General features: G+C 42.8%; 2 protein-coding genes across 2 annotated transcripts; both read left to right on the top strand.

Moving 5' to 3' along the window:
* The first annotated feature begins 12,087 nt into the window (after positions 1 to 12,087).
* On the top strand, positions 12,088 to 13,035 carry FOXB2 (forkhead box B2). The gene has a single exon (XM_069964252.1). The coding sequence runs from the start codon at positions 12,088 to 12,090 to the stop codon at positions 13,033 to 13,035; it is 948 nt and encodes a 315-aa protein (XP_069820353.1).
* Positions 13,036 to 102,138: 89,103 nt separating this feature from the next.
* Positions 102,139 to 255,968, top strand: VPS13A (vacuolar protein sorting 13 homolog A). Its single transcript, XM_069961812.1, has 72 exons — positions 102,139 to 102,437; positions 117,121 to 117,164; positions 118,782 to 118,824; positions 120,206 to 120,301; positions 120,863 to 120,964; positions 121,133 to 121,242; positions 121,807 to 121,866; positions 123,950 to 124,009; positions 124,931 to 125,011; positions 127,841 to 127,898; positions 128,729 to 128,856; positions 129,169 to 129,275; positions 134,200 to 134,371; positions 135,168 to 135,230; positions 135,361 to 135,493; positions 136,389 to 136,483; positions 141,370 to 141,512; positions 141,869 to 142,070; positions 150,514 to 150,628; positions 152,175 to 152,311; positions 153,211 to 153,343; positions 153,446 to 153,563; positions 154,512 to 154,653; positions 156,206 to 156,290; positions 156,813 to 156,994; positions 158,118 to 158,274; positions 158,361 to 158,440; positions 158,538 to 158,597; positions 159,396 to 159,570; positions 169,618 to 169,734; positions 170,448 to 170,551; positions 171,577 to 171,744; positions 171,835 to 172,142; positions 172,758 to 172,905; positions 174,623 to 174,767; positions 175,830 to 175,960; positions 176,055 to 176,221; positions 177,030 to 177,253; positions 177,350 to 177,582; positions 182,889 to 182,981; positions 183,439 to 183,801; positions 184,063 to 184,164; positions 186,689 to 186,847; positions 188,593 to 188,854; positions 192,335 to 192,495; positions 194,107 to 194,210; positions 195,742 to 196,021; positions 197,916 to 198,311; positions 198,592 to 198,696; positions 198,780 to 198,926; positions 201,469 to 201,597; positions 202,513 to 202,646; positions 209,166 to 209,295; positions 211,126 to 211,358; positions 220,085 to 220,232; positions 220,465 to 220,611; positions 222,325 to 222,406; positions 224,071 to 224,140; positions 224,417 to 224,525; positions 231,258 to 231,371; positions 231,595 to 231,740; positions 231,824 to 231,905; positions 232,314 to 232,427; positions 233,333 to 233,408; positions 234,495 to 234,658; positions 237,440 to 237,485; positions 237,572 to 237,695; positions 239,464 to 239,578; positions 249,441 to 249,526; positions 250,592 to 250,715; positions 253,016 to 253,090; positions 255,785 to 255,968. The coding sequence occupies exons 1-72, from the start codon at positions 102,338 to 102,340 to the stop codon at positions 255,836 to 255,838; spliced, it is 9,600 nt and encodes a 3,199-aa protein (XP_069817913.1). The 5' UTR covers positions 102,139 to 102,337; the 3' UTR covers positions 255,839 to 255,968.
* The last annotated feature ends 10,415 nt before the right edge of the window (positions 255,969 to 266,383 follow it).

The raw sequence follows: 266,383 nt of genomic DNA, 5'->3' as shown, positions 1-266,383 counted from the left end.
GCGTATACGGTGTGTGTCTGTTTGTACCCTAAGACCAATTCCATTACCACCACACCACAGTGGGAATGACATTGCAACCTGCACCACAAGTCGTGTATTACTATAGTATAGTACAGGAGCAGGGAATCCAGTTTACTGCCTGACTCCCTACTCCTGTATATTACTAAGTAGTAATGCATACATTATTTACATTGCCACTCACATTACAATCTGAGGAACTCAAAATTTGCAAATCTTCTGAACCTCAGAATTTACACCCCTAAATATGGTATGCTTGCAGAACCCCCACCCCCAACACTACACCATTGCTTATAGGCCTAAAGTGCCTGAAGCCAACACAACTGAATTCCTGCATCACTTGACGCAATCTTGTATTGTCTTTGTTTCTGCCTGATGAATGTAGCTCATACTCAGTTGAGCCTGAAAGTGATAGTAGCATTGTGAGGATAAGGTAGGTAATACTTCTGTTTTTTATTTGGCTTCAATATAGGCAGGGCAAAGATTCAGTTTGGTGCCCCCCACTCCCACTCCAGCCAACATTTGTTTTTACCTGATGATATCAATAATTCACAGGTGATGTCTTGTCCCCATCTGATCTACACCACTTTAACTTCTTCCATTGATGTCTCTCCAGAGTTTGAAGGTGATGTCCCCATCTGATCTAGACCACTTTTTCATCTTCAATCAATTTTTCTCCAAATATCTTCAGCTCCTCACTTTTGCAGCAGATCCTTAGCCTCTAAACTAAGAAAAGCACATGCAAAACACAAGGAAATGAACTATAATACACACTGTACCCCTCAATTTATTTTATTATACACTGTGTCTCCTTAATTAGTTAAAATGCACTCCCTCCAATGAATTATACTATTATATATGCACTATACCCTCCTTGATGAGACATAATGTACTGAATCCCCCCCCCCCCACAATGAGGTATGATGCACTTTGCCCCAATGATGATGATCCATAAAATATGCTTCGAAACCGGAAAAAAATTATTTGCACAGTGAAATTGAAAATAAGAATTACGATATGCAACTTTTATATTATTTGATGGCTTTTAAAAATATTAAAACCTTTTTAAAAAACTAAATGTTTCTTAAAATTGCTCTATTACCATCCCTATAAAGCTTTTATTTGTTGGTCTATGGGGCTGTGTGAGGTAATATTTTTTGCATCATGATCTGTACTTTTCATTGGTATCTTGATCACTTTTTATTACAAGTTTTTCTGGATTTGATGTGACAAAAACTCAGCAATTTTGCGCTTTTTACAGATCTTTGCGCTTACACCAGTTACTGTGTGAGATCAGGAATGTGATAATTTAATAGTTTGGGTGATTACGCACGTGGCGATACCAAATATGTTTATTTATTTATTTTTGTTTATAAAAGGGGAAAAGGGGGTGATTTAATTATTAAATTATTTAAATTATTAGGGAAGGGGATTTTTTATTAATGAAAGAACTTTTTTTTAGACAGGGGACTTCTATATACACAACACTGATCATATAGATCTTATGTTGTGTATAAAATACAGCACTGGTCGATTAGATCAGTGCTGTATTACTCTGGTCTGCTGCAGACCAAATCTGCCGGGATCGCTGCGGTTCAGAGCAGGTCAGCGCGTGGCCCCTCTCTGAACTCCTCTACCCAACCCAGGATGTACAGTTACATTCTGGGTCGTGAAGGGGTTAATGAAATATAATGCACTGTGTCCTCTTAATGAACTATAATGCACAGCACCTCTGTCACAATAAACCTGTTGACAGAGGCGCTGTGTTCAGCCTTTGTTCAGAACTCTTTGAAAGACTGACTGAGTAGTGTATATACAGTAATTTTTATGACCCTGCACTTCATTCATTCTGCTCTGTTTGACAGGACTTAATAAAATAGTGTAGTGTCCCAGTACGAGTGGTCCACTAAGTTTTTATACCTCTGTCAGGTATCACACAAAAGGGGATGAAGGAGATACGATATGTGTTTTCTCCACTAGGTGTCACTGTCTTATTTGTCTTAAGCACAGCTGAAGGAAAGCCATGGGTTAACTGTGTTATGTCAGTTGCCCTTCTGTTTCCTCTGCTCCACAACCATACAAATCACTGTGAAGCTTAGTTGTCCCTATAAAAGGGAGTTCAGTTTCTTGTGGGGGGTCTTTAGTGAGTTGTCTTTTGTCAGTTGGTGTGGAGGGACTCTGAGTAGTCATCCTCTGAGGAAACCTTATCCACGCCTGGGTTCCCTCTCCTATATTCTCAGGACAGCAACCACAGCTAGGTACTAACCCTTAGTAGGACAAAAAGCTCAAACTACAGGAACAGAATCCTCCACTCTACAACTGGGTCCAATGTTGGACCCAGTTGTAGAGTGGAGGATTCTGTTGCTGTTACTATCCCATTGTGGTTGCCTGGGAGTGGCTGCGGTTCATATACCTGCTGTGGTCGAGTGTTGTGCCTTGTATTTGCACAACACCATCACCTTCTGCCTGATTTCTACACTATGGAGCGCTGTTCATTTTTATATTATTAAATAGCTCAAGCTGACACATCCTACTAATGCATGGCTCTTCTGGGAAGCCTTGGAAAGTCTGCTAAACCCATTATTGAAGGCCTGGGGCTCGTACTACCCAGCTTGGCACTCGCTGAACTAGTTGGGCAGAAGGTGGTCAGATATCATACAATCTAAATGTGAGTACGGGTATTCTTCTCTTCTATACACTTCTACTACAAGCTAATCCCGGCAGAGTACAGTACTACTGAATAAGGGCCCCAAAACTGTCCCAATACTCACTTCTCAAGCTACATCAAACTCTACTTTCTCCTTCCTCTGTCACCTGCTCCTAAAGTTGTTGTCAATATTATCTTGTATTGCACAGAAGATCTACAGTAAACTGTTATTCTAGTTGAGCCTTGGACTGTGCTCCAACACCACTCCTGGCCACAGTAACAAATGCCCACGTGACCCTACATCGACCTAGCAGCCACAACACCACACAGCTACCCCAGCGCCCCTTCCCGCCATTTTTCATGTTTTGCTGCCTCACAACCTGATATTAAAATGGATTTCTTGAGGGTTTGCATCATTTCATGTACAGAACATGGGTTATACAATAGCCACCAAATGATGCAAGTACAGCCCAGTTTACAAAATGTTTTTGATTTTTTTTTTCTAATTAACCCCTTAGTGACCAAGCCAATATGGACCTTCTTGCCCAAACATTTCTAAGAACTATAACATTTTTACTTTGTCTTCAACATGTGAGGGCTTTTTTCCTGGACTTTTTGATGGTGTCATTTGGGAATTCATATAACTTACACACATATATTTTTATGGAAATTTAGCCTGCAGGTGAAATTTATGAGAAATGTTAAAGGTTCACTCCGGCCGCCATCTACATCCACTCACAACATGTTTGAGGCACCCTGTTCTTTTGGGCACATCTCCTATCTTTCATACCATATGTAGTATACCTGGTTGACAAAGGTCCTCTGACCGAAACGTCCCGATTGGGTGTACTAATTTATGTGTGATGAGAATTCTTTCTAAAATAATACATGAAAAATAAAAATAAAAAGATGGCATTATAAATACTGGTCCGAGAGTCGAGTGCGGTTGTTATACAAACATTGACTTTTTCTGATCAACCTGCACCAACATAGACGGAGTGCACGGACATAATACATTGCATTAAATATAACATGACAATATGTTTTACAGTAATATCTGAGCTACATAGATGCTCTACAGACATCTCACCACCCCTATTGGGCGTATGAAAAAAAGTTCTCTATATTGGCCGAATGGATCATCATTAGTATCTGGATTGCAGGCAATAATTATTTAATCTTTGGTTGGGCTCGCTGGGCTTTACAAGAGACAACTGTATTACACTGCAGCTGTTAACATCCTAAACGTACCCAGTATATTAACAGTTTCTGTACAATCATGGGATCTTTCCACAAATCCATCATACTAAAAGTTTGAAAAACGATCATTATTTCTGGTGTTCAATTATTTTCTTTTATCCACAGATGTGATCACCAAGTGTTCCCTCTAGGGCTGATACAACACTTGGCAAGACTCCACAGCAAACATTTTAATATTTTCCCTAGTTCTGGTTGCAGCCAGATTCCATAAAAATGAGATGCAACTGTTCCTTCAATTGCAACATTTTAACTGGCATAGGCCTTTATGCCTCAATTATTTAATAACAGGTATGGGTACCCACCTCTTACTAAATGCAGGTGTTTAGTCCCACAGGGGTATAAAATCTAGCATCTACCAATGCGATCTGCCCTTATAAAGATTTGTGTATTAGGAGTCACCATTACAACAAATCAGTTCCTGAAATGTCTTCCCTCCTAGATCTTCCATGATGAAGATGTGGTTGATATTATTGAAAGATGGGAGCATTTAGAAACCATAGCAATACAGCCATTAAGTGGCGACCACATAGAGTTGCCAATGGTCTCTTAAAGGGGTACTTTGTCCAAGCTTACTTTGTACGGAGCTTTGTCACAGGAAATGTGACATCACAGCATGGCTGCATTCCAGCTCTGGCATTCTGTGCCGTGACGTCAGCTGCAGAGAGCGTCTTTTGCTTTAGGCCAGGCATGTCCAAAGTCAGGCCCGCGGGCCATTTGCGGCCCGCGTTCCGAACTTTTACGGCCCCCCAGGTATCCGGCAGCAACAGATACCTTGCGCCACGCCACTCTAGTGCACAGAAAAGGAAAGCCGAAATCTCGCAATGTCCGAGATTTCGGCTTTCCTTTCCCGTGCACAAGAGAAGTGTTTTTCAACCAGTGTGCCACGGGCGCCGTCCCCCTCACCTACTGGCCCGGACGTGCTCCTCCAATCAGGGGAGACCAGGAGCGTGGTGCGCCACGCACCACGCTCCCGGTCTCCCCTGATTGGAGGAGCACGTCCGGGCCAGTAGGTGAGGGGGACGGCGCCCGCGGCAAGCATCTCAAGGAAGGTGAGCAGGGATGGGGGAGAAACAGGAGAGAAGCAGGGGGGGGAGAAACATGGGGATGGGGGAGAAGCAGGGGGGAGAGAAACATGGGGATGGGGGATAAGCAGGGGGGGGAGAGAAACATGAGGATGGGGGAGAAGCAGGGGGGAGAGAAACATGGGGATGGGGGATAAGCAGGGGGGAGAGAAACATGGGGATGGGGGAGAAGCAGGGGGGAGAGAAACATGGGGATGGGGGAGAAACAGGGGAGAGAAGCAGGGGGGAGAGAAACATGGGGATGGGGGAGAGAAACAGGGATATCCCTTTTGTGTTTATCGAAACAGGCCCAGGTTTCACACTGAGTGAGTATAAATACATTTAGAATCTATATTATTAACTATATGTATGATATGTACTGTTTTAGTGTCATTTTGTGCCATCTTGGTTGGTGGTGTGCCCCGGGATTTTTTAAGTATATAAAGTATGCCGTTTTCAATAAACTTTGTAAAAAAAAGTTTATTTGCATTCATTTTAATGGTCCAAAGAATGTCAAGCAAAATGGTCGGCCCTCGCACATGTTCACTTCATCAAATTTGGCACTCTTCGAAAAAAGTTTGGACATGCCTGCTTTAGGCTGTGCTGCCATTCACTTCAGATTTGTGAGTATTTGCACAAAAAAGAAAAAAATGAAGAGCAGATACTAGTAACATAAATAACAATTAATGACCTTAGCTTCTCAGATATAGGAGGTTACTCACTGTTCGGAGGGGAGTAGTTGCCAGACTTTCCGGGCCAGGAATATCTTTTTCTTATATCTCCTTATGATATTGGGAACTCCATGGCTGCTCGAACTCCAACTTGTCCAGCTCAGCAGTTGCACACACCTTATTGCACAGGGTATGCTTCAGACACTTCAAACCTCCCAGATCTTTACCATTCACTATCTATATATTACTTGCACTTCAGCTATGTAGAAAACATTTATTGAAACACAATTGTGTCGCAATCATATCTAATTTACTTTGAATGGCTTTGCCATTCTATGGAATATATACAGCATGGTGGCTCAGTGGTTAGCACTGTAGCCTTGCAGCACTGGGGTCTTGGGTCCAAGGACAACATCTGCAAAGAGTTTGAATGTTCTCTCCGTGTTTGCGTGGGTTTCCTCCGGGTACTCCGGTTTCCTCCCACACCCAAAACATACGGAGAGGTGGATTTAGATTGTGAGCCCTAATGGGGACAGGGAGCAATAATTGGCAATACTATGTAAAGTGCTGCGGAATCTGTGTGCGCTATACAAATAAAAGCATTAAAAAGCATTATTATATACAAAAACTTTGGAATATTTGTATTATTCCCTATAAGACCAAATGTACACCAACACTGCATCTAAATACTGAGTTGCCTCTGTACAAAGCAATAGACCACTCAAGGAATATGGTGTACAATTATGGGCATCTGATTATAAGGACATGGCTGAACTTGAGTGGGTGCCGAGGGCGACCAAGATAATAGAGGAAATTGATGATTTACAGTACCAAGACAGGTTATCAAGCTTGGAGTTATTTATTTTCGAAAAAAAAAGATATCTAAAGGCCCTATTACACAAAGTGATTATTGGCTGTATTTGTTCCTGTTAAAAGGCACCGATCAACCTACATGCACAATGTTGGCCAATCATTGTGTTTCAACGTGTTGAAAAAAAAACTAGAATAAGGCAGGGTCCACAGTAAGTTTTTGCAATCCGTTTTTCTCATCCGTTCTTGCAAAAAACACGGATGGAAAAAACGAATGCAGTTGTGTATTCCGTTTTACCATTGACTTCCATTATAAAAAAAAATGGATCAAATTGCATCCTTTCTTTTTAACGTATACAAAAACGTGGCTGACCTTACTTTTGTGGAGGTTAAAAAAAGATGTGTTTTGATTTGTCTGTTTTTTTTTTATGACGGAAGTCAATGGAAAAACGGATCAAAACGGATGCACACAACTGCATCCGCTTTTTTTTCAAAAACGGATAAAAAAAAAATGGATTGCAAAAAACATAGTGTGGACCTAGCCTAATAGCGATCATCTGCTGCCCGTTGCTCCATGTAATAGGAGCGGTGGCAGTAAACCACCACTATCTTCTATGGGCTCCCCAGATGATCTAAAAGATTGTCTGGAGACCCCTTCCCGCAGCTCCCCGTGCCCCCCCCCCCAAACTTACCCATGTAATAGCACCGGCAGCAAGTCGGGTATGAGAAGCAAGCAAGTAGGGATCTGACAGGTTAGTGATCACTTGCTCCCGCAGATCAGGCCTCAATGGGCAATCTGATCACAATGTACAATATATTAACGGATAGTAAAGAGATCTTTCTGACAATCTTTTTATACCGAAGCCTGTACCCTCAACCCATTTAAAAACCTTTGAAAAGAAGTGGAACATCAACTGCAAATCAGACCTTTTCATCAGTGACTGACCTAACAGTTATTTTACATAGGCACAAATAGATGAAATCATGTGGGATACCTTTAAAGAAGAGTGGAGGTTATTGTAGCCCTTGGTTTTGGGATGAGATGTCCAACAAGTTCAAGTAGGTATGAAATAATTTTCTCTTTTCACCTTATTTACAGCTCGCTGAGCTTTTCTAAACTTACCTGGCTATAACAAAAAGCAAGAATTAGGAAAATAAACTACATCCATGATAAGAGTTTTTTTTAATTACATATAAAATGTGGATCATTAAAGGGACATTCACATGCTTTGTAGAATACAGATGCTACAGAGCGTGAAGCTGCGGGACGGCATCAGGAACTCCTTGCATCATGTATCATTATGATGCCAGGAGCTCTAAGCCTTTTCACATTGGAGCTCCCAGCATCATAATGATACATGATGCCAAGAGTTCCTGATGCCGGCCTACAGCTTCGCGCTCCATGATCTATGGTGCTGTCCCTTAGGTATAATTTGTTTTGAAAATTGTTCAAATGAGTTTCATACTTTACCTTTCAGAGAGACTTATTAGCATGTACTAAATTGGGGCATCAAGTAGACAGCATTTAATAAAATCCATAATAAACAAGAAACATGTAACATGATTCAGCAGAATTGCTTTAGTAACTTAGCAAACTAAAGTGAAATTCTTGTTACAAAGAAGCAGAATAACACTTGTTATTAGAGATGAGTGAACCGGGTTCGGGTTTCGAGTCGATCCGAACCCAAACGTCCGGTATTTGATTAGCTGGGGCTGCTGAACTTGGATAAGGCTCTAAGGTTGTCTGGAAAACATGGATACAGCCAATGACTATATCCATGATTTCCACATAGCCTTAGGGCTTTATCCAACTTCAGCAGCCACCGAAAGTTCAGGTTCGGATCGACTCGAGCATGCTCGAGGTTCGCTCATCTCTACTTGTTATTGGTTATCTATGTCTGTAATAGTGGAGCACTATAATGTAATTGGACTGGCACCATGTAAACAATATTCAGGTGAGTGCAAGTCCTGACAATCCAAAGAGTACATACATCCCAAAAAAAAGGACTGAAAAAATGGACTGCACCTCACAGATAACTCAAATCAATAGCAAATTTTATTATACATAAATGCCAGGGACAAAGGACTGTTAATACCAATAAAAATACAGACAGACCACTGGCCCAAATATGGCCATGTGGAACCAAACCCACTGATACAATATCTTCATGTAATGACCATGATCACAGAGAATAAACCGCACATGGCTACGTGTAATAGCAATGCGTGGCCGGCGGCTGACGATTGCCTAAACACCTGGGGGGACATTTATGAAGCGTCCGCCCGAGGTGTACGCCAGGGAGAAGGTGCAGATTCGCCCCTTCTCCCTGGCGTACGCCTGCCGTATGCCTCGCTCCCCCAATGGACGAGCTGGGAAAGCTTGGGGGCGTGACAAGGCGGGGAGGAGGTGTGCCCTCCTCCTGTGCCTCATTTACCATGATTTATGCCTGCTCGCAGGTGTAAATCAGGATCCAAATCTACACCTGCTGTAAGCAGGTTGTATATTTAGTATGCCAGGCGCAGGTTGGGCGCCCGGCCAGCCGGATTTACTAAGAGGCTTGTAAGCTTGTAGCTTTGTTGGGGGCCACGTTTAGGAAAAGTCCTGGTTGTTCCAAACATCTTATATTTAAGAATTATGGAGGTCACTGTAATATTGGGAACTTTCAGTGCAGTAGAAATGTTTTTGTAGTTTTTCCACATCTAAGCCTCCACACAATCCTGTCTCTAAGCTCTACAGGTAGTTATTTTCACCTCTTAGCTTGGGTTTTGCTCTGATATAAATTGTCAGCTGTGTGACCTTATACAGAGGTCTTTCTTTTCAAATCACGTCTAATCAACCGTATTTACCACAGGTGACTCCAATCAGGGTGTAAAAACTTCTCAAAAAGTCTTAAGTACTGTATTCATATTCACATTATTGGACAATGATTGCAAAACCATGGGGGAAAACTTGAATTATTTTTATTTTAAGCACCATACTGTAACAAAACGTGAAAAAGTGAAAGGGTTTGAAGACCTGCCAAATGCATTGTACATAGATAGAGGCAATGGCCTAGGCTTACTAGAGAATGGTGTTTTACATGCCGGTCCTTAGATATTCAGTGGGGCAGAACTCTGCTTCCAATGTATCAAATGGTGAAGCCCTCTTAATAAATTAGGAGTAGAGATGAGCAAATTTACAGTACAAACAAAGCGAATCACTTTGTTAGCGCAACAATGGTTTATCAGCCAGCTATCTTTTAAGTCCGTGCTGCTCCGTGCTACTCCACCGTGAGTGCCTGGAAAAGCTGGATCCAGTCCTGAGAAATTTCTCCCAGGACTGGATTCAGCTTTTCCAAGCACCCGGGGCAAAGCAGCGCTGACGTCAAAGGCAGCCGGCTGATAAGCAGATTGCCGAGCTAACAAGCGATTCGCTTAGTTTGTACTGTAAATTCGCTCTTCTCTGATTAGGAGCATTCATGGTCACCCTAGTGAAACCTATGGCAGTTAGATGGTGCAGATTTCAACTTCAATGCTTCAAAGCCCCATCCACATTATTAAAAACTACCACACCTGGCATAAAATGGCAAAAAGTAAAACATTTTTGTGTGACTTTTTGACACTGAAAATCAGGCATACGTGTTTGATAGACTGTATATGCTAAATACTTTTGGAACAAAACAATGCCTTTCGTAACACTACGCCCTGACGCACTATAGCATGATCAAATATTATTCACAAATGTGATGATAGTACACACATTTTATACAGTATTCAGACCAACAGGAGTGTTCCAATAATATAATATGACAATTTATAGAATCCCATTGGTAGCCTGCAATCTAATAGCTGATTTGTTTTAGTTAGCACAATTTCTACTTTACAATCAGTTTATATACTGTTGTAACTATACTAACTGCGTGTAAAATGATCTAACAACGTGCAGTTAAAGAGTTGTTCACCTGTGTGACCATCCAATCTCAGATATTTGTCCTGCGGAAGGATAAATACACAATGTATATTGTTCTGTATAACTGTTATACACTGAATAACCTTTATTTGCTGAAACTATATATTATAAGTATAAATTAAAAGGATACACAGAGTAATACCAAGACCTAATGTATAATAAAAAGTATATAAAATTTACATATGAGAGTAAAGAGCCTGGAGGATGTCAGTCCAAGCTAAAATGTGAACCTGAAAATATTTCCATCACTTTATTTTTTTGTATGTGATATTCTGAATTTACTGTCTGCTCAACCTTCTGCTGGACATACACTATACAGTACTAGTGCCAGAATATCATAATGACTGGGTTATAAGATCTTTCAAGAGTTTCACTGTATATACATGTATGAAACTATACAACCCACCATTCAAATAAATCATTTTGGTCCATAATTAATTAATTTTGGTTTTAATTCTTCTATACACTTTGACTGACCAGCACTTAGACTTATCAGCAATGACCATGATCAGGAATCTGCACTTTTTAAGATTTCAGCAAAAAGAGACAATTACATTTTATAAAAAGTCCAGTACTTGTTCTTGTACAGAAATAACATATGGAACCTAAAACATAGTAGTATTCCTCCACAATTCAATGTGTATATACATATCAGAGGTGCACCAGCTTATGCAGTTTGAATAGAGGAGAATAATAGGGTAAAGTTACTGATTTCCAAACCCATAGACAGAAGTGCATGCAAATCGAGAGCAGATCATGTCCCCTGCATAATGAAGAAATGCTTTCCCCCAATGACATCTCAAAGACTGTGGCATCAGAATGAATCCAAGCATCACAAGAACCTTTTCTAATTACTGAGTTAAGAATAAGGTGAAAAGATCCTATTTGTCAAGCACACTTGTCCTCCTTTATTGACTGACAGAGTCCATTGCTGTAACTGGTTTCCTAGTTTGGTGGCTGCTTAAGGAGTTCAGGAACTGCCCAGAAATCACAGAATGCCAGTCCACAATATATGGGGATTCTATAGAACTAAGGAGTAAGAGAGAGTGTGAGAATTCCCTTAGCAGGCTGTGGATCATCTCCACTTAACTCTTACAGCAAAGAAATCCTTGAGGTCTTAATGCACAGAAAGCTGTCAATGAAAAGGATCAAAGTGCTGCATACCTTCCCAGCCAAGCCCTCTCCAGGACGACCTCACACCGTGTTCTTACACTACATTGGCTCTCCTTAGGTCTCAGGAAACCAGATGAGACTTTGTCTTGTGTGGAGCCCCTCAGAGACTGTCATGTGATAATGAAGAGGCAGCAGTGGGGGTCTCAGCATCTCTGCCATCAGTACAAAACCAGAGCTCCTTCCTCTCCTGCTCATCTGCTTCCCCAGGCAGAGCCTCAGCACCTTTCCTCTCCATCCAGTAGGAGCACATTAAAGAGGAGGAGGAGGAGGAGGATGACACCCTGTGTGACTGGATGCTGCTCCTGCTTCTTAGCATCTTGGTGAACTCTGTTCCTGAGCCTGCTGATCCTCAGCTTCCTAACTAGTGGCAACTTTGGCATGATGCTTTCTTAAGACAAGAGAACTTGACCTGGAGCTGATACCTATCCCATGCCTGCAATGTGAGACATTGTGCCAACTTGACCAACAACCACAATTTAACCTGCTGAAGACACAAGCATGCCTCGACCAGGGAAGAACTCATACAGTGACCAGAAGCCACCCTATTCCTATATTTCATTGACTGCCATGGCCATTCAGAGCTCCACTGAGAAGATGCTACCTCTTAGTGACATTTATAAATTCATCATGGACAGGTTCCCCTACTACAGAGAGAACACCCAGAGGTGGCAGAACTCTCTCAGACACAACCTGTCCTTCAACGATTGCTTCATCAAGATCCCAAGAAGACCTGACCAGCCAGGGAAAGGAAGCTTCTGGGCTCTGCACCCTGACTGTGGAGACATGTTCGAGAATGGAAGCTTCTTAAGGAGAAGGAAGAGGTTTAAGGTGCACAGGGCAGAGCACTTAGCTTCCAAAAATCACCAGATGATTCATTATTTCCATCACCAACACAACCAAACCAAGCTGAGTCTCCCAACTTCTGATGGACCAGCAGCAGTGGCTGGAATTGGAAGACTCCCCCACTTCCAGCCATACAACCAGTCCACTGGATTTAAGCACCCATTTGCCATAGAGAACATTATTGGCAGAGATTATAAAGGGGTGATGGCTGGGGGGCTTCCTTTAGCGTCTATGATGCATCACTTGGGATATCCTGTACCCAGTCAACTTAGCAACATGGTCAGCTCCATGTGGCCTCATGTTGGCATGATGGACTCTATGACAGGCATGGCAGTGTCTCAGGAGTATGGACATTTCGGAGTACCCATGAAGACAATATGCCATGCTCCTACTCAGACTATTCCAGCTGTGCCTGTGCCAATAAAGCCAACTGCATCCCTGCCACCGGTATCTGCCATGCCAAGCCTGACTGTAAATCCTGGTAGTATGTGCCCCCCAACAGCCCCCCAGGCAGCAGTGGCAGCCACCCTCCTGGAGCAGTCACCGGGCACCCACTCAGACAGCAAGACTGGTATGCTGCACTCAGTACTGGTCCACTCCTAAACTTACCCCCTGATCCCAGAATGCACTGCAATATATATATGTATATATGTATAATACTGTCAGCCACAAACTCTATAACCCCTTACAGTGCAGCAAATAATTTATTCTAGAATGATGGTATTTATGTGTTCTTTGTATGTAGAGCTTTTACTATACAGCAATGATTCCAGCACTTCTCTATGACATCATATAACTTTATGTGTTCTTTCCACCACACTTGCAGATTGCTTCAGTTCAGACAATGATAGTTGTGCACGAATTAGAACAAGATTCCTGTAGAAATAAGTTCAGGACTGTAGATGCCTCCTGGAAGAGTGAGCCATTCCTTGTACAATGTATTGGTGCAGTGATGTAGAGACTTCAATATGTCATGTCACTTATGGGATGGATGGATGCATTGTATACTTGTCTGAAGGAAACATCTAATGGGTTAATAAATGCAACTTCCAAGCCAGATTGTAGAGCGTCTTATTTCTGTCTTTAACAAGATCGTTTGTCCTGTTCTCCTCACAGATGATAGGAATTGTAAGGAGTGGGCATATTGCTGCAACCTGTGGATTGTGAGGGATTGCACAACACTATAAATTGTACAATCTACTGTGCTGAACCTAGGCTACAGGTAACACTATAATGGATGGACCCGAAATTATTGGGAAAGATAGAAAGGGTGGAAGGAAGGCAAATATGGGGTGGTGGGTAGATAGTAGATAGATAGATAGATAGATAGGAGATAGATAGATAATAGATAGATAGATATTATGGTGCGTTTACACAGACAGATTTATCTAACAGATCTCTGAAGCCAAAAGCAGGAACAGACTATAAACAGGGATCAGGTCACAAAGGTAAGACTGGGATCTATCCTCTTTTCAAATCCATTCCTGGCTTTGGCTTCCAAAATCTGTCAGATAAATCTTTCTGTGTAAACGCACCCTTAGATAGATAGATAGATATTAGATAGATAGATAGATAGATAGATAGATAGATAGATAGATAGATAGAGCATTAGATAATTTAATACTAGCTATAATTATGTTAAGTGATATATTCGTTGTTTGGGTAATTCCATATGTTATTATTATTGCCCAGTAGTTTAGTTCACAATATCTCCCCCAGTACAGCAGATAGTGTGTTTAGCCTGTAATGCACCGATCTCCTCAGTACAGTGAGCCCCGATGTATTGTAGAATGTCAGCAGCCCAAACCGAGTACGGAGGGAAGGGGCTTATACAGCGCTGGTAATAATATGTATGCTTATAAATCGACTATAAAAAGAGTAAATAAACAAACAACTAAAACAAATTCATGCTTCCAGAATGATATATATATATATATATATATATATATATATATATATATATATATATATATATATTTATTTATACTGTATATACATTTTGTAGTGTAGGTGTAGTTATAGGCTTGATGAAACACGTTCCCCTGACATTTATATATCTTCATACTGGTGGGAGATTCTAGCTGTCACATAAGGACCTTAGAGGGGAAGATGAAAAGATGATAAATCATAGATCACATAGAACTAACCAGATGGATCTGTAGAAAGACGGATCCCTGGGAATAAAATGATATTAATATGATGAGAGAAGCCTTATCTGCTGTAATATACTGGTCCTAATGTCACATCACATTGCCCCCCAAAGCTCATATATATATATATATATATATATATATATATATATATATATATATATATATATATATTATAATATATAATATGTATATGGTGTCCACCAGTCTCTTGTGTCCATAGAAAAGGTTTAGTCAGCATCAGGTGGAATATAGTATCTGTTGTCATATATACAGAGCTAGCATCAATTATATTATTATTATTATTATTATTATTATTATTATTATTATTATTATTAACAACAATTATTATTATTACTATATTATTATTATTATTATTATTATTATTAAACACTAAACAAGTATATTAATAGGGACAAATAAATGTAATGTAGACAGATATTTAGGTTCTTGAATTTAGTCTTATAGGTTAATTGGAGGTCAAGAAAAAGATACTAAAGCATATTGTAATATTGTCTATATATATATATATATATATATATATATATATATATATATATATATATATATATATATATATTATACACATACATCACCACTGTAAATCTATTCAGCACTGAATCTTAAGTTCTCTTGCATCTATAAACCTATTTCCCCCACATTAGACCCCAGTGTGTTATTATTGGAAGGTAAGTTTTACAATAAAAAGAGACAAATCTGCATTGTGTTATGTGTTACAATACATTGGGATCATCTTATAGAAAATAGTCCGTATTCTCGCCTCTTTCTCCGTGTGTTTCGTTTACTTGTCTGAGATTCTCTCTGCTTCTAGTATAGATTCCTCCCGCAGTAATGGAAGGTTTTTATATTTGTTTGTTCCTTTTTGGTGTTTTTTGCTGTTTGTAGCATACATCTCCACGGGCTGCCAGCAAACACTTCTCTTTATTTCTTCTGTGTTTCCTATGACTTTTCATAGTGACCTGATGCGGATACTTTTTAGTAATCCTGAATAATCGGCATTTTCTGCAGAACACAAAAAAAACTAATACTGTATATCAAACACTTCTTTTTATACTTATGGGGTAAAATTATTCTAATGTTAAAAAAATAAAAATCCCACACAGACGATGGTTTTTACTGCCTGAAAATGTTATTTAGTCGTTTTTGTGGAATTGTAATAATTTAAGGAAACGATTTTCTGGATTTAGCAGGAAACCCATTATTTATAAAACAAAAATATCATAAATAGAAGATCTACTATACATTATGGTAACATGAACCTTGAAAGGCATAACTATATTTAAACAATTTGACACTTAGGATGTGTTCCATAAACTGGTTACAGAATTTTCTGCACCTGAACAATTAAATTCTGCCATTGAATAGGGATGTTTCTGCAGCATGTCCATGGATATTTGCAATTGCCATTTAGATGAGTAGGAGAGGAACATGAATTGTTGCCTGAACATATCAAATGGCAATTAGTGGAAAGGGTAACAATGCATTTTAATTGCAAATATTTACAGTCTGCAAAGGATACAAATATTGTCCTCACTGGCTAATGGGACAATATAGGAGCTTGACTAACAAAACTTATGAAAAAGTTAGGACTTTGCATTAAAGGAAAGTAACTAGAATTCTCTCTCTCCCCTATGTCTTTACACATGATACAATGTAAATTTAAAATAGCAAAATGTCAAATGTCATGTGATAATAACCTATGTAATAATGAAAAATGACAGATAAGGTTACTGTATTGGGAGAAAACTAGTGAAAAAATTAAGGTAGGTCCTGGATTCTTCATAGTTGCCATAGACATTAAAGTCATATGAATATTCTGGTCTTGAATAATATATATTTTGGAAAGAGGTGAATAACATTTACATAGGAAATTTGTATAAAAAAAAAAGCCTAATGCAACAATGGTATTGTCCTACATAGGAAGTTTTTAGCTGACTCTTTTTAAATGATAAAAATAGCAATAGCAGCAAAGAACAACATATAAACTTGTCTACACTATTCATTAAGGCGATGGTAGCTGTCAGATCATCTCAATTGTTGATGCACCCATGTTTATTTTCCCTGTTGACATTAATAAACCAGTGACTGGCCATCCCAATGATAAGAAGCCAATTAACGTCTTAGTATAAGTAGTACAGTATGTAACTATTCCGATAAGTTAATTGGCTTCCTATAAATCTGCAATCCTAGTTTTGCATGTGTGTAAGATAGGGAAATGAGATTGGTAGATCCACTGGGGGAAAGGAACCGATGTGAGTAATGACAATCAGTATACACCACTGGAGAATACAGTGTGATTTATTATCAAAATAGTCATTCAGGAATTCATCTTGCTTGTTCACGGGATCCACACATGTCCTAATATGTGTAGAAACCAATGCAAGAAGAAATCAAGGCGTAGGAAAGAATTGGAACAAAGCTGCGAGATATTGGGGATTATCATCACATGTATGTATCATGTAGCCGCATGGATATCCCATGAGGATACGAACATGAGAGCACATACAGAATATATTTCATGCATGTCACATGCTGCACATATTAGAGCATACTCATAGAAACTAGCCTGCAGATATTGCAGTGCCTTATTCATATGTACTAGTGCACAATGTCATGCTTATACTTTTACGCCTTTAAAAGTTGCATATGATGATAAAAAGGATATGAATGATTTCCAGAAACAGTGCAGCTTGTACCTTAGCCCTATCCATCTGAGCTGGGGGGAGCTGTTTCTAGAACAAAGCTGCCATGTTTCTCTAATCTTGAACAGGCCCTTTTATTGTCCCCAGAATGCATTACTGTTATAAAGCACATAGGATGTTTAAAAAAACAACAACTCTGTTGCAATTACCCCATGCCAACCCATGTAGCTTGTGCCCTTATAGCTGTCTATGAAACACTAGAGACCTGTTAATTGAAGGGTTTGTTTTATATGCAGATTGCACTCCTCACTGACTATTTATATTGCCTGCAATCTTCAGGCTGAGTTACAAAGCGTAATCCAGGTTCAAAGTAAGTAAATGTTCCATCTGTTTTCTTCATCACATGTATACATCTCTTAGCTTAGCGTCCACTTTTGAGGATTATCACATTCTAATTGTATCAGTTTAGCTAACTGTATGTTGTTTCCTGCTTGATACTTGCAGTGTTTCTCAACTAGAGTCCTCAGGACCCACCAACAGGTCATGTTTTGAGGATTTCACAGGTGATGCAATTGTAGTCAGTGTACCAGTAACGGCCACAGCTGTTCCTTGTATGGGATATCCGCAAAACATGACCTGTTGGTGGGTCTTGAGGACTGGAGTTGAGAAACATTGCAAGGTAGCTTTACTACCTTGTCTTTTTGAACAGGCCTTGTACACACAACCTCCAAATTATACAGAATTGTATAAAATGTATAAAACTTCTGTAGCATCATATGTATCGGATTTCATAAGGAAACATTTATTTATTTTTATTTTTAATTATAATATCTGACTTCATATTGAGCTCTAAAAGCTTTTTTCCTAGGGGAAAACACCATTGCAATCATGCTGTACAGAGGCACCATATGAAAGTATATAGCGTGCCTATGGCTCCACAGTATGGAGGCATAGGAACTCCAGGTAAATCCCCCATCACACAGGTGACCTGTCAGGTCAGCGCTCGCTTGCTCCTCATTCTTTGCTCCCTGCTCGCTGATGGCGCTATTACACAAAGACACAACAAGCGGGTAAGTGCGAGGGGCCCCCCGGAGAGCTGCAGGGGGGCTCACTGGACAATCTTTAAATCGTCCCGGGAGCCCATAGGAGATAGCAATGATCTGCTGCCTCCGCTCCTATTACACAGACCATTGCCATGCTCCATGTTGTCTTACAACATGTTGAAAGACATTAAAAGACAACGATCAGCCGACATTGTGCATGTCAGCTGATCGTTGCCTTCTATTACAAAATACGCTCGATAATGGCTTTGTGTAATAGGGTCTTAATGCCATACAAGCTTTAGACACAGCTAACTTGTTCAGGCGTCATTGTAAAGTTTCCATTTCAAAAACGGACCATATTTGTGGCCCTCATGTCAGTGGGTGTATGAAAAATCCAGATTACCATCTATAATGCTGCGTTTACACTGAACAATTATCGTTCGAATTTTTGCCATAACGACCGCATTTGAGGGATAATTGTTCCATCTTAGCACAGCAAACGATCAAGCGACGAGCGAGAAATCCTTCATTTTGATCTTTCAACATGTTCTCAAATGGTCGTTGGTCGTTCGCTAAAAATTCGCAGATCGCTTTGTGTAAACAGTCTTTCAAAGATTCACCCTATGTGAAAGATGAGCTTAAGCGATCTTATAAACGATCACAATAACGATTTTTCTTACGAATTTCCTAACGATTTATTCTAAGGATTTATTTGTCTGAACACTGTTGTAAAAACCAAATTGTTGCTTCAAAATCGTTAAACGATCGATTGGGCGAATTATCGCTCTGTGTAAACGCAGCATAAGCTGTCTGTATTGGAGGATGAGAACTAAAGGACAGTGGATCCTGTGAATTTGCAGAATGCAAAAAAGAAAAGAAAAGAGGATGTGGACATGAGGCCCTACTATGTACAATAAGCAAAGACATCCCCAATGTCCTCTGAGTGGTATTTTGCTGAGCACTAGTCATCTGTTGTCTTTAAAGGTCAGCTAAAGGAGTATTTTCTGGACTGATGGCTGCCCTTCACTTCTCCACAAATACTGTATTTCTGCCATCAGTTGTCACAAAAGAAGAATTCTGTATTCTGAAGAATATGTAAACTCAGCCTAACAAGACACAATGGAATGAGCAGAGTTCAGTAAGATCAAGGAACCTCTTACCCAATGAAACCTGTGCAGTTTGAGTTTACCTGAAGCAGACAGTGATTAGTTAGAAATATGAGTATCAGCCCACATCATGACAGTGTATAATATTGGAGCAGAATGAATAGTTCGGGCTGGCATACCACACACAGCCTACCTGTGAGGCACAGCGCAGGAGTTATTATAGCTGTCTATGTAATTACATGAATTATACTGAGGAAACAGCTGTCAACACAGTCAGCCAAATACATCCAAGACTTATCTTTGCTCTATATCAATCCACCTTTTCACATGAGCTTTTAATATACCTGTAACCACAGAAATATGTATAGTACAAGTATGTAGACATATCAGCACCTGTTTGTGCCGGGAGATCCCTTGATTCCTTTTCTTTTAGTTTGTAGAAAAATGTAAACATGTATTTTTATTTGCATTGTACAGCTGTTATTTCTGTGCAGACATCATAGAAATTGTGGCACATATGGACATCCTTACCCAAAAGGCATAGCAGAAGGATGCGAGCAGGGAAGTGGAACATTCTATAGTGTTTATATGTATATAGTGTAGTGTTTATGGACAGGTAAGGGGTTACATAAAGGAATCGTCTGCTGCTGAAATGGGATCTTTTGGTCAGATTTGGGACAAGGACAAAATATTTTGATGCCCTAGGCAGATAAGTGGTGCCAAACGGGGACCAATATTATCACCATGCATATTACCATTATACTCTTACTAAAGGGAGTCTGTCAGCTGAAATTCATGTGCTGACACTGTTAGATATCTGTTAGGTCAAGGAAGCACCTGGTATCATTCATAATTCTGTCTGTGATTCCATATATGAAAGGTACCAATTGTCTCCTTGATCTAACAGTGTCAGCAGTTTTGAACGTGAATTATTGCTGTCAGATTCCCTTTAGGGTACAAACACACACAGCATATACGCTGCGTATTTACTGCTGCGATACGCAGCAGATACGCGGCAGATATGCAGCAGATTAGATCTAAATAACTGAACACAGCATCAAATCTGCACCATCAAATATGCTGCGTATCTGCTGCGTATACGCTGTGTGTGTTTGTACCCTTAAAGTAAAACTAGCATTCTTTGCCGTTGGCAGGATACACTGTCAAAATCCTTCCACTGCCGCACTCCCGGCGCACACTGTAGATAGAATTCTGCCAGCAGCGTCATTGTCTGCATTGTATACAATGGTGCTGCCGGAAGAATTCCATCTCTGGAGCACTCCTTAATGGGGAGGTGTAGCAGGATAAAATCCAGTATGCCAAGACCAAAACTACCCATAATGCCTGTAGACAAGGAGCACATAATCCAGCCATACCATAACCACTACACAGTGACTGAATAATACCACCATACTGTAACTGAACAAAACTCTATACACAGACCAATATTACCCCGATACAGTGACCATAGAGTAGTAGATACACAGACTCTGCAGATTGCATAACTAAATACAGTTACAGCCTAAACTGAACACTCTATACACAGACCAATATTACCCCGATACAGCAACCATATAGTAGTAGATGCACAGACTCTGCAGACTGTATAACTAAATACAGTTACAGCCATAGACTCACAGGGGGCATTTCCTCTGACTGTGGACTTTCTCTTTCCTTTTCTTCTCCATCCAACCTTGACCACCATGACGACTTACATGGTGTCCACAGAATCTGTCAAAGAAATATCATCCTCTACATCTTATCTCCACCAACAGTGTCCCGAATGGTAATAATGCCTCTTTTAGTAGGTAGGTGCCTCTTTTAGGTATCTGTCGCACAGTAGTAGCCGTGTTCTCCCAGTAGGTAAATAGGTTGATAGGCTCCCCCAGTAGGTATTTGACTCCATTGATAGATAGGTGTCTCTCGTAGAAGGTAGTTGTCCCCTGTAGGAAGACTGGTACCTCCCAGAATAGTTGCTTCCCTGTAGGTAGTAGGTGCCCACCAGTAGGTATCTGCCCCCAATAAGTAGATAGATGCCTTTCCCCAATAGTTAGTTGCCTCCTTGTAGGTAGCCAGATGCCTCCCTCTGGTAGATATGCGCCAACCAGTAGGTACCTAGTGCCCCCAATAGGTATATGCCAACCAGACAGAGCCTCCTTCAGCAAAAAAGTAAATAAACTTTACATATAAAACAACTCACTGCTCCCTTACCGCTGCCACTGATGATGAAATAGCACTCCTTAGTCAGTGCCCAGGTCTCATCGTGCCAGTGATTGCTAGCAACTGCGCCCTCTGAGACAGGTGGGTAATGGCATGCTAAGCGGGTGCCTACCCTGCCTGCCCCTTGTTCTGGCCCTGGTCAGATTAAGCTTTTTTCATTGCCCATAGGTGGTATGAACCTTTGCCCTTCTATTCTATCCTCAGACCCCGAATAATTGGCAAACTCTAACATATATTTGTATTTTGCTCCGGGCCTGTATTCTTTGTGTACCTGGTTGAAATGCTGTTACAGTTGTGTAAGACTAGATGGGAATACCTGACCATGCGAGGACTTTCCATTTATAATAACATGTTTGTTTACTGTAGTGAGATGTCGCTGGTAAGTTTAAGCTTGTGGTCTTCCAGTAATGGTTGCATAGTATTTGTTTTCTCAAATGTTTTTTGTCTAACACACTAACGTCAAGCAGAGAAGACAATACAGTTAGCAAAAAACCAAATTCAACTCGCAGTGACTATCCATCTGCTTTGGAGCCTGCAGTAGGGTTTGCTAAACTGTTGTTTACTGGTCTGGTAATCTCCTGGTCCATTCTGGTGGTGAGCTGCTTCACTGTACCATGTCAGTCCACACTTACACTTCCTTGTAGCCAACGTTCACCTCTCACATCAGTGGCATGTGTTGCTCTGATGTTTCTGTGTCCCTTACTCACAATACACTGCTCAGTTTTAGAAACACTGCCACGCTTGACCTAAAAGCCAATAATCATCAACACAGAGTTCTAAACTTCTGTTGTTTATTACGCCTTTAACTTTGTGTTCAGCACCAGGAACAGCACATTGAACACATTAAATAGCTGCGCATATTGTATTGCCCCTTGTTGTTGTTACAACTTTCTGTATGGATAACTTTTGAATCACAAGAGATATTGCAAATCTGTTTTTCTTTGATTCACAGTTGAAAAACTTGGCATTGATCAAATACAGGGGCGTAGCTAGGGGTTTAGCCTAGGGGGGGCGAGTGAGTCTGAGTGGGCCCCCAACCAACCTTACCCATAGGGAACCTCAGCAGGTGACAAGGCTTTCTGAATAATAAAGGGAATATTCTTCTCCATTACTCATAGTGGATAAGGATAAAGAGCAGTGTAAGAGGCTTCTGTACATTTCACATATAAAACCACAAAAAAATTTAAAGTGCTTAAGATTAGAAAAATATAGCTGCCTTCTTCCACAGACAGCACCACTCTTGTCCTCAGTTTGTGTGTGGTATTCGACTGAAGTGAATAGTGCCAAGTTGTAATACCACACACAACCTAAGAGCAGGGGTGGCGCTGTTTTGGAAGAAAGCAACTATGTTTTTTTTTTCTTAATTCTGGAGAACCCTTTTAACCAGATTATCTTTGCCTAAAAATAATAGTGGTATAGGTAACATGTTTTTAGACATTAAGGCTATGTTCACACTGCGTATGAGTCCGGCCGCATTTCAAACGCCGGCGTACATGTGCGGCTGAAACTACTGGCGTGGGAAAAATCGACATGCGCCGGATGCGTACGAACCACGAACATACGCCCGTAGTACAGTTATGCTTCCCTAGCTTGATTCGAAGCAATCTGAAACAGGTCATTTACTTGGAAATCTTCGCCCAGCCCAATAAAACTCACAGAACCTTTTGGATCGAAAAATCAAGTTCAATTTGGCTGAAATAAGTACTCCGTACGGGATCGCATGGAAATCCACGGCCGTGAGTTGGAACATTTCCGTCCTCAAACAATGGTCTTGTTAATTTTTCACGGCGCCGTATACGATCCGGCCGTAAGCTCATACGTAGTGTGCATTGTGCGGCCGTATATCGTATGCTTTCAAGCGAACGCATTAACCTCAAAACTACGTGCAGAAACATACGCAGTGTGAACATAGCCTCAAAGGGGTGAGCTGGTTGTGATCATACATGTACAATCCAAGATATGTGATGAGCTGCTAGATATCCATTTCCTATCTATCTATCTATCTATCTATCTATCTCCTATCTATCTATCTATCTATCTATTTTCTATTTATCTATCATCTATCTCCTATCTATCTATCTCCTATCTATCTATCTATCTATCTATCTTCTATCTATCACATTACAGGAGGAGATATAAGAGGACAATGATCACATGTCCTTCATGCACCAGCATCTTCTCAGCCCCGCCCCCTCATGACATCACCACAGGTCCTTCATCCACAAGAATCATTTCCAGTTCTCAGCCCCGCTCCGTTATGACGTCACCACAGGTCCTTCCTCATCGCTCTGCAGGCTGTCTGCAAAAGAAATAGCTTTTGCAGACAGCATTAAGCCTCTGAGACCTCAGTGGGCCCCTGCCAGTGTGGGCCCTGGAGCCACTGCCCCCCCTGCACCCCCCAAATTTCGCTTATGATCAAATGTATTGGCTTTCAAAAAGGCGTCCATGTATAGGAAAAAGCTAGGTTTAATCGAACTCGAACCTAGCCAGACCTTCCGCATTTGATTGCTGAAGCCTTCCCGGTCTGTGCGGGAGGAGGAGACAGCCTGGGTACCACTTGGAATTATGGGATTCAGCCTAGGTAATAGGTAATAGGCTGAATCCCGGAATTCCAGGCGGTACTCAGGCAGTCTCCTCCTTCGGAACAGACCGTGAAGGCTTCAGCAATCAAATGTGGAAGGTCCGGCTAGGTTAGAGTTCGATCGAACCTACCTTTTTCTGCTGTTCGATCAAGCCTATCCATTACTTGCTGGGGTATTCAGAGATGTCATTTTCCCTTTTTATTTCTGAAATAAAAGGGGGTCCTGAGATTATTGACTCACCTTGTACACCTTCACTGTCTGGTAATGCAACAGATACTCTGGTAATCCTGTATAATAAGATTTCTTAGGCTGGGTTCAGTATCATGTTTGGTCATATAGCTGGTGTGAACCTGGCCTTATCTACTCAAAACCGGTGTTAATGTAGAAATATATTTATTCAATGTTTTAGATGAAACTGTTGGAAAGGCAATTGCTCATTCGAGTCAGTTAACATGTAGCCAGTCTTATTATATGAAAGTGATTTCACTGGATGCTTACTGATTTCCTAATGCAGCGATTACTCCATTTTTATAAGATTGCCGTGCTAATTATTTGTTATAACCCTTTCTACAAACAGATTAGCCATGGCTTGATAGATTGACCTAAGAAAACCCATTTTAAATGACAGCAGTTCACAAGTGTCGACCATGTATATACATGCTAATACTTCGCATCTACCCTTAACATTTACATCTTCATTTAGGGTGGAGATTACTCTATAGCCTAAAACAAACCCAATACAACAGGGCTTATGTTTATTTCATTGTAATATTATTTTACCAACCTAAGAGCTGAATGCACCTGCACCCTAGCTTATTGTTCTAGAGTTGGTACTTACATGACTTCAAACATCACTGCTGGATCAAGGTTTTTTTTTTTGTTGTTTTTTCATCTCCCATAATCCAGTCTTTGATGTCAGTAGCCTCTTAAAAAAAAGCCGTGAAAACAGGTCCTGCTAATTTATACACATAAGTACTGCTGTTCCAATTTGCCCGTGCCATGTTTCCATTGTTAACTACTTTGCATGCTAAAGGAAAGCTTACAATGACTTAAGAGTAGCGTCTCTGAACAAATAATGGGCATTTACTAACAAATTCAAGGGTCGGATAATACATATTCACACTTGTTAATGTCTTATTTTTTTGGTTTGATGTTGTAATAACTCAATTAGGGCTGATTAAATAACATTTGGGTCACAAATACGCTGTATACCTTATCAACCAGTCAGCTATTGATTATTTAGTAGTGTTGAGCAAGCATGCTCGGTTGGGCATAGTACTCGATCGAGCTTCGGGGTGCCTGACTGAGCTCAATCGAAGGTAATACAACTTCAATAGCTGACGGGCAAGCGATCATTTGTGTGTCAGTTATACAGTATCTCCCGCTTGTCGCTCTAACATATTGCATATTTTTTTTGTTCTAATTTTTGTATATTTCGCCCCTGAAGGGATGTGTAAATGTAATATACAAAAATTAGATTAGCACTCTGGTGGCAGGCAAGAATTGCATTGCAAAATGAAAGGTGGCCTAGACCTTCCAGATTTGAAACTATATTTTTTGGCCTTACAGTTGTTTTGGTTGGTCAAGGGGCAAAAAAGTGTTTTCTTTCATCTATTGTTGAAGGAGGATAAAGCTGGGCTATATAATTTATTATCGTGCTGTGTAAGACCCATGTGATCCAAATTAGCAGGAAGCACCTGTGTACATAAGGGGAGAATCTCCTAGTATTCTCCCATTCTACCTGCAGAGGAATGAAGAGAGGTAAGAGCTTGTTCACACTTGTGTTGCTTGGCGTCCACTTTTTCCGCCGGTGGCGCCTGCGGGGTTCGGGGTGCCCTTTTGGGTCTGGTCCTGTGACAATGGGGTTGCAGGGCCATTCCGTGGCCCCTCTTCTCTGCTTGCGGACGTTTTGCGGGGATTGTGGTCGCTGACCGGCACAGTGATGATGTTTGGTTAGGGACTCATGTGTATCAGAAGACCTGCACGTGGTACATGAGGCAATATGGTTTGGCCAAATTATATACTAACTTCTGATGTTGGTTTTAAATGTAGCTGAACAAGCTTTCGTGTCAGCCATGGGTGCGATGTGCAGCCATTTCTGTCTTTTTGGCTTGTGCATATTTTATGTATTCTGTCCCTTTTTTCATTGTGGCTAGCACTCGTGCTGTGTAAGACCCATGTGATCCAAATTAGCAGGAAGCACCTGTGTACATAAGGGGAGGATCTCCTAGTATTCTCCCATTCTACCTGCAGAGGAATGGAGAGAGGTAAGAGCTTGTTCACACTTGTGTTGCTTGGCGTCCACTTTTTCCACCGGTGGCGCCTGCGGGGTTCGGGGTGCTCTTTTGGGTCTGGTCCTGTGACAATGGGGTTGCAGGGCCATTCAGTGGCCCCTCTTCTCTGCTTGCGGACGTTTTGCAGGGATTGTGGTCGCTGACCGGCACAGTGATGATGTTTGGTTAGGGACTCATGTGTATCAGAAGACCTGCACGTGGTACATGAGGCAATATGGTTTGGCCAAATTATATACTAACTTCTGATGTTGGTTTTAAATGTAGCTGAACAAGCTTTCGTGTCAGCCATGGGTGCGATGTGCAGCCATTTCTGTCTTTTTGGCTTGTGCATATACTATATAATTTATTATATTCCACCTAGAGACCCAGATAAGCCTTTACTTTTTGCATCACTAATTGTACTTTGCAATGGCAGATGTAACTTTTGCCTAAAATATGCAGTGAAACCAGAGAAAAATTATATATGTGTTAAAATTAAAAAAAAACACAGCAATTATTTTATTTTTTGGGGGGGGGGGGGGGGGGGGGGGAGGTTGTTTTTATGCCGTTCGCCCTGGGGTAAAACGGACTTGTTATACATGTTCCTCAAGTTGTTACGATTACAATGATATATAACTTGTATATCTTTTATTTTATTTGATGGCTTTTAAAAAATTGAAACCTTTTGAAAAAAATATATAGTCCTTAAAATTGCTCTATTACCATGCTTATAGCGCTTTTACCCTTTGGTCTATGGGGCTGTGTGAGGTGTCATTTTTTGCACCATGATATGTTCATTCTATCGGTACCTTGATTGCGCATATGCAACTTTTTGATCACTTTTTATTACAATTTTTAGAGATTTTAAGCGCAAAAATGCACAATTTTGCACTTTTGGAATTTTTTACGCTAACGCCGTTTACCGTGCGAGATCAGGAATGTGATCACTTATTAAACCTGTTTATTTATTTATTTTTATTTATAAAATGGGGGAAGGGGGGTGATTCTGACTTTTATTAGGGGAGGGGATTTTGTATTAGTAAAAAGACTTTTTTTTTTCTTTTACACACATACTAGAAGTCTCCCTGGGGTACTTCTAGTATTACTACACTGATCTCTCATTGAGATCTATGCAGTATAGATATATATATATATATATATATATATATATATATATATAGATCCATGAGATCTGTGCTCTATTGCTTTCAGCTGCTGCAGCTGAAAGCAATAGAGTGCCGAGCCGGGATCAGCGCCATTACAGAGCAGACCCTGGCCTTTATCCCCCATCAGGGCTGTACGGTGAGATTGCACAGTCCCGATGGTGCTTTGACGTCAGGGAACTTCCCTGAAGCCTCCTGGTGTCACAGCTACGGAAGCTGATCAGGCTCAGCCTAAGGCTGAGTCTAATCAGCTTTGCCAATTACAGGCATATTGCATTGCAGTGCTGATCAGTGCACTGCAATGCAATATGGCTGTAATCAGGCAATTGTACAGTGAAGTCCCCATGGTGGGACAATAAAATACAGTGTAAAAAAACAAACACACAAAAATAATAAATTAAAAATCACCCCCAATAGCCCCCAAAACAATAATAAATGGAAAAAAATAAAAAAGGCAAAAGGCTAACTTAGCATACTCCCTACACCTGCACCACAATGGATACAGAAAGACATTTCTGTCAGCTATCAGTCTGCCAGCGCATGTGTACCGTGATTGTTAAGCCTAATGCTGCGTTTACACGGAGCGATAATTCGCCCAATCGAACGAATAACGATTTCGAAGTAACGTATTTTTTATAACGATCAGTGTTTAGACGGAACAATATATCATTTGGAAAATTCATTATTGCGATCGTTTTAAGATTGCTTAAGCCCATCTTACACATAGGTAAATCGGTGAAAGACTGTGTACACAAAACGACCTGCAAATTTTTATACAACGACCAACGATGGTTTGAGAACATGTTGAAAGATCAAAATGAATGATTTCTCGCTCGTCGCTTGATCGTTCGCTGTGTTTACACAAACCGATTATCTCTCAAATGTGATCGTTATCGCAATAATTCAAACAATAATCGTTCCGTGTCAACGCAGCATTAGGGTCCATTTACACAGAAAGATTATCTGCCAAAGATTTGAAGCCAAAGCCAGAAACAGACTATAAACAGGGAACAGGTCATAAAGGAAAGCCTGAGATTTCTCCTCTTTTTAAATCCATTCCTGGCTTTGGCTTCAAATCTTTGGCAGATAATCTTTCTGTGTAAATGGACCCTAATATGTTCATCACACGTGCACTGGAACATTGTATTGTTTCTGATGCAGCACATTAGAATAAACAGCATCGTAAGCTGAGCCATGCATTTTGATTAAAGCACATGAAGGTGGGAATTTGGGGCAAAGAGGCAGTGCAGCCCAAAAGTATAGGAGAGCCTAGGCCATGACATTTGTTTGCTTTAGGCTATGTTCACACTACGTAAAACTACGGCCATAGTCTGAACCGCAAAACTACGGCCGTAGTTTTGAGGTTTATGCCTTGGCTGCAATATATACGAACTACGGTCGTACAATGCACACTACGTATCAGACAACGGCCGTTGTTTTCACGGCTCTGTGAAAAATGAACATGTCATTTATTTCCGGCCGGTAATGTTCCAACTACAGCGGTGGATTTCAATGCGGCCGCACATGGAATATTTATTTCTGCAAAATTAAACTTGATTTTGAAATAAAAAAAATTCTGTGTGGTTTATTGGGCGCAGTATTCCAAATAAATGACTTGTTTCATCCCGCTCAGAAACAAGCTAGGAAGCAAAATTATACAACGGCCGTAGTTTCATGACTAAACCGTATGGCCATATTTCTACGGCCGTAGTTTCAGGCGCACACGTCCGGCTGGGTGAAAACAACAGCCGTTAATTTACGTAGTGTGAACATAGCCTTAAAGTGCATTTTCATAATAATTAAGCTATACAAATGCTATTGAAAGGTATGACCTTTATATGTGAGTTACATTATGTTCATCACTGTGCCTGGTTTATTTTCTATATATCTGGGACATACAGATTCACTTTAAGACCCTTTTACATGGGACAATTATCAGGCTTGTTTCTGATGACTGGTCCATGTAAAGGGGTCAGCGATCAGTCATCGGATGAGAAAATGCTTGTTCATCAACTGGTTGGATCTTTTGTGCAGTCAATAAAATCATGGCTATTGGCCACACATCTCCTTGTATAAACAGGGAAAGTGTGGGTGGTGACAATGATAAAGTCTAATGCTGCATTTACACAGAGCGATAATTCGCCCAATCGAACGATTAATGAACGAATAATGATTAAGATCGCTTAAGACCATCTCACACATAAGGGTGAATCTGTGAAAGACTGTTTACACAAAGCGATCTGTGAATTTTTAGCGAACAACCAACGATGATTTGAGAACATGGTGAAAGATCAAAATTGACAATTTCTTGCTCGTTGCTTGATCGTTCGATGTGTTTACACAAGCCGATTATCACTCAAATACGATCGCTATCTCGAAAATTTGAACGATAATTGTTCTGTGTAAACGCGGCATAGGGGCCACATAAACTAATCAGCAGTTGTTTGTGTGATTGCCCTGGGGCCAAGGCCCTCACCATTCGCAGCCTTTGCGTTATGCACTAGCCTCCGTAGACCAACCTGTGCAGACATTTCTACTGTGTGCTGAAGATCACCAAGCTGTACATGTCTCTATGGATATTAAAAATTTAATTATTTAGCTATTTATTATGTGAATTGTGATCTAGCAGCAAAGAGGGTTGGAGAAGTTACTGTAAATGTTACTTGTGGATTCTCATGGCAAAGTTAATTGACTGCAGAATTATGCTAAAATGCTACCTAAAGGTCGTCTGTGCACTGAAGGGGCCAATTACTTTCCTGTGTCTGAGGCTAAGAGATCAGCTGTCAAACAAGGTAAGTATCCTCCTTCTTACTCTATATCTAATAGCTTCACAGTTATCTTATTTGCCATAATATTTCCTCATAGCTGCACATGCCGTACAATTGGTCAATACTTAAAGAATTATTCAACTTAAATGGAACCAATCAGAAGCAAACTGGCTAAAAAGCTAATAAACATTGTTAATAAAGCTCCTAACACAGTGCCCAAGCATATTTGTGCTTCTTGAGTCCCAGCCAGCAAAATCCGAAAAATGTACTTGTCATCTGGGCGGTCCTGGACTCCCAACTAGTCACAGTCATGGTGCTGTATTCTGCTGTAATCCCGCCTCTCTGGGTGTGATTTACAGCTCAGAGGGGCGGCCTTAGTGCTGGTACTAACGGCGACATCTATATTTATGTAGACATGTGTAGTACAGAGGTGTACTTTCCTTGCTGTACTGCGATTGTCATTGCCAAAATAACCTTGAACTCATCCCCGTCTGTTAGCGTCACTGAAGTATCTCCCAGACCCTGCTGCAGCCAAGATCATTGGGAAACAGTGTTATTGCTGAAAAGACTGCGTCTCATGGATCTTGGCTGCAGCAGGGTCTGGGAGATGCTTCCAACAATGCTGACAGACAGGGATGCATTCAAGGCTTGTTTGGCTATGACATGTACAGTACAGCAAGAAAATTACACTGCTGTACTACGCATGCGCACATGAATATAGATGTCAGCGTTATGGTCCCTTTACACAGAAGATTTAATGCTTAATCTTTCGTTCCAAAATCGTTCAGCAGATTTTTTAAATCGTTCAATGATCAGCGTTTACACGTAACGATTAATCGTTCCCAACCATCGCCATTGCGATCCTTTCAAGATCGTTCGTGAGATCGTATATGCCTTAAAACCACACCCACACTTCAGACTGTTTAGACAAAGCGATCAGAGAATCCAAAGCAAACGACAAATGACGATTTTATGAAATCATGAAAGATCCCGATCAGCGGTGAACTGACGTGTAAATCATGCACAGAGAGGTGTGATTACAGCAGAATACAGCAACATGACTGTGACTAGTTGGGACCCCAGGACCGCCCAGATGACTAGTTAGAATTGATTACCATACAGCGCAGGAAAGAATAAAAATGTGTTTTCATGGTTTTGCTGGCTGAGGCTGGGTTCACACTATGATTTTGCAATCCGTTTTTTTTTTCATCCGTTTTTTTGCAAAAAATGGATGGAAAAAAACGAATGCATGTGCGTGCATCCGTTTTGATCACTTTTTCCATTGAATTCCATTATTAAAAAAAGGGCATCAAAACGGATACAAAAATTAGGTTGACTTTGTTTTTGTGTCCTTTAAAAAAAACTGATCCTTTTTTTTATAATGGAATTCAATGGAAAAACCGGTCGAAATGGATGCACACACATGCATCCGTTTTTGTTTTTTAAACGGATGAAAAAAAAACGGATTGCAAAAACTTAGTGTGAACCCAGCCTTAGACTCAAGAAACACAAATATGCCTAGTTACTGTGTTAGGAGCTTTATTAACAATGTTTATTAGCTTTATAGCCAGTTTGCTGCTGATTGGTTCCTTTTAATGTAACTGGTCATGCAAACTATTAAAAGTAACATGGCACTACACTGTGACTGTTTGTCATTTGAAGTTTTGTCATTCAGCAGAAGATCTTGGCTTACTGATGACAAAGGAGATTTCAAATTTAGAAAGGAAAGTTTAGAAATAAAAAAAAAGATGTGGTAACTGCAGGATTTACCAGGGATGAGATTGGCTGCCTACTCCCTAGACAGGCCACTTGGCTGTCAGCCATGATAGATGACATTGTGTGAATGTGGCTGACTCAAGGAGAACCATAGTATGCAATTAAAACTCACAGCATTTCTTAGATTAACATATTTATAATTACCCCAGTCATCATTGTTATACAGTACATGTGTGCTGGGCAGAGGTCTGTAAAGGTATTTAGCAGCCTGCAGCCAGACATGTAGTTCTAGAGAGTCAGGTGTAAGCCCAAGTGGAACAAATACTTAGGATGTAGTTGGAGGTGAAAATATAACAAAGCTTTTTGCACTTGTTCTATATGTCTTTTTCTTATACAAATCCCTTGTATATACAGTACATAGATTCACAACGTAACCTTCTGGCTCCCTGGAGCCACCACTGAAAACTTTAAAGTGTCCCTGTCATTTGAAGAAAGGTTTGACATGTCGCAGAGACATGTGAAAAGTTTTGATCAGTCAGGATTGACAGGAAAAAGAAAAAAGTACACAGCTAAGGGTGTGTTTTACATATATCTGGTGGTCCGGCATCCTTCTTTTGATGATAACTGATGGAAAAAATACATCAGTTACCCTATCCTTTTTTCCATTACCTATCAAGGCTGTATGACAGAGTTCCGCAAAATGCATTCCGCTGTCTGGTCTGTCCAGCGATCTAATGTCCCTATTAAAGTGACAGATGCTTTTAACTGTCCCATTTAGAGATGAGCGAAACGCATATCTAGACGAAGCAAAGCACTTTGTTTGATCTGCGATCCGCTGATGAAGCCCCTGGCCTTTCAGCGCTGCTTCACTCCCTGCCACTTCTCCCAGAATGCTGGGAAAAGCTGGATCCAATCTTGGCAAACTTCCTACAGTTTCCCAGGATCGGATCCAGCTTTTCCCCTTGCATCCGGGGTGGAGCAGCTTCATGAGTGGAGCACAGATTAAACTAAGTGCTTTGCTTTGTTTAGATGAGCGATTTGCTCATCTCTAGTCCAATTCCAATGACTGGGATCAATTCAAATAGCCGTTTTCCTCCCGGCGCAGTAGCAAAGCTGCCGGATTGTTGGATAAATCTAAACCCACCCTAATGATCTGTTCACACAGAGTAAAATTGGCGGAATCCTGCCTGCCGTCTGTTTCAATGGGGCGGCTCACGCTCCTCCGCTTCTGCCCCTCTTCACTCAAAGAATTGACATGTCAAATCTATGAACAGAGAGCCGCAGAAGCGGAGCCGCGCAGGATTCTGCGGCGGAGCTCTTTGCTGATTTTACTCTGTGTGAACTGCCCCTTAGGATATGTTCACAAATTCTGCAGAATCCCACCTGCTTCAGTGTCGAGCTGTGTGTCAAGCTCGTGCTCAATTCGTGACATATCAATTCTTTGAGTGGAGAGCAGAGGAGAGCAGAGGAGAGCAGAGGTGCGCAAGCCCTCCCATAGAGACACCCTTTTACACTGAGGCTGGCAGGATTTAGCAGCGGAGAGTTCCGCCTCGGAGTTCTGCTGAATTTGTTCAGTGTGAACATACCCTTAGTGCTTCTCTCCTCAACTGACTGTGACAGGCTCCACACACTTCCTATGTCTCACTTATCCTGCAAAAAAAATAGATTGATAATAATAGAAAAATTGAATATCTGTCATTTTACCATAACGTGTGTGGATCATATAAATGCTATATTACATTTCTCACACATAAATAACCCCCTTATATGTTATCCCATTGGAAAATATACTGTAGCATTTCCAAAAGAACCAGGGCTAAAATCCAGGTTTTAATGAACATGTCTTGGCCTGAAGGATGGTGCAGAGAAAACAAGACTGAATTGACAGAAAGAAAACTGAGTGTTAGCAGTATCTGGTAGCTACAGACCTAAACATAATATCTGGTTACTTCCTTCCACTTTACATTTTGATATTATATTTAAAAAGAGCTGGAACATGCAATTACAATTGATCTATGCAAGCGTCAAGAGCCCACTTCTAGGGAAATCTTTTCAATGAGGCAGCTGATCTGTTTCTATTACTTGACGTTGGCTCTCTAGTCTGACTAGAGTACTAGAGTTCAAGGTTTCCACTGCCATCAGAAACAATTTATCAATCTTGAATTTGAATGTGAAAGGGTCATCTCAACACTGTGTAATGTATGCCTCATGGATCTTAATAAACAGGCCTATAGTCTATCCTTTTATCGACCCATACTGTACATCATTGTAAGCAGTGACTTAAGGCCTTATGCTGTACAGGTACATCATGGCGATCCTGAGGGCTAAGAAGTAAAGACAGCGGAATAGGTAACAGGAATCTGCTGTCAATCATAGCCGCGTTCCCGCAACAGCTACCAAGACTGGTGCTGGCACAGGTTTCAGTTTAACCCCATAGATGCTGCGGTCAGTAATGGCTGATGCATCTATAGGGTTGATAGGGGAAAAGAGCACCCCATGATCCATCTGCAACCTCGCAATCACATTCTAATGGTTGCCTTGTGAGCCAGGCCTGTCGACTACAAAAGCCTGTGAGGCTTAGCCACAGGCTAGGTCTCATGGGCTGACTGTCAGTATATGGCATCCAGCAGTTTATAGTACATAGCAGTACAGACGTAGTGCTGTGTACTATACTGGTGATCAGATGATTGCAGTTTCAAGTCCCCTAACAGGACAAACAAAATTAGACAACAAGTAAAAATAACATGCTTTAGAAAAGTAAAAAAAAAAAGAAAGTATAAAAAAAATGGCCTTTTCCCAATTCTATTGTATGTTAACAAAAAAGGTTTCACTGCGTTAGTTATGACATGTACAATGAAACTATAATAATATTTATCCGGCCTGGTAAACAGTAAAAAGTGATTATATTATACAAAGGAATTAAAACATTTAAAAAAATACATAGATTGGGCTCTGCCATAATTGTACTAACCCACAAGTTGATATATTATTTATTCCACACGTTGAAAGCTAAAAAAAAGAAAGTGGGCTAAGCTTAGTAATAGTTGGTGTAAATTTGAACGACCACCATATCATTCGTGCAGCCGTTTAAATATTTTCGGAGTTTACAGAGAAAGATGTGTGGCTGATAGAGATAAAAGCAGCTCAAAAGATGCGTTCGGCTGAGGATCAAACGTTTTCCCTCTCCTCTTATCGATGACAGCAACGCGTATGACTGATAATCAGCACGGGTAAAAGGGGCTTAAAGGAGTATTTCATGAAAACAATATTCCTTTCAAATCAAATGGTGTCAGATAGGTAGATAGATTTGTAATTTACTTCTATTTAAAAATCTCAAGTCTTCCAGTACTTATCAGCTATACAGGAAGTGATGTATTCTTTCTGACACAGTGCTCTCTGCTGCCACCTCTGTCTGACAAAAAGAACTGTCCACAGTAGTAGAAATCCCTATTGAAAACCTCTACTGCTGTGGACAGTACCTGTCACGAACAGAGGTGGCAGCACTTTGTCAGACTGGAAAGAATACACATTTGCAAATAGCCAATTTTATTACATCTGGTACATCCATTGTCTCTATAAGCAAGTGTTGGAGGCTTTGGATACTGCAGTAGGGGAATAGTGTAATACTAGACCCTGGATTTGGCTTCTTTGCAGTTTATATACATTTTTTATTAACCCCTTAAGAACCGAGCCAATTTTTCTTTTTGCACTTGTATTTTTTCACCTACAGACCCATATGACCTCTTACTTCTTGCAACACCAATTTTACTTTGCAATGCAATAACAAACTTCAATTTGTGAACCAAAAAAAATATTTGTGCAGTGAAATTGAAAAAAGAACCCGGGACAGTAATTATGACAGATATCCCCCTGCAATTGCATTGCGAGGGGCGATCCTGCCACTGGACCACCACTGCACTGACATGTTTTTAATGGCATCTAAATGCAGCTGTCAGTTTTGACAGCGTACTTTAAGTTGTTAAATAGCCTGCAAAATTGATGGTCCTGGTACAGAGAGGGCTCACAACAAGCTCTCTGTGTACCCTTTTAATGGCAGCGTGATGAGTATACCCGTCATCAGTAATTAAAGGGCATAATAAAAATGTTTTATTCGAAATCATGTAAACATAGTGTGAGTAATATTGCCATTCTAGTATTGTATTGTATTACATTTCAAATAGTTTTTAAGGACTTTTAGGGTGCCTTCACACCTACCGGATCCACAGCAGATCTCACTTCTGCAGATTCGAAGCGAGAACCGCTGCGGATCCGCTACCATTCACACCTAAGATAGCACATATTCGCAGCGGGATTAACATCCCGCTGTGAATATGTGCTTTAACCCCTCGCTGTCCGCAGCCCCGCCGCCGCATTAGCCCATCTCAGGCCCCATCTCCCGCCGCATCCAGCAGCCCGCATCCCTGTCCGCATCCTGCAGCCCGCCACCGAGAGCATAAAGTACCTGCTCAGTGGTACCTGCTAATGAGCGGGACCGGAGCCGGGAGCCTCACTGCAGCCGCACCGCCGAGCAGGTACTTTATGCTCTCGGAGGCGGGCTGCAGGAATGCGGCCGGGGATATGGGATGCGGGCTGCTGGATGCGGCGTGGGATGGGGGGATGCGGCCGGAGATGGGGGATGCGGCCGGAGATGGGGGATGCGGCCGAGGATGGGCTAATGCGGCGGCGGGGCTGCGGACAGCGAGAGGTTAAGGCACATATTCACAGCGGGATGTTAATCCCGCTGCGAATATGTGCTATCATAGTGGCGAATGGTACTGGATCCACAGCGGTTCTCGCTTCGAATCCACAGAAGTGAGATCCGCTGTGGATCCGGTAGGTGTGAAGGCACCCTTAGGCTAGGTTCACACACAGTAAAATACTACTAAAATATTACTGTAATTTTGAGTGAATAAAAAAAATAAACAAACATGTGTGAACAGATAAAAAAAAAACCATATTTGCAAAATCAGGTGGTAAATAATAAGCATGTTTATTATTTGGATTGCCGTAATCAATTACAGCTGTTATTCTTTATAATTTCTCATTTACTTCCATAGTGCGCATTATTATATTGAAAATACCACATATTTTACCTTCATTTTACAATGTGTGAACCATACGATGGTTTATGTAAGGCGAGCTCCAGGGAGGAACATAAATGCTCCTTGTGAATAGTGTCAGGGGTTTTGTGGTTTTGTAGCTAATAAGATTGTACTCTACCCTCCACAATCTATGGGGGAAATTTATTAAGACCAGTGTACAAGAATAAATTAGGCCCTGCACCCACTCATCCCACTGGATTTAAGCACACGGGGGGCTCAGAAATCTACACCTGCCCCTGAGCAGGTGTAGATTTCTGCCATCATTTACACTTGCTAGCAGGCCCCTGTGTGTTTTCACTTTGCTCCATCTGTGTATTAAACTCTAGAAAACACCTGTGAGTGTGGGCTCAAAATTTTCAGCACACCCCTAAATAAACTTCTTGACGGGTGGTTTCTAAAATGGGGTCACTTGTCAGGAATTACCAGTATACCTGAACTTCAGGGGGTTGTGCATATGTGACATGGCACCCTAAGGCTATGTTTACCCATTTTTCCCACTCTGTTTAAATGATGTCCGTTATTTCGCTCTTTGGCTGCCCGTGCAATGACGGCTATTGGTACATTATTCTAGTTTAGCTGGAGTGATTGGCCTTTGGATGTGTCTTTAATTGAAAGTCTATTGAATTTAATTGTAAAAATGGTGAAAGGACGGTGGAAAAAAGAAAAACTAAAAAATAATGTCCGCTGTTTGCAATAGACGTATGAAAATTATTTACATTACCGTTATTTCTTAGATTGTATGTATTGGATGTTCTTCATCCTATTGACTTCAATGCATTGCATTGTAATGTATTAAATCACGATAACGGACGTCTTTTTAAATAGAAAAAGCGGACACCTGTTCTCTTTTTTTGACGTTGTGTGAATATAGCCTAAACCTATCCAGCAATATCTGCATTTCTGAGCCCTGCTAAACAACAGTTTTTGGTTGCATATGGGGTATTGCCGTACTGCACAACACATTTTGAATATTTATATCCCTTGTGAAAATGAGCCACTTTGTGCTAAAATTAACATTTTCATTTTCATGGCCCAATGCTATACACCTATGGGATTCATAAACTCACTTCACCTCTAGATAATTACTTTGAGGTGTATAGTTTTCAAAATGAGGTCGCTTCTGTTGGGTTTATGTGTCTTAGGCCAGGTTCTCGTATGTCCAGGCATCTGGCATAGTTTTCACGTTGAGTGGTTGTACCAGAATGTGAAACAGCGCATACACTGCAGCCATTCTAAAATGCTATATGGAATACACATGAAAAGAAGAGTGGTCATAGTGTCCCCGCAACCCCCAGACACCTCTACCTATTTTGGCAGCTAAGGGGTACCTAATATTCTGCTCACAGCAGGATACCTTCTCAAATCTCCAGCAGGTAAGCAGATTGCTTCCAAACCAATGTAATATACTAATTCTGCTTGTAGACCAATGTAATACACTTAGGGGGAGATTTATCAAAGGGTGTAAAATTTAGACTGGTACAAACTGCCCACAGCAACCAATCACAGCTCAGCTTTCCTTTCAGCACTGCCTAACTTAGGCTACGTTCACACTACGTATATTTGAGGCTGTATGTTTGAGGCTGTATAGCAACCAAAACCAGGAGTGGATTGAAAACACAGAAAGGCTCTGTTCACATAATGTTGTAATTGAGTGGATGGCCGTCATTAAATGTCAAACGACTGTTGTATTGAAATAATGGAAGTTATTTACCGTTATATGGCGGCCATCCACTCAATTTCAACATTATGTGAACAGAGCCTTTCTGTGTTTTCAATCCACTCCTGGTTTTGGTTGCTATGAGGACCTGACATGAGGACCAAATACTGCCTCAAATATACATACTGTGAACCCAGCCCAAAAGCTGAGCTGTGATTGGATGCTGTGGGTAGTTTGCACCAGTCTAAATTTTACACCCTTTGATAAATCTCCCCCTTAGAGTCCATTTACGAAGGAAGATTATCTGACAGATAATTATCTGCCAAAGATTTGAAGCCAAAGCCAGAAATAGATTTGAAAAGAGGAAAAATCTCAGGCTTTCCTTTATGACCTGTTCCCTGTTTATAGTCTGTTTCTAGCTTTGCCTTCAAATCTTTGGCAGATAATCTGTCAGATAATCTTTCTGTGTAAATGGACCCTAATGCTAAGTTTACACGAGGTGATTATCGCCCCCCCCGCTCCGATCGCCCCCGCCCCGCTCCCCTTCAGCCAATCAGTGCTGCCTCGCATTGATTGGCTGAAGAGATGAGCCGGGAATTTCAAACGGATCCCCTTCAGCCAATCAGTGCTAAAGAGGAGCACTGATTGGCTGAAGAGGAGCCGTTTGAAATTCCCGGCTCATCTCTTCAGCCAATCAGTGCGCTGAAGAGGGGAGCCGGGGATGTCCGAAGACCTGCTGCGCGGAGCAGGTAACGTATGTTCTTGGCCGCGGCGGTGGGGGCGATCGGAGCGGCGGCGGGGGTGGCGATCGGAGCGGCGGCGGGGGTGGCGATCGGGGCGGCGGGGGTGGCGATCGGAACGGCGGGGGTGGCGATCGGAGCAGCGGCGGGGGAGGCGATCGGGGCGTCGGGGGTGGCGATCAGAGCGGCGGGGGTGGCGATCGAGCCGGGGCAGGGGGCTGCGGATGAGCGGGGGCCGGGCTGCTAGCGGGGGGCCAGGCGGCGGGCGGGGCTGCAGGTGGCCGGACTTTCGCGTGACGACTGTTTACACGGAACGATCGGTGATTTTTTTGCGATCCGCGAACAACGATTTATGAACATGTTAAAAGATCAAAATGAACGATTTTTCGATTGTTCGCCGCGTTTACACGTACGATTATCGTTCGAATTCGATCGTTATCGTGAAAATTCGCCTGATAAACGTTTTGTGTAAACATAGCATAACAATGCACTCTGGCAGTTCCGTCGACCGTACTTGCTTAAATTTTGAGAATGGAAGAGTAAGCGGCAAAGAATTCCGAAAACCCAAGCAATTTTGTAAAGCCAAGCATGTTTCTGCTTCTTTGGGAGACCTGGATTATTTTTCAATGCTCCCCAGACTTTCACAGGACTATTGAGCTGGAGATTGTTCCCCCCTTTTTCCCTTCACTCTTCTTCTCTCATCCTTTTTGTTGTTGTTTCTTTCTTCTCTTTTCCTTGTCTTTGTTTCTGCCACTTCTCATTGTCCCTTTACACTGTTGGTTCTACAGGTCAGATATCCATAACTCTCACAGTCCAAAGTAGCCATCTACGTAGTACAGTAGGTGGCCAATGCTAAATAATATACATTTCCACCAAACTGCTGTTACCTTTCCCCACCTCATAATGCCAATACGGTAACAGATGGCTGCCACAGTCTGAAATATGAATTGCACCAGAAAAAACACCACAATGTGATACCTAATGTACAAATACTATAAAATGCAATAATCAGTACAACCACCAGTTGCCTGACGGTCAATAGGTCCAGCACCAAGACCAATTTAACCCTATGATGTACCAGATCAAACACAAGATATTCCCATCCAGAGCTGCTTCAGTTTGACGGCCATATACGTACCAGGCCTTTGAAATCCCTTTAACATTAAACAGTCCATCAAATCCACTAACCTAGTATCATATGCATCTCTGACATGCTTAACTGTGATATATAGTATATATATTATAACTAAATCCTCACATGAACAATGCTTTATACAGACGTTCATGGTGCTGAAAGTATAGTGATTAAGGCTGGGTTCACACTACGTATCTTTCAGTCAGTATTGTGGTCCTCATAGTGCAACCAAAACCAGGAGTGGATTAAAAACACAGAAAGGCTCTCTTCACACAATGTTGAAATTGAGTGGATGGCCGCCATTTAATGGCAAATATTTGCTGTTATTTTAAAACAACGGCTGTTATATTGAAATAATGGCAGTTATTTACCGTTATATGGCGGCCATCCACTCAATTTCACCATTGTGTGAACAGATTCTTTCTGTGTTTTTAATCCACTCCTGGTTTTGGTTGCACTATTGTCATCACTCATTGTCTGATGCAATTAGTCTGTTTTTCTCACAATATCAAATCATTCTAAATTTGTTCTGATTTCCCAGGCTCCACATCACTTAGAAGTTTCTTTATGTAGTGAAACACTTCAAACAGATACAATTATTAAAAAAACAAGTTTTAAAATATTTTGCAGGGATTGTACTTTTGCATCGGCAAATGTCATCTTTTATAAGCGATGGAAACCAATACAATCCATTGCAAATTGCAACCACGGCCGTGATTTATTTAAAAAATATGTTGTATGAACTTAGCCTCATAGTAATGAGCGAACATCGCAAAGTTCGGTTTGGATCCCAAACACAAACATAAAAAAAAAATGACTGTGATCGGTTCGTGTTCGCTTAACATTCACCAACAAATAACAAACAGTAAAAGTGTAATTTTTGACCTACGCATATGCGTACAGATTATCAGGTGCAAAACTTAAATTACGCAGTTGCGACCACATTTCAGTTGTATTCATTTGCATACACAGTTGCGTACAGATTGCTTACGTTTTGTTCTAGAGTTACGCACAAGCATACAGATTATTAGGCGCAAAACATAAGTTGCGCAGTTGCGTACGTTGGCAAGTTAAAAAATGATTGTTATAACCATTTCGATCATCAAACAAATTGTTTGTAATCAGTGAACACGAACAAGTAGCGTCATGTTTTTACGAACACACAAACTATGGGCGTGGGAAAAATAGACATGCGGCCGGATGCGTACAAACCGCGAACATACGCCCGTAGTATAGCTATGCTTCCCTAGCTTGTTTCGAAGCGATCTGAGGCAGGTCATTTACTTGGAAATCTTCGCCCAGCCCAATAAAACACACAGAACCTTTTGGATCGAAAAATCAAGTTCAATTTGGCTGAAATAAGTACTCCGTACGGGACCACATGGAAATCCACGGCCGGGAGTTGGAACATTTCTGTCCTCAAACAATGGTCTTGTTAATTTTTTACGGCGCCGTATATGATCCGGCCATAAGCTCATACGATGTGTGCATTGTGCGGGCATATATCGTATACTTTCAAGCGGACGAATCAACCTCAAAATTACTTGCGTATATTCGCGGTTCACACTACGGCCGGAATCATACGCAGTGTGAACATAGCCTTATAGTGATTAATCCTACCATAAGCTGTACTGTGTGATATTATCCACCAAAATAGTCTGTAACCTTGTGCATCTGTCCAGTTGCGTTTCCCAACGATGCTTTCTAGTTACATGCTACCATTCTCGTGACTAGGGCAATATTCCAACTAACCTAGTTGTTAGTACACATGACATGTTTGTATACTCCCATATAAAGTAGTGATATTATGCAAAGTCATGAATATGATTTTATGTACTGTGAGGATGTTTACATCTTCTGCTTAATGAATTATGGTACAGGTAATGTTGGTATGGCAGGGGGTGTACATTGTCATTACTCCCCTTCATGATATGCTGACATTTTATACTACATGCTGGATTGTATTGGTTTCCATCGCTTATAAAAGTTATAAAAAAAAAAAAAAAGATGACATTTGCCGATGCAAAAGTACAATCCCTGCAAAATATTTTAAAACTTGGATTTTCAATAATTGTATCTGTTTGAAGTGTTTCACTACATAAAGCAACTTCTAAGTGATGTGGAGCCTGGGAAATCAGAACAAATTTAGAATGATTTGATATTGTGAGAAAAACAGACTAATTGCATCAGACAATGAGTGATTTGTTGGAACTCCAGAGATTATTTCTTCTCATTAGCATATACTTGGCATGTGCTGGGCTGCCTACTATCAGTTCTCAATGCTCTTGCTGTTGAAGTGTTCATCATCAAAACCATGAATTCATAAAGAGTCTGTAACTCCTGGGACTTTCAGATTCTCCCCAACCAAGAGTATTGCCCCCTGGGACATTACATTCTAAGTAAGATAGGCTACAGTATGATAAATGAACTGTTTAATGCCTGTCTCATTGTTGTCTTTTAAAATTATTAATTGGCTTTATTTTTGTAACAGCCTCAGAAAAATTAGAGGGAACGACAAGTAAAAGAAAAGTCAGAAATCTCTTAATTTTTTTACCGGTGCACCAAAATCTTTCAAAATACACAATTTATACATACTGTATCACTTATATGTGTACTTTTTTTTTTTTAAAGAAATTTTAAGCTATATGGAAGACGTCATTAATAAAAATGTGATGATTGTGAATGCAAAAGTGTTAAAAATTACCGGGAAAAAACACCTTGTTTCACTTTGTTTAAATGTCATTTACGTTCAGATCTCAAAGGAAATTTCAAAACGTGTATGTATGTATGTATACTTATACACATGAAAAATTAACATTTCAGTCACATCTGGAAACAGAGCTGAAAACCATGTTCACACATTGTATGAACATAGGCTGTTATTAGACCCAGCCGGGTTAAACAGCGTCCGATGTCTGTGATGTTCACCCGTCCGAAACTGCAGTATCAGCTGGATGAACATCACTTTATTTGAATTGGAATGTCGGCACATTCGGTTGTGTCTGCACGGCAATTAGCCATAGAGCACAGTGTAACGAACGGCTGGGAGCTGTTCATTACACTGTGAGCACAGGCTATTTTGTACGGCTGCTGTTCACTGAATATAATTGTTTATTATAAAGATATAGTGTGGGAACGTGGCCTTAATTTGTATTCCACTACAATTCATTCCATACTTGTTGTTATCTATTCAGTCTCCTTTCCTCAGTTCTCAGCTGCTGCTTTCCGCTGAAAGCACAAAAATATGTGTGGGGGCTTTTCTCTCTGTCTCCCTCTCCTCCCCCTCCCTTCTGAGACGGCTAAAGTAAACAAGTCCCTGACTGGCTTTATCTGCAACATTGTATCAACTCTGTAATGCTCGGAGGATTATTATCAGTGAGTTCATCAGCAACTTGACCTTATCCTGGTGAGTGACTCTGGCTTAGTAATAGATCCAGACTGATCTATCCAGACTGATCTTGCACTGCGCCCCTGTCAGCAAAGTTACCCCCTTCCTTGATAGGACAGGCGCAATGCAGGAATGGGGGGAGGTGTTCATACTCACCATGTCATGCCTTCTTTCTTCACCAGTCCCAGCACACTGTGTCTGCTGAGCCACCCACTGTGGGACACTGCCTCAGCTGCTGATTGCCTCAATGGACACTGCAGAAGAGGGAAGAAATGCAAACAAAATGCACCCCCAAAAAAGCACCAGGCACATAAGCACTGGTGTTTTTGAGACGAACAGAAGAAATTGCTTTGTACTCTCCGAGAGAAATGGCAGTTTGCCGGAAAAAAAATGCCACACCCTCAGCATGCTACATTTTGGAAAAACTGTCACCAAAAAAAAGCCTATTCTAAAAAATTTTTTGCCGGGAGTGCTTCTTGTGTTTGGGGATGGGGCATGTATTTTCTGCACAGCCAATCAGCAGCTGAGGTAGAACCCAAGCATTGCTATGCAATGGGACCAGCTATGGGATAACAGTGAAACAGAGAACAAAGTGGTTGTAATTTTCCAACTATTTAATGTACCTCACAATTTTTAAGTGAAGTTTCTCATTGTGTATAGTCATTAGGACATTGTCTCACTTGGTAATGAGTAAATACAGGTACTGTAGTTGTCTTACTGGTAGCAACTAAATGAGTTTAGGCACTAATCTTGCAATAGGTTCCTTCATCATAGGTGACTATGGTAGATCTTCAAGTACATGTCGGGACAAAACAACTAATATTGGCCTTTTTAGGGGAAGCTGGTTGCCACTCTTTTATTAATGCGTGTATTATGTAAATATTGAATTTCACATTTATGATATGATATGATAGTGTCAAAATAGCACACTCTACAATACTATTGTTTGAGCCATAGAATACTAAAACCTTGACCTTATAAGCCAATAAGGCTCAATGGTAATCATTGCTTTTAAATAAAAAAGATGATATTCACCTGCCTGATTCCCTAGCCCTTAGGTGTTCTGACAGGTCAGCACAGGTCCCTGTTGCTCATGCCTTAATTTTTAGGGTCCATTTACACATACAGATAAATTGCTTAAGCGCTTGTTTAGCAAACGACAAGCAGTTATTTTTTCTTTAAAATGATGGAAGTGAAGACAAAAAGATAAATCACTACAAAAAGTTGTTAATACTCCTCCTGCGAGGGGAGTTCAAATTCTCGCATCTGTTTGTTTGTTAATCTCCATGTTTAAAAATCAATAAAAAACACATAATTGATAAAAAAAAGTTGTTAATACTATTGTTTTAATATCGTATTAAACTACTGATCCCTGTGTAGACGTGTAGCTGACGTGTGTTTACACTGAAAGATTAGAAACGATCAGCTGCAGATAAACAATTTCTCTTTCGTCATTTGATTGTTGCTGCGTTAACACAGATTATTGCTTAAATTCGAACGATATAAGAATTTAGCCAATGATCATTCTTTTTGTAAAAGGACCTTTAACCCCTTCCCTCCCGAGTCAATTTTCATTTTTACTCTTTTATTTTTGCCTTCTTGTTTTTAAAAGGCCATAGCGCTTGCATTTTTTCACCTACAGACCCACATGAACCAATTATACTTTGCAATGACAGACTTAATTTTTCCATAAAATATGCTGCAAAACCATTTATGGTTTTGTGGTTACGCCATTCGGCCTATGGTTAAACTGACATATGATCTGCGTTTCTTAAGTCAGTACAATTACAACAATATGTAACTTGTATAACTTTTTTTTTTACCTTAAAACCTTTTTTTTTTTTAAACTAGAAGTTGCTCTATTACCATACTTAAAACACTTTAATTTTGTCTGTTCTTTCTATCGATACCTTGCTTGCTTCTATGCGACTTTTTATCACATTTTATTACAATTTTTATGCATTTAATAAGACAAAAAAATCAACAATTTAGCATTTTATTGGGTTTTTGCGCTTACGCCTTTTACCGTGCAAGATCCGCTATTTGATAATTTAATAGGTCAACATGCAGTGAAAAATAAATATTATATATTTATAAAATACTAATATTATACTATTATACTATATTTATAAAATACTAATATTTAGAAAATTGGAAAAGGGGGGCGATTTAAACTTTTATTAGGGGAGGGGATTTTTTATTAACAAAAGACTTTTTTTTAATGCTTTAACTTTTAGTCCCCCTGGGGGAATTTTATTATTACTGCACCGATCTCTCATAGAGAAAAGTGCAGTATACTTAATACAGCATTGATCGCATCTATTAGATCAGTGCTGTATTACTCTGGGCTGCTGCAGCCCAGATCTATGGATTGCTGAGCCAGGATCAGCGTCAGAAGAAAGGATCACCCCTCCGCGATCCGCCACACCAGCTAATCCCTGCAGTCCCCGGCTGCTAATACTAGTTGGGAGTCACGGGCTGTGGAGCAGGATCACAAAGTGACCACTCTCTGAACTCCCCTACCTACTGCATGTGTCGGCACGTACATATGTGGGAAAGGGTTAAGTCACCCCTAACCTTTTGAGAAATCAACACTCTGCAATGTTCGGAGGTCCCAAAGAGAATATGTGGAGCGCTATTTCGATCAGTCTGCTGTACTCCATTTATTCAGGGGATAATTTTCCACCATTCTCATGATCAGTGAGGATAGCTTTTGGAGCTGGGAATATCTCTTTAACTATGACATACAACCATTTCACACAGAAATTTAAAAAGGGTAGTTTGATCTAAGACCCATCCATTTTCCTATGTCTTCTGAGATTCTGCTCTGTTCTTCACATAATATGCACAGGGGAGAAAGCTATAAAAATATTTCCTTAATTAAACATGATGAATTTCTATAGCATTATATTAATGCTCTTTGGCAATTAGGCTTACTAACATTGATATGTCATGGGAGAGAAGCAGCAATTAGTTAATGATAGAATCCTCTAAATATACATACTTGAGCTAAATCACTGTTCACCTTAGTTCACTAATAGGCAATCAATTTGTCAATTAGTTTCTAGTTTATGTGTAAATTCTATATGGAAGTCCAATTTAAAAAAAAACTGAGAAAATCAAACAGAAAAACAAACCAAACATAGATTTTTATAACAGATATCTAATATATTTTAAAGTAACATAACCTTATTGTATATATAATAGGCAAAATTCTCAAACTTCAATCTATGTAATACATAAATGTACCAGTCCTCCAGTTCAAGAGTGCTGCTCTCTCATGGCTAGCAGACAGTATTCAGGGGGAGCCCCATGTATTATCTTGGAATTACCTAACAGGGTATTTAAAAATCAGACAATTTAGAAATGCAGATTTTTCATTCAATAATGGGAGAACAAGGCTAGGTTAAAATGTTAAATTTTTTGTAAAAACACCAGGCAGAAACCAAACAGTTCCCACTGAAGTCAATGGGATCTTTCAGGACCCACCTGGATCTGTTAGTGTCTGCTATTGAATGGACCATTTTGCCATTTTGTTACACTGAATGGACACTGCGACAGAGGCACCACATCAAATCCACAACATAATAGGTTCAATCCACTGTATGACCCTTAAAGGGAATCTGACAGATGTAATTTATTTTGCTGACATTGCTGGCACTGTAAGATAGCTGTGAGGACAAGCAGACACATGGTACCTTTTATATATATTTGTCTGTTCTTCCAGGGTGTAAAATGCTTTTATTCTCTAGTACAAATAGTCAAAGAGGCTTTTCCAGGCTCCCGAATAGCTACAAGTTGGAATGTCTCCTCTCTCCCCTGAATGACAACTGGAAGCAGAGTCCCAAGTAGACTAAGACATGGGTGCTGTAAAATAAAGGCATTTTACTACTTTCTGGAAGCGTACACAGATACATGAAAGGTACCAGGTGTCTCCTTAAAGGACAACTCCGGCGGGACCCCCCAAAAAAAAAAAACACAGACACACACAGACACCATACTCACCATCCCTCCGGTGACGATCGCCACTCCATTCGCCCGCCGTCCGCCTCACCGTCACCGCCGTCCGCCGTCCAGCGATGTCTCCTTCTTCCGGGTCCATGAGAGAGAAAAGGCTGCCAGCGCGCTTGCGCACCGGCAGCCTTTTCATTGGCTGGAGCGCATCACATGGCTTCCAGCAAGCTCAGCCAATCAGGGCTGAGCAAGCTGGAAGCCATGTGATGCGCTCCAGCCAATGAAAAGGCTGCTGGTGCGCATGTGCACCAGCAGCCTTTTCTCTCCCATTCACTCTCAATGAAGACGCCGAGGAGGAAGAAGACCCGGACCGCCCCCAGCTCTGACATCACCCGACACCAGAGAAGAGGACCGTGACGACCGTAATAGGTAATGTATATATTCTTTAACTTCCGGGGTGGGGGGTCGGGGGTCGGAAAGTGGGGGAAGGGGGCCAGACCGGGTATTTAACCACATTACAAAGTTATATAACTTTGTAATGTGTGTTAAATAAGCCAAAAAAAAATTTCGCCGGAGTTGTCCTTTAACCTCTTAAGGACATAGGACGTACCGGTACGTCCTATGTCCTCACTTGCACTTCAAAGCGGGGCCGCGCGGCGGCCCCGCTTTGAAGTGCCGCGATCCCGGGTGCCGCGTGTAGCCCGGGACCGCCGCTATTAGCGGGCACGGTCTGATCGCCGTGCCCGCTAATTAGCTAATCGGAGGCAGCTGTCAAAGTTGACAGCTGCCTCCGATTACCGGAGGCAACGTTTCCCTGGTGTCTAGTGGGGGAGATCGCTCCTCCGGGACCTTGTCCCGGAGGAGCGATCTCCGTTACTGATGCCGGCCGGGGACGCGTCCAAGATGGCGCCGTCCTCGGCTTGGCACTCGTTTACTTCCGGCTGCAGCAGCCGAAAGCAAACGAGTGCCGATCTCATGGATCTCTGCAGCATATCTATGCTGCAGAGATCTCAATGAGAGATCACAGTGTATATACTAGAAGTCCCCCATGGGGGCTTCTAGTATATGTGTAAAAAAAAAAAAAAAAGTGTTGTTAATAGTAAAAAGCCCCCTCCCCTAATAAAAGTCTGAATCACCCCCCTTTTCCCAGGTTTTAAATAAAAGTAAACAAATAAATAAATAAATAAACATGTTTGCTATCGCCGCGTGCGTAATCGCCCGAACTATTAATTAATCACATTCCTGATCTCGTACGGTAAATGGCGTCAGCGCCAAAAAATCCCAAAGTGCAAAATTGCGCATTTTTGGTCGCATCAAATCCAGAAAAAATGTAATAAAAAGCGATCAAAAAGACGTATATGGGCAATCAAGGTACCGATAGAAAGATCAAATCATGGCGCAAAAAATGACACCTCGCACAGCCCCATAGACCAAAGGATAAAAGCGCTATAAGCCTGGGAATGGAGCGATTTTAAGGAACGTATATTGGTTAACAACGGTTTGAATTTTTTACAGGCCATCAGATACAATATAAGTTATACATGTTATATATCGTTTTAATCGTAACGACTTGAGGAACATGCATAACAAGTCAGTTTTACCCCAGGGTGAATGGCGTAAAAACACATTTCCCCCAAATAAAAGAAATGCGTTTTTTTTTTTTCAATTTCACCACACTTCGAATTTTTTTCTGGTTTCGCAGTGTACTTTATGCAAAAATTCAGCCTGTAATTGCAAAGTACAATTAGTGACGCAAAAAATAAGGGGTCATGGGGGTTTCTAGGTGGAAAAATGCAAGTGCTATGACCTTTTAAACACAAGGAGGAAAAACCGAAAACGTAAAAACGAAAATGGGCCATGTCCTTAAAGGGTTAACCTAACAGATATCTAATAATGTCATCAGTTTGGAACATGAATTGCAACTGATAGAATTCCTTTAAATTCACAGCAGAAAAATCTGTTGTACACCGTTTATTTTCACAAGGTTTGAACATAATATGAAGTAGAAACTACTTTGTGCTTTCCTAAACTCCTGTTCAAGGTAACACTACAAATCGTACCTTGTATGTATTGGTGAACATCCAACCCGATACCAAAAATAAAAAAGATAAAAGTTTACACTCCACCACTAATTTCTTAATTGTCTTATCTTTTGGAAGACTGGAAGGCTTGTTATTGAAAAAAAATATGTATATATATATATATATATATATATATATATATATATATATATGTTCTAACCAGACATAATTAGCCTGGTAGTTACAGTATAATAAATACTGAAAATATACATACAAAAATACATAAATAAATATAGAAGTATATACTAATTATGCCTGACAGTCAGTGAAACAAATAAAATTCTAAATATGTCTAATAAAGTACACTAGCTGTCATGTATTAGCAGACATCCGTGGTTAAAATGCAAACAGAGTCAGGAACCGAGAAAACCATTAGCAAAATATTTTTCCTAGTGACACCATTTGGAAGATCAGAAAATGCAAGTATGAACACACAATGTCATACAAGCAATACATTCTCAATATTAAAGCCAAACATAAGATTACCTTTGCTTCCTGACAAATATGAGCGTGATAATGAATAAAATATAAGGTCAAGAGCGGATCAGTCTCTGTTTTTGAACTTTGAGCACATAATAGTCATTGCATTTGTACTTGACAAGTGAATGGAGATGGAATTGAATATAAGATATTAATCATAATTAGAACGACTGTGACAGGTCTATAGTGAAGATCCTAATGACCAGGAAGAATATGTGTTGGTAATTAACTGTTTAATTAATTAATTCTTTTATTAAAAGGGTCTCCACCCGATAAGCATAGAATAAAGATAGTGTAAAATTATATTTGTATTCCCTGTATTTTATCAATTTTCTCCTGATTCGGATGTAATTTAGGAAATCATCAAAACATATAATTACTTGGATATATTCATATAGTAATTCCCTAACCAGTTCCGTGGCTGTTGTAAGGTGTCTGTATGCATATAAATTTATCATACCCACTAACCTAACTAATTTTTACTCATTTGTCATCGCTTACAGAAAAAAAAAAGAACTGATTAAATATCACATGCTGTAAAGTTTTATTAAAGTCAAACTAGGGCAAATAGTGGATGGTGACTGAAAGCATGCTGTTTATCAGAATTTATCAATTACTAATTGATGTTCTAAGAGAACTAATCTTACACCGCATGATCATTCCATATTTTGTCAGGAAAATACATTTACATTTTAAATGTCTGAATATGATTAGAATGAAATGTAATGATTTATTTAGCTGTAATTAAAATAGGAAAATAAAACTAAAAAAACTAAAATAATAAAAATAAAATTGTCATCATTAAATTGCTAGAGATACACCAGACATGAGGAAACATGATCATTTTGTCCTTTTTCTAAGTGTGTGGGTGACCAAGTGATCAAATAAGTGATCTTGCCCAATGCAGGAGCAGCAGGAGTGATCTTCCTGATCCACAAGAATATGCAAAACAAGAGTCCGTGGAGCCTCGGTTGCGAGTCTCAAAACACGGGATAGCCAGATATCTCTAGCCTGTTGCCACAGGGTGACTCCATGATCCACAAGAAGAAAGAAAGTTAATGTAACTGGACTGGTACCCAGTAAAAGCAACTATTTCTCTCCAGTTTGAATGGTATTACTAAAGCTATGATATGGCACATAATTAGTGGTATGTTAGATGCCACTGTCATTGCTGTGATATTGATGACACTGTTGAAGGGGTACTTCCGATAGGAGTGAGAATCTAAAACTGAGGCTATGTAAAGCTAATGAAAAAAGGCAAACAATGGACGCCAATGACCTGCGTGCTGCCTGCAGGACTATGTTTCCTATCAAAAATGATAATCAGTGACAAGCTGAGGATAGCACTGTTATAATGTCACTGAGGCTAGCACTGTTATAAGGTCACTAAGGCCAGCACTGTTATAAGGTCACTGAGGCAAGCACTGTTATAAGGTCACTGAGGCAAGCACTGTTATAATGTCACTGAGGCTAGCACTGTTATAAGGTCACTGAGGCTAGCACTGTTATAATGTCACTGAGGCTAGCACTGTTATAAGGTCACTAAGGCCAGCACTGTTATAAGGTCACTGAGGCAAGCACTGTTATAAGGTCACTGAGGCAAGCACTGTTATAATGTCACTGACCTAGCACTGTTATAAGGTCACTGAGGCTAGCACTGTTATAAAGTCACTGAGGCTAGCATTGTTATAAGGACACTGAGACAAACACTGTTATAAGGACACTGAGACAAACACTGTTATAAGGTCACTGAGGCTAGCACTGTTATAATGTCACTGACCTAGCACTGTTATAAGGTCACTGAGGCTAGCACTGTTATAAAGTCACTGAGGCTAGCATTGTTATAAGGACACTGAGGCAAACACTGTTATAAGGTCACTGAGGCTAGCACTGTTATAATGTCACTGATCTAGCACTGTTATAAGGTCACTGAGACTAGCACCGTTATAAAGTCACTGAGGCTAGCATCGTTATAAAGACACCGAGGCTAGCACTGTTATAAGGTCACTGAGGCAAGCACTGTTATAATGTCACTGACCTAGCACTGTTATAAGGTCACTGAGGCTAGCACTGTTATAAGGACACTGAGGCTAGCACTGTTATAAAGTCACTGAGGCAAGCACTATTATAATGTCACTGACCTAGCACTGTTATAAGGACATTGAGGCTAGCACTGTTATAAGGACACTGAGGCTAGCACTGTTATAAGGACACTAAGGCTAGCACTGTTATAAGGTCACTGAGGCTAGCACTGTTATAAGGTCACTGAGGCTAGCACTTTTATAAGGACACTGAGGCTAGCACTGTTATACGGTCACTGAGGCTAGCACTGTTATAAGGTCACTGAGGCTAGCACTGTTATAAAGTCACTGAGGCAAGCACTATTATAATGTCACTGACCTAGCACTGTTATAAGGACATTGAGGCTAGCACTGTTATAAGGACACTGAGGCTAGCACTGTTTAAGGTCACTGAGGCCAGCACTGTTATACGGTCACTGAGGCCAGCACTGTTATACGGTCACTGAGGCTAGCACTGTTATAAGGTCACTGAGGCTAGCACTGTTATAAGGTCACTGTAGCTGGAACTATAGATACATAGCAGAAAAAGATCACCAGGTCCATCTACTCTGCCCTTATATTATTCCCTTTCTTAGATATATGTTTACATTTAGTTACTGTAGATTTACCAACCACATCTGCTGGAAGTTTGTTCCAAGCATGTACTACTCTTTCAGTAAAATAGTATTTTCTCATAAAGCTTCTGATCTTCCCTCCTGAACCCTATTAAGCCTTTAAAGGGGAACTCCAGGCAGCTTTGTTAAAAAAAAATCAAACAATGCAAGGTTCCCCCCTTGCAGTTACAAACATTTAAACAAACAGGACCTAGAACAGACCCAATGCTCCCTAACTTCTGTATCAGCTCTTTATGGGGAACTGTATCAAAGGCTTTGCTGAAGTTCAGATATGTGATATCCACCGCACCATCTTCATTCAGCACTTTTGTGAGATAGAAATTGATGTGATTAGTCTGACATGATCTGCCCTCAGTAATGCCAGCTGGTTTGGGTCCATCACCTTGTTGAATTTTAGGTGATGAACTGTCTTCCTTCCTTTTTTTTTTTAGAGGGGTTTTCATAATTTGTATTACTACAGATGTCAAACTAACTGGGCTGTAGTTACTGGACCCTTCTCTACCACCCATTTGTAGATAGGTATAACATTAGCCATTCTCCATTTAGGAAGGATTAGTTATGCAGGTCCTCCAACAGTCACAGATCCAAATCATTTAAGAACACTGGGATGGAAATCATTTGAATCCTTTGCCTTTTTTAACCCTCTGAAGACACTGGATCTGAACCCTTATAACTGGAGAGATCATATTATTTGAACCCTATTATCTCTTATTGGCAATCCAGGACTATTAAAATAGAATCCCATGTATGAGCTTTGCTCAAGTTTCCAGTAATGTAGTCAGAAGAACACATAGTTTGAGTCCAGATCCGCAGGTACCAACAAACCTTTACTAAAACATCACAAAATCAAAGTACATAAAGAAGATTAGATTTAAAGTGGATTGACCATTTGCTTTTTGTGTCATTTTAATAAAGAATATTTGTTGGTAATTGCAAATCTGAAATCAAACTGTTCTTCTGACTTTATCTGATTAACAATCAGATACTGTCTTTTTTAACCCTTTCCCTCCCCGACCAATTTTCATTTTTGCGCTTTCATTTTTTGTCTCCTTTTTTTTAAAAAGGCCATAGCGCTTGCATTTGTTCCCCTACAGACCCACATGGTCCCTTATTTTTTGTGACACCAATTATACTTTGCAATGACAGACTTTTCTATAGACATATTTTTCTATAAAAAATGCTGCAAAACCGGAAAGAACTTGTGCAGTGAAAACTGACTTGTTATCTATGTTCCTGAAGTCAGTAAGATTACAACGATATTTAACTTGTATGACTTTTATTTTATTTGATCTCCCACATTCTTATAATGCTTAAATTTTTTGGTCCATGAGGCTGTGTAAGATGTCATTTTTTTGTGCCATGATCTGTTCTTTCTATTGGTCTATTGGCGTATATTCGACTTTTTGATCACATTTTATTACAATTTTTCTGGATTTGCTGTGACCAAAAATCAGCAGTTTGCACATATGCTGCCCTTTTTTGCCCTTACGCTGTCTACCGTGCATGATCTGGAATGTGATAATTTAATAGTTCGGGCGATTACACACGTGACGATACTAAATATGTTTATCTATATTTATAAAATGGGAAAGGGGGGATTTAAACTTTTATTGAGAGGGGATTATTTATTAATAAGAAACTTTTTTTTTAATACCTTACCTTTAAGTCCCCCTGGGGGACTTCTCTATACACAGCACTGATATCTCATAGAGGTCAGTGCAGTATACTTAATGCAGCACTGATCAATTAGATCAGTGCTGTATTACTCTGGGCTCCTGCAGCCCAGATCTTTGGATTACCAAGCCGGAATTGTCATTGTCAACTTTGATAGCTGCATTTGAATGGCTTAATTAGCTGGGCGTACCGATTGACCGTGCCGGCTAATGCGTGTGGCCCTCAGCTGCTGATAGCAGCTGGGAGTCACAGGCTGCGGAGCATGGTTACACAGTGACCCCTCTCTGAACTATTCTTCCCTCCGCAGGACATGCCGACACATTCAGATGCAGGAAAGGGTTAATCTGCCTTGGAAAAAGCTAATCTGGAATCTGACAGTTAACATAGCTCTTATTGGCAACTTTTTTTTTGCTCATTTAAGTGGCCGTATATATGCAAACAACTATAGTCTACTACCGACCTACAACAGGTAGTGCAAATGGACTTGATCTTTGTAGTGTTTGGTACTGAAGTGATATTGGCTTCCAGAAAATAAAGCTAATGGCTTGCAAAGGTCACTGTGACACTGGATTGAAGCATATTACAAAGTTATATAACTTTGTAATGTGTTTCAATTACTGGGAAAAAGCTTTTCGCTGGAGTACCCCTTTTACCAGCTAGCGTGTTAAAATTCAAATAAATATACAGTTTAAAAAAATATATAATGATTGTGTGCATGCTGGCTGAATGGAGACTCAAACAATCTCTGCGCCACATTTTCTCCATATTTTTTGTACAGTTCTAGTAGGGCCCCGCAGAATTCCTTGTGCATTAGGCCTAAGGTTGTAAAGGGATATTCTAATAAAACATAACTTTTCATATGTTGCTGCCCATGGTGAGACTAACAATTTCCTTCCATACTTATTATCTATTCAGTGTCCTTCAACCAGTTCTGAGCTGCTGCTTGCTGCCGAAGACACAAAAACAGTGTGTGAGCTTTTCTCTCCATCTCCCCCTCCTCCTCTCTGTTTTCCGAGGCGTCTCATGTAAATAAGTCCCCATCTGTAATTTTGTTGCAACTTTGTAATGCCAAGAGGATTAATTACAGTGAGGATTAATCATCAGCAACTTAACCTCAGATTAACTCTCCCAGCATTACAAAGAAGCTACAAAGTTGCAGATACAGCCTGCCTTGTTTACATCAGCCATGTTGGAAGATAAGGAAAAGAAGGGAAGATGGAGAGAAAAGCTTACACACAGATTTTTATGTCTTCAGCAGAAAGCAGCAGCTCTGAACTGGGGGAAGGAGACTGAATAGATAATAACAAGTATGGAATTAAACAACAACATATGAAACGTTATATTAGAGCAGAATATACCTTAAGGCTATGTGCCCACAATGTACTAACAACGGCCGTTCTTTAGTTTTAAAACTACGGCAAGGATTAATGATCATGAACATTAATTCCGTCCGTGGTTTTACAACAGCAGCCTGTGTTTGTGCTCATCTGTATGTAGTGGGAACACAGCCTTAAGGGTTATATATTTTTATTTTATAAATATAGCAACTACAATGTTTTATCTGCATTAGACTTGTTTATTGAATAGTTTTAAAAACAGGAGAAAATTGGTAGAAATATAAATGTGTTCTTATGTAATTCCCTGTACAGTGAAATAATATTTCCAAGGTGACTTCAATAACTAGAACAGGTCCCATCGCAGTAAAAAAAATGTAGGTTTCAATATTATTACAATTTTTCTTCATACCTGTTTTAAGCTCTGTTTTATATAAATGAACAGCAATTTCCTAATATACAATAATAAAACACCCTGTCACTGAGGAAGCAACTTAAATCCATTTTGTATCCTGCTTATGTAACTCCAAATTTTTTTTTTCATCCTTTCGTTTTCAGTGTATTATCTTCATACACAATAATAACCTTATAATGCACAGATAGTCAGTGCATGATGTTAGTTGGTAAAAGAAACACTGGTGTAAGCATGTAACTATATTGTCCAGATACAAGTGTAATTGGTTTTATCGCTTTCATGTTGTTGCTCTGCACTCCCACAGCACACATAAGAGCTCTACCGTGTTTAACAAAGCTTTAGCTATGCCTGCTGTTCAGAAGGTAAACACAACCACTGTATACCTGACTTATGTCCACCAATTTAATGCAATAGCGTCTGTTCAATGAGACTTATATTTTAAGTCATTTCTTTGGCTTAAAACCTTTAAACTCTAATGTAGCTAAGAATATCTCATTTATTGAAGTCTCAGGTATTTATTCTAAATTGGAGGTCACAAAAAGCGATGTTAAGATAATAAATCTAGCTCATAAGCATATTCTTCTTGTAACCCAGCAGGAGCCCTCTTGGGATCATTTGTCTCTAGTTCATTATCTTGTCTGCATTATTCAGCAGCCCAGTTCATGCTCAATGGGCTTCAAATAGCTGGTAACAGCTGCTGTAAATTCCCATTTTAGAGAAGCAGCATTTTATTCTTTGTTCGGGGAAAAAAATAACTTTTAAAATGGTCCAATGACTGTTAGATGCTTAGTATCTAGGCTCAGGCAATGCAATCTGGGGCTATGTAACATGAACTGATCGTGGAAAAATGTTGGTTAAATGTTTTAACTCTCACTATGTAAGGTGGAGTGTTAAGGTCAAAGCCCCACTCATTTGCCCACATTCTGTAATGGTATGGCCACATATGGTGGAAATTCTGCTGATTTTAGAGTGGAAAAAAAAAACTATTTAAATCTGAACTTAGAGTTTGTTCTTCCATATCCTCCTTTTAACAACATTGCTGAGCTGAGTGGGCCTATTTCAGGTAGGAGCTTGGACTATCACTCATTTATCTAGTTATACATCTATCTTAGGGTACATTCACACTGAGTAAAATTGGTGGAATTCTGCATTGGAGCTCTCTGTCGCAAAGTATCTCTATGGGAGGGCTCGCGCACCTTCGCTCTCCCCACAAACAGTTGACATGTCGCGCAAGCCCTCCCAAAGAGATGCTGTGGGATACTGAGATGGGCGGGATTCCGTAAACGGAGCTCTCCGTCAATTTTACTCTTATAGCTATCGTACAGCTATCTATCTGTACTCACTCAGGTTGCTACAAGTTGTGCTGCTGTCTCTGTATGCTTTCTATATATCTGTCTGTCATCTCTCACACATCTTTCTATCTAATCTATCTCTAAATGTATATATCTATCATCTATTCCTCTATTCCTCATGTCTATCTATCTATTTTCATAAAAATAAAGGGGTTGTGCAGCCATTGAATAAAATACATAAAAAAAACAGTAAATGTATTTACAAAAACAAAACACTACCCACTTCTCCACTCCTTGATCTAGCTCAAATGCTCAGGAGGACCCCTCAGTCTTTTTACAAGGGACTGAAAAGTCTGCTGCCAATTAAAAGCCTTAGTGCTTATGTGCCTTAGTACTGGCATCACCACTTAAGACCCTGTTAAACGGGCTGATGATCTACCAAATTAGGCAGATTATCCCTCCCATGTAACAGGGCCAGGGATCAGCTAAAAAATTTGCAAATGCTCGCTCATTGGCTGATCATTAATTTCTAATGTGTAGAAAATTTAGGGTACCTAATGGGACGACCATCTTACCCCTCTTCAAGCCACTTACCTACCCACTTTATTGTGCGGAAAGGGGGCATTATTACTGTTTGGAACATTAAAGATGGGGGAAAGGTAAGGAAGGTACTGGAAAAGTGAGAAGCCTAAGGTGTTTTTTTTTAGTCAGTTTCTGTTGTGGCTTGAAAAAATTGTCTTGGCAGTCTGGGCCAGATAAAGAAGAAAAGAAAAAGAGAATGAACCTATATAGAGACGTAACTTGAGAGTTACTGGATGTAACTGCACTGTAATCGCTTGAATAGTTTATAGTGGTAATGATTTTTAGGATTTTTTCTTTTTCTTAACAATTTATCCAAAATCACAGACAGCCATCATTCCTTACTGACACATTAAAATACCATAATGAATCATAAACATTAAAAGTGTTAAGTATAGGAAAACTGGCAACACAGATATGCATATATCCGTGCTGCCAGTTTCCAGTTACCTTCTAAGCAAGCATCATTATGTTGGCTCTGTGATCTAGCATCTTTGTAAAAATCACTCTTTATTTTGCGGCAACAGAGGTTGGACACTGTGCTTCACCCACCCCATTCTCCGGCAAACTCTCTGTCTTCAGACTGCCCCTGTCTCCGCTGAGAATGATTGAAAGCCTCGACCTGAAGAAAGAGCGGTGACCGGACAGTGGGGCATATCTATGCTGTCAGTTTTCCTTTAAGGGAGTTGTGTCCTTAAGAAAACTAGGTCTAAATTAATGCACTATGTACAATGAATCTTTACTGTTTGAGATATATACACTTACGAATTGCCCGTGTACTTGTATTGTTTTCATATTCTGCTGCCCTTAGTTACGACCCACTAATATGGGCCAGGCATGCTCAGTTCAGCTGCAAGTACTGGCAGTTGGTCTTAATTAGCTGGCAAGCAAGGGGACCGTGGGAAAGTGTGTGCAATGCAACAGCTGGATCACAGTTTAGAGAGTAAACCAGGTGATTAGATCCATGGGGGACAAAAGCAGTACAGTTATGTAAGTTACTAAAAACAGCACATTTATACTCCTTTACTTATATGTATGTGGTGCATATCTGATTTTACCAGCTTTAAGGCCCTATTCCACGGAATGATTATCGTTCGTATTCGGCCGATATCGGCCGCTACGGACGATAATCGTCCCGTGGAATAGAGTGCAACGATCAGCCGACATCGTTCATGTCGGCTGATCGTTGCAGTCGCTTGTTTTTCAACATGTTGAAAAACAAGCGACTGATATAGCAGCGATCTGCTGCCGTCGCTCCATTGAATAGGAGCGTCGGCAGCAGACGCTGCTATATGCTATGGGCTGCCCAGACGATCAGCGATCACCCGGGCAGCCCCCTTGCAGCTCCCCGCCGCCCCCTCCCGCACTCACCCGCTCGCTGCTGCCGCGCTGAATAGCGGCGGCAGCGAGCGGGGAACGAGGAGCAAAAGAGCGCTGAGAGCGCTTGTTTGCTCCTCTAACGACCCGTGTAATAGGCCCATTACTTCATGGCACAACCCTTTTAGTATTGGATTGTTTTTCTTTACGTGTAAATTTTCTATAATTTACTGCTATGGGAAAATCACAGCATTTAAATATGAGATAAAAAAGCAGTATGCACATTTAATATACATGTCCAAACATATAACAAAACCTGTTATGAATGTGGCCTTAAAGGGAACATTTCACCTGATTTTTTTTATTTCCAGTTAAAGGGGTATTTCGGGCCAGGGGGTATTTTGGAGGAACGCCGGGGAGGGGGTGGAAATTGAAGGCGGAGATCACTTACCTCCCTCGTTCCAGCGCCGCTGCCCGGATCGTGCGGCCCGGTACTCGCGTCCCGCGAGCGCTTCCTGGTCAGGGCTGCCGCATGAGACGTGATGTCTCAAGGCAGTTCTGCCAATCAGCGGCCATAGCGGAGTCCCGCCTCGGCCGCTGAATGGCAGAGCTGCCTTGAGACATCACGTCTCATGCGGCAGCTCTGACCTAAAAGCGGCCACGAGACGGGAGTACCGGGCGGAGCGATCTGGGCACCGGCGCTTGAACGGGGGAGGTAAGTGATCTCCGCCTTCAATTTCCACCCCCTCCCCGGCGTTCCTCCAAAATACCCCCAGAGTACCCCTTTAAATTCAGATACTGAACCTTGTTCTTGTTTTCAAATCTGTTTCTATTTACTGATTGTAAATTTTTTTATTTAATTTTTGAAAATATTTATGGAAGCAGACATATTACCAGAGCTTCTGCTCTGTTAACAGCATTTAGAGATATGCTTTACAGCAGCCCAATTGGCTACAAGAAACAATAGTCTGGAATTGGCTCATTGGTATCTACGGCAGAGATTTCTAGGCAAGCTCTGTTCAGGTTCAGGTTTCTCTGCACAGGGAGGAGGAAGAGGGAAACTGTCTTAATCCTATTGTGAATGGTCAATATACAGGTGTCACCTTCCACTGTAATTTGATAGTGATGATAAGTAAGAGATTGCTGAAATGTTACTCTACAGAACTAGATTAATTAATCATATAAGGGAAATACACAATAGTAACCCCAACGTTTTAAAATCTGCCGTTCTAGAAATAGTTAATGCTTTTAAAGATGGAGGTGATCGCCATAGAAAATTGTTACAGCGAGAATCTGCCTAAATTTCCTATTTTGCTGCCACAGGTCCACTTGGTTTTAACGACAGAAATGAATTTCATGCTTTTCTCTAACATTTTATTTTAACATTTTTTAACATTTTTTAATCGACACCTGTGTTTTGTATTACATGTTCAGTGCTGAGCCACCGGACCAACAGGCCTATTTGTATGGAGGGTCAGTGTAGTGCAGTCATGTCAAACTCTGGCCTGCGGGCTAAATCTGGCCCGCAGTGCCATTATTTTTGGCCCGCTGAGCTTTTCCATTGCTGTATTAAATCTGGCCCGCCTGACGTTGCAGCAGATTATAATATGGGTGGTCCAGACAGCCACTCGGGCTGGCTACTATATAAGTGACTATTTGGAGGGCTGGCTACCAGTAGAAGATTATAATAGGTCCGTTTTGGGCGGTAGCCCGGGCCCGTGAGCATCTGGGGGCCCATGGCAACCCAAGCAGACATATACTTTCAGTGGTGTGTTGTCTCCTGGCTGCAGTTCTGCCATGATTTGCAAACAATCGCTGCTTTTTTTCCCTTGATTTTGCACAAACCAGGGAATCATGACATTATCTATCCTGTACTATGAACACCACACTAGTGCTACAGTGGGGTGGGGGGCCCAGGCTTGGTGAACAGCCCGGGGCCTATAGTAAAGTTAATCCGCCCCTGCTGGCTACTATATTAGACACTATTGGGGAGGGTTGGATACTATATAAGAGACTATTTGGATGGGTAGCTACTATATAAAACACTATTGGGAGGGCTGGCTACTGTATTGTGCACTATTAAAAGGGCTAGCTACTATGTGGGGCTCTAATAGTAGGCCTGGCTAGTATGCGGGGCACTATGGGGGGGGGGGGTGGAGGCTACTATATGGGGCACGATTATGGGATTACCTACTTCTTGAGGGATATAATGAATAACTACCATGTGGGGACATTTACTTTAGGATAGGCAGTACCAGGAACACTGCACACTGCTCTGACAGTGCCAGAAACGATGCAGGCACTCTTCATTAAATATTAAGGTTGGCCCGCGACTTTCTCCAATTTTTTAATTTTGGCCCACTGTGTATTTGAGTTTGACTCACCTGGTGTAGTGCTTGCTGTATTAGCCAGATGAAGTATGGCTAGTCCACATGAAACGATCGTTGCTACCTACTGTATGTTTCGTGTGTGCGTCCTCCCATTCACCCCTCTGATGCTTTTTTGTACAAGACTGTTTCATCAATAAAGAAGAATTTGCTTCAGGACGATGATTTGCTGCAGTTTCTCCTTTACTTCACAGGATTTTGTTTAGAACAAGAAATATTTACACAGTGCACATTATTACATTACCGAGTGCAGAGACAGCCTGCCAGGAAACTGTTTACACGAGCCGTATCGGAAGAGGGAAAGAGAAGCTCATGCAGAGTTTTCTGTGTCTTTAGCACAAAGCAGCATGCTCAGAACTGGGGGAAGGAAACAGAAAAGGTTATGGCATGTATGGAATGAATTGTTAGCCTCCAAGAGGAGGGATGATTTAACATGTATTTTATCTGAGTAGAATATCCCTTTAAGACTATGTTCACAATGCGTATCAGACCGGCCGTTCCGTGTCCCCGGCCGGGTCACGGAGCGGCCGGTCTGTGCCCGGATCATCGCGGCCGGTACTTAAGTACGCGCGCCCGCATTAAGTACGCGCGCCCGCATCAGAGCTTCCCATAGCCCACCGTGAAGCAAGCGGCCGGAGCCGCTCGCTTCACTGTGTGAACTGACAGGGCTTTCTGCGGCCGGAATTCACTGAATTCCAGCCGCAGAAAACTGACATGTCAGTTTTTCCCGATGTGTGTACGCTCCGGCCGGGATCCCATTACAAATTAGGCTATGTTACACACCGCAAAACTACGGCCGTAGTTCTGCGGCGAGAACTACGGACGTAGTTTTACGTAGTGTGAACATAGCCTAAGGCTGTATTACTGGGGCTTCAGAGAATAAGGATCTGGGACTGGGTGGCAGCAGGCTGGTATTATTAGGCTGGCAATGTCCAAAATAGAGGGCCCTTGCCACCCTGATAGTGTCGGTCTGTTGCTGCTTGCCTTTGAAAATAGAGGGAAACCCCATGTATTAGTTTAATAAATAAATACATTTAAAAAATTATGTGGTGTCCCTACTATTTTTTGTAAGCAGCCAGATGCAAAACAAACCAGCAGCAGCCTGACACTATCAGGGTGGCAAGGGCCATTTATTTTAAGATCTTTATTGAAATAAAAAATCCCAGAGAACCCTCATTGGCCCTTTTATTTATTTTTTTTTAAAGTAAAAATCTTCTTTCAGTAGTAGTCCGGTCTTCTTCAATTTATCCTGTAAATTACAAATAAATAAATAAACAAACTCCGTAACTCAGAGAAACAACCAGTAGTCTACTGTCACTATTAGGGGGTCTCAGCAGAAGAGACCCTTAGCCTCCCGCCTCTGCTAAGACAGCTTATTGACAGTAGACTAAATTCTACAACCCATGACCACTAACCCCTCCCCAGCCCCAAGCACTCTCCTGTTAAAATACTCACTAAAATGTAGGTCGGTCTGACTCTTGCTGAGGCAGAGGCAGGACAAGAACATGGCGCTGTACTATTGTTTCTGTATGTACATTTATACATTTAGTGACCAACATCTGTATGTTTACAAAACAGAACAAAAATCTCCGCGGAAGGTGACAAGATGTGTAAGGGCCCTATTCCACGGGACGATTATTGTTTGGATAATCGTTAACAATAAACTATCTCAAACAACCGATTTTAGGGGGCTTCTTAAGATCATTCACACAATCCAACAGTACAATGGTCTTTAATTCTAGTCGTTCTTGCGGTCGTCATGACCTCGTTGATCATTCGCTTCAGAGTGATTCCACGGAACGATGATCAACAGATTATCGTTCAAGTAGGTGGGTCGAGTCATTTTTTTTTCTCATTCTCTCTGTCTCTGGTGGGCATATTTTTCTTTTTATATATTCGTACGCAATCTATGAATATTATAAATGTTCACACGCAGTATATCCTATTATGTTAAAGTTTTCCAAGCTTTCTTTATAATTTTTTTAAAATTTCTTTTTAACAATTTGGATTTACAAAAAGAACACGGGGGGCAGGACTTATTTCATATGAAGTGCATCCCATTGCTCAACATATACATAAAAAAAAAATCCTGATTCCCCTTTTTCATACGCAATGTATCCCATTGCTCAACATACATTTTTAAAAAGAATACTTTGAGAGAGCTTTCAGTGCGTTGGCCACTAAATTCGGGGAAAATCGCTGTTGCGTAGCCAAACTGCCGAGACTTACAGTTGTCGCCCAAATTTTAAAAAATAAAACGTACACGCCAGGATGTGCATTTTCTTCCCCTTTTTTATACGCAATGTATCCCATTGCTCAACATACATTTTTAAAAAGAATAATTTGAGCGAACTTTCAGTGCACTGGCCTCTTTAAATTCAGAGGGGGGGAGGAATCGCTGTTGCGTAGCTAAACCGCCAACGCTTCCAGTTGGCGCCAAATTTAAAAAAATAAAACGCCGGCTTTTTCTTCAAAATTTCAAAAAAACCACGCTGCCAGGTGCTATATATAAAAATTACAATTGCGAAAGCGTTCATTTTTATTTCAATATGTATGTGCATTATTCCATGTGGGCTACTTCGTACCAGCGTGTCATGGGAGGTGCTTACCTCTACCCACCAATTGGCGACAAACAACATTATCCCTGCCCATTAAAGAATGCCATTGGTCGATTGGGGCTATTGAACCACATAGATAGAGAGGTGAATAGCCAGTATGTATGCATTCATTCAGAAGAAAGAAGGCAACTGCAAATAACTTCACCTTCTTGCGAGAAAATTTTAGCGTGGTTGCATGGTCTTGAAAATCATCCCTATTCCAAACATAACTTCACAGTAGGTACTTAAAATGTACACATTTTCCTTTTTTATTTCTTTTAAATGACAATAATGTTTATTGGTTACCTTACAACTGTATAGTCATTCCCTTTTCATAATAAATTTTTTCATAATTAAGTTTGAAAATACTGTTCATTTTCTGTTCTGTGACCCTTGGTTTGGTCCCACATTCAGGGGCGTAACTTTTATTCAATGACAATAGTATATGTGCTTTCCCCATGTTCCCCATAGTTTCCATTATTTTTTGTCCAAATATTTGATTTTAATTTAGTGTGTATTGAGATTGATTTTCATGCTTGTCTTTGCAGCCCAACTCACATCACTTTAGGAGAGAAAAGATCCCGCCATATAACAAGCAAAGAGCACCTAAATTCTGATTGGTAAGTAGGGATGAAGATCAGTTCTTTTCTGTATTCCCCCACCCAAACCCTAGGGTCAGTGGATGCTATACAGTGGGAGAGATTTTTATTTTATTGTGTGTAGCATTAATTAAAAGCTAAGGCCCGTTTAAGGCCTGGTTCTGTAAAAAAATATTTAAAAATCTTTGAATAAAAATTAAAATGTTAAAAAAAGCTAAGATTCGCAGTATTACTATAAGTGCTCGTTCACACTGAGCAAAACAGGTGAAAATTCCGAGCGGAATCCCGCCTGCCTCACTGTCTCAATGTGATATCTTGGGCGCCTCCACCGCTCTCCGTTCAAAGAATTGTCACGCGAGACATCACATTGAGACAGTGAGGCAGGCAGAATTTCTGCCTGTTTTGCTCAGTGTTAATGGACCCTAATACAAGGCTCCAAGGTCCAGCCCCTATATTCTAAAAATAAGCATTTAACCCCTTAAGGACCGGTCCTGAAATGACCTTAAGAACCGGGCCAATTGTCACTTTTGCTTTTTCGTTTTCTTATAGCGCTTTATTTTTTTAGACATATAATGTAATTTTAAAAAAAGAATCCCTGGATTTTTTACCGCTTTTGGTTCACGACATTCACTGTACCGTAATTAACTTTATTATTTTTATGTTTTATGTATAAAATGGGAAGGGGGGTGATTTTCACTTTTATTGGGGGAGGGGCTATGGGACTTTTTTTAAACTTTTATTAATTTTTATTTTTACACTTTTTAAGTCCCTTTAGGGGACTTTTACATTAATACATTGGATTACATTCACTGATTACTGCTATGCCATAACATAGCAGGGATCAGTGTAATCTGCGATCTTCTGATAGAGCCTGCCTGTGACCTGTGGCAGACTCTATCAGAAGATTGGACTGCACAGAGTTAAGAAGTATACCCCGGCAGTCAAACAGATGCTCCGGTTACGTACACTTAAATGCTCCATAGCCCGGGACCACAGCAGGGTGTACATTTAAGTCCTTCTGCCTTAAGGCCCAGGCAGCGGGGGCGTAAATGTAAGCCAGTGGTCCTTAAGGGGTTAAAGAGGACCTGTAGACACCGCAAAAATATTGAGGTTTTTAACATAGGTTAATGCCTTAATTCTATTAGTGTTTAATTATTGATAAGCCCCCTTTGTTCCTAATATATTTTTTACAGTCTTTATGACTATTCAAATAATCTTCAGATGGACGGGAACATCACTATAATATTGTGCGTGGTGAGGTGGCATGATTTACATACAGTGACTTGCAAAAATATCAAATTTCATGTTTTGCTGCATTCACAACCTGGAATTAAAAGAGATTTTTCGAGGGTTTGCATCGTGTCATGTAGAGAACATGCCAACAACTTTGAACATTTTGTTTTCTTTTTATTGTGAAGCAAACAACAAATAGGAGAAAATAACAGAAAACTTCAATGTGCATAACTATTCACCCCCCTAAAGTCAGTATTTTGTAGAGCCACCTTTTGCGGCAATTACAACTGCAAGTCCCTTTGTACTGTATAAGTCTCCATGAGCATGCCACATCTTGCTACTTGAATTTTTGCCCATTACTCAAGGCAAAACTGCTCCAGCTCCTTCAAGTTAGATGGTTTCCGCTGGTGAACAGCAATCTTTAAGTCTGACCACAGATTCTTAATTGAATTAAGGTCTGGCTTTGACTAGACCATTCCAATACATGTGCATGTTTCCTCTTAAACCACTCGAGTTTTGCTTTAGCAGTCTGCTTTGGTTCATTGTCCTGTTGGAAGGGGAACCTTTGTTTCAGTCTCAAGTCATTGACAGACCCAAACAAGCTTTGTTCTGGAATATTCCTTTACTTAGCAACATCCATCTTTTCATTGCCTTGGACCAGTTTTTCAGTCCCTGCTGCTTAAAAACAGATGGTTTTGAGCCATGCATAGCGTTTCCCTTGGTGTCCGAAAAGAAGCACCTTCCTTCATACATTTGGGGGAGTCTCTCATTTTTTGCTGTAAGTAAAGGCTTTTTTTCTAGCCACTCTTCCTTAAAGCCCAACTCTACTTTAGTTTTGTTAGGGTTTAGTGTGTAATAAATACATTACTACTGCGATTGCTACTGCCATCTTTTATAATGGATGACGTTTGGTGACTATTGTATGCAAAGACTCTAATGGATGCTACTTGCCATGTGCTAGAGGACCTCTATCTACAAAAAGAGTCTTCTTATTTAAAGTACACTATACAGATTTACTGTGGCAGAAGTCTTATGTTATCTCGTCACCACTACAGCAGTCACCAGACTCTTTTGTGTACAGGTGTTTATAGAAAAACTATGTCAAGTTACTATTAAAAGTTAAAGGGGTACTTTAACCACTTAGAGAGTGTTTCCCATTGGGCAGAAGCCCATCTATTTTATAATTTATGTTTCTATTTAATGTTATATTTATGCCTATTGCACTATACTTGGAAATAACCACCTATGATGCTTTTTTATTGAATATGAGGTATATGTGTTGTATTTGAGAGATAATTTATATATTTTATCAGAATGGGATGGGCCTACCATGAAGCCTGTGTTATATATTTAGGTGTATGTTGATGTATGTTTAATTCATTGTATACAAGACAGATCGGTCATCTTAAGTGCCCCATCTCTGGCCTGGTGCCGTTTAGGGTGCCTTCACACCTACCGACTCGCAGCGTTAATAACGCTGCAAGTCGGCTAGGTCCTGGCAGATCACTGTCAGTACGTACACGCAGCGGTCTGAATGACCGCTGCGTGTATGTGAATCTGCCGGCTGCTTAACCCCTTCTGATGCCGGCCGGCCACCTCCCGCTCAGCTCTGTATACATTACCTCCTCGCTCCACGGGGTCCCGGCGTCCTGCTCTCGCGCCCGGCCAATCAGTGTTTTGCCCTGCCGCAGCCACTGATTGGCCGGGCGGGAGAGCAGGACGCCGGGACCCCGTGGAGCAAGGAGGTAATGTATACAGAGCTGAGCGGGAGGCGGCCGGCCGGCCGGCATCAGAAGGGGTTAAGCAGCCAGCAGATTTACATACACGCAGCGGTCGTTCAGACCGCTGCGTGTATGTACTGACAGTGATCTGCCAGGACCTAGCCGACTTGCAGTGTTATTAACGCTGCGAGTCGGTAGGTGTGAAGGCACCCTAAGAAGGCATTTCACAGATAAGAGACTTTAAACCGTTGTACCTGATGTTCGAGTAAAGTCACTGTCAATTGATAATACCTTTGCTTCCTGTTGCCTGATTTCTACTGCACCTCACTAACACCAGGGGTATTTCTGTAATAACTTCAGACTACAGTATTAGGGAATTGGCCCCAGGGGAAATTACATGATAAATCAATATCACCAACACCTAAGTGCAGTCCTCCTTCAACCTCTGTGGCAGATCTCCTCAGGAGAGAGTGTTATAGGAAGTAGCCTGTGAAAAGACTTTAATATTGCTTCAACATACTTTATCCTAATTAACAGGGTTAACCTCACGTAGGAGAGCTGTGGATAATGGTGGACCAGTGGCGTTAAATGACTCACTTTGTGTCAGTGATCCACCACTGTCCCCAGCTTACCTGGGTGAAGTTATTCCTGTGAAGCACCTGCCAGGTTACAGTGAATCATATGTGATCAACATGCTGTCCACAGCTCTCCTAGGTAAAGATTTTCCTGTGAAGCACCTGCCAGATTACAGTGAATGATTAGTGATAAGCATCTTGTCCACATATCTCCTGGGTGAAGTTAACCCAGTGAATCACCTGTCAGGTTTACATCAGGTGGCCTGTTCTAAAACTTTGACAGCAGAATAACTCTCATTGGCAATAAAACTTATTCTGCTGCCAGACATGATTTTAGAACAGGCAACTTAATGTAACCTGACAGGTCACTCACAGGATTAACTTTACCCAGGAGAGCTGTGGAGTGCGTGCACTGGCACAGGACAGGAGAGGGAGCTCCTTTGTCATTCTCTCTTTACATGGAGAGGTCTTTATTGACCATGGTATGTGAAGAGTAAAACTGCTAAGAACAAACTGTTCTCAATTCCCGACAGTTGCACCCTTCTGACTGATGAGGGAAAAGAGAGCCCTGCACAGGCAAAACTGTGTGTGTGTGGGGGGGGGGGGGGGGGGTTAAAAAGGGGTGACACATGTTTATCTCCACTAGGCTTTTGCAGGAACCCCTTTAAATACTATTATATAAAAAAAATAACTGATATATTAAAATAAAATAATAAATATAGACAAATGTATTGCAACTAAATCGGTTCTTACAAACTTACAAAACCTATACATACCAATGCATATCTTCCTTAAAGCTACTGAATAAAATGGAGGGCTGAAAAACATTGTAGCCTTGAGAAAGCCTAATTTACACTGGTAATAGCACTTCTAATCCACTGTCATTATCACAAATATAAGCAAAGTGATCTGTTTTTTCATAATAATTTCTTTTTGCAAAAAGTATTAAGTATAGAACCACTCTCATTTATAACATCACCCTTTAATACACATTATTACATTTCTGAAGACTCTGAAGTGGAATTCATTAAAATGTAACATAACCCAGCACAAATCTAAACATCTTGAGGATTAAGATGACAATTGGTTATATGTGTCCTATAAAAATCTAATCACTGACAGATGTAACAATGTTTGGTAGTCATCCTCAGATACCGATTATCTTCTCATAAAAAGTTTTATTACAACTCCATACACAAACATCATTTCATAGTAGTTCTCAGTAGACCTTGACTCGGGCTCTCTATACAACAATCATTATAATATAGTTTGAAGTAAGATTTTAATATGGATTTCATATTTAATCCTCCTCTTCATCATCATCATCATCATCATCATCAAGATACTTATCTGTGAAGACAATAACGACTTTTCAAGTATTTTTTTTATAATTTATACATCAAGGATAGAGGAAAAACAAATTGGCCTGAACTTTTATGACATAACAAATAAGGGAGACACTAATTACTTTTTTATGCATATTCAACCAACCTAGTTAGATACGCCAAGAAGCATGTTACATACAGGTCAAGTAATAAATCAAAAATTTAGATTATATGGTTTTATTCATGTGAGACATGTGTATTTAGCTGTGGGGAATGTGGTTAAAAAATATCACTTAACCCAAATCGCTTACCTTGTTGACAGAATGAGGATGATCTCTGTAAATATTATGTACTGGGGTAATGAACATTATCCTGTTCACAGGAAATTACTTAAAACAGCACAATATGTATGCTAATCATTCATTAACAAGAGTTTGTATTAGAATATCCATAGTACAACACACATAGAATACACCGAGGTGACACATCACTTGGTACGCTGTATTAAAAAGGACCCAAGATGCCACTAAAAAACCATTATTGGTAGACAAACTATTATGATAATACTCTCTCCATGTCGGATTATAAAGAACACCACTGTTCCTTTTAAGCAAATATCGTTTGCAGTTACTATATTTACTAATAACTATTGCCATTTGTATACAACTTCTGTATATAGAAAAGAAGCTGGAGCGACCAATCATTGTCACATTAATATAAATAGAATGTCACCATTGTGGCCATTCATTGGCCGCTGCTGTCACCTGATTTGTTGTCATATTAGAAAAGAGGCAGATGAAGTGTGCTACAGACAAAAAAAGGTGTTGATTAGAGATGAGCGAACCTGGAGCATGCTCAAGTCGATCCGAACCCGAACTTTCGGCATTTGATTAGCGGTGGCTGCTGAAGTTGGATAAAGCCCTAAGGCTATGTGGAAAACATGGATATAGTCATTGGCTGTATCCATGTTTTCCAGACAACCTTAGAGCTTTATCCAAGTTCAGCAGCCCCAGCTAATCAAATACCGAATGTTCGGGTTTGGACGGAACCCAGTTCGCTCATCTCTAGTGTTGATCTTACTTTTCAATGTTCTATCAATTTATTTAAAATAAATAACATTTAAAACATGTACAATATTTTTAAAATAGGCCACACACTGGCAGATAAAGACAGCAAAGACATGTACTAAGTCATTCTGCCTGGAAGTACAATGAGGTAAAACAAAGTTGAACTTTATCAATGGAGTACAGAGGAAAACATAAAAACTATCCACATGCACAAAGAGTCATCAATATTTTACACTTCTATTAAAATGTTATTTTTGAACAAGGGGGGACTTAAAATGAGAAAGTACAAACAGTAGTCAACAGTAGAGGGGGGGGGGGAGAGTTGGAGATGGTGGCCAGCCACAACAGTTCTTTTAATGAAGTTCTTGTTATAGTATTGTACTGTATACATGATAATAGATAGTCTTAAGGGGAATTCATGTGTCAGCCACCAGAGATACTGTGCATGTAGTACGGAATGTGAGCCAAGCGGACCAGGGACCAGAATATTTTTTAAAGTGTACCTGATTTTATAACTTTCAAAATCTAAATCAACAGGAGATGTGAAAAAAAACAAGTATACAGTTAACAAACAAAGCTATAGTTACTTGAATTCCAGGTCCAGTCTCCTGAAGGCAGCTTTTTAGTATTGGCCTGGTTGGAAAAAAAAGAGACCGCAGAGAGTCTAGGTCATCTGAGTGCTCACAGAGAAGGCAGTCAATTCACTAACGGACGTATTGAGCCATAACACTCTGTACTGGCTGGGACTTTGGCGTTTGGCCTCTTTTTTTTTTTCAACCAGCACAAGATTAAAAATCTGCCTTCAGGAGACTGGACCTGGATACATGTAAGTTCAGCTTTGTTTTACAGCATGATAACTAAAAATAAATAATGAATGTAAATTGCAAATTTGCTTTATATCACATCTACTGTTGATTTAGATTTTGAAATTATAACGACAGTGTCCATTTAAGAGGATCTTCTTATGTCCCAACAAAGTTATTATTCCTGAGAATTTTTTTTAGATCTCCAAATTGACCTGTTCCTCTTATAATAATTTGAGAAATGTATAACTGGATATTACCATTATTTCATTGGCAATACAATTATTTACTACAATAGACTGGTCAGAAGATGTGACAAATCCTCTGTAACTATGACTGTCTAGTCTAAATGCATAAAGCCATTCATTCTAAATAATAAAAAAGCTGTTAACCCTTTGTTCAAAACTGGGTCATACACAGAAATTATGTCAAATATATGTACTGCATATGCAAATTCTCGTCGTCTAAACTAAAGTACTTAGAATAGATCCCAATATGTAAAAGAGTAAAAACTAAACATGCATCTTATGTAAGTTATGTTTTTGGGAGGGAAAAAATAATTATTTATGTTTGGGAAACAATTTTAATGAAAACAGACACACATTTACCAAAAATAACTTAATAATCTAAAATGTTAATCAATAATTTACATTTACCCTCAAAATGGTTCTATGGAAAATATGACTTATCCCACAAAGGATAGGTAACAAAGGTAACATGTTGTTTATGCTGTACATTAAATAGCACAATGTTTGATAGTGAAATAGAGTGAAAGGATAAAATAATTAACCCCATGCTTACAAAATACCCATGAAAACATATAAGGACAGTTGCATGTGTCCATGGTATTAACCCCTTCCCTCCTGGGCATACTTTCGTTTTTGCGTTTTCGTTTTTTCCTCCTCGGGTTTAAAAGGCCATAGCACTTGCCTGTTTTCACCTACAGACCCCCATGAGCCCTTTTTTTTTTGTGCAACTAATTGTACTTTGCTATGGCAGACTTAATTTTTGCCTAAAATATATTGCAAAACCAGAAAAAAATTATATGCACAGTGAAATTTAAAATAAAATGCAATATTTGTGTTTTGTGTTTACGCCATGCGCCATATGATTTGTTATATATGTTCCTCAGGTTGTTAAGATTACAACGATATGTAACATGTATAACTTTTATATTATTTGATGGCTTGTAAAAAAATCAAAACCTTAAAAAAAAACTAAATGTTCTTTAAAATCTCTTTATTCCCATGCTTATAGCACTTTTATCCTTTGGTCTATGGGGCTGTGTGAAGTGTAATTTTTTGCGCCATGATGTGTACTTTCTATCGGTACCTTGATTGCGTATATGCAACTTTTTGATTGCTTTTTATAAAAAAATTTCTGAATTTGATGCGACCAAAAATGCGCAATTTTGCACTTTGATATTTTTGGCGCTTACGCCGTTTACCATGCAAAATCAGAAATGTGATAATTTAATATTTCGGGCGATTACGAACTCGGCAATGTCAAATATGTTTGTTTATACCTCCTGTTTGTCCCATTCTATCTGCAGTAGCTATGGTGAGCGCAATACCTTATCCAGACTCGTGCTGTTTGGGGGCGACCTTCTCCGCCGGCGGTGCTGGCCGGGTTCTGGTGTGGCATTTTTGGGTCTGGTCCTGTGATATGGGGGTCGCAGGGCCGTTCCATGGCCTCCCTTCCCTGACTGTGCATGCCTGCAGGGGTGGTGGTCACTGACCGGCACAGTGTGGACTTAGTGTAGGGACCCATGTGTATCAGATACCTGCACGCGGTACATGGGGCAGTGTGGCTTGATTAATTCATACACAAAATTCTGATGTTTTTTATGCAGCCGAGAGGCACTAGTGTCAGCCATAGGTGTGAGGTGCAGCGCTCTTTTCTCTCTTGTATTGTATATTTGTTTATTTATTTTTATTTATAAAATGGGAAAAGGGGGGTGATTTAAACTTTTATTAGGGGAGGGAATTTTTATTATTAAAAACACTTTTTTTTTTTTTCACTAACAGTAATTAGAAGCCCTCAGGGGGACTTCTATATACACAGCTCTGATCTCCCATTGAGATCAATGCTGTGTATATAACAGAGCACCGATCCATCAGATCGGTGCTCTATTATAATGGTCTGCAGCAGACCATCTAAATTGATTGCCAAGCCGGGATCAGCGGCATTCTGACGCTGAGCCCTGGCCGGCTAAGTACACCAGATCTCTCCCACGCGATCGCGGGGGGGAGATCCAGCTACTAGACACCAGGGAGAGGGGGACACAAGACAGTTAGAGGCAGCTGTCATGTTTAACAGCCGCATCTAATCGTCGGCACCCGCCAATAGCCGTGGTACAGTAAGCAGCCGGGATCGCAGCGGTTCAGAGCGGGACCAGGGCGCGGCCCCTCTCTGAACCCCCCCCCCCCCCGCGCGCAGGACGTGCCGGTACGTCCTGCGGAGGGAAAAGGTTAAAAGGGTTATCCAGTGCTATAAAAACATGCCCACTTTTCCCCCTCTCGTCTCCAGTTTAGGTGTGGTTTACAATTAAGCTCCATTTACTTCAATGAAACTGAGTTTCAAACCCACCCTGATCTGGAGACAAGAGTGGTGCAAAAGTGGCCATGTTTTTGTAGCACTGGATAACCCCTTTAACATTGAATCTGATTGAATAAAACATCTACCTAACTTACACTCATTTCTACATAAACCCTGTGGAAAGAATTTGGAATATAAATATCACAGCTTAAAGGGGAACTGTCAGCAGGTTAGACAAATCTAACCTGCTGATAGCTCCCTATAGGACCCAGGAGGCTGAGGAGGACTGTCTGTGCTCCCGCGTTGTTAGTCGGCGTAATCTTCGACAGGGAGCACTTTTAGCAGTGCCCCACCCCCACAGCGTCATCCGTCCTGCCCGCTCTGCGAGATAGGTGAGACTAGAAGATAAATTGCTAAGAAAAGTTGTTATTGAGATCTTAATTACAATCGTAAATATGATTGAATTAATGTAATAGCATTCATATCTATAAACTGTAAGCAATGAGTGTTTACACTCAAAGACTGGAGAACGATTAACAATGACTTTGAGGTCAGCTCAACGATGACGAATCAACGACTTTTCATTTCTTGTTTGATCGTTGTCGCGTTTACACCAGATGATTATCACTTAAATTAGAACGATTTAACGATTTTTTCACGATAATCGGCTTGTGTCAAAGGCCCTTAAGTTTTGACCACATGTTGGTACTATACCATGATGTTTATATGATTCATTATCTGTAAAATAAAGGAAACACAATAAGTAAGTGACAACTGGCAAAGTAAATGGCAACTGGAATCAAATACAAATTATGGCAGATTTACAGCTTTTTCCTCATAAAAGTGTCCCACTTAGATAGCAGAGAGACACTAACTTATTGAATAATGCATTTAACACTACAATGTGCTATTATCCGTACTATGAATTATTGATAATTATGTTGTGGTTTCAGTTTTCTATAACTATGTGGTGGTACTTGGGGCTCTGTGAATACTAGTCATGCCCCTGTATGCAATCAAATACATAATACAGTCATGGTTGCATCCTTAAAGGTCTCCATACACTTTATACTTTTGTTGGCCATAACCACCACTCGCACTCATCAGTATAAGGTATAGTATATGGGGCTTTGCTGTCAAGGGTGATAAAAAAAAAAAAATCACTCCCCTATCCCTTTGTTCTCAGAGAGAAAAGCCAAAGCCAGGGCAGCCATGGGGGAACTGGGAAGAGAACATCCATAATATGACCATTTCATAAAAAAAATGTTATTCATTGATGTAGCTCACAAAATCCGATGTGGTCCTCGTGATACTGGTCTTAAAAACTAAACAGAAAAAAACTTTAGTTAATAGAGGGTCTTTCCCACTGTGCTAGCAGCTGTGGCTAGCCCATGTGGTTGTGAATTGCAGGTGAGCTCTGGAATGTTACCCACCTGTGCTATTGCAGTAGGGAAGAGGACTCACAATGTGCTGAAAGGCTGTGTTCCTACAATGTGGATGTCTGGTCTCAGGTGTAGAGTTAAGTGTAGGTGCACAGTAGGCATACACTATGCACCTTATACAGTGACCATAAAGGAGGTAAATACCGGCTCTACACAGGCTCTGCAGCCCATATAAGTGATTACAGTTCAGTCACATCCAGTGACTCACCAGGGGCATCTTCTCTGATTGAAGTTGCAAACTTTTTTTTTCTTCTTCACCAAACCAGGCCATCATGAGGACTTGTTCCAGCCCAGACTTATCTCTGCAAAATCTGACAAACATTTTAGGCTCCTTGCTCACCCACCATCCTAATATCTGTCCAAGCTCCAAATCTGAATTGCCTCCTCTAGGCCCTCATACAGTGGTTGAGCTCAAAACTGTGTCTGCATATAGTATTAGACACCCTCTATGCCCCTATATAGTATTAGACCCCTTCGTTCAGCTCCCATACAGTGTTAGGCTCTTCTGTGTCTGTACAGCCCCCATATAGTATAAGACTTCTTTGTGCAGCACCCATATAGTATTAAACCCCTCAGTGTTGCTCCCATATAGTATGATGCCCCTCTGAGCAAACCCCATATAGTACATAGCCCTTCTGTGTAGTTCCAATATAGTATTAGGCTGCTCTCTGCAGACTCCATATAGTAGATGATCCCCTCTGTCCATCCCCTATATCATAATAGGCCCATCTGTGCAACCCCATATAGTAGATGACCCCCTCTGTGCATCCCCTATATAGTAAAAAGGCCCTTCTGTGCATCCCCTTATAGCACTAGGATTCTCAGTGCAGCCCCCATATAGTAGATGACCCCTACTGTGCAAACCCCATATAGTAGATGGCCCTCTCTGTACAGCCAGGAAAAACAATTCACCCCAAACACACTTCACTGTTGCTGCTCTCCTGTCATGCAATATTCTCTCTTCGGGCACAGCCATTGGAGCTGTCCAGTGGGCCAGTTCAGTGCTGTTAGTGTAGTGTCCTGGTACAGGTGATTCACTAAGCTTTATACCACCTGGGTAAAGTACCTCTGTCAGGTATATTTATATGTATCTTGATGTTTTGAACCAAAATTGCACTACCACTTTTATACCAATAGGTGTCACTGGAGCCTATGTAATGTTCTGTATCCTCTTTGCACAGCTGAAGGAAAATTGTTAGCCTGTGTGTATTCTGTGTTATGCTTTGTCTAATCACAGGTGCAGGTGCCTCATACACCATTCAACCACACTCGTTCTTAAACTTCATTCCCCTCCTTTCCCCACCAATCAGGGATAGCCTTAGTCTCCCCTCTAAAAGGGTGGTTAGTTCCTGGTGCACACAAGAGAGAGTTGCTGCTGCAGTTTCCAGCCAGGACAGGCCTTAGGCCAGGGACCAGGAGGTCTTTAGTCAGTAGAGGTGTGAAGGGACTAAGACACAGCCAGAAGAGATTCTGGTACTGAGAGATCTGCTCGAGTATGCAGTGCTAAACCCTCAGGAGGTGTAGCTGTCCTCTGAGGAAACCTTATCCACGCCTGTGACCCATCTCCTGTATTTTCAGGGCAGCTATCGCAGCCAGGAACTAACCCCCAGTAGGACAAATAGTGAAAAATTGGCGTATCCTACTGACAGCGCACAGCTCTTCTGGGAAGTCTTACAAAATCTGCTTCACAAAGTGGTAAAGGCCTGGGGCTCGTACTACCCAGCCTGCCACTCGTTGAACTGGTTAGGGCAGAAGGCGGTCAGATATATATATCTAAATATGAGTATGAGTATTCTTCAACTTATCCTTCTACTACACACCATCCTGGCAGAGTACAATAGCTACCGGGACAAGCCCCCCCCCCCCCCTCGAGACAGTTCCTGTAACCGTGTAATTACAGAGAAGTGAAAGGAGGGTGGCACTCACCATCTGATAAATTCCAAAACTTTATTTCAGGACATAATAGATGCAGACATCAACGTTAGCAGACGCCAGCAGGTAGGTGGTAACAGTCTGTTTCGCGGGTTTCCGCTTCTACAGACCACCTACCCGTTGTGCGTCATCACTGAATTAAATAGTCATATGATTTGTGACTACACAAACAGATCATGTGTCACAGTTCCTGTAACTCTCACAAGTTGCTTCTTGTTTTTTTACCTGTTCTCTACTTTCTGTCACCAGCGTTATTGTTCCTAACATTTTGGAATTCACCATTTGACTGTACATACAGCCATGGCGCAGGACTCCCAAAAGAACTCCAAGGCTTAAAAATTTGCAATACATTTCGTTGTAGGACTGACACCTTTATCATGCTCCTCCTCACTGCCAAACGCCAAGTCCCATTCTTAGAGCAGCCCTCAGAATGAGACTTGGCGTTTTGGCAGTGAGGAGGAGCATGATAAAGGTGTCAGTCCTACAACGAAATCTATTGCAAATTTTTAAGCCTAGTGTGAATAAATGTCTAAAAAAGATACTTGTGAGGTCCGTGGAGTTCTTTTGGGAGTCCTGCACCGTGGCTGCATATATGGTCCAATGGTCATTTCCAAACTGCATTTTTGTGCTTTGGCATCAAGACAGGTGCCGGGAACAGAGAACCAGAGGCCAGGCAGCGGACTGATTTAACAAAAAAGCCTAGTGTTGTGCCTAAGGTTTGCACAACACCACCAGGTTAGTCTGGTTCACTTTGAAGTAATCTTTCTACTGATACTGTGCATGCTACATTATATTAGCGCCCCTCTTTGTCCATATATGTTGTTTGTCTGCCCTATTGCTCCTAACCTGTACTGCACTGAAGATTACAAGTGTACTGTCACCTTGGTTAAGTGCTGGACTCAGTCCTATTTTTGTGTTGGTGCACCTGCACTTGGGTTACCCTCTTTTTCCAGCGCAGTGCCCACGTGTCCTTGGGTGGGTTCCAACACCACTCCTGGCCACTGTGACAAGTGCCCAAGTGATCCTTCCTCCACCTTGCTCTACCACTACCTCACAGCTAACCCTGGGCCATGGTATTAGTAGCACTCTGGACTAAACGCAACATTAACAGGTTAGCAGCCCTTCTCCATCCAACCCCTATAAAGACCCCATCTCTCTTTAGAGCAGCTTCTGGCCAAATACAGCAGAATCATTACTGTATGTGTATTTGGCACTTGCAGCCAAGGAAGGTTAAAGGAGAAGTCTGGCGAAAATTTTTATTAAAGTATTGTATCCCCAAAAGTTATACAAATCACCAATATACACTTATTACGGGAAATGCTTTTAGGGTGCGTTCACACCTACAGGATCCGGAGCAGATACGCAGCAGATCTGTAGCAGATTTGATGGTGCAGATTTGATGCTGAGTTCAGTTATTTAAATGAAATCTGCTGCAGATCCGGTGTGAACGTACCCTGAGGCTGCGTTCACACTACGTATATTTCAGTCAGTATTGCAACCAAAACCAGGAGTGGATTAAAAACACAGAAACGATCTGTTCACACAATGTAGAAATTGAGTGGATGGCTGTTATTTGCTGTTATTTTAAAACAACGGCTGTTGTACTGAAATAATGGCAGTTATTTACTGTTATATGGCGGCCATCCACTCAATTTCACCATTGTGTGAACAGAGCCTTTCTGTGTTTTTAATCCACTCCTGGTTTTGGTTTCAATACTGACTGAAATATACTGACTGAAATATACATATACTGACGGAAATATACGTAGTGTGAACGCAGCCTAAGGCTGGGTTCACACTATGTATATTTCAGGCAGTATATGTATATTTCAGTCAGTATTGCAACCAAAACCAGGAGTGGATTAAAAACACAGAAAGGCTCTGTTCACACAATGTTGAAATTGAGTGGATGGCCGCCATTTAATGGCAAATATTTGCTGTTATTTTAGAACAACGGCTGTTATATTGAAATAATGGCCGTTATTTACTGTTATATGGCGGCCATCCACTCAATTTCACCATTGTGTGGACAGAGCCTTTCTGTGTTTTTAATCCACTCCTGGTTTTGGTTGCAATATGAGGACCACAATACTGACTGAAATATACGTAGTGTGAACCCAGCCTTAGGGTATAAACCCACACACCGTATATGCAGCGTATTTACTGCTGCGATACGCAGCAAACTCGCAGCAAACTCGCAGCAAAATCGCAGCAAAATCGCAGCAGATTAGATCTAAATAACTGAACACAGCATCAAATCTGTACCAACAAATCTGCTGCGTATTTGTTGCATATCTGCTGCATATACGGTGTGTGGGTTTATACCCTTAAAGTGCTTTTTTCCCTGCACCCAGCCTTAAAGTGCTTTTTTCCCTGCACTTACTACTGCATCAAGGCTTCACTTCCTGGATAACATGGTGATGTCACGACCTGACTCCCAGAGCTGTACGAACTGTGGCTGCTGGAGAGGATGGCTGGGCCCCATAGCAAACTTTTGACTGCCCCCCCCCCTGACTGACCACGATTCCGTTAAGTGTAGTCACAAAATTCAACATTTAACTGAAAGTGATCGTCAAAAGTGATTTCAGTTAAAGGGACATTTGCAGCACCCAGGAGACCTGCTCAGCCATTCGGGTGCTGCAAATGATGATGGCTTGGGGGGCCCAGTGTACTGCAGGAGTGGGTCACTGGGCCCCCTGATGCAGTAGGCCCAATAGCAGCCGCTATAGTTTCTATGGTGATAGTTACACTCCTGGCCACAGCCTGCACAGCTCTGGGAGTCGGGTTGTGACATCACCATTTTATCCAGGAAAGGGAAGAATTTATACAGTGGTAAGAGGAGGGAAAAAAGTATTTTCCATAATAAGTGTATATCGGTGATTTGTAACTTTTGGGGGGAAATACAATACTTTAATAAAAACTTTCGTCAGACTTCTCCTTTAAGTAAAGATGACTGTTGAAACTCTTGCAGAGCTTGGGCAGCTCCAACTCAAATACATTGCAATACATTGCCGCAAAGGTCTCCTGTTGATACAGTAATAGTAGTAATATAACTATTGTGTAAGCAGCAGGAAGACTGTAGCATCATACACAGCGACACTCACAGGTACAATATGGGTCATACACTGACTGGTAGCGGAGGTACAGAATCACAGAGACAGAATCAGGTCAAGAGACAAACCGAGGTCAGAGTAGCAGAGTCAAAACCGAGTAGTGGAGCTGAGTATGCTGTGCAGGTAAAATGCTGCAATAACCAGCACTGATTGCAGATCAAAGGAACAACTTATAGGAAGCCAGGAGACTGTCGCAGAACTGTCCAGTGCAAAACACCTGCAGCAGAAAGGATCCTGACTGGCAGCTAATCTGTTAGTCACAGAGAATCCAGCAGCAGTGTTGACTCCGAGGTTGCCAGAAGCATAACAGGCAAAGTGGGTGTGGCTAAACAAACCCAGACAGAAATAGACCAGTGTTCAGGACACTGCACAATATAAAAATAACCCTGAATATCCACGCTGTCTCAGCTGCACAGCACGAGGCGAAGGGGCGCACAGAGTTGAGCACAGGCCCAGACATGACAGCAGACCTGTCTGTGCTGTACACCTATCCTTCTAATGATTCCTGCAGCTAGATATGGAATGCTTCCTTAGTGCTTACAGGGTTGTGTCATAAAGAAAACTGTTGCATTATGTTGAATGAAAGATGTGCCAAATGTGCAAGTGTTTCTGAAAATGTACTGTCTATGAGATATGGCCAAAATGTCTGTTTTGTTTTAATAACCTTGTGTCCTTGGTTATGGCCCACCTTTGGGAATCCAGTTGGGTCAATCATGCTCAGTTCAACTGCAGTCTCCTAATCTGTCCAGTAGTGGTATGGTAACAGCAGGGTCACAGTCTTTAGGAGAAACCAAAAATGTATCAGTTCCACAGGGCAGAAGAACAGTACAAGGATATACATTATTTATATTAAAGATTGTACTCATATATACATATATGTGTGTGGTCCGCAGGTCTACATGTGATTTTACAAACTTTTTGGGACAACCCCTTCATCTGCTGTCCTGCTATGGAGGGAGCATGATGGCATCAGAAGATGCTTACCTGGCAGCCTGTATGGAATTTAAGGGTGCCTCCACACGTACGGGGTCGCAGCAAGTTCTACAGCTATTCCAGAAACTGTAATTTTCTAGGTGTTTACATACTCGCAGCGGATTTTTCATATATCCTCATATTGTGCATATGCTTTATTTTGCTATTTTTAGAGGTTTGTTTAACCCCTTTTGCTTTTTCCACTTTATGTTTAAAAGTCCATAGCACTTGCATTTTTTCACCTAGAGACGTATATGAGCGCTTATTTTTTGCGAAACCAATTGTACTTTGCAATGACAGGCATTATTTTTCCATAAAATATGCTGCGAAACTGGAAAAAAATCATTTGCGCTGTCAAATTGAAAAAAAAAAGGAATTTGTTTTGATTTCGGGGAGTTTTGCATTTACGCCATTCGCCCTATGGTAAAACTGACTGGTTATGCATGTTCCTCAAGTCGTTATGATTACAACGATATATAACATGTATAACTTTTATATTATCTGATGGCTTGTAAAAAATTCAAACCATTGTTAACAGATATATGTTCCTTAAAATCGCTCCATTCCCAGGCTTATAGCGCTTTTATCCTTTGGTCTATGGGGCTGTGTGAGGTGTCATTTTTTGCGCCATGATGCGTTCTTTCTATCGATACCTTGATTGCGCATATGCGACTTTTTGATCACTTTTTATTACATTTTTTCTGGATTTTATGCGACCAAAAATGTGCAATTTTGCACTTTGGAATTTTTTTGCGCTTACGCCGTTTACCGTGCGAGATCAGTAATGTGATTAATTAATAGTTCGGGCGATTATGCGCGCGGCGATACCAAACATATTTGTTTATTTATTTATTTATAAAATGGGAAAAGGGGGGTGATTTGGACTTTTTATTGGGGAGGGGATTTTTTATTAATAAAAAAACATTTTTACTTTTATTTTTACTGTAACTAGAAGCCCCCCTGGGGGACTTGTATATACACAGCAATGATCTTTAATAGAGATCAATGCTGTGTATATACACAGCAAAGATCCATCAGATCGGTCATAGATTGCTATGGCCTGCTGCAGGCCACAGCAATCTAGTGCGGAGCCGGGATCAGCGTCATTCCAACGCTGAGGCCCGGCACGGGCAGAAGAACGGATCTCCCCCCCGCGATCGCATCGCGGGGGGGAGATCCGTCCCACTAGACACCAGGGATGCACAGAGGAAAGCCTCTAAGTGCAGCTGTCAGGTTTGACAGCTGCACTTAGAGGCTTAATTAGCAGGCGGGGCAACGGGACCCGCACCGGCTAATAGAGGCACTGCCCGGCTGCACATGTCAGCCGGGATCAGCGCCGTTCAGAGCGGGACCCCGCGCGGCACCATGACGTATCAGATACGTCATGGGTCGCTAAGGGGTTAAAGGGGATGCATCTACATAATTCTTTCATGTGTGGCAAATAAAAGCTTTTTTATTCCTGAAACTTGTAAAAAGGAACTTAAAATATAATGATACATAAACTACTCGTGTGAGGATCATATTCTTAACAGTTAAATAATAGACGTTAGCCGATTACTGCCAATACCATGGCACAAGGGTAAAGAATTTCAGACAGATGCATATAATTATTATTATGAACATAGTTTTGTGAGGAAGCAAAGCAACTGACTGCTTCAGGTAAAGGTAATCTTATGAGCGTAGTTTTCCCAAATGTTTTACGTTTTTACCCACTGTTGCTCAAACATGGACACTAGTGATCGTCTAGTAATATCATGGTGTTATTCTCAACAGTTTTCACAAGGTGGCGCCAAATCACTACTGTAAACACAATACAATCAGCGCCTAACATTACACAATACTCTCATAATAGCATGATCTATTCATTATTTATTTCTCACCAGTCTCAGAGTAATAATATACATTTCTTGCTGCTAGTTGGATAATCTCAGGAAGAATCCTTTTCAATGTGCTATAACAATTTGTTAGGCAAAGCATTTGTTTCAGCATCATCCAGTGATTTGGCAATATTTGCTCCTGGATTAGCCAAAAATAGACTAAAAAATCTACGCTAGCTAGGAGCTCATGTACATTTTTTAGTCTGTTGCGCAGCAGCCTCCATTGTACTGAACGGTGTGCCTCTTATTAAAGGGGTTATCCAGTGCTACAAAAACATGGCCACTTTCTTTCAGAGACAACACGACTCTTGTCTCCAGTTCAGGCACGGTTTGCAATTAAACTCCATACACTTCAATGGAACTGAATTACAAAACCCCACCCAAGCTGGAGACAAGAAAGGGGTTGTCTCTGGAGAAAAGTGGCCATTTTTTTGTAGCGCTGGATAACCCCTTTAAATACAGCAGCACAGGAGCGTAACTAGAAATAACTGGGCCCTATAGCAAACTTTTGATTGGGCCACTCCCTCTCCTTCCCCACTGACCACTAGGCCCTCAAGTGAAGTCATAACTGCAAGCTCTGGTCAGGAGTGCTTTAAGTTAAAGGGACATTTGCAGATCCCACTCGGCCACTGGCTGCTGCAAATGATGACAGTGTATTACAGTGTATTACACAGTATGTATGTACACAGTGACCCCACCAGCAGAATACTGAGTGCAGCTCTGCAGTGGTGATCCAATTAGTTTTGGGTGTGGTCCTGCTGTGTGAGGCTGTGCAAGTCTGCTGCTCCTGAGCTCCAGGCAAGGAAGATCTGCCCCTGGGCCTGCTCTCTCCTCCCCAGGGAGGGAGCAGGTTTTCAGGCATGAGCGAGCCAAGGAGAGTCCCAACTCCTGCCCCCCGAACCAGGTCCGTGGGGGGCAGAGGAATCCAGCGACCAACAGAGGGAATACCATCAGAGGTCCAAGGGCTGAGGCGTTCTACTAGGAGGTGCAGCGATGCTTCTCCAGCCACCCCTGAACCTGAGGTAACAAAGGGTAGCCGCAAGGCTACAGCAAGTTGTGGAACTACAAGTGCCAGAAGTTCTGGAACAACTGTGGAAACCAGCCAGGAAAATCTGTGCAGTGACACTCCTCCTGGAGCAAGGCTGTCTGCCCATGAAGGTGTGGAGGAAGATTGGGGGGTGCAGCGGTCCCAAGAGACGGGGCAGACCTATGGCCTACGGATTGCTGCAAGCCTCTGTGGGTATGAGGAAGCCAGGAACCAGCTGTACAAGCTCCAGGAGGAGGTATGTGCTGTAAAAGCATTGATGGACACTGCTGCTAAGCAGCAAAAGGCTGAGTTATCAGCGAAAATTAAATCTCTGAAAGCTGACATCAAAAAAATAGTGAAAAAGAGAACTTTTATTTTGGAGAACAGTGGGCCGTTTAAAGAGAAACTTCAGAACGACGATCGTTTTGCTCAAACGGAGAGAGAAAGGCAGAGAAGGCTGAGAGGGCTCCAGCCAGAGAGCCGGGTGGAGGAGGAAGGAGACGCTGCGGAGGTACGTGATGTTGAGCCGAATCCACCCGGGGGTCCGCAACAACAGACCCCATACAGTGGGCTCCCTGCAGGGCAAGCAGCATTGTCATCTAGCCGCTGTTCGGGGGATGAAAGCAACACCAGTTACCAGGGAGGGGCGCTGATGGCCCAGATCCAGCTCCTGGAGTCACCAGGGCGCCTCCAGGACTTCGTATTCGGAGATGAGTTACCAGAGGAGGCGCCTGGGAGAAAGACCAAGGTAAAGACCACCAAGCTTCAGGAGCAGGTAACATTTGTATATTCCCCCCTCCCTGTGCCCCCCGGACTGGCCTCAGGGTCAGCTCACTGTGTGAACCCCATATCTCAGCCCGGCCTGAGTTCTGTTGTGGACTCAGTGCAGGAGAATGGGGAGAGTATGGAGTCTAGTATGGCGGTAAGCTCCATCTCTGTTTGCAGTAGCAGAGGTGGAGCAGGTGAGGAACCGGCCGTAAGGTCGGACAGTGATATTGGCCCAGTGGCGGGCAGTGGCAGGAGAGGTGGCCCAGCGGTGGGCAGTAACGTTAAAGGCACTGGTGCATCAGCTCGCTCCCTGACGGGAGGGGGGAGCGGGTGTGTGCCGGTGTCAGCTGCGGGAGCTCCGGTGGCTCTTGGCGCTGCTGTTCCTTTGGGGCAGCGGTGTCGTCGTCGGGATGCTGCCGGGGCTAAGATGTCTTCACCTCCCAAAAGAAAGACTGGACTTAAGCCTTTATTTTGTATTGGTGCTGCTGGACCAGATCGTGCGGAGGAGTCTAGTACTGATGAGGCAGAGGGTACCAGCAGAAATAGGGCAGGGGCTGCCTCTAAACAGTCCAGGCAGGCTGTTCGGTCCTTTCTAAAGGGACCAGTGGCCTGTCCTGTGGAGGTGGCTCCGGTCCTGGTACCCAATGACGCTGATGGTACAAAATCTCTTTCTGTCCCAGAAAACACCGGTCCACCCAGTGTGAATGGGGGAATTAATGTGGGGGGGAAAGCAGGAGTGAATGTGGGGAGGAATCTGTCTGGGGCTTTGGAGGGTGGTCGGGGCAGTGTGACAGGTGGTATTGGTGTGGGTATGGATTATGTGGAGGAGGGTGGTGAAGGGGCACAGACTAGTGGTGGGAGCATAGGGCCTGGTCCAGTTGCACCCCCAGCGGCTGCAGCAGCGGTACGCAGCTATGCAAATGTTGCCGCTGGGGGAAGTGGGGTGCCTTCCTCGTCCTCGGGCCCTGGGGATGGTGACTTGCATCGACGTGTCCTGCAGGCCTTAAAGAGAGGGGAGAGAACAATCAATGTAGAGGGTAGGGAGGTTGATCTGTCTTTCTTGATAGAAAGGCATGGCCTTGCAGCCTTCCGAGAGGAAAGGGGTAGGGAAACTGTGTGGTCTCTCCCAACAGCCGGGCCGGGTGGTGTCCGAAGGAATGTGGTCCGTCTGAGGTGGAGAGGCAGTGATACATGTCCCCCAAGATCTAAAGTTGTTGAGCTCCTGCTGAGGATGAGCTTCAAGGCAGCCGACATCTTTGCCTTGATACATCCCTTTGGTACCCCTGAATTCGATATCAGCTTTGTTCGGCCGGAGGGGCTTGAGCTTTTTTGGTCGAACTATGAGCTGATAAAGGATGAGCCCGGCTGGCGAGACTTTGCCATTCAGGCGGTGTCTCGCCAAAATAACATCAAGAGAGTGACCGTTTTAACCCGTAATGAATCACTCTCTTGTATTGACATCATGACGTGGCTTGGCCGGTATGGAGAGGTGGTGGAAGTCCCAAAAAAGAACAGGGACGAATATGGCATCTGGTCAGGGGCTTGGACCTTTATGGTCAAACTTAGATATTCAGGAAACACCGTTACCCACATACCATCTGCCACCTTCCTAGGAAGGGATCGAATCCAGGTCTTCTACCAGGGTCAGCCTAAGCTCTGTCACAGGTGCGGTGACCCCACACATTTCAGTGCTAGGTGCACAGTGATGAAGTGCTCATTGTGTGGGGAAATAGGCCATCTCGCTGCATCCTGTGTGGAGATTAGGTGTCACCTGTGTGGTGACTTAGGTCACCCATTCAGTCGCTGCCCTCGTTCCTTTGCCAATGCAGTTGTTACCCCGGTGGAGAAAGGTCGTGAGGAGGAATCTACTGGGGGGGCAGCTGGCGGAGGTGAAGGAGTAAAAGAGCCAGGGAAGAAAAGTAAGCAAAAGACGCCAGCCCAACTGAGGCGTCGGGATAAGCGCCAAAGGGAGAGGGAGATGGGGGAGTCTCAGGAGCCTTGCGCAACTGTGGTGACCTCTGATCTCTTCCCTGAGGCCAATCTTACTGCTGAGGCTCTGAGGGACAGTGATCTGGATGAGGAGATTTGGAGGATTCGGAAAGAAGAAGGTGCCATCTCTCCACTGTCCTCCCATGGTGAGAGCGCGGATGAGGATAGTGGGAGATGGGTGGAGCACAAGCGGGGTACTAAAAAGAATAAGAAAAGGGGAGATGTAAGATCTTCTCCCACCCCCCAGATGCCAAAGGAAGGTACAACCATCCTCCCTCTGATTGGTCTCTCAAACCGGTTCCAAACCCTCGAAGATGTTTCCTCCTCAGAGGTGCAGGAGGCGCAGGGTGAGGTTCTGGTTGTCGCGGTGACGGAGGGGCCTGCAGGGGACGTCGAATCCTCTCTCCCTGGGGAACGTATTTCCTTTGGGGGGAGGATCTGCCCAGAGTCGGGGGACGAGGAAAATGTAAATAAAGGGGATATGGATACATCTGTTTCACTAAAGAGGGGTAAACCATCGTCAGATGAGGAAGGTGGCGGGCAGGATGGAAAGGATAGTGGGAAAAAGAAAGCCGTCTAACTCAATCACCCATGATGGCGGCACCCTCTCCGTTGACGCTGGCTTCCATTAATGTAGCCAGCATTAAGTCAGATACGGCTAGATTTGCGGCCTATGATTATTTTGCCCACATTAATGCTGATATTTTCTTTTTGTAGGAGACCAGGCTAACAGACATGTCATCTATATTTAAAGCCAGAAGGGAATGGAGGAATGGGCCCTCCTACTGGTCTCTTGCGGCCGAGCCGTATAGCGGGGTGGCGGTCCTTTTTGCCGCACCGGTAGAATGCCGACGGGTTATTGAGTTAGAAATGGGGAGGTGCCTGATTCTAGATGTCCTCATGAAGGGACAAGAACTTCGCCTTATTAACATCTATGGTCCACAGTCCAAGTGGGATCGGAAGTGTCTCTTTATGAGGATCAAGCCCTATCTTTTTACAAGTCGGCAGGTGGTCTTTGGAGGGGACTTCAATGCTGTCACGAGGCCCCAGGATAGGGGAGGTTCCAGAGACAAGCTGACTTATGATGGCGTCGCCCTGAATAGTATAGCTAGTGAGGCTCGCCTGGTGGATGTCCACATACGGCATACACCAGGCCACGCGGGATTCACCTATCATAGGGGTAGTTGTAGGTCCAGGATAGACAGGTTTTATTTAAAGGAGGAAGCCGTCTCTTCAGCGGTGTCCGTTGTTGAGGTGGAGTTCTCCGACCACTGTTTAATTTTGTTTTCTCTGAATGTTACAGAGACCCCCCGGATGGGTAGAGGCTACTGGAAGCTCAATTCGTCTCTCTTGGAAGAAGCGGAAATAAGACAGTCCTTTGAGGATTTTCTTCAGAGCCAGGTACCATTGCTGGGCCTTTGTAGCAGTAAGTCAGAGTGGTGGGAGATGTTCAAAAAAAGGGTTGCGGGATTCTTCCGCCAGCTCTCGAGCCTCAGGAGTCTGGACAGGTATCGCCTGTACCAGGGCCTGAGGAAGAAACTTGAACGTCTTGTCTCGACTGGAGGTAGTCGTGATGATATCTCCAGAGTGAAAGCCTTGCTACTGAGGTGCCAGTATGATAGACACGCATCTTTGGTTTTTGAGAGGGATTACGGGAAGTACCGCTCGCCCGACCCTTACAGAAACTGCAAGATGTCAGTGAATAGTAAAATCGTCTCAGGACTGATTGATAGTACAGGATCCCTGAAAAGGTCCAGATCGGGGATCCTGGAGGTCGTCAGATCCTTTTACTCGCACCTCTTGGGGAGGAAAGATCTAGATCGGGATAAGGCCTCAGCTTTCTTGACTGAAACCGTCCCTGAACCAGGGGTAGACCCCTCTCTTGACGTTTTGACAGAGATGATCCAAGAAGAGGAAGTCAGGGTGGCTATTGATGGTCTTGCCCTCAAGAAGTCACCCGGTCCAGATGGCTTAACATCTGAGTTCTATAAGACCTTTAAGGACACTTTGGTTCCCCTCTTGACTGAGGTATTCAATGAGTGTCTCTCCTCGGGCACTCTGCCGAGGTCAATGAGGAGGTCAGCCTTGATCATCTTGTCAAAGGGTAAAGACCCGTCCCGCATTGAGAATTGGCGTCCCATAGCGCTTCTCAATGCGGACAGAAAGATTCTGGCAAAAGTGCTGTTTAATCGGCTGGTGAAGTTTGCACCCCAGCTCCTTTCGAGGGCCCAGCATTGCTCTGTTCCAGGCCGCAGTACCTTTAGTGCTGTGCTCGGTGTCCGGGAGGCTGTGGAGCAGGGTAGGGCGGGTCATTGGAAGGGGTACTTGCTGTCCTTGGATCAGGCAAAAGCGTTTGATCGGGTTAACCACGAGTACCTCTGGTCTGTCCTTCTGAGATATGGCCTGCCGGGGGTTTTTGTTGATTGGCTTAAGACCTTGTATACAGGGGCAGAGAGTTTCCCGCTTGTGAATGGTTGGATTGGCCGCTCTTTTGAGGTTGGGTCTGGTGTCCGTCAGGGTTGCCCTTTGAGCCCACTGTTGTACGTGTTTGCAATTGATCCTTTCCTTAGGAGGATTGATTGTGGACCGTTGGCAGGGGTGAGAATGGACCCTGCGGTGCCGGATTCCACTCTGAGGGTGGTAGCGTACGCCGATGATGTCACCATATTCGTCTCCTCGCAAGAGGAGGTGCGGTGTGTGATGTCAGAGGTGGAGCGCTACTCAGAGGCATCTGGGTCCAAGATCAACCAGGATAAGTGTGAGAGTCTCTGGCTGGGAGGTGGAGATCCTGGATTTGATCTCCCGGACACCCTTCCAGAGCCCCAGGAGTTTGCAAAAGTTCTCGGCATCGAATTCGGCCAAGGGGATTACCCCAAACAAAACTGGGACAGCAGGCTTAAGATCGCCGCTCAGAGGGTGGATCAGTGGAAGGGTTGGTCTTTGACCCTCAGGGAAAGGGTTAACCTGATCAAAACTTTCCTGCTCCCTTTGCTGATATATCTGGGCAGTGTTTGCATTTTGCCAGAACCTCTCTGGACTCGGGTCTACAGTGTGTTCTTCCAACTGTTATGGGGGAATAGACTGAACCTAGTCAAGAGGGAGGTTACTTACCGTACGAGGAGACAAGGGGGGTTGTGTATGGTCAACCCCGTGGTGTTCCTGGTGAATACCTTTCTTAAGACCAACATTGCAAACCTCTGGAAAGAGAGGGCTCCTCCGTGGGTATTCTCCTGTAGGGGATGGTTTCAGCCTTTCTTCCAGGAATGGGAGACAGGAGGGCAAGTGAAGGATCTCCGCACACCACACGGGCATCTTCCGGCTTATGCTACCCTGGTTCTGAAGGTCATTCGTCGGTGGGGTTTGGGGATGTGGGAGATTAGGACTCTGTCGAGGAAATTCCTTGACAATAGGGTCCTGTCGTCCCATTTCCAAAAACCGCTGGCGCTCAAGGATTGCCCAAGTCGGGATCTGGAGGTTGGGTTGGGCCTATTGAATTCCATCAGGATCCCCTTGAAGTTTTGGGACTTGGCTTGGCGCTGCTTCCATGGGAAACTGTATGTGAGGGACAATCTGAAGTGCAGGAGCTCTGAGGATCGGGGATGTCCCCGGGAGGAGTGTGGAGGCATGCTGGAAAGCATGGAGCATTTTCTGCTTCATTGTCCCTTTAATACAGAGGTTTACAACAGGGTGGGCGCTTCCATCGGGTGGCCCAGGTTGGTCCGCCTCTCCTATGCGGAATGGGCCTATGGAGCATTCAGAAACCTTGGTGGCTGGGACCGGAGCACTTTATTCCTAGTCAGCATAGTGGTCAGGTACCACACGTGGAGTGCACGGTGTTTAGTGTCGACGCAGCGTAAAATCCTCCCTGTGGATGAGGTGGTTAGGGGCACACTCGGTGACCTGGTGAAGGTGCGCTCTCTGGAGTACGAGAGGCTGGGGGCTGGTAGGGCCTCTTGTCTTTGGAGGGGCTTTGCCTATAAGGTTCCTTAGCCTGCGTCTCCTCTCCTGGTGGTGGGCTGATGCTGGCACATTAGTCTTTTGTTTTGTGCTGTAGAGATACTGGAGTATAGGGCTTGCAGGCGCTGAACTTGGGCTTTCGGGCTGTGTGTGGGGCTGAGAAGTCTCATTATTGTTGGGTTTAGTATGTTATATATTTTTTTCAAAAGTTTGTGTATTGTGATTGTCTTTGTGATTATCTTTGTATGTTTGTATAAATTGTATATACTGTATATATTATATATGTTTTGTTTGCACCTGGGGTTCGGGTTTAGTGATAGGTTGGGTGGTGGGTAAAAGGGGGGAGGGGGCTTCTGTGGGACTTTGTTGGGACTTTTACATATATATAAAATCCTGGGCTGGTTCATGGACGTCCGTGATCATGTACTGGGGGCATGGGATGCGGGACCAGTTCAGGGCCAAAAAAAAAAAAAAAAAAAAAAAAAAATTTAAAAATATCATATGTATTGTTTAGTTGTAGGTTATTATTTTGCATTGTGTCTTGTTTAGTTTTAGTTTATTTGTGTAGTGATGACTTGTTTAGTTGGTGTTGGGTTGAGTAGAGTTATGTCGGTGGTATATTAGGTTGTGCACAATGCAACTGGGCCAGGGGGTTCACAATTAGTTAGTTATATAGGTGTATATATAGTGGTGTATATAGGTGTGTTTATAGGTGTATAGTATATAGTAGTGTATATATAGGTTTGTATATAGTAGTGTATATAGTTTATTAATATGTTTAGCTAAATAGTTTATATTGTGTATATATTGTATATAGGTATATGGGTGTATATATTGTATATGGGTATATGGGTGTATATATTGTATATGGGTGTATATATTGTATATAGGTATATGGGTTGTATGTGTGGAAGAATGAGTGCGGGGATGGACCGGTGCTTTATGTTATGGTTTCATTTTTCTATTTTATTGTCTTGTTCTGGTCAGATATGGTGTGTTATTTCTGTATTTATTTATTGTTATGTTTAAAATTTTAATAAAAGAAATACAGGAGCGGGCTATGGGGCCCCCTAATGCAGCAGGCCCCATAGCAGCCGCTATGACTGCTACAGTGGTAGTTACTACCCTGCAGCAGCACAAAACTGATATTGATAAATATGCCCCATAATGTGTGTGATCAGGTGTGAAATGGTGACACGATTCTTTGTAGCAAGACTTATGCTGCGTTTACACGGAACAATTATCGTGCGAATTTGCACGATAACGATCAAATTCGAACGATAATCGTACGTGTAAACGCAGTGAACGATCGAACGACGGTCGAGAAATCGTTCATTTTGATCTTTGAACATGTTCTTAAATCGTTGTTCGCAAAAAATTTGCAGATCGTTCCGTGTAAACAGTCGTTCACTGATTTTACCTATGTGCGAGATAGGCTTAACGAATTTTCTGTACGATATATCGTTCCACCTAAACGCTGTTAGTTATAAAAAAAAAATCGTTACTTCGAAATCGTTAATTGTACGATCGGGCGAATTATTGCTACGTGTAAACGTGGCATTACTTAACTATATATTTGAATTACAGCCTCTATAGAACACAAATCAGTCTCTGGACTTTTGTTCATATAGCCATGACACCAATTCACCAGATGTCTCCTGAGGGTTCTTGTTATGTGGTGGCTGCTCTGTTGCAGCTGTGGCTGGTCACTTGCCAGGTGGTAATGTCTGACAATGGTAATGTTCCATCCCCACCTATAATCTAAGCTTCTTTGTAATTTTACAAATTGGGCTCTAACTCTATCTATCTAATCTACCTAGAAGAAAATAGATGGAGAGGTAGATAAACAGATTAAGATGGCAATTTAAGGCCCTCCAGCTGTTTCAAAACTACTATTCCTATCATGCCTGGATAGACAAAGCTTTTGCTGTCCAGGCATGATGGGGTTTGTAGTTAGCACCAGCTGGACGGTTTGAGTTTGACACCTGTGACCTAGAGGGAGACATCATTAGTTAGCATAGGGAGTAGGGTAAAGTGTGGTACTTTCCCTTTCTTTGCACAGTGAACACACTCCACTGTGTTTATTGTGCAAAGAAAAATCAAAACGAGCTGGTGGCGGGTGGTTACAAGGAAGTAGGCTCTGAGGTGCAATGCATGTTGAGAGATGTAGCTCCCCTAGCAGGCCACTCCGAAGAAGATGCCTGATGCCACTACAGAGTTAAAGGACAACTCCCACAAAAAATTTTTTTTGCTCATTTAACACACATTACAAAGTTATATAACTTTGTAATGTGGTTAAATACCCGGCCTGGCCCCCTTCCCCCACTTTCGGACCCCCGATCCCCCACCCCGGAAGTTAAGGAATGTATACATTACCTATTACGATCGTCACGGTCCTCTTCTCCGGGGCGGCATCTGGTGACGACGACGTCAGAGCCGAGGGGCGGTCCGGGTCTTCTTCCTCCTCGGCGTCTTCATGCAAAGTGAATGGGGATGAAAAGGCTGCTGGTGCACATGCGCACCAGCAGCCTTTTCATTGGCTGGAGCGCATCACATGGCTTCCAGCTTGCTCAGCCCTGATTGGCTGAGCTTGCTGGAAGCCATGTGATGCGCTCCAGCCAATGAAAAGGCTGCCGGTGCGCAAGCGCACTGGCAGCCTTTTCCATCCCCTGGACCCGGAAGTCGGAGACATCGCTGGATGGCGGACGGTGGCGACGGAGAGGCGGGCAAATCGAGTGGCGATCGTCACCGGAGAGATGGTGAGTATGGTGTCTGTGTGTGTCTGTGTTTTTTTTTTTTTTGGGGTCTCGCGGGAGTTGTCCTTTAAAGAAGGTCCTAAGTGCCCCCTGGACTCCAAAGGCCCTCAGCCTCCTGAGCAGGTAGAGCCTGCTGTGGCCCTTTCTGTACAGGCCGTCCATGTGATCAGCCCAGTCCAGCTTATTATTGAGGAGCACAACCAGATATTTATACGGTTCACTGTCTGTTACTCTAGAAGGTGTCTGCCTTCCTACTGTATAATAGACCCAAATGTGCACATTATTCTATCATGTTGTGCAGGTTGGATTCTAAAAATTGTTATATTCAGATGATTTATGTGACATATGTAGTTCATATGGCCCCATACACACATCTGTAGGTGCTACAGATCTGTTTTGGGAACATGATTCGTGACACAAAAAATGATTAGGACATTGTGCGTCCGTGTCACCTATCTGACAGTGGCTTCCTGCAAATGCAGACATTTACTATAACATATTGGTAATCCTCTCCGCAGTTGTGGGTCTGTAATTACAGACAGGGTTACTGATGTGTGAATGGGATATAAGGATGCAGTCACACACAGGCTTTGTACGGCTCACAGGGGAATCCCCCGGTGGGTCCCTGGCAGGAGGTGGCCTCCCTGTCTGACTTTTTCTACCAGAAAATAAAAACAATTTCTATGCTATAGAAGCACAGACAAATATATACAAGGTACCATGCGTCTTCTTGACCTAACAGCATCTAACAGTTTCAGCAGTTTGAAACACGAATTGCAGCTGACAGAAGTCTCATAACAAATGATAGTCAGGCAGTGGAGTGCGGGAAGATAATAAAGACACTATACTCACCAGTCCCCGTGCCTCTGGACCGCTCTTTCTCCCACAGCCGCTGGAAGTAATTTTCAGCCATTTTTGACCAGGTTCTGTGTATGTCACGGCCCCAGCTCAATGTCACATACTCGGCTGATGGATTGCCTGCTCAGCCATTCAATGACTGCAGCGGTGTCCATCCCCAGTCAGTGATTGGCTGAGCGTGCAATCCATCAGCCGAGTATGTGGTGTTGGAGCTGGAGGAGCTGTAAGAGGCTGGTGGCTATTGGATATCATTAAGGAAGAGCTTTCGGGGCACAGGTACAGGTAAGTATACTTTCTTTATTATGTTCCTGCACCCCCCTACCTACCTGAGATTTGTTAGTTTCATGGGACTTCTCCTTTCAAGAAACTTAAGTGGCACGTTATGCTGTTCGCATAGAGTGACTGACAAGTTACTAGTAGTGAGCCAGTATCGCTGGTCACACACACAGCGCTGTGCAAAGTCACTATAGTAATGTGAAAGGTTTGGTGCTTGTTATATCTGGTGTAAGTAGTGTGGGCTCCAAGTATCAAATTCCTAGGTGGGCTTAAGGTACCCCAGTCTGACACTGGCCAGCTGGTGCTCCCCCCAAAATCCATAGGATAGGGGATATTAAAAACTTTCAAATCAACTGGTGTCAGAAAGTTATATATATATTTTTAATTTACTTCTACTAAAAACCCTCTAGCCTTCCAGTACTTATAAGCTGCCGTATGTCCTGCAGGAAATGGTGTATTCTTTCCAGTCTGACACATTGCTCTCTGCTGCTACCTCTGTCCATGTCAGGAACTTACTTTGGGCAGTTCCTGACATGGACAGAGATGGCAGCAGATATCACTATGTCAGACTGGAAAGAATACACCACTTCCTGTCGAACATACAGCAGCTAATAAGTACTGTAAGACTGGAGATTTTTTTTTTGATAGAAGTAAATTACAAATTTCTGGCACCAGTTTATTTGAAAAAAAAATTTTTTCTGGAGTTTCTCTTCAGTACTGTGGGCTATTTCACTTCAAAACAACTAGACGACCCCTTTTGTACAGTCAATGCAGTTTCTCTATTGATTAACTAATTGTGTGATCACTGATTTCCTATGAAAGCCTGGGAAATGTAGTTCTACATGCCACCCATATTACTTGTCTTTACTCTGGAGGATTTACAGGTAGGGATCCCCTCCTTCTCTATTCATTTTAACAGCTTTATTTATAATCCTCTTTGGCTGCCCTTTCCACATACAATGAAATCAGATTGCCAACAGTCTCCTTCATGTTAACAAACCCGCCGTATATAACCGTATACCAGTGGATTTTAAACTGAGTGACAGGAAATGCTGGGAATTGTAGTGTACAGAAATGTAGGGAGGTATGGAGGAAGGGCTTGATGTCATGTGTTTTCAGTCATCATCATCATCATCATAAACTTTACAGCAATGGAGCAGATTGATAAAGCACAGTCTGATTCACCTACTGTATAGCAACCAATCACTGCTCACTTTTCATATCTTAAGCTCTTATAAAATTAAAAATGAACTTTAATTGGTTGCTATGGGCTGCTATAGACTGTCTAAGTTGCGCTTGGCAACCAATCACAGCTCAGCTTTGAGAATTTGAGAAACAAAAGCTGAGCTGTGATTGGTTGCTATGGGCCACATCAAACCATATTATTTAGCATTCTTAGTGTGGCCTAACCATAAGCTGTTTGCTCGGTCACACGTGTTTTTAGTGACCCCTGCAGTAAAGCACATTGCCAGTCATTAATGGGTTAATGCTTCAGATGTGTTTACCTGCAGTAACCATGGCAACCGTGCACTGTGATGACAAGCGCTTATGTCATAAAGACGGTTCCATAAAGCAATGTACCGCGCCCTGATCAGTGCCATCTTGGATGCGCCAGAGGACCTTGAGCTTGACTACTTTACTGCCCCCTACACTTGATGTAATTTGGAGGTTCTAGCAGGGGAAAAGGGGTGGTCTGCTTTAGATTATCCCTTCATTCAGTCTACACCTTCTTGAGAACTGGACCTGGATTTGTGAAGAGATACATCCGCCTAGCCATCAATAAGGTGACAGATATTGAAGCCAGATCTTTCTCAAATCCAGTTTATTATATTTATAGTCTGGTATTACCCTCTAAGCCCAGGGGAGGGGCAGCTCTCCAGCCATGGCTCCCTTGAGGTTTCCCCCACAGGGGTTTTTTCCTTGCCTGAGTGCTGGAGGGTGACTCTTCGTGAGTCGGGGGTCGGCCATTTTTAGGGTCATGCAATTTTAAATAAAATTGGGCCCCTTTGACACCTGATTACAATGTGTTGTGTCTTTATTTTGCGTTCTTTGGTTTAACTTATTATGCTTGGGAGTTGGGGAACCATCACATAATGCAGAGTCATAAACCTGGACATCTGCCTGCTACACAGATCTATCACCTGCACAATGAGCGCATGTAGGATGGAGCAGTGGATAGTAGAACTTCTACAAGTATGTGCGTATCCCTGGATTAAAGCGACTCTGTACCCACAATCTGTCCCCCCAAACCACTTGTACCTTCGGATAGCTGCTTTTAATCCAAGATCTGTCCTTGGGTCCGTTCGGCAGGGGATGCAGTTATTGTCCTAAAAACAACTTTTAATCCTGCAGCGCTGTGTCTAACGGCCTGGGGCTTACATTTGTATATGCATTAGGCTGGCACCACCTCTCCGTCCTTCCTCCCCACCCTCCTCAGCATTAGGAATGATCCAGGAACATTTATGGTGGTTTTACATGGAGCGATAATTCGCCTGATCGCACGTTTAACGATTTTGAATGAACAATGTTTTTTTTATAACGATCAGTGTTTAGACGGAACGATACATCATACGGAAAAATTGTTATGCGATTGTTTTGCAATCGCTTAAGCCTCTCTCACACATAGGTGAAATCGTTGAAAGAATGTTTACAAAGAACGATCTGCGAATTTTTTGCGAACGATCAATGTGTTCAACATGTTGAAAGATCAAAATGAATGATTTCTCGCTCGTCGCTTGATCGTTCGCTGTATTAACACATATGATTATCGTTCTAATTCGATCGTTATCGTGCAAATTCGAACGATAAATCGTTCCGTGTCAAACCACAATTACTGCTGTTTGAGCTTTGCACAGGTGTGTTAACGATCCAGCCCATGTTCATTATACACACAGGTGGGGAATAGGAAGCAATCTGCCTGGAGCATTCCTAATGATGAGGAGGGTGGGGAGGAAGGACAGAGAGGTGGTGCCAGCCTAATACATATACAGATTGTGGGTACAGAGATGCTTTAAAGTATGGATCATGGCGATCAGGGTGAATGAAGTAAACCCCCCCCAACCCCCAATTAAAAAATTGCATTTTATTTTACTTTCACAACGCAAATAATTTTTTCATGGTTTCACAGCATATTTTATGTAAAAAATAGGAGAAAAAATGTAGATGACAAAAGTCATTTAAAGGAGAAGTCCGGTGAAAATTTTTAGTAAAGTATTGTTTTGCCCCACAAAAGTTATACAAATCCCCAATATACACTTATTACAGGAAATGCTTATAAAGTGCATTTTTCCCTGCACTTACTACTGCATCAAGGCTTCACTTTCTGGATAACATGTGGATGTCACGACCCGACTCCCAGAGCTGTGCGGGCTGTGGCTGCTGGAGAGGATGATGGCAGAGGGATGCTCAGTGTCCCTCCAGTGCCCTGTGTCCCTCTGCCATCATCCTCTACAGCAGCCACAGCTTGCACAGCCCTGGGAGTCGGTTCGTGACATCACCATGTTATCCAGGAAGTGACATCACCATGTTATCCAGGAAATGAAGCCTTGATGCAGTAGTAATTGCAGGGAAAAAACACTTTATGTGCATTTCCCGTAATAGGTGTATATTGGTAATTTGTATAACTTTTGGGGGGCAATACAATACTTTAACCCCTTAAGGTCAAAGCCTATTTTCGTTTTTGCGCTTTTGCTTATTCCATTTTAAGTTTAAAAGTCCATAGCGCTTGCATTTTTTCACCTAGAGATGTATATGAGCGCTTATTTTTTGCGAAACCAATTGTACTTTGCAATGACCGGCATTATTTTTCCATAACATATGCTGCGAAACCGGAAAAAAATCATTTGCGCTGTCAAATTGAAAAAAAAAACGAATTTGTTTTGATTTCGGGGAGTTTTGCATTTACGCCGTCCTTCCTATGGTTCCTCAAGTCGTTACGATTACTATGATATATAACATGTATAACTTATATTGTATCGGATGGCCTGTAAAAAATTCAAACCATTGTTAACAAATATACATTCCTTAAAATCGCTCCATTCCCAGGCTTATAGCGCTTTTATCCTTTGGTCTATGGGGCTGTGTGAGGTGTCAGTTTTTGCGCCATGATGTGTTCTTTCTATCGGTACCTTGATTGCGCATATACGACTTTTTGATCGTTTTTTATTACATTTTTTCTGGATTTGATGCGACCAAAAATGCGCAATTTTGCACTTTGGAATTTTTTTGCGCTGACGCCGTTTACCGTGCGAGATCAGGAATGTGATTAATTAATAGTTCGGGCGATTACGTGCGCGGCGATACTAAATATGTTTATTTATTTATTAATTTATATTTATAAAATGGGAAAAGGGGGGTGATTTGGACTTTTATTAGGGGAGGGGATTTTTTATTAATAAAAACACTTTTTTACTTTTTTTTTTACTGTAACTAAAAACCCCCCTGGGGGACTTGTATATAGACAGCACTGATCTCTCATAGAGATCAATGCTGTGTATATACACAGCAAAGATCGATTAGATCGGTCATAGATTACTATGGCCTGCTGCAGGCCATAGCAATCTATTGCCGAGCCGGGATCAGCGTCATTCCGACGCTGAGGCCCGGCACGGGCAGAAGAACGGATCTCCCCCCCCCGCGATCGCATCGCGGGGGGGAGATCCGTCCCACTAGACACCAGGGACGTGCGGCGCAGTGCCTCTAAGTGCAGCTGTCAAACCTGACAGCTGCACTTAGAGGCTTAATTAGCCGGCGCGGCAACGGGACCCGCGCCGGCTAATAGAGGCACTGCCCGGCTGCACGTGTCAGCCGGGATCAGCGCCGTTCAGAGCGCGGTCCCGGTGGGACCCCGCTCTGGACACCCCGAGCGGCACCATGACGTATCAGATACGTCATGGGTCGCTAAGGGGTTAATAAGTTGTTTTCCAATTGGCTGCTATGGACAACACAACGCTCTTGGTAAATATACCCAACTATTCTGCCAATTAATAAGTAGTTTTTTTTGTTTTTTTTTAACCCCTGTATTTATTATGGTCGTAAACATTGGTGAGAAGTCCGGTGAAAATTTTTATTTAAGTATTGTATTTCCCCCCAAAAGTTATACAAATCACCAATATACACTTATTACAGGAAAGTCTTATAAAGTGCTTTTTTCCCTGCACTTACTACTGCATCAAGGCTTCACTTCCTGGATAACATGGTGATGTCACGACCTGACTCCCAGAGCTGTGCGGGCTGTGGCTGCTGGAGGGGATGATGGTAGGGGGACACTGAGCATCCCTCTGCCATCATCCTCTCCAGCAGCCACAGCCCGCACAGCTCTGGGAGTCGGGTCGTGACATCACCATGTTATCCAGGATGTGAAGTCTTGATGTAGTAGTAAGTGCAGGGAAAAAAAGCACTTTATGTGCATTTTCTGTAATAAATGTTTATTGGTGATTTGTATAACTTTTGGGGGGGCAATAAAATTTAAATAAAATTTTTTTAGGGGGGTCACTTGGTCATACACTGGGGGGATCACTCGGTCATACACTGTGGGGAATCACTCGGTCATACACTGGGAGGAATCACTCGGTCATACACTGGGGGGGATCACTTGGTCATCATACACTGGGGGGATCACTTGGTCATCATACACTGGGGGGATCACTTGGTCATACACTGGGGGGGGTCCCTGGTCATACACTAGGGGGGGGGTCCTTGGTCATACACTGGGGGGGGGGGTCCCTGGTCATACACGGGGGGGGATCACTCGGTCATACACTGGGGGGGGGTCCCTGGTCATACACTGGGGGGGGTCCCTGGTCATACACTGGGGTGGGGGTCCCTGGTCATACACTGGGGGGGGGGTCCCGGGTCATAAACTGGGGGGGGGGGTCCCTGGTCATACACTGGGGGGGGGGGGGTCCCTGGTCATACACTGGGGGGGGGGGCCTGGTCATACACTGGGGGGGGGGGTCCCTGGTCATACACTGGGGGGGGGGTCCCTGGTCATACACTGGGGGGGGGGTCCCTGGTCATACACTGGGGGAACTCGGTGCATTTCATATTGGTACAAGAGCAAAGGTGCAATTTTAAAAAAAGGACTGATAATGTGGCAACTTTTTATAGCTCGGGCTCCGGTCACATTGGGCTGCGGCATCCGTGCGGCAGCCCTTATACAATGAATGCTGACAGAGCAGGCGTATTCCAGGCGGCGGCATCCCTCTGCACACTGTTGTAGCCATGACAGACCCGCCTGCAGCAGAACTTCTGAGGAGAGCCCAGCCGGTACTGTACGCGGCATAGAGGAGGCGGCTCAGGGTCCCGGGATCCATCTTGTCCCCCTCCCCCATTACCGCAGCTGTGGCGGTGCGGTTCTCCGGACACAGCCTGAGGCGTCCTCCATGTCACAGAAGCACAACTTGTGTGACAGACTCGGCGCACTCGGGACGGGAAGGGGAGGGCGCTGTGTGAGGGAGGGCCCGGGTGGACTGCGCATGAGGAGATAGGGGCGGGCCCGGCCGCGGCAGCAGCGGAGGGTGAGACACGGGGACACCGGGGGTGACACCCGGGAGCAGGCGGCCACCATGGTGTTCGAGTCCGTGGTGGTGGATGTGCTGAACCGCTTCCTGGGGGACTATGTGGTGAATCTGGACAGCTCGCAGCTCAAGTTAGGCATCTGGGGCGGTAAGTGACACACCCGACACCGAGATAACATCACACGTGACAACCCGACACCGACATAGCATCACACGTGACAACCCGACACCGACATAGCATCACACGTGACAACCCGACACCGACATAACATCACACTGCGGGGGACATGTGCCCGTGCACCGGGGCCGCCCACATCCATGTCTGCTGTCCGTGCTGTTACCTCACAGGACCCGTATACAGAGGAGTCATGTGTCACCTGGAACACCTGCCGGCTGCCCCCTGCTGTCACCTGGAACACCTGCCGGCTGCCCCCTGCTGTCACCTGGAACACCTGCCGGCTGCCCCCTGCTGTCACGTGGAACACCTGCCGGCTGCCCCCTGCTGTCACCTGGAACACCTGCCGGCTGCCCCCTGCTGTCACCTGTAACATCTGCCGGCTGTCACCTGTAACAGCTGCCGGCTGCCCCCTGCTGTCGCGTGTAACACCTGCCGGCTGCCCCCTCCTGTCGCGTGTAACACCTGCCGGCTGCCCCCTGCTGTCGCGTGTAACACCTGCCGGCTGCCCCCTGCTGTCACGTGTAACACCTGCCGGCTGCCCCCTGCTGTCGCGTGTAACACCTGCCGGCTGCCCCCTGCTGTCACCTGGAAGCTACCATAGTATAAGGCTGGCAGTGGGGTGCGCAGTCCTCTCATAGTATAAGGCAGGCAGTGGGGTGCGCAGTCCTCTCATAGTATAAGGCTGGCAGTGGGGTGCGCAGTCCTCTCATAGTATAAGGCTGGCAGTGGGGTGCGCAGTTCTCTCATAGTATAAGGCTGGCAGTGGGGTGCGCAGTTCTCTCATAGTATAAGGCTGGCAGTGGGGTGCGCAGTCCTCTCATAGTATAAGGCTGGCAGTGGGGTGCGCAGTCCTCTCATAGTATAAGGCTGGCAGTGGGGTGCGCAGTTCTCTCATAGTATAAGGCTGGCAGTGGGGTGCGCAGTTCTCTCATAGTATAAGGCTAGCAGTGGGGTGCGCAGTTCTCTCATAGTATAAGGCTGGCAGTGGGGTGCGCAGTTCTCTCATAGTATAAGGCTAGCAGTGGGTGCACAGTTCTCTCATAGTATAAGGCTAGCAGTGGGGTGCGCAGTTCTCTCATAGTATAAGGCTAGCAGTGGGGTGCGCAGTTCTCTCATAGTATAAGGCTGGCAGTGGGGTGCGCAGTTCTCTCATAGTATAAGGCTGGCAGTGGGTGCACAGTTCTCTCATAGTATAAGGCTAGCAGTGGGGTGTGCAGTTCTCTCATAGTATAAGGCTGGCAGTGGGGTGCGCAGTTCTCTCATAGTATAAGGCTGGCAGTGGGGTGCGCAGTCCTCTCATAGTATAAGGCAGGCAGTGGGGTGCGCAGTTCTCTCATAGTATAAGGCTGGCAGTGGGGTGCGCAGTCCTCATAGTATAAGGCTGGCAGTGGGGTGCGCAGTTCTCTCATAGTATAAGGCTGGCAGTGGGGTGCGCAGTTCTCTCATAGTATAAGGCTGGCAGTGGGGTGCGCAGTCCTCTCATAGTATAAGGCTGGCAGTGGGGTGCGCAGTTCTCTCATAGTATAAGGCTGGCAGTGGGAGGGGGGACTACAGTGCTGCACCCCACTAACCGCGCCTTCTTCACTAGTATGCCAGTCATCGCTGCGGCCGCTAGGTATCCCGGTTGGAGTGTATACTATGTGTATACTATTAGTATACGCTCCGGCCGGGAACCCATTGACTGCAGTACAATGTAAGTTTTGTATTAATCACGGCCGTTGTTGCAAATCAGCAGCAACAGCCGTGATTAATATAAAACTTACGTTGTGTGAACATAGTCCTAGAGTGCGCTCACACGTACAGGATCCGCAGCAGATTTGATGTGTTCAATTGTTTAGATCAAATCTGCTGCGATATGGTACGTGTGAAGCTACCCTAAGTGTATGTTCACACACTGCAGATGCTGCCCTATCTGCAAACCACATAAATTAGTGATAGAAATGCTGACAAGAACAATGTATCACTTCCGGGGCTCAGGGCTATGCCATTCTGCCCACCAGCGGCTGATTGACAGTATAGGCAGACAGCTGCCAGTCAGCGACAGGCGGCGTGAGGAGCCCCTGCTTATGGATAGTAAGATCTACAGATCGCACACCTAATGGAGAAGGGGAGTGCAGTGCGCTCAGTGCCCTCACTGGTCATCAGGATACAAAGTAATACATCATTGTGTTCAGTGTCTGACCCTCGCATAGGACAGCATAAACCTAGTGACAGTCTATTTAAAGAGACTCTGTCAGTAGCTTTATGTTGTCCTATCTCAGGGTGGCATAAACTAGTGACAGAGAAGCTGAACAGAATGATGTATCACTTACATTGTTCTGTGCAGCTGATGCAGAGATATCCTCCTGAATAACATGGATAATAAGTAGTCTTCTCCATTATGTGGCACAAATCCTATCCTGCATATTAGGAGAACAGCAGAACAGAATGATGTAAGTAATACACCGATCTGCTCTGCATTTCTGTCACTGGTTTATGCTGCCCTCATTTAAGGCAACATAAACCTAGTGACAGATTCCTTAGGCACTGCTGTGTGATGCGGTGTCAGTGTCGCAGAGGCGGGTCTGTGACACTACCAGCTCCCGCCCAGCCCTCTGGACACAGCTGTGCGGCCGTCCTCACCCCCTCCAGAATGATTGACATCCAGCTCACATTGAAATCGCAAGCACCTGAAGATGGTCCGTCTGTCAGTCATTCTGGAGGAGGTGGGGGGGCGGCCTGAAGACACATCGGTGTACAGAGAGCAGGGTGGGAGCTGATGGTGTCACAGACCCGCCTCTCTGACACTGTCAGCCTGAAAAATAAAGATCATTATTACTGAAGATGCTGCATCACACATCATTGCAAAAGGTATGTATGTGATGCTTGTGTGAGAGGCGTCTGTAAACTATCTCTGCTGTCAGTTTCCCTTAAAGGGGTTATCCAGTGCTACAAAAACATGGCCACTTTTCCCACTCTCCTGTCTTCAGATTGGGTGGCGTTTCAAACTCAGTTCCATTGAAGTAAATGGAGCTTAATTGCAAACTACACCTGAACTGGAGACAAGAAAGGGGGAAAAGTGGCCATGTGTTTGCAGCGCTGGATAACTACTTTAAGGGTGCCTTCACACCTACCGACTCGCAGCGTTAATAACGCTGCAAGTCGGCTAGGTCCTGGCAGATCACTGTCAGTACATACACGCAGCGGTCTGAACGACTCCCGCCTCCCGCTCAGCCCTGTATACATTACCTCCTCGCTCCACGGGGTCCCGGCGTCCTGCTCTCGCGCCCGGCCAATCAGTGTGTTGCCCTGCCGCAGCCACTGATTGGCCGGGACCCCGTGGAGCGAGGAGGTAATGTATACAGGGCTGAGCGGGAGGCGGCCGGCATCAGAAGGGGTTAAGCAGCCGGCAGATTTACATACACGCAGCGGTCGTTCAGACCGCTGCGTGTATGTACTGACAGTGATCTGCCAGGACCTAGCCGACTTGCAGCGTTATTAACGCTGCGAGTCGGTAGGTGTGAAGGCACCCTAAACCTGTTAAAGGGGTTATCCAGCGCTACAAAAACATGGCCACTTTCTTCCAGAGACAACCCCACTTTTGTCTGCAGTTTGGGCAGGGTTTTGCTGCTCAGTTCCATTGAAGTGAATGGAGCTTAATTGCAAACCACACCTGAACTAGAGACAAGAGTCGGGTTGTCTCTGAAAGAAAGTGGCCATGTTTTTGTAGCACTGGATAACCCCTTTAACTCTTCATCCACTTTTTGCATTAGGAGCCATTTTTCAAATCTGACCAGTTTTATTTTATGTGGTAATAACCTTTTGAAACTTAAACTCATCCATGTGATACTGAGATGTTTTCTCATTACAAAATGTGCTTCCATGTTAATAGTAAATTTTGGTCACAGGTCAAAATATCTCTTTCTGTACCTGGACATGTACTAAACCTCTGGAGTTTTGCTGTACTTTGGATGCTGTCGGACTCTCTTGCTCTTATATGTCATCAGGCATGTCTAAAGTTATTGATGGAGTGGATCATGCTGTTGCCACGCTCTTCCGGGCTATATCTTCTGATCACAGTGAGACCTGCTGAGATCAATAACTCTTGACATGCCTGATGACGGGTCAAACATAATTTTTAATAACAGTGACTCTTTAAGGCTCCTTTCACACACTGGTATAATATTGTCGATAATTACGGATATATAATCGCAGACAGTATAATACCGTTGGTTTGAAAAGACTAGAGATGAGCGAACCTTGAGCATGCTCGAGTCCATCCGAACCCGAACTTTCGGCATTTGATTAGCGGGGGCTGCTGAAGTTGGATAAAGCCCTAAGGCTATGTGGAAATCATGGATATAGTCATTGGCTGTATCCATGTTTTTCAGACAACCTTAGAGCTTTATCCAAGTTCAGCAGCCCCAGCTAATCAAATACCGAACGTTCGGGTTCGGATCGACTCGAACCCGAACAAGGTCCGCTCATCTCTAGAAATGACCCTTTTACACATTCATAGTTGTTACGGATCCGTGAAAGAGACGTGATCTGTGCCACAAATCTGCTGTCAATCAGTAGGTCAGTGCTGTTGGTCAGTTAGTCTGTCTGTAATGACGAACCGATGGCTGACTAAGGTGGGTGTGGATACATCCCTGGCTGGTTGCCTATACTAAGGGCCAAAGTATTTTTCTTCAGGCTGTGTAGGGTATGTTTACGTATCACAGATTTTACCAGTTATGGAGTTGTCCAGGATTCGGAAAAAACATACAGTAGCTGCTTTCTTCTAGAAACAGTTCCACTCTTGTGTGTGGTTTTGCAACTTAGTACTATTAAAGTAAATGGGGCTGAGTTGTAATACCACACACAAGAAGAAAGCAGCCATGTTTTACTTATCCTGGATAACCCCTTTAACTTAAGGGTGCGTTTACACGTACTGGATCTGCAGCAGATCTGCAGTAGATTTGATGGCGCAGATTTGAATCTGCAGCAGATATGCAGCAGATTTGATGGTCCAGAGTTATTTTGTATTGAATCTGCAACTTCAAATCTGTGCCATCAAATCTGCTGCAGATCCTGTAGGTGTGAACGCACCATAAATAGGAAAGTCAAAATATGAAGTAAATCTGCAACCGATCTGAAATGCGTGAACAAACACTCACAAAAGGGGGCGTAGTTGCCGCACTTCCTCTGTGGTTTTCGGAGCAGCAGAATGCTGTATAAGTACAGCCTTTACATTCCCTGCCTCTATGCAATTCTGGACAAATGCCAGAAATGTGTACACTACGTAACCCAGGCAGATCACCCGCCGTGGATTTTGCAGCTCACCCTCGCTCATGGCCACGCGCATCTCCGCCTGGGCCATAGACTTCATAGAATTCTATGCACAGGCAGATTTTGCCGCCCTCCTGAAGGATGAACCCGTTTGGCAATCATTTGCAGCCGTACATGGCTAAACATCTGGCTGCGTAAGAGGACCCTTAGAGTGGGTCAACATGTGTCTTATAGTTCAGCATAGTTTTCCTTTGGTTGGTTGTCTCAGTTTAAAAAACATTGGAAAGATAAATTAAATAAAGTACCCACAAAAAAACAAGACGTTTAATTGCTAGGTTGATGAAAAATTTAAAAAGTTTTAGCGCTTAGAAAGGAATCAAACTGGACAAAATCAAAGGGTACTTGCACACTATGGATGAATAACTTGCCGCGGATTCTTTGCGCGCTCCTGCTTAAACATCTGGGCGTTTCATAGGCTTCTTTCTAGGCTCAAGTAGATTACGCTGTCCACCCAAAGAATTGACATGTCAATTCTTTGGACGGACGGCGGAATGTGCCTGAGATTTTTCCTCTTTTCAAATCCATTCCTGGCTTTGGCTTCCAAAATCTGCCAGATAAATCTGTGTAAACGCACCATTAGGGTTGAATTTTAACGACTAACGATAAACAATTGTTAACCTGAAATAGTTCACCATATTACTTAGAACGATAGTCGTTAGTTGCGATCGTTACTACGATCGTTATTGCGATTGTTACAATAATCATTTTCTCCTTCTGATCCCAACAGAACAATGTGCAATTACACTGAACGATTAGTGAAAGAAATGCAGAACTTGAGCGAACGAATGTGGAATTACAGCGAACGATTAACGATAATTTTAGGGTCAGATCTAAATCAACGACATACGAACGATTTTTCGATCGTTGCCTGCAATTACACAGAGCGGTTATTGTTAAAATTCGAACAATATTACGATTTTTTTTGCACGATAATCGTCCTGTGTAATAGGGCCCCTAGACTTCCCACAGATTGACCAGTCTGGATTATTGCCGGTTTTCTCATATTTAATCGTCCCTTGCTTTGGTTTGGTAACTTCCCAGAGAGCCATGTCATCACATTATTATCTGCAGGAATCCATAGCAAGAATTTTGCTCATACCCATCACCCTGCATTTTTAAGATTTACAGAAATTGTCATTCTTAGTAGCAAATAGCTTATCGGTTGGCGCCGGTAATGATTTACGTTCATTACAGAGCCAGAGGCAATTGTGCCAGGAGCACTGAAGCATTAAAGGGAATGTATCACCTAGATTTATTTATTTCTTTTTTTTACTGATTGGAGCCAGATCCTGGAACATGTTCTTTTTTCCTTATTTGTTTTCTGATTCCGATTTCCTATTTTGTACATTATTATGGGGACTGTCATTTTGCCTGGGGTATGTTACTGCATCTATAGATATATTTTACAGCAAACCCCATGGACATAGACAAGAATAGACAGGACCTGTCCCATTCATATGAATGAGCAAACAGACAGCTATTGTGTGTACCTCTGATATGTAAATACTGGGGTCACCTGTCACTGTACCCCTGTCTGTGTGGATAAGAAGGACCCTGATGGCAAATGATCTGTACAGGAACAGGAGGTCTCAGCTTCGTTTTAAGCCTAGTGGTGAGAATGAAAACTGCAAGGAAAAGGAAAAACATTAAAAAAAATTCTTAAAGGCTTGATTTAAATAACCAGTCATTTTCTGATGACGCATTCCCTTAAGGGCGCCATTCACACATACAGGATCTGCAGCAGGTTTGATGCTGCTCATGTTACTAAATAAACAGCATTAAATTGGCGACATCAAATCTGCTGCAGATCTATTACGTGCGAATGGATCCTAAAGATATTTTTATTACTTGTACAAAAGAGACAAGGCATTCGGTCGAGTTCCTAGCACACACAGACTTTTTGTCTCCTATGAAATTGATTGGAGCCAGGCATTCCTCCCTCTTAGGGTCCAGCATTTCTCTTAAATAGATTTGTTTGTATTATACATTGATTGGAATGGACATGGTTTGGATGTGTAGCATAAAATACTATCGTACTGACTGTCTTATGCCATCCAGAAGACAGGTATTATTGTCACTTAGGCTGGGTTCACACTACGTTTTTGCAATCCATTTTTTGCAATGAATTCCATTATAAAAAAAAAAAAAAAACGGATCTAAAGAGATCCGTTTTGTTTTCGGACACAAAAATGAGGTTGACTACATTTTGGTTTACCTTAAAATAAAACGGATCCGCTTTGATACGTTTTTTTTTATAATGGAATTCAATGGAAAAACGGATACACATGCATCTGTTTTTTCCATCCGTTTTTCATCCGTTTTTTTGCAAAAAACTGATAAAAAAATGGATTGCAAAAACGTGTGAACCCAGCCTTACTTGACAATGGTGGCAGCATAACATAGTGAATAGGTTTTTACATGTCACATGGTACTTAGAGATAAGTGAACTTTAAAGGGGTTATCTAGCGCTACAAAAACATGGCCCCCTACTGTTGTCTCCAGTTTGGGTGGGGTTTTGAAACTCATTTTGAAGTAGTTGGATGCAGCCCTCAGGAGTCCTGGAAAACATGGGTACAGCTCGAGGTTCGCTCATCTCTAGTACTAAGTATCGAAAAGATATACACTGAGAGTCATGATTTACATTAGTCCCTGTTTGGCAGAGAACCTCCCATTAGCAGCAGTGAACTTACTCCACAACACTCAGCTTCTAGGAGATAATAGTCCGCAGCTGCCAAATAGGACATTAAATAAATAGGTGCGTCTCTCGTCCGCGGCTCAGGCTAAACAAAGCAGAAGTGATGAATGATGGGAGTGCTTGTAATGTACGGATTGATGTTCATGGAAAATTAAATGATAAAATCTCTGGATGTACAGAGTTATTCATACAGAACAAAATACAAAATGCCTGGATGTAGCCATAGGATGTATAATGTAAATCAATAAGGCTACTTTTTAGATTTTTTTCCCCAATTATTAGAATTAAAGGGGAACTCCGGTGGCATATAATTTTTCACTATAACTGGGGAGTGGGTAGATGAAAGTGTTTTAGCCCGCTCAGCCATTCAGCGGCTGTAGTTCTACCACTGAATGGCTGAGCGGGCTTGAAACATCATGTCCCAAGTCCCTTCTTAGACCAGGAAGTGGCCGGGGACCGGAGCAGCATAATGTTGGCCCCAGTGTTGGAGCGAGGGAGGTAAGTGGACATTGTTGCATTTATCCTCTCCCCCTTTCCGGCCATAGTGAAAAAGTCCCTCCGCCCATAGTACCCCTTTAATCCTAAAATTATTACTGTTTGTATGTAATTAGCACATTACCATTGCATCTCTAAGTAATAAAATATAATTTCTATTTGTTATTAGAATAAACATACAAATAATTCCGCTGTTTGAACACAGACGCTTTAAGGATGGCCCCTTTATCACTGGGTGATATGGGTATGCCATACATTATATTTAAAGATTGAATTTTAGAAAGGAGAAGTCCGGTGAAAATTTTTATTAAAGTATTGTATTGCCCCTCCCCCCAAAAGTTATACAAATCACCAATAAACACTTATTACAGGAAATGCACATAAAGTGCATTTTTCCCTGCACCTACTACTGCATCAAGGCTTCACTTCCTGGATAACATGGTGATGTCACGACCCGACTCCCAGAGCTGTGCAGGCTGTGGCTGCTGGAGGATAATGGCAGAAGTATGCTCAGTGTCCCTCAGTGTCCCCCTACCATCATCCTCTCCAGTAGTCACAGCCCGCACAGCTCTGGGAGTCAGGTCGTGACATCACCATTTTATCCAGGAAGTGAAGCCTTGATGCAGTAGTAAGTGCTGGGAAAAAAACACTTTATAAGACTTTTCTGTAAAAAGTGTATATTGGTAATTTGTATAACTTTTGGGGGGCAATACAATACTTCAATAAAAAATTTCACCGGACTTCTGACCAATGTTTACGACCATAATAATTACAGGGGTTAAAAAAATAATAATAAACCTACTTATTAATTGGCAGAATAGTTGGGTATATTTACCAAGAGCGTTGTGTTGCCCATAGCAGCCAATTGAAGCTCAGTTGTTCTTTCTTAGGGTGCCTTCACACATACCGACTCGCAGCAAAAAACTCGCTGCGAGTTTCTGCTACGAGCCGAGGTCCTGGAAGGCCCCTATCACTACATACAAGCAGTGGTCTGAAAGACCGCTGCGTGTATGTAATGCAGCCGCCTCCTTAACCCCTTCGGCTCCCGCACCGATCCCGCACCGCTGTCTCCATACATTACCTGGCTCTGGCTGCACGGGGTCCCGGAGTCCTGCTCTGCCGCCCAGCCAATCAGTGTGTTGCCCAGCCACATTATACAGCTGCCCTGATGCTCCCTGGTTTTGTGGCATGGGACTCTTCCTGGAGACTTTAGGGTCACTTACATCATATCAATGGCCCCCCCAGGACACTGACTGTGTATATATCTGTGACAGGTATATAGTAATCGCTGTAGTAGTGTTAAGTACAGTAAATAGTAAAAAACAGTAAAAAAGTAGCTGTATTTGCTTAATACAGTACATTTGCTGAGTACATGATCTGTACCATGAGCTGGTTCTTTTACTCCTTTAAGCAGAAGTGCTTGTAGCTTTGTCGGATCAGCTTTTCTACAAAGCATTAATTACAGCATAAATCTGCCGAGTCATCATTTTTATAGTATGCCCCCTTTATTTTAGAGGCTCATGGGAGTTCTGGCCAAGAAAATGGCAAAGATTTCAAAAAACTGCAGTGTGTATGTTTCTGTGGGTTCATTCCTAGACAGGATCTTCTGTAGGGAATAAGGAACAGATGCAAATATTGAAATTAGAAACCCCTAACAAAGCTTGAGGTTTAATTAGCTAAATATAAAGGTTGAAAATGCTAAAAAGTGGTTAAACAGTCATTTGTCTAAAGAGTTCTATTTGTCAGCATGATGTGAGGCGTTCAGCAGTATAGAGCAGGATAATTTTACTACAGAGGACACAGTTCTGGTTTCTATTTCTTATGTGTGACAATTATTGGAGTATAATGTTGCGCTCTGGTTCTCTGGTGTAAATGCCAGTCCAGAGCAAGTCCTGTTCTGCAGTGATCGGTGTGGGGAGATGTAGCTCATTCCGGAGTGGTACCCCTGCCAAGGCAACCACCTGACACCTAGCAAGAGTTCTGTGTATCAGAAAAGGGTTTGTGCCTCAAACTTGCGTGTATCGGATGGCACCCAGTAGACGTTGGGTCTCCCCGGACAAATCTGGACTTGTGCTTTAAAGGGGTTATCCAGCTTTACAAAAACATGGCCACTTTCTTTCAGTGACAGCACCACTTTTGTCTCCAGTTTGGGTGGGGTTTTGCAACTCAGCTCTATTGAAGTAATTGCTAACCACGTACATAGTATGTACGGTAAGCACTTGCACCTGTAGGTTGCTGTTGCACCTTCTGTTATTTTTTGTCTGTACTTAAGCCACATGCAGCGTGCAATCTACAGTGTGAACAGAGGCATAGAGTTGCGGCCAATTTTTGCTTTTTTTTCCCCGGTTGTATGTGGGGGGTGTGGCTACCTCCTGTTGGCTTGCACTCCACCCATTTCTTCTGAGTGGTATAAATTGAGATTTGGCTCCTATCTGCCCAGTTGTAGGCTTGTTTAACCCAGGAGAGGCCATTGCTAGTGTGAGAATGCTAGAGTAGGACCATGTTTTTGAGCACGTGCGTTCCAGCGTGACGTCATCAAGATGGCGGCGCCCCGGCATTACTACACCGAAGAAGAGGATTAGGTAAAGAATAAGATACAGACTGCAAAGGCAGTCTGTATCTTCAGGAATACACTTAGGGAGAGAGGACCTTTAATAATAGGGACAGTGATTTTTAGGTGATAGGTTCTCTTTAAGGTGGTGCCATAAGAGAAACATATCACTGATCTCAGGGAGTCCAGCCAAACATAACACTGCCCGAAACAACTGTCTGTGGATGGATACCTGGCCTTGGTTTTTTCCTTGTTATTACATTGACTTATAGGGCCACCTAATATGGAGGTTTTGATGGTTTCCCTACAGAAGCCACCCCTTGGCTGGGTCCTTCCCGGAGGGATATCTGTCTAGTCCTGTGTTCTGAGACTCCTAAATAAGGCTCCACAGGCTCTTTTTTTGCACCTTAACGTGATGACATGGTACACTCTGTTTGATCAAATAGTTTGACAAGATCCTCATTTTTTTATATCTATAGAGCATGTTTCTATTGTGTGTTAATACCGGGGGGAGTATATACACTAAGCACTCGCACCTGTAGGTTGCTGGTTTTTTGTCTGTACCTATAGGAGAAGTCCGGCGAAAATTTTTATTAAAGTATTGTATTGCCCCCCCCCCCCCCACCCCAAAAGTTAAACAAATCACCAATATACAATTATTACGGGAAATGCTTATAAAGTGCTTTTTTACCTGCAGTTACTACTGCATCAAGGCTTCACCTCCTGGATAAAATGGTGATGTTACGACCCGACTCCCAGAGCTGTGCGGACTGTGGCTGCTGGAGAGGATCATGGCAGAGGGATGCTCAGTGTCCCTCCAGTGCCCTGTGTCCCCCTGCCACCCTCTCCAGCAGCCACAGCCCGCACAGCTCTGGGAGTCGGGTCGTGACATCACTATTTTATCCAGAAAGTGAAGCCTTGATGCAGTAGTAAGTGCAGGGAAAAAAAGCACATTTATAAGCATCCCGTAATAAGTGTATATTGGGGATTTGTATAACTTTTGGGGGGCAATATAATACCTTAATAAAAATTTTCGCTGGACCTCTCCTTTAAGCCACATGCAGCATGCAACCTGCATTGTGAACAGAGGCATGGAGGTGCTGCCAATTTTTCCTTTTTTTCATGTTTTGTAGCGCTGGATAACCCCTTAAAATCTGACCAGGGACAAGATCGGCATGGAGTTTGTATGTTCTTCCTTTGAGGGTTCCCTATCAGTACACCATTTTTCTCCACATTCCAAAAACATTCTCATAGATGCATTTATATTGTGAGCCTTTTAAGTGAATTACAGTAAGTAAATGAAAGGGAAACTATTTCTTCTAATAGTGCTGTGCAGGTTACAGGTCAGTTGGTATTATTATGTTACCTAGGCCCCTTTCATATGTACTCAGTCCTACTTCATTGGTTTCCTTCTGCCATAGTATATAAATGCTAGGGAAAAACGCATGACTATGATCTGATCCCAGTTTCTTTAGGAATATGTTTGTGTGCAGTGGCCTTAGTTGTGTTGCTGGATATTTTCCAATGTGGACAAAGCTTTCTACCTAGCTATGGATGGTGCATGAACTGCCCAGAAGCAACTGGTATATGAACTCAGCCATGTCAGTACAGGGCGGAGGATACTTCTGGAATACAAGATGTGGTGGCATTACACCACTGACAGGCTACTGAGAAATGATATTGGGGAAAAAGTAAAACTTAAAGCGACTTTGTACCCACAATCTGTGCCCCCCCCCCCCCCCCCCAAACCACTTGTACATTCGGATAGCTGCTTTTAATCCAAGATCTGTCCTGGGGTCCGTTCGGCAGTTATTGTCATAAAAACAACTTTTAATCAGGCAGCGCTGTGTCTTACAGCCGGGGCTTACATTTTTATATGTGTTAGGCTGGCACAACCTCTCTGTCCTTCCTCCCCACCCTCCTCATCATTAGGAATACTCCAGGCACATTGCTTCCTATTCCCCACCTGTGTGTATAATGAACATGGGCTGGATCGTTAATACACCTGTGCAAAGCTCAAACAGCAGTAAATGTTCCTGGATAATTTCTAATGATGAGGAGGGTGGGGAGGAAGGATGGAGAGGTGGTACCAGCCTAATACATATACAAATGTAAGACCCGGCCGTTAGACACAGCGCTGCCGGATTAAAAGTTTTTTTTATGACAATAACTGCATCAACCGCCGAACGGATCCCAGGACAGATCTTTCATTAAAAGCAGATATCCGAAGGTACAAGTGGTTTGGGTACAGAGTCGCTTTAAATCTTAAAGTATATGAGCAAGCCATATAGTTTCTAACCGGTGAAGCAGTACATGGAGACATTGTTACTTCATAGACAGTGACAGGCAGAGTACCTCCAGCTATTAAATTTGAAAGAAGGAAAATATTAGCATGTTACAAACTTTATAGCTTTATGGTGAAGGGACAGGTTTTAGGTAGTTTTATAACTTCACTGTTGGACCAACAACTCTCAACCGCTAATTCACTGTATAAGGAATACATGTATGGTCATTGGGGGCCCTAATGCTGGGACCTCTAGTGATTGTGTAATTTTTTTTCCTCACTTCTTTCTTCCTCACTATTTATCATCTATGGGATGTGTACCCTAAATCTTATGCCAAAATGACACCCTTGCAATACATCCGGTACATTATAGACACTGTCTGCATTCTACCATATGCTGCGAGCATTGAATGTTATGTTTAAAATGTCGTGAAAACCTAGCCTACTTGCATACTGCATAGTAAAAAGCACACCTCTATTAATAAATGTGCCGCATTTGTGGCTGTCTGACCCCTGAAAGTAAAATCTATACCTGCTCTCCCTAGCGTTTTAGTGTCATGGGAGACCATGCCCCTGACCACTAACCTCTGCCTAAGTATCAAGAATGGCACTAAAAAGTCACAAATAACATTTGGATAAAAACTGGAGAATATGCTCCGCGAAGTGTGATAGAAAATGACTTACCTTTTCATTATACAGTATGTAAAGGAAACCTGTCAGGCTTTTTATGGAAAAAATTCTTTCATTTTTTGCAAACAAGTGCGGTGAGTGCCGCTTTTCTTTCATGAACTGTATACAACATGCAGTCTCTCAGTCATTTATGTTCATGTTTTTTCAGTTTTGTAATAGAGATTTTTCTTTACAGTATGATACCGGCACTGTTACGCACAGTTTACACATTGTAGTCCTCTCTGCAGCTGCATACAGGACTACGGGTGTGTTCCCATAGCTGTCTACATTAGCAAGGATTCTTTTAGAATAAGGGATCCCTGCTGCAAAAGCTAGCAGTATAATGGCTTGCCTGTATTTTTTGTTTTTTGTTTTTTTTTGGTCCCTATTACTGTGCGTAAAGGAAAACCTGCCAGCAGCAGGAGGGCAGGGTGATCCAATATCTCACAAATATATCAGTCTCCATCCTCCCGCACAGGCATCAAGCTGCAGCGATTAAACTGTTTGTTCTACTTTGTATTCACACATAAGTGACAGACTGCTGAAATCAGCACATGGGCTACTACTCAAAAAGGGCAGCATAAACAGGTTATTTCCAAACTCATCATACGTAAAACATTTTACATTTCTTGTTTTGTTTTTTTTTCAGGTGCTGTAGCATTGAAGAATCTGGAAATTAAAGAAAATGCACTGGTAAGAAATAATTAAATGAAGATATTTAATAGCCACCCTCTGAACACACTGCTGCACAATAAACCTTTGAAATAAAATATGCAAACTTGATTCCTGTGGAATCTCCAGGTGAATTCTATGGCATACCACCAATTTTCTGCTCTGGATATGCAGTCTGTATGCCACAGGTTTGGACAGTGATTAGCCCCGTTCAGGAAGGACAGTACTGCAATTGTCAAGAGCGAAGTGGTGCAGAGAAAGTATCGGAATAATCTTTATTTATAATAATAGAGTATTTCTTTTAACAATGAAAATACCTTTTATTTGTGATTAAAAACGCCAAGCTCCAAGGTTCCATTCACACATATTGGATTCAGTAAGTGTTTTTTATCCACAATCTGACCCCCCAAACCACTTGTACCTTCGGATAGCTGCTTTTAATCCAAGATCTGTCCTGGGGTCCGTTCGGCAGGTGATGCAGTTATTGTCCTAAAAAAACAACTTTTAAACTTGAAGCCCGTGCCAAACGGGAGTATCTGTGCCCTAACTTTGCACCTCCCCACCCTCTTCATCTTTAGGAATGCCACTACTCATCACTAATCCAACTACTGCACAAACATCGAGCCATATTGCACCTTATTGTTCCAACTGTTAGTTGTTTGGACACCGTTCTATACAGTGGGAGTAGTTTTACAGAGCTTGCTAGAAACGTCTACTTTCTAGTGCATATATATTTTTGCACGCTTTGTTGTATGTAGCCGCAGTACTAACCAATTGTACATGTCTTTATGCTATTTGCATGTTTTTTTATGTAGTTACAGCTGTAGTACTAATAAATTGTATATGTTTTGTGTCAGCTCTTTAGAAGTTAACCCTGATGGGTGGAGTAGCTCCACCTATCTTAGTGACATCGCTATTTCTTTTTGGTATAAGTTGTGTTGTGTGTCTCTCCTGTAATGTTATATGACTCTTGAAAAAGGAACCGGTACGGTTCCGAAACGTGTTGGGTATTTTTAATAAACTTTTATAGTTTTACATTATTCATCTGGTCACTATTAGTTGGACCTGCGCCTGGATCCCCGTTGTTGGAGTTTGGTGGTGTTTTTCCTAATGATGAGGAGGGCGGGGAGGAGGGACAGAGGGGTGGTGCAAAGTTAGGGCACAGATACTCCCGTTTGGCACAGGGCTGCAATTTTAAAAGTTATTTTTTAGGACAATAACTGCATCACCTGCCGAACGGACCCCAGGACAGATCTTGGATTAAAAGCAGCCATATGAAGGTAGAAGCGGTTTGGGGGGGTCAGATTGTGGGTACAGAGCCACTTTAAGTTTTTTTTTCCCCCACCACAATAGCGGGCCACTTATTTCTGTGAATTCTGTATAGAAAACCCAAGGAATAGCCCCATTAAATGACATCAGGGCTAGTCCTCGTGCAGATCTGCTACAGTTAAGCTGCAGATCCATGGCAGAAATCCCAGGGTCAACCTTGGATATACTTAGAAGAGATACAAGTCAATTATTAGTCATGGTGGGCGACTATGCCCTTGTAATTAACCACATTTTTGTGTGTGTGTGTGACCTGTTCTGTCTGTTTCCTTCTCCTGTAATCTCACAAAGTTCCTGTTCTTTTTTCCTTAGAGTCAACTTGATGTGCCTTTTAAAGTTAAAGCAGGCCATATTGGTGAGTGTTTCTGGAACTCTAAAGTAATCTCCAGCATATTATGCGACATCCATGAACCTTATTAAAATAAAGAAACTTATTTGATATTTTGTGAATTCTGTGCTGTTGGTTTGCTTTGAAACACCTCAGTGTCATAAAGTGGAACTATCATCAGGTTAGATGAATTTAAAGGACAACTCCCACGAAATTTTTTTTTTTGCTTATTTAACACACATTACAAAGTTATATAACTTTGTAATGTGGTTTAATACCTGGTCTGGCCCCCTTCCCCCACTTTCGGACCCCCGAAAGTGCGCACATGCGCACCAGCAGCCTTTTAATTTGCTGGAGCGCATCACATGGCTTCCAGCTTGCTCAGCCCTGATTGGCTGAGCTTGCTGGAAGCCATGTGATGCGCTCCAGCCAATGAAAAGGCTGCTGGTGCGCAAGCGCACTGGCAGCTTTTTCCATCCCCTGGACCCGGAAGTGAGAGACATCGCTGGACGGCGGATGGCGGTGATGGAGAGGCGGACGGCGGGTGAATCGAGTGGCGATCGTCACCGGAGGGATGGTGAGTATGGTGTCTGTGTGTGTCTGTGTTTTTTTTTTTTTTATGGGGGGGGGGGGGGTCCCGCGGGAGTTGTCCTTTTAACCTGCTGATAGCTCCTTATTGCGCACAGAGCACTGAGGGTGCCCTCGCCATTCCCCCTCAGTTTTAATGTAATCTTTTGTCTGGTAAGCCTGTTCTGAGCACTGCTTGGCCCCAGAGCGCTGATCTGCCCTGCCCCCAGCTGGCCCATCTCCACTGATAATCATTAGAAGGGGCGAATCGGCATTCTGAGGCCTGGGGCAGTGCTCTAAGCGGCCTTACCGAACACAGGATTACATTAAAACGGCATGGAAATGGCTCAGAGGCTGAAGGTAACAGACCTATCTTTATCCTCAGCAGCCCATGTTGAATAGGGAGCTACCAACAGGTTAGACGAATCTAACCTGATGATCAGTCCCTATTAGTTCTCGACTAAGGGTCCAGTCACACATAGAGGATCTGCAGGAGATGTCACACATGTGATGCTGTAGATTTTATGCTGTGTTGCATAATTTAATTACCTAACGTTCCTGTGTATGGGGAGGACGGCAGTCGGTCAGTAGAGATGACTGACAGCCGAACATAAAGGTGTATGGCCAGCTTTGCAAACATGTAGTGGGGGGAGACAGAGTTACCTGAATTACTGGCTAGAGTGTACACAGGAATAGAAAGTCTGTTGCTGGATTGAAGACAACAGAGAAGACACTTTCATCAAAAGAAGAAATAAAACATTAAATAAAATAATCCAGTGACACAATGAAATCTGTGTCTGAGCGTTAATTTATTTAAAAAAATTATTCTGTGTTTATATAGGCAAGCTTGATCTTAAGATTCCTTGGAAAAATCTGTATACTCAACCAGTGGAGGCCGTTTTGGATGGAGTTTACTTACTCATAGTGCCTATTGCTAGTAAGTTGTTTCTTTTTCTGTTTTTTAAAAATGTTTTTTTAAACGTGTGCAGCTCCATATTAGAAGGAATGATTTTTGGTAAAAATAAGCAGTGTATAACAGGTCACTCATTTTTAATATTTGCTGCTGGCTGCTTTGTATGTATGGGCTTTTCATATCTCTTCATATCCTTATTTAGGCTCATTGGCATCTAGTTAGATATGAATTGCTCCATTCTGTGTTCTTCAATTCCCTTTAGATTTCATTAACCTAAGTTTCCTTCTTTGATTACTGTTGTCTAGAGCTGTAAGTACCTATTAGTATGTGTGTGTGTGTGTGTGTGTGTATATATATATATATATATATATATATATATATATATATATATATATATATATATATAAAATATACACACACACTGACTGAATTTTCCACTTTGTGGTCATGGTGATGGGTCAATACAGTCTATGTATTATGAGATAAGTAGATTACACAAGTATGATTGAATCTTGTGCAGCATTACTGTGCGGCATTTTCTGAATCCTGCAGTATTGATCTTTTTAAATTTCATCCACATTTCAGGTATAAAATATGATGCAGAGAAAGAAGAAAAACAGTACATGGAAGCGAGACAGCGAGAACTACTGCGCATTGAAGAGGCTAAACAAAAAGTGGCTGATCAAGGTACAGAGAAGTTTTGAATTTGAGGACTTGTTATAAAGTAGATTTTTTTTTGTTAAAATGACAAGAAACTGCAATCTATAAGTTCTTTACTTACATATAGTAAGTCCTTTTGGGATTGTTAAACCCTTTTTATTAATGAATAATATTACTTTGTTTTAACTGTTTTAGAGAAGCCAAAAGAAGAAAAGCAGGATACCTTTGTAGAAAAGTTAGTAACTCAGGTTATTAAGAATCTCCAAGTGAAGATCTCCAACATTCATATCCGATACGAAGATGATGTAAGTAAAGATGCTTTGGTAGATTTACTAAGTAAAATCCATGTTAAATTGGCATTAAAAAAGAGTTCATTTACTATGTTTTTGACACATTTTGCCTTCCTTAACGGTTTTGAAAAGGGTCTAGAAAAATAACTATATCTGGATATAGTGTGCACCATGTAAATAAATTTGGTTATACAGTGCCTATAAGCACCCTCTAGCAGTCAAGAGGTTAATGTTTTTGGAATGCACGCTCTATTTATTCAGCTCCACTCATACCAGGTCTATTTTTAAGCTTGTCCAGTGTCTCTGCATGAGATCTGTAAGATACACAGTGCTCTTTAAGCAAGTTCCACCCAGGCAGTTGCTTCATCTTATTTGTTACTTACTATTACCGCTTCCTGATTTAAAGTCCAGTATACACAGTTGTCATGCATCATAATATCAGCTTTACCTAAATAAATGACCTGATAGCTGTAAAACAGAAAATGTAATATTTGCTTACATAGTGTATAAAGTAGTATGTTGTATAACTTTAGCATAACTGACTGTTAACTGTACGCATTTTTCTTTCATGTTCTGAAGATCACAAATTCTGAGTGTCCACTCTCCTTTGGAGTCTCACTTCAGAACCTCAGTTTGCAGGTATTTATAAGGAACACTAAAAATAACTAAAGAATTACCACACAGTCACAGTTGGCTCCCTGGTTTGCAGTTGGTTCAAAGTGGATACTTTGCTATTTAAATATTGATAATGAACTTCAGCCCTGGTCTATTTATTCATTGCACACAAACTCCTTTTGTTCTTCAGACAGGAGCTCTCCATAAGGCTAAAGAAAATCTTATTTTACCAAATAAACAGATGCACATTTTACATTACACTCAACCTAGGAGGAGATGTCAGATTGTACAAAATTCAGCCAAACCTGATGAGCCTTTAGTTCTTTTTACATGGGTAGATGAAAGCCTGTTACAAGCACTGATTGAGTCCTTACCTAACCCAGTAACTGGGAGAAAACAGCAGAACAACTGACTGCTGGATCAACAGCACATCTCCTGTTTACTTGAGTTGTACTGCAGAAGAAAGATGCCATTTGTGAACAACAATGCTTGTTCCCTGATCACAGGGTCTTTTACACAGAGCCGTAATCACCCTGTTTGCACGACAATCTGTACCTGTAAAGAGTAGTGAGAGTTCAGAACTTTGTGGAATTTACTAGAGCACCCTGAGTTTTTGAACATGCCTTCTTTGGTAAACTTCTGCTGCCATTACATCAGATTTATTAAAAAGTGTGTTAACCAGAGATGAGAAACATTGTTAAAAGTTCGGGTTTCCACAATCCAGAATGATTTGCTTTTGAAGGCTATATCCACGTTCCATTCTGTCCTCAGGCTGCATCCACCTTCTCCAGGCAATGGGATTCCAATGCCTATCATGCAGGTTTGTGCAAACCCAAACTTTCAGCAAGGTCGCTCATCTTTGTTGTGCATTTTAATAAATCTGCAGCTGCTGCTGTGCACTGCATATTGAAATCAATGCTAGCTCTGAACTAGCAGAGATTTCCTCTATAATTCATGTCTGTTACAGGTTTAATTTAGTTTTAATTGTATAATAAAAAAAAGTTAGTAATAGCTGCAGAGGAGACCAGAAGAAGCTGTTCTAAAGTATCTGCCCAGGCTTTTGCTGTATGGAAAAGAATTGTTTCCATTTAGCCTATATCAGCAATGTGAGTGAAGCTGTTTTATTGGAAGTATAGAGTTTAGATATCCTACCCTTGGAGTCCTACATCCCGGATATACCTATAAATGGATATGAGGCGATCAGTGGGTAAGGATTAGGATAATGAGTGAGTATATTTGCTACTTTACTCATATTGGCAGCCTTCTCTACAGTCCCATTCAGAGTAACAGTGTTGCTTGGTCCTGGCCTCTGAATGCATCTGCATGGCTTAGGCTTTTCTTTCTATATATGGCTGCCTGTAGAGGAGTATGTGATGATGCACTTCACAGTGTCTACTTTATACCTGTTTCCTGCACTCAAGCAAGTAGTGCAGGGGCAATGAAGGAGGCACAGTGAGCAGGACCGAGCAGCGGCCGAGCATTATCGTTACTGTGAGTGGGGCTCCCAAATATGAGTAAGTTAGCAGTAGTAGTTGTAGCTGGGATCTGCCACCCAGCTGATTAGCTGGGATGCTGGGTGGCAGATCCCCACTGATCAGATGTTGATGGCTTATCCTGAGGATAAGCTATTAATGTTATTTATTTATATTCAGATTGTTCTTTTGCTTATAATAACATGTGGAATCTTTCATCCTTGTTAGGGTAGGTTGTTAACATCTAAAACTAGATCATGATTGTGTATGTGGGCAAAATGGTATGACTATGTGTTCTGGCTTGTACCTTTGCCAGGTCAGGTGATTGCGGTGGGCAAATGTAGACTCTTAGGGGAGATTTATCAAACATGGTGTAAAGTAGAATTGGCTCAGTTGCTCCTAGCAACCAATCAGATTCCACCTTTCATTCACAGGCTCTTTGGAAAATGAAAGTTAAATCTTATTGGTTGCTAGGGGCAACTGAGACCGTTTCACTTTACACCATGTTTGATAAATCTCCCCCTTCGTGGCCATGCTTTTTAGTACTGCAAGAAAACTGCAAATGCTTGGAATGTAGTCACCTTTAGACTACGTTTAGTCCATTAAACTTGGTGAGTTTTGTGTGTTTTTCACAGACATCTGATAAGAATTGGAATCCGTGTCTACATGATGAATCTTCCAAGCTGTTTTACAAGGTAATGTAATATCAGATATTAATGTCATTACGTCAGCTGCCAGGTGTTCTGTCTGATAGTCTGCAAATTCTCGGCTTACTGTACTGGGCAGGCAACAATGTGTAGAGATACTGAATCAACTATTTCAGTTAACCAAGTCATTATTCCATCAGAATTAGTCGTTGTGCATAACAATAAACAATTCCTTTTGTGAACCTAGAACGGATTTTTAGCATTGGGCTTGAACCACTAGTCATACATTTTTGTTAAGATAATTGTTCAGAATAATTTAGACTTATATATTGGACTTTAGCCCACCATACACACAAAATAATATCATGCTGAAATCTGCCAAGTGTTCTTGTTTATTTCACAGGGGAGAAGTGAATAAGCTGCTGCCAGAAACCTCTATCAGAGGCTTATCGAGGACAAATGATCAGACGCAATAAAAATCTCACTATTTCTCGTGACATCTACTGTCAAGGAACAGTTAGCAGGTCTTCGTATTCTTTGGTTGGCCATACATACGACTATGTAGACCTTCTAACTGTTCCTTAACAGGGGATGCTTTCAGGTGTCCATACATTCAGGTGTCTTCATATTTCTTTATCTAGTAAGACCAATATCAATCTGAATTGTCGTTTGTTGTTGGAGAGTTGAGATAGTTGAAATTTGTAATGTCCTTTGCAAAATAAATGATGTGGCATGTCTAAAACATCTTTGTTTGCCAATCACCCCAAATAAACAATTTGACATCAGATTCTATAAACTGTCCTCTATCAGCTTTGAGAAAAACTAGAATAGTGTTCCAGCATATGTAAGAATTGGGTAGATTTTATGAAAAATACTCCGCCATATCAATATACATTCACATAGGTCAGGGATAAGTTATGAATCATCTGTATGATACACATTCACTACCATGTTCTGTTTCATTTACAGATTGTACGTCTCGACAACCTGTTTGCCTACTGGAATGTGAAATCTGAGATGTATTACCACCGATCGTACAATGAAGCTTTGGTATGATCTTACATGCCCTCATTATTATTCATAAATCGAACTTCAAAATACAAGGGTTTCACGGCACTGTCTGTCGATCAGTATAGAGCAACCAATGAAACCATTAATTGTAGTTTATCTTTTTTCCTTTTCAAAGAGGAAAAAAAACTACATGACCTGAATGTGTTGGTTTGGGATCCTTGTATGGCTAGAAATGTCCAATATTGGTTGGAAGAGCATGACTAGAACTTTCAAGTACCACCCTGGCCCTCTAATTCCCCAGACATAAACCCTATTCAGCATCTGCGGGACAACCTTGACAAAATTGTTGTGTTCACACCCAACTAGAGGATGCACCCTTGGTTTAGTTTAAAACAAGAAACAAAAAATATCATGCTAATTAAACTTCCACGGTGGTCTAATGGGGTTAATGCAGTGAAGGGGTCAAAGTTTATTGAAATGACAGGGCCACTTAAACTCTTTCCATGGCAGTACATTATACCCACACATAGAGAGGTCTGCTGCATACATAATACACACACAGCTCTGCTACATCAAAACACACACAGAGCTCTGCTACATAAACATACTCACAGGCACACATAGTGCTAATACATAAATTTAAAGACTCACACACACCTCTGCTACATCACCATAAACAAACAGCTCTGCTACATACAGAGGCACACACAGTTTTGATACATAAACATACCCAGAGACAGACACACACCTCTGCTACATGACCCTACACAAACCTCACACACACACAAGCATATAATATAGATCCCTACTTAGAGTAGCTATACATGTGACCGGATCCGCAGTGGATTTCACGCTGCGAGTTTGCAGCGAAATCCGCTGCAAATCCATGTAGTGTGAAGTTCTCTGGGGTTACATATGCACAGCGGAATTTTCATTCCACTGCGGATATGTTAGCCGGTCCCTTTAACCGCCTGCAGCCCCCGACCCGGAGCATACATTACCTGCTCGGCACCGTGGCTGTGTGTGAGGCTCCCGTTGGTCCCCAGGAGCCGGGAGCTTCGCTGTGGCTGAGGCGCTGAGCAGGAAATGCATGCTCTGGGCCGGGGGCTGTGGGGAAATAAAGGGGCCGGGTCACATATTGGCAGCAGAAAGAAAATTCCGCTGTGGGTATGTGACCCATTCAACTTCACACTTCTAGGATCCGCAGCGGATTTCACTGCAGACTCGCAGCGTAAAATCCGCTGCAGATCCGGTACGTGTGAAGCTACCCTTAAAGTATCTGTATCTGTAGTGTACACTGCTTACAGTCATGTGACTATTTACATGACTGTGACCACTGAAGGCCCTGCAGATCCTTCAGCTCCACTTTTGAGTTCTCAGTTGGGGCTCCTTTATCTAGGAATCTGGGTGTGATTCACATTACCTCCCACTTCCTCTCCTTCTCGGCACAGATCTCACAGAACAAATGGCGCAGCACTCCATGAATTTATGAAAAATAATGAACCATGCATTTTACACCCACTGCATACTATGTTATATTTGAATTCAATGTATAACAGTATGCAGTAAACTCTAAGGCTTCCTCTAGCTGGTAACCACAATGTAAACCATAATGGTTTTTAAATGATATTGCAGCCAGTCAGTCCACAGTCCAGTGTAAGTACAGTACAATCGTCTGTAGTGTAAAGGTGTCTGCAGTCCATTGTAAATACTGCCACAGATCAAGCCGCAATCTAAAGCAAATGCTTACCGTACATGTAGTTAAAGTTTGAATATGTTTCCAAAATAATTTTGCCCAAGTGTTTTTTACAGACTGCACCTAGTCTAACACTAAGTGATTCCTAATAATTAATGAGGTTCTGCTCTAAGTGGTTGCAGGAGGAGGAGGAGATGTACTTTGCAATAATATTGTCTGTTAATGTTTGAAATATGCAGTATTACTTTGCAACATGACTTTATGATGCTTTTTACTTAAAAGTATTCTACCCCTTTTATTGTACGAAGCAACATTATCTCATATTATATGTGAAGATTCTATAGGGAGATTGCCCTTTATCTTCTTACTATTAGTGTCACACTTACGTGACTCATAAAGATATATTTTTGTATTACTTCTTCCTTTTTGGATTGTGTTGCCTTGTTTCGTTGTCCCATCAGTAGGGTATGTTCGGATCAGGATCCTGATTTATGGACACAAAAAGCCGATGCATGGATGAGGCCTAACAGATGTATATAATTTTGTTCCTTAAGGGAAGGGAGGGGACTGTTATATTATTAATAGGGTATTTTAAGCTAGAAACATTGCTAATTGCTTTACAACATCTACTAACAGTAGACATTGGGTATGGAAATGATTCATATGATAACGCCTGTATAGGGCCGTGCAATTAATCAGATTCATTTGAATAATTCACCCAGGGACTGACGCATAATTTAAATTTTTGGCAAAATTTGCCAAATTTTTTGGCCCTGTACCTGGCAGAGGCTCCGCCTTTCACACTGAAATCGACATTTGCAGTGTGTAGTGAAGTCAGATACTCACAGCCTGTGTACAGAAAAATTTCTGGTAGACCTGTGTCCCATGCAGTTAGGATGGAGGGTAAGAGGAGGGGGCCTGCTGCTACTCCGACACACAACCTGCTGAACAGTGTGCCTAAAAAGGTTAAAAATTTAATTTGTCACCTGTATGTAGCGGCAGCTGCAGCGTTATCTGGCCACGACTTGTTTCCATCCTTTCCCCTGAACCTCCCTGTGCAGCGTCCAGGATCCTCTGCCTCCCCTGCTACCCCTGCTCGCCCATGTGTAGTACTGTAACTCTTGGGGGTTTCGAGGATGTTGTGTAATACTGTACATTATAATTATTTTTAGGGTGTTTTGAAGTATGGTGTGGCGTCTCACAATGTCATCCCTGAAGGCTATGATTTTGGTATGTATATAACTCAACTTAAATTTGGTATCATTATAAATTGAACTTTATACACATGAACTATTAACTAAAATTTTCAGTGTTGCCCATAGTATTTAGATGACTCATTTTTACTTCTATTCTGTAAGAATGAAACTGGGATTTTTATTATTTTCAATGATTAAGCTCAGACTGTTTCTATGCCTTAGGGTCCTATTCCACGGCCCGATCAACAATGTAAACGAGCGCCGATCTGCTAGATCGGCGCTCGTTTACTGGGCCTATTCCACGGCCCGATAATCGTTTAGCGAGGGCTGCAGGGACATTGTTAACAATGTCCTTGCAGCCACGGCGGTCCCGGACAGTAAATGGCTGAGCGGTCTTCCAGCTGAGACAGGCCACTCCCAAGTTGCTGCTGCTGCGTGCGGGACCGGGAGAAGGGGCACAGGTGAAGACTTGCAGCCTGATGCGCGGGAGGCGACTGATGATTTTAGGTTTGCACCTACATGAACGATCAGCCGATGACACGATCATCGGCTGATCGTTCTCTCTATTCCACGGAGCGATAATCGTCCGAATTGGGCAGATTCGGACGATTATCGCTCCATGGAATAGGCCCCTAAGACTGTGGAATTTTCCATCAGCAGTTGTTAACAATGAGCTGTTTTAGGGACTGTTGCTTATCGTGCTATACTTATCACATGGAATAATTCAGATAACAATTATTACATGTATGTATTGGCCATGTAAATGTTTGTGATGTTGGAACCTTGGTCATGTCAGGACTCTACATCCTACAATATGTTAGTACAATATGGTACTTTTTATTGTCCGGTTTCCTTTTCTTTCAGTGTTCCGTCCAATTTCAGGAAGAGCAAAGCTCCGTATGAATCCACGTGCAGATTTTGACTTTTCTTCACCAAAAATAGATTTGGATGTCAACCTTCAGGACATAGCCATTGAGTTTAATAAGCCACAGGTGATGATAAAATAACTGATTCTAGTATTTAATCACTTTGGACAGCCATAGGCAGGCAGTGTGTGTGTTTTTTTTTTGTGAATAAAAGGAAGGATCTGTCATTAAAGGGAACCCTGCATCCGTTTCATACTATGTGAACCATGGGTAGCATGAAATACAGTGATATATGATTAAGTGTGAAATGCTGTGACATTCATAGTTAAGTCTTTTGCTAAGAATATTGACTGAAATACTGTGTGTGAATAGTCAAGTTTTTACTCAGTGACCTTTTATTGTAAAATAATTTTTTTACTTTTATTTTCCTGTTTTCAGTACCACAGTATCATGGAACTCCTTGAGTCAATAGACATGATGTCAAGGAACCTCCCATACCGAAAATTCCGACCAGATGTTAGCATTCACAATAATCCTAGGAGATGGTTAGTTCTTTTAACTTTGTTAAAACTTCCTTGAAAAATAGTTCTGACCTATAATTTGCCCCCCCCCCCATATTTCTTTGGCAGTAATCTTATTGGTAGGGCTGGGCGATAATGGCCTAAATTAATATCGCGGTTTATCGCACATGTAGCCGCGGTAACGATAATTATGACACGCCCCTTTTTGCAAACCACGCCCACTTGCCATGCCAAATCGGCGATATTTTGATTTAAAAAAAAGTAAAAAAACACTCACTGAGCAGCAACCCGTGGTTAGTCTGTTATTATTATTTGTCATTATTGCGGGGTCTCAGCAGAGACCTGGACGTGTATATACAGGTATACACAGGGGGTCACATGGGGTGTATGACTATATGGGGAGGGGGTGGTGGATAGGGGTGTATTACTATACAGGAGGTACATAGGGATAGGGGTGTATAACTATACATGGGAGTACATAGGGATAGAAGTGTATGACTATACAGAGGGCGGATAGGGGTGTATGACTATACGTGGGGCGATTAGGGGTGCATTACTATAAAGGGGGCACATAGGAATAGGGGGCGGATAGGGTTGTATGACTATACAAGGGGGACGGACAGGGGTGTATGACTATACATGGGGGGCGCACAGGGGTGTATGACTATAGGGGGGGCGGCGGACAGGGGTGTATGACTATACAGGGTGGGCGGACAGGGGTTTATGACTATACAGGGTGGGCGGACAGGGGTGTATGACTATACAGGGTGGGCGGACAGGGGTGTATGACTATACAGGGTGGGCGGACAGGGGTGTATGACTATACAGGGAGAGCGGACAGGGGTTTATGACTATACAGGGTGGGCGGACAGGGGTTTATGACTATACAGGGTGGGCGGACAGGGGTGTATGACTATACAGGGTGGGCGGACAGGGGTGAATGACTATACAGGGAGAGCGGACAGGGGTTTATGACTATACAGAGAGGGCGGACAGGGGTGTATGACTATACAGGGGGGCGGGTAGGGGTGTATGACTATACAGGGAAGGGGGCGGACAGGGGTGTATGACTATACAGGGGGGGGGCATGCTGGGACCTGTAGTCCCCTCAGTAAGAATACAGGACTGTAACATAGGAGGAATGGATGGGCTGCAGCATGCAGGATGCCACACACAGCAGTGTCTCCTATAGCTTATCCTGCCTGCTCCAGCCATTCATTCCTCCTATGTTACCATCCTGTATTCTTACTGAGGGGACTACAGGACAGCCGCCCCCAAATGCTGCTATGACATGGCCGCCTTCCTGCACACACAGGACAACATGTGCAGCGCTCGCCGGCAGGGTGGGGGGGAGGCACTGGTGCCGGTCCCCCCTCCCGTCCGAGCACCCCCCCCCCCCACACCCGGCCGGCGAGCGATGCACATGTTGTCCTGTGTGTGCTGGGAGGCGGCTATGTCATAGCAGCACTTGGCGGCGGCTGTCCTGTAGTCCCCTCAGTGTGCAGGGACGCCGGACCGGACGGGTGGGCACTTGGACGGGACTGGGCCTCGGACCGGACGGGTGGGGAGGGTGGACAGGTGCGCGGATGGGACAGGCGGGGGGTCGCTTGGACTGGACGGGGGGAGGGGGGGTACATTCTCACCTGGGCCCTGCTGCTGCTCCACCTCCCGCTCTGATACCGGCACCCCTGCACATAGTGTGCAGCGCTCGTGCCGGGCCGCTCGTGTGTGCGGGGGTGCTCTGACATGACGGGAGCAGGGACATAAAAATACATAGAAATACAAAATACCGCAAATACCATCCTGGCTAAGTTGAAGTCGGTTAACTGACGCCAGTGATGGTATTGGTATTTTTGCGGTATACCGCCCAGCCCTAGTGATTGGTGACAGTTGTGAAGTGAGAAATAGTGATAGTAAATGTGAGTGGTGCCTCTATGTGTATCCTGGTGCATCGGAGCTCCCCGTGCAACCATACCCACTCGTGACCGCTCCCACTGTCCCCAGTGTCAAAATCAATGCTGCAGGAAGGATTAAATGGCTTTCACCTTTAATTGATTCATATAAAGAGGACTATAATACAGTATACAGTTTAACATGTCTTTATATCACAGATGTTGCCGAGCTGGGTTTGGTATGGGCTGCACTGATGATCATGCAGAACTATTATATTAGGAGTAGTGTAAAAGGACAAAGTCAGCAGCTATAGTAACAAAAGGTCACAGAGCAGCCTGTCACATCATAAATAAAGGAGGTAAAAGGGTTAACTATGCTATGGACAGGCAGTGAGTGCTAATATGTATTTAGTCCTGCCAATTAAGCTTATTTAATTTAGAGTCTCTGCAGCAGCAGCCCAAGACACCGCAGTAACACTGCTAACCAGAATCCAGTGTAATTCTACCGATCCCTGACATTTTAAGGTCTGCAGATAAAACCTTCAACAAAACCTTAACCCCTTCTCCCATAGGAGATTTTTGGCAAATTTGTAACTTCTCACATTCTAAGAGCCATAACTATTATGTTTTTCATTAAACTGAGCCATATCACAGTTTGTTTTTCTTAAGGACCAATAGTCCATTTTAACCTCTTCATGACCTAAGGTCATTGATGCACGGATGTCCAGGTCACATTGAAGCAATCTTCCTCCCCGCCTTCTAAGAGCCATAATGTTTTTCGTTTTCCACCGACAGTTCTGGTTGGGGTGTAATTTTTTGTGCCACAAACTATAGCTTTTATTGGTATCATATTGGTGTAAAAGAAATTTTTTGATTGCTTTTTATTATATTTTTCTAATATATAACTTTAACAATCAGCAATCGGATTTTTTACATATTTTTATTTACATAATGGAAAAGTGGGAGATTTAAACCTCTAATGGGGGAGGGGGTTTAACATTTTTTAAAACATTTTTTTATTCTTCATAAATATCCCTATGGGACATTTATATGCCATTATCAGATTGCATATACTAAACAATGCTATGCCAATGGATAGCTTTGATCAGTATTATCAGCGCACTGCACAGAGTCTCCCTGAGGGCGGCCCAATCAGTCATTGAAAGGTACTTATGCTGTTACTGACTTTCTTAAATGTTTAGATCGCTATACTTTGTGGCATTAAAGGGGTTCAAGACAGGCAGTTGCATAATTGTTATCCCTAGTCTGTAGGTCTCTACATGTACAATGATACCACATTTATATATTTTTTGCCTTGCTTTACTAACTTTAAAAAAAAGATACATGGTTTTGAATTGTCATATTCTGACCTCTATAACCTGGTAACTTTTTTGAATGCTTATTTTTTGCACTTTTTTGACCAGATTGGTGTATTTGCTTTTTATTCTATTTTATCCGATATATGATATATAATTTAAAAAAATCAGCAATTCTGGCCTTTGGTCTGATTATTTGTTTACGCTGGATTAATGTTTATTTTTTTTTTAAAAAAGGAAAGGGGGGTGATTTGAACTTTTATTAGGGAAAGGTTTTTTTTATACTTTTAAAACCATCTATGTCTCCAGTTCTCCCTAGGGATGCATGAACCCTAACATGCTCAAAGTTTGCTCAGCTCTAGTCTAGATACTTATGTTTAAACAAAATTGTAGTTTGTCATTCTTAATTTAGCTTGTCATATTAATTTTTGTACAATTCTGTTTTCACATTCTCATTATGGTGTGTGATTCAATAAATTTATTGCCAATTCCATTATGCTCCTAATCATGCTTTATAACAAAAAAAAAATCAATGTAGGATTGTTATGGCTCTCATAATTAAGCTTTACTGTATGTGTGACGGACTGTGGTGGAAGTGATGCATACAGTATTTCTGTTCGGGGAATTACTTTCTGTGGCCACAAAATAAAATGCTGCCCACATATCTGGCAGGAGATGAAGCACATTTAGTATATCATTTCCTGCATATACAGTGGTACCTCTGTTCTTGTACTCCTCTACTTAATCTTTGAACCACAATTTCTCCCAACGTTTTGTTTAGTACTTGACCTTTGCTTAGTATCTGAACAAATTCGGGGGAGATTACTATTGGCCAAATTATTTTTCAGCCGACAGTTATTGAAGGTGTTCAGGCACCACAGGGAATCCCTTTATACTGAAGGATATCCCCCCTCTAAACTGGTTTCCTGCACAAGAGCAGAAAGCTTCTGCTCCTGAGTGGGCTGTGTCTGTACTGCTGCTGAGCATAAGCTGTATGCATGCCTCCTGCTCATTTTGCCATCCAGTCACCACTTAATCCCTGCCTTGCTTGCAAGCTGGCCAGCTCAACCGCAGTACACACAGGGCCCAATCTGGAGCAGAAGCTTTTTGCTTTTGAGTGGAAAACCCCATTTAGAGCAGGGATTCACTTCACTATAAGGGGGATTTCCCACTGTAGTAAACAGCAGTGTGCAATGCACTGCTACTTACTGTATGTCCAGAGGAGGTAAGCCATGAAGATATTGCATCAACATTTACCTCTACACTCTGTGGGCCAGGCGCTCTGCACCTGACTCATAAAGTGTAAAAACCAATAAAACTGATTTACATTATTCCCTATAGGAAAACTCTGCTCAGTTCTTGAACCACTTAGTTCACGAACTGCCTTCGAGAATAAATTGGGTTCGAGAACAGAGGTATGAGTGTACTTTAGAATGAATTTGGTAATAATTTTAGTTCCATCAGTGTTCTGGAAAATTCAAAGAATGGTATGATTCATAGTATAGGATATGATTTGTTGAGGAGGACTTATACTATCCTCTGACTATATTGCATTCTATAGATAAACAGCTTGTAATTTTAAATTCTTGAAACGCACACTCTACCACTTTAGGCATTATATTTTCTATTGTGAATACAATTTCGTGGTTTGATTTGACTTCAAACTTTATCAGTAGTTTACATTCTCTTGCAGTTAAATAGATTATATTGAGAGAATGTACTTTTTTTCCAATGGTATAGGTGGAATTATGCAATAACTGGCATTCTGGAAGTCAATGTAAAACCCCGCCTTAATATGTGGTCATGGAAACATATTCGGAAACACCGTCAAGAGATGAAGAAATACAAGGAGTTGTATAAAACCAAAATAACGTCAAAAAAACCCTCTGAGGACATTATGCGTAAGACTGAGGTAATGCTTTTATATACCTGCATCATGTGAAAACCTTTTTGCACAATATTTACAGGATCACTAAACTTATAATGATAAAATATGATAAAATAAAACAAGAAATATATTTGGCCGGTTTGTCAGTTTGCTGTATTTTTTGGTTGAACCTTTGTATATTTTAGATGCTTATTTGCATTTTGAAAAAAAAACTAGGATCAAAGGAAAGCCAGAAACTAAAGGGGTTTTCCAGACTTAAATGACTGATGGCCTATGCTCAGAATGTAATAACCTGACACCCCCGTTCAGTCGGAGAGCCGCAGTGCCCACACTACATAGTAAACAGGGCCAAAAGCCATAGAGTGTTCATTGTGTATTTGTGGGAGCTGAGCCACAGTAACTGGTGCCACCACTACACAATAAGCAGTGTGTGACTTCTGTCCCCATTCACTGTGCATGTGCTGATCAACGATTGATGGCCTAGTCTTAGAATAGACAGTCAGTCAGTCAGTCATTTCAGCCCAAAAAAAACCCTTTACGTAAGATATTAAATACTTAAATTTTTTGTTCATTTTCAGTGTTCCTTTACATAGTTTAATTCTTAGACTATGCAGGGATGATTGACACTAAGGGGTCTCTCTGCCCGTCAATCATCTCCGCACTGCACACTGGCAGGCGCAGAGCTGTGACTAGTCACGGGCAGCACCCTGTCCAGATGACTAGTTGCCGCCCCTCTCCCGGCTTTACCCTATAAAGGCTCTTTTTTAAGTGACTGTGCCCATTTTAAATAGTTTTAATTTGTGAAAACTCAATGTTACAGGAGCATGAAGGGACTCTGGATATATTTTGCATTACTCTAGCACGACAACAGGCAGAAATGGAGGTAAGACCAGTATATATATGGGCTTTTATTTTAATTTTTTTCAATTTTATTGTTTGAAAATTGTAGGAACAATGTATTGAGGAACAGGAAGATTCATATGTAAACTCGTGCTATCACTTACCACTTTCAGGCAACCAAAGCTGGCCTTAAAATATTCAGACCAGGAGCAAAAGATGAAGACAGTAATTCTAAGGGTTGGTTTGGTTGGATGTGGGGCTGGTCTGGAGAAAATCCAGAAAAAAAGGAAGAGGCAAAATCTGGAGGTACGTGTTTGCTATCATTATGTAAATAATTTACTATGGGATCTGTTATTTTTATTGTAAGATTTGTAACTGTTGCTTCAGAACAAGCAATGTCTGGTTCCATGATGCATTATTATAATGCTTCCCATTATCTTTGATGGCAAGAAAAATACAGTCTAAGCTGTGTGTCTGTGTAAACAGTTATACCTACAGGTGATCAGTGCACAACATTGGATCTAAAAGTGACATGTAGTTAGTAGGTACTACACTCACCTTAAATTTGTTAGACAATGTATTGTACGTAAAGAATTCCAAGATCCTTTTATAAATTACCCTTAAAGAGCAAGTCCCATGAACGGTGAAAAATGGCAGGCGGGGGTGGTTGAGAAAAAAAGTGAACTCACCCGTCCCCTTGCCTCCATTGAGCAACTCGGGTGTCCTGTTCATTGTCGCTGGCTGTTATCTTCTGCAGGAATCCAGGTATGTCACGTACCCGGCTCCTGCAGCAGCAATGTCACAGCCTGGCTGAGTAATTACCCAGTGTCCCGCCCCAGTCACTGATTGGCTGGGCGGGCAATCACTCAGCTGGGTTAGCGGAGCTGCAGGACCCTGACTGAGTTGAACAGGACCTGGGAACAATGCTACAGAGACACAGGGATGGGAGAGATGGGTGAGTTCACTTGTTTGTTATTTTCTCACCCACCCCCACCTGCCTGCCGTTTTTACAGTGCATGGGACTTCTCCTTAAACATCTCTCTTCATCTAGTTAGAAATGCTAGGTGATCACATAAAGTATAAATTGAACATAATGTTTATTATCTGTTATGAAATATATATTAGTAATGCTGAATAATAAGTAATGATTTTAAACAGGAATTTGTACTGTTTAGTCAGTGATTGTTGTGCGGTTTTAAAGGTATTGGAGAACTGATGACTCCTGAAGAGAAAAATAAGTTGTATGCAGCAATTGGATACAGTGAAACAGCGGTGGACCCAACTCTCCCAAAAACAGTAAGCGTAATGTTGGGTTAATGTCAATGGCCAAATAAATTATAAATCATCCGATTCTGGATCCTAACAGAATATCCAAGAAATCTAATGTTCGAACCAGGGGTGTATGTAATTTCCTTTAAAATGTAAATTATAAAAATGTAGATTTGTTAAAGAAATAACATTTTCAGTAGGTTTAACCCCTTCATGACCGAAGTCATTGGTGCTAGGATGTCCAGGTCAAATTGGAGCAATGCTCCTCCCAATCTTCTAAGAGCCATAGCCCTTTTATTTTTCCACTTACACGGCTGGTTGGGGTGTCATTTTGTGTGACATGATCTCCAGTTTTTGTTAGTATCATATTGGCGTAAGAGAAAAATTTTGATTGTTTTTATACATTTTTTTTTCTAATATATAATTTTAAAATATCAGCAATCCTGTTTGTTTTTTTTGCTGTTTACCGTGCAGGAACAGTACTGTTATATTTTAATAGATCGGACAATTCTGCATAATAATATATTTATTATGTTTATTTTTCATATTTTTTTAATATTTTATTTGTATAATGGGGAAGGGGGTAAAATAAATCTTTATTGGGGCATTTTATATTTTATATTGCATACATATTGCATATACTGATGAATGCTATGCTATGCTATAGCATTCATCAGTATGATCAGCAATCTGTACATAGAGTCTGCCTAAGATTGAACAGATTGAAGATCCGACAGGACTAAGGCAAGTGATTTACCCCCGCCTGTCGGTACAAGTGATCGGGACTCCCACAGCCATGCTGCGGGGGTCCCGATCAGTCAGTGACAGGTCCTGTCACTGACTACCTTAAACGTCGTGATCGATGTGAATTGCAGCATTTAGGGGGGTTAATGACAGGCAGCTGCGTGACCCCTGCTGCCCGTCATTAGCTCTGCAGTAGGAACATATATATACTTATTATGGACGTGAAGGGGTTAAAAAATGCTCATGTTGGGAATGCTCATTATGTGATGCTACCATACACTAAATGGAAACTAACAGTAGGTTAGAATTCTACATTCTGCTATTATGTTTCTGTAGCACACGCAATGCCGAGGATGAAGGTCAATTTCTTACCTTGATCCTCAGCGCCATTTTCGAGTAATCTTGATTGTATTGTAAATAAGGCGGTTTAGTGCACTGAGGGCTGGACCACTACCCTCAGTGCACTGATCAACCCCGCTGGCCCGTCTCTCCTGTCTCTCCTATTGATTATTGGGGCAATGCTTTGCAGTGACATCATCACTGCAGAGTGCTGCATGAATATTCATGAGGAGGGGCGAAAATGGCACTGAAGATTAAAGAGTCACTGTCGTATTTTTTTTTTTTTGCAGAAATCAATAGTCCAGGCGATTTTAAGAAACTTTGTAATTGGGTTTATTAGCCAAATCTGCCATTATCTGCATGTAAAAAGCCTTTTCCCAGGTCCCCCCCTCCTTCCTCTTTTTCATCCACTCTGAAAAATCTGAAAATTGTGACTTGTTGCAGGAGACGTACCCTGTCTGCTCTAGGGAGAGGGGAGGGGGGAGGAGGAAGGAGGGAGTTAGCCGGCAGCAGAAAGCAGATAACAGAGGATTACAGGCACGGAGCTGGGTGACAGCTGTAATCCGAGCTCAGACAGGTCACTGGTGATGGTCAGAACAGATAACGGGTGAGGGATTTGTAGATTAACTCTTTGTTGTCCTGTTTTGGTCTTTTCTTTAGCTCTCTCCATAGGAGAACAATGAAGACAGGGGGGAGAGCTTCAAACTGCTTTTTCATGATAAAAATGCATTTTTCTGATAATAAACCCAATTACAAAGTTTCTTAAAATCGCCTGGACTATTGATTTCTGCAAAAAAAAATTTCACGACAGTGACACTTTAAGGTTACCTTTATCCTCAGCACTCTGACTTGCTGTTAGTTTCCCTTTAACGTTTAATAAAAACACTTACACTACTGTTCAAAAGTCTGGGGTCACCCAAACAATTTTGTGTTTTCCATGAAAAGTCACACTTATTCACCACCATACGTTGTGAAATGAATAGAAAATAGAGTCAAGACATTGACAAGGTTAGAAATAATGATTTGTATTCGAAATAACATTGTTTTTACATCAAACTTTTCCTTCTTCAAAGAATCCTCCTTTTGCAGCGATTACAGCATTGCACACCTTTGGCATTCTAGCTATTAATCTGTTGAGGTAAGCTGGAGAAATTGCACCCCACGCTTCTAGAAGCAGCTCCCACAAGTTGGATTGGTTGGATGGGCACTTCTGGCGTACCATACGGTCAAGCTGCTCCCACAACAGCTCAATGGGGTTCAGATCTGGTGACTGCGCTGGCCACTCCATTACCGATAGAATACCAGCTGCCTGCTTCTGCTGTATATAGTTCTTGCACAATTTGGAGGTGTGTTTAGGGTCATTGTCCTGTTGTAGGATGAAATTGGCTCCAATCAAGCGCTGTCCACTGGGTATGGCATGGCGTTGCAAAATTGAGTGATAGCCTTCCTTATTCAGAATCCCTTTTACCCTGTACAAATCTCCCACCTTACCAGCACCAAAGCAACCACAGACCATCACATTACCTCCACCATGCTTAACAGATGGCGTCAGGCATTCTTCCAGCATCTTTTCATTTGTTCTGCGTCTCACAAACGTTCTTCTTTGTGATCCAAACACCTCAAACTTGGATTCATCCGTCCACATTTTTTTCCAATCTTCCTCTGTCCGATGTCTGTGTTCTTTTGCCCATCTTAATCTTTTTCTTTTATTGGCCAGTCTCAGATATGGTTTTTTCTTTGCCACTCTGCCCTGAAGCCCAAAATCCAGCAGCCGCCTCTTCACTGTAGATGGTGACACTGGTGTTTTGCGGGTACTATTTAATGAAGATGCCAGTTGGGGGACCTGTGAGGCGTCTGTTTCTCAAACTAGAGACTCTAATGTGCTTATCTTCTTTCTTAGTTGTGCAACGCGGCCTCCCACTTCTTTTTCTACTCTGGTTAGAGCCTGTTTGTGCTGTCCTCTGAAGGGAGTAGTACACACCGTTGTAGGAAATCTTCAGTTTCTTAGCAATTTCTCGCATGGAATAGCCTTCATTTCTAAGAACAAGAATAGACTGTCGAGTTTCAGATGAAAGTTCTCTTTTTCTGGCCATTTTGAGCGTTTAATTGACCCCACAAATGTGATGCTCCAGAAACACAATCTGCTCAAAGGAAGGTCAGTTTTGTAGCTTCTGTAACAAGCTAGACTGTTTTCAGATGTGTGAACATGATTGCACAAGGGTTTTCTAATCATTAATTAGCCTTCTGAGCCAATGAGCAAACACATTGTACCATTAGAACACTGGAGTGATAGTTGCTGGAAATGGGCCTCTATACACCTACTGTATGTAGATATTGCACCAAAAACCAGACATTTGCAGCTAGAATAGTCATTTACCACATTAGCAATTTATAGAGTGTATTTCTTTAAAGTTAGGACTAGTTTAACCCTTAGGGGACACAGCCAGTTTTCATTTTTGCGTTTTCGTTTTTCCCTCCTCGTGTATATAAGGCCATAGCGCCTGCATTTTTCCACCTAGAGACCCAAATGAGCCCTTATTCTTTTTGCCTAAAATGTGCCGGGAAACCAGAAAAAAATTATATGTGTGGTGAAATTGAAAAAAAAAAATGTTTTTTTTTTTTTATTTGGGGGGGGGGGTTGTTTTTACTCCGTTCGCCCTGGGGTAAAACTGACTCGTTATATATGTTCCTTAAGTTGTTACGATTACAACGATATGTAACATGTATAAATTTTGTTTGATTTGATGGCTTGTAAAAAATTAAAACCTTTTAAAGAAAACATATGTTCCTTAAAATCGCTCCATTCCCAGGCTTATAGCGCTTTTATCCTTTGGTCTATGGGTCTGTGTGAGGTGTCATTTTTTGCGCCATGATGTGATCTTTCTATCGGTACCTTGATTGCGCATATATGACTCTTTGATCGCTTTTTATTACAATTATTCTGGATTTGATGCGGCCAAAAATGCACAATTTTGCACTTTGGGATTTTTTTGCGCTGACGCCGTTTACCGTGTGAGATCAGGAATGTGATTAATTAATAGTTTGGGCGATTATGCATGCGGCGATAGCAAACATGTTTGTTTATTAATTAATTAATTTATTTTTATTTATAAAATGGGGAAAGGGGGGTGATTCAGACTTTTATTAGGGGAGGGGATTTTGTGTTATTAAAAATACATTTTTCTTTTACTTTACACATATACTAGAAGCCCCCCTGGGGGACTTCTAGTATATACACTCTGATCTCTCATAGAGATCCATGCAGTATAGTTATACTGCATGAATCCATGAGATCGGTGTTCTATTGCTTTTGGCTGCTGCATCCAAAAGCAATAGAATGCCGAGCCGGGATCAGCGCCATTACGGCGCAGACCCCGGCCGGGGATGGATGCGGGGATCGCCCCCCTGCAATCGCGCCGCAGGGGGGCGATCCCCCCACTAGACCACCAGGGATGGATATGAGCAAGTATTTAGAAGCAGCTGTCAACTTTGACAGCTGCTTCTAAGTACTTAATTAGCGGGCACGGCGGTCGGACCGTGCCCACTAATAGCCTCGATCCCGGGCTACATGCGGCACCCGGGATCGCGGCAGTTCAGAGGGGGGTCGCCGCGCGACCCCCCTCTGAACTCCCATAGCGGCACGAGGACGTTCAGTAACGTCCTGGTGCAGCTATGGGTTAAAGTTATCTTCATTGAAAAGTACAGTGCTTTTCCTTCAAAAATAAGGACATTTCAATGTGACCCCAAACTTTTGAACGGTAGTGTATATTTGTATTTATATGTACATCCACTCATACAGGATTTCTATTATGATATTGTTTGCTTTATAGTATGAAGCTATGGTTGTATGTGTCAAGCTGCTGAGCATGTCCATTCAGTTACAAGAAGATAAAGGAAAATCTGAGCTGATTAATCTCGCCATAACTGATCTGAGCACAGTGTTAAAGCAGCGTCCTGGTGCACAGGCACTTAGGTGAGCAGTGCAGAGCTTTTTTTATGTATCATTAGATATGTATCATTAGTTTATACTTTTTTCTTTTTATCACAATCCTCAGAGCGAAAAAGAGTGTGTCTTGTTCTCCTTTCCATCCTTTTACCACCCATTAATAAGTGTGACAAGCCTTTCTGCTTCTATAATAACACTGTGCAATCTGCATCTACATGTGTGGATTATGTCACCTGCTGGTGGTGCCCCCTGTTGATAAGCAGCCCCCTAAACGTATATGGGCACTGCCGAGTAATAAAAAATGCATGCTGAAATTATTCATTATAGAGTCTAATAAGTAACAGTATTTAAAAAAAATTTCAATTTTTTTTTGGCTCTGACAGATTTGAAGCCCAAGTTGGTACATTTGAGATAACGGGCATACCTGTTGGCAAAGACATACCATGCCTGCTGTCCTCACGAAATGTGGTGGTGGACAATAACACTTCACTGTTGAGTCTCATGTTTGAAACCAATCCTCCAGATGAAAGTGCTGATCAGAGGCTAATAGTAGATTCTCAGCCTCTTGAAATAATATATGACGCTGTAAGTACCAAGAAATTGTGTTTTTACTTAAAAAGGTATTCCTACCTCATATGGTATTTAGTTAGGGTGGTGGTCTGATCTTTGGGGCCCCCATTTGGCTGTAGGGGAAACAGCAATGATTCATGATCACTATTTCTTTGCTCAATACTATCCTCCTGCGCAAAATTGCAATACAGGGGGTTAAAAAAACATGGCCACTTTTTTCCAGAGACAAGACGACTCTAGTCGACTCTAGTCTAGTTGGGTGCAGGTTTTGCAACTCTGTTCCATTAAAGTGAATGGAGCTTAATTTCACACCACACCTGAACTGGAGACAAGAGTGGTGCTGTCTCTAGAAGAAAGTGGCCATGTTTTTCTAATGCTGGATAACCCCTTTAAATTAATAGGGTCAACTGCAGCTACTTGCACAGCTGGGTGGCCAGAAACGCTGCTCTGCAGGGAAAAACGGTGCCGCAGCACTAAATCAGTATTGTGACATATAAAAATATGTTATCACTGTATGAGATGGTAATACCCCTTCAGTTTGTATGAAATTAAATGTCTTATTATGAGTACTTTTTCATGTCCCTGTACAATTTTTTGAGAGATTAATTTTTTTTTCTGCAGATTTACTTATGCCTTTTTTCCTTTTAGTTTAGAAAACACAGGAATAAGTTCTGATATGGTTCCCTTCCAGCACTGTAAAAAGCTCCTGTGCAGCTCGCAGCAAGTACAGGCAGCAGCTTTATACCTGAGAAAATGATGTTTAATCCCCCCGTGCGCGGCAGGGAGAGGCACAACAGGTAGTTATCTAAGCGGCTCTCCGCCCATGTCTAGTCACTGCTCTCTCCCTGTCCTCATGCTCGGCGGGGATGAGTGACAGACAGAGGCTTGTTACTGGTTCCTTTGCCTGTCACTCATTCCCGCCAAGCGCATTGACAGGTTGAGAGCAGTGACTAGACATGGGCAGGGAGCTGCCCAGATGACTACCTGCCGCATGCGGGGAGATTAAACTTAAAGGGGTTGGCCACTTTATAGTAAAATTGCTTAGTAACTGTACTCACTATATATACTGACAGCAGCTCCATAGAGCTAATATCAGACTCCCGTCCTCCATGCTGTGCTGCCCTGCTCTGTGGTGTTTTGGTCCATTAGAGTGCTTACATGGAGGAGCATGTGACCATGCCCCGCCCCCAGTTTCCACCACTAAGCCTGTATATGTCTATGGAGGACACAGTGGACAGGGCATGGTCACATGCTCCTCCATGTTCTCCTATGGACTGAAACAAAACAGAGCAGGGCAGCACAGCCTGGAGGAGGGGAGTCTGATTTTAGCTTTATGAGGTACAAAGGGAGCTGCTGTCAGTATATACATTGAGCACACTTAATAATACTTTGTACTGGCCTATTTTACTATAAAGTGACCAATCCCTTTAATTTTCTCTGGTATAAAACTGCTACTGCAGTACTTGGCTGGTACTTGCCGCGAGCTTTATACAGTGCTGCAGGGAACCATATCAGCCCAATTGGGCTGATTGGTTCCCTTTAATAGCTGTCAGCTGAAGCCAACAGCCTTTATTCCTCCAGTCACCAGCAATCCTCCACCGAACATAGACCTAAACCATGATGTGTGGGGAAGCATATCATTACAGTAGAACCTCTGAACCTGTATACCCGGGTATAAAGTGTCAGTGTATTAATTAGATTTGTTCTAAGGTGCCCAGGAGGCCAAGCTAAAGGTATTGTTTCATCTGAGTTAATCAGTGGAATTAGTGTATACCTGTAGTGCATAGTTGGAGGAGTTCTGTATACCCACAAAGTATAGTTTTTAGGGGTCTCGCATATCTGTAGTGCATAGTTGGGGGGGCTGTATACATGTAGTGTATAGTTTGGGGTCCTATATACCTGTAGTATATAGTTGGTAGAGGTCCGGTATACCTGTAGTGTAAAGTTTGGGGGTTCTATATACCTGTAGTATATATTTGGTGAAGGTGCTGTATACCTGTAGTATATAGTTGGTGAAGTTCCTGTATACCTGTAGTGTATAGTTTTGGGGTCCTGTATACCTGTAGTGTATAGTTTGGGGTCCTGTATACCTGTAGTATATAGTTGGTGGAGGTCCTGTATACCTGAAGTATATAGTTGGTGGAGTTCCTGTATACCTGTAGTGTATAGTTTTGGGGTCCTGTATACCTACCTGTAGTATATAGTTGGTGGAGGTCCTGTGCACCTGTACTGTATAGTTTTGGGGTCCTGTATACCTGTAGTGTCCTGTATACCTGCAGGGTCCTATTTACCCGTATGGCAGTGTTATTCAGTCACAGTGTGTCGGTATTGGTCATGTCTGGTATGGCGATGTTATCCAGTCACAGTATGGCGGTATTGGTCAGGTCTGGTGTGGCGGTGTTCTCCAGTCACAGTGTGGCGGTATTGGTCAGGTCTGGTATGGCAGTGTTATCCAGTCATAGTATGGCAGTATTGGTCAGGGCTGGTATGGCAGTGTTATCCAGTCATAGTATGGCGGTATTGGTCAGGTCTGGTATGGCAGTGTTATCCAGTCACAGTATGGCGGTATTAGTCAGGTGTGGTATGACAGTGTTACCCAGTCACAGTATGGTAGTATTGGTCAGGTCTGGTGTGGCGGTGTTATTCAGTCACGGTATGGTGGTATTGGTCAGGTCTGGTATAGCGGTGTTATCCAGTCACAGTATGGCGGTATTGGTCAGGTCTGATATGATGGTGTTATCCAGTGACAGTATGGCTGGTATTGGTCAGGTGTGGTATGACAGTGTTATTCAGTTACAGTATTGTGGTATTTACATAGTTACATAGTTAATACGGTTGAAAAAAGACACATGTCCATCAAGTTCAACCAAGGAGGGGATGGATACAGGGAAGGGGGAGGGGTGATAGGTTCTATACATATGCATTTATATTATTTTGCTCTAAGAACTTGTCTAGCCCTGTTTTGAAGCCCTCTTCTGTTTTTGCTGTGACCAGATCCTGTGGTAGACTGTTCCACAGATTCACAGTTCTCATGGTAAAGAAGGCTTGTCGTCTCCGGAGATTGAACCTTTTTTTCTCCAGGCGGAGGCAGTGCCCTCTTGTCCTTTGAGGGGGTTTTACCTGGAACATCTTTTCCCCATATCTCTTGTAAGGGCCATTTATATATTTAAATAAGTTAATCATATCTCCCCTTAAACGTCTCTTCTCCAGACTAAACAAATGTAATTCTTTTAATCTCTCCTCATAACTAAGATGCTCTATTCCCCTTATTAGTTTAGTTGCCCGTCTTTGTACCCTCTCCAGCTCTAGAACATCCTTTTTATGAATCTGGTTCCAAAACTGGACGGCATACTCCAGATGAGGCCGCACCAAAGCTTTATAAAGCGGTAATAATATATCCCTGTCCCGAGAGTCCATGCCTGTTTTAATGCATGACAATATCCTACTGGCCTTAGAAGCCACTGACTGACATTGTGTGCTGTTCTGTAGTCTATTATCTACAAGTATACCCAGATCCTTCTCCATCAGTGACTCTCCCAGAGTAACTCCCCCCAGGACATATGATGCATGCGGGTTATTAGTACCCAGGTGCATAACTTTACATTTATCCACATTGAACCTCATTTGCCAAGTGGACGCCCAAACACTCAGTGTGTCTAAGTCATCCTGTAACATCTGCACATCCTCCATAGACTGTACTGTACTACAAAGCTTGGTATCATCTGCAAAGATAGAAACATTGCTGTTAATTCCATTCTCAATATCATTAATAAACAAGTTAAACAGAAGAGGGCCCAGTACTGACCCTTGGGGTACACCACTTATTACCGGGGACCATTCGGAGTAGGAATCATTGACCACCACTCTCTGGGTACGATTATTAAGCCAGTTTTCAATCCAGTTACACATTAAATTTTCCAAACCGATAGACTTTAACTTACCCATCAGACGTCCATGAGGAACTGTGTCAAACGCTTTTGCAAAATCCAGGTACACTATATCCACAGCCGCGCCGCCATCCAGGCTTCTACTTACCTCTTCAAAGAAACATATTAGGTTGGTTTGACAGCTTCTGTCCTTAGTAAAACCATGCTGGTTATCACTTATAATACTATTAGCCACTACATATTCCTGGTTGTAGTCCCTTATAAGCCCCTCAAATAGTTTCCCCACAATGGACGTTAAGCTTACGGGTCTATAGTTACCTGGGGAAGTTCGAGAGCCCTTTTTGAAGATCGGCATTACATTTGCCTTACGCCAGTCCCTCTGCACAATACCAGTAAGCAAAGAATCACGGAATATTTCATACAAGGGTAGTGAAATTACAGAACTGAGTTCCCTAAGAACTCTGGGGTGCAATCCATCAGGCCCTGGAGCTTTGGTTACATTGAGTTTGTTTAATTTATCTTGGACCATATCTATAGTAAACCAGTTCAGTACATTACATGTGTTAGCAGCACTGGCCCCACCCACCTCAGTACTGGCCCCACCCACCACAGCTCCATCCTCTTTTGTATATACAGAACTGAAGAACCCATTAAGTAACTCAGCTTTCTCCTGATCCCCAGTTATTAATTCCCCTTCACCATTATTTAGGGGTCCTACATGCTCTGACCTTGGTTTTTTTGCATTAATATATTTGAAGAATTTTTTGGGGTTTCTTTTGCTATCTATGGTTACCTGCCTTTCATTGTGAATTTTTGCTGCTTTTATTACATTTTTACAGGTTTTGTTGACTTCTTTGTAATGTTTAAATGCTACAGCTGACCCCTCTGATTTATATTTTTTGAATGCCCCTTTTTTCTCATTTATAGCCCTTCTAACCTCGGTTGTAAGCCATGTGGGATTTGATTTTAACCGTTTATATTTTGTTACCCATAGGAATATATTTGGCAGTACAGTTATTTAATGTGGATTTGAAGATTTCCCATTTATTAGCTGTATCCGTATGTGACAGCAGCCGCTCCCAGTCTATGCCCTGAAGTTCTGCCCTTATCCCAGAAAAATTGGCCCTTTTAAAATTAAGAGTTTTTGCCCTCCCAACATGTTTTTCTTTTCTACACTTTAAGCTAAAAGTCACTATATTGTGGTCACTATTCCCCAGGTGTTCATGGACAGTGACATCCCCAACCAGCTCAGCGTTGTTAGAAATAACCAGATCCAACAAGGCATCACTTCTAGTTGGCTCCTCCACAAACTGGCCCAGAAAATTATCCTGCAGGAGGTTAAGAAATTCCCTCCCCTTTGTGGTTTTAGCTGAACCGTGACCCCAATCTATATCTGGGTAGTTGAGGTCCCCCATTATCACTACTGTTCCCTCCCGGGCAGCCCGCTCTATTTGTCTATTCAACTGGCCATCTACCTCCTCAGTAATGTTGGGGGTTCTATAGATTACACCAAGAATAATTTTTTCACTCTTTACCTCCTTCTGTAGTTCTACCCATAATGCTTCCACATCATCACAGTCATCTCCCACTATTGCATCTTTTACACTCACTTTAATATCATTTCTGACATACAGACATACTCCTCCTCCCCTTCTGCCCACCCGGTCCCTTCTGAACAACGTAAATCCCTGAATATTGACAGCCCAGTCATGTGAGGAGTCCAGCCATGTCTCAGTCACACCAACCACATCAATGGACTCCTCCAGAACCAAGGCCTCCAGCTCCCCCATCTTGCTGGCTAGACTTCTGGCATTAGTAACCATACACTTTATATTACCATCGAGTTTAACCGCTTCATTATAAGAAATGGGATTTATTACTGTGCTGTGGCTACAATCATCCTCACTGTTCATCCGCAACATATGGATCTCCCTATCCACTGCTCTTATCCTCCCCCCACAGGACCCTTCTCCTCCCACCTCAATGTTTTGTCCCCTCTCTAACCTATCCGCCACTATATTACATACTACATTGTCCTCCTTCCACATCCCTAGTTTAAAGACCCCTCCACCCCTTCTAGGATTCTCTCCCCCAGCACAGCGGACCCCCTTCCATTAAGGTGCAAATTATCTGCGGAAAACAGATTGTACCCCAATGAAAAGTCAGCCCAGTGCTCTAAAAACCCAAACCCTTCTCCTCTACACCACGACTTGAGCCATGCATTTAACTCCCTAAGCTCCCGCTGTCTTTCCTGCGATGCGCATGGCACAGGCAGTATTCCAGAGAATACCACCTTGGAGGTCCTTCCCTTCAACTTAGCACCTAGTTCTCTAAAATTATTTTTAATAGACCTCCACCTACCTTGTATCCTGTCATTGGTTCCCACATGGACCACGACAGCTGGGTCATCCCCAGCCCCCCCAAGTAATTTATCCACCCTTTCCACCACATGCCGAACCCTGGCACCAGGGAGACAGCAAACCATTCGGTTGAGGCGGTCTTGGCGACAAATTATTCTATCCGTCTTCCTGATTATAGAATCCCCTACAACCACTAGCTGTCTAGGCCTACCTACAATACCATCCCGCCCACTACTAGTTGGACTGTTCCCCTGGCTGTTAGGGAGAACAGGTTCCACTAGAGCTGCCATTTCTGACACGGATGCCCTTGCATCATCACCTAACTTGGCAATTTTGCTTGGGCATATAGTAGGAGAAGTGGCCTTCCTTTTCTTGGATCCCTTACTGGTCCCTCTAACTACATTAACCCAGCTACTTACTTGGGCCTCCTGATCTACATCACCACCCTCCATCTCTAACCCACTGACTTCCTGCTCAGTGAGCCGAAGTTCCCTCTCAAGGTGGCCAAGTTCCCTCAGTGTTGCAATATGCTTCTCCAGATCTCTAACTCGAGCTTCTAGATGGGCAACATGCTCACATCTGTCACAGCGGTACTCACCCTGGAACACCTGCTCCAGTTGTGCGTACATGCGGCAGACTGCGCACTGAATGAATCCTTCCATCCTGCTAGCCATCATCCTCAGTGCAACAAAAAACAGTGAAAAAGAAAGAGATTTAGCACTTACCAGAACTTGTAACTCCTTCTTTCAACTCCACTTATTTTCAACCACTTGTGAGCAAGCACACACAGTGAGTGCTGAGCCTTGATTTAAGCACCTGAGATCAATTAACCCCACCCCCAGGTGCAGAGCAGACCAGAGAAAAAAAACTGTTTGGACCTGTTTAACTAAGCAACTATGGCACTAGCTATCTATGCACTGCAGCAATGCACACCACACAATTGCACAAAAACAACAATATATCAGTCACTCCAAACCCACTGAATCACCAACAACTCCTTTTTTAAACTCCACTTATTTTCAACCACTTGTCAGCAAGCACAGTGAGCAAGCACAAGTATTCGTCAGGTCTGGTATAGAAGTTTTTTCCAGTCACAGTATGGCGGTATTGGTCAGGTGTGTTATGACAGTGTTACCCAGTCACAGTATGGTAGTATTGGTCGGGTCTGGTATAGCGGTGTTATCCAGTCACAGTATGGCGGTATTGATCAGGTCTGATATGATGGTGTTATCCAGTCACAGTATGGCGGTATTGGTCAGGTCTGGTGTGGCAGTGTTACCCAGTCACAGTTTGGTATACCTGTAGTGCCCTGTATATACATGTACTGTATAGATGGAGTAGGGGGCCCTGTATATACATGTACTGTATAGATGGAGTAGGGGGTCCTGTATATACATGTACTGTATAGATGGAGTAGGGGCTCCTGTATATACATGTACTGTATAGATGGAGTAGGGGGCCCTGTATATACATGTACTGTATAGATGGAGTAGGGGGTCCTGTATATACATGTACTGTATAGATGGAGTAGGGGGTCCTGTATATACATGTACTGTATAGATGGAGTAGGGGGCCCTGTATATACATGTACTGTATAGATAGAGTAGGGGCTCCTGTATATACATGTACTGTATAGATGGAGTAGGGGATCCTGTATATACATATCCTGTATAGATGGAGTAGGGGGTCTACCAGTTATTACTGTGGATGTTGTGAGGCAGCTTCCCTAGCAACCATTGCTCCCTGTGAAAATGAAAGCAGTAATCCTATTGGTTGCTAAGGCTCCAACTGCCGTGTCTGCTGCAGCTAATTATATCACCTGTGTGTGCAGTGAGGAGATTTTCCCATTCATCTCTATGGGTCGTTCTTCCCCCTCCCCCTCCCCTCCTGTACATCTGGCGGGGACGGGACCTTCGCAATAACCTTCCCGGGCACCCAATGTATCTGTGTGCCAAATTTGGGACAGACAGACAGACTTTCATTTTTATGATATATATATATTTATTTATTTATTTATTTATTCACCTAGCCAGCCTGCCATCAGACTGACTACTCTCTGACAGTGCTGTAGGGCAGCTGTGAGCTGTTAGTCCTGATATTAGATTACAGCTTAATGGAGAAAGAATCTTTCCAGTAACATGTTTAATCCAATTTACCTTTTATCACTGTTGCTGTATTTTTGGTGTGTTGTTTTTTCCCCTTATATGCTAGAAAACTATCAACAATTTAGTGGATTTTTTCCAACCACCCAAAGATGTCCATCTGGAGCAGCTCACTTCTGCCACTTTAAATAAATTAGAAGAGTTCCGAGATAAAACATCAACAGGTAAGATCCACTGTCTTTATGTTTGTTTGTTTTTTCACAGTGATTCTTAATATTTAATAGGTCACATGTTCTTTTTTTTTTTCTTGTCAGATATTGTACTAAGGCTTGAATCACACAAAGCTGTTTTTTTGGAAAACTACCTCTGGAGTTTTTGTGCCAAAGCCAGAAATGGCTTCAAATAGGATAGAAAATATAAAGGGAGGACTTGTATTTCTCTTTCCTGTTGGATCCCTTTCTGGTTTTGGCACAAACTGTAGTGGCATATTACAGCCTAAGGCTCGTTTTGCTGTCTCTTTCAACAATAAGTTTAGTGAGGTTAGTTGGCTGTTTTCAGTAAATTAAATGGGTTGGCCACTGTATAGTAAAATTATTTAGTGTACAGTATTAGTAACTGTACTCACATTACTTACTGACAGCAGCTCCCTGTGTGCCTCATAGAAATAAAATCAGTCTCCCCTCCTCCAGGCTGGGCTGCCCTGCTCTGTGGTGTCTATGGGATGGCTGACATGGAGGAGCATGTGACCATGCCCCGCTGCCAAGTGTCCACCACTGAACCTGTATAATGAAGGACACTGAGGGTGGGGCATGGTCACATGGTCCTGCATGCGTGGCCATCTTATGGGCAGAATTACCACAGTGCAGGACAGCACAGCCTGGAGGAGGGGAGTCTGATTTTAGCTCTATAAATGCTATAAATGCAGTTAATAATACTGTACACTGAACGATTTTAGTATAAAAGTGGCCAACACCTTTAAAAAAGAAAAAAAAAAGTAGTAAAGCTGTTCCACTCTATTCCACCTCACCATATATATGCATGCCCTGTTTGACTGAGCACACAAGTGTTCACAGTGAGGAGACTCAACTCTTCTGGCAAAGTGTCTAAGCAGCTAATTTAAAGGGATATTCTCCCCCCCCCCCCCCAAAATGAATTTTGCATTAATACGTTGCCCACCCATAGCTTTCCATCTTTCAAATATAAAGTTATTATGGATTCTGCACAGTTTTGATGTTATCTAGGTGCCCCCACCCCCACGGATTGCATAGAATCATCAGCTCTCAGTCCAAACCGACATGTTCCCTGCTCCCCGGCATCATGTGTCCTCAGTCTCTTCAATGGGCCGGGTTAGTGCTTCTAACCCAGCACACTGAAGAGAGGGAGGACACTGACAGCTGCTGCTGCGGATCACTGTCTCCGTCTCTGGCTGTGTGTACATTGCTTGGCTGTGTTTGTCAGACTCATAAAGTTGAATAAACTGGCAGTGACGCAGGACCCCCATTCTCCTAATCATTGGGGGCCCGCTATGCCTACTTTTGCCTTACCTCTCCCCTTTTTTTACTCCTAGCTATGCCCATAGCTTGGTTGACAGTGAGATTTATGTTAAGTAGTATAAAAAAGAAGGAATTGGTTAGGGTAGAATATGAAGTATAAAAACTTTCCAAAAGGCCCAAATCCTCTTGGTTAATCTGCATATGTGGGATGTAACTTGCGTGTACTAGTACTAATATGTGGGATGCCACAAAGTAATTGTGTGTTTTAATTTTACAGGTCTACTATATATTATAGAGACCCAAAAGGTTTTGGATCTAAAAATAAACCTAATGGCTTCATACATCCTTGTTCCCCAAAATGGCTTTTATGATAGAACCTCAAACTTGCTTATTTTGGATCTTGGTAGTTTGAAGGTAAGTGTTTGAGGATTTGCTCCATTTTAGTGCTTTTGTATATTTTATGTATAAGATTTTTCAAGGCAATGCTCCCGAAAATGCACGCACTTGGGTGTATGCCATAAAAAAACAGCTTTAATTAATACCGGACCTCCGACTGTGCTTTGGTCTGGATTTATACTTTGTCAATGGCCCTCCAGCTGATCGCTTGCAAGACGGATAATGTTCCTCACTGTCTCACCATTTAGATTGTGTTGCAATTCTTGAGATCTTCCCTGTCAAACATATTGCTCTGTTTTGAACATATTGTAGCACTTGGTGCTGCAGAATTTTTATTACTATTCTAAGCTGGCTCCAGAAGTTGCAACTCTTGTCAGACATTTTGGAGGTTTTGGAAAACTCTGCTCACCCAGCATGTATATATGTAGTAGCATAAAAGATTTAAAGGGGCTGTGCAGTTCCTTTACAGCAGATCTTGTCTACCTTAGCTAAAAAAAGTATAATTTCACATTCAATTCCAAAGAAGAACAGGAGGAGGCCGAGGTTTTGTAGGGGTTAGTGTGAGGGTATGAAACAATACCCAAGTGCTGTATAAACCAATTTCTGCAGTAGAGGGAGTTCATATGATGTTCCAATATGTATACACAGACCCTACTCTTCTCTTTCCATCACACTGTGTTACTGCATGAAAAGCCCTGCTGTAGGGAATATTATTACATTCAATACAGAAGGCTTTCACGGTGCTTCTGCTCATATTAGTGGACATAAAGCACAGAAGAACAACTATAAAAATATAGTAATGTATATAATGAATGTGAAAGTTGCAAATAGCTGGTGCTTTTATAGGACACTGATGCACATCTTTGCAAAAAGCAATAAAAAATGGAAATGTAATATTTTTACTTTTTATCTTTGAGATGACCAGTAAGAGTCGCTCTAACCTGCCTCGCCTGAAAGTAGGACAAGACAGCATTGAAGACATTATGTCAAGAGCCTATGAAAGTTTTGATGTACAGCTTAGCAGCATTCAGCTGCTGTATAGTAGACATTGTGAGTAATATGCTATTGGTGCTTCTTACAGTATCTACTCGGTATTGGATGTCTTACATTGCTTTTTATTCTTCTATTGTATATATTTGTTGTTTTTTCTAGGTGACAACTGGAAGGAGGCTCGCACACAAAAGCATTCTGCACAGCATATCCTAGAGCCAATGGATCTTAGGGTGGATTTTAGTCGTGCCATGGTAGTCACTGATGCCAGGATGCCCAAGTAAGCATTCAGATTCACATCTTCTCACATTTACACAAAAACACAAAAAAATGCAACAGCTCACCGCAGTGGCAAGATACAGGCCCACTACAGACATGAAAATAGTTAAAAGCAGCCCCCCAACTGCTAAAAAAAACTTCCACAAAAATAATGAGGCTCTTGGTTATCATTTGAAAATGGTGTAAACTGCCCCACCACGTTACAGTGGCCTCATAAACGGGGCAGTCCTACACTGTACTATGGCCTCTCCATGGCATGAAATACGCCTATGCTCTGGGCATGCAAGATCCATCTTATACCAGCACAAGTAATTACACCACCTGGGTGGGATAGGTGGAGTGCACAACCAAGTAAATGCAGCCACTCCCCCGAATGGAACACAGATCACAGAATTTTTGATGTGATTGATGTTAATAATATGACCTTTACCACCTTATGCCTATAGACCACTTAAAGGGGTATTCCGCTCAAACTAAACTTTTAATACATATACAAAAAACACTATGGGCTTAATTTAAAAAAAAAAAAGTACTATTTTATTAACATGATTGTTCAATAGACATAATAAAATACAATAAAACTAACTATATAAATATTTAAACAAATAACCTCAAATAATAAACCAAATCATAGCATCCGTGCACAGATGTAGTAATGCCAGACCAAACTCTAATATAAAATGCAATAAATCCTGCCAGACCTAAATTTAATCATTCAGCCATCCCCCTACTAGTTCAGCAGTCTCCAACATAAAGGCCTTTAGCAGCAGAAATATAGAGTTTTTTTTGTCAAAGGATAAGCTTATCCATGATAGTGCACCAGCCCACATGTCCCAACGTAAGTTTGGCTTTAAACACTTCCTCAGGAAACTCAGTCCATTTAAACGATTATTATTGAACACTATTATGAAGCATTTTGTTATTTGTTTACCTTCAATTCTCTTTTCAGATTTAAACTGTTTGGAGAGCTGCCTATACTTTCTGTAAAGATTTCTGATGAGAAGCTGAAAGGTGTCCTGGAACTAATTGACAGCATTCCTAAGCCAGAATCATCATCTCCTCCCCCATCTGCCAATCTTAGGAAAGTTCCTGTTAGTATTTTTGTTCACATGTTTTGCACCTGCATGAAAACTTTCCTGAATGCATGTAGGAACACCAAGGGACTATTTTAGAGCGGTACGCTTGGCAGTCATATATTTTTTTAAAGATATTGCTGGGGTTGCAGAGAAATAGTAAACAGCCTGTTTTCACCTAACATGCTCCTCCCGGAGGTCCTCCTGTCATAGCAGCACTGTGCTACTTCACTCAACGATTGGCCTAGTGGGCTGTCAATGCCAAGATAAGTTTGTCTCAGTAGTAGTGGCAAAAGAATTCAACAGGGGGCCCAAAGACATTACAGGAGAATCCCGGGGGAGGGTGGTAAGTGAGAATAGGCTGCTATCCCAGCAATAACTAAAAAAAATATATATATAATCTGCAGTAAACCGGGAAAAAAAATCGACTAAAGTCACCATGTATTGCATGGACTGACCTGGCCTGTCAGTAGTTAAGTACAAATTAACAGTTCAGATGTTTGTGATGTATAAATTTTGGGTATCTATACCAGCTTAAAGGGCATCTAGCAGGAGGTTAGACTGATCTAACCTGCTGCTAGAATCTGACAGAGCAGGGAACGGGTGTGGCTGTACCTCTGTTTAAAGGGTCCATTGCATTATGTTACTAAGGCTATGTTCGCACTACGTAAAACTACGGCCGTAGTTCTCGCTGCAGAACTACGGCCGCAGTTTTGCGGGGTGGGACATAGCTTTATTTTTAATGGGATCCTGGCCGGAGCGTACACACATCGTATACGCTTCGGCGGGGATCCCGTGCGGTGCCGGAAAAAACTGACATGTCAGTTTTCTGCGGCCGGAATTCAGTGAATTCCGGCCGCAGAAAGACCTGTCAGTGCACACAGTGAAGCGAGCGGCTGGAGCCGCTCGCTTCACTGTGTGCTATGGGGAGCTGTGATGCAGGCACGCGCTGATGCGCCCGCATCAGAGCTTTGCAGCCGGACGGATCATCCGTCCGGTACTTAAGTACCGGCCGCGATGATCCGGGCACAGACCGGCTATTCCGTGACCCGGCCAGTCTGTTACGTAGTGTGAACATAGCCTAAATGTTACTTTTCTGAATATGTAAATGAGGCAGCTCATTGCATTCAGAGGAGCAGTCCTGCAGCTGTCAGTGCACTTATTCCTGCAGCATGCCTCCTTATAAATCTAGATAACTGTCCTCTGCAGTGATGTCACTTCTTAGTGCACCGAAACAGCCCCTGTCCATTCTTCTAGCTATACTGAGCTGCCCCTCTGCAGTCATAGCCGCTGCAGAGGGGCCACTCAGTATTCATTAGGGGGCGTTGCTGGAGGAGCAGATGGCAGCCATTTTGGTACACTGAGAGGTAAAGTGACAGTAGAATGCGGTAGTTCATGTAATTCCCCAGCTTGCAGCAATCCTTGTCCTACTAGCTCCATTGACAATGAGTGCAGCATGTTGTGGGTCAAACTGCTCGCTCTTCTCGTTTTTTTTCAATTGTTAAAAACCAACCTATTAAGTTCTAAAGTATTAATTTTAGTATCTGGTTTTATCATCTCAACTTCACAGAGCCAAAAGTCGCCTCCAATGACTACACCTCAGCTTGTCGCAAAACATCCTGATTTAGTGGCCCTACAGTCAATCATCGAATCTGGTAAAGACCTATATAGTTATCCACTTATAGTTCAACGATGTAGTATATTACTAATACACCAGGGACACCAGTTTATAGATAACACAATAGCAGGGGTTCTTAGAGCATGCTCACACAAACAATAGGGTTTGGAGATGATCATTTTGTCGATGTTTATTGGGCATGCCGTAAAGCATGTCACTAAATACTGTTAAAAACAATCTTAGACAAAATGTCAGTCACTATAATGATGTACTACAAATTAAATGTAAAAAAAAAAAATCACAAAATTGAAACAGATTGCAAAATTAAAAAAAAGGTCTAGTTCCCATATCTGGCCCTAATATTATGACCTGAATATTGTGTATTTTGGTCAGCATTATATTCTGCTATAATCTAATCATTGTTTGTGCAGTTGTATCCAGAGTATTTTTGGTAATATTTCTAATACCAAAGCTTTTTATTACTTGTTGAACATGCAGTTTTGTTGCCCAGCTTAGTGTATTGGTCTTCATTATTTTTTTTTATTTTTAACATCTTCAGATTTAGAATCCGAATGTGATGAATTCTATGATGCCCCCACCAGTCCTGTGGAAGATATGCCTTTCTTTGAAGCCGCCAATGGCTCACTAACTAGGGGTAACAGCATGAGAAGGAAGAAACTGGCAAAGCAAGAAACCCTAAAAAACATGACAGAGTTCCAGATGAGATTTGAGATACCAGTTGTAAGTCATAAGATAACTAAAGATTGGAAATATATTAAAATGCTGGGGAGATTAAACAGCACCTTTATTAGGAAATCCAGCAGGTCAGAGGAACAAAAGCTCATAAGAGCCACAGTAGAACAAGCACAGACGCTTCATCATGTTAAAGAAAGTAACAGCTGACTGTGAGGAATACCAGAGGACTAGTCATGCACATATGAAAACTGACACAGGAACTTTAGAGATTGCCGCTGGCCAGTGCTATGTAATGAATGTTGACATTGAAGTACACCATGTCTGATCAAAAAGTACTGCCAGCTACACACTGTATGCTGTGTGTAGAAGAGAGAAAGACTACATATAAGTTAGCTGATGTTTGGACAATAGCTATGTTCTGTCTCTCCCAAAAACATGCATGCATCGATTGGCCAAGTACCAAGTATGCATGTTAATTTACCAAGTTGAGGTGGGTAAGCTGTTGGGGAAAAAAACAACCCTGGATTCTGCAGCAGAATGTGCTATTGATGTGCTATGAAACATTGTTCATTGTACGCAGTGATAACAACAACACAATTAGGAAAGCGGTAGAGTATAAGTTCACCGGCACTACCTGATTAATTGGCTCTCTTTACAGGTGCAGGACAGAGTATTGTAGATATGTGCTGTGTGGAGGTGCTCCTCATAAAAAGTTCACTGAAGTATATATATATATGCTGTATATACGAAATATGTAGGAAAAAGAAAATGAGGGTACTCACCACTTAAATGTGCACTGTCTTTCATCTGTAGTAAACATACAATTCAGCTGGTAAAATTCATGTCGGGCACGGACGCCAAACACTCGTTCAGTGATTGCATTCACAGCTGTATCTTGCGCATGAATCTGATGAAGCGCGCATGCGCGTGATACAGCTGTGACGGCAATCACTGAACGAGTGTTTGGCGTCCGTGCCCAACATGGATTTTACCTGCTGAATCGTATGTTTACTACAAATGAAATAAAGACAGTGCACATTTAAGTGGTGAGTGCCCTCATTTTCTTTTTTCTACATATTTCGAACATACACAATTACATTCTATCTGTACATTATTTTACTGGATTAACATTACTAGAGGTCACACATTTCTTGTTAATATCTGACAGGTGGTACTGCAGCTGTGTAAGCTGTCTGAAGATACCGAGATGGCTGTCTTGCAGATGGAGGTTTTGGGGCTGGGCACGGAACTTAATGTTCGAACGTTTGATATGTCAGCAAATGCATTTCTTAGAGAGATCTCTTTAAAGTGTCCCCAGTATACAGGTAAAGTCTTATTCATTATTGACTTCACAATTTCTCTAATAAAAAAAATAGAGAACTAACATTTCTGCCATTTATTCCTGTTTAAGATGATGAAGAGAAACCTGTTCATCTTATCACGACATTGGATAATACAACAGATGATCTTTTAATCATTGAGTATATCAAGGTCTGGGGAAAAAAAGAAAATAATTTTGCAATATTTTAGCCCTTTTACAGTTTTTATGAGTTTTAATCAAACATATTTGATACTTTGTATACCTTAGGCGGATGTAAATGGTCCAGAATTCAAAACTACTTACAAGAATATTGAACAGTCAATCAAGGTATGTTTAGCAGCAGATGATATTTTTATTATCTTATACAGTATGCTGTCAGTGGAGCATACAAAATAATAAATAAAAAAAAATGACCCTCATAGCAAAGAATGGGTGAGTGCTGATAAGACTAAGGGTTTGTGGTTTGTCTTTTTTTACAATATTGCTTTAATAGTAGTTCACTTTATTTAATCCATGGTAACAAATACAGTGGCACTTTTACTAGACAATCCCTCGAGAGGCACCCAGTGCTAATCCATTCATTCTATGTTGTTGTCAGTGTTATATGTAATTGTATTAAGATTTGGTTGTTTTTAAATATATTTTTTAAGTGTTTTTTACATTGCTCTTATCATGTTATTAACACAATCATGGTAAATAAAAAATATTTTTGATAATGATTCAGAACTTATGCCCATAATTTTATCGTGTATCTATCCTTATGGTGGGTTTTTTCTGTGTATATGGTAGAGTGACACCTAGGGCTACAGTTTAGGGCTGTACCATAATTATACGGAAGGTGATTCAGTCTCTCTACGGTGAACCTTTTTTGTATATACCTTCTCCCTGGCGTACGCCTCGGGCATATGTTTCATAAATGTCCCCCAAAGTGTATTATGAGTGCACAAATGGCACCACTGCGAATAAGCGATGCGGAAACTGCTGGTGATTGGAAAACTGGGTGCCAGTGATGTAAAAGATGAAGATTTTTTTTTCTAAATGATAGTAACATCTTTGGGATTTGCTCTTGTTGCAGCATTTATGTATTATGTTACAAAGGATTATTTTGTATCTATTTTTTACTAGGTGAACTTTTCATCTCTGGATGTCTGTCTCCACACTGAGGCTCTTTTAAGTTCTATGAGCTTTGTGACCAATATCATGCCTCAGTCTGAAAACAAGGAACCTGAGCCACCGGTGCAGGAAGTAGATGAGGAAGAAGATGAAGAGGAAAAAAAGGGGAGTCCAAGAAAGAAACTAAGTAAGTCATGGATTAGAATGTAAATATGCAATTGCAACCAAGTTAAGAAAAAAATTGGCACCCTATAGAGATAAGCGAACCTCGAGCATGCTCAGGTTCATCCGAACTTGAATGCTCTGCATTTTATTACTGGTGGCTGCATCCAACTTCTTCAGCCACTGGTAATCAAATGGCACGCATTTGGGGTCAGGCATACCCGAGTGAGGTCAAGTTGCACTTATCTCTAGCACCCTCCAGTTCCTGTATTTTTTTTGTTGCTTTTTTAAGACAAAGAATGAAAGTTTATAATTTAAAGAGAACCAATCACGCCGAAATTGCCCACATTGATAAGGAAACGTGCTGGTACATCACCCAGCTCGCTTCCCAAACATCCCCCTGTACCCTCCTTTATCACCCCGCAATCTTACATTTGTGAAGTCCCGCGCTGTATGCTAATCAGCCCCAAGTAGTCACAGTGGGCTGAACTAGTCATGGTCCTGGGTGGCTCCAAGCGCTGTAATCACGCCCAAAGGGGCGTGATTCAAAGACCTGCGCTCCGCCAACGTCATCTCTGGCTTGCGTTCCACGTCGGCGGGGTTTGCGTTCCACGACAGCAGCGTGTCACGTCTTTCGCATGCCGTGCATGCGCAGTATGGCGAAAGAAGACACTGACGTACTGCGCGTGCGCAAAGTGCGGAAGGCGATGGCGCGCCGCCGCCGTGGAACGCAAGCCAGAGATGACGTTGGCGGAGCGCAGGTCTTTGAATGACGCCCCTCTGGGCGTGATTACAGCGCTGGAAGCCGCCTGGACCCGGATAACTACGCCCAGGACCATTGCTAGTTCAGCCCACCGTGACTACTTGGGGCTGATTAGCATACGGCGCTGAACTTCACAAATCTAAGATTGCAGGGTTATAAAGGAGGGGACGGAGGGTACAGGGGGATGTTTGGAAAGCGTGCTGGGGGATGTACCAGCATGTTTCCTTATCAATGGGGGCAATTTCGGCGTGATTGGTTCCCTTTAACAGTTCGGTATATAAGAAGTGGCAAACATGTACACAGTCAATGATGTATTCTTGGTGATTCTCTGACAACTAAAACAACTTGGTTTAGATAACTAAAAATTAGAAAATAAATATTTTATACTTATCAAACTTTCTTGTAGATCTACTGCAGTGGAAGGGTTAGGGCCTGTTCACACTGAGCAAAAGTGGTCGAATTTCAAGTGGAGCAGACACCGCTTAAAATTCTGCCTGTCCTATTGATTCTCTGGGATTTATCGCGCGCCTCTGCTTCCTGCCCAAAGCATTGACTACATTTTAGAGTCTATTACACTTATGAGAAACTTGCCTTCATTGTCACTGTCATTTCAAGAAACTTTTGACTCCTTGCTGCAGGAAAAAGGATCCTTAGATCTTTCTGTAGAAAGCTCCTGCAGCAATAAGGGAATCTCTCAACAAGTGCTTCTCACTACTTGTTCAAGCAGTTGATAGGGGTCTTAGTACCCTTTACTTTTTAATGATTTTGAGAATTGTATTTTTTTTTTAACTATTCTTCATGACAGTATAGTGTATCCACACATACACAGCTCTGCAGAGTTACACACACAGTTAAAGAGGATGTACCATCAGGTACACTCTCTTTAAAATTGCACATGAATCGAACAGCGTCGCGTCATGGAGGGGTGCGGGTTCCCTCCCCCTGGCGGCGGGCCAGCCCGCCTCTACTGCTTCACGCCCGGCCCAGTAACCATAAATAGGGCAGCGCCATACGCGGGAACTGGGCCGTGGTTCAATGTGTATTCCGATTCATGTGTAATTTTAAAGAGAGTGTACCTGATGGTGTACCATATACACACAGCTTTGCTGTATCTACACACACATCACTTCTATACCAGCATACACGCAAAGGGAGCAGCTCTTCATTCTGCCTAACTGAGAGGAGTACATAGACAAGATTTTAAGTCTGTGATGTCTTTATGCACTAATGGGAAATATGGACTGTCCGTGTCTTCACAGACAACTTTTAATGAGACTAAGTAGATTTAACCCTTAGACGACCCTGGACGTAGGGTTACGTCATGGAAGTCTGTCCCCAGACGACCCATGACGTAACCTTACGTCCTGGGTGTTTCTCCCGCTATGAAGCGTGCTCCGGAGCGGAGCGCGCTTCATAGCAGGTGGGGGCCGGCTGCAATCAGCAGCCGGGACCTCACCGGTAATGACACGCTGCAGCGATCGCGCTGCCGCGTGTCATTAACCCCTTAAACGCCGCGATCGCGGCGAGACCGCGGCGTTTAAGTGTAAGTGACAGGGGGAGTCCCCTGTCACTTACCGATCGGGACCCCCGCAGTGTGACTGCGGGGGTCCCGATCGTTGAAACGGACTGCCGGAGGTCTCTCACCTGCCTCCGTGCGGTCCGATCGGCGATCTGCTACACTGAGCCTGCACAGGCAGGCTCAATGAGCAGAGCGCCGATAACACTGATCAATGCTGTGCCTATGGCATAGCAATGATCAGTGTAAAAATCAAAGTAGTGAATGTAGAAGTCCCCCAAAGGGACTTCAAAAGTGTAAAAGAAAAAAGTTCAAATCACTATTACACTACCCCAAAGCCCCTCCCCCAATAAAAGTCTAAATCGCCCCCCTTTCCCATTATATAAATAAAACATATAAAAATAAATAAATAGATAAACATATAATATACCGTAGCGTGCGTAATTGTCCGATCTATTAAAATATAACAAGCGTCATTGTGATCGGTTAGCGGCGTACACGAAAAGAGGGGAAAAAGTGCGCAGATTACTGATTTTATGTTACATTATATGTTAAAAAAATCAATAAAAAGTGATCAAAACGTCCGATCTTCACAAATATGGTATTAATAAAAACTAGAGATCATGGCGGAAAAAATGACGCCCCATACAGCCCCGTAGGTGAAAAAATAAAACCGTTATAAGCGTCACAATAGGCCCATTTTATTAATATTTAATTGCCAAAAAAAAGGATTTCATTAAAAAATACATATATAAGATTAGAGAATCTGTGTAACCTGCATATGGTTGTGTTCGGACTGACCTATAGAATAATAGTGTCATGTCGCTGTTACCATATAGTGCATTACGTAGACACAGGAACCCCCCCAAACGTTACCATATTGCATTCTTATTTACGATTTCACCTATTTATATCTTCATAAATAATATATTTGGAATTCCATCATACATGTTATGGTAAAATTAATGACGCCATTACACAGTACAACTATTCCTGTAAAAACAAGCACTTACATGGCTTGTAGATAGAAAACTGACAGTGCTAGAGCTCTTAGAAGGGGAGGAGGGAAAAACGGAAACACTAAGATCAAAATTTGCGCGGTCCACTGGGTCATTTTGGGCCTGGTCCTCAAAGGGTTAAGCAGGTAATCCAATTAAAAGGAGGAGTTTTTACTCACCGTAAACACCGTAGTCTTCATTGGGGGACACAGACACCATGGGTATAGGCTGCTGCCACTAGGAGGCTGACACTAAGAAAAAACAAAGTAAGTCGGCTCCTCCCAGCAGGCTATACCCGCCCACTGGCACTGAGCTAATTCAGTAGTGAAAAAGCAGTAGGAGGAGCCAAATAAACAGAAAAAAACAGTCCACACTCAAAATCTGAAAACACAGGCCAACAGGCAACTATAAAAAAACAAACAACAGAGGGTGGGTGCTGTGTCCCCCAATGAAGACTACGAGAAAGAGTTTACGGTGAGTAAAAACTCCTCCTTTCTCGTGCGTCTTATTGGGGGACACAGACACCATGGGACGTCCAAAAGCAGTCCCTTGGGCGGGAAAGGACAGAGTAGAGCTAAGAAGAGGATGAAGCCACTGCCGCCTGCAAAACCTTGCGGCCCAGACTCGCATTAGCCGATGCAAAGGTGTCCACACGGTAGAACCTCGAAAAGGTGTGCAGCGAGGACCATGTGGCGGCCTTGCAGACTTGAAGAGCTTAGGCCCCATGACGGATAGCCCAGGAAGCCCCAACCGCACGAGTCGAGTGAGCTGCAATCCGGAACGGGGGCGACTTACCCTTACTCCGGTAAGCCTGAGCGATGGCGGAGCGGACCCAGCGGGCAAGGGTCGCCTTAGACGCCGCTGACCCCTTCCGAGGACCCTCAGGGATGACAAAGAGGGAGTCCGAATTCCGGAGAGACTTTGTCCGGGAGAGATAGATGCGCAGGGCGCGAACCACATCCAGATTGTGAAGAGCGCGCTCCCGCGGATGAGACTGGGCCGGGCACAAAGAAGGAAGAACAATATCTTCGTTGAGGTGGAAGGGGGAGACCACCTTGGGCTGAAAAGAAGTCCCGGGCCTAAGGACAGCCTTGTCCTGGTGCAAGACCAGCAGGGGAGGACGGCACGAAAGAGCGGCCAACTCCGAAATCCGCCGGATAGACGTGACCGCCACCAGGAAAACCACCTTAAAAGACAAGATGGCCAAAGGCACATCCCAGAGGGGCTCAAACGGTGGAGACTGCAGAGCATCCAGGACCAGGTTCAGATCCCACGGGGGAAATGGGTGTCGATAAGGAGGCGCGACATGCGCCACCCCCTGGAGAAAAGTCCTGAGCTGGGGGAGTGACGCCAAGGGCCTCTGGAAAAATATCGAAAGAGCGGAGACCTGGCCCTTAAGAGAGCTCAGGGATAAGCCGGAGTCCAGGCCTGCTTGGAGGAAGGCAAGGAGTCGCGCCAGAGAGAAGGAAAGTGGTGGCGCCGAACAGGCCTCACAATGACGGAGGTAGGCCCTCCAACAATGATAATAAATCTTCGCGGAAGTCTGCTTCCGGGCCCTAATCATGGTCCTGACGACCGCATCAGAGAAACCGCGTGATTTCAGAAGCCAGGTTTCAATAGCCACGCCGTCAAACGTAGCGTGGCTAAACGCGGGTGGCAGAGCGGTCCTTGAGTTAGAAGATCTGGCCGGTCTGGGAGACGCCAGGGAACGTCAGCGGCGAGGTTCACGAGATCCGTGTACCAGGCGCGCCGCGGCCAGTCTGGGGCCACGAGGATTACCGGAACTCCTTCCGACTTGATCTTCCTCACCACCCGCGGCAGGAGCGGGAGAGGAGGATAAATGTAAGGAAGGCTAAACTGGTGCTAGGGAATCACCAAGGCGTCCGAGGCCAGAGCCAGAGGGTCCCGCGTCCGGCAGACGAACCTCGGCAGTCGGTGGTTGAAGCGAGACGCCATCAGATACACATCCGGTGTCCCCCACCTGTGAAAGATCTGGGAGAACACCTCAGGATGCAGGGTCCACTCCCCTGGATCCACTCGTACATGACTCAGATAGTCGGCCATCCAATTGTCCACTCCCGGGATGTGAACAGCGGATAAGGCAAGCACGGTCTTCTCCGCCCAGGAGAGAATCAGCGCCACTTCCATCATGGTGACCTTGCAGCGGGTCCCGCCCTGATGATTCACATATGCCACAGCGGTGGCATTGTCCGTCTGTACTCGAACGGGGAGACCGTGGAGTTCTGACTGCCAGTGCAGAAGGGAGAGACGAATCGCCCGCAACTCGAGGATGTTGATGGGAAGGCAAGCTTCCCTGGGTGACCAGGTTCCCTGAACCGTCAGATCGTTCCAAACTCCTCCCCAGCCCAGCAGGCTGGCATCGGTGGTTACGATCTGCCAACGAATGGGAAGAAAAGAGCGACCCAGGGAGAGGCTCGGAGACCGCAGCCACCACTGAAAGTCTCGACGAAGGCGGGCAGGTAGGTTCACCCGCCGATTCAGGGAGGGGAGCGACCTGTCCCACCGAGACAGCAGGAAGAGTTGTAGAGGACAGGAATGAAACTGGGCAAAGGGTATTGCCTCCATAGACGCCACCATCTTCCTCAGTACCCTCATACAGTAACGTATGGAAACTGGGCGGGGACCGCAAAGAGCTCTGATGTCGGACTGAAGGGACTGCAATTTGTCTTCCGGAAAGAAAACACGGGCCTGCTGTGAATCCAAGCGCATTCCCAGAAAGACAATTGATTGGGACGGGATTAGGGAGGACTTTGGGTGGTTGAGCAGCCAACCGAAACGCGAGAGCGTGTCGAGGGTGATTTGGAGGCTCTCTAAATTCTGGTCCTCGGATGGGGCCTTGACGAGTATGTCGTCCAAGTAAGGGGTTACTGAGATCCCTCGAGCCCGAAGAAGAGCCATGACAGCTGCCATGGTCTTCGTGAAAACCCGCGGAGCCGAGGCCAGGCCGAACGGGAGAGCCACAAACTGATAGTGCTCTGCCCCTACTGCAAAGCGGAGGAAACGCAGATGGCGTGAAGGTGCGCGTCCTGAATATCCACCGACGAGAGAAACTCGCCCGGTTCCAGGGAGGCAATCACCGAACGCAAGGACTCCATCCGGAAATGAGACAGTCGGACATGACGATTTAGACGTTTGAGGTCCAAAATCGGACGTACCGAACCGTCCTTCTTCGGGACCACGAAAAGATTCGAATAGAACCCGTGAAAACGTTGAAGGGGTGGGACGGGAACAATCACTCCCTTGGAGAGAAGCGAAAGGATGGCCTTGTAAAAACCGGCCGCCAGGGCAGGGGACCTGGGGGGCCGAGACAGGAAGAAACGATCGCGAGGGATGGAAACAAACTCGATCTTGTAACCTTGTGAGATTACTTCTCGCACCCAAGCATCCTGAACGTGAGAAAGCCAAACCTCCTGAAACAACAGGAGGCGGCCGCCCACCCGAGGATAGCCAGGTGGCTGAAAACCTTCAAGAGGAGGTGGGCTTGGATGTGCCCTGCTTAAAGGGGGCGCGGGAGGCGGCGGGTCGCGCCTGCCAGGAAGAACGGTTCTTCGAGAATCCGGACCTCTTGTTCTGAGTGACCGCGGATCTCCCCGAGCGAGCTGGCGGAAGCGACCGAAACAAACGAAAGGAGCCTAGCTTGTGACGGGAATCCTGACGTTTTGGACGCTGCTGGGGAAGATTGGTACTCTTCCCCCCCGTAACGTCAGAAATAATGTCATCTAGCTGTTTACCGAAGAGACGCGAACCAGCAAACGGAAGACTAGTGAGAGACCGCTTGGAAGCGTTGTCGGCCTGCCATTCACGAAGCCACAAAGAACGGCGGATGGCTATAAGATTGGCCGACGCAAAGGCCGAACAGGCTGCAGTGTCCAGAGAAGCTGAGCAGAGGTACTGAGCCGCGTTCTGAATTTGTTGGGCGAGGTCAGCCAGGTCCTCGACTGACGCGCCAGAAAGAAGCCCGTCCCTCAGTTGTTTAGCCCACACCGAAACGGACTTAGACACCCATGTGGAAGCAAACGTGGGTAGGAGAGAGGAGCTGGAGGCCTCGAAGGCTGACCTAGCGAAGGACTCAGTGCGTCTGTCAGTGGGATCCTTGAGAGACGCCGCATTGTCCAGCGGAAGGGTAGTGACCTTGGTCAGGCGAGAAATCGGGGGATCCACCGAAGGCGGACCTGACCAGCGAGACACGAGGTCTTCAGGGAACGGATAAAGAACTGACAAGTGTTTGGTCTTTGAAAAACGCTTGTCTGGGGTCTTCCAAGATTTGGCAAACAAGTCATCAAATTCCTTGTGACTGGGGAAAAAACTACGGACACGGTGGGCGCTTTTATGAAAAAAGACCTCATCAGAGGGAGACGGATCTGGGGAATCCTTCAATTGGAAGGTATCGCGGACCGCGGCCACAAGGCTGTCCACCGTGGAAGTCATGGGGGAAGCATTCTCAGTGTCAGAGTTGGAAACCAACTCCGAGTCCGCCGGATCTCCAGGAGAACGGGACCGCCTGTCAGGAGATATATGAACAGGGGCCAGGTTGGTTCCAAGGGAGCCAGAGGAAGAGCGCGAAGAGGCATGACGGAGCCGCTTGCGGGAACGGCTCCTGCCGGGGCGGACAGGGGAGGCCGATGGGCGGGAGTGGGTAGGTGCGGAAGAAGCGGACAGGCGATCAAGAGCGGCCGCCACAGACTGAGACAACTGCGCCATCTGCGACACTGACTGGCAGAGGGAACGCGCCCAGGCCGGAGCAGTCTCCTCTGACTCCGGAGGGGGGTCCTGAGCAGGGGACAGAGACGAACTGGACTGCAAGGAACAAGCGGGGCAGAGAGGCTGAGAGTGGCCAGAAGCAGCTTTAGTGTTACAAGACGTACAGAAGTAGTAGGTAACAGAGGAAGGAGGAGGTTGCTGACGGCGTGTGGAATCAGACCTTGAGTCAGACATAATGAAAAATTAAGAGGGCAATTGAAATCTATATATAATATATAATGAAAAAAATCTTTCTAGTGTGCTCCTACAGGGCAGGCAGCTGCTGGAGGAAAAGGGTGTCACAACCAAGCAATACAAGCAGGCACCTAGTAGACTGTGAAGCAACCGAGCCTGCAGAGTAACAGAAGACACACAGAAGTCTGAGAATCAGAAACAAGGCAATAGGCGAAAAAACAGCATAGATAGTCCCAGAAAAGGAGCTTACCAACGATTCAGAGGAAACCAGGAAGAAGAAGGCACTGGCGACTGCAGGAACAAGGATGGGTCCGCAGGAGGAGATTGGGAGTCGTAGTCCCACTGCCGAGGCCTCTAGCGCTGAGGACACTGGAGCTGGATGCAGCGCTGGAGGGTCCGCACCGGAATCACGCCGCGCGCGGAGTGACGTCAGCCGCTGGCCCGCGCGGGAACAGGAGACCGCGCGTGGGAGATTTGAAGTACCCAGGAGGAGCTGGGATGGAGATGCCGCGTGCGCGAGATCTGGGGCCGCCCATCGAAAGTCGCGGGCCGCGCACCGGAAGTTGCGGGACGTGCGTGGTCCATAGAAAAAAGGGGGGCCCCTGGAAACGGGAGAACCGGCCTCCCGGTTCCAAATCCCCCGCAAGCGGGACACAGAGCTCCGGAGGGCGCGGGAAGACCCGGGAGCGCTGTGAGGAGGCGAGGGCAGTGAGGAGGGGGGAGACTGAGCCATCTGAGAGAGGCTGGGAGGCAGGAAAAACCCAGCCAAGCATGTTGCCCGGAATGGGCCGCGGGAGGGGGCCTAGGAACCACCGAGGGAACGGAGCCTAGGGAAGGGGAAGAGGGGGAGAGAGAGAGAGGAGACTAACTTACCCCCGATGTCTTCGGATCTTCGCCGGCACTGTGCCGCGCTGCCGCGCTCAACTATGGGAGGCTGGGCGGGCAGGGGCTGGCGGAGCAAGTCCGCATAAAGGAGTACAGACAGCTGGGCTGGTCTGTGTCCTGGGCGCTGGGTCCGGCCGGTGGCAACCTAGGGTAAACAGCCCCTTTCCATTTAGGTTCTGTGCCCTGGTTGCATAAAGGGGGGATCAGGGTGAGTCTTTAGTGACCCACCGTGCCCCAACCTGTTAAGAAGAAAAAACACAATTAATAATAACAAAAACCAAGCAGAAGCTGGTCTGGAGTAACCAGACCTGCGTCTGCCTCCTACTGACACTAAGCTAAAACTGAATTAGCTCAGTGCCAGTGGGCGGGTATAGCCTGCTGGGAGGGGCCGACTTACTTTGTTTTTTCTTAGTGTCAGCCTCCTAGTGGCAGCAGCCTATACCCATGGTGTCTGTGTCCCCCAATAAGACGCACGAGAAATGCCTTTTTTAAATGGATGAAATTAAAGAGGTTATCCAGAATTGAATAAACATAGCAGCTTTAGCCTCAGGTTGTGTGTGGTTTTGCAGCTCAGTTCTATTGAAGTGAATGGGGCCAAATTGAAGTACCTGTAGTACCACGACTTGAGGACATGTGTGTTGCTGTTTTTATAAGAAATCAATTTTTTTACAATTCTGAATAACCCCTTTAAAGTTTAAATTTAAACCAAATGTATATGCGAAACTGACAGCACATATATGCATGTATCCATGCTGTTCTAGTTTCTATGTAAAATTACATACATACCTTTGGCGATGCTCTGTTATTTGGCTTCCTTGTGTAAGAAGCATCTTTATTCTAGGCTATGCATATCTGTGATGTCAGTTTCCCTTTAATCTATGTTAATTTTATTATATGGCGTATTTAGATACACAGTACTGTACTATAATACTTTATTATTTGTATCTATTTCAGCACTGAAGAAATCAAAATATGATGATGTCATAGGCTTACATGTATGTGCAGAGTTGTCCTGTCTTCGTGTCTTCATACGAGAACAGAAATGTAAAATTTCAGAAATAAGTATTGAAGGTAAATGCATTTTACTCCAATTGCAAAACTGCTGACCAGTTCTGTCTAAAAGATAGCTGTTCCTTTTTGCAAGTGATACAATGGCAGTGCAAGTACAGGTTGACAATGTTGCAGTTTGCTAAAGACCATCTAACAAAATTGATAAACCACATATAGTTATGCCTACAGTGAGCACATCTAAACTCATGCTTGCCATTCATTGATTCATTCATCTGATTCATCTCATTCATCTGATTCCCAAGATTTTGCTGAAGAGACAATTTATTAAAAATAATTTCTTACTTATCGTGTAGTACGGGGTCTGAACGGGCACATTTGGGCCAGCAGTGCTGACGTCACCAGAGTGCTGCTGGTCTGAACTGCCCATCAAATTAGAATGTCCCACGCAAACCAGTACTTGACAACAGGAAATAGCGCTGATCAGCGGGGACATGAGCAAATGTGGAAACTCCTTTAATCCTGCAGAATGCATGCTAAGTTTCTATGAGTAAGAGAATTCTCTAAGTGTCTAGTAGTTGCTGAATTTTCCCCTGTGGAAATCTCATTCCTGTTTGGCTGATAATCTGATAATGATCCTATAGTTATAAGAATTGCTGTGTTTGTGTTTTACTGGATATGCTAATTTTCTCTTTCTACTGGTGCTAGTTGTCTGCCCAATGATGAATTTGACATAATGCATTTCTTAAGTGTTTTGCACACATTTTTCATTGTAGGACTGGATTCACAAGTGGTAATGAAGAAAACATCAACAGAAGTGCTGGCAAAATTGAAAAACATTGTTATCCTAGATTCTGATTGTGATGCCAAATATAAAAAGGTGAAATTTGAATGTGTGTATGTATGTATGTATGTATATATATATGTATATATAATATATATATATGTTACAATCATTGGGGGGGGGGGGGTCGCTTGCCGTCAGAGTTTGCCATCTTCAGTATTTGACAATTTTGAATTTGTGACAGTAACGGGGTCATGGGTGCCCAAGGTTGTTCATGCATGTGGGGAGTGAAGGTTATTCAGTCTGGCAACACACAGTACATAAACACTTGCTGCGCATGTTGACTTAAAAATAATTCAGTAATTCTTTGAGGGACATGAAAAAGAGTTCAAGGTGTTTATTTGGCTAATCAAGCATTTGTGGGATGTGTTTGAACAAAAAAGTCAGATCCATTGAGGCCTCACCTTGAAAATGATAGAACCCTTTAAAGTCAACCCATCAGCACGAATGTGCTTATATGGTTCCCAGCAGCACATTATAAATCTACTGTGCAGCTCGCAGGGTATACCAGCCACGGCTGCAGCAGTAGCTTTACAAAGGGGGGGGGGGGATGATATTACGCCACACGAGGCCTAGAGAGGGGTGGCCACTAGTCACCTGGGTTGGGAGAGATAATTGACAGGCAGAGAGACCTATTAGTGGCCTCTGCCTGTCAATCATCCCCACACTGACAGGCACTGGCAGAGCTTTGACTAGTCACGGACGGCTCCCTGCCCACATGACTAGTTGCCGTCCCTCTCCCGGCCTCTCTCTCGCCAGAATAAAACATCTTTTTCCCCTTTGTATAGTTACTGCTGCAGCCGCGGCTGGTGTGCTCCATGAGCTGTACAGTAGATCTAAACTGTGCAGCTGGGAACCATATCAACACAACGTACTGATAGGTTCTCTTTTAAGGTCTTTGCGGATCATGTTCATGCCAGATACCAATATTTGGTGACAATATTTGGTGATTTTACAGTTATGGATGATGGATCTCTCTCTCTCTCTCTCTCTCTCTCTCTCTCGTGTATATACGGTATATATATATATTAGCACTATATAATTTATTTCTTCTCTCTTAGGCTGTGTACATTACTGGAAAAGAAGTCTTCAGCTTTAAGATGGTCTCTTATGTTGGTGCTACTGAAGGGGCTGCTTACAATGACATGAATATAGTGGATAGCACAATCACGCTGACAGTCGGGTGCATACAAGTCATCTTTGTCAACAAATTTGTTTCAGCTCTTTTGGTAAAATACTTTCGCCTTTCTTTTTAAATTACTCTACATAAGTGATTGTACATTAGTATTATTAAACCAGTGTCTTATCACTTCTTGTAGGCCTTTGTAAATAACTTCCAGACAGCTAAGGAAGCCTTAACGGAAGCTACAGTACATGCTGCAGAAAAAGCTGCTAGTGGTGTAAAAGAGTTGGCCCAGCACAGTTTCCGACTGGCCTTGGACATTAACATTAAAGCTCCCGTGGTGATTATGCCCCAGTCCTCTACATCCTCCAATGTACTGGTTGCAGATTTAGGTCACATCAACATAAAGAACCATTTTTCTATAGTACCTCCAAAAATTCGCAGTAGTCTTCCACCTGTGGTTGACTGCATGATGGTGAAACTGAGTGATCTCACGTTATACAGGTTGGTAGCTACATGTAAACTGTATAGTAAAACTTACTGTTTTGAAAAATTATTTACAACTAAGGGCTAATTTACACTATCTGTGCCGCGATCTGGATGAGGATCATGGCACGGATCCCCTAGCTAGAGCCCCACCACTGCCTGGCACGGATCCCCCCCACCCGACCGCAGAGATGGCAGAAGAGCATGATGTGCTCTCCTGATATGCTGCCAGGAGAATAGGGGAGTAGTAGATGCACATCATGCTCTCCTGTCATCTCTGCAGCGGGTGGGGGTCTGTGCCGCGATCCACATTAGGTCCTACTTTTTCGCAGTTCAAGTCGCGGCATGGATCATGTGAATGGGCCCTAAAATTGTCCGTGGTTGCGGATCCGCGGGACACTGATCATCAGTGGTACATATATGTGCCAGCCTGCAGCTGGGGGAGAAATAAAAAAAAGCGGAATACTTCTTTAACCTCAGTTCAGTCTAGTAGGCCGTGAGCTGCACCTCACCTGTTTTTCTTATCATTCACAAATATATTTGTATGGACATTTATAGAACAGTAAAGCTAAAATTAAGTGATTTTTGCCCTATAAACCGCAAGTTTTTCTTTTTATGTTTATTCTTTCTTAGAACTCTGTTTGAAAATGGATCCCTGAGATCAGAGATAGAATTGCTCCAGCCACTAAACCTGGACATCACAATTGAGCGTAATTTGGCAGCAGCCTGGTACAGTGATATTCCAGATATTAAGATCATTGGACATCTCAGGCCAATGAATGTAAGTTTCAATGGCATCAGTGCTACTGCAAAGGGAATTATAGCCTTACATTTTTTAAATTGCAGATAAGCCACTCATATCTTTGCTCTGAAGTTTACTACTTGCTTTTTCTTAATATTAATGCTCCTAAAGGGAATGTGTAATCAGAAAATGACATACCTTTTAAGTAGCATTTTTAAGGGTTTTTTTAAGAATCTTTGGTGATTTTTTTATTGTAATTTTCAGTTTTAATGACACCTATGAGCTTTGTATAAATCCCCCGAAAACAAAGTTTGTAAATGCCCTGCACCATGTGCAAATTACCCTCAGCTGATCATGTGGGCATTCCTCAGCGACAAACTGGTCACAGATGGCACGCTCGAGTTGCCTGTAATTACGCTGCTTTGGCTTAGGCTGTGCTCAGGAATGGCCCCTCTGTGACGTGCAGCAGGCTCCTGCATTGAGAATTACACCCAGCTTCAAGATGTTATATGAAAAAGTGGCCGGTGAGAAGATTGTGATTTAGTATATGAAGCATCTTGTGTCTGTCACCTTTTTTAATGGTATCTAAAATACAGGTTGACATAGCTCTCTATTAAAGGGGATGTCTACTATAGAAAGCTTTATTAGGAAAATATTTAGTAATAGGGGGAGGTCCCCTCTTCAGGATCAGTGTTCAGTGTATTGCCCTTAGTAGAGTGGTCACAAAGAGCATCTCTCACTCTGGAGGATCTGAACTACCATACATTACACAGACAGCCTATTGATATTGATAAGCCAGGCTATACCACAGATTACAAATCTTCCATCCAGGCCACTGCTTTACTGCTTTCAGAGTAGAGCAGTGGTTGGCAACAAGAAAGGGAAGGAAAATAGCAAGGATGTCGGGAGAAGGAAGCTTAAAGTGTACCTGTTGTTTAATTTTTTTTTTTGCAGAAATCAATAGTACAGGCGATTTTAAGAAACTTTGTAATTGGGTTTATTAGCCTGTCTTCATGATTGTCTATGGAGAGGGAAAGGCTGGAGGGAGATGAGGCACCAAAACACCAAAACAGGACAACAATGAGTTAATTTAAAGCTACATCAACCAGGCTATCTCCTCTGAAGTCAGCACTGATCTCTATGACCTCTGAATAGAGGCCTTTGTTCTCTGCTCTCTGCCACCGACTAATCTCCCTCCCCCTCCTCTCTCCATAGAACAAACAGGGGCACGTCTGATGCAACAAGACATGATTTCCTGATAATGAGCAGTGAATGGAAGAGAGGAGGGAGGGGGGGACCTGGAAAAATGCTTTTTGAATGCAGATAATGGCATTTTTGCATAAAAACCTCAATTACTAAGTTTCCTAAAATAGTCTGTACTAACGACAGTGACACCTTAAAGTTTGCTTAAATTAATGTATTTTTAAAAATAGCTAACTTTATTTGACCTACAAGTTTACCTATGTTAGATAGGAATACCCATTTAAAAGACTTTTTAACCTTATTGGCAATGGGACCCATCAATCAAGTATGGCTTATTATATGCTGTGACCTGCCTTAACTATACATAACAGTAACATGTTTATGAGTTATGTAATACTGTATTGATTAAAAACTCAGTGTTGTTTTGTATAATGTATTATATCTGAAAAAAAGAGAGAGAAAATGAGTGAAATGTGAAAACCATTCACACATGGCATGATATACAGACAATACCTTTATTGCAAATGTGACAAATGTTCTGCATTCTGTTCAGCTTATTCTAGGGCAGGAAGATTTGACGATCATTCTAAGGACATTGAATGAAAACCTTGGAGAAACATCAGAGAAGTCTGATCCTGAGAAAAATAAAAGTGAAACTTCAAGCACTGGTGCAAACAGCCCATCTCACATTCCTTCAGGTAACTTAAGGGTGAAACCTGCAAGACATTAGATGGCCCCCACCTCGCTGTAAACAAGCGCTAATTGTCTCGGTAACCATTCAGGGAGTGGTGCATAATGATCACTTATTAACTTATCAGCCTACACCTCCTATTACACAGGTAGATATGTGACTGACAAGCAATATTTTTTGGTGGGTCTAAACAACCTTATATTGGCTGATTGCTGATCCTAATACGCAGAGTTACATCGGCCTATGCCCTGTTCATTGGGGCTCTAGTACTTTTTATGTTTTTGTTTATAATAAAGACCATAAATGGCTTATTTATCTCTTTGTATAAAATTGTTATTGCAAAAAGTAAAAGGAATCCTGTATAGGAAAAAGGTAAAAGGAATCTGTATAGTCCGGAGGAAAGAAGGGAAAGGGGGGACATGATTGAAACCTTAAGTATGTTAAGGGACTAAATAAGGTTCAAGAGGGGAGTGTTTTTAGTAAAAAAAAAAAACTCAGCTCAAGAACAGGAGGACAAAGTGAGAGGTTGGTTGGGGGAAAGATCAGAAGCAATGTGAGAAAATATTATTTTACTGAAAGAGTAGTAGATACCCGGAACAAACTTCCAGCAGAGGTGGTTGGTAAATCTACAATAACAGAATTTAAACACGCCTGGGATAAACATACATCTATCCTAAGATTATAAGAAACAAAATACTAATAGGGCAGACTAGATGGACCCAGTGGTCTTTTTCTGCCGACAATCTTCTATGTTTCTATGTTTCCTATGAAAAGTTTAGTATTTTGATCCTCCAGCTGAATTATTATAGTCGGCACTCTGTTCAGTTTTCAGGATAACTATGAAGATAGATAAACCAACCACTTTTGCTTGAGCCCCAGCTTATCTCATCCGTTGCATCTAACAGCTACAAAAAATTTGTATCTGCTGTAAACCAGACATGGCCATGGATCATACTTCATACTTCATTACTATCGTCTATGATTATAGCAGCCTGTGGACATCTTTATGCAATGCTTGATAAACACTACTTGTAAAATACTTTATACTTTCATTTTGATTTTTTGTTAGGCACTACAGTGGTGACAGCAGCTGTAGTTGAAACCTACACACCTATAAAAGTGAAGACAACGTTGAAGTTGGATTTCCAGTTTGACTCACTCACTTTAAACTTGTATAGTTCCAGCCCAAGCTCCCCTCTGGTAATAATGATTGGAATGAAAAACCTGAGAGACCTTGGTATTTTTGGCTTGCACTTTCGATAGTTGTATTACTAGTTTATTCCTCTTTCAACAGAAAACCATCAGTGAAAGGGATGATAGTCTAAAACTTGCAGAGTTCAAATTGGGTTTGATCTCAACAGCTGTCAAGATGTCCTCTGATGGGGCCATGAGTGCGGCTGTGAAACTTACAAACTGCATGCTGGATGATAAGAGACCAGCTGTTCAGAAGGCAACTCCACGGTACTGTTTAATGTTTGTAAAATGAGATCTGTCCTAAAGTTTGCTGTTCATGTATTTTTCATGTATCTTGCCTGTGCCATCTTCTTTAGAATCAATGGAGCCACGTCATAGAGGGGCAGGGGTTTCCTCCCACTGGGGCGAGCTCAGTAATAGACCAGTACAGTGCTTAGGAAACAGGCCGCAGTTCAACAAAACGACCGTGGCACAGACTTCCCCACACCGGCGCTGTTCTATTCAAATGCAACACCTAAAGCTAGAGTACCTGATCATACATTCGCTTTAAATCTAGTACCAGTTACGTTTTTTTCACATACCTCTACCAGTTCTCTTATTATAATATAATCTTTTTACTATGTGGTACAGAGGTAAATTGCCAAATAAGTAGCTGTGGTCTTGGTATCTAAAAGAAAAATCTAAGACTATGGCCTTTCTTTCTTTGTACTGTTCCTTATTTTGGAATCTGTACTGCACGCACAGGCCTATTTAAGATAATTAAATGAACTCCATAAATTGGGCTCCAAACAAAAGTGCTTTTATGCACTGGGAATTTATAGTATATGCCCAGTTCGTGCCTTGTTTTTGCATCCTTTTTATAGCTATTTTTCAATAATTGCCATTGATATCTGTTTTAGAAAAAACAGGATATATCCGGGGCTAAAAAGGTAAAGCAAAAAGAAACTACATCACATAAATAATATGGGAATCATAAGAGTAACCAGTGTGCAAGTAACCAGTGTAAGCCAGCTATCTGCATGTAAAATATTAATTTTGCATCTCAGCTTTGAAATCTGGTTTATTCTGTTTTTAGTATGCTGGAAATGAAACATGGATCAGAGAAGAATGTCATGGTAGATGTCGGCTACAAGCAAGGCAGGGAAGGCACTGTTCTGGATGTAATTGTTCGTGACATCTATATGTGTACAAGTGTGGAGTTCCTGTGTACTGTAGCAGACATTTTTGTTAAAGCCAATGAACAAAGTTCTGCAGCACTTCGGAGCAATAAACAAACACCAGTTTCAAGTAAAGAAGCAGGTAAAGTAATACATTTTAGTTTAATATCTACCTGCAATACTAAAACCAGCTGCATAGTGACATAGATAAAAAACTAAATTTGCTTTGTGTCTCTAGCTCCTGCCCAACAGGTATCGAGAATGGAAATGAATGTAGAGGTTAAGAATCCAGAGTTTGTGTTTGTAGCTGATTTGTCAAGGGCAGATGCCCCAGCACTTGTACTTACAACACAGTGCGAACTTTCCATGAAGAACAGCCCGGAGCAGCAACATATGACCGCTACAGTGAAAGACCTCCATGTGAAGGCGTGCCCTTTTCTGCCAGACAAAAGAAATGGCAAGATCACCACAGTAAGAGGATTGATTACTTCTTTATACTTAAAGGCGTAGTGCGGCGCTAAACAATTATTCACAAAATAACACACATTACAAAGTTATACAACTTTGTAATGTATGTTGTGTATGTGAATGACCCCCGTCCGCCATCTTGGGACAATGACGTAGTCTTCGAAAGGCCGGCCGAACCGCCCCATCCGTCCCTCATGCCGGCCCCCTCTGCGTCATCAGCAGCTCAGCCGCGATTGGCTAAGCATAACTGTGCTCAGCCAATCGCAGCTGAGCACAATTGTGACGCGGTAGAGGGTGGCCGGCATTAGGGACGGATGGAGCGGTTCGGCCGGCCTCCCGAAGACTACGCCATTGTCCCAAGATGGCGGATGGGGGTCGACACAAGATGCGGCTAATATAATGCACCACACTTCCGGGTCTAGCGTGGGTGGGGGGAAACACGGGGAAGGGGGCCATTAACATAGATAACACACATTACAAAGTTGTATAACTTTGTAATGTGTGTTATTTTGTGAATAATTGTTATAATTGTTTAGCGCCGCACTACCCCTTTAATCAGATTTGGAATATCAATTTGTAAAGGCAGTAAGTATGTAATTGGATATCTAAGTGAGAGGAGTACCTTGTAGCTCTGTAGCTTCTAGGCCTGGACAAAGTCAATGATGGTAAATACTGTATGTAAAGTCAGTGTTATTTGGTAGTAAAGGGCTGACATTTTAAATGTCTAAGTCTTGTGGGTTTTAGTGGTAGACTTTGTAAATAAAAGTAATGATTTTATTTTAGAACCTAAGTAACTGGTGACGTCTTCTCTGATCCGCATTGTTCACTTTCCCTTTACTTCTTAATCTGTCTCAGAGCGCCGTGATGATTTCTTCCCAGCCCCCGATACGTAGGACCTGTGGGTAGTTTAGCAGCTCTGTGAAAAAGGCCCTGTAGTTAGCTTGGCCCCTTGTTGGTAGTTAAGCTCCCTGTAAGCAAGACCCCCAATATCTTCTCCCACCCCCCGCGTGAACTGCATCCCTCGATGCTGAACTGTGAAGAGCAAGTGGAAACACATCATGGGGGACAGAATTACCCCTTCCTCCTGTTGTACGCCTGCTGTACTCCCCACTCACCAAATGGGCATGCGAGGGGTGGGGGGGTTGGCAAGGGTTTGTGGCCTCCTACTGCGCCTCATTAATCATGTATTACGCCTGGAAGCAGGTGTAGATTTGTTGTGCAGGGCCGTCCGGGTTCACTAAGAGGTGTGTGCCTCTTAGTTAATCCATCCAGGGAAAATGGGTCCGGTCTTAATAACTGTCCCCCCATTGAGTATATTGGGAGCACGTCAAGGAATACAGTGGTGCCTTGGATTACGAGCATAATTTGTTCCAGGACCGCGCTTGTAATCCAAATCCACTCTTAAACTAAAGCAAATTTTCCCATAAGAAATCATGCAGACAATTGGTTCCACACCCCAAAAATAATGATTTTTTATAACATGTAAAACTAATAAAACAAACATTCAGAAACAGCTAAATATGTGATATTATAAGTTACTGTACAGTAATGGAGAGGATGGGATACAAAAGGGCTGACAGAGACTGCAGGGGGCATGAAGGAATGAGCAGGACAGATATGGGCACATACATGCAGCGCTCTCTGTCCGGGGAGAGAGGGGTTACAGCTATGGAGAGATTACCTCCACCGTCCTGTCCTCTGATGTAAGCCCCAGCCTGAAGTGGATCTGCTATGATTTGGAAGGTGAGGGAGACTTCCTGGGTCAGAGTACAGGGCTGTAGACCCCACTATGCAGACCATGCCCCTCCTCCACTTGCGCTCCCACCCAGTATAGGGAGCTCTTAAACCAAAACAATGCTCTTAAACCAAGTCACAATTTTGAAAAACTGAGCTCTTAAACCAAAACGCTCTTAAACCAAGTTACTTTTAAACCAAGGTACCACTGTATAGTGTTAATATTTGATAACCTATGCTAGTTCTAACACATTTGCAAATCAGTCCAACTACCAGAAAAGCCTGAAGTCTGTACCAGCAATTGGTACCTCCATTCTCTGCAGTCTTTTTTTTTACTGCCGTCCCTAGTGAGAGAGAGACCAAGATGGAACAGAGGAAGTGTGTGCAAGTGCTATGGGCAAGACATAGAGAAAGCTTGCACTGTGAGAATGCAAGCTGCATCTGTCTGCCTTCTCAAGAGGATCTACACTGTCTCTGAAAGTAAAAGGGGTTATCCAGGATTAGAAATGGCACTTTCTACTTTGTTGCAAAAACAGCACCACCCTTGTCTTTAGATTGTGTTTTATTGTAGTTCATCTACATTCACTTCAGTGGCGGAACTACCGCAGTAGCAGCCGTAGCTGCTGCTACGGGGCCCGGCACATCAAGGGGCCCGGCAGGGACTTCCTGAGTGATGTTCCCTGCTTAGCTATTAAGGACACTAGTCAAGCAGGGCAGTGGCAGACTTATCGCTTGTGCAGCCATTTTGGCTGCACAGGGGCCCAGGAGTCAGGGGTTGCCATCGCCCGCCCGCTAAGACAGGTTTTATGATGTTAGGTAGAGTCTACTTAACATCATGACACCTGTCTTAGCGGGCAGGAGAGACAGTAGATGTGTAAACAGCGCCGCGGCCGCGCGTATACATAGCCTGCTGCCTGACCGGAGAGGGTGTGTTGTGCGTCCCCTGAGCAGCAGCTGATGGGAAGCGAGGGGCCGCACACGCAGGGACGCTCCGCCTCCGCCAATCACAGCCCTGTAGTGCAGCCGTCCTTGCGTCCTCTGAGCAGCAGCTAATGAAAAGCAATGGCTGCACGCACTGGCATTGTGCCCCGCCCCCCCTCGGAGAGCTAGGTGAGCGCTCCTTTCTGGCAGTGGTTCCCGTCAGTAACTCCTCAATGACCAGTCCAGTGTGTTGCAGGTAATCCACTAAAGAACAAAGGAAAAAGTTAAAAGAGAGGGGAGGGGGGATGGGGCTGATAAGGGTGATGAATAAAGGGCTCTTGTGTGTGTCAGTGTGGGGATGGTTAGGGGGCCCTGTTGGGTGTAGTGGGGGAACGTATAAGCCGGGGCATCACAGAAGAGAGAGGGGGAGATAAAACATGAGTGCACACTCTCTCCCTCTCCTGGTCACTGAGAAGAAGCCCTGACAGGAGATTCCTCTCCTCCTGCAGCAGCTAGAGGCCGCTCTCCTGTCTGGCCTGTCAGCTGCCTGCACAGCCCTCTCCTGCCGGACCTCAGACGTAACAGCTCCTGCCTCCTCCTGTAAGTATATGCTGTCACCTAGAAGTGTGGTGTGTGTGTGTGTGTTTCTACAGGAGCTGTGCCATTATGGGACTACAACTCCCAATGTGGTCTGTCTGTGCCCCCATCCTCCTCAAAGACTAAATGGAGACACAGATTGCACAGACAGATCACACTGGGAGTTGTAGTCCCACACTGTCAACATACAAAGCTACCCTGTGACTGCAGCTCCTGTAGGACTGCATTGTAGTCACCCTACATACAATCATAGAATAATTTGAATTGTCCCATTTTTCCTTGCAATGCCAGACAGGATATATAGTCCAGCAACAGACTGGATCTATCTATCTAGTCCAGATATATTCCACGGCACAACGGATAACTTATAAATCGTGAAAAAAGTTTGATTCCATCAAAGGTGTAGATAACATGTACAGCACAGCAAAATTCAAAGGGTGCGACGTTTTTGACGGCCTCATCACTGTCCTTTTCAAGCATACACGTGCAGTGCCAGACAGGATACGTACATGCAGTCCCAGGCTGGATCTATCTGTACACACATGTACAGTGGAAGACAGGATATATAGTGCAGTACCAGGCTGTTATCCAGTCACAACAACATGGCGCTATTGTTCAGGTCTACTATGGTGCTGCTATACAGTCACAGTATGGCAGTATTGTTCAGTTCTGTTATGGCAGTATTGGTCAGGTCTGGTATGGTGCTGTTATACAGTCACAGTATGGTGGCATTGTTTAGGTCTGGTATCGCTGTATATGTTAAATGCGCAGTGTCTGAAGCGGTTACCTACCAATCCTATGACGTGAATCACTACAGACAATATGCAGATCATTTAATGTGCAACCTTGTTTATATATTTTAAGCATTTAAAAACCATGTAGAAAAAAAAAGATTCAGCCAATGTATGTGGCCGAAACCATACGTCCATTTCTTCCCCAGTGGCTGGAAAGGGGGGGGGGGCTTGGAAAGTTTGCTATGGGGCCCAGCCATTTCTAGTTACGCCCCTGATTCACTTCAATGGAACTGAGCTGCAAAACCACAGCCAGACTAAGGACAAGCCTGGTGCCTTTTCTAGAAAAAAAAAGTGGTCATGTTTTTCTAATTTTTTTATATCCCTTTTAATCAAGTTTTCCCTTTGTGATCACCCATAAAGTTAGGATCCCATGTGTAAACAATTGTGTCTTGTTTCTTGTATACTACTGTATGTACACAGTGCTGGCTCCTGAATGCAATTCCCTCTTCCCCTTGCTTAGCTTGTAATCAGAAGCAGCAGTTCAGTTCCTTGTATAACTCATTTACTGTGTTGCTGCTATGTCTTACATTTCTGCTCACACAGCACCTTGTAAATTCAGTGCATGGGTAACTTTCTTATCCATGTGCTATCTATAGTAGTGTACTTTAAATTATTTTCTTGTACAATGTCAGCCTGTTTAGTCCAGTGCACTTTCATCAGCAACTTTAAGACATAGCATAGAGTAGGTGCTGTGATGTCATTGGCCAGAGACGTAGGGGGAAGGATTTCATTGTGTAAGTACTGCCGGCAAACAGCCCAGCTCTGGCCCTGCCCTCGAAATGCAGTGAATGAAAAATAGCTGTGCACCATGGAGAGGACTCTCAATAACGACAATAAGAGCCCAGAAATCCAGTCACCACTTAAAGGGGTTGATCACTTTTAAGGTTTTTGAAATGACATGTAAGCTTTAAATTTAGCTCCAGATTTAGGATATTTTTGTATGTGCACTTAAAGAAAAAATTTAGTATATCACCACCAGCTGTTCCTTTTCAATAACTTTACTGTCCCCACCTCAGTAAATGTCAGAGCAGATGCTAGGCAAGTGCAGTTGCAATCCCCTTCCTGATGTAAGGTAACATATTTAGTGCTGAGTTGTAAAGTTACATGGGCTAAGGCATGGTACTGATAAACAGTTATTTCTGTGTCTTTATATTGTAATTGACTCTGTGAACGTTGATGGTCCAGAACTGGTGTCTTTTGTTTTACATGTATCCCAACACAGTTCTAAATCATTTTAACTTTTTTTTTTTTTTTTTTAAATAGATTTTACAACCATGTGATGTGTTTTTCCAAAGTGTTCAGTCTAATGGTGGTCCACAGAATATTGAACTCTCAATAAAATCCCTTGTTTTAAAGGTAAGCATTTTTCTGTTGAACGTTATAAGGGAAAGCAGTACAAGTTTACTCTAGGGAGAGAAAAATAGACATGGTAGCACATCCATAAAAGTTATGACTGACCAGTTTAGTAGTATATTGTGCTGAGAAGCGGATCGTCAGTCATAAAGCAGTACAAATTTACTTTAGTAGCTGGAAAGCAATCTTTTGTTTTAGGCTAGGTTCACACTATGTAAAAATTACAGCCGTCTTTAATAATAACGTCCGTCATTGCGCAAATAAATCTATTATGTAGAAAATTATGGACATTATTTGTGGAACAATGGCCGCATCACATCTATATATCACACGTGCATCACTTGTGCTCTTCCTGTAGTGCAATTTACATCTATTTCTGATACACCTAATTTTAGAAACGTAATTTATCTGATGTTTGTCCAGGATTTCAGTATTCATGCAGAGTGGATTTTTTTTCTAGGTCTCTCCAGTTATTATAAACACAGTGATCACCATCACATCAGCACTGTCTACTTCCAGAAAAGAATCCGTAAGCGAGGTCACTAGCCCCGTTCCGCCAGATCTTTGGAAAAAAAAAGACTTAAAGGATTTGAAATTGTGGTTTCTTGAAGAAGAAAATGAGACAGAAAACAAAAATAGTGAAACTGATCAGATGGTCTTAACAGGAGAAAAATTTGACTTGAATATTGACTCAATTATTATTACCCTAGAAGCTGGTGTTGGCCACAGAACCCTGCCCATGCTTTTAGCAAAGTCCTCTTTCAAAGGAAATGTGATGAATTGGAGCACCCTCATAAACCTGTACAGCCAGCTTGAGCTAGAGGTACCTATAGTCATTACTAATGATGTTGTCTTCTGGGAAAGTTGTGTATGGTATTGCAGGTCAGCTCCATTGATGAAATGAATGGAGCTGACCTGCAATACAACACAAAACCTAAAGACAGGTGGATGACTACTTTTTGCAGAAAGTTTTTAATCCTGGAAAATAAAAAATGTGATTGATATGTTATGTTACAATGTATAAATCATCTTATTTCTAGTCTGATTTATAACTTTTATATATGTTTTTTTCTTTTTTCTTCAGGTTCATTACTACAATGAAATGTTTGGTGTATGGGAGCCTTTGCTAGAACCTCTGGAAATAGAGCAAAGTGATAAATTTCGCCCTTGGAGTCTTGAAGTTAAGGTAGCTTTTTATAAGTTACAGACGGCTACTCTGTTTTGTTTCACAAAATGACATTATACATTCAGAAAGGTTATGAATCCAATCAATAGTAGACTACATTCATACTATTAAATGCAAAGTATACACCAACATAACTTTTTGACATATGCCAGCATAAACTTAAAACACAGAGCACATTTTAAATAAATGTCAATCTACAGCAAAGATGGCTTCTGCCAGAAAACTACATTTCCCATAATGCAATGGTTCTTCCTGATTGGTCCCTGATGTAGAAGAGCTGATCATCATGTAGTTCTCTAACAGCAATGCTGGGAGTTGTAGTTCTTCAGCAGCTATCAGTAATATGAAGCTTTCTGCATCAAATTACTGATAGCTGCTGAAGAACTACAACTCCCAGCAGAGTGCTCTGCAGCCAGCTTTTTATTACAGCTATCACAACATAATGCAGCAGAACTGGCTCCATCCTTGCCTCTGCCCCTGCTCTCTCCCTGCTGATCTCACCCCAGCACACACATGTCAAACCAGGTAGCCCCTGTCGCTGCTGCATTCTGGATAATAGGCTAGTTGACTCTGCTACATCATTTGCCGGGAATCAGCTGGGAGAGCAGGGCAGCAGCAGGGACGGAACCGGCTTGACGTGTGTACGGGAGGCTGCTATCAGCAGGGCAGCGGCACGGTCAGAGCCCGGAGTCGGATGTCGGATTATTGTGTGTGCTGGTGGGGGGTGCTATTGGCAGGGTCGCAGCCCGGAGCTGACTGACTGTGTCTGCGGGCGGGTGGGGGGAGTTAGGTGTGCTATCAGCAGGGGCAGCGGCAGGGACAGAGCCCGAGCCAGCTTGACATGTGTGTGCTGGGGTGGGGTGGAGGGAGCAGGGAGAGCGGCAGCAGCCGCATGAAGGGTAGTCAACCTCAGGTTTGTGTGGGGGGAGGGTGCTATTACAGCAGGGATGGAACTGGCCTGTCAACCTGTCTGTTAAGAGAGGACACGTGATCCCGACTCCGAAGGTGGGGGCCAGGAGAAAGGAGCGTGTCGGAGTGAACGGCGTTAACCTTACTTTGTGCATGGAGAGGGGGTGAGAAAGCAGAAACAGCTTCAAAATGGCTCAGAACAGCTAATTACTTCTACAGAGCAATACATAGAGCAATGGGTGGGCTATTGGCTATTTAACCCTGTAAAAAAGATTTTGGGAGGAATACCTCTTTAAAATCTGCTGCAAGAATATAGGGCTATAGATAAAGAGTATTACAGTGGATTTGCTGCGATATGCACAGGGGGAAATCTGCTGTGAACTGTGAATCTACCTTTTTGCCTTAAAGGGAACCAGTCAACATTAAAATGCTATCTAAGCTATTGCTGTCATGTTAAAGTGAGTGATCCTGCCATTGATTAACACTGTTTACTGGACTCCTTAACACAGAATGAGCAGGGATTTTAATCAACAAGTTATAAGTTATGCTAAATCTTTTCCCAATGGATCTATCTGCTCAGCTCCTCCTGCTATACAACATTGTCTTGGTGACAAGTTCCCTTTACGTTTTCTATTGCTTTAGGCTGTGTTCTCACACAGTATTTTTGCTCAGTATTTTGGTTAGTATTTTGCAATCAAAACCAGTAGTGGATTGAAAACACAGAAAAGCTATGTTCACACACTGTTGAAATTGAGTGGATGGCCGCCATTTAATGGCAAATAATTGTTGTTATTTTAAAACAGTGGCCGCCGTTTTTATATAACGGACAGTATTTGCCATTAAATGATGGCCAGCCACTCAATTCCAACAGTGTGTGTGAACATAGCCTTTCTGTGTTTTCAATCCACTCTTGGTATTGTTTGCAAAATACTGAACAGAAATACTGTGTGAAAACATAGCCTAAGGGTAGCTTTACACGTACCGTATCGCTGAGTTTTTAACGCTGCATTTTTGGTGCGATTTTTACATGCGAGTTTTGATTTTCACATGAAAATCATGTGAAAATCAAAACGCGCATGTAAACAATGCAGCAAAAAGGCAGCGATAAAAACGCAGCGATACTGTACGTGTGAAGGCACCCTTAGGCTGGGTTCACACTACGTATATTTCAGTCAGTATTGTGGTCCTCATATTGCAACCAAAACCAGGAGTGGATTGAAAACACAGAAAGGCTCTGTTCACACAATGGTGAAATTGAGTGGATGGCCGCCATATAACAGTAAATAACTGCCATTATTTCAATATAACAGCCATTGTTTTAAAATAACAGCAAATATTTGCCATTAAATGGCGGCCATCCACTCAATTTCAACATTGTGTGAACAGAGCCTTTCTGTGTTTTCAATCCACTCCTGGTTTTGGTTGCAATATGAGGATCACAATACTGACTGAAATATACCTAGTGTGAACCCAGCCTCAAGCTGTAAGTTTAACTTCTAAACTCCAGTACAGGCACATACTGTATGCTCCACATCTGTGCAAATGCTTGTAAAGCATATCTTGTTTTAACCTAAAGATACATATATAGTAATATATACTAAATTTATTATTCTAGATGAAAAAGAAATTAAGAAAACTAATTTGTGAACTTGATGGTGAAGAGGAGAGCTACAAGATACCAGACTATGTTACAGCAATAAATGTTTATTCTAAAGATCAACTAAACATCACACTGTCTAAATGCGGGATTGTAACACTGACTAACCTAGGGCAGGTAAGGAGTTCAATAAATCCCTGTAAACATTTTCACATCTACCATAGACACAATGTATTTAGTCACCAAACGAGAATTTGATGTACAGTTATCCTACCAAACTCCCCAATTACAAGCATGTTTAGCCAAGTTTAAACTGGTATGTCATGTTTTTCCCAGAAGGTAAGAGGGATAGTCAGTGGCTTACTGGAAATAGAAGATCTGCACTTTCTTGTTTCCTTGGGAGATGTTGGGGACCGAGCCCAGATCAGCCAACATTTCTGTATAGATAGACAATATGCCATGTGTATATTACCTCAAATGTTATCTTGTTTGGGCACAGAATTGTGTGTGGATACTATTTTTATTCTGGTTTCTGTTTTATGTCCACAAATGCTTGAGGCATTATAATTAAAGTTCAATAATTAAGTGTAAAAATATTACTGAATTGTATGTTAAAGGCTGTGGACACCTTTACACTGATTTATTTTTATTTATTTTTTTACTGGAAACAAAATTTAGCAAATTTAGTCTAAATAGAGTCTAAATGGTTTGCGCAAAAATTTGTGCCTTTTCCCTTGTGTTCGCCTGGCTCGATGATGGGGGCAGGAAGAAGGGATGATTTACACCTGCTAGCGGGCAGGCCACAGTTCCGCCAGATTTACTGAGAGGCGTGTGCCTCCTAATAACTTATACAAACAAGAAAAAAAATCACAAAAACAATGCCAGAATATAAATGTAAACCTACCCCTATGCACAGATCACAGGAATGGCCATCTGAGTAAATTGCAACATGCACTTCTCCTCTCACAGTTTATGGGACTTCTGAATATGGGTGATTTCAGCACTCAACAGTGTTTTGGTATCCCCTAAATCAGTGCTTCTCAAACTTTTTTTACCGGAGCCTCACTCAACAGACCAAGGCAATGCTTGGGCCTCACCAGACTGACCAAGAGGATGCTGGGCCTCACTACATGTGGTGAAAGTCCATTTAAATAGCTGACAATAATGCTAGGGCTACCTTTCACCTATCTCCCAAGCTCTATATACTAATAAAGCAAGTACGAAATAAATTAATAATGTTGGTAAAATGAAGATTTTTGCAAACAGCCAAAGAACTTTGCAGATCATAGTTACTTTGTGAAAACTGGTTCCCCAGCTGGGCCTCACCAACAACTAGGAGGCGCCTCACTGGTGAGGCCTGCCTCACAATTTGAGAAGCACTGCCCTAGATAATGAATGTAGTGGTGGCTGAGCATGTGGATAAGGGATAAGGATTTATTTTTGAGTAACCCATTTAGGGAAGGATCATCAACAATGTTCTCTTTATTTTAAAGGACACCTGTCACCCCCCGTGCCGGGTGACAGGCTCCCGACCCCCTGTTAGATCCCCCTATACTCACGTGATCCCGCCGGGTCCCGCTTCCTGAGCCGGTCGGGTCACGGAGATATCAGCGCCCGAAGCCCGGCGCGGACGCTGACAGCTGAGTCAGACGCCCATAGAGAATGAATGGGGAGTCCGATGCTCCGACATTCTCTATGGGCATCGGACTCATCTCTTAGCGCGCACGCCGGGCTTCGGGCGCTGAAATCTCCGTGACCCGACCGGCTCAGGAAGCGGGACCCGGCGGGATCACGTGAGTATAGGGGGATCTAACGGGGTCGGGAGCCTGTCACCCCGGCACGGGGGGTGACAGGTCCTGTTTAATGTTCATAATGAATTGCTATTCTCTAATTGTTATGTTATTGAACATTTTGTGCTACAGGGTTTTGCTGAAGCAGCCAGCCAAACATCAGATGTCTTCAGAAAAGATCAAGCTCCATTTGTCATCAACAATTGCCTGGGTCTCTGTATTTCTATCTCTTTAAGTGACTCATTTACTGCTTTAAATGTTGACCCAAGTTTAAAGAGCCTAGAACTGGATGATGGGCAGAGTCTTAGCCTGGATTATGTCCATACCAAAACTCAGACTGATCAGTTTTCAGCTATGACCAGTCTTAGCAGCAAACTCTTCTATATCCAGCTCAGTAAGTCACCAATGCATGCTTTGAAAATATATATTTTTTTTGTAAAGAGTAACATAGATTAACAAAGAAACATTAACATTGTTGTTAACATTGAGTTGTTATAGGGCAGGGGTCCTCAACTGGCGGTCCGCGGTCCGAACGCGGACCGCAGTCCGAACCCGGACCGCGTAGGCCAGCTGTCCGGACCCCTGGTCCGACCTCCCAACCGCCCCATCCCGGGACGGCCCCCATGTGTCCCGCTCCCCACTGCAATGCCTCCCGCCCCATAGGCGTACTGTCCTTAGATTTCAGTACGCCTGTGGGGCTGGGGGCAGTGTCGGCCCGGCTGATATGCGCTCTCTGGGGATGTCCCGGGGATTCCCCAGCAGAGCGCGCATCAGTGACCTCCGTGTACGCCGCCATCCTGAACTTCCCGGAAGTACAGACCGGCAGTGTACACTGAGGTCACTGGTGCACGCTCTGCTGGGGAATCCCCGGGACATCCCCAGAGAACGCATATCAGTCGGGGGCCAAGCCGACAGGAGAAAAGAAGAAGATAGACGCAGCGGGGGAGCGAGGTACTAGGTGGGTTGTGGTTTGTTTGTTTTTTTGTCTGGGGCCATCTATAAGGGGAGAGCTCACAGGGGGGCTATATACTACTGGGGGAAGCTCATAGGGGGCTATATACTACAGTAACAGCGCACAGGGGGGCTATATACTACTGGGGGGGCTATATACTATTGGGGGAGCGCACAGGGGGCTATATACTACTGGGGGGCTATATACTATTGGGGGGAGCTCAAAGTGGGCTATATACTACTGGGGGGAATGCGCAGGGAGGCTATATACTAATGGGGGGGCTATATACTACTGGGGGAGCACACAGCGGGGCTATATACTACTGGGGTGAGCGCAGAGGAGGCTATATACTACTGGGGGAGCTCACAGGGCTATATACTACAGGGGGAGAGTGCACAGGGGGGCTATATACTACGGGGGGAGCACACAGGGGGGCTATATACTACTGGGGGGAGCGCACTGGGGGGGCTATATACTACTGGGGGGAGTGCACAGGGGGACTGTATACTACTGGGGGGAGCTCACCGGGGGCTATAATCTACTGGGGGAGAGCTCACAGGGGGCTATATACTACTGGGGGAGAGCGCACAGGGGGGCTATATACTACTGGGGGGCGCTCACAGGGGGGCTATATACTACTGAGGGAGAGCACAGGGGGGCTATATACTACTGGGGGGAGCTCACATGGGGGCTATATACTACTGGGGGAGAGCTCACAGGGGGGCTATATACTACTGAGGGAGAGCACAGGGGGGGCTATATACTACTGGGGGGAGCTCACAGGGGGGCTATATATTACTGGGGGAGAGCTCACAGGGGGCTATATACTACTGGGGGAGAGCTCACAGGGGGGCTATATACTACTGGGGGAGAGCTCACAGGGGGGCTATATACTACTGGGGGAGAGCACAGGGGGCTATATACTACTGGGGGAGAGCTCACAGGGGGGCTATATACTACTGGGGGAGAGCTCACGGGTGGGCTATATACTACTGGGGGAGAGCGCACAGGGTGACTATATTCTACTGGGGGAGCAACAGGGGGGCTATATACTACTAGGGCAGTTTCCCCCTTTGTACCCAATATCAAAGTGCTGGTGAGAGAGAAAACCGCCAGTTTTCCCACTAATAAGCATCAATTCTGTAATGTAAATAGTTGAACGTTTGTGAAAAGTAACAAAACACGTTTCCTACTGATGTTCAGCTTGGACCTTCACCTGACAATAGACCCCGGTAAGTGGACCTTCACTAAAAGTTGTTGATTACCCCTGTTATAGGGGTTTTCTAACTCCTTCAAACATACCTGATAAATGATGATCAGGGTCCCTGCTGCTTCCTGAGTCATTGCACAGTGATGGGTGCTGTCACCTGATGCCACATAGTGTTGGCAGTCAGCACAATGGATAACAAAGTTGCAGCTAGTGATGCTACCCCGCAGCCATGTGACATCAGACAAATCATGTGATGGAACGTTGCAGCTTTATTTGGATCAAGTCTTGGTAAAAGTGTTGTTCATCAGATAAGGCTTTGTTGTAGCACTTCAATGTATGTGTGTGTGTGTGTGTGTAATATATATTTATATATATATATATATATTATATAATCTAATTTTTTTTTTATATTGTCAGTAGTATGCCCATCTTGTAAAGATGCTTGGTTCCACACCTAAAATAATTTTTTTTATTCTGAATAACATGTAAAACAAATGAAACAAACATTTAATGACAGCTGGATATGTGATATTATAAGTTACTGTACAGTATAGCGATAAGCATGTGGAGTATAATGTATAGTAAATTCATAAAGCTGAAAACACAGCAGCAGTTTGAAGATACAGGATGGAACTGCAGATTCCCATAATGCAGTAGTGTAGTACAACAGGCTAGAATAGAGAAGCAGGGCTGCTGTCAGAGGTCTGTGTGGCCACATGACCAGAAGGGGGTGTGTTCAGCATGGACCATTCAGTAAGTGAGAATCACAGAACTGTGCAGGAGGACAGTGACAGAAACTTTTCTATACAGCAGTGTGTATAGCTGAGTGTGAGTGCAGGTACATTATAGCAGGAATGCAGAGGATGGGAAACACAAGGGCTGACAGAGACTGCAGGGAGTATGAAGGAATGAGCAGGGTATAGGGTGAGCACAGTATAGCAGCACTTTCTATCTGGGGAGAAAGGGGTTACAGCTATGAAGAGATTACCTCCACAGTCCTGTCCCCTGATGTTAGCCCCAGCCTCAAGTGGATCCACTAGGATTTGGAAGGTGATGGAGACTTCCTAGGTCAGAGTACAAAGCTGTAGTCCAAGCTACATGTATATAGACCATGCCACTCCCCCTCCCACCCAGTAAAGGGAGCTCTTAAACCAAAGCAATGCTCTTAAACCAAGTTACAATTTAGAAAAAATTTGAGCAATTTTGAAAAACTCTTGCTCTCAATCCAAGCTACTCTTAAACCGAGGTACCACTGTAATGTATACTTACCCCTTCCACTCCACCGCAGCTGCTGGATCCTGGGCCATCAGCTCTGCATTGCTGTCAATATTTTCACAGCATCCGATGACATGCTGTTCCCACAGGAAATGGGCAGTCAGCATAGACTCTGAGGGCCTGGGAACCAGCAACTGCGGCAGGACAGGTAAGTATACATTACTGTCATGTACTCCGCAGCCCCAGCAGCATGGCTAATTATGCATTTATCCTAGATAACCCCTTTAAGGTTTTTAGTTTTATTTATCTGCATAATGTAATTTACTTATAGTATGTAACAAACTATATAACAAAATATTTTCTGCTTGTGCTTTAACTCTGATGATGATTAATGGGAATCATTAGAGATATTTGTTCTGACAGCATCTACCAACAGTGTAAAAATTTGAAAATAATTAAACCGTATAAACTAAGATGATTGTTTTCCTCCATACCAGCTCCTTGGAATCACTCTTCAAGTGACAAAATATCTTTAACCAAAGTGGGTCGAAGTCTTCACTGTGTAAGACATTCAGATTCTGGTGTGGAGCGATACATTGTTTGTCAAATCGATTCTGTGGAAGGGACAAAATGTATAACTATACGGTCACCATTACAGGTACGTTTCTGTTAATATCATGCAGAAATTATTATACATTATATTAGTTACCCCACCGTTCAAAGTGACTTTGACTGAAATAAGTGTAAAAAATGATTAAAGAGGACCTGTCATCCCCTCTGCCGGGGTGACAGGCTCCTGACCCCCTGCTAGATCCCCCTATACTCACCTAATCGTGCCGGGTCCCTCACCATTCACTCGACGCGCGTTTCGCGTGTTGCTTTATCGATCACCCTCGATAAAGCAACACACGAAACGTGCGTCAGTTGAATGGTGAGGTGGACTTTTATACTAAGGACATGTATGGGTAACGTTTACTATCTCTCGATGGTGCTTTTTTCTGTATAACTCACTTTGAGGTTCACTCTTTCTGTGCAATATCAACCCAGTGCCCAGTATATATATATATATATATATATATATATATATATATGTATAGGTTTTCCATTTACTGTTATTTATTTTGTGATGTAGCACTTTATGTAATGGAACCCTGTAAAATCCACTGTTTTGTTGGGGTTGTGTATCAGTTCCATCTCCCTTGATATATATTTTTAACTAAGTTAATTAATTTTTTGATATATCAATAAAAGACATTTCTTTATTGCATTCGTATTTTATTTATTGGTTTTAGTGTTGGTGTTTTGGGTGCGCATAGACCGCACTATTGGAGCCTTATATAGGATTGTTAGTCTCTATATGACTGCAATGTGCTAACACAGTATAGTCATGTAGAAATAAAACCCAGCTGCATCGGCTGTGATCTGTATGACTGTGCTAGCTAGGAATTACTGTACATTGACTATTTCTGGAAGACTTCATACAACCAATGTAAAAAAAAGGCACATGAAAGGTATACTGGAGTTTGTAGAGAGTCTATAGTCACATGTGCCTTATGTTCCCTCCAAACTCTTGAATTAAGAATACAAAAATAAAAGATAAATGGGCTAAAAGAATTCACATTAATTGTTGACATTGCAATTTGGTCACCAGCTTTGATGATATCTTTATCTAACTAGTATTAAAGGGAACCTGTCTTCCCCCGTGCCGCGGCAGAGCCCGGCTGACCCCCCCACTAGAGACCCTTATACTTACCCTGAAGAACGAAGTCCAGCTCTTCGAGCCGCTCCTGCTACCGAGATATCACTGTTGGAAGCCCGACGCGCATCAGAGATGAGTCCAATGCCCATAGAGAATGAATGGAGCCGTCATTCTCAATGGGCATCAGACTCCTCTCTGATACGCACGCTGGGCTTCCGATAATGATATCTCGGCAGCAGGAGTGGCTCCAGGAGCAGGACTTCGTTCTCCGTGGTAAGTATTAGGGTTTCTAGCTGGGGGTCGGCCGGGCTCGGGGGGTGAAAGGTTCCTTTTAAATACTTAAGTGTTAAAAATGAGTTAACAATTTATTATTGGACGAATACATTTTATTTGTAGGAATATATTTCTGAGTGAAAGAAAGTGTTTTCTATCTTCACTCTCCGGAAAAATCCTAATATATGACAGAGTATGATTGTATGCGACTTATTTACGTGTCTTGAATGAAAAGTAATTTGCCATAACTATTTTGTGTCAATATTAACTCTTTTTTTAACATATGATACTTTGCAGATTAGAAATCACTTTTCAGTACCATTTGAAATTTATCATGATGAGACGTGTTTGGGGACTGCTGAACCAGAAAGTGACTTTAGCATCCCACTGTCATCTTACAGGTACAGTTTATTTCTTATTTCCTGTGGCAAATGCTTTAAATGGCGCTGTAGGAGGAGGACTTGGAGTGATCAGCTTTATAATGGTGTTGCCAGTATTGTTCCACTAGTCGCATGGTGCACAGTGTTGATAAATCACACATCAGTGTCTTCCATAAAGTAGGCAAGGAGCTTCATAAACATATATTCCAGAGAGCACTGTGTGAGACTAGAAAGAAAACACCACTTTCTTCAGGACAAACAGCAGCTAATAAGTATGGGAGGGCTTGATTTAAATAAAAAAACAAACACCGGAGTGCCCATTTAAAGTTTCAGAGATATGCTTGCTCTTTTACATGTGTAAATTGGAAAGTCTGGTCCACTGGAGAGGGTCTGAAAGAGGAAAAGTCACTGCTTTCCCTCTTCCGGACTATCCCCAATGCACCAGACTTGCTAATTTATACATTTAAAAGGTGAGGCATTTTACTGGAACAGTGCGGCGGTTTTGAATAATAAGGAAACCACTGGATTCAGTGTGTCTGTCAATCAGGCAGTACTACACATGACCTGGGTTCAAGACAAGTTAGGTGATAGATTTGCATTAAGATCCGGGGTTTAAAATTGATTCTGAATTATTTTTAATATTCATACTATTGGAACAAATGCTCTCACCACTACATTTAGAGTACATTTATAGAAGCCAAAAATAGAGAATACGGAGAAGGCACTCACCATAAAATATTCTTCTTTATTTAATTCAAGGCATAAAAATAAGCAGAGTGTGTAGCAGTCAGCAGGGACGCTATGCAATCACTGAAACACTTTTTAATGTTTGGTTACCGAATCTGTTGGAGTAGTTAGTTGCCGGTCCTCTGTTTCTTCCCTTGTACATTTATAGAAGCTGCACAGACAGTATGGCATATCAACTCCATAACCTGCAGGAATTTGGATGTGATTTTTTTCTGTCCATTGCCGGGCAATATCTTTACTATCCAAATAGAACAAACTATGGATTGAAGGGCCTACAGAGCCATGATTAAGGGCCAGATGGCCTGAAACGCGTCAGCATTTTACTAAGCATGAAAATAAAGTATTGATTGTTTTAAACAGCTGGAGAGTATCAAAGTTTTTTCAGTGCTTCATTTATTTTATTTAGTATTATATATCACCCATATGTACTATAGTCCCATTTTAGCAACATGCAAACACATATATATTGATATATCTGGACCTATGATTTTATCTCACACAGCTCAGCTTTTGTGTCTGAATTTTGTGTCAGATAGATTGATATATCTGGGCCATAAATAGTTAACCTACAGATATATTTTTGAAGTTTGCTGGGGGTCCTGTGTAACCATGGGAAGAACATACATACACCATGCAGATGTTGTAGGATTTGAACCCAGAGCCTCAGGGCTGCAAGACAGCAGTGCTAAAAATGAATGCTGGATAGTTAGAGGTTATAAAAAGTTTTCAAGTATCCAAATGCCCAAAGGATATAATATTTAAATAAGGGAGATGGACTGATAGTGTTACTTATTTTCACTTTCAGGTCAACACTGTGCTTAAAGCCAGCCCGTGAGGAGTATGAGAAATGTGATGGGATTGACTTTGAAGAATTCTTGAAAAATCAAGGCTCACTGCTGGGAAGAAAATGTCAGTCCCGTAAAAATAACTCAGATTCTTTCATTGTAAACATTGTCCCTGTGATGGATACCCTAATATCCTCTGCTTGTACCGACGAGAGATGGGACCTGCCATACGTTGTGCATTTGTGGCCATCCGTTGTTCTGCAGAATTTGCTTCCTTATCAAATAACATACTGCCGCGAGGTATGTACATGTGTTTTAGCTAAAATGCTTGTTTTACTTTGTTTCTTGGTTACGTTATAGAATAACTTCGTTGGTAAAAGCAAAATTTAGATGTATTAAAACTATCTTGTGTCCTCAGTTGTATTCCTTGTGTTTGTTGCATTCTGTTGAAATAAATTGGCCATTGGAATTAAAGAGATTTTCCTACCAACCACACTCATCAACTGTGTACAGGATGGGTGATGTGTGTCTGATTGTTGGGGGTCCATCTGCTGAGACCTCCAATGATCACAGGAACGTGCTCTCTCCTTTTGAATGGAGGAGACGACAGACGCTACCACTGCAGGATGAAGATATCTGACCACCCTAATCTATCAGATATTCATCATCTCTCCTGTGCATCGGTGATGAGTGTCCTTGGTGGGAAACTTACTTTTACGCTGATAATATAAAAACTATAAAATACTAGTTATACATTATTTTATATGTTTTAATTGAATATGGTGAATGCAATAGGAAAAATGCAGCAGCCCCCATCCTACCTCTCCAGTAGTTACAGAAAGCCCCCACACCCAGTTACACAGTAGTCTCAGCAAACCTCTCACCTACAGTTTTCCCTTTAAGGCCAGTTCACACTAAGCAAAATCGGCGGAATCCCATCTACCTCAGTGTCAAACAGTGTCTTTATGGGAGGGCTCACATGCCTCCACTGACATGTCAGTTCTTTTAGCGGAGAGCGGCGATAGCAAACGCGCAAGCCCTCCCATAGAGACAAGGTGGGATTCCCTCACGGAATTCTGATTTTGCTCGGTGTGAACTGGCCATGGGAGCACCCTAAGGGTGGTATTACACGGGCCAATGGGGGCCCGATAATACCTGTAAACGAGCAGCGATCTGCTAGATCGTTGCTCGTTTACTTGGCCTACTACACGGGCCGATAATCGTTAAACAAGGGCTGCAGGGACATCGTTACCGATGTCCTTGCAGCCTTTGTTTAAACTGTATACATACCTAATCCATGGTCCAGGGTTCCTCTTCTTCTTAACTTCTCCCCCTGTCCGCACACTTCAGCTTCACAGCGGCTTGTCTCTGCTGACAGGCAGCTCGGCCAATCACTGGCTGCGGCGGTTCCTGCCTGTGATTGGCCGAGAGGCCTGTCAGCTGACACAGGCCGCTGAGAAGCCGGAGCGCACGGGACCCGGTAAGAAGCTCTGAGGAAGAGGAACCCTGGACCATGGATTAGGTATGTATTCTTCTTTGCTAATCGTCAGCGTCGGCCGCGCACCGCTATTACACGTAGCGGTGCACGGTCGGCGCCCAACGATTTTAGGTCTGAACTTATATCAACGATCAGCCGATGACAACAATCATCGGCTGATCGTTGTCTTTAGTACACGGAACGATAATCGGCCGAATCGGGCCGATTATCGTTCCGTGTAATAGTACCCTTAGCCTACTGCTAAATTGTAGCTTATAGTCCCTTTGCATAAGCGATGAATGCACAGGTTCCTGGTACAGAGACCAATGATAACATTGTGTACTTTAAGTTTGATATATTAGTGGAATAAGCTGCAAAGTAGCAAAGCTCTGGAGGGAGCATGAAACTGGAACTGATCCTATTCATTTGAACGGCACAGTTCATAATATCTGACGCTTTAATTGGGCCAATGGACACGCCAAGTGGGAGAACTCAACTTGCAGCGTTCCCCTGTCTGACAATTAATGGCTACCATTGGATTCTTTGGAAGAAAAGGATTGATGGCAACTGATATATTTTTGCCATCAGTTGTGGCCAGTTTCTGATAAAACAATTGAGCCAGATGCATCTGATACATGTCTACCCAGCCTAAATCATACAGAGTGTGGTATATCAAAACCTAACCTAATGTTGTTGTTTTTTGTTTGTTTTTTACAGGGTTCTGATAATGAACGAGTTCCAGTGGAAGATGGCTGTCTGGTCCAGATACACAATGCAGTTGTAGATGAAACTAAGTTGAGATTACAATTATTAAATTATCTTGATCTCAACTGGGAAGTCAAATATCACATCCAAAGCAAGCAGCCAGATATTCACTTTATTACATTCCAGTCCATCTCAGAACTGGAGAAGGCAGAGCTGGACATAGCTGTCCATGTCACTTACACTACAGGGCAAACTATTCTAGCAATTCATAGTCCCTATTGGATGGTGAACAAGACCGGTCGAATGTTACAGTATAAGGCTGATGATGTTCACCGAAAACATCCTGCAGATCACAAGAAACCCCTTCTTTTCTCTTTCAAGCCAAAGAACTTTTTCCAGAATAATAAGGTATCATTATGTACTGAATAAAAATTAATGTGCAATTGGCATTTTTGGTTCAACACAGTGCATAAAATATACATTGTAATATTTATCAGGTGTTCAAAGGTATGCTTGATCCCATGACTGAAAATTTATATAGAGACAAAGCTCTCTGTTTTATTTATTATGTGAATTAGTAATCCTCAAATAACCAAAAGTATAAAAATATATATGAAAGCAATCCTCTCTGTCAACATGTTTCTTTTATTACGGACCGGTCATTCAGTCTAGTATTCTGCTTTCACAGGTGCAGCTCATGATAACTGACAGTGATTTGTCTGATCCCTTTTCTATGGATACTGTCGGTACACATGGCTCTGTAAAGTGCAAGAGTAAACACCTGGAGTACCAGGTAAGTGCACTTGTAAGTGTACTGACATAACACAGAGGCATGTGTCTCTACATATTTATGATGTTCTTTATTGTCCATTTTAGGTTGGTGTCTCCATTTATGCCAGCAGTTTCAATCTCACCAGAATTGTCACTTTTACCCCGTTTTTTATGATTACTAATAGAAGCATGTACAAGGTGGATATCATTGAAGAGGGCACTGAGAGAGTAGTTGTAGTTGGCTCTGGACAGGTGAGTATTATTGTAACTAAATCACATTAAAGTATCTTTTTTACTTTCTTCCTTAAATATTTTAGGTAAAATTGCAAAACACATTTAAAGGGCAGTATCACTTTGTTGTTATATGAACAGTACTAAAGTTGCTTAATTAGTTGAATGAGTATATCCGTCTGGGATATTTTTTTTTCCCCCACATGCGGGTACAACCTCTGGGACACACACCCATCTTCAGATGGAGGATTCCTGATCCCTTCAGTCTGTTTGTGGCTGCTGGAGGTGATCACGAAGCCAAGTACAGCCGAAGGTGGTGAGCAATATGCATAACTTTTGTTGTCTTTAAGCGGGAGTCTTGCAAACAGCATAGCTGACAAGAAACATTGTTCACAACTCTGGGATTTACACATATTTTATGCTGTTTGCACTGTTCCTGCCATTAACGTCAGTAAGAGTTATGCAGATTGTATAACATAACTCTGTGTCTTTGACTGTTTTCATTTCAGCTTGCTGATCACCTCATGCAGGTAGGAATAGATTGAAGGGGGCCGGGAAACATAAAGCCCCTATTACACAGGGCGATCTCTAGGAGTGCGAGCGCTGACCTGTCAGTTAATCGCTCGCCTGCTCCTCGTTGGCCACTCGCTGCCGTCACTGTTACATGCGCCGACAGCGAGCGGGTAAGTGCAGGGTGGGGAGCTGCTAGGTCGGCATATAAAGATTGTCTGGGGAGCCCATAGGAGATAGCGGCGGTCTGCTGCTATTCCTCCTATTACATGGAGCAGTGGCAGCAGATGGTTCCTATCAAGACCGTTTGTCTTTTAACATGTTGAAAGACAATGATGAGCCGACATCAGAATATTTTGAATGCAGATTTTCTGTAGATATCATCACTATAAGATCACAATATAATCAATCACAGATCCATAATTTAAAGGGGTTATCCAGCACTACAAAAACATGGCCACTTTTCCCCCTACTGTTGTCTCCAGTTCAGGTGCGGTTTGCAATTAAGCTCCATTTACTTCAATGGAACTGAGTTTCAAAACCCCACCCAAACTGGAGACAGCATTAGGGGGAAAGTGGCCATGTTTTTGTAGCGCAGGATAACCCCTTTAAAGAGCAGCTGCAACTGCAAATGTGTAGGTATTACCCATCAGTTCTGATCCATGATGTGGATTCAACCAAAGGGAGCCCACAGAATTGCAGCAGAATTTATTTAGCTTATGGATAACAGCAGCGACGATTTTTTTCAGTCAATGTGAACTTTTTTCAAGCCAGTCATTATTTGGATTGCTATACAACTGCACCTTAGGCAATTACTGCTTGGTATTTCATCCCTGGGTTTGCATAGTGTTATCTAAAAAATCCTTGTCATCATATGAGCAGATATGCAGCTTTCTAATATAGTTTGTGTTTCAACTCATGCCCATTTTCAAGACCCTTGTTTACTGTCAGTGATTGGAAACACTGTTAATTTCCAAAATTTTCCCTGACTTGTGTTGCTTGTGGAGATGCAATGCTTCACACCTTGGACAGTAAAATGAATTGTGCTGGTTCCATGTTTAGCAGAAATAGGATTACTAAGTGAAAATTTCTATTTACTGACAGTAGAGTATGCAAACAAACATGGTGAAATACTGAGACATACATTGCCGTATGTTTAGTAGGGGTATAACCGATTAGACTGGGGTGAAGATGTCACAATAAGCACAGCATCGCTTCAGACTTTTCCCATACACAGCACTTTTTCTGACCCTGCAATGTCCAGGGTCTGTCATTTTGAAAATGCAGTCTATCCTGTAGGCATTCTGTCATAGAGCTAGAGAAGAGCCCATGGAGCCTCATTGAAGAGTCTCTAAAAACACAGGAATAACCAGATATCCCTCCGGGAAGGACCCAGCCAGGGGATGGCTCCTGTACAGAAACCACCAAAACCACCATATTAAGTGGCCCTATAAGTCAATGTAACGACAAGGGAACAACCAAGGCCAGGTATCCATCCACATACAGCTGTTTCGGGGTGTTGCCCCTCATCAGTGTGAAGCAGGATAGTCCTGTGTTTTGACACTCTTCAATGAGGCTCCACGGGCTCTTTTGCATATTAATGTTTCCCAGGGGGAAATGCACCTTGGATTTCACAGCATTGAGCGCTTTCACTAGCAGCCGGCAGTGTTATCGTTTGGCTGGTCTCCCTGAGATCTGCCATCAGCGATCTGTTTCTCTTATGTTGTAGAGCTGGAAGGGCTAAACAGATTGATATATAGCTTTGTAAGAAAAAAATCTGTAATTTATTGTTCAAAACCTCTGCTCATTCTACCTTCCTTTTATGAACAGGCAAACAGGCATGCAGAGATAGGTGTCAGTCACTCATCAGGACAGTGTATCCCAAACTGATACATCAATTGGTTAAAGCTATTGATTTGGGATACATGGTTAGTTGGTTAGGTGTATTAGTTTCATATCCTACGACCTGACAAAAGTGTATGACTTCATGAATGTTTATAACTATACAGTATATAAATCATATCACATGTGTATTCATCTTCCTTTTTTATAGTGTGTACCTTTTTGGCCTACAAGCAGCAATAATAAATTGAGTGTTCATGTTGATGGCAGTCAGGTTCCTCCGAAGAACATTCACTTTAATAAGCAAGACAGCTGCACTTTACTTCACCTTGGTGATAAGGTAACATTATGAGTTATATGCTATTGTATAGGTTAAAGGGGTTCTCCAGTTTAGAACACTAATTTCTGTATACCCTATTAGTGAAGTCTACAATATGTCACAACTGCCACTTGATTCGAATGGACACTCTGTAATGCTTAAAGGGGTAGTGCGGCGTTACTATGCACTATGCATAACTATGCTCAGCCAATCGTGGCTGAGCAGCTGATGACGTGGCAGAGGGGGGCCAGCATGAGGGACGGCTGGAGCAGTCCGGCCGGCCTTCCGAAGATGACGTCGTCAACCCAAGATGGCGGCCGGGGTTGAAAGCAAATACGTAAGTATACAGCACCACACTTCCGGGGTGGGGGGAACACGGGGAAGGGGGACATTCACTTAAATAACACACATTACAAAGTTGTATAACTTTGTAATGTGTGTTATTTAGTGAATAAATAAATAAATAAACACCACACTACCCCTTTAAACTCCCCTGTGGTGGCACTGAACACTTAAATTCACTAATGCAGATACAGGGTTTTTTTCCGACTAAAACATGCTTGTCTCCTATCTGCAGGATAGGGGACAATTAAGAGTTTGTGGAGAATCGTTCCTGGTGCCCCCCGGCAATCTCCAGATCTGCTCTGGTCCCTTTGTTTTAAATAGATCTGTAGATCGGCACATGACCCGTGGCTCCCCCCCCCCCCTCCAGCCCCTTTGTTTTGAATAGAGCTGGAGGGGACAGAGGTCCATCCCCCTGCAATCTCTTACATGGGGACAAGTAGGTTTTAATTGGCAAACCCCTTTGTCACCCTATTCTTAGATGACCCATCCAAGTAGGGATTGTCAAAAAAGGAGAAGCCCTTTAAATGCCTACATACAAATCCAATCCAGCATGCATATCTAAGTTTTTTATTTATTTTTTTTACACTATAGCTTGGAGGCCTATTAGTGGATGTCACCCCAAAAGACTACTCCACTGTCATCACTTTCTCAGACTACCTCTCTGGGTCAGCCCCTTTTCTTCTAATCAATGATACAAAGTCAGAGGTCATTGAATTCTGTCAAAGGTAAGTGATGGATGCAGCTAAATGTACAAGAACATGGCCCAGATTTATCAAACACTATAAAACCAAAACTGGTGTAACCTGCCCACAGCAACCAGTCACAGCTCAGTGACTTATATGTTTCTATAATGAGAAGAGACGTCAACTGCAAGTAAAAAATATGTTCTGTAACTTTTAAATGGAAACCAACATACATACTGTACAACCTGCTGTAATGAACCTGGAGGTGTGCAGGTGCTGATTTCTTACCAATCTGTTGCACGGTTTATGTATAACTGTTCTGTGCCGCCTACTTATGCATATGCATATGCATGTACTGTATGTTTAATTTAGTGATGTCTCCTTCCTCCTGCCCAAGATCATGCAATTGCACATAATCAGGGCATGGAATCTTGGGCCAAAAAGAAGACGTCACGGATATTACACATATATGCATATAGCCGGCACAGAAAAAGCTGCAAGCGAGCCAGTGCCAGTGAGGTATCAGGGAACATCTCCAGTATACCACAGGACCTTATTTACATATTTGAATTCATATCAGTTATGAATAAACAGTGCAATGGATTAGCAAGTAAGGCATATCTTTGTAGCCGGCATCAGAACGCCCCCAGGTTCATAAATGTGCATATAAACAACTGTCAGCTGTACATAATAGTAGGTTAATATGTACAAACCTGATGTTTCCCTAAAGCATTGCTGTATCTGGTACTAATTTCTCGTGCGTCTTATTGGGGGACACAGATACCATGGGGTATAGGCTGCTGCCACTAGGAGGCGCTGACACTAAGAAAGAAACAAAGGAAGTGACTCCTCCTGAGCAGGATATACCCGCCCACAGGCACTGAGGTAAACCAGTTTAGCTTAGTGTCAGTAGGAGGCAGACACAGGTCTGGGTTCTCCAGACCAGTTTCTTCCTTTATGTTTAGTTAGTTAGATTTTCTTTTTCCTTCTAGGTCCTATGGATTCTTGGGCACGGTGGGTAATCTAGACCCACCCTGATCCCCTCACTATGCGACCAGGGAACAGACCATAAATATAGATGGACTGTCTACCCTCGGTTGCCACCGGCCGGCAACGTGACACCATGGCACCAAATCAGTCTGACTGTCTGGTCGCCTTTTCTGCGGACTCTGTATCCGCACAGCCCCTTCCCGCCTCGCCCCCCAGAGCTTGGCGCGTAAGGTGAGGCACCCACCGGCTGAAGACAACAATGGTGAGTATGTGCTCCTACCTGGTGAGTATATTCCCCTCCTCCATTTTATTTTGTACTGGTGCCTCTCTGGGTGCCATGGGGTGTACAGTGAGGGGTCTCCCACTCCTGTCAGTGCTGTGCAGGCTGCAGTTTCCCGCCTTTTTTCCCTATTGTGGCTATGTCTGGAGTACCTGCTCTGGAGGATGCTCCGCCTCCTCCGTTAGGCCCCGCCCCCTGTCGGCCGCAGCACCCCGCCATTTTTTTTAGGTTGCTGAGCCTGCACTACTGCACTGTGGATGCCCCGCCCCTCCCGTTAGGCTCCGCCCCCTTTCGGGTGCCGCGTGGGCCACAGCATCCAGCCCTGTATCTTATGTGGCTGATTCTGCACCCCGGGATGCTCCGCCCCCTCCCGTTAGGCCCCGCCCCCTTCGGGAGCCGCGCAGCCCGCAGCATCCTGACATTTTTCTTAAGTTGCTGGAACTTACTGTGGGATGCCCCGCCCCCTCCCGTTAGGCCCCGCCCCCTTTCGGATGCCGTAAGGGCCGCAGCATCACCATTTTTGTTATCTTTTTAACTCTATGGAGCCTTCACTGTGATGCCCCGCCCCCTCCCGGGTTGCCCCGACCCTTTTCGGGTGCTGCGGACTGCAGCATCCTGCCGTGTGTTTGTGTGTGTGTGTTCGTGTTCTCTCCCGGGAGAGCTACCACACACACTGTTCTATTCCCAGCAGCTTCTCCTGCCACCTACTGGTGGAAGTGGTTATTACACCATTACATATATAAGAATGGCTTGCATCATGTTTTATTATGGCCAATGTTCCATATAATGTTCCAGCAACCCTTGGTCTGCAGATCCAGCATTTTTGGTGCTGGTTGACCCCTCTGTGTCAGATTTTATATATTTAAGATTACATTAATACTTATATACACATTCTGGTTCCCCTCCAACCACATACGCACAGACACATTCCCCATCACCATACGGTGTTTCTGTGTCCTCAGTGAGATCCTTCTGCTACATGGTGTCACAAGTAGGACACGGCACCTGACACGTTACTCACTACTAGACGGAGCTTACTGTGCTCTGAGCAGAACCCTCTGCTACATGGTGTCACGAGAAGTACATGGAACCAGACACGTTACCCACTATCCAGGCGGTGTATCTGTGCTCTGAGCAGAACCCTCTGCTACATGGTGTCACGAGAAGTACATGGAACCAGACACGTTACCCACTATCCAGGCGGTGTATCTGTGCTCTGAGCAGAACCCTCTGCTACATGGTGTCACGAGAAGTACATGGAACCAGACACGTTACCCACTATCCAGGTGGTGTATCTGTGCTCTGAGCAGAACCCTCTGCTACACGGTGTCACGAGAAGTTCATGGAACCAGACACGTTACCCGCTATCCAGGTGGTGTATCTGTGCTCTGAGCAGAACCCTCTGCTACATGGTGTCACGAGCAGGACACGGATCCAGACACGTTATCTGTTTCCAGGCAGTGTATCTGGGCTCTGAGCAGAACCCTCTGCTACACGGTGTCACGGTAAGTACACAGAACCAGACACGTTACCTGTTTCCAGGCGGTGTATCTGGGCTCTGAGCAGAACCCTCTGCTACACGGTTTCCCAACCAGGAGAACCGTCTGCTACATGGTTGGTCATACAGGTTATGGGACCAGACACATCACCCATTGCCAATCATTGTTCCTGTGTTACTCAGAGCTACCCCCTCTGCTACAGGATGTCACAAGCACGACACATGTCCTGTCATTCACATCACCCCTTAGCGGGCGGTGCTTCAGACCTGCCTCTCATCTTCATGACATAGATTCCTTTACTACATGATGTCAGAGACATAGAACTGGACACGTTATCACCTCCCAGGTGGTGGTACAAGGTGATTCAGAGCTCTGCCCTCTGTTGCATGATATGGCTCCAACTACATTACCTGTAGTTTGGTGTGCACAGGTTGTGGTATTCTGTTACACGATGTAATACACCTTCTTCAGGTCCACTCATTATAGTGCATTATAGTGGTGATGCTTGGCATTTCTTGTGTCCAGTTCTCGTTTACATTGGGACACAGTCCTGTTCTCTTCCCTGCTCCCAGAGCACACACCGGCTTCTGTTTGCTTGTCTAGTTTACAGGTCTGACCAGGCACATTACCTGCTTCCAGTCCAGGGATTTGTATCTCTTGAATGCTGGTCCTTGGTTACTTACTGCTTGCAGCTACTCTGCTCGTGTTACCCTGTATATTACCTTTCATCCTCGTAGGACTCCCATGATCGGTGCCTGTCACTTCAGGGGATCGTCATAGGGTAACTTGTTACCACACCATTTCGTCTTCTGTATGTTTCCACTAGCAAGTCTCATTACCTGCTCTCGGGCAGTGTAACCTTGGTTTATTCCTCTCGGGCCGTATCCTTTCTAAAGCCCGAGCATCCTGCTACGTGTCCCACTACACAAGGTACAGAACCCCCTGCTTTACCTGCCTCTGGACTGTTGTACTGTCATACTCTGGTCCTCTGAGTGGCCGGCAGCATATAGGTACAGTCACTATTTCATCCTGGTACTGTCAGGGTGGTTCTTCTGTCCTTCATCTGGGCATAACTACCATGTTTTGGCATTTGTTTCACTGGCTGTTACCCAGTAGTATGGCTTGGTAACAGTAGTAGTATTGTATTGCCTAGACCGTCCCCTCTGCTATACTGCGGATGGCCCTCAGCGAGGTTTGTTCTTATTGTCTCATGGTGCTCTACTTCAGGAAGCTGTCCTTGGTCAGCACCAGCCACATTGCCTCTTCTCTTTGATCTGGGTGAAGTGAGGCCTCTCGGTTCCTCAGGTAAAACAGTAAGGGTTTCTTCTACCCCTGGTGTATGTAGGACATCGACTGCCTACATGACTCACAGTGCTGCTTTAGGACTTTTCCTTCTGCATCTGCCTATGGCCAACATGGCTAGTATTTAGTCTTCTCTCTCTTAGGCAGCTGCAGTCTCACAGGGTAAGGATTCCTGTTTACTGCCTGTACTGTTTCTCTACCGTCCTAAGCCTAGGTGTATGGTCCCTTTGTGGTCTAGCTTCTCCAAGTGTCCTTTTTTGGCCATTTTGACTATGAAGCATTGTTGTTCTCAGTTCAGGGTTTTGCAGTGCTCCCGCATACACAGTTATTCTTACGCTCTGGAGTAGCACACTGTTGTGCATGACCCCCCTATCCTAGGTTTGGTTTTTTACTACTCAGTCAGGAAATCTTCAAGCAGTCCTTCTCTCCTCCGTGAGGATGGAATATTTAGTATAACAGGTATCCTACAGTCCTCCAGAGGACTGTTATTCCGAGATTGCTTCTTCCGACAGGCAGGTGTGGGTTTTCAGCCCTCATTGGCCTCTATGAGCACTCCTGCTTGACTTGCTTGTCCTTGGTCTTCTTGTTGACCTGCCATGCTCTCCAGATGGGACTCCCGGTCCCCCTCCCTTATCTTGTCTCCCATGTGGAGTCCTCGAGAACTTCTCCCTTAAAGATTTCCTCTACTTGCAAACAGGGTTGTTCACTGGCCCATGTCTGGCCCTACCTAAGGCTCTATCGTCTCCGAACCTATTGCATTCTGGCCAGGCTTCATTTGTTCGGCAAGTTGCCAATTCTCGATCATCTTTTCTCATTAACCATTAAAGTCCCCTTGTTTTCCTGTTGCTCTGTCCACCAGAATGCATCTGGCTCTCGCCTTTCCAATTGCCTAGGGATCCGGTTGAGCTGGTTGATCCGCTAATCTCTTCAATGTGGCCATTGGATCCCGCATAAGGTTCCTTTCTCAAGCAACGTCTCTGCTCACCCTTTGAGACGTTGGTTTCTAGATCTAGTCTACATATGGACTCTAGTCTATGTATTAACTGTTGTTCCCATTGTCCTGTGACAACTCCCGTGCCTATAAGCCTTACCTCGACCTCCCTCGACGGTTTTCTTCTTTGACTCCATGCTCTCGAGTACCTCTAGGCTTCCTTGGAGCGGAGTGTTTTATATGATCGACCTCCTTTCTGAGGCTTTAACAGCCCATAGAGTTGTTTTTTTCCCGGCCTACCGGCTTCCTCTGCTCATCTTTTCTGTCGGACACTGCGGGGTACCTGGTACTACTGTACTCTTTTCAGGACAACTTGCTCAAGATTCAGATCACGGTTTTCTTTTCTCCCTCTCCTTCTTTCCCTGGACTGCATTACGCTTGGAAAGCTTTATTCTTATTAACATGTATGTGTTTCTCAGATGGGGTAACTCATGTCATAGGCCATGGCTTTCTCTTCACAGTGAAGACTGTACTCCTAGGCCTATGGAGCTTCCAGCCTGGCCATTCTTCCCTGCTCCATAGTCAGGGACGCAGCTTCTCCTGCATCTCATGTAGCACCTTCTATGAGAGACTCTCAGTCCTTTCTCCTTTATTTGACGCCTTAGGCCTCTAGGTGCCACGAAACACTTTCCAGTCTCTCCCGTCATGGTTGTATTTGCCTTTTTTCTGTTCTACCTCAGAGTAAGTCCCTGCCGCCTGTGGTCGCCTACTTGGCTGGGCGTCTGCTTTTTTCCCCACATCTAGCCTACTAGTTCTGTTGGACTCAATGTTACATCATGTTGCTGGCTTCTAGGAAGGCCACAACCCACTCTGCAGTGCAGCACGTTGCTCCAGGGACTAGACCCGCTTTCCTTTGCCGCGGACCTGTCGGGGTTTTCTCTGACGCATTCGGCATCAACCCTTGCTCTATTCCTATTTGATGGTTGTGTTGGTGCTATTTTGTGGCTTCTCGCCAAGCGCTCTTGTCTAGCGGTTATCTTTCCCACCCCATGGACTGCTTTTGGACGTCCCATGGTATCTGTGTCCCCCAATAAGACGCACGAGAAAAGAGGATTTTTTACTCACCGTAAAATCTCTTTCTCGTAGTCTTCATTGGGGGACACAGCACCCACCCATTTTTCTTTTGGGTTTTTCATCGGTATGGTAGTTTTCTCAGTTTTTGGTGTTATTCCTACTTTACCTGTTCTTGACTTCTCCTACTGCTCTGGCACAAACTGGTTTACCTCAGTGCCTGTGGGCGGGTATATCCTGCTCAGGAGGAGTCACTTCCTTTGTTTCTTTCTTAGTGTCAGCGCCTCCTAGTGGCAGCAGCCTATACCCCATGGTATCTGTGTCCCCCAATGAAGACTACGAGAAAGAGATTTTACGGTGAGTAAAAAATCCTCTTTTTGCTTTTGTTGTATTTCCCAGAAATAAGTTGTCTTTTGCTGTATTTTTATTTTATTTTATTATTTATATTTTCCCACTAAAAAGTTTGTATGTTTTTGTGTCCTTTTCAGCTCTGTTAATGGAGAGAAAGACAAATTGTCTCCAGGAAAAGCAGCATTGTTCGCATGGGAGGACCCAACTAGTGAAAGAGCATTGGACTGGAAATGTGGTGCAAGCACTGGCACAGTTACTCAGATAGAGGTTAGTTCAATATTCCGTTTATTAGACATCTGAAATACAAACCTGAAACTTCATTAATGGATATCTGTTAAGGAAGAATCCCTACACTCAGGCTGTCCTCCAGTACAACTGTACAACCAGTCATGGCAACTGTCATGGCCAGCAGTGATTAAACTTACTTTCAGCTCTCTGCTGCATTGCTGAAATCTGAGGAGAGTAGTGTTGGAGGTGGTGTTCTCTTAACTGAGGTCCCTGGGGCCTCACAAACTGGACCTGAAAAGTATCCTTTAATGGGGAACTATTAGCAGGTTAGATGAATGTAACCTGCTGATAGCTCCTTTATGCTGATTGACATGCCTTCATCCACTGCACCATTCCCATGCACTTAGTTGTTTTCTCCTTGTAAGACCATTAGGAGCACTTTGGCGCTATGGGGGCTGGGCAGTGCTCCTAACGGTGCCCCAGAGCTACAAACTGCCTTACAGGGCTGTGGAGTAAATGACTAAGTGCATGGAAACCGCGCCGAGGATTAAGGTAAGAGACATACCAACATTCTCTGCACCTCTTGCGCAATAGGGAGCGCATCTAACCTGCTGATAGTTCCCCTTTAAATTCCTGAGACATAAACATCTAAACAGTAAGGATAATGTTCTTCATGTCATATTGTTAAAAAAGTGAGTAACTAAGTTTTTTTCCCAACTGGTAAGATGCTGTTACTTGCTTAAACACTGGGGTCCTATATCTAGGACTAGGATGCTAGGATGAAAGAGTAACAGAATTCTGTGTAGCACTGTGATTTCATATAGATTGTACCTTGCACAGGATCCCTCCTATTTAGGCATTATTTATGTACTTTTACTCTGGCTCCTTCACAGATCGGCAAGTATGGCATTCCCTAATAAGTATGGCCGTATATCATCACTTAAAGGAGAAGTCTGTCAAACATTTTTATAAAAGTATTGTTTTGCCCCCTAAAAGTTATACAAATCCCCGATATACACTTATTACAGGAAAGGCTTATAAAGTGTTTTTTCCCTGCACTTACTACTGCATCAAGGCTTCACTTCTTGGATAACATGGTGATGTCACGACCCGACTCCCAGAGCTGTGCGGGCTGTGGCTGCTGGAGAGGATGATGGCAGAGGGATGCTCTGTGTCCCTCAGTGTCCCCCAGCAATCATCCTCTCCAGCAGCCAAAGCCCGCACAGCTCTGGGAGTTGACATCACCATTTTATTCAGGAAGTGAAGCCTTGATGCAGTAGTAAGTGCAGGGAAAAGGCACTTTATGTGCATTTCCCGTAATAAGTGTATGTTGGTGATTTGTATAACTTTTGGCGGGCAATACAATACTTTAATTAAAACTTTCCCCGAACTTCTCCTTTTAATAAAGGTTTTTTGTGGGGGGCAGGAGTCTACACTCACCTCCCTGACTCTCACGCCTCCTCTGATATCCTACTGCTCTACCTCCACTGTGCTGCTGCTTCTGGGATCATGACATTGCAGGCTCCCTCAGCCAATTGGTACACCACTGCAGCTGCTGACTGGCTGTGCGTGCCTGCAACATCACAATCCCAGAAGCCAGAAGCGGCTGCACAGCAGGGACAAATCATTGATACCTGTGGCAATGCTGGAGACAGGGAGGTGAGTGTAGTTTATTTTTCTCAATCACCCTGTGCCCAGGCATATATCAAAAAAGTCCCCTGTTTGGACAACCCCTTTAAGATGTACAGATCCTAAAAAAGTGTTAAGGATACCTAGTCAAAATAACCTCATTACCTTTAATGTGATGTATGTCTGATTGTGGTTATCATTTATCTGTCTTTACTCAATTCATATATTGTTGTCTTTTAGGACAGAGTTGAATATCTTAGAATGGAAAATAGCATTGTCTATTTAGTGTCCTTCCTGGAGGGTTTACAAAGGATTGTAATGTTTACTGAAGATGAAAAGGTTTTCCAAGTAACTTATGACAGTGAAAAAGCAGAGCTTGCGGAGCAGGAGGTCACCGTGTCATTGTCTAACCTTGGAATTTCTTTAGTAAATAATTATTCCAAACAAGAAGTCTCCTTCATTGGGATCACCAGGCAAGTTAACATTTTCTGCATTTGGGGTAACTGAAGCATCCTGTACATATGAATGTATATGGCCAGTTTGTAGGTGCTGACTAGCTACTGTACATTGAGGGGAATGTATCAACCATATATGCCTGCAGAAGAAAAAACAACATATGTGAGGTCAGCACTCAGACGAATATGTGGTCATGTCTCCTGGCTTGATTGCCTGAAACTTTTGAGCACGGAGAGACTTCCCCTGGACTCCGTGGTATCATATACAAAAAGAAGAAGACAGATTCCTCTCCAGCTCAGATAATATTGAATGCTTTATTGGACATACATACATATGTATGCCTGCAGTTCGGTGTAGAAAAGTCAGAAATGTTTGTGCAATACTTTGTGATTTTTTGCCGGTTTACGACGTAAACAAAGTGGTATTCAGTGTCGGACTGGGGTTCCTGGGGCCCACCTGAAGAAATGATCCTTGAGGCCCACCAATGTAGAACCAGTGAGACACGACATGCTGACCTGCTCCTTTCCTGGATCCTTCTGTATCTGTGACAAATCCCTTGTGAATAACATTTTTAGTTAAACTAAAACTTTCAGAACACCCTACATTTATACCGCTGGGAGTTGTAGTTTCTGAGTGGACTACCCTTTAATAAATCACTGTGTTCAGAGGCGCCTGGTGGCTGCAATCTGTGGGTCACAACCATCAGCCCTGAAGGTCTAGCAATACATCTGTCTACAGCGGCAGTTATCAGAGGATTGTCTCTTTACTGTACTACAACTCCCAGCATATCCTGAGGTCTGCAGACTGTCAGTACATGCTGGGAGTTGTAGTGCCTGCATCTGTTGTAGTTGGGTCCTAGGTGCATTATACACTGGATGCTTTGTGGCATATAAGAATACTGAGTTCTGTGGGGGCTCAGTGTAGGGAAGTGTCCCCCCCCCTCCCCATAAGAGGCATTTAAATGCAGCTGTCTCTGAATCCCCATAGCGGACACATAACGTACGCTATGGAAAAGTCAATAGAGGGAAGTCAGTGGGGTCTGTCAGTATTCACCTGTATCCATTTAAAAAAAGGCATCTGGCATAGCTGTCATTTACAAATCCCAACTAAAGACCCTATTCCACCAACAGATCTGACGACAGATTATCTGCCAAAGATTTGAAGCCAAACCCAGGAGTGGATTAGAAAAGAGGAGAAATCCAGTCTTTCCTTTATGACCTGTTCTCTGGTTATAGTCTGTTCCTGGGTTTGGCTTCCAATCTTTGGCAGATAATCTGTCGTCAGATCTGTTGGTGGAATAGGGCCTTAATACTGTAATGAGTGCTCTACATGTAAGTATTCTTTGGCCGGCAAGGTCCATTTACATACTTCGACTTTTTAAAAACGTTTTTGCACAGTCTGACTTCAATTTGGAGGACACTTACAATGACCGAGGGAATTGATACTTTTGTTGCTCTGATAGTTACCAAAAGCCTAGTTAGGCATATACTTGCATAGAACCGAGTCACTAAACCTTGTGTGGCAAGCAAATACATTACTTACAGGCATAAGAATGGCTGAACAAAAAAGGGAAATGAAAAGTTCCCACTAATATTATTTCCATCTAGGTTTGTAATACAACTAATAGTTTTTGATTATGGAAATAGAACGTAGAGAGTCCACAGCTTCCAACAAAGTAGATTCTTTATTTAGGGCATATAAAAATTACAAAAAGGGAGGATAAAAACGTAGGCCAACGTTTTTATCCTCCCTTTTTGTAATTTTTATATGCCCTAAATAAAGAATCTACTTTGTTGGAAGCTGTGGACTCTCTACGTTCTATTTCCATTTTTTACTGGGCGCAGCCTGCTTCACATCCACCTGCTTCAACTGGGATTACCACCAACCCTGCACAAGTCTCCTCATGGTGAGCTGACCTACCCCTGTATCTATCAGTTTTTGATTATACCATGTCAGGTTATGACATAGTGATTCTTTTATCACTATCTATTGTTAAATCCAGAAAACTTTCAATCTGGACCCTATACCTAACCATAAGCAACAGGTTTGCATTATTTGCAGTAGGTGATGGTTATAGCTCCTCTTTCCCCCTCTTCATGGGTCACAGAGTATACCTAGCATACCATTGAAGTCATTGAGTCTGAACCAGACTTTCTCGTGCGTCTTATTGGGGGACACAGACACCGTGGGTATAGGCTGCTGCCACTAGGAGGCTGACACTAAGAAAAAAACAAAACAAGTCGGCCCCTCCCAGCAGGCTATACCCGCCCACTGGCACTGAGCTAATTCAGTTTAGCTTAGTGTCAGTAGGAGGCAGACGCAGGTCTGGTTACTCCAGACCAGTTTCTGCTTGTGTTTTTCTTTGAATTGTGAATTTAACCTTTCTTCTTACAGGTCGGGGCACGGTGGGTCATTAAAGACTCGCCCTGATCCCCCCCCCTCATGCAACCAGGGCACAGACCCTAACTGGAAAGGGGCTGTTTACCCTAGGTTGCCACCGGCCGGACCCAGCGCCCAGGACACAGACTAGCCCTGCTGTCTACTTGTTTCCTTCATGCGGACTTGCTCCGCCAGCCCCTGCCCGCCCAGCCTCCCAAAGTTGCGCGCGGCAGCGCGGCACAGTGCCGGCAGAAGATCTATGGGACAGTCAGCTTCAAAGGGGTAAGTAATACCTCCCCTGCTCTCTCTCCCCCCGTGGGCTGTTCGGGTTCCCCGGTCCCCTCCTGCGGCCTGTTCTGTTCCCCGCCCGCCCGCCGCCCCTTCCCCATGCGCCTCCGGCTCCCGTGTCCCCCGCGTCTTCTTCACCTGCGGCGTTCCGGTCTTCCTACCGTCACCGCATGCGGGGGTCGGGTCCTGGGATGCCGGTCTTTGTAGGTGCCGGGTGCGGGGCCTCCTCTTCTCCTGCGGGCCGCGACTTCCGGGGTCCGGCCCGTGACTTCCGGTTTCGCGGCCTCCTCTGCGCGCACGCCGCTCCTCCCGGTCTTTTTTGTATTTCCCGCGCGCGGTCTTCTCTCCCGCGCGGGCCAACGCCTGACGTCACCACGCACGTGTCGCGTCACTCCGCACGTGACGCGCTCCTGTGCAGCCCGGTCGGTACGGCAGACTGCAGCTCCTCGGTTGGCAAGAGCCCTCGTTCTGTGGGACTACAGCCCCCAGCCTGCCGTTTTTCCTGGCCAGCTTCTTCTGCTCGTCTTGCCCTCAGCAGCCGTCCTGTGCCCTGACCGGACCTCTGCCTCTTTCCGGATTTGTTTGGTAAGGCCTCTCTGGGACTCTTATGCCTGTTTTTTTCTTGTTACTGTCCTGAGTTTTCACTGTGTGTTTTCTGTTATTCTGCAGGCTTTTTGGTTACTTCTTAGCCTCCAACAGCTGCCTGCCTGAAGGAATACACTAGCTGGCTGGTTTTTTCTTACTAATATATATATATATATATATATTTAGTTTTCATTATGTCTGACTCAAGATCTGAATCCACACGCCGCCAGCATCCTCCTCCTTCCTCTGTTACCTACTATTTCTGTACGTCCTGTAACACTAAATCTGCTTCTGGCCACTCTCAGCCTCTCTGCGCTGCTTGCTCCATGCAGTCCTGTTCGTCTATGTCCCCTACTCAGGACCCCCCACCGGAGTCTGAGGAGTCTGCCCCGGCCTTGGCGCGCTCTCTCTGCCAGTCAGTGTCGCAGATGGCTCAGTTGTCTCAGTCTGTGGCGGCCGCCCTCGACCGCCTGTCTGCTTCTTCTTCAGCGCCTGCCCAATCCCGCCCGGCAGCCAGTGGCGTCCGCTCCGGCAGGAGCCGCTCCCACAAGCGTCCTCGCCGTGCCTCTTCTCGCTCTTCCTCTGGCTCCCCTGGAACTAGCCTGGCCCCTACGCATCTCTCTCCTGACAGGCGATCCCATTCGCCTGGAGATCTGTCGGATTCAGAGTCTGTTTCCAACTCTGATCCTGAAGATGTTTCTCCCGCAGCTTCCACTGTGGACAGCCTTGTGGCCGCAGTCCGCGATACCTTCCAGTTGAAGGATTCTCCGGACCCATCGCCTTCTGATGAGGTCTTTTTCCATAAAAGCGGCCACCGTGTCCGCAGCACTTTCCCCAGTCACAAGGAATTTGATGACCTGTTTTCCAAATTTTGGAAGACCCCAGACAAGCGTTTCTCAAAGCCTAAACACTTGTCGGTTCTTTATCCTTTCCCCGAAGACCTCGTGTCTCGCTGGTCAGGCCCACCTTCAGTGGATCCCCCGATCTCTCGGTTGACCAAGGTCACGACTCTTCCGCTGGACAATGCGTCGTCTCTTAAGGATTCCACTGACAGACGCACTGAGTCCTTAGCTAGGTCAGCTTTTGAGGCCGCCGGCTCCTCTCTCCTACCCACACTTGCTTCCACTTGGGTGTCTAAGTCCATTTCAGTGTGGGCTAAGCAACTGAGGGACGGCCTTACCTCTGGCGTATCGGCCGAGGACTTGGCCGACCTCGCCCAACAGATTCAGGACGCGGCTCAGTACCTCTGCTCGGCTTCTCTGGACGCTGCAGCCTGTTCGGCTTTTGCGTCGGCCAATATTGTAGCCATTCGCCGTTCTTTGTGGCTTCGTGAGTGGCGGGCTGACAACGCTTCCAAGCGTTCTCTCACCAGTCTTCCTTTTGCGGGCTCTCGTCTCTTCGGGAAACGTCTGGATGACATAATTTCCGATGCCACGGGGGGAAAGAGTACCAATCTTCCCCAGCAGCGCCCCAAGCGTCAGGATTCCCGTCGCAAACCAGGCTCCTTTCGTTCCTTTCGGTCGCTTCCGCCGTCTCGCTCCGGGAAGACGGCGGCCCCTCAGAACAAAAGGTCCGGTTTCTCTAAGAACCGTTCTTCCTGGCAGGCGCGATCTGCCGCTTCCCGCCCACCCTTTAAGCCTGGCACCTCCAAGCCCTCCTCCTCCTGAAGGTTTTCCCCCACCCGGATCTCCTCAGGTGGGCGGCCGCCTCCTGTTGTTCCAGGAGGTCTGGCTTGCGCATGTTCAGGACGCCTGGGTGCGAGAACTGATCTCACAGGGTTACAAGATCGAGTTCGTTTCCGTTCCCCGCGATCGTTTTTTCCTTTCTCATCCCCCCAGGTCCCCTGCCCTGGCGGCCGGTTTTTTCCAGGCCATCCTTTCGCTCCTCTCAAAGGGAGTGATTGTCCGCGTCCCTCCTCTTCAACGGTTCCGCGGGTTCTATTCGAACCTATTCGTGGTTCCGAAGAAGGGCGGTTCGGTACGTCCGATTCTAGACCTAAAGCGTCTGAATCGTCATGTCCGACTATCTCACTTCCGGATGGAGTCCCTGCGCTCTGTGATCGCATCTCTGGAGCCAGGCGAGTTTCTTTCCTCAGTGGATATTCAGGACGCGTATCTTCACGTGCCGATTTTCCCTCCTCATCAACGTTTCCTGCGTTTTGCAGTAGGGGAAGAGCATTATCAGTTTGTGGCATTATCAGTTTGTGGCTCTCCCGTTCGGCCTGGCTTCGGCTCCTCGGGTTTTCACGAAGACCATGGCGGCTGTCATGGCTCTTCTTCGGGCTCGAGGTGTCTCAGTAACCCCTTACTTGGACGACATACTCGTCAAAGCCCCATCCGCGGACCAGAATTTAGAGAGCCTCCATATCACCCTGGATACGCTCTCACGCTTCGGTTGGCTGCTCAACCGTTCCAAGTCCTCCCTGATCCCTGCCCAGTCCATCGTTTTTCTGGGAATGCGTTTGGATTCAGTACAGGCCCGCGTTTTCCTTCCAGAGGACAAGTTGCAGTCCCTTCAGGTCAACGTCAGAGCTCTTTGCAGCCACCGCCCTGTGTCCATACGTTTCTGTATGAGGGTTCTGGGGAAGATGGTGGCATCTATGGAGGCGATCCCTTTTGCCCAGTTTCATTCCCGCCCCCTACAGCTCTTCCTGTTGTCACGGTGGGACAGGTCACTCCCCTCTCTAGATCGGAAGGTGAAACTACCGGCTCGCCTCCGTCGAGACCTTCAGTGGTGGCTGCGGTCTTTGAGCCTCTCTCGGGGTCGCTCCTTTCTTCCCATTCATTGGCAGATCGTGACCACCGATGCCAGCCTGCAGGGCTGGGGAGGGGTTTGGAACGATCTGACGGTTCAGGGAACCTGGTCGTCCAGGGAAGCTTGCCTCCCCATCAACATCCTCGAGCTGCGGGCGATTCGTCTCTCCCTTCTGCACTGGCAGACACAGCTCCGCGGTCTCCCCGTTCGGGTGCAGACAGACAACGCCACTGCAGTGGCTTATGTGAATCATCAGGGCGGGATCCGCAGCAAGGCCGCCATGATGGAAGTGGCGCTGATCCTCTCCTGGGCGGAGGAAACCGTGCTTGCCTTGTCCGCTGTTCACATTCCGGGTGTGGACAATTGGATGGCCGACTACCTGAGTCGTGCACGTGTGGATCCAGGGGAATGGACCCTGCATCCCGAGGTGTTCTCCCAGATCTGTCGCAGGTGGGGGACACCGGATGTGGATCTGATGGCGTCTCGCTTCAACCACAGACTGCCGAAGTTCGTCTGCCGGACGCGGGACCCTCTGGCTCTGGCCTCGGACGCCTTGGTGATTCCCTGGCATCGGTTCAGCCTCCCTTACATCTTTCCTCCTCTCCCGCTTTTGCCGCGGGTGGTGAGAAAAATAAAGTCAGAAGGACTTCCGGTAATCCTCGTGGCCCCGGACTGGCCACGGCGCGCCTGGTACACGGATCTCGTGAACCTCGCCGCCGACGTCCCTTGGCGTCTACCAGACCGGCCGGACCTTCTCACTCAAGGTCCACTTTGCCACCCGCGTTTAGCCACGCTACGTTTGACGGCGTGGCTATTGAAACCTGGATTCTGAAATCACGCGGTTTCTCTGATGCGGTCATCAGGACCATGATCAGGGCCCGGAAGCCTGCATCGGCAAAGATTTATTATCGTTGTTGGAGGGCCTACCTCCGTCACTGTGAGGCCTGTTCTGCGCCACCACTTCCTTTTTCTCTGGCGCGACTCCTGGCCTTCCTCCAGGCAGGCCTGGACGCTGGCTTATCCCTGAGCTCTCTTAAGGGCCAGGTCTCTGCCCTTTCAGTTTTTTTCCAGAGACCATTGGCGTCAGTTCCCCAAGTCAGGACTTTTCTCCAGGGAGTGGCGCACATTGCACCTCCTTATCGGCACCCAGTTCCCCCGTGGGATCTGAACCTCGTCCTGGATGCTCTGCAGTCTCCTCCGTTTGAGCCCCTCCGGGAGGTGCCTTTGGCCATCTTGTCCTTTAAGGTGGTTTTCCTGGTGGCGGTTACGTCTGTCCGGCGGATTTCGGAACTGGCAGCTCTTTTTTGCCGTCCTCCCCTGCTGGTGTTGCACCAGGACAAGGCGGTGCTTAGGCCCGTGGCTTCCTTTCAGCCCAAGGTGGTTTCACCTTTCCACCTCAACGAAGATATTGTTCTTCCCTCTCTCTGCCCGGCCCCCTCTCATCCGAGGGAGCGCGCGCTCCACAAGCTGGATGTGGTTCGCGCCCTGCGCATATATCTCTCCAGGACAAAGTCTCTTCGGCACTCGGACTCACTCTTCGTCATCTCTGAGGGTCCTTGAAAGGGGTCAGCGGCGTCTAAGGCGACCCTGGCCCGCTGGGTCCGCTCCGCCATCGCTCAGGCTTACCGGAGTAAGGGTAAGTCGCCCCCGTTCCGGATTGCAGCTCACTCGACTCGTTCGGTTGGGGCTTCCTGGGCCATCCGTCATGGGGCCTCAGCTCTTCAAATCTGCAAGGCCGCCACGTGGTCCTCGCTGCACACCTTCTCTAGGTTTTACCGTGTGGACACGTTTGCATCGGCCACGTTTGCATTGGACACGTTTGCATCGGCCGATGCGAGTCTGGGCCGCAAGGTCTTGCAGGCAGCAGTGGCTTCTTCCTCTTCTTAGCTCCACTCTGTCTTTTCCCACCCAAGGGACTGCTTTTGGACGTCCCACGGTGTCTGTGTCCCCCAATAAGACGCACGAGAAAGGAGGAGTTTTTACTCACCGTAAACTCTCTTTCTCGTAGTCTTCATTGGGGGACACAGCACCCACCCTCTGTTGTCTGATTAAAGTTGCCTGTTGGCCTGTGTTTTTCAGATTTTGAGTGTGGACTGTTTTTTCTTTATGGTTGTTTCGGCTCCTCCTACTGCTTTTTCACTACTGAATTAGCTCAGTGCCAGTGGGCGGGTATAGCCTGCTGGGAGGGGCAGACTTGTTTTGTTTTTTTCTTAGTGTCAGCCTCCTAGTGGCAGCAGCCTATACCCACGGTGTCTGTGTCCCCCAATGAAGACTACGAGAAAGAGAGTTTACGGTGAGTAAAAACTCCTCCTATTCTGTCCTATGTTTCATGTTAAAGCTGTACAGCCTATCTCTAACTGCTGTGAACACCAACTCAGGCAAGATGACTGCTCCATAATCATGTACAGAAAATAGAATAAAAAATCTACAATGCAGTGATAGATGAGAGAAAATTACTATTACTAGGTCATATGTTCCATTTATTTGCTGCCCTACTGTACTGTGTATACAGGAAGGAAGTGTGTGCCTCCAGTATGACCACCCTAGGGGGAAAAAGCATAACAAAAACACTACATCACTTGAAACTATAATACACTAGACTATCCATGTAAACTGATGTATGCTTTATAGTGTACTAGGTTATTAACTGAATGTAGGGTGTAGTATAGTTAGATCAGGAATGCTTTCTTCTACGTTATTGTAAGTCGTATGCCTTTTGTATGCTTTTTCTTTTTAGTTCAGATGTAGTTTGGGAAACAAAAAAGAGGACAAGATGGAGACCACTAAGTGTCAAGCAAACTGAAGCACTAGAAGCTGCCTACAAAGAGTACAGTGAATCCTCTCCTACAGATAACAAGATAGTTGACTTGGAAGCTAATTCACAGGTACTTTAACCATGTACATGATATACTTTACTGAACAAGGCCAGTGGATGATAGATCCACCTGCCAGACACCTACTTGATTGTTGAGGATAAAAGAGTGATACATGACAAATATAAAAAATACAACTTTCAGAGCTTCTATATACTGTATTGACTGTTATCTAAAAGACAAAAAATTCTCTCTCTACATGAATCTGTAAACCTCATGGTGATGCTTTTTATAAATGTTGCAGGTCTGCCTGACACCCACTTTGACTGGCATGAAATTTGTACAACCAGCAATTGTACCAGTGAGAAGAAGCTTTTTGCCCGCTTTAAAGGTTGAATACTCAGCCTCTGCTCACCAAACATCTTACAGACTACAAGTCAACAGAATACAGGTAAAGGAAATGCTCATTTGTGCTATTATCTTTATTTATTTATTATTTTTTATTTTACTTATAATGTCACTTAAATAAGCAGTCTGCACTGAGAGATTTAGCATCAGACAGGGGGGTCCAGTTGCCAGAGCAGCCGAGCTGCACCCAGCCATTTGCCCTACACCTGAAGACGCCCCGTTTAGGGGTGTAACTAGTTGTGGTGGCGGTGTGTTAGGTTTTTATTTGCTACTTCCACAGTTCCTTAATCCCAGTAGTCTGCAGCTATCTGGGTAGATTAGAGTACCACCGTTTGTGGACTAAAGTACATATATTAGTGAACTGTGGGAGAGTGATTTTAACTTTTTCATGGTGCTTATTGACTTCATAATATATTAATACTCATTAAAAGTTAAGTTTTAGATATAGTTTTCAAGGGGTGATCCAGGGCTCTTTGGGCTAACGGCCCTTTGCGCCAGTGTGACATTTGTTTAAATTTACCCTGGACCCCTTTGTTTTTTCTAGGCACTTTAGTTGGTTGTTTGCATTTTAAACCTGCTCTTAACTAGATCTTCCTTTGTTTACGCTATCCTTCTAAGTGAAATTAAAGTTACATTTTAATACCTTCGGGTAAAACAGGGTATTGTATAGAGGAACTCCTCTGATATTGATACATATGTTGACTTGTACCCCCTGAATAGGTCAGGATCCATTGGATATATAGGAAAGTCAGTGGAGGTGCAGTGGGGTTCTCAGATTAGGATGTGACAGACCGTGTCAACCTTTTTTTTTTTAACCCTGCTATTCTGTTTGGTTCTACTATACACATATAATGTTCCGGTCATTTTTGACCAGGCCTATTAAAGTCTGGACACTAATTTAAGTGTTTTATTTGATAGTTATTCATAAACAAATTAAAAATTAAATCAAAAACTTAATTTTTATTTTTTTGTGTCAAAAAATGTTACATGGCCTTATTGTATTATTCATGCATATTGCACATTTGCAAAAAAAAAAAATTGGGTCTATTTCACTCCATAACACAAATGCATTGTACACCGACACATCAAGAATGTTATAGAAAAACAACCATTGGCCACCGATTAGTTTGGCGTTTACAGGTGTAAGTGCCTATGACTTTATCTAGAGCAGTCGTCAAACTGGCGTCTGGCCCGCAGTGCCATTATATTTGGCCCACTAGCCAATTCACAAATTGAATTGCATCTGGCTTACCGACATCGCATTAGATTAAAATATGGGTGATGGCTGGCTACTATATAAGAGACTATAGGGGAGGGCTGGCTACTATATAAGAGACTATAGGGGAGGGCTGGTTACTATATAAGAGACTAAGGGGGTGGACTGGCTACTATATAATAGTAAACCTAGGAGACAGCACTTCTTATGAAAAAACTTGATTTTTTTTATTCACATCAGACGCAACGTTTCGGCTGGTACTGCAGCCTTTCTCAAGCGTGGAGCTTAAATAAAAACTGCTATTAGTAAGAACCCCTCAAATGAGGAAAAGTCAATGAACCACAAGTTTCAGAACCGCATAATGAATTTTAAAAAATATTAAATTTCAAATTTGGTCATTTTAGACTGAACAGAACAGCAGGGTTAAACTAGAAAGCCCATGTCTGCATGATTTTAGAATGTTCTAACAAACTGCAAGGATTCTTTTCATGCTGTTTTTGTTTGTGGTTTTTTTTTTTTTACAATTTTCTTTCCTGTCAGATACAAAATCAAATTCCCGGGGCCATATTTCCGTTTGTATTTTACCCTGTTAAACCACCAAAGTCTGTGACCATGGACTCAGGTTTGTATATTTGTTAAATTTATATTGTGAGTTATTTATGTAATTATGATCACCGCCATGTAGAATTGTTTATGTCATTCATCAGTTAATAGCAAGTGAAGCTATAGTAAGCAATAATAATAATAATAATAATAATAATAATAAAAAATATCTTTGTTTTTATGTCTGTGCCCATGTCCTGATGGGGTTAAATGGGAACAGACACAGTTCAACAAGTAGTGCAGTTACTTAAAGTGTCACTGTCGTTATAACTTTCAAAATCCAAATTAACAGTAGATGTGATATAAAGCAAGTTTGCAATTTACATTCATTATGTTATTTTTTTTTAGTTATAGGAAACACAAGACTTCCTGTGTTTAGACACTTTTTTTTTTTTTTTCAAAAAGACTAAACACAGGAAATCACAGGATGTTTCCCAGGTCATCTGTGCTCACATGTGATTGTCGGACACATTGAGCTGTGACTCTCTGTACTGGCCCGACTTCATGTGTTTAGTCTCTCTTTTTCAATCAGCACAAGTAGGTATAGCTTTGTTTTACAGCAGGATAACAAAAAAAAAATAATAATAATAATAATGTAAATTGCAGACATGCTTTATATACCATATACTGTTGATTTAGAACTTGAACGTTATAGCAACAGTGACACTTTAAACTGTAGTCTTTGTGTAAATCCATTTAATGGCTTATTACACTATAAGGTACATTTATTGTAAGGCTAAAGTGACATTTAGGGTGCAGATGGGCCAGATGCGCCTAAATATATTCACAAACGCTGCTTTTGCAAATATTTTGTTCACATTGGGTCCCTCTGTACCATTTGTGCCAGAGGGGTGGTGAGTGTGCATAAAATAGGGTGTGGCCACATGCAGAGGAGGCGCCGCCTGAAAATGTCAGTGAAACCTACGTTAGCTTTGAGTTGACGTTTTACTTTGTTTGCACGGAGGGACTCCGGTGCTTAGAGGATTTATGTAGTGGCATTGTGTCCCCCAGAAATTTTTATTTAAGTATTGTATTGCCCCCCCAAAAGCTATACAAGTCCCCAATATACACTTATTACGGGAAATGCTTATAAAGTGCTTTTTTCCCTGTACTTACTACTGCATCAAGGCTTCACTTCCTGGATAAAAATGGTGATGTCACTTCCTGGATAACATGGTGATATCACGACCCGACTCCCAGAGCTGTGCTGGCTGAGGCTGCTGGAGAGGATGATAGCAGGGGGACACTGAGGGACACAGGACACTGGAGGGACACTGAGCATCCCTCTGCCATCATCCTCTCCAGCAGCCACAGCCCGCACAGCTGTAGGAGTCGGGTCGGGACATCACCATTTTATCCAGGAAGTGAAGCCTTGATGCAGTAGTAACTGCAGGTAAAAAAGCACTTTATAAGCATTTCCCGTAATAAGTGTATATTGGTAATCTGTATAACTTTTGGGAGGCAATACAATACTTTAATTAAAATTTATGCTGGACTTCTCCTTTAATTAATGTCCCCCTATTTTTATTAATGGATAATTAAAGAATAATCAGTCTATCTGTTAAGCAGAAATATAATTGATATTAGCTTACGTTATTAGGGACTTGTTTCAGACATGCAGTTGTTGCTTTATTTTAGAAGGTTTTAGAAATAACTAAATTTAAATGTTGATTTTTTTCACAGAACCCAAACCTTTCACTGATGTGAGTATTGTGATGAGAACGGCAGGACATTCTGAAATCGCACGCATAAAGTAAGTTGTACAGTAATTCTTACAAAGTCAAACAAATGCTTTCATCGGAAACAAGGCTTTACATGGAGTGTTTACTGCTGCTATAACATTTTTTGCTGGTGCCATTTTGCTACTAGGAGTGCTGACTTGTAGCTGTAGGCTACTGTTACACATGGTAGCATGCCAATTAAGCTGACAGATCTGCTCTAAAATTAGTAATAAATTTCTATTATTCTTCTATGTGATCGATGGTATTCAACATTGTGAAGATTGACTAATTTACTATTTTGTGAACAGATATTTCAAGGTTTTGATACAAGAAATGGATCTGCGGATAGATCTTGGATTTTTGTATGCCCTTGCTGATCTCTTTGCACAGAGTGGAGATGTGCCTAAAGATCAAGCCGTAAGTCAACCTGCTTTCTACGTTTAATAATAAAAGCACCACTCTCACTGAATAATTGTGAATAGTCTTTGCTACTTTTTCTTTGATATTTGTTCCGTTTGGTATATGGTTTTCATGCTATATGTAATGTAATTGACCTGTTTGCTAATAGGTTGTTTAACCCCTTCTCCCATCATACATTCTGGCCCTTAACCCCTTAACGACATCGGGCGTAAGTATACGCCCCCGCAGGGTGGGCTTTAACGCAAACTGGCGTATACTTACGCCCGATGTTTCCCCGATCGCTGTGTGTTCACACACAGCGGTCGGGGAAGATGGCCTGCTATAATGTATAGCAGGCCATCTCTGCTCGTCGGCACGGGGGTGATTAACCCCTCCCGTGCCGACGATCGCTGCTATATGCTGATCAAGACAGATCAGCATATAGCAGCTGAAAACAGCTTTCCGGGTCATCGGTGACCCGGAAAGCAATGGCGATTGGTGCTGTCCGAGATAGCACCAATCGCCATAAGTGTCCACAAGAAAGATGGCGCCGATGCCACCCCCACGATCGCCGTGATAGGCCGGCCAGTACCGGCCGGCCCATCACGGCGATCATTCTGTAAAAACACAGTTTTGCCGGGTTCTGCACCCCTTAGCTAGGTAGCTGAGGGGTGCAGAACAGGTGTATGTGGTGCAGGTGTACCATACTCACCTGATCTGGCCGTCCGGAGCGACGATCTGCAGTCTGCGCCGTCCTCGCGTTGTCTTCGGGTCACTTCCGGGTTCGGTCGTCCAGCGTCGGAAATCTTCGGAAACGTTCGGGTCCTCGGGTTCGGCGGGCCTCGGCAATCTCCGGCAGCGTCGCTCTACTGCCCCCTAGCGGCTGATCAGTGAATATCATTCACTGATCAGTTGCTTTGGGATAAAAAGATTTTTTTTTTTCCAAATTTCTTTTTCTTCTTTTTTTGCGCCCTAACGCCGCTGAGTGCTGATCAGCATCGCACATAAATGCGCCGCTGATCAGCAACTCCTCCTTTTTGGCGTAGGGGCGTTTTTTCCCCCTATATCTTACCGCCACTGTCTGCTGATAAGTGCCGCACATAAGTGCAGCATTTATCAGCAGCTCCTTTCTTGGCGTAGGGATATTTTTTCTTACTGTCAAAAAAACACGTAAAAAACACTACACTATACAAAATAAAGTTTTACACTACACCAGAACACATTTACATACCCCATATACCATTCCCGGTATAAAGATGGCCCCCAGGGTGTTTTCGGTGTCGGACGCATACACTATTATTGCCTCCGACACTGAAACAGCCAGTGAGGATGAATGGGGGGATCCTTTTTTCCTCCATTCATCCTCATCATCATCATCCAGTGACGTGTCTTGGGGTAGGGTAGGGTAGCGTACGCTGCCCCCCAGACATGCCTTTTCCGCCAGTACCGTCCCAATAAGAGATGACGGTATGGTATGAAATTCTCCAAACTCTGTGAGAGTACCTCAGGGTACACTTACAGATTTAGGGTACGTGCACACTGCAGAATGGCGAAGGATAACCCTTTGTGCATTCCGCAGCTGGCACCCACCGGCGGACTGATGGAGGCGCGTGTCTCCCCCCGTGTCATAGACTCCATTCTATGCACGGGCGGATTCCGTTGTCCGTCCAAAGAATGAACACGTTCATTCTTTGGACAGAGGGCAGAATCCGCCCGTGCATAGAATAGAGTGTGACACAAGCGGAGACGCGCGCCTCCATCAGTCCGCCGGTGGGTGCCAGCTGCGGAATGCACAAAGGGTTATCCTTCGCCATTCCGCAGTGTGCACGTACCATTACAGTGTATGAAGGAAGGGACACCCGAATCCAGCCCCCAGATGCCCCCCCATCCTCGGAGTTAGTGGGGAGATCATTCGGGAACTGATCTTCCCACTGCTGGATAAAGGTTACCACCCATACGGGGATAACTTTTATACCAGCACCCCCTCTTCCGGTCCCTTGCTGCCCGAGCTACTGTAGCTTGCGGCACGATCCGAAAATATCAGAGGCTGTAATAAAGCCCTAATATTTAGCAGCCATGGAGCGGACCCAGCGCTTCTGGATATGAAGGACCCCGTATCGCACCAGGACAACATTTTCCAGGTGACGTCCCCCACACTGGAAAACGGGAGACGCCAGAAGAAGTGCAGAGTGTGGCGTAACAGGGGGATCAGGAAGGACACCATTTTCCAGTGTGACACCTGTCCTGATCACCCCGTCCTCTGCATACTGGATCGCTTCAAGGCGTACCACACGTCATTGGGGTTCTACATTATCTAAATTCCTTCCCTTATTCCTATTTCAGGGGTCACGTTGATCCAGGGATTGTTCTGATTGCCATTATGGAGTCGGGAAGGAATTTTTCCCCTGTGATAAAGCTACTGTCGTCTGCCTCACAAGTGTTTTTTTCCTTCCTCTGGATCAACACAGGTTGAATTTGATGGACACCTGTCATTTTCAACCTTATAAACTAATAATTGGCCTAATACCCCCAAATAAATTAGAATGGTCCCTTTTCCCCAGCTAAATAGGTATGGCCGCCATTCCCATTAGAGGATACCATGATGCAATTACAAAGCCTCTGTGCTGCCAGGACAGTAGAAACCCCCCACAAGTGACCCCATTCTGGAAACTACACCCCATAAGGAATCTAACAAGGGGAGCAGTGGGGATATGACCCCCTGGTGACGGCCACATTTAGGCCGTGAAAATGAAAAAATTGTATTTTTTATTTTCACGGCACATGTTCCACATATGTGCCCGTCACCAGTGGGGTCCATATGCTCACTGCACCCCTTGTTAGATTCCTTATGGGGTGTAGTTTCCAGAATGGGGTCACTTGTGGGGGGTTTCTACTGACCTGGCAGCACAGGAGCTTTGTAATTGCGACATGGCCTCCATCCTCCATTCCAGCCTCTAAATGGCGCTCTGTCCCTTTGGTGACTTGCCCTGTGCCCATATGGCACATTATATCCACATGTGGGGTATTTTCGTACTCAGGGGAAATTACCCTACACGTTTTGTGTTCACTTTCTTTTTTAACCCCTTGTGGAAAAGGAAAAAATCAAGGCTAGACCAACATTTAGTGTAAAAAATTTTAAATTTTTACACTAAATCATTGATCTTGTCTTGATTTTTTCATTTTCACAAGGGGTTAAAAGTTAAAAAAAAACACTAAATGTGTAGAGCAATTTCCTTTGAGTACGGAAATACCCCACATGTGGACATAAAGCGCCATGCGGGTGCAGGGTAAGCCTCCAAAGGGAAGGAGCGCCATTTTGTTTTTGGAGGCTGGATTTGGCTGGAATGGATTTCGAAGGGCCATGTTGCATTTAAAAGGCCCCTGTATTGCCAAGACAGTTGAAACCCCCCACAAGTGACCCCATTATGGAAACTACACCCCTCAAGGAATGTAACAAGGGGTGTAGTGAGCATATGGACCCCACTGGTGACGGGCACAAATGTGGAACAATATGGCGTGAAAATGAAATATTACATTTTTTACACTATAATGTTGGTTTAGCCTTAAATTTTTCATTTTCACAAGAGGTTAAAAGAGAAAAAAACACACAAAATGTAGAGCAATTTCCCCCGAGTCCGTAAATACCCCACATGTGGACATAAAGCGCCATGTGGGCGCAGAGCAAGCCTTTCGAAGGGAAGGAGCGCCATTTGGATTTTGGAGGCTGGATGTGGCCAGAATGGATGATGAACGCCATGTCGCATTTACAGAGCCCTCGTGCTGCCAAAACACTGGAAACCCCCCACAAGTGACCCCATTCTGGAAACTACACCCCTCAAGGAATCTAACAAGGGGTGCAGTGAGGATATGGACCCCTTGATGACGGCCACATTTGTGCCGTGAAATTGAAAAAATGAAAGTATTTCATTTTCACGTCACATTGTTCCACATTTGTGCCCGTCACCAGTGGGGTCCATATGCTCACTGCACCCCTTGTTAGATTCCTTGAGGGGTGTAGTTTCCAGAATGGGGTCACTTGTGGGGGGTTTACAGTGCTTTGGCAGCACGAGGGCTCTGTAAATGCGATATGACCCTTGAAATCCATTCCAGTAAAATCCAGCTTGCAAAGGCCAATTGGCGCTCCTTCCCTTTGGACACTCGTGCTGCGCCCGCTTGGCACTTTATGTCCACATGTGGGGTATTTCTGTACAAAGCTACACGCTTTGTGTTTTTTTTTCCTTTTATCCCATTGTGAAAATGAAAAATTGAAGGCTAGAACAACGTTTTAGTGTAAAAAATACATTTTTCTTTTTTCACGCCACATTGTTCTGAAAATCTGTGAAGCACCTGTGGGGTCCAGATGCTCACTGCACCCCTTGTTACATTCCTTGAGGGGTCTAGTTTTCTAAATGGTGTCCCTTTAGGGGTGTTTTTTAGGTTTTGGCACCCCAGAGCCTCTGCCAACCTGAAGTGGTACAGTCAGAAATGACCAAATATAACGGAGCCATTGAAATTCACTAGGCGCTCCTTTGTATCTGAGGCTTGTGGTTCCGTCAAACAATGCATTAGGGCCACATATGGGGTATTTCTATAAACTGCAGAAACGGGGCAATCAATATTGGGGTGAATTTCTCTAGTAATAAGTTTATAAATATGAAAAATATTACAATATTAAAATATTGGATTACAATAAAATCTCTGCACAGAAAATTAAAATTTTCAAATTTCTTACACACTTAGCTTTTATTTCTGTGACTCTCCTAAAGGGTTAAAACACTTTCTGGATGTGCTTTTGCAGAGTGTGGGGGGTGCAGTTTCTGAAATGGGGTGCTTTGTGGGGCTTTCTAACATACAGGCCCCTCAAATACACTTTAAACCTGAACAGGTCCCTAAAAATATCTGATTTTGAAATTTTACTGAAAATTTGGAAATTTGCTGCTTATGTTTTAGGCTTTCTATTGTCTAAAAAAAATGAAAGATCGTTTAATAAATGCCGCCAACATAAAGTAGACATGTTGCTAATGCTATTTAATATATAATTTATGTGGTATAACCACTTTCTGTATAAGCAAAAAAGTTTCAAAGTTGTTTTTCACAATTTTTCACGTTATTTGTTTTTTTTTCATAAATATTCGTTATGAATATCGACTCCAATTTACCAGAAATGTAAAGTACAATATGTCACGAGAAAACAATCTCATAATCAGCCGGATAGGTAAAAGCATCCCGAAGTTATTAATGACTAAAGTGACACAGGTCATTTTCATAAAATTTGTCTCTGTCATTAAAGGGGTTGTCCGGCGATAAAAAATTATTCACAGAATAACACACATTACAAAGTTATACAACTTTGTAATGTATGTTATGTCTGTGAATGGCCCCCTTCCCCGTGTTTCCCCCCACCCACGCTAGACCCGGAAGTGTGGTGCATTATACTCACCGCATCTCGTGTCGTCCACGGTCTCCGATCCTCAGCAGTGACGTCTTCTTCGGGAGGCCGGCGGATCTTCCCGAGTGCCGGCCACCCTCTGCAGCGTCATCCGAAGCTCAGCCGCGATTGGCTGAGCATAACTGTGCTCAGCCAATCGCGGCTGAGCAGCTGATGACGTGGCCGCGTCATCAGCCGTGATTGGCTGAGCACAGTTATGCTCAGCCAATCGCGGCAGAGCTTCGGATGACGCTGCAGAGAGCGGCCGGCACTCGGGAAGATCCGCCGGCCTCCCGAAGAAGACGTCACTGCTGAGGATCGGAGACCGTGGTCGGCACGTGACAGGTAATGTATAGCGCACCACACTTCCGGGTACACGGGTGGGGGTGGTGGGACACGGGGAAGGGGGCCATTCACAGACATAACATACATTACAAAGTTGTATAACTTTGTAATGTGTGTTATTCTGTGAATAATTTTTTATCGCCGGACAACCCCTTTAAGGCCATTTCAGGCTCTGTCCTTAAGGGGTTAATACCCAAGTAATTTTTTTTTCTTTTGTTTTTGCATTGTCTCCTCCCAAGCAGTGTAAACTTTCTATTTTTCTATTGACATAGCCTTATGAGGGCTTATTTTTTCAGGATGAGTTATACTTTTTATCGGTACCATTTTAGAGACAGAATAAGAAGGATAGGATTTTTTTTAATTTATAAAAAAATAAAATAATTTTATTGTTCAGGTTGTAACGGATGCGGCCATTCCTAATATGTATATTTTTAAGGAAGCTACAGATATGTAATTGATGATGGTAAAATACAGTTGTGTTCATGAACGCTTGTAAACATGTTTTATAGTGTCTGTGACAAGAAGAAGACATTTGCTGCTTTCACTTTACACATTATAGGGTTTATCCGTTGGGAAACAATATTTAAGCTAAGTTCACACTGACGTTTTTCTCTCCGTCACGGTTCCATTTAGCTGTTCTGTTTTTAAACAACATAAACGGACAATGAAAAAAGTAAAAATTTTGCAATCAGTTTGCATCAGTCTGCTCATCAGTTTTTTGCTTATCTATTTAATTAATATGGATGGATCCGTTAGCAAATAAGAAAAAACGTTAGTGTGAACCCAGCCTTAGTTCTGGAAAAGTTTAAAAAAAATTTAATCTGTATATTAGTTTGTATGTAACCACTGCTGAATCACTTAGATATAAGGATGAAGTGGACCTGGAACCTGAATATCCCAGTTTACAGATACCTGAGATTCTTCTGTTTCATACAGATTATTATTATACTACCGTAATAACTTACATGTTTTTATAGGTGGAGCTTTTCAAAAAGGACATAGAATCTCTCCAAGCAGAACTGGGCACAGTCTCTTCCATCAGTTCATCTCAGCTCAGCCTTTATGAACATTTTCACATATCTCCTATTAAGGTAACAGAAAATGTATTGGAACCTCCTTAGCTAATATCATATTTTCTGTTTCAGTGTGTTAAACAGAGGTTTAGCTATAGGGGGTGCAGATTTATCAGTCTGACCCAGGTCCTGGTAAATGAGGAATCACTCATTTCGCATTCAGGACCAAGCTAAAAGCTTCACCTCTGTGTTACACGCAATAAGAAACAATGTTATAATGTCCTCTTCTACTTTTTTGTAGCTTCATTTAAGTTTTTCTCTAAGCACTGGAGGAGATGATGGGAATAAAGAACTTCGAGATAAAGAGCTGATACCTGTTCAGTCCTTAAACCTTCTGCTAAAAAGTATTGGGGCCACCCTGACAGATGTGCAGGATGTTGTGTTTAAGTAAGCACTAGCTATCTTTATTTTAGTATGTTAGAAAGTATACATGTCCATTAAAAGTATTGTTTTCTTTTATTTGTTTTCAGATTAGCATTTTTTGAAATTCAGAATCAAGTTTATTCCAGACAGGAACTGCAGTGGGAAGTCATCAGACATTACTCCAGACAGGTGAGAAAATAAAATGTAAAAGTTTATACCTTAAGTTTACCCTCCAAACCTATGTGGTCACACCTGTTTTTCTTGCAGCTGTGTACTATCCCACATTCACTTGGCATTTTCTCTTTTAGTAGCTTTTATAGCAGTCAGTAGAGCAGCAGACCCAGATACAAAATGTTTCTTTTACTTTGTCAATATTAGTATGTGAGCAAAAAATGTTCATTATAGATTACTTCCTTATCTATATTTAAAGTGGACATGTCAGCATTTTCTACTGTATCAAACTAAAGGGGGTTATCCTAAAACATGTCCACTTTTTTTCAAGAGACTCGACTGGAGCACATTTGCCGAACAGTTTACAAATGTCATATATGAGATTATGTTAAAATTTTAACAACTACATATTCTTTTGCTCTGTAGGCTATAAAACAAATGTATGTTCTTGTTCTTGGACTTGATGTATTGGGGAATCCTTTTGGCTTATTTCGTGATTTGTCTGAAGGAGTGGAAGCATTCTTCTATGAACCTTACCAGGTAATGCAATGCACTGTTGTAACTATTACACTATAGGAAAGTAATTGTAAATTTACCTAGCATGATGCCTTGGAATTATTAGGATAAAGAAGCACTCCATCAATTCTATTTTTTTTCTTGCTTAGTGCTACTGTTACTAATGAATAATGTGAAGGATCCATTTCTTGTGATGTCACTGGCTTTCCAGAGACAGTTGGGGGGAGCCTAAACACACTGCACTTTTTTTGCCCTCTGACGTTCAGTGACCTAGGCCTTCTGTCCACAAAGTTACAGTACTCGTCTATGTATTTCCAGAAAAAATTGCATCATTTTTATACAAGTTTTTTTGGAGTAAGGGCCCTATTACACAGGACGATTATCGTGCGAAAAATCGTTCGAATTTAAACGATAATCATTCTGTGTAATTGCAGGCAACGATCGAAAAATTGTTCCTATGTTCGTTGATCATTGATTTAGATCTGAACCTAAAATTATCGTTAATCGTTCGCTGTAATTCCACGTTCGTTCGCTCAAGTTCCGCGTTTTTTCACTAATCATTCAGTGTAATAGCACATTGTACATTGTTTTTGTGGGATCGTATCGATCGTAACTAACGATTATCGTTCTGTGTAATATGGTGAACGATTTCAGGTTAACCGTAAACAATCTCGTTTGCGATTGTTTATCGTTTGTCGTTAATCGTTAAAAATCGCTCAGTGTAATAGGACCCTAAGCGTTGATAAATAACCCATCCTCTCCACCCCCAGTGATTTTTTTTTTTTAGCATAGTATTTGATTCTCTACTGCTAAAAAGCATTATTTAGCCAAATGAAATATTACTTTACTGGACCAGCAAAGCATTCTTGTTGTTATATCAAGAGTTTATACCTCTAAAAGTAGCTGTCTGTTCTGTTTTATTTTGACAGGGTGCCATACAAGGACCGGAGGAGTTTGTTGAAGGAATGGCATTGGGAGTAAAGGCTCTTGTTGGGGGAGCTGTTGGTAAGTGAAAAAGTCAATAGAAACATAGGAGATTGTTGGCAGAGGAAAACCACCTTGTCCATTTAGTCTGCCCCATTTCCTTTTTATCTTCATCTTAGGATAGATATATGTTTGTCCCAGGCAGGTTTACATTCACTTACTGTGAATTTACCAACCATATCTGCCGGAAGTTTGTTCCAAGCATTTACTACTCTTTCAGTAAAATAATATTTTCTGACGTTGCTTCTGTTCTTTCCCCCAACTGACCCATCCCCTTGTCCTTAGTGTCTTATTTAAAGCAATATGCAACAAACAGGCCCTCGGCTCCACTGGAACATGAATCCAAAAAAGCTTATGTATAAGCCACAGTACATATTTCCTAAAATAACCCAATACTGCACATTCAATCATTAAATGTGCCCCTTTTCAACAAATTTTGGACAATTCATAAAATTACACAAAGCAACATTCTGCTCAATCAGGCCGATTCAGCAGATAATCACTCTGTGTAATAAAGACAGCGATCACCCAAAGAAACAACCATCGGCTGATCGTTGTCTTTCAACCTGCTAAAAACTCTTTGGACGCCGACTGCGCATCGCTGCGTGTAATAGTGATGCATAGATGGCCAATGAATGTGTTAAAAAAAACATAAACGTTATACATAACTATCCACGCTCCCTGGTGGTCTCCTAGCTTCTGTGCACTGATCACAGCCTCCGTGTTATAAGCCCAGTAAGTGAGCGTCATTTTAGCAGATTGCCGTTTGCTTACACTAGGCATCGGAACATGTAATAGGGCCTATATCCTTTGAGCTTCACGTAATTGCACACATAATTTTTCATCTCTCCCCCCCCCCCCCCCTTACTCTAATTGTAAATGAAAATTTGTTGAGATACAGAGACAGCAATTTTTCTTGTCGCCAAATGTAACCCCACCTGTTTAGTATGAGCCTGCTTTGTTTACCAGAGTAACCAGCAACTAAATACATTATAATACAATCTTACTACTCCATATTCAGTTAATTCTTTTATCTCTATGTGAAGATAGGAATTTAGTCTGTCTTATGTTCGCATGAAACACAACCTCATATTTTATTTTTTATAGGTGGATTAGCTGGAGCAGCATCCCGGATCACAAGCGCTATGGCCAAAGGTGTAGCAGCCATCACCATGGATGAAGAGTATCAACAAAAGCGGAGAGAAGCCATGAACAAGCAGCCAAGTGGAATCAGGGAAGGTCTTACACGTGGAGGAAAAGGCCTTGTATCTGTAAGGGGTGTTAAAAAATAACGTAGGACTGCTATTTTCTACCTTTTTAGTCCTATTTACACTTGGCTTGTGTTTTGCCATGTGCCCGCTCTCTCTATGTGCCTATGTACAATGTCATATCTCTGTTTTTCAGAGGGGCTGTGGTGCACCTACTGGAGCTCATTACAAGATGATGTGTGAGCATGGCTTTACCCATGACCTCCCTTTCTGTATTTTTCTTCCTCCACCTCATCAAATAATGGTTTAGTAACACAGCTATGTCAGAGAGTGGTTGGCTTTTATTGAAGCAGTTTTGTCGTTATTGCAATTTCTTCCAGCCTGTGCCATAAGTGTAAATGTGAAAGTGGGCGATGTGGACAGTAGAATCAAACAGTACTGTTCCCAAAACAGTTGAAGGATGCCAGAAGTCATTTCTACATAGGAGCTCTGTGGGCAGTGCTTTTGGCTTTGTACAGGCCTTAGCAACAGTACTGCTTGATCTGCTGCCATTGCTTTCTACAGTCACATGCCGCAAAGCATGTGGATTTCCTTAGGGACATTTTTTTTCATTAAATTGAATGTATTTCAGTATTTAAAAAAAGGCATTTCTGAAATAGGATTTTAGTTAGAAATGTTAACATTTGTCTCCTGCAGCTCTTCTGCATCTCTATACATAGCAAGTTGCAGAATCCAGTCCAGAGCTCATCACATTTGATTTGATCATCATACCTGAGCTCACATGATTGCTTAGTAAAGGCAACAGTGGCTGGAGATTTGTTTCATGGTGACTTTACTGTGAACAGTCCTTTGTCAAGCGAACAAGAGACTAGAAATGAATGGATTAAGATAACATTAAGCTATTAAAGTGTACCTGTCGTTATAACTTTCAAAATCTAAATCAACAGTAGATGTGAAATAAAGCAAGTTTGCAATTTACATTCATTATTTTTTGTTGTTGTTATCATGCTGTAAAACAAAGCTGAACTTACCAGAAATCCAGGTCCAGTCTCCTAAAAAAAACTGACTAAACACCCAAATTCCCGCCAGTACAGAGTGTCACGGCTCAATGTGTCCATCAGTCACATGACTGCCTTCTCTCTGTGAGCGCTCAGATGACCTGGGATACACAGGACTTCCTGTTTTCTGACTGTTTTTTGAGAAAAAAGAACTGTCAGGAAACAGGAAGTGCTGTGTTTTCCATGATAACTAAAAAATATAAAATAATGAATGTACTGTATATTGCAAATTTGTGTTTTATCACATCTACTGTAGATTTATATTTTAAAAGTTATATTGTCACTGACACTTTAAAGGCGTAGTGCGGCGTTTAACTTTTATTCACTAAATAACACACATTACAAAGTTATACAACTTTGTAATGTGTGTTAGTTAAGTGAATGGCCCCCTTCCCCGTGTTCCCCCCACCCCGGAAGTGTGGTGCTGTATACTTACGTATTTGCTTTCAACCCCGGCCGCCATCTTGGGTTGACAACGTCATCTTCGGAAGGCCGGCCGGACTGCTCCAGCCATCCCTCATGCTGGCCCCCCTCTGCCGCCTCATCAGCTGCTCAGCCGCGATTGGCAGAGCATAGTTATGCATAGTGCATAGTAACGCCGCACTACCCCTTTAAGCATTACAGAGTGTCCATTCGAATCAAGTGGCAGTTCATGTAATGCAGGACAGGACAGGTCTTCCAGATAGTGACATATTGTAGACTTCACTAATAGGGTAACTTTAACTTTGTATTGTGTGTTATTTAGTGAATAAAAGTTCAACGCCGCACTACCCCTTTAAATAGGCTTTCACAAACTTTGCATAGATCAATAGTACAAGCAAATATAAGAAACTTTATAATATATCTTAGCAGACAAAAAAAGCTTACTTCTCCTATTATCAAGCAGCTTCCCCACCCCACTAAACTGCCTTCCAATATAAAATCTGATATATGCCAAATATAATGGCCAGGTATAGTGTTGCTTCTCATAGACACACTAATAGGAACTGATCCTGAAAAGTCACCTTAAACAACAGGTACCCTTTAAGGCCATGTTTATAGTTTATTTTTTAAATAATAGTTATAACCATGGTCATGATAACGTTACAGGTGGTCTTGGGTGTAATACTGCCATTTTACATGCAACTTGGGACATTTGTTTATGCATTTTTGTGTGTAATCATGTAAAAGTACTTGAAAGTTGCGAGCAAAAAAAATATTTTTAACGTAAAAATGCTGCAAAAAGCTTGTAAATAAAGTTTTGAGCCTCAAAATACACTGTGTAGACATAGCCCCCAGGCCATTTTATGCAGGCTGACACTGACTGAGCCCTGTAAAGGCCTGGTAAACTTGCAGTCATGTGGATGGGCCACACTACCCATCGCTGCAGCACATTAAACCACATTATGGGTGCTCTGTAGACTGGGGGAGAGTTATCAAACATGGTGTAAAGTGGAATTGTCTTAGTTGCCCCTAGCAACCAATCAGATTCCACCTTTCATTTTTCAAAGAATCTGTGAAGAATGAAAGGTGGAATCTGATTGGTTGCTAGGGGCAACTGAGCCAGTTTCACTTTACACCATGTTTGATAAATCTCCCCCCTGTGTTTTCATTGTTCCTGGCATTAGTGTTTTATACACTCCATATCTCCTCCCCCAGGTAGCAGGTGATACCTTGGTATATGAAGCCTATGTTCACCTGTCCTGTGTTTACTTTTCTTATTCTTAAAGAAGTGTTTCTGTGGTGTCACTTGTGTGCCCCAACAACATTTTATGAAGCTGAGTCACTATTTATTCTCTCTCCTCAGGGCTTTGTCAGTGGGATTACAGGGATTGTTACAAAACCTATTAAAGGTACAGTGAATAAATCTGTTTAGATAACAATGTCATGTGGTTCTGTCTGCCAAGGTTTCTAATATCTCACACAATGTGTTTGCTAGGTGCTCAGAAGGAAGGAGCAGCTGGATTTTTTAAAGGAATTGGTAAAGGTTTAGTGGGTGCTGTAACCAGGCCAACAGGAGGCATCATAGACATGGCCAGCAGCACGTTTCAGGGAATCAAGAGGTAATCCATCATGTACTGTCCTTTCTATAATACTGTTTGATTGAAATAATGTTAATGACATGTTTGTTGAGCATTGTTGTCTTCAGAGTATTGTACTTTGTGTGAGGATACCCATTATAATATACATATTCTATGTCAAATGAAGGGAGAAAGAATATTTGTTTGGTAGTTGTAGGTTCTGTAAAAATTCAGTTTTAGGTGATTGTATATGGTATATGTAGGTTCTGTAAAGATTTAATCTTGGGTAATGTATGATAAATAATTTCCATTATTTTGCATAAAAAGACATAGAGGACATTTATTAAGGGCTCTGCGTCTATGTTTAGGTGGTTCATTGGATTTTTCACCCATTTTTGGTCTAAGTTCTATTGAAGAACTGACTTTTTTTTTTTTTTATCTGCTTGTTTTGAGTATTCACCAAAAAGTTTGTGTAATCTGGGATTAGCACCCGATCTGGCAGTGCTACATTTTAATAAGTCAGTCACAAGATACTGGAACAAAATATACATCAATCCTCATTACAATAGTAACACAAATTAGACCCCTTAGTAAATGTCCCCTATTGTGTGAACATAGCCTTACACTGATTTAGCAGCCTTAGGCTATGTTCACATTACGTATCAGACCGGCCATTCCGTGACCCCGGCTGGGTGATCTTTCCGGCTGTGGAGCTCTGATCAGAACTTACCATAGCACACAGTGAAGCGAGCGGCCGGAGCCGCTTGCTTCACTGTGTGAACTGACAGGTCTTTCTGCAGTTGGAATTCACTAAATTCCGGCCGCAGAAAGCTGACATGTCAGTTTTTTCCGGCGCCGCATGGGATCCCGGCCGGAGCGCATACGATGTGTGTACACTCCGGCCGGGATCCCATTGAAAATAAGGCTATGTTCCACCCCTCAAAACTACGGCCATAGTTCTGCGGCGAGAACTACGAACGTAGTTTTACGTAGTGTGAACATAGCCTTAGGGGGCATTCACGTGTGCTGTGCATGGTCTGTATAGATTGTGCTGCGAAAATGGAGTTCGGAGCTCTTAGCATCATGATTCATTATGATGCCGGGATCTCTGAATCAGTTTGATTTGCGGCACTGTACAGACACAGTCGCACGGCACTCTGGAACTCCTGGCATCATGACTCATTTTAAGAAACTCTGTAATAGGTTTCATCAGACAAAAAAGCCTCCTTCTGTACTCAAGAAGCAATCTCCCAGCCTCCACCCCTGACTTCTTATCTGTGCATTATCAGGCAAACACGTCTTCATTACAGAGAAGCCAGTGAAGACAGGCTCTGCTCTCTCCATTCTATCCTTATGGAGGGGGGAGGGGCCGAGGGAGATGTAGGAGCAGGAAGAGGTGACACGAAGGTCAGCTGTTTATAGACTCTCTGGGCACCTAAAACGCTAAATTCAGGTGTCAGAAAGGTCAGTGCTTATCTATGATCTTACTGAGAGAAGATTGCAGGGTGTTGTGCTGTGCAGGACTGCTCCGTGCTCAGTCACTCCTAACATCCCCTCCCCTCTCCATAGCAACATAATGGAGAGAGAAATCCTGCTTCATCTGATGTGAGGGGGGAGGCTGGGAGATTGATTTTTTAGTACAGAAGGAAACTCTTTTAGTACATAAAACCTATTACAGAGTTTCTTAAAATCGCTTGTACTGTTGATATTTAATGTTTTCACAAAAATGACCCTGAAATGACAGTTACGCTTTAATGTCCCCTTATTGTGAAGGTGGAATGCTCATGCTGTGAATGTCTTTTATTTGCAGAGCTACGGACTCTTCTGATGAGGTAGAGAGTCTTCGCCCACCACGATTTCTTCATGAAGATGGTGTTATACGACCGTATAGGCTGAGGGAAGGCACTGGAAGCCAAATGCTACAGGTGATGGCAACTCATTTGTAGAGAGCATCCATAGTTCTTAAAAGAAGATACAGAGCTATATTACATGCACTGGGTCACACTGTTTCTACCATTTCTAAGCTTGTATATAATATGTTATATATAAACCTATTACTGCTTGTTCTTCAACTGGCTCTCCAAAACTTTCATGCAGTATATGCTATGAAAACACTCAGGGAATGTCTGGGAGTCAGAAACTTTCATCACCCAACACTTGGAAAGCACTAGGCTAGAATACACAAAGGGAATTATCTGTTCTGTTTCTATTCTGTTTATGTTCTGATAATATTTGTATTCATTGCTGTAAGACTTTTATAAGCTTTCTAATCGAAAAAAGAATAATTTTAGTTCTAATAGTAGAGAAACCAAAGCTGGATACGGCCCCTTTCACTTATGCGTTAATTCTGTCCACAAATGAGGACAGATGCGGACCCCTTCATTTCTATGGCCACACACACACCTGTAAGTATTATGGGTCTATTGCTAATGAAGGGGTCAGAAAGACTGCAGACTGGTTGCGGACAATTGTGGATTGACATCCGTAGTCCTGTCTGTAGCTGCAAGTCCGCGGCTACAGGTGGGACTACTAATGAGTAAATGTGGCTTAAAATTTACTAAATAACACATTTGATTTACTCTTCTTGAGTAAAAATTGTTACTACATTAATTTTACAATTATATTTTCTCAGCTTTATTGTCACCAGGGGAATCCTCATAGACTAGATTGTTGTGTTAGTGGGTGTGTGCTCCATGGGGCGTCCTTGGTTAGTTCATGGAGATTATGCCAAGAAATGTAATGCTGTATCTCTTCCTGGCAGTGATCTCAGGTGACATGTACAGTAGCACATGGGCTGGATTCAGTAGATGAAGGAGAGAACCAGGGCTCCCTTCAGACAGGAATATTGTAAGATATATAATGTAGATAGAAGCAAAGTAAAGACAAAGTGACAAACGTATTAGGTAAGGTTCTCTAAGACCTTTTTTTTTTATAAAGCTATGGGAGATGGTGGTGCACTGCCTGTACTACTACTGCACTGTATATGCACTCCAGCAGTCTTATACAGCACTGTACTGTATGTGAAGCCTCACCACTGCTTAACTCGCCAGGTAAAACCCACTATCCACGCTCGCAAAAACGTTCGAAAACCAAGCAAAGTTCGAATTCCAAACACTACTTCTGGGTAAATTTTCGTTCGAATACCAAGCAGTTCTAGTTCCAAAGCGTTCGAAAACCGAGGTATTACTGTAGTTCTGCCTCTTTAGCAAACCCAGTAAGGCTGGGTTCACACACAGCTGCTCAGACAATAACCAGGCTGCAAAACCACAAGCAATTTACTGTTGATAGTTTTGCAATGCATTTATTTGCATTTACATGCACGTGGTATCTGTTATTTGTAAGGGGACGTATACGATAGTGACAGAAGTAGACATGAGGGCATATGCAAATCATATCTGCATATAAAATATATTTTTGTGATTCACTGTCACTTCAGTATACTGTGTAGAGGCCATAACTAAAAGCTGTATTTGTATCCAAACAGTCAGCTCAGTATTAATATGTGTTGATTGTTGATAATACAAAGAACAATTGGAACATGTACAATCAATAGCTGATTTTTATTTTATATATATATATATATATATATATATATATATATATATATATATACAGTATATGTGTGTGTGTGTGTGTATATATATATATATATATAACAGTAAACACCTTATGGCTATGCTCACACAAGATGGCTGTCTTTTAATAAATAACGTCTGCAAATAATGTCTATAAAAATTATTTGCAGCTATTATAAAAACAATGGCTGTTATTTCACCTAAAAAGATGTTGTGGGATTATCCAGATTTAGTAAAAGGTGGATGCCTTCTTCCAGGAATAACAGCACTCTTGTCCTCTGTGTCTGATATTGCAGCTGAGGTCCATTAAAGTGAATAGAGCGGAGTTGTAGTACCACACACAACCTTAGGGCAATTGTGGTGCAATTTTTGTTAAAAAAAAAACACAAAACAACTGTTTTTTTTTAATCCCATATAACGCTATAACGCATTTAACTAATATATACAGCCTATCCACCTAATACTGGATGTGTATACTTACTAGAAGCATTGACCATAGGTAAATAATGATACATGCTTTAAATGATAATTTTTTTGCTTATATTTCTAAGAACAACATACATTTCTCATATTATTTGCAAGGTCACTGCATTTAAGTTTTTTACATTTCAGAGTATATTCATTATTCACATTTCATATATAACTGTTGTGAACAAACCTTGTGGTTACACCACCAGTGCATGTGTTCAGATCTTCTCTGTTTGTTTTTGGCTTTATAAAGACTTGTTTTTGCTTGTTTTTTTTATTTGTTTTTAATAAATACTTTTATTTTAAACTATTTGAATTTATTATTGTCTTTTAGCTTAGGCACTTGCATTTCTTTTTTTCCAGTCTATAAAAGGACTAAAAAGAGCACAAAACTACACCAGACATCTTTTTCTTGTTTTGTTACTTGTCCCTACCATTATTCATGCCTTCATAACTAAATCTTGCATTTCTGTTCAAATTACATTATAGTGTTATGTTTGTTTTTCTATTAAAGTGTACCTGTCGTTTAAATTTCTTTGAAGAAATCAATAGTACAGACGATTTTCAGTAACTTATTAGCCAAAAAAAATGAATTTTTATCATGAAAAAGCAGTTTGAAGCTCCTCCTCCCCCCCCCCCCTTTCTTCATAGTTTTCTATGGAGAGGGGAGGGGTGGAGGGAGATGAGGCACCAAAACAGGACAACAAAGAGTAAATTTAGAGCCACATCACCGGGCTATCTCCTCTAAAGTCAGCACTGACCTCTGAATAGTGGCTTTCACACAGGTTCCGCTGTGTAATCCTTTGTTCTCTGCTCTCTGCTGGTGACTAATCTCCCTCCTCCCCCCTCCATAGGTTACACAGGGCACGTCTGATGGAAAAGAGTTGTGATTTCCTGATAATAGACAGTGAATTAGAGAGAGGAGGGGGGGGGGGGTGGCCTGGGGAAAGTCTTTTTGAATGCAGATAATGGCATATTTGCCTAATAAACTCGATTACAAAGTTTCATAAAATCGCCTGGACTATTGATTTCTGCAAGAAAAAAAAAAAATGACTGACACTTTAAAGCGACTCTGTACCCACAATCTGACCCATCAAGCCGCTTGTACCTTCGGATAGCTGCTTTTAATCCAAGATCTGTCTTGCGGTCCGTTTGGCAGGTGATTCAGTTATTGTCCAAAAAAATACTTTTAAACCCTGTGCCAAACGGGAGTATCTGTGCCCTAACTTTGCACCACCTCTCCGTCTCTCCTCCCCCACCCTCTTTATCGTTAGGAATGCTCCAGGCAGATTGCCTCCTATTCCCCACCCGTGGCAGCCCGGCACACAGGCTGGATCGTTAAGGACCTGTGCAATGTTCAGCATGTAGAAAATGTTCCAGTGGCATTCCTAATGATGAAGAGGGTGGGGAGGAGGGATGTAGGGGTGGTGCAAAGTTAGGGCACAGATACTCCTGTTTGGCACGGGCTTCAAATTTAAAAGTATTTTTTTTAGGACAATAGCTGCATCACCTGCCAAACGGACCCCAGGACAGATCTTGGATTAAAAGCAGCTATCTGGTACAAGTGGTTTTGGGGGGGTCATATTGTGGGTACAGAGTCGCTTTAAGTGAATCCTGGAAAGTTACAGTGTGTACAGCATTGGCTTCAGAGAAAAGGGAATGCATACACTCCTTTTTTTTTTTTTTGGAACTTTTGCCTGGTCATCACTGGCCATCATACTACATACTGTATGCCATTCTCAGGGGTATAATAATCCTTTCCTACCATGTTGCATAGGTGTTATCTTTGCTGTATAAATAAGACAACATATCTATTGCTAATTATATATTAAACAATAATAGTATTTTTTTCTTACTTAAAAGGTCACTTGTTTCAAGGAACATCTCTTCATTCAATAGTTTTTGTGACTCCTAACATATTTGTAAAGTACTTCATTTATCAAAAACCCCAGAAAATAACCCCTAAATTCTTACCTCAGCAACCTATTCTAATAAACACAAACAGGTTTTCAAAATGTTTTGAAAATACAGGTATGCTTTAAACAATGTCTCCATCCTAGTAAAAATCAGGTGATCTCAGGGTGTGGGGCATAAAATGTCCAGTGCCCCTACGGGTGTTAAAAAGCATTACATCGAAGGGCATTCCACATAAAATACAGATATGCTTAACACTGCTGCAAACAGCTAATGCAAGTTCTGAATGAGGGACTTATTAGGCTTTTATAGGTGTATACCACTCATTTTGAGTTTGCTATCCTTTATTGGACAATTTTTTCTTTAGTACCAACTTGTTTTTGTTGGATATTGGATGAAAAGCCAGAAACTCAGAAAGATGGTGATTTGGCATAATATATGTTCCTAGATCAAAATACAGTGAATAAATTAAAACTCTGGCCCAGATTTATCAAACTGTGTGAAATATAAACTTCTCATTGCAACCAATCACAGATCAACTACAATTTCCTAAAGCTAAAACTGAGCTATGATAATCTGCTATGCGGAGCCTTCACTCGTTTCTGTTCTGCACAGCTTGATAAAGCCATACCAATGTAGTTTAGGTTTTAGTTTCACCATTTCAGAAGTATTTGTATATACTGCCATGTCTAACTGATGAGTTAATATTCTGACCACCTAACATTCTAGCTTTTTTACATTTGTATGCAACACACGTGCCATACTGTACATTTGTACTAAACAGGCTGCAGCACAAGGGCACATGACGTATATTTGAACAGTTTTATTTATGTGGAATATGTATCATATGGAATATTTTTAAAGGTTTTTACATGCCTGCTCCCAAAAATGCACAGTTACAGGGCATTATAAAGCTGTTAACCTGTATTCAAAGTTTGTTAAATGAACACAAAAAAAAGTGAAGTTATGGGAAAGAAGATAAAGAAGAAATTCATGTTTAAGTGTAATGATGTTGAGTAGAGATGAGCAAATTTACAGTAGTAACTAAGCAAATCGCTTTGTTAGCTTGGCAGTCGGCTCATTAGTCTGCTGCCTTTTAACTCTGCGTGCCTGGAAAAGCTTGATTCAGTCCTGGGAAGCTTCCCCCAGATTCTCAAGACTGGATCCAGCTTTTCCCGGCACCCGGGGAGGATCGACACGGACTACAAAAGCAGCTGGCTGACAAGCCGACTGCCGAGCTAACAAAGCTATATACTTTGTTATTACTGTAAATTCGCTCATCTCTACTGTTGGGTTCAGCTGCTAAATAGGATGACCACAAGCAAGGACTGCACTGACATTGTTAGGGATGTCCGTGCAGCTCTTGCATTTTACATAAATAATAAAGTTTATAGCTCTTCTGTTGCAGTGCAGCCTTTGCCTGTGTTTCCAGCTCACTGCTGATGCTAATACTGCTGCTCATCCTATTACCCTATAGTGTTCCTCCAGATGAAGGCAAAAATAAACCATGAGGAAGAAGCCATTTTACTAATTTTAGGGAGATAAATTCCTTCTCAACTCCAAATATGGCATCATATCCTAGAAAATCTCTGAATCAACAACCCTTCCCCAGAGTTACTATGCCTGTAATACAATTTTGCACTCCAGAAATGAATCCAGAATCCATGACCACATCCTTTGGCACAGATATCTATAGTCCTACTGCCCCCACAGTAAAGAATCCCTTTCTTTTCTGGTGTAAATGTAGAGGGAGTCCCCTTGTTTACAGATACAGTCCTAATTAAAAACATGAAACTGACAAAAGTATTTATGCATCTTATTTAGAACTAATGAAAATCAGACATTGCTTTTTTAATCGTGGTTTAACAGAAAAAAAAAAAACTAATGAAACTGGCCTGGACAAAAATGATGGTAACCTTAGCTTAATATTTAGTTGCACTACTAAAGTTTGCTAAAATATATCGCTATCTCCCTGTGTTAAATGGGGTGTGCTGCCGACAGCAATATATTTAAAGCGACTCTGTACCCAGAATCTGACCCCCCCCAAACCACTTGTACCTTCGGATAGCTGCTTTTAATCCAAGATCTGTCCTGCGGTCCGTTTGGCAGGTGATGCAGTTATTGTCATAAAAATTTTTAAAATTGCTGCCCCGTGCCCTACAGGCGTATCTGTGCCCTAACTTTGCACCACCCCCTCTGTCCCTCCTCCCCATCCTCTTCATCATTAGAAATGCCACTGAAACATTTACTTCTGTTTGAACATTGCTCAGGTGTCTTAACAATCAAGCCCATGTGCTGTGGGAACACAGGTGGTGAATAGGAGGCAATCTGCCTGGAGCATTCCTAATGATGAAGAGGGTGGGGAGGAGGGACGGAGGGGCAGGTGCAAAGTTAGTGCACAGATATGCCTGTAGGGCACGGGGCAGCAATTTTAAAAGTAATTTTTTATGACCATAACTGCATCACCTGCCAAACGGACCACAGGACAGATCTTGGATTAAAAGCAGCTATCTGAAGGTACAAGTGGTTTGGGGGGTCAGATTGTGGGTACAGAGTCGCTTTAAATGGACTGCACGAATGATACAGTGATCATTTGTATGGCCTGGCAGCATGATCGTGCCTTGCAAACAAGCACCAATCTCGCTAATCAGGACACACCTTAGTTTTAAATAATGTACCTCTGGTTAAATTAATTTTAATTTAAGGTTAACATTATTTTTTGTCCAGGCCAGTTTTATTAGTTTGATTTTTACATTTTTTTTTTTCTCTTCAACCACAATTCAAACCAATGTCTGATATCATTAGCTAATTTTCATTATATTAAAATGTATTATTACTTTTGCCAGTATCAAGTTATTTCAGTGACCTTTGTGGGTTTTTCTTTTTTTAACAAAATGATACCAAAATTTTGTCCACGTGTTTACATAGTTATTAGGTCACCCTTTAGCCGTCATTTTTCTAAACTAAATAATCCTAATTGTAATAACTTTTCTGGGTACTGCTGTTCTCCCATTCCACGCCTCCTCCCCGCCTTGTCACGCTGGCTGCATACGCCAGGGAGAAGGGGCAAATCTGGACCTTCTCCTTGGCATATGCCTCAGGCGGACATTTCATAAATGTCCCCCCATATTCTATATGCAGTCTGAATAGTGATTTGTTCAATGGTGAAAATATTTCTTTGTCTTGTACATATACGCCCTTTTTGACGCACCCCATGATCTTATTTGCGTTGGTAGCAGCTGGTTGTTACAGTTAAATTTAATGTCAACTAAAACTCTAACCTAAGTCTTTTCAGTCATGTTACGCTTGTTCATTTAGTATTTCATTAAAGTTGAGCAAACTTCAAGCATGCTCGAGTTTGTCTGAACCTGAGTGTGCAAAATTTGGTTAGTGACTGAGGGGGAAGTGAGCGCTGACCTGACAGATCCCCAGGTGCTGTCTGTGCTATTACACACAGACATCGAGGGAGGGGCTGCCTGGACAAATTTTAGATTGAAGAGAGCAAGAGCGTCCCTATCATGATCAGGATTTTAGAACATGATCAAAGACAACGATGTGCCAACATTGTGCAGCCATTTCTATCTTTTTGGATTGTGCATGTCGGCTGATTGTTTCCTTTCAACATGAGCTATCACACAAAATGATTATTTCCCCCCCCAACCCAACCCACACTGGTACTGGTAATAGCATGTGTAGCATGTTATAAAAGATATGCAGGCATACTATGCAAAACTGTGCTGGTACAGTTATTTTGATATAAATCCAATTTTAATCATGATGGTGGTGAAGAGGGGGGGCCTAGGGTTCCTGTGCCTGCTATGCCTCGCTTCTCTCCCACCCCTCTCCTCGCAAGTAACGTCCAGATTATGCCACAGCCCTGGCCAAATCTTGCCTATACTGTGGCATAGTGAATCAGCACAGGCTCACTTAAGCTACTAGCAGCACCTGATAGATGTGCTAAAACATTCCTTTACCATGTCTTCTGTAGTAACATTATCTGCTAAGACTTTATTCCAGTGCTAGAGGCAGGGACAGAGCTTGGAACTATTAATCAGGGGAGAGGTGGGGCTATAACTAGTCGCTTTTCTCAGCTGGTCAGCACGCTCTGCTGGGGTGATTGGCAGGAAAAGAGGTTTTTAAAAGGCGTTTTTTCATGTCAGTTACCCCCGTAGAGCATTAGTTAGTGTTTTAGCACATCTATCGAGCACTGCTAGTAACTTTAGCAGCAAAGTTGTTGGCTTCCCTTAAATTTGGACACGTCAGTGCTGCTGCACTGCTTCACTGTGCCATAGCATGCTCAAGATTTGACCGGTTATCCAAATAACAGCACCAACCCAGTTATGAAAGGTATGCTTGGCCATGGTTCATTACCATTTGTACAAGCAGCTTTTGGGGGCTTGGGTTGCTGACAGATTTACTTGTAATGGAAACTGTCAAGCAGCTTAGTAAAGCTTCGGCTACTGACCCTCTCCTGGTGATGTTTCGGATGCTGTTTCCATTGTCAAGAAATTTTCGCCACTTGGCTTTATGCTCATTATGCTGATGAGTCCGACATCCATAGGAAATCACTGCGTAGCCTGATACCATATTTCCAACGACACAGATCTTGGTGTAAGAACAGTGTAAACTCCCACCATGAAAAAAGTAAGTTATCTATGTTGGTCTAGAAAAGATTGTTTTAACTAGTGATGGTCGTGAGGATTTCTGTAATTTTTGAAAAAGCCACAACAGAAGGTGCAGCCAGATGGTTGTGAGATCCGGATCAGTCTATGCAAATCTTATAACCAAGTATGGCGCAATAGAACAGAAAAATGGTGAGAAAAATAAAAACATTAACAACTAACCTTAGCACTTGCTGAAACTTCTGATTTACTAATACATGGCAATTTTAGTGCTATGTGTCAAAATCCTCTTAAGGGTAGCTTCACACGTACCGGATCCGCAGCGGATTTCTCGCTGCGAGTTTGCAGCGGATGCTGCAGATCCTGGTAGTGTGAAGTTGAATGAGCCACATACCCGCAGCGGAATTTCCATTTCGCTGCCAGTATGTCACCCGGCCCCTTTTACCTCCCGCAGCCCCTGGCCTGGAGCATACATTTCCTGCTCGGCGCTGCAGCTGTGTGTGAGGCTCCCGGCTCCCCTCGCTTCTTATCAGCCAATCAGCACGGCAGCACTGATTGGCTGATGGGGAGCCTCACACACAGCCGCGGTGCTGAGCAGGTAATGTATGCTCCGGGCTGGGGGCTGCAGGCGGCGGGGGGTTACAGGGGCCGGTATATGCGCAGTGGAATGAAAATTCTGCTGCGGATATGTAACCCCATAGACCTTCACACTACCAGGATCCACAGTGGATTTCGCTGGAAAATCGCAGCGTGAAATCTGCTGTGGATCCGGTATGTGTGAAGCTACCCTTAAGCTACATTTACAAGGGCAGTACAGTTACAGCATGGAAAGGGGGTAGAAAACCATCACATACAAAAATTATGATAAGATATATAAAATGGATGGTGATGTATGATTTGCATTAAGAAATGCAATGTAACTTACTAGAAGCCAATGTTCCAAGCACGCAATGATTTTAAACAGATTGTAAATTAATCCATTAAAAATTTAAAACAATCTTCAACATGCCCATGTAAAAAAAGCTTTATGTAATTCCAGATTTTTGTATAAAACCATCTTTTAGATTTTAGAATTTTGGTTGATTCCATGTTTTTAATGGCCTATGGACTTTCATGGTTCTATGGACTTTTTGAGGATGGGTAGCAATACATGCTAGCCATGTTCTATAATGTGTGCATTAACTGTATTTGTTTCTCTTTCATTGTAGAGAATTGAAAATGGAAGATTTGCCAAATGTAAATACTTTGCACATGCAATGGTCAATAACACAGATTTATTAATGGTGATGAAAAGGTATGTAGCCGATTTTACTTTTATGTCTGAGTGGCCTTAAGAGTGCCATATGCTGCCTAAAGTTCCTATCCTATTCAGTTCTGCTGCTGAATCTGATAGTGAGCCTGCTGTATTGAGCTGGAGAATGGATTTTCAAGGACACTTCTAGATGGAAGTGTTCAATTACATCAGGAGTATAGCAGTTCCGTTCCTGAAATGGAGCATATTGTCAAATAAGACAAAATGAAGATTGTCAATTTTTACTTACAGCACAATACTGGGTTGTTCTAACGTATGTTCCAGCATTGTTATATTATGTGAAATGGAAGTATTTCCTAAGGAGGCATGGAGTGGGCTGATCATCTGTAACAAGGAATTTGGATCTTTATTTGGCTTGCCTCATCAAAATAGCTATATATATATATATATATATATATATATATATATATATATATATATATATATATATATATTTATTTATTTAAAGTAGTCGATTCCTCTTTTAACGGGTCTTCTGATCTGGGGTAGTTATGCCTTATCCACAGTATGCACAGGATAGAGCACAACTAAGAGATTGCGAGGTCCGACTACAGGAGCGATCTTGAGTACGGGGACCCCGAAATCACTGCTTAATAACTCCATTTATTCTCTGTAGAGCTACCCAAGAGAGACAGAAGCTGCATGAGGGTCTCTTTGGCTGCCTCATAGAGAATGAATGGAGCTGTGGCGCATTTTATCCATATCACCAAATGCTGTTATATTACATGATATAATATAATTGTGTTTAATAATAAAAGTTACAATAACAAAACAGAAACAGACTTAGAAAAAGACAGTATGTTTCATTATCTAGCTCTAATCAGTAAAAAAAAAAATCTAGACACATTCACTTTAAGAGGCAGACTGGCCAGATTGTACGTCCTCAGTCTTTTACTGAACAGTATAGGGATGCTGTGTGCTTTCCGTATAGGCAGAGAAATGCAGTAATCTGCTGAGACCTTTTTAAGGATTTGGATCATTCAGATCTTATTGGTTTATATATGTGTTAATATAGAGAGGTAACCAAGAATCTACTTTCTCTTCTAGTGGTATCCTCTTTGTTACGAAGGGTACTTTCGGACAGCTTACATGTGAATGGCAGTATAGCTTTGATGAGTTTACCAAACAACCAGTCATTGTGAGCGGTAGAAGGCTGCGCATTGAAGCAAAGGTACTATGAAATTATTTAATATGTAATCTGATGTTTCTTTTTTTATATGGACAAGGAGAGAAAGGAGCTGCTACACCTCACACCTATGGCTGACACTAATGCCTCTCAGCTACATTTAAAAACCAATGCCAGGATGTTGTTATATATATATATTTTTTTAACTTTTATTTCTTTTATTTTCCAATAACAAAAAATATACAAAATGCGGTAACATCCTCACAACAAGGACAACCACTTATCATAACAACTTAATACAGTTTGTCGGCCAATAAATTATCTGTGCAGCAGAACAGTTCATACGCAGTAAATAATTAATCACCATTAGCATTATACCTCTATACAGGCTATACCATATATATGCGTACAGTATCAGTCCTTAACTGCTGCCAACCTACTGATAAAAACACAATAGTCCATGACTTCCCTGCAAAGGTAAAAAACATAGCAAGCCCCATGAACCTCAGAGCATATTCCCTCCTGGAAGCGGCTGCATGAAACCCATTAGCAGAGTCCAGGCTAGTAGCCTGTCTTTCAGCTTACCCAGCACACTGGGGAGCACACCTAGTCCAGGAGCGGAGTCCCACCAGTAAGTCCCGCCAAACTTCATCACCAACTGCGGGCACTTTATACTAACTCCCATCCTACCTGCACAAGGGAAGGGAGACCACGTGGGCCAACAGCTAACCGGCAGCCACCTCCACAGCTGTCCAGCGCACTGCCCGCAGCCTCCAGCAGCACATACCAGGGCCGACTTCCACACACCATGTACCACGTGCAGGCCCCCTGGTTCACATGAGTCCCCCCTACACTAACTCACCACTGTGTCAGTCAGCGACCGATAACCCCGCAAAGCGAGCACAAACAGGGAAGGGAGGCCATAGAACGGCCCTGCAACCCCAATGTCCCCCAAAACCCAGCAGGCACCGACAGCGGAGAAAGCTGCCACCAAGCAGCACTAGTGTAAACATGGTCCAATAACTCACCATTGCTCCTGCAGGTAGAATGGGAAAGATAGGAGGGACTAGTCATGTGTGCACAGGTGCCTCCTGCTAATTGTGGTCACATGGGTCGTCCAGGAGTGCAAACACTCAGAAAAGAGAGAATACGGACAAGGATAGAAAGGAGTGCTGCACCTCACACCTATGGCTGACACTAATGCCTCTCGGCTACATTTAAAAACCTACGCCAGGATGTTGGTATATAATTTGATCAAACCATATTGCCCCATGTACCCTTCCCTGTTTGTGCTCGCTTTGCGGGGTTAGCGGTCGCTGACTGACACAGTGTTGAGTTAGTGTAGGGACTCGTGAACCAGGGGACTTGCACGTGGTACATGGGGCAATATGGTTTGATCAAATTATATACCAACATCCTGGCGTTGGTTTTTAAATGTAGCCGAGAGCCATTAGTGTCAGCCATAGGTGTGAGGTGCAGCAGCCCCTTTCTCTCCTTGTCTGTATTTTATGTTTCTTTCTTTATGGTAGTGCTACAGAGGTACTGTATAAGATGAGAAAAAGAATTTTCTCGTTTTCAATAGACTGCACCATTCATAAGATGCAATGCCAGATAATGCCCATTGGCAAAAGTGTCCCTGTTTTCCTTTAAATCATTAAGAGAGGCAAATTTAGTACAATCCATATGGAATTCATAAAAAACCTTGATAATTGAAAGACCCATTATATGTGAGGCGTTATGCCCTTCTACCATTGTGCAGCTCCTTTTATGAAACCTAAGCCATGAATGAGGTGGTTGGTAATAAGTGGAAAGCTGGTGGCGTGCAGATGTCCTATGTAAAATGTATTTTGGGTGGTCTAGAAACTGGTAAGTAAGGAGTAGAACAGGCTGCATCAAAAAGCTACCGTGAAATAAGGTGTCCTGAGCGTCTACCACACAGCAATCTCTGAACTTTAAAACCCAGAATGTAGGTCAATAAAAGTTGGCTCTTTGAATTGATCAAGCCCCCTTCATAGATAGTTTATTTCTACAGCACTCAGTTAAAATATTGGCTGGAAATGCTTAGTGATTTTTTGGCAAAACTTTACGCAGGATGATGTATTGTAAAGTGAAATTTCCAAATGAGAAGTGGCGCCTGTTTACTGTACAACCTGTTCTTTGAACATCACAAGCTTAAATTGGATGAAAATTCCAGAAATGAATGCAAACACTGAGACTTTGCTTCCTCTAAGCAGTGGCCAGGACTAGAGAATGTATCACAAGGAGATGCATGGCAGACAATTTAGGCACAACGCAGATTAAAATGATGAGTCTGTTTCTTACATCTGAAATTGTTTATCCCGTAGGAACGAGTGAAATCTGTTTTTCATGCCAAAGAGTTTGGAAAAATAATAAATTTTAAAACTCCAGATGATGCCAAGGTAAATATATACAATATATTAGTTACCGTGTTCACTGTGTGGAGGTTCTAATAGAGTAATTAGTATTTATTCAGAAATTTGCCAGACTGACATATTTGTCTTTGATATGTAGCAAAGTAATAGACCTAGGATTTATACTGTGAAAAAAGAAAGTGCAAGTAATGTAGCAGTATAGTTTGTAAGGCTGATAAAAGATATATGTCCATCCAGTTCAACCTATTATAAGAAAAGCAGGATTGCCTGTGGCAAGCAGATTTTTAAAATCCATGTAAATGTTGACAGTTTTCATAAACAACTCCCTTTAATAGCTTGTGGACTGCCCCTGTAGCCCTCTTTGAACTTAGTGAAAGACACAAAGGTTCACTTCAGCATCGCTCTGTACCGCTCTCACTCCCCCCTCGACCTTTTTTGTTGCATTCAAGGCCAGGCAGAAAAGACTACATTCCACAGTTCCCCTGAATCTTAGGGTTTTGCCTCATAAGCTACATTTTTTTATGTCAACCCACATAAAGCAACATGATCTCAAGTATTTTGATACATCAAACTGATCATGATCTCTCGTATACAATAAATAGGCCCAACGCTATGGTATGATAAACACCCCTATATCATGAGTTTTGCACCACCATGCTTTACAATCCGCTCAGTGTACTGTGGCTTGAATTCAGTACTTGGGGGTCATCTGACTTACTGTCTGCAACCACTAGACCCAAAAAGAACAGTTTTGCTTTCATCAATCTACAATATATTGCACCATTTCTCTTTTCAAATTTTAACCTATTCAGAACATGTATTTTTTTCAACAAGACTTTGCAGGAAGTTCTTGTTGGTAACTTGGCTTTACTTAATCATCATATTGTAGCAGTACTCACTGGTAACTTCAGATCTTGTCTGATCCTTCTGGAGGTGATCATTTGCTGAGCCTTTGCTATTTTGGCAAATTTCTTGATCCATTCAAACATTAGTTTTCAGCTTCCCTCTATGTCTTTCAGGTTTTGGTTGCCACCTAATAATAATTTTAATAATAATAATAATTTTAGCTGAGCATCCTTTAATTTGCTGCACTTCTCTATACGTTTCCTTCTCCAATCAGCTTTTTAATCAAAGTAAGTTTTTCATTAGACAAATGTATGAAACAACACATTTTCCCAAGTATATGAGAAGGAAATGCACTATACCTAACATGTGCACCACTTTCCACCCTCTTACCTTAAACAAGAGCCACTGGATGAATGACTTCACCAATTTAACCACACTCCAGGACTTTGGAGTTTTGACTGAAGTCAGAGAAAAATTTACTGACTCAAACTCCAGCCTTGAAAAAAATGAAAATTTTACAATTGAAACTTCATATGAATTTTATGAATGTTACTCATCAATATATTGTAGGGTTCTATCAATCTAAGCATTGAGGGATGAATCATTTCCTCCATATATCAGGAATAATGCACTGGCCCTATTAGATAGTGATGGTCAGAAAAAAAAAAGGTTTGCGGCGACTATTTGGCAGTTTGTTTCTAAGCTGAAAGAGTTGTGGGGGAGGGGGAGGAGATCTGTGCTGTTCTTTTCTTAGATGCTGATTGTATATGAGCAGTAGTGTAACATGAAGATATCCTGTGTAATATAGAGAAGGAGAAGACATAAGTAGTGTAGCAGTATCCTTTGTCCTCAATGTGGTGTTTTCAATCTGGGAGAAGACTGGGTGTTTTTCTACAGTGTGCTATGGCTGCAGCAGGCTGTGTGTGCGCTAGTGCTACGGCTGAATCAAGTTACGTGTGTGTGTGTGCTTGAGAGAGAGACACACACATAAATTAAAGGTGTATTCTGGGCTTCAGTAAAAAAAAATCAGGGGGGCAGGGGGTGATGGGATTATATCATATTTACCCGTCCATGACTTCCTGCAGAGGCCACCAATCCTGTGATGTCATGGCCCCACTCAGAAAGGCCCGCTCAACCAAGAGTGAGGTGGGCCACAGCTGCAGTCACTGACTGGCTGAGCAGGTAGTTCCTGTGGGGTGGCGGTGATTTAGGAGCAGGGGCGCTGACAGAGAGCTATATTTATGTCTGACCTCTATATCAACTGGCACTGTTAGCAGTTTTTCCTTTGTGTATGGTGAATATTTACTTAGAAACATAGAAGACTGTCAGCAGGAAAAGATCACCTGCTCCATCTCATCTAGTTTTGAGTTCTTTAGGACATGGTGGCTGGAGCCTAGCTGCATTCACTGCATGCACAAAGGAGAATCTGCTTTATATCTTTGCCTGATTCCATTAGAAGTCGCTTCAGGATCATGTAGGACATTAGGAAGAAGCTGCTGAGCCAGGTCTACTTTACCCCATTGTGATAATAACTCCTCCAGAGTCGGGAGTCAGTCCCTGATGAAATTAAGGAGTCGGAGCTGCGGCTTACTGGCTCTACAGCACCACTCCTCACTGCTATTATTTTGAACAAGTTCCTTTTAATTAATAATCTTAGATTGAGCACCGTGCATGTCTTAATATTTTTTTTTCTACCAACCTTAAAAGTAAATTGCTATGTAGGAATATCACTAAAAAAGATTTATTTATCAGGTTAATGATCTTAGACTGAATTGTGTTTTTTATGCTACTATCTGTCTATATGTACTATTGTATTGTAGTGTGCTTTTTGTCCTATAATTTATAATATGTATGCTTCTCATTTAATTTATACAGTGGATTCTCTCTAAATTGGAAGAAGTTCGAGATCACTATCTAAGAGATACATAATCGTGAATGTCTACTCCCGTAAACCACATGCTGGATTTTTAACATACTGCAGTTTCAGAAGCCATCTTTTGTTCAACACTTTTAGAGTTGAAACCCCTCTTTATACAAGAATAAAACCTTATGTAAAGTTGGTACATTTTTTTTGTTTTCTATATATACACATATTATGTTATAAGGCTGTTTTTTCATCATGCAGTTACTTCATCTATATGTTATTCTCCTAGTACTGTACATAGAAATATTGCAATCTATTTATGGATCACCAATAATTTAGTATGGCCATCATACAACTGTATTTACCACCACTGTACAATGTAAAATATATTGCATAACTATACAATGAAAGGTTAACTAGTTTAATAAGTAGAATGTATTATTGGGTAGTGTTCACTGGCATGACAGAACATGCAGCTTTACTGATGACCTGAAAATCTATTGTCTGTTTTGGGTCTTAAATGCATGGGAGCAATGACAGTACGTGTCTACTAGACAGTACATTGGTCAATTTGGGACCCTCTTATTGTATGACTGCCTTAAAAAAGGTTAACCATTATTCTTTATAGCACCTTATTCACCTTCACACAGAATTTGCAGCTATTCTCTGGGTTCACATCTAGTGCATAAATCCTTCATTTAGAAGCCAGATTTACTGGTACAAATGCTGAATTGTATTAATTTCTCCTTCTTTATTAGAAATAAGTTGTTCAGAGATTGACCGCTCTGGTAATAAATTTACTGGTACTCGAGATTTCTCAAATAATATAACTTTTTTATTGGTGAATATATATAATTTTGTCACTAATACAATGACATAAATAATTTAAGAAAAAAATGAAAGTACAAATACAAAATAACTGTCAAACTGTAACATCTAAACATGTAAGATCCAAATTGTATATATACACTTTAAGGCCATGTTCACATGTGGCACGAACAGTGGCTGTTGTGTGGCACAGCCGTTGTCTGAGATGTTCACCCTCCCGATACTTCAATTACTTCATCTTAATTGGAATGCAGACTGTTAAAATTGAGTGGATAGCCGTTATTTGCCATTAAATAACAGCTATCCACTCAATTTCAACAGTGTGTGAACATAGCCGTTCTGTGTTTTCAATCCACTCCTGGTTTTGATTGTAAAATACTGAGCATAAATACTCTGTGGGAACATAGCCTAAGCCTATTGTTGGCACACCGTCAGAAGGAAGGCTTACAAACATTACAAATAATGTTCATCCAATAAAAACTGTGTGAACATAGCCTAAATATGTCTCTTGTTGACAAGACAAGGAGAGCAATATAAATAACAGAAAATAAGAATCTAAAAAGGAGAAATATAATAATGATGGAAATAATTATAGCAATTTGCTATGTTCACACAACGTATCTCCCGCAGGAACATTATTTTTTTACAGTTGAATTGTGGGCACTGTTGGGTGTGCATGCAAATAAATTAACCGTTCTCTACAATATAAAGTACGGCCACCTCCCGTACTTTACATTGTGTTAACAGCTATTGCCTCTGGACGCTGTTTGGGCACCAGTGTCCGGAAATAATAGGCATGTTCATTATTTTAAAAATACTTTTAAAATAACAATGTCGGAACATAGCGGGCTGCATTGCATTGCTGCCCCTGCAGAATAGAACAGATGCTGATTTAATTTCAATCAGCGTCTGTTCTGTAAAAAAACGTGTGAACATAGCCATACAATGATTTCTTTGTCTTCATTAATTTGCTATGATTGTTTTTATCATTATATTGTTTTCTTTTCAGGTAGCATCTTCAATTATTTTTTATTCTATTATTGCTAACGAGAGATTCTAGATTTTATCTTTTGTTTTAAAACGTTTGTATGCTTGGCAGTAGTTTTTACTTTCATTGGTTCTTTTATTTGTTTTTTCTTTAGTGCCTTCTCCATAGGGACAGAACAATATGTAAATACCAATAAAAAGTAATATGATTTGAGAAACCTTGAATATCGGTATACTTTTTTTTATTCCTGTTTGCTTTTTTTTGTCAACAGAATATGATTTCATATAATCTTGTCCCCATACAAACTATGCCAGCAAGTGTTGTCTCCCAAAGTGTACTACACAGTGTCATGTCATCTGTGCTAAATTCACTAAATTTATAGATATTTCAGCCAGAAGTGACATTTGACCTTAATGTTATGTTCCCATTTCAGAAACATATTGGAAGAAGGCATCTCGTTCTATAGACAGCCGCTTATAATGATCCTGTTCTTTATTAGCAGCCATCTATTTAATGAGATGGCGCCTTCCCCTGATATGTTCCCGAAGTGGGAACATGGCCTTAGACTCGTTTATCCTATCATTTGCTTTTAAAAGGTCTTGCCTTCTTTTTAATTATTTTGAATGTATATTTGTATTAATTTATAAGTGATGCTTCAGCCTGTTTGCACTTCATAAGTAAGCAAGGGATTTTATATTTTGTATTAACCTCTTATGCAACCAGCCTTAAAGTGTTAGTAATAACTTTTTGCATTCTGTTATATATGTCAAACGTTAAAGATCACTTCGGGTGTTACTCCCGAGACCCGCTGCAATCCTGAGAATTGCGTGGTACGCTCTATTTCCTAGCTCACAATTAAATCTGGCTTATTTGCTCCATTGACTATAATATGAGTTGAATCTCCCAGCTGGCTCAGAGTTTTACCGTGAACAACAGAAATTACCTAAACACAGGATATTTGATAACTGTCTGATCACTTGGACAACCACCAATTCTTAAAAACAGGTCCCATTTGAATAAGGCATGCACATTGCTGCGTCATTAAACTCTATGGGACTGACATAGGCAACCACTATAGTGGGCTGTCTTAGTTCCTTAAAACTTAAGACCCCCATTGCAGCTGATAAACCTATGGGTTAAAGGAGAAGTCCAGTGAACACTTATTATGGGGAATGCACATAAAGGGGGAGATTTATCAAACTGGTGCAAAGTAGGGTTGTCTTAGTTGCCCCTAGCAACCGAATTCCACCTTTAATTTCAGTGGAATCTGATCGGTTGCTAGGGACAACTAAGACAATTCTACTTTACACCAGTTTAATAAATCTCCCCCAATGTGTTTTTCCCTGCACTTAGTGTGCAAAGCTGTGCGGCTGTGGCTGCTGGAGAGGATGATGGCAGGGTGATGCCCTGTGTCCCTCAGTGTCCCCCTGCCCAGCAGCCACAGCCCACACAGCTCTGGGAGTCGGGTCGTGACATCACCATTTTATCCAGGAAGAGAAGCCTTGATGCAGTAGTAAGTGCAGGGAAAAAAAGCACTTTATGTGCATTTCCCCTAATAAGTGTATATTGGTAATTTTGATAACTTTTGGGGGGCAATGCAAAACTTTAACCCCTTCCCTCCGCAGGACGTACCGGCACGTCCTACGGGGGGGTGGGGAGATTCAGAGAGGGGCCGCGAAGTGGCCCTGCTCTGAACCGCCGCAATCCCAGCTGCTTACTGCAGCACGGGACCGTGGTTATTAGCGGGTGCCGCCGATCGGCCACGCCTGCTAGTTAGGACAGTTAGATGCAGCTTTCAAACATGATAGCTGCCCCTAACAGTCCTGTGTGCCCCTGTCCCTGGTGTCTAGTGGCCGGATCTCCCCCCCACCCCCTCTGCAATCGCATCTGGTGTACTGAGCCGGCCGGGGCTCAGCATTGGAATAGCGCTGATCCCGTCTCGGCAATCCATTCAGATGCTCTGCAGCAGACCATTATAATAGAGCACCAATCTGATGGATCGGTGCTCTATTATATACACAGCCTTGATCTCAATGGGAGATCAGTGCTGTGTATATAGAAGTCCCCCAGAGGGTTTCTAATAACTGTGAGTGAAAAAAAGTGTTTTTTATAATAAAAAAATTCCCTCCCCTAATAAAAGTTTAAATCACCTTTTACCATTTTATAAATAAAAATAAACAAACATATTTGACATCGCCGCATGCCTAATGCGTAATCGCCCAAAATATTAAATTATCACATTCCTGATCTTGCACGGTAAACAGCGTAAGTGCTAAAAATTCCCAAAGTGCTAAATTGCGCATTTTTGGTTGCATCAAATTCAGAAAAATTGTGATTGCGACACCTCACACAACCCCATAGACCAAAGGATAAAAGCGTTATATGGATGGGAATAGAGCGATTTTAAAGAACATTTAGTTTTTTTGAAAGGTTTTGATTTTTTACAAACCATCAAATAATATAAAAGTTATACATGTTACATATCATTGTAATCGTAACAACCTGAGGAACATGCATAACTAACCATATGGCGCATGGCGAAAACACAAAACCACCCCAAATAAAAAAAATATTGCGTTTTATTTTCAATTTCACTGTGCATATAATTTTTTTCTGGTTTCGCAATATATTTTATGCAAAAATTAAGTCTGCCATAGCAAAGTACAATTAGTTGTACAAAAAATAAGGGCTCATGTGGGTCTGTAGGTGAAAAATGCAAGTGCTATGGCCTTTTAAACCCGATGAGGAAAAAACGAAAACGCAAAAATGAATATATGCCCAGGAGGGAAGGGGTTAATAAAAATTTTTGCAGGACTTCTCCTTTAAACCCCTTAAACTTTTTTGAATGTACATGTCATTTCTTTATTTGGCTATAAAAAATTATCTAATTGACAGCAATGTAATGACAGCACAAAGATGTAAGGTTCTTTATTAGAGATGAGCAAACCTCGAGCGTGCTCTAGTCCATCTGTACCCAAACTTTTGGCATTTGATTAGCGGTGGCTGCTGAACTTGGATACAGCGCTAAGGCTATGTGGAAAACATGGATATAGTCATTGGCTGTATCCATGTTTTCCAGACAACCTTAGAGCTTTATCCAAGTTCAGCAGCCCCAGCTAATCAAATGCCGAACGTTCAGGTTCGGATGGACTCGAACCCGGTTCTTTCATCTCTATTTTTTATATATTTCACAGTTTGGTTTAGCTGTTAAAATGACTGTAGTGTGTTGTCCATAAAGCAGATCCATAGTATGGCCATATTCAAACATCACCAACAATCTGTGCAAAACCTTTCCACTTCTCTCTATGCCTTCATTCAGTCATATATATGATTCAATTTACTGTGCCCTTTATTGAGGAAAATGAAGCCGGAAGATCTGTACATTGGGCTTTTTAGTCAGGTATGTTTCAGTCAGCCTAGGAAGGAAAGGTTATCTCCACTTATCAGCGGTGGTATTGGGAGTTAGTTTAACAGAGCTTTCTTTGTGCTTTTGAAAGGTTCAATTGAACAAACTGCCATGCACACTTTTTTTTTTATATGTTCCGTAATACCATGACGCAAAACACAATGGATTCGATTTATTTACAAAAAGGAAAAATTAAAATGTTTAATTTTAAATTATGATGTTTTGTTTTCTTTTGGATATTATGTTGCATGCTATGGAAGATTGCCTCAGGGGGTGGTGGGGGGGGGGTCAACAGTCATTAACAGGGTAGAAAAATGTACCAGACTTGCAGCAAATTCTCAGTACTAATTTTTTTTCTACAACCTTTCACATATATAGAACTATTGTAGTCTTTTGTCCTTCCTTCATACAAACGGTCATGTGTGTGTTGCTGCACGTTCTTTCCCAATACTTAAACAACAAAAGATCTATCAATGAAGGCCAGCGGGACAGGCAAAAACTACAGAGGATCACCCTGCTATCTTGTGGTTTAGGCAGCATGTAATTGATAACAGATTCCTTACTTACATGTACATCATGGGTTGCAGAAATTTAGCACAATGCACAGTAACAGTTGCTGCTAAACCTTTAAGCCCTATAACATCCTAAAATGTAAAAGGACCTTTACCAATCAATGCTAATGCAAACATATTGTAAATAGGAATAGAATTTCAGAGTTTTTCCACAAAAAGTGGGGGAATTTATTGTAAAAAAATTACTATGAACATCTACATTTTGGAAATGTGAAAAAAAACAACCTAAAATCGCTTGGATTTATTAAGTTTTAGAAAGTTATTGGCACAGAAAACGAGGCAGGTCATATTTGAAAAACAGACCTTGGTCCTTAAGGCCAAAAGTGCCTGTAGAGTTAAAGTGACTCTGTACCCACAATCTGACCCCCTCAAACCACTTTCGGATACCTTCGGATAGCTGCTTTTAATCAAAGATCTGTCCTGGGGTCCGTTTGGCAGGTGATGCAGTTATTGTCCTAAAAAAACAACTTTTAAACTTGCAGCCCTGTGTCAAATTGGCGTGGCCTAGAGTGTCCTTGCCCTAGGATTGCGATGTCCATCATCCGTCCCTCCTCACCATTTTTCCTATTCGTCACTTGTCAGAACACTGCACAGGGGCCTTAAACAATCCAGCACATGTGCAGAGACAGGTGATGAACAGGGGCATTCCAAATGATAAAGAGGGCGGGGAGGAGGGACCTAGGGCATAGGTACTTTAGGCCATGCCAATTTGACACTGCAAGTTTAAAAGTAGTTTTTTAGGTCAATAACTGCATCACCTGCCGAATGGACCCCAGGACGGATCTTGGATTAAAAGCAGCTATCTGAAGGTACAAGTGGATTGGGGGGGGGTCAGATTGTGGGTACAGAGTCACTTTAAGATGTTAAGTGGAATGCACCAGATAAATCAAACTCTAGCCCATGGGTCTTTAGCTGTTGCAAAACCACATTTCCCATCATACCTGGACAGCCAAAGCTTTGTCCGGACATGATGGAAAATGTAGTATTGCAACAGCTGGAGGGCTGCAGTTTGGAGACCCATGGTCTAGCCTAACCAACCAACTATAAGTTGGCTTACTTGTGTGCTGAAATTTTGCCACATTTTGGCCAATGGCTTCACATGTGTGCTGAACCCATTTGTACAAACTACACCCTTATCTTTAAAAGGAACCCCCTTTTGCCAAACAGGGCTCAAACCTGTCACATACAAGATGTAGCACAAGTCTCATAGGCTACTTTTTGGTGCAGGTTGAACCATTATTCTGGCTCATTTGCAATAATAAATCTGCCCCATTGGTATGCCTTCCTCTTTTTGGAAACCTGCCACTGCAGTTCTCGAGCCAAAGCCAAGGGTGGATTAAAAAATAATGTGTGTGTGGGGGGGGGGGGGGGGGGGATTTATACTTCTCATTCCTACTGTATCCACTTTTTGCTTTGGTTTAAAAACTAAAGTAGCAGTTTTCCAAATCTTCAATGTTTTTCAGGCATTGCCATGTATGGTCCAAACACTATTGACTAGATTTATTTGGAGGGGTTCTCAAACTCACTTGGCATTGTTATATATTGCCTCCATGATTGTCTTCTCCTGATCAGGGACATGGAAAACAGTTTAGAACCCTACCCCTTCCTCTCATAACCAGTGTACTACAATGAACACAGAGAAGGAAAGAAATAGGTATAATTATTAACCAAGAACAAAGAGTAGGATATTCGGTTGCTTTCTTAGGGACTTCTGTGCTGTATATACTGCTTGCAGTTTTTCTGCCCCCTCACACATGTACCATAGTCAGTACCTCTAACCACCACAGGTGTATATGACTGTGCTCAGCAGTAACATGTAATGGAACTAGACTCCGGATGATCCATCACCTATGAGGCTCCTCAGGACACAGAGCTGTAAGCTGCAGCCACGTTGGAGCCTGTACTGTACTTCTCTTCACTCTACCATGCATCTTCATCTTATTACAGTCTTTTATCAATGTCTTTTTACTGCCATTTTGCAACTTATAGAGGGGCTTGGAAAAAAAAGTCTAAGCCAGAGCAGGGAATTATTCAGAAAAACTATCACTGAGCTAAAAGATGGCAAAAATAAAAATGTAGTTAAAAGGGGAATGAATGTGAGTATAGTGGGTATTAGGGGTATAAAAAGGAATGAATGTGGTTATGACATCTCATTACTCTAGTGACTTCCAGCTGATTGATAGCCTCAGTGTTTTCGGACAAAAAAAAAATAAAGTTTTAAAAGCAGAAAAAAAACATAAGTAATTTGTATATTAAATATCATATAAAATGATAATTTTGCAGAGTTCAGCATGACACTATTACTTTGTTACATGTGACTGCATTCACAAAATAGCTAATGAGATCTGATATTTTTACCAAAATGAATCTCATCCAAGCAGCTGGCACTGAAGGCTCCAAGTGCAATAGAGAAGATCTGTTTCTAGTGACTTCTTCTCAATGTCCCAGAGCCGGACATATAACAAGCTAAATGAGACCATCTTCTGAACTACTCCTTGAACTAGATTTAGCATCACTAGTTAAGACTGAAGCTCAGGCAGAGAGTTTAACAGCCTTGGCCAAAGCATCTATTAGAAAGTTAGTTGCCATTTTTTTAAAGGGTAAAAGATATCTTCCCTAGTAGGCTTGATCGAACAGCGGAAAAAGCTAGGTTCGATCGAACTCGAACCTAGCCGGACCTTCCGCATTTGATTCCGGATGCCTTCCCGGTCCCGGGGACTGCCTGGAATTCCGGGATACAGCCTTTTACCTAGGCTGAATCTGGGAATTCCAGGCGGTTCCAGGTTTGTCTCCTCCTTCCGCACGGACTGGGAAGGCATCAGGAATCAAATGCGGAAGGTCCAGCTAGGTTCGAGTTCGATCGTACCTAGCTTTTTCCGCCGTTCGATCATCTCTATTTCCTAGGAGTCTTGCTCTGAAGGTGGCTCTCCAGCTGATCTAGCCAACCCCTAAGGGTTCTATCCACGCAAACGGAGGTAACAGTATGTGTTAACATGGTTGCCACTAATTCCCATGTCTTTTAACAGACTATTTGCTTTTCATTCCATAGGAACACAGAGCTGAGTAGCATCTTCAAATGGCAGTGAGGTACATTTTCCTCCTGGGATGTCAATTTAGGTACAAAGTCCCAGTGCATACTATCCTTTTCTTAAAATGGGTAAAACCTTTTAACTCCTTTGGGTAAGAGAACTTTTTTCCTTTTTTTTTTTCTCCATTCAGTTTTATTCAGACTATGTATATTTTCATGCCCTGGAAATGAAATAGGTTGATAAGCAGCTAAACCTCCAAAAATCTAATTGTGGATAGATATTGGTTTCTCTTCCAAATTTAAAGTGGCACAAATTACTTTATCAGTTTGTCTCTTCTGCACTAAATTTCCTAGGGCTTTGGTCTTATTCATTTGAGGAAAATACAGTACATTCATCTCTTTCCACATCAGAAGGGAATCATTATTTTAAATATGGCGCCTTTATTAAGCATTGGATGCTCAATGCCCCTAGCGTCCTACGACATCGGTGTGCTGCCTATGGTCTAAATCACTGGCAGACAGTAGTAGCTCTGTCTTCTAATCAATCACAAAAATACCATGTGTGAACATAGCCTAAATGTCCAAACAAAGATTATTTATTGATAAGATAGATAGATAGATAGATAATCTCTGTACATGACAGGTGTATATGAGATGGTGGTGTAGGATGAAGGGACTGGTCAGAGGTGGCAACATTATTCAGGTGGTGGGGCTAGAGCTCAGAGAGAAGATCCAGCCAAGTTTCCTATAACATCAGAGGATCATGTGTTGTCTCCATAAATAGGGAAGAGATGGAGACAATACATATTTTGTAGTCCTTCTATTTTACACTTCCTATCAGTGCTTACTCACAAAAGCCACTACTCCGATCGGATCCCACCTTCCTCAGTATGTCAATGGAAAGCATCATTCTCCGATCAAAGAATTGAATTGTCTGTCTGTTTTATTTAGTGTGAACATAGCCTTTATTGTGTTCAGGATGCGCTCTTGTCTTGTGCTTCCTGGTTTTCTTCTCTAGGCTAAGAAAGTTCAGAGATTTTTTTTTTTATGGCAGCATGAGTTGGTAGAGAGACTTTGAACACCTTCAGCTAAACTATTTTGCTCCATATAGATAGAGGGTGTTAATTCCATGGAAACTTCTAAAGGTGGCAAATTTTATCAGTTCTGCCTTCTCTGGGTACTTTAAGGCACTAGAGATTCCCCCGATTTCGCTCACGTCATCAGTGATGAACCTGCTGCTTCTGGATCCTAAATGTGTAACATCTACATTATGATATAATTAGAGATGAGTGAACCTCGACCATGCTCGAGTCGATCCGAACCCGAACTTTCGGCATTTGATTATCGGTGGCTGCTGAAGTTGGATAAAGCCCTAAGGCTATGTGGAAAACATGGATATAGTCATTGGCTGTATCCATGTTTTCCAGACAACCTTAGAGCTTTATCCAAGTTCTGCAGCCCCAGCTAATCAAATACCGAATGTTCGGGTTCGGATCGACTCAAACCTGAACCCGGTTCGCTCATCTCTAGATATAATACCACAATCTAAACTCCCCCCATCTAATATGTTTTCTTGTTCTGCCATTGTCTTCATGTTTTGTTTTTACCATTTTCTGTATTCTGAGATCAATATTAAAGCTGTAAATTAAATAGCAATGTTAAGTGACTATCTACTCTGATCTTTTAGACATACCTTTGACTGAACTTAATCTAATACATGTATATTTAGCCTTACACGATGATTGAAAGATGAAAGAAACACACAAACTCAAATACACTCAATTGTTA

This window comes from Dendropsophus ebraccatus, chromosome 3 (genome assembly GCF_027789765.1).
Source record: "Dendropsophus ebraccatus isolate aDenEbr1 chromosome 3, aDenEbr1.pat, whole genome shotgun sequence".
Lineage (NCBI taxonomy): Eukaryota > Metazoa > Chordata > Amphibia > Anura > Hylidae > Dendropsophus > Dendropsophus ebraccatus.
This window is presented reverse-complemented; position numbering and strand designations above follow the sequence as displayed.

Coding starts and splice junctions, on each gene's coding strand:
- FOXB2 (XM_069964252.1), top strand. CDS start 12,088: ATGCCTCGACCAGGGAAGAACTCATACAGTGACCAGAAGCCACCCTAT.
- VPS13A (XM_069961812.1), top strand. CDS start 102,338: ATGGTGTTCGAGTCCGTGGTGGTGGATGTGCTGAACCGCTTCCTGGGG. Junction 127,899..128,728: donor CCCTGAAGGCTATGATTTTG/GTATGTATATAA, acceptor CTTTTCTTTCAG/TGTTCCGTCCAATTTCAGGA. Junction 135,231..135,360: donor GACAACAGGCAGAAATGGAG/GTAAGACCAGTA, acceptor TACCACTTTCAG/GCAACCAAAGCTGGCCTTAA.